We start from the raw sequence: 288,358 nt of genomic DNA on the forward strand, positions 1-288,358 counted from the left end.
GAACAGTTCGACGAACAGTTCCTCGAACATCCCGGTGTTCGACGAACCGAACCGAACCCGAACACTACGGGGGTGGCTCAACACTACCGGGGATCTAACAGTGTGGCAACCCAGTAGTCAGGATTATTTCTAATTCTCACAATTCGAGGGTCATGTTGCAGGTAGTGCAGCAAGAAGGCACTCATGTGTGTTGCGCATCCAGGAGCACCAAGTCCCTGTTGTGTTGGTGGCGAGGTAACAATCATGCTTCCTTCCTATGTCCTCTCCCCCCAACCTCGCACAACAGAAATGTGATCAAGGTCTCCCTCATCTGATGAGTCTTCCATCAGTTCGTCCTCCACTTCTTCCTGGGCTCCTGCACCTTCCTCACTAGTTTGGCTGCTACCATGCGCCCTGGTAAAATCATCTCCCCCACCCTCACATGCCTGCCGCCCTGGTGCTGCCGACCGTCTGGACCTTGCAGATGTTAGCCCTTCCGCATACAACTCCTCCTCCTCTACTTCCTCCACCTCCTCTTGTGCCACCACCTGACTCCGAATTCTGTTTAACATGTGCTCCAGCATGTAAATCACCGGAATAGTCATGCTGATAATGGCATCGTCAGCACTAAACATCTTCGTCGCCATTTCAAAACTGTGCAGAAGGGTGCATAGGTCCCTGATCTGAGACCACTCCTCCAGCGTGATTTGCCCCACCTCTGAATCTCGTTGGCCCAGGCTATACGTCAGAACGTATTGCACCAGGGCTTGTCGGTGCTGCCACAGTCGCTGCAACATGTGCAGAGTTGAATTCCACCGGGTAGGCACATCGCATTTTAGCCGGTGAAGTGGCAGGCCCAACGACTTCTGTAGAGATGTAAGTCGCTGAGCTGCGGGATGCGAACGGCGGAAGTGAGCACACAGCGACCGTGCCCTCTGCAGAAGGCCATCTAGTCTGGGATAGTGGGCTAAAAATTGCTGGACAACCAGGTTCAACACGTGAGCCATACAAGGCACGTGTGTGACATTGCCCCGGCGAAGGGCCGCACCCAGGTTTGCAGCATTGTCGCACACGGCCTTCCCTGGTTTCAGGTCCAGTGGAGACAACCATTCATGAAATTGGTTCTCCAGAGCTGACCACAACTCCTCAGCTGTGTGACTCACATTTCCCAGACATTTCAATGTAAAAACCGCCTGATGACGTTGAGCCCTACTGCCAGCATAGTAAGGAGGTGTGCAGGATCCCTTCTGCGCAGTTAGAAAGCTTGTGGCATGACCAGACAGGCTTTGGGTGCAGGTGGAAGACCGAGAGGAGGTTGAGGAGGCAGAAGCAGTGGAGGAAAAATGACATAAAGAGGATTGACGCACAACTCGTGGGGACGGCAAGACTTGGACAGCAGCCCCTTGTCCTGCTGTCACCATAGTTACCCAGTGCCCAGTCAGCGACATGTAACGCCCCTGTCCATGCCTACTCGTCCAAGTGTCTGTGGTGAAATGCACCCTGTCACACACAGAGTTTCTCAAAGAAGCGGTGATGTTGTGTGCGACATGCTGGTGGAGCGCAGGCACACCTTTCTTTGAGAAGTAGTGCCGACTGGGCATCTGGTACTGGGGCACTGCGACGGACATAAGGTCTCGAAAATCCTCTGTGTCCACCAGGCGGAAAGGCAGCATTTCTGTAGCCAAGAGCTTGCAGATGGTGAAATTCAACCTCTTAGCTTTCTCATGGCTAGGAGGAAATGGTCTTTTACTTGTCCACATCTGAGGGACCGAGGGCTGGCTATTGTGCTTAGACGGGGTTGATAAGGGTGTCCCCGGCAAACTGCCGGTCTGTGAGGAAGATGCAGGCGGACATGTTAGGTTGCCTTGATCCAAAGGTGGTGCTATCGATGTCGGACAGCGCTCAAGACCAGCTGGTGTTACCACCTCCAAAGAAAATGATGACCTGCCAATCACGCTGGCTGTTGCGGGTAAAGAGGTGGCAGGTCTGCGCCCCAAAACAGGTGTGACTGCTGTCCCCCCAGTCACAGAGGATGAAGAGGCCGCGGATGCACAAGATATGGCAGACGGTGGTTGGCCCGGCCGGCTAGACCGCATTGTAGCACACTGAGCTTCCCACTGCAACTTATGCTTCATGTCCATGTGGCGGTTCATGCATGAAGTACTCAAACTATGTATTTTTTGGCCTCTACTTAGCTTTTGCTGACAAATGTTACAGATAACACGAGTTGGGTCATCTTTATCGATCTGAAAAAATGCCCAGGCTATGCAAGGCTTAGCACCCATGCGACCTGAAGAGCCACCACGACTTGTGGTGAGAGGCAGAGTTGTGTTTGAGGATGCAGTTGTTGACGTGCTTCCAGTACTACGTCTCTGTCCAGGAAGGCGCAACCTGACCTCGTCGTCACTAGCATCTTCCTCCACCTCCTCTGCTGACCTCATCTCTTGGCTGACTGTGGGTTGACAGTAAGTGGGATCTCCGACCTCATCATCATCACCCTGTGCGTTATCACACCCGTCGTCCTCAGAGCCAACCTGTTCCTGCCCTGACAAAAAACTAAAGTTGTCGCTCCAATCAGGTATTTGAGTCTTATCATCGTCTTCCTAATTGTCTCCACCAACAGGAGTTACAGTTTGGGAATGAGGGTCTACATTATGGTCAGAACCTTCTGCGTCTGGTCCTGGATCCGACTCATAAAGATTCTGGGCATCAGTGCAGATCATTTCCTCGTCTGGATTCACAGAAGCGCTGGAGTCGACCTCTGATTCCCAGGCTATAGTATGAGTAAACAGCTCTGCAGACTCAACCATCTGTTCTACCTCATACTCAGACGGGCAGCTGGAGATTTGGGAGCTGTGAGGAAGCAAGTGCGATTTGGGTGACACCTTTGAGGACTGGAGTATTTGTGATGTTGAAGTTGATGTGGAGGAGAGCCCACTTAAAGGAGCACTTGATATCCGTTGAAGCACCTGCTGTTTTTGTGCCTCATCTGGAATTTGTAGCGATTGGCGTGGCCGTAAGAAAGGGATCTTATCACAATGTCCACGAAAAGAAGTAGACATTTTAGTTTGGCTGGAAGATGGTCTTTCTTCTGCACCTACCCCACGGACACAACCTTTTTTCCCCTTCCCAACACGCCTATTCCCCTTTCCACCAGCAGCAGGCCTTTTTCCACTCATTTTGGTGGTTAACTAATTCACAACTCTGGAGTTGTTTGCACAAAAAAACAATGGATGGTAACCGAGCAGAGCTGAGTGGCCAAACTGTGGTATTAGGCCAAAACTATTGGCTGGGTTAGATGCAGAAAAAAATTATTTTTAATTTGCAACCTGATGGAGGTCAGTATAGATGGACTAATAGACCAAGTCCCACACACCGCTAGAAGCCCAAATATTTTTTCAGAGCTAGATGCAGAAAATTTTTTTATTCAATTTGCAACCTGATGGAGGTCAGTATAGATGGACTAATAGACCAAGTCCCACACACTGCTAGAAGCCCAAATATTTTTTCAGAGCTAGATGCAGAAAAAAATTATTTTTAATTTGCAACCTGATGGAGGTCAGTATAGATGGACTAATAGACCAAGTCCCACACACCGCTAGAAGCCCAAATATTTTTTCAGAGCTAGATGCAGAAAAAAATTATTTTTAATTTGCAACCTGATGGAGGTCAGTATAGATGGACTAATAGACCAAGTCCCACACACCGCTAGAAGCCCAAATATTTTTTCAGAGCTAGAAGCAGAAAAAAATTATATTCAATTTGCAACCTGCTGGAGGTCAGTATAGAAGGACTAATAGAACAAGTCCCACACACTGCTAGAAGCCCAAATATTTTTTCAGAGCTAAATGAAGAAAAAAATTATTTTTAATTTGCAACCTGATGGAGGTCAGTATAGATGGACTAATAGACCAAGTCCCACACACTGCTAGAAGCCCAAATATTTTTTCAGAGCTAGATGCAGAAAAAAATTATTTTTAATTTGCAACCTGATGGAGGTCAGTATAGATGGACTAATAGACCAAGTCCCACACACTGCTAGAAGCCCAAATATTTTTCAGAGCTAGATGCAGAAAAAAATTATTTTTAATTTGCAACCTGATGGAGGTCAGTATAGATGGACTAATAGACCAAGTCCCACACACCGCTAGAAGCCCAAATATTTTTTCAGAGCTAGATGCAGAAAAAAATTATATTCAATTTGCAACCTGCTGGACGTCAGTATAGAAGGACTAATAGAACAAGTCCCACACACTGCTAGAAGCCCAAATATTTTTTCAGAGCTAAAAGAAGAAAAAAATTATTTTTAATTTGCAACCTGATGGAGGTCAGTATAGATGGACTAATAGACCAAGTCCCACACACTGCTAGAAGCCCAAATATTTTTTCAGAGCTAGATGCAGAAAAAAATTATTTTTAATTTGCAACCTGATGGAGGTCAGTATAGATGGACTAATAGACCAAGTCCCACACACCGCTAGAAGCCCAAATATTTTTTCAGAGCTAGATGCAGAAATTTTTTTTATTCAATTTGCAACCTGATGGAGGTCAGTATAGATGGACTAATAGACCAAGTCCCACACACTGCTAGAAGCCCAAATATTTTTTCAGAGCTAGATGCAGAAAAAAATTATTTTTAATTTGCAACCTGATGGAGGTCAGTATAGATGGACTAATAGACCAAGTCCCACACACTGCTAGAAGTCCAAATATTTTTTCAGAGCTAGATGCAGAAAAAAATTATTTTTAATTTGCAACCTGATGGAGGTCAGTATAGATGGACTAATAGAACAAGTCCCACACGCTGCTAGAAGCCCAAATATTTTTTCAGAGATAAATGAAGAAAAAAATTATTTTTAATTTGCAACCTGATGGAGGTCAGTATAGATGGACTAATAGACCAAGTCCCACACACTGCTAGAAGCCCAAATATTTTTTCAGAGCTAGATGCAGAAAAAAATTATTTTTAATTTGCAACCTGATGGAGGTCAGTATAGATGGACTAATAGACCAAGTCCCACACACCGCTAGAAGCCCAAATATTTTTTCAGAGCTAGATGCAGAAAAAAATTATATTCAATTTGCAACCTGCTGGAGGTCAGTATAGAAGGACTAATAGAACAAGTCCCACACACTGCTAGAAGCCCAAATATTTTTTCAGAGCTAAATGAAGAAAAAAATTATTTTTAATTTGCAACCTGATGGAGGTCAGTATAGATGGACTAATAGACCAAGTCCCACACACTGCTAGAAGCCCAAATATTTTTTCAGAGCTAGATGCAGAAAAAAATTATATTCAGTTTGCAACCTGATGGAGGTCAGTATAGATGGACTAATAGAATGATGCTATGCCCAAAAGATTTTACTTCACTAGGTGCAGTAAAAAAATTGGTATTCTATACACAGGTGGTATATCTTGCAACACAGATAGGCTACTCCACTGACTAACACACTCTGCAATAGGCCAAAAAGGATTAGCTTTGCTAGATTCAGCCAAATGCTGTGAAAAAAACTTGCACAGCACTGGCACAGACCTGCCTGGCAAAAACTGATAGGAACTGATGTAACCTAGTCCTGAAAAGGACTCCAATTACAATTAGTCTTTACTCCCACAATCTATCTATTTAAGAGCACAGACCTGCCTGATAAAAGTCGTAGGAAATGCTGTAACCTAGTCCTTAAAAGGACTGCAATCACAACTATTCCCTACTCCCAAGCTATCTGTATATTTGTGCGAAAATTGGCTTGAAATTAACAAGGTATTGCGCACACAGCAACAGCGGTGCCGTCTAACACGCAGCTGCAGCAGTGAGAAAATGGTGGCGACGGGGAAAATGGCTTGGTCTTATAGGGCAAGGACATGTGACATACACTGCCAATCACACATGCCCTTGCTTGTGTGAAAAAAAGCACTTCGCTCCGTGTGTGCGCTGCTGATAGGCTGACAGATTGCACCTCCCCACTGCAAATGCGGGAAAGAGAAAAAAAAATGGAGATCTTCATTGTTCCTGTAGAGATCCATCCCCTGCCCCTCCCCCCGCCCCGCTGTACACTCAAACTGCGTATTAACATTAATTTTCATCATTACTGAGAAAAAATCCAGTTATGATTTTGGTGCACGAACAGTTATCGAACATAACCTTGAACAGCCGAATTTTTCTCAAATTGTTCGTGTTCGCCGACCGGCTCGAACACCGCCCAAAACAGCTCGAATTTGAGATTGGCGAACAGTTCGAGTAGAACAACGCTCATCTCTAATTAATATGCTATGTTCCTTAATTGATTTATATATATTTGACTGATATTGTCTATATAATCATGCTCTGAAATTTAATAAGGTAATTATTGGATTTTTATGTGGATTTTCTTTTCCCTTTTTTTGCGGTACTTGGCTGTTTTAAATCTGTCATGTGTATGTAATAAAAATAATTTTGGTTCATTAATACTCTGGTCATTTGGGCGTTTTTGTGTATAGGTCCATACATTGGTATAGATAGAACAAGGCAGGATAATTTGCTCAAATGTTAGAAAATCTGCTTGTAACTTTAATAACTTCCTATCAATGCAGTTTAATAAATTCTACATATTTTTAGAAAGCTGCATAGAGAGCCAGTTCATTCCATGTGTCGAGCTTGGATACCCAATAATTATAAGGCACAGAGGAATCACGGAGGACGTTGGTACGGTCGGCAAGGTAGTACCTCAGCATCTTCCCAAACTTTGCACTCCTTGTGAGAGTACCCCACGCCTCAGGGCCTGTAAGATGGGAGGGGCTGAGAAAACTCTCCCAGAACTTTGACAGTGTTCCCGTGCCTCTGCTGGATTGGAGTTGTGTCTCTCTTGCCTGTACTCCTTGGTTGTCCAACAAACCATGACCTCTGCAGCCAGCGTTTTCAGATGGGAATTTTTTTAATAGTTCTGCAAAAAGGGCCTTCTGGTACTGCCCCATTTTAGTAGACCTGTCTGCCTCAGGAATAAGAGATATAAAGTTCTCCTTGTAGCGTGGGTCTAGAAGTATCACCAACCAGTAATGACTGTCACCCAAAATTTTCAGAACGTGAGGGTCACGGGAAATGCAGCATAACATAAACTCAGCCATGCGTGCCAGACTACTGACAGGCAAGACTTCCATGTCCTCAACAAGAGGACAACTGACCATGCTCTCCTCCTCCTCCTCCTCTCTGTCCTCTGGCCATCCATGCTGAACAGATGGTATGACAGTTGTGCAGGTCCTACCGTCTATAGCGCAAGAAAATAGCTCCTCCTACTCCTCCTCTTCCTCATTGTCCTCCAATCCACATTGGGATGAGATGAGGCTGGGCTGTGTGGAATCACTCTGTATGGTACCTTGCTCCATCTCATTGTGCTCTGCCTGCAATGCATCCTTTTTGATTGTGAGCAGAGAGCTTTCGGAAGACAGAGAAGCGGAATGGTGATGCTAATTATGGCGTCATTGCTGCTCACCATCTTGGTGGAGTCCTCAAAGTTTTGGAGGATGGTACATATGTTTGACATCCATGTCTACTCCTGAGGTCTTATGTGTGGAGCCTGGACTGAATACCAATGGCCTTGTTGATGCTGGTAGTCAACAATTGCCCTTTTATGTTCACAAATCCTTCCCAGCATCTGCAATGTAGAGTTCCAAAGCATGAGGACATCACACACCAGTCGGTGAACCGAAAGCTTCAAACGCTGCTGAAACACGACGAAAGCTGTTGGTGACTTTCTAAAATGGGCACTCAGGCGACGTACTTTGACAAGCAGATCCGACAACTTCGGGTAGGTTTTGAGAAACCTCTGAACCACAAGGTTAAGCACATGAGCTCGCCTCGCCTCATAGCCGCCACCAGGTTCCGGCCATTGTCACACACGACCATGCCTGGCTGTAGGTTCAGCGGTGTCAGCCACAGATCTGCGTTTCCACAACTCTTGAGCTGTCCACAACTCTTCAGCGTTGTGTGGTTTGTCACCTAAGCAGATTATCTTCAGCATAGCCTGTTGCTGCTTGGCCGAGGCAGTGCTGCAGTGCTTCCTGCTTGCGACTGATGTGGTTATTTCGGAGATGAATGCTGAAGAGGAGGAGGAGGTGCAGGAGCTGTAGAATGTGGGGGCAACCCGGATTGACCCAGAGCCCGCAATTCTTGGCGTTGGGAGGACATGTTCCATCCCAAGTTCCGGCTGGGTCCCGGCTTCCACTATGTTAATTCAGTGTGCTGTCAACGAGATGTACCATCCCTGCCCATAAGCACTTGTCCACATGTCCGTGGTTAGGTGGACTTTCCCAGTAACTGCATTGTTGAGGGCACGGCTAATGTTGTGGGACACGTGCTCGTGTAATGCGGGGATGGCACACCGGGAGAAATAGTGGCAGCTAGGGACCGAGTACCAAGGGACGGCCGCCGCCATCAGGTTGCGGAAACCTTCCATCTCCATGAGCCTAAAAGGCAACATTTCGAGCGCAAGCATTCGCAAAATGTGTGAATTTAGTAGTGTGGCCTGTGGGGTGTTGGCTGCATATTTGCGCTTGCGTTCCAAGGACTGGGGTAGGAATGCTGCGCTGGGACAAGGACATGGACGTGCTTGCTGTTGGTGCTAGTTGAGAGTGTGCAACGACCGGTGCAGGGCAGGAGGCATCTTTCCATGCGCCATGGACAGAGGATTGGCTTGCACGCACAATAGCAGAAGAAGCAGTGGTGCCCACCTCAGACACTGTTCCTGGACCCTGAGGTTCAGCCCACTTAGTTGGGTGCTTTGCTGCCATGTTCCTGATCACGCTGGTAGTGGTCAGGCTTGTAGTTTTGCTACCCCTGCTGATGCTGGCCTGGCAGGTGGTGCAAATTGCCTTTTTGGGGTTATCGGCAAAGTCTTTAAAAAGCAACCAGACTCAGGAAGACATAACAGTTGTACTGGCAACTAGAGATGAGCGGTGTTCGAATCGAACTGTTCGCCAATCTCAAATTCGAGCTGTTTTGGGCGGGGTTCGAGCCGTTCTGCGTACCCGAACGATTTGAAAAAAATCCGGCTGTTCGAGGTTATGTTCGATAACTGTTCGTGCACCAAAATCGTAGCTGGATTTTTTTCACAGTAATGCTGATAATCAATGTTAATACACAGTTTGAGTGTACAGCGGGGCGGGGGGAGGGGCATGGGATGGATCGCTGAAGAAATAATGAAGATCTCCATTTTTTTTTCTCTTTCCCGCGTTTACAGTGGGGAGGTGCAGTCTGTCAGCCTATCAGCAGCGCACACATGGAGCGAAGTGCTTTTTTTCACACAAGCAAGGGCATGTGTCATTGGCTGTGTATGTCACATGTCCTTGCCCTATAAGACCCAGCCATTTTCCCCGTCTCCATCATTTTCTCACTGCTGCAGCTGAGTGTTAGACGGCACCGCTGCTGCTGTGTGCGCGCTATACAGTATAACTGTGTGAATTGCAAGTAAATTTTATCTGAAATAGACAGATAGCTTGGGAGTAGGGACTAGTTCTAATTGCGGCCCTTTTGAGGGCTAGGTTACAGCATTTCCTACGACTTTTAGCAGGCAGGTCTGTGCTCTTAAATAGACAGATAGTTTGGGAGTAGTGACTAGTTGTAATTGCATCCCTTTTGAGAGCTAGGTTACATCAGTTCCTATCACTTTTTGCCAGGCAGGTCTGTTTTATTGCTGTGCAAGTGTTTTTCACAGCATTTGGCTAAATCTAGCTAAGCAAATTCTTTTGGGCCTCTTGCAGTGTGTGTTAGTCAGTGGAGTAGCCTATCTGTGTTGCAAGCTACACCACCTGTGTATGTAATACAACTTTTTTACTGCACCTAGCCAAGTAAAACCTTTTGGGCATATTAGCAGTGTGTGGTACTCAATCTATTAGGCCATCTATACTAAGCTCCACCAGCTTTGAAATTACTAATAATTTTTAGCTGCATCTTGCCTGTAAAATAATTTTGGGCATAGTAGCAGTGTGTGGTACTCATTCTATTAGGCCATCTATACTAAGCTCCACCAGCTTTGAAATTACTAATAATTTTTAGCTGCATCTTGCCTGTAAAATAATTTTGGGCATATTAGCAGTGTGTGGTACTCATTCTATTAGGCCATCTATACTAAGCTCCACCAGCTTTCAAATTACTAATAATTTTTAGCTGCATCTTGCCTGTAAAATAATTTTGGGCATATTAGCAGTGTGTGGTACTCATTCTATTAGGCCATCTATACTAAGCTCCACCAGCTTTCAAATTACTAATAATTTTTAGCTGCATCTTGCCTGTAAAATAATTTTGGGCATATTAGCAGTGTGTGGTACTCATTCTATTAGGCCATCTATACTAAGCTCCACCTGCTTTGAAATTACTAATAATTTTTAGCTGCATCTTGCCTGTAAAATTATTTTGGGCATATTAGCAGTGTGTGGTACTCATTCTATTAGGTCATCTATACTAAGCTCCACCAGCTTTCAAATTACTAATAATTTTTAGCTGCATCTTGCCTGTAAAATAATTTTGGGCATAGTAGCAATGTGTGGTACTCATTCTTTTAGGCGATTTATACTAAGCTCCACCAGCTTTCAAATTACTAATAATTTTTAGCTGCATCTTGCCTGTAAAATAATTTTGGGCATATTAGCAGTATGTGGTGCTCATTCTATTAGGCCATCTATACTAAGCTCAACCAGGTTTCAAATTACTAATAATTTTTAGCTGCATCTTGCCTGTAAAATAATTTTGGGCATAGTAGCAGTGTGTGGTACTCATTCTATTAGGCCATCTATACTAAGCTCCACCTGCTTTGAAATTACTAATAATTTTTAGCTGCATCTTGCCTGTAAAATTATTTTGGGCATATTAGCAGTGTGTGGTACTCATTCTATTAGGTCATCTATACTAAGCTCCACCAGCTTTCAAATTACTAATAATTTTTAGCTGCATCTTGCCTGTAAAATAATTTTGGGCATAGTAGCAATGTGTGGTACTCATTCTATTAGGCGATTTATACTAAGCTCAACCAGGTTTCAAATTACTAATAATTTTTAGCTGCATCTTGCCTGTAAAATAATTTTGGGCATAGTAGCAGTGTGTGGTACTCATTCTATTAGGCCATCTATACTAAGTTCCACCAGCTTTCAAATTACTAATAATTTTTAGCTGCATCTTGCCTGTAAAATAATTTTGGGCATATTAGCAGTGTGTGGTACTCATTCTATTAGGCCATCTATACTAAGCTCCACCAGCTTTCAAATTACTAATAATTTTTAGCTGCATCTTGCCTGTAAAATAATTTGGGGCATATTAGCAATGTGTGGTACTCATTCTCTTAGGCCATTTATACTAAGCTCCACCAGCTTTCAAATTACTAATAATTTTTAGCTGCATCTTGCCTGTAAAATAATTTTGGGCATATTAGCAGTATGTGGTACTCATTCTATTAGGCCATCTATACTAAGCTCCACCAGCTTTCAAATTACTAATAATTTTTAGCTGCATCTTGCCTGTAAAATAATTTTGGGCATAGTAGCAGTGTGTGGTACTCATTCTATTAGGCCATCTATACTAAGCTCCACCAGCTTTCAAATTACTAATAATTTTTAGCTGCATCTTGCCTGTAAAATAATTTTGGGCATAGTAGCAGTGTGTGGTACTCATTCTATTAGCCAATCTATACCAAGCTCCACCAGGTTTGAAATTAATAATAATTTTTAGCTGCATCTAGCCCTGAAAATAATTTTTCTTCCCAATAGTGGTAGCAATTGAAATATGGGGCACGCGCCTGGCTAACAAAAATATATGCTTCATAACAAAAAACACCAGCCTAGCGCACTGCATTAATAAGATGGCATCATCGTCTCTCTCAGTGCTAGGCCTACTATGCCGGCTAGCATTCCTGTGCCTAAAACACAATGTATGGGTCTGCGCTAGCCACGATGCTGAGGGGTCTAACGCTGCTGCTAACGCTTTATCACAATTCAATTGGCAGATTTTCACAGAGCTCCTCCCCAACGCCCACCCCTCGGGCAACAGTTGCCCACCCTCCCTATGGGATCTAGTGGCGAATAGTTGATGCCATTAATCAGAGCGTCAGTTGCCCCGTCGACGTGGCAAGCATACGGTAAGTCATGGGAAGAGTGGACACGACTAGTAGCAGGCAGACGGGTTGACCAATGTGAACAAGCCAGATTACAAGTCACCATAGAATTTCTCCACCAGCTAATGATGAGGGGCATACCAGGGGCGTCAGCGCAGCGGTGTCTGACCGGAGTAGCATTTCACTTCCAACTACTGAATTGGGGAGATGTGACAAAGAAATTCATCATCAGACAATCTATAAAAGGTGGAAAAGGGGTCAGCCAAGTCAGGAGTGTAGACGTCCCGTCCCGTGTCACTAAAACTGATTTCTCACATCATATCCCTAACACCATTAACATGACACTCACAATTTGAAGCAACACTACTGTCTACTGCATTTGTGATCGCCTTCTTCGGGGCGCTATGCATAAGCGAATTAGTCCCTCAATCCAAAATTACCACCAGTCGAGGCTTATTACACCAGGACGTAGTCATAGCCAATAATGCCATATGTCTACGCATACGCAAATTGAAAATGGTTCCAGCGTGCAGGGGCACTTGGGTACTTCTACAACCCACAAACGGTACACTGAGTCGGGTAACAATAGTAAAAACATATATAACCATCAGATCACAAAGTAATTTCTTCCTATCACACATTGATGGAACGCCATTATCAAGATACCAGTTCCAAGCTATATTTAATAAATGCCTAACATCAGCAGGGAACCACCCCAAAGATTACGGGACACACTCATTCCGCATAGGCGCGGCCACGGAAGCAGCAAGAGCAGGACTGTCAGAAACGGAAGTTCAGAGGATAGGAAGATGGCAATCCACGTGTTTGGCGAGATACATAAGACCGGACTTGTTATCCTAACATGGTTTGTTTCTTTTACAGGTGACGCTAAGCCAACAGTGTGGGTGATAGGCCACTCGTATATATATTGGGCAGAAAAAAGGGCGAAAGTCCGCCCAGGCAGGAGGAAATTAGAGTTTCATAACACATATTTCAACTGGAGAGGTATTAGAGGCCTGCAATGGCCACAGGTACTAATGGAGGTAATCAAGGTAGGGAGAGAGGCAAGAGGTCCGGTCATCTTAGTTATACAGGCTGGGGGAAACGACCTAGGCCATCACAAGAGCGCATAACTAATGGCAATAATGAAACTAGACACTGAGCGCTTCAGAGAATTTTTCACAAAACTAACTATAGTATGGTCAGAGATTGTGCCAATAGCACTATGGCAAGGTGCCCGAGTCATCACGGCCATCGAACGGACAAGGCGAGTAATAAATATTCGGAGGGCAAAATTTAAAAGAGACAGAGGCGGTGTAGTGATACGACACCGACAAGTAGAAGGAGATAAAGCAGGCCCCATACGGCCCGAAGGTGTTCACTTAATGGATATTGGACTGGACATATTCCTGTCAGGACTCCAGGACGGAGTGGAAGAAGCATTAAGAGTGATGGATGGGGGTCAGAGTCCTGCATATGAGTACACAGGATCCTCCGTGGCCTGGAAATAGAAAGGACATGTTGGAGAGTTACACTTGTTGGCCAACTTGCCAGTGTGGAGACACAGGGCATGCTGCAACAAGCTGAATTATTTTAGAAATAAAATGCCTTTCTAATGTAATGAGTATAAACAGTTAATAAAGCTGTGACCGATCCTCACCCATCCAGTTGTAAGAGTTACATTATTGTATTGTCAAGGAAAGGGGGGCGGTAGGGGGGCTGAGCGTCTGGGTTTGGTTGGGGGTCCCCACAGTCTGCCTAGGCTAGATGCAGTTAAAAATTCTTATTAGGTACACAGGCGGTGCAGCTTGCTTCAGAACTGGGCTACTACGCTGACTAGCAGAAACTGAAGCTTTGGAGCAGACCTCTGAGTAAACAGCTCTTCAGACTCAACCATCTGTGTTACCCCAAGCCATAGTGTATGTAGTTTCTTACGGCTAAAAGGGTGGGGGGAGCGACCCAACCCACCTGGATTTGACGATGCCAACGTCACGTAAAACACAGCAAGGGGACTCCAAAAAGAGTCTCCATTTTTTCCAAAAATTGTGGCACAGACAACACTTAAGTGGCATCAATTGCCCCAGAGTTGCTTAAAACAGTTTTTGAGGCGATTTTACAAAATCCTCAAGCTTTTAGTCTCCCCAGGATGACACAGGGGTAGAAAAGTCCTTGCCTTGCGAAACCATGATTTGTTCATCTTTATGAACGTGAGTCTGTCTACATTCTCAGTGGACAGCCGCGTGCGCTTATCTGTCAGCACACCACCAGCAGCGCTGAACACACGTTCAGAGAGAACTCTGGCTGCAGGGCATGACAAGATCTCCAAGGCGTGAGTGGCGAGCTCCGGACATTTTTCCAGATTAGAAGCCCAAAATGAGCAAGGGTCCAGTGACACAGTCATGGCTTCAATGTTCACTTAGAGATACTCCTGTACCATCCTCTCTAGGCGTTGACTATGTGTCAGACTTCTTGTCTCCTGTGGCCTTGCAAAGGATGGTCTAAAAAAGTGGTGAAACGATTCCACAAAATTGCTGTTACCAGCAGATACTGTGTTACTGTTACAGTTTGAGTGATGAAGACTCGACAGTCCCACGGTTGGCAAGTTAGAACTTCACTACGTGCACCACTGGTGTTTTGTGGAAAAGCACATGTAAGATTCTGCAACAGCCTCTGCTGATACTCCTGCATGCGTGAATCCCTTTCTATGGCAGGAATTATTTCGGCAAATTTACTTTTGTACCGGGGATCTAAGAGTGTGGCAACCCAGTAGTCAGGATTACTTCGAATTCTGACAATCCGAGGGTCATGTTGCAGGTAGTGCAGTAAGAAGGCACTCATGTGTCTTGCGCATCCAGGAGGACCAAGTCCTTGTTGTGTTGGTAGCGAGGTAAGAATCATGCTTCCTTCCTCTGCCCTCTCCCCCCAACCTCGCACAACAGAAATGTGATCAAGGTCTCCCTCATCTGATGAGTCTTCCTTGCCCATCGCCAGTTTGTCCTCCACTTCTTCCTCGGCTCCTGCACTTTCCTTAACAGTTTGGCTGCTACCATGCTCCCTGGTTAATCCCTCTCCCCCACCCTCCCATGCCTGCCGACCGTCTGGACCTTGGAGATGTTATCCCTTCCGCATACGACTCCTTCTCTACTTCCTCCACCTCCTCTTGTCCCACCTCCTGACTCCGAATTCTGTTTAACGTGTGCTCCAGCATATAAATCACCGGAATAGTCATGCTGATAATGGCATCGTCAGCACTAAACATCTTCGTCGCCATTTCAAAACTGTGCACAAGGGTGCATAGGTTTCTGATCTGAGACCACTCCTGCAGCGTGATTTGCCCCACCTCTGGATCTCGTTGACCCAGGGCTTGTCGCTGCTGCCATAGTCGCTGCAACATGTGCAGAGTTGAATTCCACCGTGTCGGCACATCGCATTTCAGCCGGTGAACTGGCAGGCCCAACGACTTCTGTAGAGATGTAAGTCGTTGAGCTGCGGGATGCGAACGGCGGAAGTGAGCACACAGCGACCGTGCCCTCTGCAGAAAGCCATCTAGTCCGGGATAGTGGGCTAAAAATTGCTGGACAACCAGGTTCAACACGTGAGCCATACAAGACATGTGTGTGACATTGCCCCGGCGAAAGGCCGCACCCAGGTTTGCAGCATTGTCGCACACGGCCTTCCCTGGTTGCAGGTCCAGTGGAGACAACCATTCATGAAACTGGGTCTCCAGAACTGACCACAACTCCTCAGCTGTGTGACTCACATTTCCCAGACATTTCAAAGTAAACACCGCCTGATGCCGTTGAGCCCTGCTGCCAGCATAGTAAGGAGGTGTGAAGGATTCCTTCTGCGCAGTTAGAAAGCGGGTGGCATTACCAGACAGGCTTTGGGTGCAGGTGGAGGACAGAGAGGAGGTTGAGGAGGCAGAAGCAGTGGAGGAGCTTATAGATAAAGAGGATTGACGCACAACTCGTGGGGACGACAAGACTTGGACAGCAGCCCCTTGTCCTGCTGTCAGCATAGTTACCCAGTGCCCAGTCAGCGACATGTAACGCCCCTGTCCATGCCTACTCATCCAAGTGTCTGTGGTGAAGTGCACCCTGTCACACACAGAGTTTCTCAAAGAAGCGGTGATGTTGTGTGCGACATGCTGGTGTAGCGCAGGCACACCTTTCTTTGAGAAGTAGTGCCGACTGGGCATCTGGTACTGGGGCTCTGCGACGGACATAAGGTCTCAAAAATCCTCTGTGTCCACCAGGCGGAAAGGCAGCATTTCTGTAGCCAACAGCTTGCAGATGGTGAAATTCAACCTCTTAGCTTTGTCATGGCTAGGAGGAAATGGTCTTTTACTTGTCCACATCTGAGGGACCGAGGGCTGGCTGTTGTGCTTAGACAGGGTTGAGTAGGGTGTCCCCGGCAAACTGCCGGTCTGTGAGGAAGATGCAGGCGGAAAAGTGAGGTTGCCTTGATCCAAAGGTGGTGCTCTCGATGTCGGAGAGCGCTCAACACCAGCTGGTGTTTCCACTTCCAAATGAAATGATGACCTGCCAATCACACTGGCTGTTGCGGGAAAAGAGGTGGCAGGTCTGCGTCCAAAAACATGTGTGACTGCTGTCCCCCCAGTCACAGAGGATGAAGAGGCCGCAGATGCACAAGATGGGGCAGACGGTGGTTGGCCCGGCTCGCTAGGCCGCATTATAGCACAATGAGCTTCCCACTGCAACTTATGCTTCATATCCATGTGATGGTTCAAGCATGAAGTACTCAAACTATGGATTTTTTGGCCTCTGCTTAGCTTTTGGTGACAAATATTACAGTTAACACGAGTTGGGTCATCCTTATCCATCTGAAAAAATGCCCAGGCTATGCAAGGCTTAGAGCCCATGCGACCTGAAGAGACACCACGACTTGTGGTCAGAGGCAGAGTTGTGGTTGAGGATGCAGTTGTTGACGTGCTTTCAGTACTCTGTCTCTGTCCAGGAAGGCGCAACCTAACCTCGTCGTCAATAGCATCTGTGATGCCCAGCTGCGCTTGGTATCACAGACCCTAGAAGAGTGCATTGATGGAATCCTCCACAAGAGGCCCCCATAAACATTCACACATCTCCACCTTCCACCTCAGACCAGCAGAGGGAGCCCATTAGGGATATAAATAGGGAAGGTGGAGCTAGGCAGTTCAGTTCCTCTGAAGAGCTCCTGCAGTAGAGAAGCCTAAGAGAGGTCAGTCTGCAGTGGAGCTCAGTCTAGTCTAGAGAACTCAGTTAATAGTTCAGCAGTGGAGCACGAGGCTCCTGCTAGCTAGATTCAGGGAGCCCAGTTAGAGCTTAAGGTGTGCCGGCGCCATAAGATCGGTGAAGCCTGGCAAGCTGCCGTTAGTGTGTATAGCCTAGTGAGGGCCCGAGTAGGCCGAAGGCGAGTGGAGAGTTAGTACATAGGGGGCAGAGGAGCTTAACCAGCTCACCCCGAAGAATTTACCGGACACCGGATCCGAGCTTACCGGGAGCTCTATGACCCAGTAAGGCATAACCGGAATCCCTGGAGAACTACAAGTCCCAGGATCGCTAAGGTGCTGATACGTAACAGAGCCAGGAGACGCTTAGGCCCCGCATACTGGGAGCGTGAATTCCAAGACAAGGCCCTACCACAAGGTCAGCCAGTGCAGGACAGAGACAAAGTTAGGCCTAGCTCCAGGCAGGTCAGAAACTTACTACGCAGAGGCAAGAAACAGGAGGCCCTACACCCGCTCATTGGGGAGGATCCTGATATGCACCCTTCACCCTACAGTGCTCCGGGATGTGCCTGAATTTCCACCAGTAAAAGGTACTGAAGTGACTACCGTGTCTGTTCCTGTTCTTGATCTGACCCAGCTGGGTCTCACCTGTCCTGCATTCCCCCTGCATACGCTGCCCTGAGGCCTAGCTCCACCTGTGGGGAGCTATACCATCGAGCTGCCTTATCACCGGCCTCAGTGGACTGCTGCAGGGCTGGTGCTTCTCACCAGATACCACAGGTGGCATCACGAACTCTTATAAAATTAACAATTATCCACCCTTTTAAAGAGTGTCCCAGGGTACGGGCCCGGGAGCCGACCACCACGACATCCCCAAGGCCAGGCAAAGGCCCGAGTACCGAGTCATCCCCATCCCCTGGGCGAGTCACATTCTCCTCCACCTCCTCTGCTGACTTCATCGACTGGCTGACTGTGGGTTGACAGTAAGTGGGATCTCCAACCTCGTCATCATCACCCTGTGTGTTCTCACACCCGTCGTCCTCAGAGCCAACCTCTTCCTGCCCTGACCGAAAAGTCAAGTTGTCGCTCCAATCAGGCGTTTGAGTCTCATCATCGTCTTCATCATTGTCTCCACCAACAGGAGTTACAGTTTGGGAATGAGGGTCTATATTATGCTCAGAACCTTCTTCATCTGGTCCTGGATCCGACTCATAAAGATTCTGGTCATCAGTGCAGATCATTTCCTCATCTGGATTAACAGAAGCTCTGGAGCAGGTCTCCGTTTCCCAGGCTATAGTATGAGTAAACAGCTGTGCAGACTCAACCATCTGTGTTACCCCATACTCAGATGGGCAGCTGGAGACTTGGGAGCTGTGAGGAAGCAAGTGCGATTGGGGTGACACCTCTGAGGACTGGAGTATTTGTGATGTTGAAGTTGAGGTAGAGGAGAGCCCACTTGAAGGAGCACTTGATATCCGTTGAAGCACCTGCTGTTTTTGTGCCTCATCTGGAATTTGTAGCGATGGGCGTGTCCATAAGAAAGGGATCGTATCACATTGTCCACGAAAAGAAGTAGACATCTTAGTTTGGCTGGAAGATGGTCTTTCTTCTGCAGCTGTTACTCCCCCCCCACCGCGGGGGGGCTCAACCCACCAGCGGACAGGCACCAGTATTGGGAGAGGGGGGCAGGCCGTCAGGGTCCACCACGGCTCTGGCACAAACCCGGCGACACGGAGATCTCACGGGCAGGAACGGACTGGCCGTGTCGGCTTCGCACTCCAGCGTAGTCCCTCTGCCCGCTCGCGCCCGTAACCTCAAACGGATGCGCAAGCGACTTTTCTTCCCAGGGCTGTTCCCCGCTCAGCAGGAACGTGGGGAGCTCAGGTCGGCCTTCCTCTGTACTCCCTTACCTCCCTCGCCCTCTTTCTTCTTCCGTTCTCCATCTAACCCCTCGGCTCTGTGGTGTCCACTCTCCCTCCAGCTCTCTCCTTCTCACAGGTGGACTACCGCGTGTATTCACACTGTGGCGAATCTTTTGGGCCCAGGCATAAGAAGTTGTCGAGATAATATGTGCCCCCTTAGAAACGTCCATTACAACCCACTCGAGGAAGCAACTAAACGCCTCAAATAGTGAGCAGGATCTGGACCACCCCATGGGCAAACAGCGATCTATATAGTATGCTCCTTCCCAGAAGCAGCCCAATAGGTGGACACTATTCGGAGGCACAGGTAGTAAGTAACCGGAACGCCGCATCAATGTCTGTTTTGGCCATTAGGGTGACCCTTCCCAACTTCTTGATCCGCCTGATTGCCTTGTCAAAGGATGTACAGTATATACTACTGTACTTGGTTCCGCGTCGATGTTGTCATTTACTGACCTGCCCCTTGGATATGACAAATGGTGGATTAGTCTGAATGTATTGGGTTCCGTTTTTGGCACAACTCACAACGGGGATACCACTACGTCTTGTAAGGAAAGTGTTCTGAATGGAACCGCCATTCTACCTAAAGATATTTCTTTTTTTAATTTTCTTGTCATGACGTCTGGGTGTTGGTAGGCTGATTTTAGATTTTTACTCCAGCCTTTCTTGATTTTAGAAGGGCATGACATGCCTATATCTGTGTCTCCCCCTCCTTTTACTCCTCCACCTCTTTTCTTTTCACATGACTATATGTACTTGTCACTTTTCCATGTGTTAGTTGTGTCTTCTGAGCAGTTTGTCAGCTTTTGGACACCTTTGAAGTGTTTTCTATGTGTTTTCTATGTGTTTCTATGTGTTTTTGTTTGCCTGCCATTGGTTTTAACGGTGTTCTAAGGTGTTCGACGAACAGTTCGACGAATAGTTCGGCGAACATACGGGTTGTAGCGTCGGCGTCCCTGCCTCCTGTTAGGCAGGGACGCTGTTCCCCTCACCTCTCCGCTCCGTGCCCGGCGTCTTCCTCCCGCTCTGCTGGCAGCGCGCGCTGCTTCCCGGCAACTGTGCTTAGGGCGCGCACGCGCGCGCGCGCTCCCCCTCTCTTAAAGGGGCCGCGCGCGCCGTCCTAAGGAGTGCCCGGCCAATGGCCAGAGGACCTCACCATATAAAAGGCACCTCCTCCAAAATGGAGGTGCCCAAGCAATGTTGTTGCATAGCCTATCACTCTGCTTCAGCCCTCAGGTCCCGTTACCAGATACCTGCCAGTTACCTGCCAGTTACCTGCCAGTTTCCTGCTTGATACCTGCCTGATACTTGTCTATCTACTTGCATTCCTGCGGTCCGACAGTCTGCCTACCAGCCCTGCCAGTCTGTCTATGGATCTGATTGCCCGCTCACCTGGGAGCGCTCATCTGCTACCTGCCTGCTAGCCTACCTGGAGGCTCTGCCGTCACGTGCTGTGACCACCTGCCTGTCCAGAGACTCTTACCCGCTCACCTGGGAGCGTCCGCCTGCTACCTGCCTGCTAGCCTACCTGGACTCTCTGCCGTCACCTGCTGTGACCACCTGCCTGTCCAGAGACTCTTGCCCGCTCACCTGGGAGCGTCCACCTGCTACCTGCCTGCTAGCCTACCTGGAGGCTTAGCCATCACTTGCTGTGACCACCTGCCTGTCCAGAGACTCTTGCCCGCTCACCTGGGAGCGTCCACCTGCTACCCGCCTGCTAGCCTATCTGGAGGCTTAGCCGTCACTTGCCGTGACCACCCGCCTGTCAAGAGACTGTTCCCGTCACTTGCCGTGACCACCCGCCTGTCCAGAGACTGTTCCCGTCACTTGCCGTGACCACCCGCCTGTCCAGAGACTGTCCCCATCACTAACCGTGACCTCCTGCCCTTCTACCCAGAGACTGTCCCCGTCACTTGCCGTGACCTCCTGCCCTTCTACCCAGAGACTGTCCCCGTCACTTGCCGTGACTACCTGCCCGCCTACCCTGGGAGTCACCCGCTTCCTTACAAGGACTGCCCCTTTGTATCGTTGCTCAGAGGTTCCACCTCCCAGACCCGTTACACGGGTGTTAGACGAACCGAACCGAACTCGAACACTACGGGGGTGGCTCAACACTACTGGCAACTTCCGTCGTGTTGATGTTAAGGAGAACGGTTGCACGCCTTCTGTCTGCAGCCACCACACTGCTTATTCCTGCCCGTTGTGGTGCTAGACCTCCCTCCCCCTGTGTGCTGCTGTCCTCACACTGTATGTCCCTCTGCCAGGTTGGGTCAGTTACTATATCATCCACCATCTCATCTTCCACTTCCGCACCCTGGTCCTCCTCCTTACTTTCTGACATTTGTGTCTCATCATCATCCACCGTCTCCTCTTGCTCCGCTTCAAGTGGACCAGGCGAGAGGCCCGAATCTATAAATGGAAAAGTGAACAGCTCTTCGGAGTGTCCAAGTGTGGGATCAGTTGTCTCCAGGCACTCGGCATGGTGGAAGGAAGGATGATCAGGGTGAGGAATATGCAGTCCAGACTCACGGCTACTGAGACCGTGTGGAAGACAGGGTGGTGGTGGTGGTAGCTAAGTGACTGGAAGCATTATCTGCTATCCAACCAATAACCTTTTCACACTGCTGTGTGTTCAATAGTAGTGCTCTGCGGTCCCCTATTAATTGGGACAGGATGGTCGAGCGACAAGATGTGGGTGTTTGTTGTGGCACAATTTCAGCTAGCCCACGGCCTCGGCCCTCATCCTCTGCATGCACCATCATCACCATCACGTCCACTTCCCTGTCCCTTGCCACGCGCCTTGCCCATTTAAAATGGAGGAAAATATTTTCCATGTTCACTACAAATGGCTGAATTTTAACAGCAGTGATATGTGATCCGTGTGATGGAAAACCACAGTTTTAAATAGCTGGCCTATAGGTAACTATTTTTAACAGCGACCTCGTGTCAATAACTTCACTGACACACTGCAACAAAATTTCAATGGAGGCCAGAAATGGCAGAATTTTCAGCGCACTTATATGTGACCCATGTGACGGACAAACCACAGTTTTAAATAGCTGGCCTATAGGTGACTTTTTTTTTAACAGCGACCTCGTGTCAATAACTTCACTGACACATTGCAACAAAATTTCAATGGAGGCCAGAAATGGCAGAATTTTCAGCGCACTTGTATGTGATCCGTGTGATGGACAAACCACAGTTTTAAATATCTGGCCTGTAGGTAACTATTTGTAACAGCGACCTCATGTCAATATCTTCACTGACACACTGCAAAAAAGTTTCAATGGAGGTCAGAAATGGCAGAAATTTCAGCGTACTTATCTGTGATCTGTGTGACGGACAAACCACAGTTTTAAATAGCTGGCCTGTAGGTAACTATTTTTAACAGCAAACTGGTGTCAATAACTTTGCTAACACACTGCAACAAAATTTCAATGGAGGCCAGAAATGGCAGAATTTTCAGCGCACTTATATGTGATCCATGTGACGAATAAACCATAGTTTTAAATAGCTGGCCTGTAGGTGACTATTTTTAACAGCTACCTCATGTCAATAACTTCACTGACACACTGCAACAAAATTTCAATGGAGGACAGAAATGGCAGAATTTTCAACTCACTTATATGTGATCCGTGTGACGGACAAATCACAGTTTTAAATAGCTGGCCTGTAGGTAACTATTTTTAACAGCGAGCTCATGTCAATAACTTCACTGACACATTGCAACAAAATTTCAATGGAGGCCAGAAATGGCAGAATTTTCAGCACACTTATATGTGATCCGTGTGACGGACAAACCATAGTTTTAAATAGCGGGCCTGTAGGCATCTATTTTTAACAGCAAACTGGTGTCAATAACTTCGCTTGAACCCGTTGAAGCGCCGAAAGGCAGTGAAACGGCCGTCGTCCTTTTCTCCTCTCCCCCGCACACCCTCCGGAGTCTCAGTCCGATGCTGCACGTTGATTTGTCCCACATATTACAATTAAGGACGGATTTTTTAAGAAGACTTGGTGAGTGCTACCTTTATCTCTGCTCTGCCATTTTCTAATATGTTCTTGCTTATAAAATACTTCAAAAATATTTCCAACAATTGACTTTAAAGTCCAGTGGTTATCAATTTCAATAGTTTGTCCCAACCAGAAAGAACCATAACTGAATTTTCTGAAAAGCAGATAAACGTTACACTATGTAAATACATTGAAACTCTAGAAAAATTAAGAGTCCACCGCAATTATAATAAGAAGCTGTAGACAAAAAATAATGTGATAAAAAAAACTTGCTAAGAGAAAGCAGCATCTGCAGAAAACATCACTTTAAGGAAAGAAGTTTTTTGTATTCATTCAACTGTTTTCTGATACAATATGTGTGACCTCCCAAGACTCAATGTACCCGCTTGCTCATTACCCTACCTCCGTGCTGTACCAGACGAGCAGCCAAGATCTGATTCAACTTTTTTTCTGTCTGCTGGTAATTTGACAGAACATAGAAATATATTTGAATCTGTCTTCATTTATACAAAATACTCCTAGATTTTTTTTCTCACGGAGAAGATAAATATGCAAAGACAGATAAAGAAACATGAGTTGCTAAAGACGCTACGCCTGTAAACTGTGAGTCTCTAGCTTAAAGATAATCTGTCAACAGGTTTTTTTCTATGTAATCTGAGAGTAGCATAATATATGGGCAGAGAGCCATATTCTAGAGATGTGTCACTTACTGGGCTGCTTGGTGCAGCTTTGATAGAATCTGTGTTCTCTGCTGTAGATCTGGCAGTGGTCAGAATGCTGAGCTGTGTATATGCCCACAAAGCTGAACAAAATGTAGTTTTCATTTTTTAATTTCTCCTCTCCTTTGCAAAAATATTAGCTTATACAGTTTAGGTTATCTTATTTATTTGAAGTTCAAGGAGGCATTACCAGAGATTTTTCTCTGGGTGGTGTCCTTCTTCCCCTGCATAAGGTTGATCTATTATAATCAGGAAGCAAATCATGGGAAAAAATGAACATACCATCCTCTTCTCACTGATCTCTACAGCCACTGTGTAGAGATACAGTTGAGTTGTACATCATTACAAACACTTCTGGATTTCATCTCATGTACTCAGTGTGGGGGGAGGGCTAGAGCTGACAGCATTGTGAGAAGAGATCTGCGAGTGTTTATAATAAAACCTATCTCAGCAGCTATTTGGTAGAGATACAGCTGAGCTTACTTATGTATCATTATAAACCTTTGCAGATCTCATCTCACAGAGCTTTCAGCTCTCACCCTCCCATCACACTAACTGCTGTGAGATGAGATCTGCAAGTGCTTAGAGTGATATATAACTGAGTTCTGCTGTACATCTACACTGTAGACGCAGACATCAGTGAGGAGAGGAGGCCATGTTCTTTTTTTCTTTTGTATGTTGACCTTAACATAAATTTTAACCTAAATATTCCAAGCAAATATCTCAGCAATGGAGAGAAAAAATAAGTGAAAAAAAACTACGTTTTACTCAGCTCTGCAGCAATTATTCCATGATGTGGCCAGTTTAACATGCTCAAACTGGTGAAAGGTCCTTTTTTAAAGGGGTTGTCCAGTCTAAAATGAAAAGTCTGCAGTCACTCTGTGTGACTGCAGGCATTTAGAATTCTCCCATTGCACACACTGTGCGCTGTGAAGATTTGTCATTCTCTGACGTGGGTACAACGGTCAGGTATGTGATATGCATACTCCTACGCAGAACCAGTCTAGTGAGTGCGGCTTCGCTCAATACAAGTATGGAGTGAGGCTGTGCCCTGTCTAGTGGGCGCAGCCATCTAGTGGGTGCGGCTTCGCTCCATACACTTGTTTAGAGCGAGGCTGCACCCACTAGACGAGTTCTGCCCAGGAGTACGCATATCGCATACCTGACCATCGTTCCCGGGGCAGAGAATGATGAATCCTCACAGCACACGCATGCGCTGGGAGGATTTAATAGTCTGCAGTTACACAGAGTGTTTCATGCTTCTATAACACAGCTACAGTTTTAGTAATAATTAGCGGTATAGAATCTTACAGAAACTTACACCCAGAATCAAACATTTTGATTTTACATCAGACTGTCGTTGTTACGGTGGCAGGCGAAATGTAATGCTTGTGGATGTGAACTCACTGCGCCATGGGCCAGGCTTTCCCTGAAAGTGACTAAGCGACTATCTGGTGTTCACTAGTGCCTCTGGTAATGAGGATAGGCTTGGCCGCAGGTAGTAGCCTGGTACTGTGGCACCCCAGGGGTCTGATTGCCACAGTGGCATTGCCTCCCTCACAAGGGGTGATGCCATGCCTGGAAGCAAGGAGGGGTTCCCTAATCATGTTTACCAGCATAGAACACTTTCCTGGCTCCAGACCAGAAAGGGGAGCTCCTCCCCTTAGCAACTGGAATCTGGATGCGGGGTTAGGAAGAGTGAGTGGAGAGGAGTTAAAGACAGGATAGTGACGAGGAAGGACCTGGGGAAGGGAGCTGTGTACAAGCTCGCCCCAGAGGAGAGAAGCGTAGAAGAACCGGACACCGGAGTCCGAGGTTGTGGGGCATTGAAGGCCCAGCAGCAGAAACCGGAGGGCAGGAGACTGGAGGTCTCCTGGTCCCATCAGACGCCCGGCGACACAGCAGCACCATAGGGCCCTGCACTGCCACGTGGGAGCGACACTCCAGGAAGGCCCAAGGTGCCTGCCATATGGGTGAGAAAAAGACGTTTTACTCAGGGACGAGGGCCCCAGCATAGCTTCAAGCAGCAGGGCCAAAGAGATTAGTACAGAGGGAAGGCCTACAACTCCACCTGGCGAGGTGGATCCCCAACTTGCTTCCAGGCTGCCCGGACCTCTACCACCAGCTAGTACCCCTGCCCCAGGCTGCTTAACAAATTGCAAGTAAAAATAAGAGGAAACCGCCATTAAGCTGTGGACTGGTCATTATTAGTGCTGAGCGAACATGCTCGACACTGCTCGGGACTCGCCCGAGCATCACGCTACTCGGGATGTTCGGCGAGCACCGAGCATTTCCGGGTTACTCGGGCGGGAGCTCGGGTCTCCGCCCTGCATGTTTGGCGCTCTTTACAGAGCCAATGAACATGCAGGGATTGCCAGCCAGTCACTGTAATGCTGCAGACATGTTGGTTGTGGGCATTACAGTGATTGGCTGGCCGCACAGCGTCACCTCGAGTATTTAAAACTGGGCGCCGCCATCTTGGACACAGTCGCTCCGGATTAGACAGTGTAGGGACAGCGCTGCTGATTTAGGGAGAGATATAAACTGCGAAATAGTTAGTGTAGGGTCTGTAAAGGCTGCCAGAACAAACAAACAGTCCTTTTCAGGACTAATATCCATCCCAGATACCAGGCAGGCAGGCTGTATAGGAGACACAGTGGTTATACCAGCAAAAGCTGCATTACAGTCCTGTGTGCTCCTGTTGCTGAAATTGCTGGACTTAGCACCAGGTGTCGGGGGCCAGGAAAAATCCTTTTTTTTTCATCTAAATCCTCCTTTTTTTTTCCTCCTTCACACTGTACAAATACCCGTCTTATTAACCTTTTGGTGTGTCCCCCCACCCCCCAAAAAAAAGCGTGTCGCTGATTTTTCAGACACAAATATAACTGTTGAAAATAGTCTGGTGTAGGCTAGAGAAACAGAAGTGTTGTTTTGCACTTCCACAGTTCAAACCTCTGTATTATCCATTTTGGGCCATTTGTATCTAAAAAAAAAACAGTTTGAGTGTGTCGCTCACTGTTCAGCCGCAAATCTATATATTGAAAAAAGTCTGGCATACCCCAGTAAACAATAACTGTGGTTTTGCCATCCCACGGTAAAAAATCTCTATTATTCAGGTTTTGGTATATTTTCCGTGAAGAAAAACAGTAGTGTCTCCTGACTGTTGTGACACAAAAATATATCTGTTGAAAATAGTCTTGTGTAGGCCCGACATCCCAGTGTGGTTTCGCAGTTCCACGGGTCAAATCGCTGTACTATCCAGTTTTGGGCCTTTGGTATCTAAAAAAAAGCAGTTTGAATGTGTCGCTCACTGTTCAGCCGCAAATATCTCTATTTAAAAAAGTGTGGTATACCCCAGTAAACAATAACTGTGGTTTTGCCATCCCATGGTAAAAAATCTCTATTATTCAGCTTTTGGTAGTTTTTTCCGTAAAGAAAAACAGTAGTGTCTCCTGACTGTTGTGACATAAAAATATATCTGTTGAAAGTAGTTTTGTGTAGGCCCGACATCCCAGTGTGGTTTCGCAGTTCCATGGGTCAAATCGCTGTACTATCCAGTTTTGGGCCTTTGGTATCTAAAAAAAAAGCAGTTTGAGTGTGTCGCTCACTGTTCAGCTGCAAATATCTCTATTTAAAAAGTGTGGTATACCCCAGTAAACAATAACTGTGGTTTTGCCATCCCACGGTAAAAAATCTCTATTATTCAGCTTTTGGTAGTTTTTTCCGTAAAGAAAAACAGTAGTGTCTCCTGACTGTTGTGACACAAAAATATATCTGTTGAAAATAGTCTTGTGTAGGCCCGACATCCCAGTGTGGTTTCGCAGTTCCACAGGTCAAATCGCTGTACTATCCAGTTTTGGGCCTTTGGTATCTAAAAAAAAAAGCAGTTTGAGTGTGTCACTCACTGTTCAGCCGCAAATATCTCTATTTAAAAAAGTGTGGTATACCCCAGTAAACAACAACTGTGGTTTTCCTCTTCCACAGTTCTAATTTACTCTTTATTACCCTTTTTCCATTGATAGTGCAAGTGTAAGCTATTTTACTTCATTTACAATGGGCAAGGCGCGTGGCAAGGGACGTGGAAGTGGACGTTCTGGTGATGGTTCGTGCAGAGGACGGGGCCGTGGCCAAGGTGAAAATGTGCCACAACCAGCAGCCATATCTTCTCGCTCCCACTTCTTGACCGAATTACTAGGGAGGCACAGAACAACACCAGTATTGAGAACTGATCAGTGTGAACAGGTTATTAATTGGATAGCAGATAATACTTCCAGTTACCTGGGCACCACCACCTCCGGTCTGTCTTCCACATGGTCAACTCTTAGTAGCCGTGAGTCTCAACCGCATACTCCTCCTCACCCTGATGCTCCTTCCTCCCACCATGCCGAGTGTTGTCAGACAGCAAGTGATCCCACACTTGGACACTCTGAAGAGCTGTTCACTGGTCCATTTCCATATTTGGGCCCCTTGCCTGATACGCTTGAAGTGGTGGAAGAGGAGATCCCATGTTGCGATGCTCAAATATTTGAACAGCCACGGCCACAGGAAGTCGACGTTGGCAATCTGTCACAAGAGGTGGACGATGACGAGACACAATTGCCAGGAAGTGAGGAGGAGGATCGTGGTGCGCAAGTGGAAGAGGAGGAGGTGGTGGATGATCTAGTAACTGACCCAATGTGGAAGGAGGACATGCAGAGTGAGGCCAGCAGCACACAGGGGGAGGGAGGCAGAGTACCCCAACAGGCAGGAAGAAGCAGTGTGGTGGCCGCAGACAGAAGGCAGGCAACCGTTCCCCATAACACCAACACGAGGGACGTTGCCAGTACAAGCGGTAGGTCTTCCAGAGTCTGGAATTTTTTTAAAGACTCTGCTGATAACCCCAAAAAGGCCATATGTTCCACCTGCCATGCCAGCATCAGCAGGGGTGACAAAACTACCAGCCTGACCACCACCAGCATGATCAGGCACATGGCATCAAAGCACCCGACTTTGTGGGGCGAAACCCAGTGTCCACGACCAGTGTCAGCACTGCTTCTTCCACTGTTGTGCGTGCAATAGAACCCCCTGTTGTGTGTGCAAGGCAATCCCCTGTCCATACTGCATGTAAAGATGCCCCCTCCTCTCAGTCTTCACTTGTTATGGCAGTTGCTCAAGAAACAGCATCAACGTCCACGTCCCACCACAGCGTTCAATTGTCCATATCCCAGACCTTTGAACGAAAGCGGAAATTTACAGCTAACGCCCCACAGGCCACAGTCCTAAATTCGCACATTTCACGACTGCTTGCGTTGGAAATGCTGCCTTTTAGGCTGGTGGAGACGGAATCCTTCCGCAATCTTATGGTGGTTGCCGTCCCTCGGTACTCGGTCCCCAGCCGACACTATTTTGCCCGGTGTGCCATCCCCGCACTACACAAGCACGTGTCCCAAAGCATCTGCCGTGCCCTCAACAACGCAGTTACTGGGAGAGTCCACCTGACAACGGAGACGTGGACAAGTGCTTGTGGCCAGGGACGGTACATCTCTCTGACGGCACACTGGCTAAACATAGTGGAAGCCGGGACCCAGTCGGACCTTGGGACGGAACACATCCTCCCCACACTGAGGATTGCGGGCCCTATGTCAGTCAGAGTTGCCCCCACAGTGTACAGCTCCTGCGCATCCTCCTCCTCCTCCTCATGTTCAGCCTCCATCTCAGATATCACCACATCAGTTACAAGCTGTAAGCATTGCAGTACTGCCTCCGCCAAGCGGCAACAGGCTGTGCTGAAACTCATAAGCTTAGGTGATAAACCTCACACTGCTTGTGAGTTGTGGACAGCTGTGAAAGAGCAGGCAGATCTGTGGCTGAGACCGCTGAACCTACATCCCGGCATTGTCGTGTGTGACAATGGACGTAACCTGGTGGCGGCTCTGAGGCGAGGTGAGATCACACACGTACCATGCCTGGCTCATGTGCTTAACCTCGTGGTTCAGCGGTTTCTTAAATCGTACCCCGAGTTGCCAGATCTGCTCGTGAAAGTACACCGCCTGTCAGCTCATTTTCGCAAATCGGCTACAGCTTGCGCCGCCCTTGCTGTGTTGCAGCAGCGTTTGCAGCTTCCGGCACACCGACTGGTGTGTGATTTCCCCACACGTTGGAACTCTACCCTCCACATGTTGCAAAAGATTTGTGAGCAGAAGAGAGCAGTTGTGGAGTACCAGCTGCAACAAGGCCGTCGATATTCAGGTCAGACTCCACACATAAGACCTCAGGAGTGGACCTGGATGTCTGACATATGTACCATCCTGACAAACTTTGAGGAGGCCACCAAGATGGTGAGTGGCGATGTCGCCATCATTAGTGTCAGCATCCCACTTGTCTGTCTTTTGCAACGCTCTCTTCAGAGAATTAAAAAGGAGGCATTGCAGCCAGAGTATGATGAGATGGATCAAGAAGCCGTAGCGGGCGATTACACACAGCCCAGCCTCATCTCATCCCAACGTGCATTGGGGGACAATGAGGGAGAGGAGGAGGAGGAGGAAGAACAGGAGCTGCTATCATGAATTGTAGACGGTAGTACCTGTACAAGTGTCATACCGTCGGTTCAGCGTGGGTGGCCTGAGGACAGGGGGGAGGAGGAAGAGGAGGAGGAGAGCATGGTCAGTCGTCATCTTGGTGAGGACACGGAAATCTTGCCCGTTACCAGTCTGGCACGCATGGCTGACTTTATGTTACGCTGCCTTAACCTTGACCCTCGCGTTGTCAAAATGTTGGGTGACAGTCATTACTGGTTGATGACACTTGTAGACCGCCGCTACAAGGAGAACTTTCACTCTCTTATTCCTGAGGTGGAGAGGTCTACAAAAATGGGGCAGTACCAGAAGGCCCTTGCTGCAGAACTCTTAAAAAAATTCCCATCTGAACACGCTAGCGGCAGAGGTCACAGTTCGTTGCCCAACCAGGGCGTACAGGCGAGAGAGATGCAACTCCAATCCAGCAGAGGCAGGGGAACACTGTCAACATTCTGGGACAATTTTCTGACACCCGCCCAGCTTACAGGCCCTGAGGCGCGGGATACTCTCACAAGGAGTGGAAAGTTTCAAAAGATGGTGAGGGAGTACCTTGCCGATCGTACCAGCATCCTCCGTGATTCCTCTGTGCCTTTTAATTATTGGGTATCCATGCTGGACACTTGGAATGAACTCACTCTGTACGCCTTGGAGGTCCTGGCCTGCCCTGCCGCTAGCGTGTTATCGGAGCGTGTTTTTAGTGCCGCTGGGGGAATTATAACTGATAAACGCACTCGCCTGTCAACTGACAATGCTGACAAGCTGACCCTTATCAAAATGAACAAGGGCTGGATTGGGCCAGACTTCTCATCACCACCAAACGACAGCAGAGTAACATAAAGTCAAATCCACTGTGTTATTTCGGGAGGTGTATTCACATGCACCGCTTCACACCCACACATGGGTATACGCTTCCTCGTTTCGGCTGTTATATCTTCTTCTCCTTATCCTCAGCCTCCACCACCACTATACCACCAGGGTGCCAGCATTGCAAGTTCCTCCGTCCTTATTTTTGGCAGCTTTTGCTTGCAAGGCATAAGCTAATACTATGGGACACCCACTCCCCAATAATGGGACTTATGTTTGTAATATGCTGTACTGCATGGCTCTTGTAAGGGGCATTGCAAGTTGCTCCATCCTAATTTTTGGCAGCTTTTGCTTGCAAGGCATAAGCAAATACTATGGGACACCCACTCCCCAATAATGGGACTTATGTTTGTAATATGCTATACTGCATGGCTCTTGTAAGGGGCATTGCAAGTTGCTCCGTCCTAATTTTTGGCAGCTTTTGCTTGCAACGCATAAGCAAATTCTATGGGACACCCACTCCCCAATAATGGGACTTATGTTTGTAATATGCTGTACTGCATGGCTCTTGTAAGGGGCATTGCAAGTTGCTCCATCCTAATTTTTGGCAGCTTTTGCTTACAAGGCATTAGCAAATACTATGGGACACCCACTCCCCAATAATGGGACTTATGTTTGTAATATGCTGTACTGCATGGCTCTTGTAAGGGGCATTGCAAGTTGCTTCGTCCTAATTTTTGGCAGCTTTTGCTTGCAAGGCATAAGCAAATACTATGGGACACCCACTCCCCAATAATGGGACTTATGTTTGTAATATGCTGTACTGCATGGCTCTTGTAAGGGGCATTGCAGGTTGCTCCGTACTAATTTTTGGCAGCTTTTGCTTGGAAAGGATAAGCAAATACTATGGGAGACCCACTCCCCAATAATGGGACTTATGTTTGTAATATGCTGTACTGCATGGCTCTTGTAAGGGGCATTGCAACTTGCTCCGTCCTAATTTTTGGCAGCTTTTGCTTGAAAGGCATAAGCAAATACTATGGGACACCCACTCCCCAATAATGGGACTTATGTTTGTAATATGCTGTACTGCATGGCTCTTGTAAGGGGCATTGCAAGTTGCTCCGTCCTAATTTTTGGCAGCTTTTGCTTGGAAAGCATAAGCAAATACTATGGGAGACCCACTCCCCAATAATGGGACTTATGTTTGTAATATGCTGCACTGCATGGCTCTTGTAAGGGGCATTGCAAGTTGCTCCGTCCTAATTTTTGGCAGCTTTTGCTTGGAAAGCATAAGCAAATACTATGGGAGACCCACTCCCCAATAATGGGACTTATGTTTGTAATATGCTGCACTGCATGGCTCTTGTAAGGGGCATTGCAAGTTGCTCCGTCCTAATTTTTGGCAGCTTTTGCTTGCAAGGCATAAGCAAATACTATGGGAGACCCACTCCCCAATAATGGGACTTATGTTTATAATATGCTGTACTGCATGGCTCTTGTAAGGGGCATTGCAAGTTGCTCCGTCCTAATTTTTGGCAGCTTTTGCTTGCAAGCCATAAGCAAATACTATGGGAGACCGACTCCCCAATAATGGGACTTATGTTTGTAATATGCTGTACTGCATGGCTCTTGTAAGGGGCATTGCAAGTTGCTCCGTCCTAATTTTTGGCAGCTTTTGCTTGCAAGGCATAAGCAAATACTATGGGACACCCACTCCCCAATAATGGGACTTATGTTTGTAATATGCTGTACTGCATGTGACGCACCACCTGGGCCGTGTGTACACGTGTGTGGGATACCCGGTGCCGGGTCTCTGGGGTCTGTAGTCTCCGTGGCGGTGACCCGGTCCCGTGGCTCAGGCTGGTCAAACCAGTGGCAGTCTCTCTTAGGTTTTGAGGTTAATTGTCCGACTGCGCCACCCGTGGATTGCGGTCAGGGAGTACCACCGCTGCGAGGCAGACCGCTGAGGCTGGTGTTGTGTGTGCAGCAGAGAATGGGATAACTCCCCACGGGAGGAGTATAGCCTCAGGGCAGTGAGTGTGGATGATGGGGGTGATGGTGCACGAGCGCAGCAGGAACGACTCAGAGTCTTTGCAGTGCAGTTCAGGGTCTTTACTGGTGATTATAAGGTAGATCCTCCCGGGAGTACTGGCTAGCATAAGAGGCCTGGTCAGTCTGTGAGCAAGCAGGAGTTCCCCTGGCCAGGTGGAGTTGTAGACCTCCCCGTCTGTCTGCACTCTTCCTGGCTACCTTCCTGTTGTAGGCCTCCCCGTCTGTCTGCACTCTTCCTGGCTACCTTGCTGTAAGCGGGTAGAAGTAGCCCACGTCCCTGAGTGTACCGTGTAGTGCTCACCCGTATGGCTGGTGACTTGGGGACTTCTGTTAGCCTCCGCTCCACGACGGCGGTGCTGGTCCCTTGCTTGTGACTGAGCCTCCGGGCTTCTATGGCCAGAGGACCTGAAATCCCCTGCCGGCTGGTGTCTGCTGCTGGATATATTACTCCTCACAGCCTCGGACTCCTGTGTCCGGTTCCTATTGTCTTCTGCCAGGGCGAGCTCTGCTCAGCTTCCAGCCCCTGGTCTTTAGCTCCTAGCTCCTACAGAGCTCCTTGCTGTTACTTTCCCTTGCTCTCACTTTGACTCTGACTGTTCTCTGTTCTCTGACTCACTCAACCCCGCCCCAGATCCAGTTTATAAGGGCAGAATTCTCCCCTCCCAGGACTGGGGCAGGAGGATGTTGCATGTTTAAGGGATCCTGACCAGGAAACCTCCCACTTGCTCTCCGACGTAATATCTCTATTACTGTGGTGACCAGACCCCTGGGGTGCCACATATGGCTCTTGTAAGGGGCATTGCAGTTCCTCATAATTTTTGGAAAGCCTTCCATTCACTGCTTAGGCCAACAGTGCACAGGAGACGCAGTTGCTATAAATGGAAAAAAAGGTTTAGTTAACGACCTCTGACCTCCATGTCATTTCCAAGGGGCATTGGAGTGCCTCGAAATTTTTGGTAGGCATTGCACTCACTGTATGCCCTATAACTGTGTAGCCGAACTGCTCCTTTTGTTACAGAAACATATCCTACAAGACATATCTGGTTGACTGGCCTAATATTGATGTGAATGGTCCCTGTTCCTCCTGCTCTTTCTCCTTTGCCACTACCTCATCCATCATTTATCACCTTATGGTTTTTTTTTTAGCGGGAGTCATAGAACTTGGATAGTAGCAGGAAAACATCCAGCAATCCTCGGAGGAGGTAGGATATGCGCCAAAACGCTGACCACCTCAGGCCTAGCCGCTACTACATACATGCGCTTGCATTACAGCAAAACAAAGCAGATGCTAACTTCTATCATCCTCATCATGCTCCTCACCTTGGCACTCTCAACTCCCCTGATGGAGAAGCCAGGGCCCACCGGAGGAGTCTGATAGTCCGGTGGGCTCAGAAAATGCTGCCCTAAAGCAGGCCAGGCTAAGAAAAGTGTGGGAAAGGTTACCGGGACAAATAGGGGTGGCTGGGGACCGAGTATGGACACCCGGCCATCCCCTGGAGGCTGGAGAGCAAGCGGGGACACCCGGCCACCAGGCGGCATGGGACTGAGTATGGATACCAGGCCGCCGACACAGCCATGGCGTGGTGGCCAGATTCCGCCTCCACATGCCTTAAAGGCCCAATTTAAAGTGCAAGCAAGCAAGCAGTATGGTATTGCAGCCTGGGGGTGGGTGGGTGGCAGGCTGCATACTTGCGCTTGCATTGCAAGGAATGGGAGAGGTACAATTGAACACTGCCCTGGGACAAGGACTTGAATGGGGATAGTTGCAAGTCTGCAACGACAGGTGCAAGGTGGGAGGCATCTTTGCATGTACCATGAACAGGGGTTTGGCATGCACACACTACAGCGGAATAGACTCTCCTTCCCACTAAATGCACTGGGGAGGGCACAGGTAATGTTTTGGTATACGCGCTTAATCTTATGTATAAGGCACACCACGACAAATATGGGCGGCTGGGGACTGAGTATGGATACCTCGCTGCTGAAGCAGCCATGAGGTAGTGGCCAGCTTCGGCCTCCTCCAAACTAAAAGGCCCCATTTCAAGTGCAAGCTAGCAGTATGGAATTGAAGTCTGGGGGTGGGTGGGTGGCAGGCTGCACACTTACACTTGCATTAAAAGAAAACATAGCAGATGCTAACTTCTGTCATCATCATCATGCTCCTCACCTTGGCTCTCTCAACTCCACCGATGGAGAAGTCAGGGCCCACCGGAGGAGTCTGGTTCTCTGGTGGGCTCGTCCAATGCTGCCTAAAGCAGGCCGGGCTAAGAAAAGTGTGTGGGGGGATGTTCCAAGGAGAAATAGGGGCGGCTGGGGACCGTTTATGGACACCCGGCTGCCCCCAGGCGGCTGGGAACTGTGTGTGGACACCCGGCCGCGGGGCGGCTGGGGACCGAGTATGGACACCCGGCCGCCGGGCGGCTGGGGACTGAGCATGGATTCCAGGCCGCCAACACAGCCATGACGTGGTGGCCAGATTCCGCCTCCTTATGCCTAAAAGGCCCAATTTCAAGTTGAAGCGAGCAAGCAGTATGGTATTGCAGCCTGGGGGTGGGTGAGTGGCAGGCTACATACTTGCACTTGTATTGCAAGGAATGGGGGCGGTACAATTGAACACTGCCCTGGGACTAGAACTTGCATGGGGATAGTTGCAAGTCTGCATCTTCTGATGCGGCAACGATCACTTATGATGGGCACACTTTTAGACAGTGACCTGAGAGTCAGAGATGCTTCCAGGGGTCTTCCCCATGCTGTTCCCATGTCTTTTCAGCACTTTATGCATGTGTCACACAGCACATGGCCAGATAAGGTTGTAAAATGTTAAAATTACATTTCCCGGTGAATGCATTTGTCATAGTTGAAAGCAATACAAAAGTGCAAAAACGCATAAAAAATGCTACTTGTGAACATAGCCGAAGGTGTGGAGGAGTATTTTTATTTTTGGTCATTTATTTTAACTTATACACAAGTCTTTTCCCTGGAAAGGATGTTCCTTAACATATTTCACAGGAAAAAAGTTTCACTTTCGTTTTTGAACGTTTTATTGTGAGCCCGTAAAAGTGGCTTAATACCTCTGACCACGTTGTTGACAGCAGTGACCTGGGGGTCAGAAATGCTTCCTGGGGCGATCCCCATGCTGTCCCCATGTCATTTGAGCACTGTCACTATCGTTTTGGGCACTTGTTAGGCTTTTAAAAGACTGCCGGGGGTGCCACCGCAAAAATGCTCGAGTCTCCCATAGACTAACATTGGGCTCGTTGCTCGGGTCGAGCACCCGAGTATCACGGCGAGCTCGGCCCGAGCTTCGAGCACCTGAGCATTTTAGTGCTCGCTCAACACTAGTCATTATCTGAGCCATCACCTGCACTACACCGCACCAACAACACCTACCTCATTGCATCACTATATCCTGCCCTGGAGCTAAGCTCTGCCTGTTGAATGCTGAACCAACTCTGCTGCGTCACCATCAGCTCCAGAGGATCTGCACCGCAGCGGCGGCCCCATATTGCCTCATACCACAGGTGGCATCACGAACATTATCTCTATAAAAACTTTATTCCCCTTTTACTTTTCCCCCTTTTATTGACCGCCCTGGGTCACGGACCGGGTCACTGCCACTGTGACATCCCCCAGCATCGACCGGCCCAGCTACCGAGTACCCCACGACCCAGGGGGCGCGTCATGCTTGGCATCACGAACAGGAAGCACGAAGCCCGGTATATCCGGGTCCTGTGTGCCATAGACTTTGTTGAACTGTGTCATCACATCATTTGCCGTCAGCCGAGGGGAAGCAGGAGGCCCCGATCCGGAACCGCCGGGTAAGCGATCCCTCTGGCCTGCAGAGCAGCATACTGGTAAGTCAGCAGTAACCCAGGACGTGGCTGAGGTTCACTAGGGGGGAGGAAGATGCCCAATCTGGGAGCGAATTCAGCCGTGGGCGCGGCCACCGACACTGTAATGCCATTATCAATGCCATATATACCGGGGGCGGTGTGGTTGCCCCAGTACTCAGGGGAGTCGCACACCCTGAGTGACTTTGGGGAGAGACTGCGCAGTTTGTTTAAAGTGTACCCCCTGTCTGAAGAGCAAAAAGTCAGCATCCTCATAGGCCAGCTAATCGGTGCAGCCCAGAGAGAGGTAAAGTCCTGGCCGGGCAGGGACAAAGGCACTGTTAAGGAAATACTGGCCCAGTTAAAGGATAACTTTGATACCCGCACAGCAGCAGAGATTAAAATGAAGTTCAACGGGTGAAAACAAAGGGTGCAGGAGAGTGTATGAGACTATGCTCTAAACCTGCAGGAAAGAAAGAATTGTGTGGTGTTAGGGAAGCGCTAGAACAACTAGACAGGGAGGGGATTAAGGTTATAACACAAAAACCTTTTATTGTTTAATACACTCTTTAACGCCACGACGCGTTTCGATAGCAGAAGCTATCTTCCCCCCCAAACTTCATGCTTTTCACCATTGGCGCTCCAACTGTTTTTGTTTTCCTAAACCTGCAGGAGGCGCTGTGGACCATTAAACAGGTAGACCCCGACAGTGTGCGAGACGAGGACAGATTGCTAACTGAGCAGTTTATTTAGGGGCTCCTGGCCAACGCTCACCTGACACAGCTGTGCATTATGGCTCTGCAAAACCCTGATGTGGACTTTGTGCAATTTAAAGACCGGGCCTTCCCGGTGCTGCGAGAATCAACCCCAAGTGGCACTGCACCCCTCCGGCACCCAGCTATCACATACCACCAGGAGGTGGCGTCCTTTTCCCCGGCACCTGTGGAGGCTGACGCGCAGACCCTAGATAATGACCCCTCTGCAGACCTACGCCTTCAGGTCCAGGAGCTGACCAAAAGTGTGGCTACGCTAACCAAAACCATGCAGGCCATGCAAGTGTCTCCAAAGGAAAGAATCCAGCTGGCTTCCAGTCCAGATGACTTCCCGTGGCGACGGCAGAGAAGAATTCCACCGAACAGAGGGAGGAACTAGTGATCGCTACGACCAGGACGGACAACCCATCTGCCGTTGCTGTCAAAAGACGGGGCACTTCACAAGATTCTGTAATTTAAACGAGCAACCCCTGAGGCAGAGGGCCAACCCCCAGGAGTAAGACGACCAGGCCCACAAAGCTGGCGAGACAAGTACATGGGAGGGCGACCGGTCCTACCTGTCGTGCTTGATGGCATCCCGATGAACGCATTGCTGGACACTGGTTCCCAGGTGACAACGATGCCATATATCCTTTTCAAACGATACTGGACTGATTCAGACATTACCCGCAGTCCAGATGAACATCTTAACATATTTGCCAGTGTAGCGCCCCGAGGACTCAGCTGCTACAGGGGTATTGCACCTCTGCCAGAGGTGTGATATTCCACTCCTGGGTAAGGATGGAGTGTGGACCAGGGCTCAGTTAGCTGCATACAGCACACTCACCCCATTTCCGAGGGACAGTTCAACGATGCTCCCATTAGACAGAAATGCAGGCACGACAGACCATGTCCCTGGCTGGAGTGGGGAGGGGGGAGGAATACCCAGTGGTGTAGGAGCAGATAGGGGTTGGTTTCTGAGCATAGGAAGGAGCTCATTGGTTGCTGGTCACCTGAGCTCACACACTGGGGAAGGGTATATAAGGTGGGCACCATCTTAGTTCTGTGTGCAGAGAGGAGTAGAAGAAGTCAGTTCAGTCAGAGAAGAAGCAGAGTGGAGATGTGACAGGGAGCTGTGGCTCAGCCTCGGCCCAGCTCTATGAGACAGGCCTAGAGTGAAGGCCGGAGTAGAAGAAAGGAACAGAAAGGAACAGCAAGGAACAGAAACAGAAAGAGAAGTATCCAAAGTGTGGAAAGGCTCAGAAACAAGAAGGTGCAAGGGACCCTAAGAACCCATGAGAATACAGGGTGAAGGGTCAGGCAGATTAAGAGTACCGGATCTCAAGTTGGTGGAGGAGAAACAACCCTCAGCCAAAGACCGGAGGTCGTGATCATTTATTGGTGCGACACCTCATCAAACCTGCTAGGAAGGCACCATATAGGACAGCGGGGAACGGGGCCCACGTTTACCCGTGCAGATCCGCGGCAGCTGGACAAAAGTGGGTCACTGGTGAGGCAGGCCAGAGAAAAGATAAAAGGGGGTCCTGAGCCAGACTTCTGAATTGCCTGGGAGTTGACCGAGCCCCACACCTGGTGGACGCAGCCCGGCTCGGGCGGTCACTACTGGTGCCGAAGTGACCCGGAGCACATGAACTGTGAGTAAAAGACATTGGACTGCAGTACGTTGTCTGTGTACTTTCTCGCTCCTCCAGCACTACCGGTACTGGGACTCCCTGCACCATCACCCCCACCATCCATTGCACTGCCCTGGGGCTACACTCTTCCAGTGGGGAGTTATCCAATTTCAGCTGCACCCACCATCAGCCTCAGGGGATTACCTTGCAGCAGCGGTTCATAATAACCGAAATCCACGGGAGGCGGAGTCGGACATTATCAACAGCACATAGCAGACTACCATTGGTCTGACCACCCTGAGCCACGGAATCGGGCCGCCACCACTACCCCCATCGTCTCCCTATTGCCCGGCTCCGAGTGCCCCACGGCCCAGGGGGCGAGTCACCAGCAATGGTCAGCCCTTGCCTTAGGTGGGGTATAAAGAAGTGACCATAAAAGTTGGCCGAGTAGAATTGCCATCACAAGGAATGATTATTGTTGATATTGATCGCCGAGAAAGTCATCCTATGATAACTATAGGCACCAATATGATAGAGAATTGTCTTGGGGAAATTATTGTTTTGCTGCAACAGGTCGCAGAGACTGCCAGTTCCAGTCAGCAGCGAGTTCTGCAGAAGGAGATCAGAGCCCTGATGCAAAGAAACATGTAGAGCTGTCTGGAGGAGAAGTCGGCAATGTCAGAATGAGTGATCCATTCCCCATTGCAATGCGCCCTAGGAGTGAAATGTTAATATGGTGTCGGGCAGCAATAAGTCTCAGGGGTCAAGATTATCAGGCCCTGGTAGAACCCATGTACTCTGATGGTAGGCCTACCATCTTGACAGCCAGGGGAGTAGTCGATGTCCGCAAGGGGAGAGTACCGATACGCATCCTGAATTGTGGGGAGAAAGAGGTCCATTTACCCTGGTGTGCCACCCTTGCTAAGCTGTTCACTGTCAGTAACGATGCAATAAAGGCAGTGGAACCCTTGCCTCCGTCCAAACCGGCGGAGGATAATGGCTCCATGGGGTGGGTGGAGGATTGGTGTCAGAAGCTAAAAGTAGGCACTGACTCCACCCCCTTTGCACCAAAAGCATGGGATGTACCAGGTGGTCCAAGAATATGAGCGAGTCTTCAGCAAACACCCACTAGACTTTGGGCAGGTAAAAGGGGTCCAACATCATATCCCCACAGGAGATCATCCGCCCATTAAAGAGAGGTACCGGCCTGTACCTCCAGCTCACTATCAATGTGCCAAAGGAATGTTATGGGAGATGAAGGAGGCTGGGGTGATCAGAGATAGCAGTAGCCCCTGGGCAGCTCCATTAGTTCTCGTTAGAAAGAAAGATGGTACAATGAGGATGTGTGTTGATTACAGGCAGATTAACCGCATTACATATAAGGATGCCTACCCATTACCCAGAATTGAGGAATCATTAGCTGCACTAAGATCTGCTAACTATTTCTCCACTTTAGATCTCACCAGTGGGTATTGGCAGGTTCCCGTGGCAGAGGCAGACAGAGAGAAAACCGCGTTTACGACACCACTGGGCCGCTGCGAGTTCAACTGCATGCCATTTGGGCTCTTCAACGCCCCGGGAACTTTCCAGCGGTTAATGGAGTGTTGCCTAGGACACAAAAACTTCAAAACCGTTCTGCTGTACCTAGACGACATAATTGTCTATTCAAAGACATATGACGACCACCTGGAGCACCTGGCCGAGGTGTTCGAAGCCTTATCTGGTTATGGCCTGAAAGTAAAGCCATCCAAGTGCCACTTGTTGAAGCCCAAGGTGCAGTACCTAGGTCATGTAGTAAGCGCCCAAGTTGTAGCACCAGACCCTGAAAATGTCACCGTGATCAAGGACTAGCCAAGACCTTCCACTATCAAGGAAGTGCGGCAGTTCCTCGGGCTGGTAGGCTACTACAGGAGATTCATCCAGGGTTTCACCAAGATACCAGTGACTAGCCCAGGGGGATGAGGACAACTCGGTACCCGGGCCTTTGCCTGGCCTTTGGGGATGTCGCGGTGGTCGGCTCCCGGGCCCGTACCCTGGGGTCAGCTTTTAAAAGGGGATTGTTTGCTAATTTTATGGAAGTTCGTGACGTAACCTGTGGTTTCTGGTGAGAATCACCAGCGCTGCGGCAGTCCACTGAGGCCGGTGATAAGGCAGCTCGATGGTATAGCTCCCCACAGGTGGAGCTATGCCTCAGGGCAGCGTATGGAGAGGGAGATGCAGGACAGGCGAGACCCAGCCGGGTCAGAGCAAGAACAGGGACAGACACTAAAGTCACTTCAGTACCTTTTACTGATGTTAGTTCAGGCACATCCCGGAGCACTGTAGGGTGAAGGGTGCATATCAGGATCCTCCCCAATGAGCGGATGTAGGGCCTCCTGTTTCTTGCCTCTGCGTAGTAAGTTTCTGACCTGCCTTAAGCTAGGCCTAACTTTATCTCTGTCCTGCACCGGCTGACGTTGTGGTAGGGCCTTCTCTTGGAGTGCACGCTCCCAGCTTACGGGGCCTATGTGCCTCCTGGCTCTGTTATGTATCAGCTCTCTGGTGAACCTGGGACCTGTAGTTCTCCAGGGATTCCGGTTATGCCTTACTGGGTCATAGAGATCCCGGTAAGCTCGGACCCAGTGTCTGGTATCTGTTTCGGGGTGAGCTGGGTAAGCTCCTCTGCCCCCACTGCTACTCACTTTCCACTCGCCTTCGGCCACGCTCGGGTCCTCACTAGGCTACTCACACTAACGGCGGCTTGCCGCTCTTCACCGATCTTATGGCGCCGGCACACCTAAAGCTCACTATCCTGAGCTACAACTGAGTCTAGACTGGGCTTACCTCTGCAGACAGACTTCTGCAAGAACCGAACTGAGAACTCTGTCCCTCTCTGGCTGTGAGCAGGAACTCTGTTCTGGCTTGACTGAACTGCCTAGCTCCACCTTCCCTATTTATATCCCTAACGGGCTCCCTCTGCTGGTCTGAAGTGGAAGGTGGAGATGTGTGAATGTTTATGGGGGCCTCTTGTGGAGGATTCCATCAATACACCCTTCTAGGATCTGTGGTACCAAGCGCAGCTGGGCACCACATTCCCCCCTAGCAAAGCTCAGCACTCCCGGGCTGAAGTACATTTTAAAACAACAATAGTAAACATTAACAATGCAATAACTCTTCCCTTTATGGGAGGCACATTTCTTAAACGTTGCATAATAACATAAACAGGTACAAAGCGTCCTCAGAATTGAAGTCTCTTATGGTGAGGTTCCCAAATAAAGGACTTTATTCTGGGTGTTTGTGTTTTTTTTTAACTTTGACTATGGGATTAGTAATGGGGGTGTCTTATAGACGCCTCTCCATTACTAACCTGGGCTTGATGTCAGCTGGCATTATAAGCTGACATCAACCCCAACCCTATTACCCCACTGACACCGCTACAGGGCAGTGGGAAGAGCGAGGCTAAGTGCCAGAATTGGCGCATCCTCTGGATGCGCCGTTTCTGGGACGGCTGACGGCTGGTATTTCTAGCCTGGGAGGGAGCCCATATTCATGGCACCCTTCCTGGGCTATTAATATCAGCCCCCAGCTGTCTGCCTAGCCTTTGCTAGCTATTAAAAGAGGGGGGACCCCACGTCATTTTTTTGGGGGGACCCCATTTTAATAGCTAGTAAAGGCTAGGTATTCAGCTGGGGGCTGATATTAGTAGCCTGGGAAGCTCTGTGGGTATTACCGCCTTCACAGGCTTCAAACATCTGCCCCAGCTGTCTGCTTAACCTCCGCTAGAGCCTAAAATTACGGGGAACCCCACGCCAATTTTTTTTTAAATAAATCCTTTATTTTAAAACTAAATGACAAGTACACTAATCAACACTGTCACTGTACTTCATATATATGTGACTGACATGTTTCTATCTATCTAATCTATGTGTGATTCTCTTTTCCTTCTATTCTAAATTGTCGGGTACCGCTGCTGAAATGCCGGCCGGCTTTTTTAAAGAGACGGTGCATGAAAACACTAATATTTTTTTTAATAAATCCTTTACACTAAATGACAAGTATAGTAAGCAACACTGTCACTGTACTTCTTATATATGTGACTGACATGTTTCTATCTATCTAATCTATGTGTGATTCTCTATTCTTTCTGTACTAAATTGTCGGGTACCGGTGTATGCTGCTGCTGAATTGCCGGCTTTTCATGTGTCACTGTGAGCACTGTTCCCATCGATTTGGGCAATCACTGTAATGCCACAACCACCATGGCTGTGGCATTACAGTGAGTGGCAGACAATCCCTGCATGATTGGTGCTCTAAATAGCGCCAGACATGCAGGACACGCTTTTGGTGCACGAACAGTTATCGAACATAACCTCGAACAGCCGAATTTTTTGCAAATCGTTCGGGTTCGTCGAACAACTCGAACACCGCCCAAAACAGCTCGAATTTGAGATTGGCGAACAGTTCTAGTCGAACACCGCTCATCTCTACTTGCCAGTACCCACTAGTGAGGTCAAGGGTGGAAAAGTAATTTGCAGACTTTAAGGCAGCTAGGGACTCCTCTATACGTGGTAAAGGGTATGCATCTTTTTGTGTAATGCGATTTACTTGTTGGTAATCTACACACATTCTCATGCTCCCATCCTTTTTCCTAACTAGCACTAGGGGAGCTGCCCAGGGACTACAACTATCCCTTACTACCCCCGCCTTTCTCATGTCGTGCAGCATTTCCTTAGCCTTCTGGTAGTGTGCTGGTGGTATAGGCCTGTAACGTTCTTTGATGGGTGGATAGTCACCTGTGGGGATATGGTGTTGAACCCCCTTAATCCTCCCGAAGTCAAGTGGATGTTTACTGAACACCTGCGCGTATTCTTGAACCACCCAGTGTACACCCTGTTTCTGATGGGCAAGAGTGGTGTCTTCCCAACATTGAGCTGTTGACACCAATCCTCCACCTGGGTTGCAGGGTCATCATCCTCCACTTCGTCTGGTGAGGTTAATGACTCCGCCTTGTGAATGCAGTTGTTATTTACAGCATGTAATTTGGCAACAGTGGCATAACGTGGCTATCTGACCTCATCTTCCCCACAGTTGAGAAGACGGACGGGCACCCTCCCATTGCGTACATCTACCACTCCTCTGGCGGTTAAGAGCGTGGGTCTGTGCTCGGAGCAAAGGGGTTCTACTACCGCCTGGTAGCTCTGTCCTCTAAGACCTATAGCAGCTCTACACCAGATAAGCATTTCACTCATTGTGGGGATCACAATGGGTATGGGGTCCGTCACCCGCACATTACCGATTTCACCATCTGTTAACCTTACTTGCTGTTGGTACATCAAGACTCGGATCTCCTTCTGCAGCGCCCTCCTCTGTCCCGGTCTGGCAGTGTCAGCTATCTGTTGGAGCATGAACACAACTTCTCCCAAACAGTTACCAACAATGTTAGTGCCTAGTACCATATACGGATTGGTATCATCAGGATTAGTCTCTACTACAATTAGTCCCTGGTCCTTCAGCTCCACTCTCCCCACCTTTACTGTCACATTCTTAACCCTGATTAGGTTAAGGGGGAGTCCATTTGAGGCATAAACAGAAATATTTGGAGCTGGCGGATGTAGGTCGTCCATGGACCAGAACCTCTTGTTGAGGACTTCAGGCATTATGGTTACCTGAGATCCTGTGTCCAGCAGAGCGTGTGTCGGGATGCCGTCCAGCACAATGGACAGGAAAGGTCTTCCTCCGATACACCCTTCTAGGATCTGTGGTACCAAGAGCAGCTGGGCGCCACACCAGCACCCATGCAGGACCTCCTAGTGGGCCACTCCAAGAAGGCCAAGTACCCGAATCCTCCATTCAAGTGGAGTAAAACAGAAGAAGAATCCTTCACTCGACTGAAAGTGGCTCTTATGGGAGATGAGGTCCTGGCCTACCCCAACTATGGCCAACCTTTTGTAGTCTATTTGGATGCCAGCAACATGGGATTGGAAGCGGTGCTGTCCCAGGTAGAGCAGGGCCGAGAGAGAGTGATTGCCTATGCCAGCAGGAAGCTCCGTCCTACGGAAAGGAACCCCGGCAACTATAGTTCCTTCAAGTTGGAGTTTTTAGCCATAGTCTGGGCTGTAACAGAGCGCTTCAACACTACCTCGCCTCCTCCAGATTTACAGTCTTTACGGAAAACAACCTGCTGACGCACCTGGAGATTGCGAAGCTAGGTGCACTGGAGCAACGATGGATGGCTCGATTGTCCAACTACGAGTTTACCATCAAGTATCGGGCGGGGCGTAAAAACACTAATGCTGATGCGCTGTCCAGGATGCCCAACTTGCCAGATGGGGGAGAAGACCCGGAAGACCTGGAGGAGATAGAGCTACCCACTTTCCATCATCACGGGGTGACCCAGTGCTCCCACTGTGTGAGGGACAAGCACTCCACCAACAGAAAGGCCACGTTTTACCCATTGTCCCACCATGGATGGGCAGAGACGCAGGATAGCGACCCGGCTGTCCACCTAGTAAAGGAGTTGCTGACACAAGCTGACTCGCAACCTGATCTAGATGCTCCACAGGAGACCCAACAGTTGTGGAAGGAGAAGGGCAAGCTGTTCATCTATGAGGGAAAGATGTGTTGGAAAAGCATCAACTCCCGGACACACGAACTGGTCTGGCAGGTGGTAGTCCCGTAGCGGGATGCGCCAATGATCTTAGAGGCGTACCACGATGGAGCAGGACACTTCAGGTGGAAGAAGTTGGAAGTCCTGCTACGTGAGCGATTCTACTGGGCTGGCATGAGGAAAGCAATTGAGAGATGGTGTCGAGAATGTGGTCCATGCAACCTGAGACGGAAAGATTGTGACAGCCAGAGGGCTCCCTTGCAGCCCATAATCACCAAACAACCACTTGAACTGGTAGCCTTGGACCACACGAAGCTAGCTCCAAGCCGGTCAGGCTATGTCTACGCTCTCACCATAGTAGACTACTACTCTCGGTTCCTGGTAGTAGTGCCAGTGATGGACCAGATGGCTAAGATGGCAGCCAAAGCGTTTCAACAACACTTTTGTCACCCGCACGGTTACCTTGAACGAGTGCTTACCGACCAAGGCCCAGCCTTTGAAGCAGAAGTGTTTCAAGAATTCTGTAACTTGCTACAAAAATATAAGGATGACGCCGTATCATCCCCAGACCAACGGGTTGTGCGAGAATATTAACCAGGTGGTAATAGACCTGTTGAAGACGTTGCCCCTTGAAGAACGTAGCCTGTGGCCAGAGAAGTTAACAGATTTGGTGGACCTATATAACCACATCCCGGTGAAATCCACCAACTGTACACCCGCCTATCTGATGAGAGCAAGACCTGGCAAGCTACCCATTGACTTAGACATGGGAGTATTAACACCTGAGACAACATCACCAGATGCAGACTGAGATACAGAGCGGCAGCAACAATACTGTAAGGTGCAAGAATGTGTGGAGAGAAGTTTGTCCCAGGCGAGACAGAGGCAGGAGGCAGGAGAAAACTTATAATCAGCATGCACCTGCAGCTCCCTTGTCACCTGGAGAACAGGTACTCAAAAGGAAAAGACGAGTTCACAAATTAGATGATCAGTTGGAGGTTACCTTCAAATTTCGACAACACCAAGGTGTGCCTCATCAGTAAAGATGGAGGAGAGACTTCAGCGGCAGTCTCAAGAGACCACCTGAAGATATGCCCTGATCAATTGAAACACCAAGGGGAAGATCAAAACGGCCCCCAGCACACAGACACACAGAAAAGGTGGAAGAGACGGTTCAAACCATCCTTGGAGAATTTCCCCAGTCTTGGACGCAGGTGAACCAAGCAATCATGGTACCTGTCCTGACCTTTCCTCAAGTAGCCTCACTTGGAGCCGCAGAGACTCTAGAACAGCCGAGAGACCAGTCGGCCCCAGAAACAGCAGTGGAACAAGTGAATCTACCCCCTGCTAGCGGCGAATCTGTCATACCCATGGCGAGTCAAAGAGTTCGTAGAAGACTATCAAGCCTACCGGTGTTACCTCAGACTAACCGTAGTGTAGTCCACACTGAACCCACTACACCAGCGGTAGACACTAGAGACCAGGGTGGGTCATTGGTAACAAATGTACTGCGTAGATCAACCCGTAGTACCATAGGTCAGCTCCCTGCCCGTTATAAGGACTGAAGTGTAGTAAAATAATAGTATATGTTATATAGTTGCAACCGTTAAGTAATCCTGGATATTAATAGTTATTAAATTTATGGACAAATGGACTACAGGACTGGGTGTGGTCAGGACAATGTTGAATAAAGTTAAGTGTTGTCCTTGAAAATAAACCGCAGGCGTGGCTGAAAGCCAGGCCCACCGACAGAGTGCCCTGAAGCCACGCCCAGGGATGATATACAAAGTGGGTTGAGGTGGTTCCCACCAACCAATCTTCAAGTATCCTGAAAAAGACAAATTCCCGGATAGCGGCATAAAGACTAAGAGCCGCAATGACTGCTTCCAATTTTTGTTAGGTTTTTGTGATTTTTGTCTTTTGAGACTTTGTAAACTGTTTGTAATGAGAATTGTTATTGTTGTTAATTGTTAATTCAAAAAGATATCTTCAGTCCGGGAGTACTGAATTTAACTAGGGGGGAATGTGGCACCCCAGGGGTCCGGTTCCCACAGTGACATTGCCTCACTCACAAGGGGTGATGCCATGCCTGGAAGCAAGGAGGAGTCCCCTAATCAAGTTTACCAGCATACAACACTTTCCTGGCTCCAGACCAGGAATGGGAGCTCCTCCCCTTAGCAACTGGAATGTGGAGGCGGGGTTAGGAAGAGTGAGTGGAGAGTAGTTGAAGACAGGACAGCGCCGAGGAAGGACCTGGGGAAGGGAGCTGTGTACAAGCTCGCCCCAGAGGAGAGAAGCGCAGAAGAACCGGACACCAGAGTCTGAGGTTGGGGCCCAGCACCGCCACGTGGGAGAGACACTTAAGGAAGGCCCGAGCTGCCTGCCATATGGGTGAGGAAAAGATGTTTTACTCAGGGACGAGGGCAGCAGCATAGCTTCAAGCAGCAGGGCCAAACAGAATAGCGCAGAGGGAAGGCCTACAACTCCACCTGGCGAGGTGGATCCCCAACTTGCTTCCAGGTCACCCGGACCTCTACTACCAGCTAGTACCCCTGCCCCAGGCTGCTTAACAAACCGCAAGTAAAGATAAGAGGAAACCGCCATTAAGCTATAGACTGGTCATTATCTGCGCCATCACCTGCACTACACCGCACCAACAACATCTACCTCATAGCATCACTATATCCTGCCCTGTAGCTAAGCTCTGCCTGTGGAGAGCTGAACCAATTCTGCTGCTTCACCATCAGCTCCAGAGGATCTGCACCGCAGCAGCGGCCCCATATTGCCGCATACCACAGGTGGCGTCACGAACATTATCTCTATAAAAACTTTATTCCCCTTTTACTTTCCCCTTTTATTGACCACCCTAGGTCATGGACTGGGTCACTGCCACTGTGACATCCCCCAGCATCGACCGGCCCGACTACCGAGTACCCCACTGCCCAGGGGGCACGTCAGTACCACTCCAGGGCAGTCCCCAGGTCTGCAGCAGCAGTACAGGAGGGCAGAGACGAAGTGGAGTCAGATGGTCTGAGGTCAGGATAGGCAACACAGAATCAGTATGAATCAGTATGAATAGCCGGGGTCAGGAGCGGAGAGGTCAGACAGGACGGGTAGGCAAGCCGGGTCAATAACAGAGAATTAATACAAACAAACGTACAAACAGTACACTAGCAGATGAACTAGCTAGGGACCAACCTTCAGGCAGGGAGTGGCAGGTGGAGCTGCCTGCTATAGACCCTGCTAGCATGAGATAGCCCAGGAAAGCTAATCTCTGCAGGACATAGCAGGGCTAAATTCCTGCAGAGACCAGCCATGCCCCCTAAGGCTAGATGGAAGCCACATGCAGGTGCAGCATTGCTGCATGAAGCAGCCTAAGAGGGACAGCCAGACATGAGGAAAAACCACATGGTGAGCTATTCCCAAGGCTCTGGGAAGCTCTGCGAGTCACTGCCGTGGCAGTCATCAACTCCCTGCTCATTTATCAGCTTCTGGGTTATAGTTTTGCTTTCTTCTTTACTCCATTCCTTTGTTGTAAATGCCTGGAAATGAAGATACCTACAGCAAGGAGCGGTATGTGTCTTGCAGCTAAATAAAGTTTTGAGATCTGGTCTGGGTCTGGGTTTATTTAGGGGTTTGGCATGATTTGTTTATTTGGAGAGCCTATCCAGATGGGGGTTATTATGAATTAATTTTGGAGTCGAAACCATGTGAACAACTTGAATTGAACATTTTTCTAGTTTTACCTAATGAAACAAAGTAATACTTGGAAAATGCTGAGACTTTGCTGAAATGCATTATGTCTCTATCTATTTGTATGGTCTGCACTGGCTGTGACACCTCTGCCTATAACCTGTGCCCCGTCCTTAAGCCATATAATAATTGAAATAGAGGAAAATCTAATAGTGCTGACTTTTTCTGAATTATAGTAGTGTCATTTTGTAAATGCAATTCTAACGTGCCAGTGCTCTCTGTTCCTGAGATTACACATCTTTTCCTGATAATTCTAATACATTGCTGGTTCAAAGAATCCCTATTACTTTATCAAATCTTATTTACAGTATCTGGAGGAGAATAAAATAATGGGAAGAGCAGTTGCATGATGACAATTTATCATTTGGAGGCCCTCTGTGAAAGAAAAGGAGCGCAAAATGTGCACCCATTGTGCGCGGCTCAATACATCACACAATGCATGATCCTGCTACAACATGCCGCCAAGATAATAGTTTCTCTCCTTATAATTATAATAGTAAGAAGCTGTGCGTGGTCATTTTGTGTATAATATTTAACCCATTGTGGTGTCACGTAGATGCAACTAGTGTTAGCTTTTAGATGGTGGTAAAACCCATAACAACAAAAAAACTATTGTATTTTAATAAAATTATAGGTAACAATCAGGACAGTGCCATTTTCTACATAAAGCCCCACATCAGTTCTGCCATGGAATACGAAGATGATAGGAGAGGAGCAGTGGTGGACATGTTCAAGGGGACATCATGGATGTCTCGTCACCAGTAGCAGACAGAGAGGATCAGAAGAGTAACTTGAAACTTTTGAGCTACAATGCAAAATGTCTACCGGAGTCACCACCTGCCAGGTGCTAACATTTATAATAGTGTTGTCTTCGGAGGGGTCTTTGGGTTCCCTTAGGCACCAGGTGTTAGATGTGACTGTTACCTCTGCAACTCTTTTAGATACACCCCTGAAAACTTGAGTAAAAAATGGACTTCAAAATATTCTTTCACATGAACTGGAGAAGTTTACTTAAGTGGGAATTAATACGAAATGTATGACAACTGTGTTTGCTTTTTAGCTAGAAAGTAACTAGTCATGAAAATCTAATCATTTATGTGTAGAGAAGTTTCTTCCCCACCTTACTTCTTAGCTTCGTCCCATCATCTACTTTTTGTCCAGGTCCTAAATTATGATCTACACCCATCACTATTATTTTATAAGCAAGTAAAAGATAGTGATGAAAGGCAAAATTTATGACCAACGTTAGTGGGCAAACTAATAGGTGATATCAGCCTGCCCAGTAATATTTCCTCTGCTGGATATATCGGGTGAAGGACCAAGGGTGGTGGATACCCATGAGAAAATTGGGCTTTTGCTCTCTTTTTGAACCAACCCTACTCAGAGTCATGACTACTTATTACTCACTGCAAGGTTTCATTTCTTGGCCATCAACATTTTGCATGATCTTTACAAACTCTATTCAGATAACAATTTCCTAAAAAGAATTTATCCAAAGTCATATGGCAAGGCTCATTAAAGGGTCGATATAGACTTTTAGGATTGCTACTTCCAATAGATGTCACTACCGTTCAAGTCCACTTCCTGTCTGAAGAGGCAATTTGCATATTTCATTTCCAAGAGGAATATTGCATGGCCTATAAGCCTCCTTAGAATGGCATGACAGGCATGTCACACTCCACAAGGAGAAACGTTATCTCATAGACCCCAGTCAGAGGCCTCTCATACAGCCAAATCAGATCTCATGCTTTGCATTGAGGATGGGTCAACACCCTGAAACACATGTCTGCAAATTGAGATTCTTGTTTGGCTTTTATCTTAAGGTATGTGGCAAGGCTCGTTAAAGGGTCGATATTGACTTTTAGTATTGCTACTTCCAATAGGTGGCGCTAGAGTTCAAGTCCTCTTTCTCTCTGAAGAGGCAATTTGCATATATAACTTCCCAGAGGAGCATTGCATGGCCTATAAGTCTCCTTACTCTGCCATGTCAGGCATGTCACTCTCCACAAGGAGAAATGTTACCCCTGAGACTTAAAATAATTGCATACCATGTGTCGAACTTATACAGTTATCTTTTGTCCCATGAAATATTGTTCTATCAGGTTCTCCCAATTATTTGTCTCATTTGTATAAGACATATATTTTCTAGCAATAAAAGCCAACTCCCATCTACATCACTGACAACGATAAAGAGGTCATTTCTGGTTCATACAGCTCTCCAACTAAGTGGGACGTGAATTCAGTAATTACCACTTCTGAGTCACAGGAATCCCTCTAAATCTTGAAGTCATTCGTATCCATGCTTCTTAAGTATAAAATCTTTACTCCTTTACATTCCCTGGAAGGGATGAGATAAACGATATTGTTGGAAACCTATGAATAATTCCACATCACATAAAACTACGTACTAGGTCATGATATAGGTAATAGAAAGTACGGAGAAGTATGAGAGACATCACATTCTATTACGTTTGCTATAAAAATGAATGTTTTATAATGTTGTGGCAGTCATTTGGTTAGCGGATCTCCTGTCCCGAAAAATAAATGGCTCAATAAAATGCAAAACAATGCTGTATATTCTCACATTTTTTTTAAATAATATATGCAATTTGATTTTTTTTTTTTCGAAGGAAGGATGAAGAAAGCCGGCTTCTCTTTATGACTAGATAAAGGTGTATTTTTCCTGTACATAAAACAGGCTCTTTTAGATACCTTAGGATTTTAGTGACTTTAGATGGCTTTATTGTTATGATTGTGAAAATATGTTATCTGATTTATATTGACATTTGATACTAAGATATTTTTTTTTTATTAGGTAGTATAGATGAGTAAACCTAACAAAATTCGACCCAACAGATTCGCTCGAATTTGGTCAGGAAATTCAATTTGCATTGAATTTATTTCATGCAAATCGAATTGCTGATAAAAGTCATTAATTATACTCTGAGGTCTCTCCAGACCCCAGATCATAATATATGAAGGGGATAAAAATTTTAAAAATATTATACTCCCCTCACCTGTCAGGACTTGAACCCACCAGCTCTGGTGCACAGGTGGCAGCTCTTACCTTTGAGCTATTCAGCTCAATCGGCTGTTCCTTGCTAACCAAGATACTAGTACCTGTGTTGTTCCTGATTGCCTGCACCCTGAGCTCCTGATTGTCTCCACCCTGAGTTCTTGATTGGCTCTACCCTGTAATCTCCTGATTGAACACCCTTTTTAAACCTGGTATTGCACTTCCTTCCTTGTGAGATTATTGAGCTCCCAGCCTTTAGTCAAGCTCGCTTTTCATTTGCTGCCTCATTCAAAACTATACTGCTGCTCCCGAGTGCCAACCTCTGACTGATTCCTGACTGCGCAACCTGCTTAACCTTCAAACTATACTACTGCTCCCAAGTACCAACCTCTGGCTGTGTCCTGACTATGCAACCTGCTTATCTTTCAAACTACACTGTGTGCAGAATTATTAGGCAAGTTGTATTTTAGAGGATTATTTTTATTATTGATCAACAACTATGTTCTCAATCAACCGAAAAGACTCATAAATATCCAAGCTTAATATTTTTGGAAGTTGGAGTGGTTTTTTTTTTAGATTTGGCTATCTTAGGAGGATATATGTTTGCGCAGGTAACTATTACAGTGCAGAATTATTAGGCAACTTAATAAAAACCAAATATAATCCCATCTCACTTGTTTATCTTCACTAGGTAAACCAATATCAGTGCACAAAATTTAGAAATAAACATTTCTGACATGCAAAAACAAAAACCAAAAAAATTAGTGATCAATATAGCCACCTTTCTTTATGATGACACTCAACAGCCTTCCATCCATAGATTCTGTCAGTTGCTTGATCTGTTTTCGATCAACATTGCGTGCAGCAGCCACCACAGCCTCCCAGACACTGTTTCGAGAGGTGTACTGTTTTCCCTCCCTGTAGATCTCACATTTTATGATGGACCACAGGTTCTCTATGGGGTTCAGATCAGGTGAACAAGGGGGCCATGTCATTATTTTTTCTTCTTTTAGACCTTTACTGGCCAGCCACGCTGTGGAGTAGTTGGATGCATGTGATGGAGCATTGTCCTGCATGAAAATCATGCTTTTCTTGAACAATACCGACTTCTTCCTGTACCACTGCTTGAAGAAGTTGTCTTCCAGAAACTGGCAGTAGGTCTGGGAGTTGAGCTTCACTCCATCCTCAACCCGAAAAGGTCCCACAAGTTCATCTTTGATGATACCAGCCCATACCAGTACCCCACCTCCACCTTGTTGGCGTCTGAGTCAGAGTGGAGCTCTCTGCCCTTTACTGATCCAGTCTCTGGCCCATCCATCTGGCCCATCAAGAGTCACTCTCATTTCATCAGTCCAAAAAACCTTTGAAAAATCAGTCTTAAGATATTTCTTGGCCCATTCTTGACGTTTTATCTTATGTTTCTTGTTCAAAGGTGGTCGTTTTTCAGCCTTCCTTACGTTGGCCATGTCCCTGAGTATCGCACACCTTGTGCTTTTTGATACTCTAGTAACGTTGCAGCTCTGAAATATGGCAAAACTGGTGGCGAATGGCATCTTGGCAGCTTCACGCTTGATTTTCCTCAATTCATGGACAGTTATTTTGGGCCTTTTTTGGCCAACACGCTTCTTGCGACCCTGTTGGCTATTTGCCATGAAACGCTTGATTGTTCGGTGATCACGCTTCAAAAGTTTGGAAATTTCAAGACTGCTGCATCCCTCTGCAAGACATCTCACAATTTTGGACTTTTCAGAGCCCGTCAAATCTCTCTTCTGACCCATTTTGCCAAAGGAAAGTAAGTTGCCTAATAATTAAGCACACCTTATATAGGGTGTTGATGTCATTAGTCAACACCCCTCCTCATTACAGAGATGCACATCACCAGATTTACTTAATTGGTAGTTGGCTCTCAAGCCTATGCAGCTTGGAGTAGGACAACATGTATAAAAAGTTTCACAGTGATCAAAATACGCATTTGCCTAATAATTCTGCACTCGGTGTATACTGCTGCTCCTGTGTACCAACCTCTGGCTGTGCCCTGACTACGCAACCTGCCGGTGCTGCCCTTAGTGGTTGAAATACCACTACTTCAACCCTGGTCCGTTCATAGCATCACCCTTCACCTGTCCTGGTGCAGCAGCTCCTCACTTCATGTTCTCCCTAACTAATAACACTATGAATGCCAAATAAGTCAATAATATTGTAGGATTGGTCTATGAGTTTAAGGGGAATCTGTCAGCAGATTTTAGTTTTGTTTTTTAACTGATAGCTGCATGATGTTGAGACCCTGATTCCAGTGATGTATCACTAAGTTTACTGGGTGTATCAGTTGTTTTTTAATCACTGTTTTCTCTGTTGAAGATTTAGCAGAGCTCAGAATGCTGAGCTGTGTATAATTTTGCCCATACCACTGCAGTTTTTTTTGTACACTATAAATTGAGAGAAAGCTGCTAATCAGTGAGGGGGGCGAAGTTGGACCTTGAGGCATGAGACACCTAGTCATGTAGTGATAATCTCCTGCTGATAAAACACTGATTTTATTGAAAAATCAAAACACAGTCTAGTAAGTGACACAACACTGGAATCAGTCTCTCAGCTCCTACATCATGCCTTTCTCATGCTACATAGCAAAAACCTTCTAACAGATTCCCTTTAACCCCTTTAAAGCCCATGACGTACTAATACGCATCTGTGCCCTGGGACTTAAGAGCCTGACCCGTATTAGTACGTCATCACGATTGCGCGCGCACACAGGCTGTGCGGGCGTGATCGCCGCCGGGTGTCAGATGATTGTCACAGCTGACACCCGGTATTATGTGCCGGAAGTCGATTGCAGCATTGCGGTGGCTAAGGGGAGGTGATCGCAATACTCACCTCCTCTTTCGGCCTCCAGCGCTGTCTGCCGTGGCTTCCAGGATGTTGCCATGATGACTCGATGTCGTCATGACAACATCCGGGTCACCAGACAGCAGGAAGATTATTTTGGTCATGCGCAGTGCTTGACCAAACAATCTTCTCCCTGTGCAGCGCTGACTGTCTGCATGGCACAGGGATGGTGCTCTATCCCTATGCTATGCGGGCGATCAGAATAAAAAAAGTGAAAGTCCCATAGTGGGACAAAGTAAAAAAGTAAGAAAACTCTCAGAAAGTGAAAAAAAAAAAATTGTAAAAATAATAAAAAAAAAAATAATAATCCACCAAAAATAAAAATATAATGTACCCATCAATAAATATTATTATGAAAAAAACAAACAAACAATAAAAGTACACATATTTGGTATCGCTGCGTCCGTAACGACCTGACCTATAAAACTGTCCCACTAGTTAAACCCTTTAGTGAACACGGTAGAAAAAAAAAAACGAAACAAAAAACAATGCTTTATCATCATACCGCCAAACAAAAAATGGAAAAACACGCGATCAAAAAGACAAATATAAATAAAAATTGGACCGCTGAAAACATCATCTTGTCCCGCAAAAAACAAGCTGCCATACAGCTCCATCAGCTGAAAAATCAAAAAGTTATAGCTCTCAGAATAAAGCGATGTAAAAAAAATTTTTTTCTATAAAATAGCTTTTTTGTGTAAAAGCGCCAAAACATAGAAAAACGATATAAATGTGGTACCGCTGTAAACGTACTGACCCGAAGAATAAAGCTACCTTATCAATTTTACCACACGCGGAGTAGAATAAAAAAAATAAAAAAAAACAATTCCTGAATTGTTGGTTTTTGTTTATTCTGCCTCCCAAAAGCTGGAATAGAAAGTGATCAAAAAATGTCACGTGCCTCAAAATGGCACCAATAAAAACGTCAACTCATCCCGCAAAAAATAAGCCGTCACATGACTGTCGGCCAAAATATAGAAAAATTATAGCTCTCAAAATATGGCGATGCAAAAACTAGATTTTACAAAATATGTGTCTTTTAGTGTGTGACAGCTGTCAATCATAAAAACCCGATATCATTCTGGTATCTCTGTAGTCGCACCGACCCGAAGAATAAGTTCGTCTAATCACTTATACCGCACTAGGAACGGCATAAAAAATAAACGCTAGGGCTGGGGTTGGGGTTAGGGTTGTGCTAATGTTAGGGTTGGGGTTAGGGTTGTATTTTTTTTTCAAAAGTAAAAAAAAAAAAAAATGACGGTATGGCAACTAGTGTTGAACGCAAGTGCTCGCTACTTGAGTTTGCATCAGGTGCTCGGGTATGCACTGAGTATCGCGGGTGCTCGAGTCTCCGCCCCATATGCTTCGCGGCCAAAAAAACCTCGCGGGGATTGCCTGCCATGCATGAGCGATCCCCGCATTTTTTTGGGGGGTGTCTAATAACTGTGAAACATGGGGCGGGGACTCGAGCATTTCACTTGAGCACCCGTGATACATGGTGCATACCTGAGTACCTGATGCAAACTCAAGTAGCGAGCTCTTGCGCTCAAGACTAATGACTACTTATTCAATATGATGACCTAATGTCATCAAATTCTGTGTCGTACCTCTGGGTTCAAAATGTTCACTACACCCCTTGATAAAATCCTTGAGGGGTGTAGTTTCCAAAATGGGGTCTCTTGTGGGAGGTTTCAACTATTTAGGCACATCAGGGGCTCTCCAAACGCGACATGGCGTCCGCTCTCGATTCCAGCCAATTTTGCGTTCAAAAAGTCACACAGTGCTCCTTTCCTTCTGAACTCTGCCGTGCGCCCAAACACTGTATTTTCCCCACATATGGGGTATTGCCGTACTCAGGAGAAATTGCACAAAAGTTTTTGGGGTCCATTTTCTCTTCTTACCCTTGTGAAAATAAAAAAAATTGGGGCTAAAACATCATTTTTGTGGAAAAAGTTAGATTTTTTTTTTATTTTCACGGCTCCGTGTTATAAACTTCTGTAAAGGACGTGGGGGTTCAAGGTGCTCACCATACATCTAGATAAGTTTCCTGAGGGGTCTAGTTTCCAAAATGGGGTCACTTGTGGGGGATTTCCACTGTTTAAGCACATCAGGGACACATCCGCTAATTATTCAAGCAAATTTTACATTCAAAAAGTCAAATGGCGCTCCTTCCCTTCCGAACCCTGCCGTGCCCCCAAACACTGTTTTTCCCCCACATATGGGGTATCTGCTTACTCAGGAGAAATTGCACAACAAATTTTGGGGTCCATTTTGTCCTGTTACCCCTGTGAAAATAAAAAAAATTGGGTCTAAAGTAACATTTTTGTGAAAAAAGTTAAATGTTCATTCATTTTTTTCTTCCACATTCCAAAAATTCCTGTGAAGCACCTGAAGGGTTAATAAAGTTCTTGAATGTGGTTTTGAGCACCATGAGGGGTGCAGTTTTTAGAATGGTGTCACTTTTGGGTATTTTCTGTCATAAAGACCCCTCAAAGTGACTTTAAATATGATGTGGTCCCTAAAAAAAATAGTTTTGTAAATTTTGTTGGAAAAATGAGAAATCGCTGGTCAACTTTTAACCCTTATAGGTCCCCAATAAAAAAAAAATTTGGTTCCAAAATTGTGCTGATGTAAAGTAGACATGTGGGAAATGTTATTTATTAACTATTTTGTGTGACATATCTCTCTGATTTAAGGGCATAAAAATTCAAGTTTTGAAAATTGCAAAATTTTCAAAATTTTCGCCAAATTTCCATTTTTTTCACAAATAAACGCAAGTGATATCAAAGAAATTTTACTACAATCATGAAGTACAATATGTCACGAAAAAACATTCTCAGAATCAGGGGGATCCGTTGAAGCGTTCCAGAGTAATTACCTCATAAAATGAAAGTAGTCAGAATTGTAAAAATTGGCCTGGTCATTAACGTGCAAACCACCTTGGGTTAAAGATGTAGTTCATATTGTAATATCCCTACTTGTTACAAAGGTTCTTCAAAAATAATGTGATCATTAAAACCCCTAATGATTACTGTTCAATTTTCCTGCAGCTCCACCACAGGTGAAACAAAGGATTACATGGTGCCAATTCAACTCAGTGGGTTGTCCATGTACATAATGTAGGATAGGACTTGTGCTTTAAAGTGTGAAACTTTTTTTACTAATTTCCAAATCTGGCCCAGAGTTGGAACAAAGGAGCTTCATCATTTGCATACACTTTATGGATTTACTATTGAAAGACATATGGCTTGGGTGAATTTTAATACTAAGTCTGAAAAGGAGCAGTTAAAAAAAATTAATTATGAATTGTAAGTATTCATTAAACGCTATGAAATATTACTGATTTATTATCTGTTCCTTACATAGCACCAACATATTGTGAAGTAAATGGTGACAATCTCTGCCCTACACATCAGTCCTTGTCTCAGGAGCAAACAAGGACCAAAGAGGACCTCTGTGCAAGAATAGTGTATTTTTGCAGCCCAATAGCTCATTATAATGCACCCTGTATGTGTCTATTACAAGAGTTGCTTAATGCTTTAGTTAGTGGTAGTTGGCCCCTTACCTCTTTTTGCACCAATGTTATGTGTACCCCCTGCCCTGTTCCCAATGGGGCTCTCAATGTACTTTCTTTATCTTAGAAACACACTAGGATAAATTTCATAGGAAGCAAGTTAACCTTTTAGATTATCTTTTGATTGTGAAAATAAAACAGAATACCTGAGGGAAACCCAGAACTTTACAAGATGCAGATGTTGACCTTGCTCGGAATTAAACCCAGGAACTAGTCCTGCAAAACAACAATTCTAACCAGTTGTTACTCACTCCATAGAAAAGAGCGAACCCAAACAGAAACGTTCAGCGTTTGGACTGGATAGTTACTGTCTGGCGTCAAACTCTGAAAACGGACTTTTCCCGGAAGTCCATTGCAGTGTTCGGAGTAAGTCCGTTGGAGGGAACGAGAGAGAGAGATTGTGTGAGAGAGAATTTTTTTCTTTCCAGTTCGGGTCTCCTTTATTTTCAATGGGGCTCGGGTTGTGGTTGACGTTCTAGTACCTGAATCGAACTTTGGACTAATGTTCAGGTCGGGCACCACAACCCGAACTTCCACTGATCCCTACTCACTCTTATCTCCAGTGCTGAACACTGTGCCTTGCATCCTCTGATGTCACATCCCTCTACTTATCTGTACATCGGGTTGCTGTGGCAGCCTGAAGCTCTTTTGTGATGTCATTCTCTCATGCCATATAGTCTGATTTAGGAGGTTGCTCCTGGACGGCACCACTAGTCCCAAAATATCAACTCAAACTAATACCTCTTGCCCAGTGTCAACTATAACAATGGAGCAACACCGGCCTGTGACAGAAGCAAAAGAAAAGGGAGTGAGCACAGGCATGGATATAACATTCATCAAGCCTTGCAATACAACAGTGCTATTTTGTTGTTGAGACTTTATAAAAAAAAAAACCTCTACATTAGGTCAGATCGTCATGGTTATGAATGTGTTAAGAATATGGTAGATATTAGGTATAGGGAACATCCTGATTGGGTACACTTAGTCGTGATGGAGTCGCTTTTATGCTTTTTTATTAAAAACAATGTCTGCTAGGTACAATATGTTTTTTCCATGTATTATTACCATTTATATATTTATTGCAATGTGTTACACGCACGCCGCTAGGTTCAGATAGGAGCGAGATAGGTTACATGAATTCTTTGGAATCCTGGGGGAACCGTTACACAGGGCGACCATAGACCATGTGCTGCAGCTTCTCTCAGGCACACAGGGGTATTGACCCTCAGGCACAGACACATAGGTTGTTTCACTTGCTGACCAGACACACTTGACAAGAGTCCTCATAAACAGTAGAACAGTAGCATTTAATAAGAAGCCGCACAGCTAGTGCAAGTTAAATCTTATGAGAAACAGGCTCCAGTGACAAACAGTACAGTTTCCTTAGCAGCACACCAGTTCACAGCATTCCCAGTAGTACAGGATAGCGCAGTTCTAATGCAAAGGCACATTAACACAGCATTCTTTACAGCACAGTGAGATGGAGGAGGGGGGAATGTTTGCTGAGGAAAATGATCCCTATGACACAATTTCTTACAGTCCTTATCTTTCTGCTTGACATTACTCTGCACTGCTAGTTCAGGAACTCTACCTGACCTGTGCTTAGCTTCACTCCTGACTTAAATTCTTTTCACTTGCAGGGGCGCTTCTGTCAGATGCAGAACACACACACCACCTTTCTCTTCAGCTCCAGCCAGACAGTAAGCAACTTTCCCACAATCCCCCTCGGGCTTTGCTAAAACCCTCCCTGTGACTGTGTTAACCCCTCTAGTTGCTGGATGCTTCTGGAGCACAACACTTCATGTCTCATGTGCTTGTGTTACTTCTAATAGTTGCTACTTTTGACTGTCACACTCTGCAACAGCACTACTTCTGCATGTCACACTCTTCCCTCCTTTTTGAATGTCGTCCTTGACATTCATCTTAATTGGTCAATCTGTCCAATTCTGAGACAGTGGTGAAAGTTGGATAGCTTTATATACAAATTGGCATTGACAAGTTCTTAAACATTGATAACAACCTATTCTTACGACCTTTTTCTTTTAGGACGCCTGTAAGAAATAAACAACACAATTAAAACAAACAGCATCTCTGCAGCTGGAGCTTTTCGTACGTCTTCAACCAGCTCTCTCTATCTATGCTTTAACAGTTCTTTGTTTCTACAAAGTCTTTTAAGAAAAATCAAAAAACAAGTCTTTCCAGTAGGCAACATCTTTCATACTGCCTCTCAGTGGTGAATACCACTCAAGAGGGCTTACCTGGTCCACAGGCAGAGATACCAGTTTCCAATCAACAGTCCTTGGCACGGGCCTTCTCACTTCTCAAGTCCACATCCTCCTGGTGGGTTGTTCCCCAGATTCCACGGGTTCTTCGTTCACAGGAGTTTCTTCCGCCACACTCATTTCCCTTGCTTCCTCAGTTGATCTTGAAGCTGCCTCTGTAAGTTCATGTACTTCTCCTAAGTCACCTGTTTCCGCACGGTCTGGTAATTCCGCTCCTCCGGAGTGTCGAACGGTCTCTTCAAGGACCGGTGTTCGATCATCAGATCTGAATTGAACTTCATCTGTACTCCTTGGTGCGAACTCTGGAGCCTCAGGACTTAGTTCACTCTCCTGAGGATGGTACATCCCTCTCCTTGCCGGTCCAAGAAATACAACGGTGTGTCCTTCTTCATCGGAACTTTCAAGTTCACTATCCACCTCCGGAGCTTCAGTCTGTGGTGGTCCCTTAGTTGATCTCGGACTATGTTGGTCTACTTCAGGGAAGTCTTGTTGTGGTGGGAGATAATCACAAGGTAGTAGTAAATTCTGAAGGACTATTCTGGTTTTCTTGTCTGCCGTTTCCAATCGGATTTCATACACTGGGCTGTCATCAGCTTTCCTCCTTATGACCACATAAAAGTTTTCCTGGACCGCCTTTCTCACATACGTTCTTGACTAGCACCCAGCTTCCCGGTGCCAATTCTGCTCCATAACATTTTCGATCATAGTACTGCTTACTCTTGCTCTGTCCTTGCGTAACCACTTTGGACGAGATGTTGTATGCCTCTGCCATCCGTTCCTTCCATTTTCGAATGTACTCTGGATATATTCTGTAAGTCTCTGACACTGGAGTATCGAACATGATGTCATTTGGCAGCAGGGTTGGACTGGGCTGGTGGGGTACTGGGAATTTTCCCGGTGGGCCCCATCCCCTCCTGCAGAGGAGAGGGGGAGAAGAGAACGAAAAAAAAAAAAACCTGCGGTTTTAAGGGGCACAGGCCCTTTAAAAGCGCAGGCACAGTGTATGCAGGGACGCGCGCACGCGGCGTTCATTACCTGAACCGCCGTGGCGCACGTCCCAGTGAAGCAGCTGAAGCTGCACGTCTCCCTTTGCCGCCAGAGAAGGAGGACACTGCACGGGAGCGCAGGAAGGTAAGAGGAATCTGTGTGTGTGTGTGTGTGTGTATGCAGAACGGGATGGCTGGACCCTGGCTGGACACACAAGGGGGGCCCTGGCTGGACACACGAGGGGGGGGCCCTTGTTATGATCTGCTACAGGGACTAAGGAAAGACAGGAGAACTGTCCCTACAATAGAACTAAACTAGATCCCTGCGATGTAACGGGGAACCTGATCCTGCGATCAGACCCGCTAAAGTCCTCGGCTAGTCTGTACGAAGACCTATAGATGTGAGGGAGGGATCCCTACAAGAACTAGGGACTGGGATAAGTTGGACACCTCCTAGCAGAAATAGTAGCAGTCAAAGACAAACACACAACAAAAAGCATAGAGGTCAGAAGACCTAGCAAAACTAACAGAGAACGGCAACAGAGCACCAAGCTAGCTCAAGCGTAGTAAATACAATGAAGTCCAGGAAGACCAGGAGGGCGGAGCCGGATTAAATAGGCAAAAATGGTCATGTGACCAGCAAACTAAAAAAAAACTAACAGGAGAGTTCTAACAGTACCCCCTCTTCTAAGAGGATCCTCCGGATCCCCTAGGCCCAGGCTTACCAGGAAACCTCCTGTGAAACGCTCTGACCAGTCTGGAAGCAGAAACATCATCCGCCCTCACCCATGAGTTATCCTCAGGTCCGAAACCCTTCCAAGCGACGAGATACTGCAAACTCCCTCTATACCGTCTAGAATATAGGATGCGGGAAATTTCATATTCCCCGTCCTCCACCACCGGAGGAACAGTGGCAGAGGCGTCACCGTCCGACACATCAGCTTTTTTCAACAGAGAAACATGAAACACCGGGTTAATCTTCCAGGACGTAGGAACCTCCAACCTAACAGCAGATTGGTTAACTATCTGAAGCACCTTAAAGGGCCCTACGAACTTGGGACCCAATTTTTTAGAAGGAATCCTGAATCGCAGATTCTTAGAGGACAACCAAACCAGGTCACCAACAGCAAACAAAACCTCTAGCCGTTTCCTATCAAAGTACCTCTTAGACTTCTTGTTAGCCTCCTGAAGATTACCACACACATCCGTCCAAACTCTCTCCAAATCACCGGAAAAACTCTCCTCCTCAGGCACAGCCGAAACCAATTTGGAGAATGACCCAAAAGACGGATGTCTCCCAGAACAACAAAAAAAAGGCGAACACCCAGCAGAAGAGGATGTATGGTTGTTAAGAGCAAATTCAGCAAGTGGCAGAAACTCAGACCACCCCTCTTGATTGTCTGCCACAAAACAACGCAAGAACTGCTCAACATCCTGGTTCTTCCTTTCTGTCTGGCCATTAGACTCAGGATGATATCCAGATGAAAACGACAAATGAACTCCCAACCTGTCACAAAAGGCACGCCAAAAACAAGCCACGAACTGAGGTCCCCTATCAGAAACAATGTCAGTAGGAACACCATGTAGTCTGACAATTTCCTTGACAAAGGCCTTAGCGAGTGTCTTAGCGCAAGGCAGTTTGATGAAGGGAACCAAGTGACACATCTTGCTAAAACGGTCCATGACCACCCAGATGACCATGAAACCTTAAGAGGGGGGAAAGTCAGTAATAAATTCCATAGCCAGATGTGTCCAAGGTGCACTAGGAACCTCCAGAGGGCAAAGCAACCCCGCAGCAGGAGCATGCGAAGACTTGAATCTAGCACACACAGTACATTGGCGCACTCACTTAATGACTTCCTTCTGCCATCCAGGCCACCAAAAACTGCGACTCACAAGTCTCTTGGTCTCAGAAATTCCTGGATGACCTGCCAACCGAGACTCATGACACTCAACAAACAAATCTCTCCTAAAGGTCCTAGGCACAAACAGCCTCCCATGGGGAGTGTTAGATGGGGCATCCTCTTGTGCTTTAAGAATCTCATCTTCCAAAACGGAGTCCAAAGCAGCAATCACAACACCTTCTTGTAAAATGCTCTCATCTTCCTCCTCAACACCGACCATGGGAGAAAAGCTGCCAGACAAAGCATCCGCTTTAACATTCTTGGTACCCGGGATGTAAGTAACGGAAAAATTAAACCGCGAGAAAGAAAGTGCCCACCTAGCCTGACGGGCATTCAAGCGCTTGGCAGCATCAAGATAGATCAGATTTTTATGATCAGTGAAAACCTGAATGGGAAATTCAGCACCTTCCAAGAGGTGACGCCAGTGTTCAAATGCGAGTTTAATAGCCAGCAATTCCCGATTACCAATATCGTAATTAAGTTCAGTCTCAGAAAATTTTTTTTAAAAAAAAGGCACAGGGATGTACTCCATCCTTGTTTTCCTGAGACAACACCGCACCGACCCCCACCGAAGAAGCATCAACCTCAACCAAAAACGGCTTAGTCACATCAGGCTGCATAAGGATGGGAGCAGAGGTGAACCTCTCCTTTAGAAACACAAAAGCTTCAATGGCCTCAGAAGTCCACTGAACCGCATTAGCACCTTTCCTGGTGAGATCGGTCAACGGTTTGACAATAATAGAAATTTTTTTTATGAATTTTCTGTAATAATTGGCGAAACCCAAAAACCTCTGTATCGATTTCAAACCAATAGGCCTAGGCCATTCCTGCACAGCTTGAACTTTAACCGGGTCCATCTCAAAGCTCTCGCTGGAGATAATGTAGCCCAAAAAACTAATTCTCTGTACAGCGAACTCACATTTCTCCAGCTTAGCAAAAAGCGAATTGTCCATTAATAACTGTAATACCTCACGTACGCTCCGCCAATGAGACTCCAGATCAGGCGAATAAATCAGAATGTCATCCAAATACACAACCACATTTTTGCCGATTAAAGGTCTAAGGATGTCATTAATAAGATTCTGAAAAAATGCTGGAGCATTGGTAAGACCAAAAGGCATAACCAGATTCTCAAAATGACCCACAGGAGTGTTAAAAGCAATCTTCCATTCATCACCCTCCTTCATGCGCAACAAATTGTATGCCCGCTGGAGATCAATTTTAGAGAACCACTTGGCCCCCACTAACTGGTTAAATAAATCAGGAATCAATGGCAGTGGGTAAGGATTGCGTACAGTAATTTTATTAATCTCACGAAAGTCCAGACAAGGACGTAAACCGCCATCTTTTTTTTTTACAAAAAAAAATCCAACAGCCACAGGAGACTTGGAAGGCCTAATGTGACCGGCGGCCAAGCTTGTCGGTATGTATTCCTCCAAAGCCTTTCTCTCAGGAATAGTAAGATTAAATAAACGACTTTTAGGAAGAGTCGCTCCAGGGACAAATTCAATGGTACAATCATAGTCTCTATGGGGAGGCAAAATTTGTGACTCCTCCTCAGAAAAAACTCTCCAAAAATCCTGAATAGGTACAGGCAATTCCCCTTTATCCACAGCAGCAATACGTCCGTTACAACACTTGTCATAACACTTAGGGCTCCAGGACTTAATTTCATTGGTAGACCAATCCAGTACAGGATTGTGCAATTTTAACCAGGGTAACCCCAATATTACTGGAGAAGGCAAATTATCCAATACCACCAAATCCAAATTTTCTTGGTGAATACCATTAATAGTGAGGGGAAATTCACAGACCTTATGAGTAACACTCTTCAAGGGAGAGCCATCAACAGAAACCACAGCAATAGGGGATGACAAAGTTTTAGGTTCTAATCTAAGTTTTTCCAAGAATCCCCCATCAATCACATTCAGAGTAGAACCACAATCCACAAATACCCGAAATTCAATTAATTCATCCTGAGCAGCAGTAGTGGCAGATAGGAATACTCCCTTAGAATTTAAACATGCAATACGGGCATAACTGACCATTTTTTTTTCTTTCTTCATACGAAGCACACAGTTCTTAATAAAATGACCAGAATTTCCGCAATAGAAGCACAAGCTTTCAGAAAGCCTGCGGTCTTTTTCCTGAGAGCGGGGTGTCATTGCCCCAATCTCCATCGGCTCTCCATTGTCAGCACTGACCCTCTCAGGACTCGAAGCTGACATGGCAGAGGATTTGCTCTCATTAACCCTTGCACGCAGTTTCCTGTCCACCCGTATAGCTAATTGCATTGCCTCCTGCAAGTTTCCAGGTGTGGGATAAGCAATCAGTAAATCCTTAACCCTTTCACCTAGCCCGCAAGAAACAAGCTTTTCAAAGCTGAATCGTTCCACCCCACCTGGGCAGACCACCGACGGAAGTGAGAACAATATATTTCCACATTACCTGATCCCTGCCTCAAACGTCTCAATTCAGACTCAGCAGATGAGACACGATCAGGATCATCGTACAACAAACCCAAAGCAGAAAAAAAACTATCCACTGATCTAAAGCACGGATCACTAGGTTGGAGAGAGAAGGCCCATCCCTGAGGATCTTTGCGCAAAAGTGACATTATGAACCCTATGCGCTGTGATTCATCACCAGAGGATCCGGGTCTCAAACGAAAATACAATAAACAAGCATTTTTAAAAGAAAAAAAATCTTGTTGTTCGCCAAAAAATAGATCAGGCAGACGTACCTTTGGTTCCACAAAATGCGCTCCAGAACAGCTACTCACGTGTTGTTGGAGCTCGGCCACCTCCAGAGAGAGTCCCTGCAAGCGTTGAGCCAAATCTTGAACTGAGACCATGATGGAAAACTGGAGGTCTTTCCTTAGAGAAATTTTTTTTTTCTTTTAGGGCTGGACTTACTGTTATGATCTGCTACAGGGACTAAGGAAAGACAGGAGAACTGTCCCTACAATAGAACTAAACTAGATCCCTACGATGTAACGGGGAACCTGATCCTGCGATCAGACCCGCTAAAGTCCTCGGCTAGTCTGTACGAAGACCTATAGATGTGAGGGAGGGATCCCTACAAGAACTAGTGACTGGGATAAGTTGGACACCTCCTAGCAGAAATAGTAGCAGTCAAAGACAAACACACAACAAAAAGCATAGAGGTCAGAAGACCTAGCAAAACTAACAGAGAACGGCAACAGAGCACCAAGCTAGCTCAAGCGTAGTAAATACAATGGAGTACAGCAAGACCAGGAGGGCGGAGCCGGATTAAATAGGCAAAAATGGTCATGTGACCAGCAAACTAAAAAAAACCTAACACGAGAGTTCTAACAGCCCTGGCTGGACACACGAGGGGGGAGCCCGGCTGGATATATTAAGGGGGGAGCCTGGCTGGATAAATAAGGGGGGGCAGGCTGGACACATGGGAAGGGAGGGCAGGATGGATATATGGGGGGGCAGGCTGGACACATGGAGAAAACCTGGGAGTCTGAACTGAAACGCAAATTGATGTGCATGCGAAATGGAAATGCATGTTCACATAAGGCCACTAGACAGAGAAAACCCAAAAACAAGCAAAATACCCAATAACTGGAAGTAAATAGAGAAATTGCGCAGTGCAAAAATAATGATAAAGAATAAAAGGTATTTAGTTAACATAATTTTGACCAAAATAATGTAAAAGCCATCCCACCACGTCACGCTAACCCTTATGGGACAGGCCAGGATGGATAAATGGGAGGGGGTAGGCTGGACACTTGGAGGTCAGGATGGATATATGAAGGGGGGGGCAGGCTGGACACATGGAGGCCAGGATGGCTATATATGCGGGAAGGCAGGTTGAACACATGGAGGCCAGGACGGATATATGGGAGGGCAGGCTGGACACATGGAGGCCAGGATGGATATGTGGGGGGGCAGGGTGGACACATGGAAGCCAGGATGGATATATGGGGGGGAGTCTGGACACATATGGTGGCTAGGATGGATATGTGGGGGGCACAAGCTCGATACACGTGGGCTAGGATAAATATATTAAGGGGCCATGCTGGACATATGGGGGCCAGAAGGGATATATGGGGGGTGTCAGAATGGATATATGCAGGGGGGAAGGGCAGGATGGATATATGAGGGGGCAGGCTGGACATATGGAGGCCAGGATGGATATGTAGGGGGGTATGCTGCACACATGGAGAGCAGGATGGATATATGGGGGGGGCACGCTGGACACATGGAGGCCAGGATGGCTATATGGGGGGGCAGGCTGGACACATGGAGGCCAGGCTGGATATATGGGGTGAGCAGGCTGGACACATGGAGGTCAGAGTGAATATATGGGGGGGCAGGCTGGACACATGGAGGCCAGGATGGATATGTAGGGGGGCAGGCTAGACACATGGAGGCCAGGATGAATATATGGGGTGAGCAGGCTGGACACATGGAGGCCAGGATGGATATGTAGGGGGGCAGGCTAGACACATGGAGGCCAGGATGGATATGTAGGGGGGCAGGCTGGACACATGGAGGTCAGGATGGATATGTGGGGGAGGCAGGCTGGCCACATGAGGAGCTAGGATAAATATATGGAGGGGTCACACTGGACATATGGGGGCCAGAAGGGATATATGGGGGGTGTCAGGATGGATATATGCGGGGGGGGAGGGGCAGGATGGATATATGGGGGGGCAGGCTGGACACATGGGAGGCTAGGATGGATATATGGGAGGTGGCAGGCTCGATACACGTGGGCTAGGATAAATATATGAAGAGGCCACCCTGGACACATGGGGGTGCCAGGCTGGACAAGGGACTTAATTACTGTTTGTGGGCCAGATTGAGGAACATACTTTATTAGTTTATGGTGGCCAGTGGGGAACATTATTACTTAAGAGTCCAATTAGGGACATTATTACTTCTGTAATATAATTTACTTTTTAGGAAATTGTTTTCCATGGTATGGGACAAAAGGGGGTTCCTGTTACTGTGCAGGGTGGCACTATATCGCTTTTTTTCATCAACTGGTGTAATATAGAAGTCGGGGGGGGGAGTGGGAATGTGCTCTAGAAGAGATCAGTTATTGATAACTGTGTGTTATTTTCTGCAGAGATGATTCCTGGCTGGAAGACGTGATGGCTGTCTGTGCCTGATGAAGAAGGAAAGCGAAGATGAAGGACTTCACCTAGAGACGTCACTGGTGAGTCAGTGTATTACATGTACACTTACACTACACCCGTGGTCAAAATTGTTGGTACCCCTCGTTTAATGAAAGAAAAACCTACGATGGTCACAGAAATAACTTGAATCTGACAAAAGTAATAATAAATTAAAAATCTTTGAAAATGAACAAATGAAAGTCAGACATTGCTTTTCTGCTTCCACAGAATTAAAAAAAAATTAAACTCATGAAATAGGCCTGGACAGAAATGATGGTTCTCTTCTTAACTTAATATTTTGTTGAACAACCTTTTGAAGCAATCACTGCAATCAAACGATTCCTGTAACTTCAATGAGACTTCTGCATCTCTCGACAGGTGTTTTGGCCCACTCCTCATGAGCAAACTGCTCCAGTTATCTCGTGTTTGAAGGTTGCCTTTTCCAGACGGCATGTTTCAGCTCTTTCCAAAGATGCTCAATAGGATTTAGGTCAGGGCTCATAGAAGGCCACTTCAGAATAGTCCAATGTTTTCCTCTTAGCCATTCTTGGGTGTTTTTAGCTGTGTGTTTTGGGTCATTATCCTATTGCAAGACCCATGACCTGCGACTGAGACCAAGCTTTCTGACACTGGGCAGCACATTTCTCTCTAGAATCCCTTGATAGTCTTGAGATTTCATTGTACCCTGCACAGATTCAAGACACCCTGTGCCAGATGCAGCAAAGCAGCCCCAGAACATAACAGAGCCTCCTCCATGTTTCACAGTAGGGACAGTGTTCTTTTCTTGATATGGTTCATTTTTCCGTCTGTGAACATAGAGCTCATGTGCCTTGCCAAAAACTTCCATTTTTGTCTCATCTGTCCATAGGACATTCTCCCAGAAGCTTTGTGGCTTGTCAACATGTAGCTTGGCAAATTCCAGTCTGGCTTTTTTATGATTTTTTTTTCAATAATGGTGTGTGTTCTCTCTGGTCATCTTCCATGAAGTTCACTTTGGATCAAACAACGACGGATGGTGTTTGAAGTTCACCTTTAATCTTTTTAGAAGTTATCCTGGGCTCTTTTGTTACCATTCGTATTATCCGTCTCTTTGATTTGTCATCAATTTTCCTCCTGCGGCCACGTCCAGGGAGGTTGACTACAGTCCCATAGATCATAAATTTCTGAATAATATGTGCCACTGTAGTCACAGGAACATCAAGCTGCTTGGAGATGGTCTTATAACCTTTACCTTAACATGCTTGTCTATAATTTTCTTTATAATCTCCTGAGACAACTCTTTCCTTTGCTTCCTCTGGTCCATGTTGAGTGTGGTACACACCATGTCACCAAACAGCACAGTGAGTATCTGTAGCCCTATATAGAGGCCCACTGACTGATTACAAGATTGTAGACACCTGGGATGCTAATTAGTGGAAACAACTTGATTTAACATGTCCCTTTTGTCACATTATTTTCAGGGGTGCCATCATTTCTGTCCAGGCCTATTTCATGAGTTTAATTTTTTTTTTAATTCTGTGGAAGCAGAAAAGCAATGTCTGACTTTCATTTGTTCATTTTCAAAGATTTTTAATTTATTATTACTTTTGTCAGATTCAAGTTATTTCTGAGACTATTGTGGGTTTTTCTTTCATTAAACGAGGGGTACCAACAATTTTGACCACGTGTGTATATAGTATATACAGAGCTCCTGTGTATGTCACTGGTGATCACTGTATTACCTATACACTATATACAGAGCTCCTGTGTATAATGCCACTGGTGATCACTGTATTACCTGTACACTATATACAGAGCTGCTGTTTATAATGTCACTGGTGATCACTGTGTTACCTGTACACTGACACTATGTACAGAGCTCCTGTGTATAATGTCGTTGGTAGTAATAACAGTGTTGTTAGTATTGTGGTTTGTATTCATGATCAGTATTGTAGTATTTGGTCATTTCGGGGTGGTAATATGTGGTCTGGTCATGGTGTGGCCGTATTTGTTCCTTGTATGTGGTATTATTCGGTCACTATGTGGTGGTAATATGTGATCTAGTCATGGTGTGGCGATATTTGTCCCTTTTGTATATGGTATTATTGGTGTTGATAAAGTGGACTGTGTTGTGTATGGCGGTCTTTTTGTTCTCTCTGATATTAACTAGGAAAACATTTTTTTTCCATTAGGCCGCAGTCCCCCCATCAGTATTTTGTCAGTATTTTTTCTCAGGAGTGGCTGCCAAAACAAGGAGTGGGTGATAAATGCAGAATTGGTGTGCCTGTTTCTATTGTACCCTTTCTCTGATTGTTCCTCACCTGGTTTTGGCTCCCTTTCCTGAGAAAAAATACTGACCGGATACTGATAGTGGGACCGTGGCCTTAGATATTAAATACTTGGACCAGAGCTGCAGAGATGCACTTACAGGGGTTCTCCGGTGAAAACAAGTAATCACCTCTCCACAGGATCAGTTATAATATTGATTGGTGGGGGTCTGACTGCTGGCACACACCGGCAGAATGTGTCACGGGTGTGTCGCCACGAAGATCGTCACGATTACACAGCCTGACTTCTCGCAGCTGACTTTTTGGTGCTTTGTGTTTTCGGCAGTGAGGGAGTTAATTCTCTCTCTCTCTGTGCTAGACGAGGTCCAGCCTCGCCCAGCTGCAATCAATGCTGCTGTAGTGAGTCTCCTTCAAATGCCTGCTGGTCTGTTTGGGAAGTGTCGGTGAAAGCATTTCATACAGACTTACAGAGCGGATCGTGGTATTTGGAGTTTCTGAGATAAGTGTATTTGGAGTGTATTTTCCCTTCCTCGCTTTATCATTTATCTCCTTTCCCGTTCGTGTTCCCTCTGTTGTAGTTGTGTAGTTTTTGTATGCAAGGTGGTTTTGGTTTTTCCCTTGTACTGTCTCGTTCGTCTAAGTACTGTGTGTGGGCATATTATTACTTGTCCTCTTTTGTTGTGATCGGGGTCCTTCTCAGGACTAGATTACTTTGGTGCAGGGATCCTCAGGAGGTAGGGGTTACGCTGGTGGCCTGGACCTCTGTACCTTTAACAGTACCTCCAGGTTGAGGGATTAGTCAGGGCCCCAGCTTAGGGTCAGCTTAGGCCCCCTACCTCCAGTATACAGAGACAGCGTGACATTTTCACCGACCCACTTAGTTTTTCTCCAGCTACCATGGATCCAGTAGCCGGTCTAGCTCGGCAGTTGCAGAGTTTGTCCATGAAGCTGGCGGACGTTAGGTCCAAGGTTTTGCATCCTCAGGAGCAAGCCGGACCAGAACCTAAAGTAGCTCTCCCTGACAGGTTCACTGGGGGGCGGGACAAGTTTTTTGTTTTCCGGGAGGCATGCAAATTGTACTTTCGGCTGCGGCCTCGGTCATCGGGGAGTGAAGAACAAAGGGTGGGAATTGTCATCTCGCTCCTACAAGGGGACCCACAATCTTGGGCGTTCTCTCTTCCCCCGGGCTCCCCGGCTCTCCAGTCAGTGGATAGGTTTTTCGCTGCTCTGGGACTCGTATATGATGACCCAGATCGGATCTTCCTTGCTGAGTCTAAGTTACGTAGGATCCAGCAGGGAGATCGTCCGGCGGAGGAATTCTGTTCGGAGTTCCGTAGGTGGGCCACGGACACCCAGTGGAATGACCCGGCTCTTAGGAGCCAGTTTTGTCAAGGTTTATCCGACAAATTACAGGATGTGTTGGCACAGTATGACTCTCCCGCGTCACTGGAAGCCGCTATGGCCCTGGCTATTCGCGTTGACAGACGGCTTCGGGAGAGGTGCGGGATAACTCGACCCCCTGTGATGACTCCACCTCCTACAAGGTCCCCTCATATGGTGGTTCCCCTGGTCAGTCCAGAGGAGCCTATGCAATTAGGAGGGACATCATTTCGGGGGAGGGGACCGGTGGTGCGCCATAAGACAGGAAGGTGTTTCTTCTGCGGGAGAAAGGGACATTTTATTGGGGGGTGTCCATCCCGTCCCTTGCAGAGTGAAGAGTCGTCGGAAAACTGTTGATCCCAGGTTGTGTGGTGGACGGCAATCTGGGAGTAGGTATTTCGTCCCTAGGTTCGTCTCAGTTTCTCGTACCGGCGGAGGTGGTGGTGGGTACGAGAACTGAGAGGATATCTGTTCTTCTGGATAGTGGGGCCGGGGCTAATCTGGTTGATGCTCAGTTTGCCCGGGTTCAAGGTATGCGATTGAGTGAGTTGGCTAAACCCATCCCCATATTCTCGATCGATGCCAGGCCTCTCGGTCAGGGAAGTTTTTTGCAAGCTGTGCATGACGTAAAACTTCAAGTGGGGGCGATACATAAAGAACTGTTGTCTTGCTACGTGTTGGAGGGTCTTCCCACTCCTATAGTGTTGGGCCTTCCTTGGTTAACTAAGCATAACCCGGTTATTAATTGGCAAACCAGAGAGATAAGCCAATGGAGTAAATTCTGTAATAAAAACTGCATGAACACGGTCATCGGTGCGGTTACTCCTTGGGTCTTACCTCCATTTCTGGCGGACTTTGAGGATGTATTCTCGGAGAAAGGGTGTCAGGAACTACCTCCTCATCGCGAGTATGACTGTTCTGTAAAACTGCTCCCTGAGGCCAAGTTACCTAAAGCTAGGTTGTATAACCTTTCTGGTCCTGAGAGGCAGGCCATGAAGGATTATATTTCAGAAAGTCTGGCTAAGGGGCATATTAGACCTTCATCTTCACCGGTGGCTGCGGGGTTCTTCTTTGTTAAGAAGAAAGATGGAGGCCTACGCCCTTGCCTGGATTTCCGTGAACTTAATCGGATTACGGTCCGAGATCCGTATCCGCTCCCACTTATTCCCGATCTCTTTAATCAGATCGTGGGCGCCAAATGGTTCTCTAAGTTGGATCTCAGGGGGGCGTACAATCTGATTAGGATGAAGGAGGGGGATGAGTGGAAGACGGCGTTTAACACTCCGGAGGGGCATTATGAGAACCTTGTCATGCCATTCGGTCTGACTAATGCCCCGGCGGTGTTCCAACACTTTGTTAATGACATTTTTCGCCGCCTGGTGGGACAGTTTGTTGTCATATATCTGGATGATATCTTAATTTACTCGCCGGATCTGGTGTCTCATCAGGAGCACGTTAGGCAGGTGTTACAGATCTTGCGGGATAATAAACTGTATGCCAAATGGGAAAAGTGTGTGTTCGCCGTACAGGAACTCCAGTTTTTAGGCTTCCTGGTTTCAGCGTCCGGTTTTCGTATGGAACCTGGGAAAGTGCGGGCAGTTCTTGAGTGGGATCAGCCAGAGAATCTTAGGGCACTACAACGTTTCCTGGGGTTTGCTAATTATTACCGGAAGTTCATTCGTAATTTCTCGTCCATGGTTAAGCCTCTCACAGACATGACTAAAAAGGGGACGGATTTTTCTAGGTGGTCTGACAAGGCTTGTCAAGCATTCTCCTGCTTGAAAAAATGTTTTGCCTCGGCACCCATACTCATTCAACCTGATGCGTCACAGCCATTCATTGTAGAGGTAGATGCTTCCGAGGTAGGGGTGGGAGCAGTATTGTCATAAGGTTCGTCCCCTGGTAAGTGGCATCCGTGCGCCTTTTTCTCTAAAAAATTGTCGTCCGCTGAGAGGAATTACGATGTCGGCAATAGGGAACTCTTAGCCATTAAGTTAGCTTTTGAGGAGTGGCGCCATTTTTTGGAGGGGGCAGTCCATCCGGTCACCGTCATCACCGATCACAAGAACCTGCTATATCTGGAGTCCGCGAAACGTCTGAATCCCAGACAAGCTAGGTGGTCATTGTTTTTTACCAGGTTTAATTTTGTCGTTACATATCGTCCTGGGTCAAAAAATGTAAAGGCGGATGCCTTATCTCGTAGTTTCCCTGGGGCCGGGAATACGGACGACCCGATTCCTATCCTTCAGGAGGGGGTGGTGGTTTCGGCAGTATGCTCTGAGCTGGAGGAGGAGGTATTGGAGGCTCAGGGGGACGCCCCTGTTGGACCTCCGGGGAGACTGTTTGTTCCAGATCAGTTGCGACAAAAGGTGATCGAGGCACACCATAACTCAGTTTTGGCAGGACACCCGGGGAGTAAAGCAACTGTGGATCTTCTCTCGCGTCGGTTTTGGTGGCCTAACTTACATAAGGAGGTGGAAACTTTTGTCGCGTCCTGTGGGGTTTGTGCGCGCTCTAAGACCTCACATACCCGTCCGTCTGGGGCCCTCTTACCTTTGAAGATCCCGGAGCGTCCTTGGACTCATCTGTCTATGGACTTTATTACGGACCTCCCTCCGTCTTCGGGTAAAACGGTCATACTCGTTGTAGTGGACAGGTTCAGCAAGATGGCACATTTTATCGCTCTTCCGGCTCTCCCTAATGCTAAAACTCTTGCGCAGGTGTTCATTGGGGAGATTGTGAGGCTTCACGGGGTACCCTCCGATGTGGTGTCTGATCGGGGGTCTCAGTTTGTGTCCAAGTTCTGGAAGGCGTTTTGTGCACGGCGGGGGATGCATTTGTCATTCTCATCGGCTTTTCACCCTCAGACCAATGGTCAGACGGAACGTATGAACCAGAGCTTGGAGACATATCTCCGGTGTTTTGTGTCAGAGAACCAGGAGGACTGGGCTTCTTTCTTACCTCTGGCAGAGTTTGCTCTCAATAATAGGCGGAGCGAGTCCACTGGTAAGTCCCCGTTTTTTGGGGCATATGGTTTTCACCCCCAGTTTTGTACTTTCAGTAGGGGGGGCTCTTCGGGGGTTCCTGAGGAGGAACGATTTTCCTCATCACTCGCTTCAGTATGGAGAGGGGTGCTGAAGAATCTGAATACTATGGGGAACCGATACAAACGTATGGCTGATAGGAGGAGAGTGTCTGGTCCGGACCTAAGTGTGAACGATCGGGTATGGTTGTCTACCAGGAATATTAAACTTAAGGTTCCCTCCTGGAAACTGGGTCCCAGGTTCATCGGGCCGTACAGAATCAGTTCTATTATTAATCCGGTGGCATTCCGTCTTGACCTCCCCCCTACGTTTAAAATTCACAACGTGTTCCACAGATCGTTGCTTAAGAGGTATGTGGCGCCGGTGGTACCGTCACCTTTACCTCCCCCTCCAGTGGTGGTCAATGGTAACTTGGAGTTCCAGGTATCAAGGGTCATCGATTCACGTTTTAATCGCCGGTCCCTTCAGTACCTGGTTCATTGGAAAGGGTATGGTCCTGAGGAGAGGATGTGGGTTCCTGCGTCGGATATTAACGCAGACCGATTAGTTCGGGCCTTCCACATGACTCACCCGGATAAACCTGGCCCTGAGGGTCCGGAGGCCCCTCGTAGAAGGGGGGGTACTGTCACGGGTGTGTCGCCACGAAGATCGTCACGATTACACAGCCTGACTTCTCGCAGCTGACTTTTTGGTGCTTTGTGTTTTCGGCAGTGAGGGAGTTAATTCTCTCTCTCTCTGTGCTAGACGAGGTCCAGCCTCGCCCAGCTGCAATCAATGCTGCTGTAGTGAGTCTCCTTCAAATGCCTGCTGGTCTGTTTGGGAAGTGTCGGTGAAAGCATTTCATACAGACTTACAGAGCGGATCGTGGTATTTGGAGTTTCTGAGATAAGTGTATTTGGAGTGTATTTTCCCTTCCTCGCTTTATCATTTATCTCCTTTCCCGTTCGTGTTCCCTCTGTTGTAGTTGTGTAGTTTTTGTATGCAAGGTGGTTTTGGTTTTTCCCTTGTACTGTCTCGTTCGTCTAAGTACTGTGTGTGGGCATATTATTACTTGTCCTCTTTTGTTGTGATCGGGGTCCTTCTCAGGACTAGATTACTTTGGTGCAGGGATCCTCAGGAGGTAGGGGTTACGCTGGTGGCCTGGACCTCTGTACCTTTAACAGTACCTCCAGGTTGAGGGATTAGTCAGGGCCCCAGCTTAGGGTCAGCTTAGGCCCCCTACCTCCAGTATACAGAGACAGCGTGACAGAATGTGGAGCTTTTCTCCCCATTAGACTGGCGCAGCATGTGAGATGCGACCACTGATCCATTCATTCCCTCAGTGGCTGTGAGTGCTACTCTTTTTTGGAAGCCCCCAAGAGAATGAATGGAGCTGGGGTCAGACGTCCCACCTGTCGCTGCATTTTCAAATGGGGATAAAAGTGTCCTGTCAGGGATAAAACTTCCCCATTCTTCCGATAGGTTCATTTTCCAATGTTCGGAGCCAAACGATCAATAAGTGATCACCTATCCTGTGGAGCCCATGGATCGGTGATAACTTGTTTTAATCAAAGAACCCCTTTAATGCAAACTACAGTAATTGTACATCCCAGTTATAGTATGTGCACAGTATATGTGCAGGAGCCACCAGTCTATTCTCCACTATAACAGGAATAGCGGATAACAGATATTTGCATATAGCTGTAGGTGGGCCCCTAGAGTCAATTCCCCCTTTGGGCCCCAGACACCCCAGTCCGACCCTGGTTGGCAGTCTTGGCGATCGTCCATACAATAGGAAGAAGAGTGAGTAACCCGTTGCATGGCTCTTTTTTCAGTTATAGGCATGTGCCACTTTTGGCAGAACTCTTCCAGTCTTTCTTCTCATCAGCTGTTAAAGTGCGCAACATCGACAATAATGTCCGGTTAAAACGTTCCACTTGTCCATTACCCTCTGGGTGATAGGGCATTGTGTGGGATCTCTGAATTCTATAGTACTTTCCTAGCTTGGCAAAGAGCTGGTTCTCAAATTCTCTTCCTTGTTCATGGTGTAACCTCATAGGGAATCCAAACCTCAAAGCAAAGTCATTGAAGATCTTCTCTGCCGCTGTTCGACCTGATTTATTGGTGGTGGCATATGCTTGAGCAAATCGAGTGAAATGGTTCATCACCACTAAGATATATTCGTAACCACCCTTGCACATCTCGAGATGTAGAAAGTCTATTGAAACCATCTCAAACGGATACGTAGTATGGATGTTGCTCATAGGCTCCCGGGTTGATGTGTTGAGACGTTTATCTTTCAGACACCCACACTCCCTGGTTACGTACCTCTCAATATCTCTCTGCATGTACGGCCAGAAGAAATGTTCATAGATCAAGTTGGTTGTCCTTTCCACCCCCAGGTGTCCCATGTTTTCATGGAGTTCTTTGAAAACCAACCTACGGAATACTCTGGGTAGTTTCAACTGCCTGTTTTGTCCTCCCTTACGATACAGGATACCATCTTCACTGAGGTAGAGCTTCGTCCATTCTTTAATTAAAACGGATACTGCTGGTGACTCGTCTCTCTCCCGTTTACTTGGAAACTGATTTTGGTCCACATAAAGTAGTATTCTACCAATTATCTGATCTTCCCGTTGTGCTCTACAGATTTTCCCTTTTGGTAGTTGTTGAATAGACAAGGGGTGATCTTGTTCTCCCGCTTATATGGTGGTTTCCACTGTCAACGGACACCACAATGGTGTGTCTTCCTCCTGATAAGCTTGTACTGCTTGGGTAGTGCATTCAATTGCTTCCAGACTGACTTCCTCCAAGCATTCTTGCATGAACTCCTCAGGCTTTAGTGGCATTCTTGACAATCCGTCAGCATCCGCATTGCATTTTCCTGGCCTGTACTTGATGCTGAAATTGAAGTCAGCTAGTTCAGCGACCCATCTCTGTCCCGTTGCATTCAGTTTGGCTGTAGTAAGGACATAGATCAAATGGTTGTTGTCAATGTATACCTCAAACTCTTTGCTGTACTAGAGATAATCTCTAAATCATTCACAGATAGCCCATTTCAGTGCCAGTAACTCCAATTTTCCGGAATGTAGATGGTAATTCTTCTCGGCGTCTGTCAACGTTCAACGTTCTAGAACCGTAACCAATGGCTCTCAATTTTCCATCTTGATGCTGATACAGGACAGCTCCCAGTCCAACTTGAGAAGCGTAACAATGAAGAACAAATGGTAAATTGAAATCAGGATATCCCAAGATAGGTGGTTTTACCAGGTAGTCTACCAGTTCTCCCAATACCTCCTGGTGGTCTACTGTCCAGAAAATGGATTGTTGAGATGAAACGGTGTTGTTTCTTTTAAGCCCGGTCCTACCCGCGTTCTTCTTTTTCTCCATAGGTGTTGTCATCTCTGTCTTCCTCCCCAAGAGGAGGTATAGTGGGGCGGCAATTCTGGAGAAGTTCCGAATGTAAGTACGATAGTAGGAGAGGAATCCTAATATTTGCATCAACTTCCCGACGGTAGAGGGTCGCTTGTCTTTTAAGGCCAGTACCGGAGAGATTTCTGCTGGGTCCATGGTATATCCTCCGGACACAATTTTCCCTAGAAATCGGACTTGCCTTTTGAACACAGTTCACACTTCTTTGGGGTCAACTTAACTCCGTGTTGTTGATACCGTTGTAATACGGTCCTCAAGTGTTCAACATGCTCCTGGAAAGTTTTGCTGTGTACCACATTGTCATCCAAGTACGGCTGGCAGATATCATCCCTCAATCCTTCTAAACATGTCTCTATGCTCCTCTGGAATTCTGCTGGAGCTGAACTGAGCCCAAATGGTATGTGGATCCACTCATATAATCCCCACAGTGTGATGAATGCTGTCAAGGGTTTTCTGGACTCTTCGACAAACCCTTGGTGCTATGCCTTACTCTGATTGAGGACAGAGAACCATGTACTTCCTGATAGGCTATCCAGTATATCAATGATCTTTGGTATTGGGTGCCGATCAGGTACTGACTTTCAGTTTAGTTCCTGGTAATCACAGCAGAGTCTCAACATATTGTCCTTCTTCCTAACACAAACAATAGGAGAGGAATAAGACGACTTCGACTTTTGGACCCAACCTCTGTTGATTAGGTCTTGTAAATACTTTTTCACTTCACAGTGTAATGGTTTCAGCACAGACATGTAACTTCCGGTTACTGGGGTTGTGTCTTTCAAATTGATTTTCAACTGCAACGATGGGATACAGCCTATATAAAAGTCATCTTTGGAGAATGCATGACACTCTTCTCTCAGCATCTGTTTTGCTAGCACTCGATCTTCAGCACACAAGTGTTCCAGGGATACTGGGGGATCCCAGAACTCCGAAGTGTGTCATGCAATTTCATTCCCTGGGCAACTCCTGTTCCTTGGTGGGGAGACTGAATTCACTGTAGACCCCTGGGCAAGTCTCACACTGACTGGATATACCATTTTAACGGTTTCAATGTGACCTTACACAGTCTTTGGATCCAGTATAATTTTGTGTTTCGTAGTATTCATCAACGGTACTGTCACTCAAACAAACCCACCAGTAGGAATCGTAAGCATTGTCTCACCTTGAACTAGGCCTTCTGGAAGTTCTGAGGAGTCTTTTGGCACAAACAGTTTTTTCTGGACTTTTCTTCACGGTACTACCCGGACTCCACACCTCACCCCCACCATTTGGTTTGCAGGGATGATGGCTGGGTGCCAGCCTACCTTGACTTCTTTCAGGTCCATTGTATTCTGTGCTTTCTTTACTCTATGAATCACATTTTCCACCACGGCGTTGGGTATGGCAAGTGATGTGGCAATTGCATCCACCACCAGCGTCCCTGACTTGTGTTTCTTGATGACCTCACTGATTACATTATAACCCAGGATAGGATCCTCTGCCACTTTCTGATCACTGGTCATGAGAAAAGGTACCAAAAGCTCAATGGTGTTGCTGTTCTTCGTGGCCCTCAGTTGGAAAGTCACTTCCACCCAGCCTATGAAAGGGATTTCGGTCTGGTTGACAGCTTTGCCGTGAAGGTTCACTAGTCCTACGATTTCTTTTAGCAACTGACTGAGGAATCCTCCTCCCAGGAGTACATTGTTTGACCTCCACACTGGGCATTAAGTAACTGATGCCGCTGTCTCTCTTTCAGCTGTTGTAGATGGGAACACACTTGGGGATAGTACTGATGCAGCCATTTTACATCATGTGCCGTTCTGGGGTTTCATGAGATTTGGATTTGCTTCTGGGGCCTCCTCCGTGTCACGGTTACCAGTCGCCCCGCACTGGCAACCTCCTGTCTTTTAACCCAAACGACCGTGACCATTGGCATTCCTTGGTATAATGTCCTTCCTCACCATATCTTAAACAGTGGACACACACCATACTCTGATTTGATGAACGGCATGCTTCACAAGCTGGGTATCTTCTGTTTTGGAACCCACTCCTCGGTCTGAGGGATACAAGTTCTGGCCTGGAACAAATCAACTTTTTCACCTCAATCAACTTGGCTCGCAGTTCTCCTATTACTCTTCCCAGGCATTGCTGGCGGTTCTCTTTTTTGTTGGTGATTTAAGGTTCCCTCTCGGAGGTGGCACTGGAGGGTCTCTATGATGATCTTCGGACTGGCCACTGGGGGTCTCCAACTTCAGCTGACTCATTTTGGTAATTTTAGGAGCGGAGCCTTTCTTTAACTTCTGTTCGCTTTCTGACTCCGAAATAGCTGCCTCATTCATTTTTTCAATTAGGACTTTGTTCAGAGTGCCAGGATCTTCTAGGTACTGTTTCAGCTGCAACTTGATGTCTTTGCTGATTAAACCCATTCCCAATGATCTCAAGAACTTCTTCTAGACTAGTCCAGCATCAAACTTCTCTTCCGCTTCTACATCTTTGGATGCAAACAACAATCTATCCTTCAGTTCAATTGCTCTGAACAAGAAATTCTGGGGTGATTCATTTATTTTTGTGTGAGAGGTTAATGAGTCGATGGAACAATTCTGAAGTACTCGCTTCTTTATAGTGCCCTTTTAAAATCATCTTCAGCTGTTGCAAGGTCAGTTGACTCTTCATTTCTATCATACTACGGAGGTTCAGTCCTGGGCTGATTGTTTTCACCACCCCTTCAACGATCTCATCTGGCTGGTAGCCTTTCTGTAAGCCTGCATCGATCTGGTGCAACATGTTCATATAAGACAGTCTCTCTTTCTGTTCACACTCTCCAATCTGTCCCAGGATCTTGAATTCTTTCCTTATGGTGATTTGTGGTGTTAGAGAGGACTGTCTCCCTGATTTATCTAACCCGAGCAGGTTAAAGGTCCCGTCTGAGTCTGTCACCCGTTCCGAGGTTTTGCTCGATTAATGCAGGGCTGTTGTTAGGGCTTTGAATTGTTCTTTCAATTCCTGTAGTTCAGTCTGTGGACGGAGATTCCCTTTTTTGGTAATTGGTGCCGCCCCTCCATCCTCCAACTTCAACCTGGTTAGAAACTGTGTTAGTTCCTGGAGGAATGTCCCCATGACGTCTTTAGCTTCTTTCTCCCCCAGCTCATCCATTTTTGCAATAATGGAAGCTAACAGTTGCCTGCGGTTGTGTGCTTTAGAAATCTGTTCTTCTGACATCTTTATATGTTCTGATACCATTCTCAATTCTTCACAGGTTAACTGAAGAAGCAGCTCACTAATTCTGTCCATTTGTATTTCCACATCCATTGTTGCTGGTGAGTTTTGTGACGCCTCTACTCGAAAGCCCTTTTGTTTACCCTGGGTGATGGGGGACTCGGAGTCGGGTCCTGTGATGGAGAGATGGGGTGCAGCCGTGGCCCGTACCCGACCCGCGCTCAGGGCCATCACATTAAAAGGATGGTGTGGGCTTATCCGGGTTGAGTGGCTGATTTACGACTATGCCACCTGTGGCACCTGGTGAAGGCCACCAGCGCCGCTGCAGTCCGCTGAGGCATGGTGGTATGGCGGCCATAGTTATTACTACTCCCCACAGGCAGAGCAAGGCCTCAGGGCAGAGGGACAGGATGGAGGGGGTAGTAGTAGAGGAGAACGGATGCCGCTTTCTGCGGTGTGGCACTGAATAAACAGTCCGGAGGCCATAGGGGTGAACTTCCAAGGCTTTACTAACTTTAGTGTTGGCAGAAGGAAGGCGACTCCCTGCTCCCCGCGGAGTCCTGCGGTCACCAGAGACGGGGGTCCGACAACCTCCGAGTAAGTCCAGCATTCAATCGGGACCCTGCACCAGAGTGTTCCTGAACTACAGACCGAATCGTTTCCTGTCCGTGTGTGTGCGAATAGGCCGGGTCTCCCTCTGAGCTCCTATCAGGTGGCAGCTCCGCTCCTTCCGATACCCAGTGGGATCCTCAGGGCCTACCGGACTTTCCCGACCAGGACATGGAGTAGCAAGGTCGGGTGTCGGGAGCCGGTACCCCTCTTGCAGCCGTACTCCTTCTGAATATATCAGCTGGTGAGGACAGGTGGCGTACACCGCTCCGTCTGCATCCTCCCCGGGGATCCATTTGCTATGGAGCCGCACTCTTAAGCTCCGGGCCTTCTTGGTCCTGGTCCTTGACCGGGTCGAGACATTCCTTGTCTACAACCTACCCCTCGTCCCAAGGCCGGGGCACGAGGGCTGTGTCTCCATCCGATGCAGGCCCACACAGGATCTGCGCTCTGGGAGGGAGGTCACAGTGCCAAGACTTGACTACACTGTCAGTCAAAGAACGATCAAAGACCTTAAGACTAAAATGGCTTTTTATTAAATATGAAATTTAAAGTGCAACTAAATTGTAAGTCCTCCACCCTCACCCACTAACTGGTTCCCCTAACTCTTGGTTCCCCAGTCTCCTTGTAACCAGGAGGGCAGCACCTAGTGCATACTAGCCCCCTCTGGTGGAGAAATGTGATGTTGGATGCAAGGTTTGGGTCACGACCATCACACTGTTCTTACCTCAGAGGAGGAACACTACACTCCATTAGAGAAGTGCAGCATCCCTGTGGCGGTTGAACCCTCTGGGGCGCCACAGTTTTCTTTAGGGCTTGTCCCCTTTAACTGATGTAGTTGAGTTGAGGTGCTGTGCTGTTGTGTTTTTCCAGACACTTTTCCTCTTCTCCCTCTATGTGCTAATTCCCACTCAGGACTCTCCATACGGGTCACCAATGTTGCATGCACGCCGCTAGGTTCAGATAGGGGCGAGACAGATTACCTGAATTCTTTGGAATCCTGGGGGAACCGTTACTCAGGGCGACCATAGACCATGTGCTGCAGCTTCTCTCAGACACACAGGGGTATTGACTCTCAGGCACAGACACGTGGGGTGTTTCATTCGCTGACCAGACACACTTGACAAGAGTCCTCATAAACGGTAGAACAGTAGCATTTAATAAGAAGCTGCACAGCCATTGCAAGTTAAGTCTTATGAGCAACAGGCTCCAGTGACAAACAGTACAGTTTTCTCAGCAGCACAGCAGTTCACAGTTTTCCCAGTAATACAGGTCAGCACAGTTCTAATGCAAAGGCACATTAATGAACACCGCATTCTTTACAGCACAGTGAGATGGAGGAGGGGGGAGGGTTTGCTGAGCGAGATGATCCCTGTGACACCATTTCTTACAGTCCTTTTCTTTCTGCTTGACAATACTCTGCACTGCTAGTTCAGGAACTCTACCTGACCTGTGCTTAGCTTCACTCCTGACTTGAATCCTTTTCACTTGCAGGGGCGCTTCTGTCAGATGCAGAACACACACACCACCTTTCTCTTTGGCTCCAGCCAGACAGCAAACAACTTCCCCACAATCCCCCTCGGGCTCTGCTAAAACCCTCCCTGTGACTGTTAACCCCTCTAGTTGCTGGATGCTTCTGGAGCACAACACTTCCTGTCTCATGTGCTTGTGTTACTTCTAATAGTTGCTGAATGCTTTTAAAGCAACAGCACTACTTGTAACTGTCACACTCTGCAACAGATATTTTGTGATATTTGTCTGTTAGTGACCACTCGGTACATGTGCACCTACACATTACACTTATTCTAACAGGTGTGCTGACCCTTGTTTTTTGGTTTTGCTTCATTTTCTTGCACTCAATACATTTGGGGTATGACTGTTCCCTCGTGCTTTGAACTTCATCTACTCAGCTTTCCACAACCAGGTCCATATCCTGCTCTCCCCCCCCCCCTCTATTTTGAGACCTGCTGGCACATAGCATGGTGAGATATTAGAGATATAAAAAAAAAAAAAACATCTTCAATGGGTACGCCTAGTTTGATCAGGAAAATGTCGACTCAGTATCCTATGTGTTACTATTCATTTTATTTACTTACTGCATTGTTTTTATTCAAGGTGATATACATCAAGCCCCACTGTGCAGCTCCTCTATTTTGTGGTTCTGACTTTCCAAAAAAGGGAAATAAAAAAGGAGCTGCATCAGATCGGGGTTAGGAATATGTTAGTATAGCGTATGGTATTGTACTTACTTTGCTTTATGGGCATAACTCTTTCATTCAGTGTGTTGACAGGAACAATTGGTACTTAGAGCCAGAATTTCAGTCTCAAGGTGCATTGATGCCAACCTCACTAGGAAGCATCAGACAAATCCAAACGTGAGAAGGACTACAGAGAGAAAAAAAAACGCAAAATAAGGTCTTATCTGGGTAACAATGTTAAAAGAATTGCACAATTGTGCTCACCTGGTCGGGTTGTGCGCACACAAGCACTAATAACGCTTAAGGCAGCTGCTGACCCACGATTAGATGAAAGTGTAGGTAGTGGAGAAACAAATGGGTTAATCCTGCGTTGCCATGTGGAAAGGATAAAGGATGCTAATCCGAGTATAAGTGGTTTATTCATCAACGCGTTTCGAAGTATACAACTTCTTGTTTAGGACAACCACGATAGTGCTGGAGTTATCGCGGTTGTCCTGAAGAAGTTGTATACTCTGAAACGCGTTGATGAATAAACCACTTATACTCGGAATGGCATCCATTATCCTTTCCACATGGCAGAGCAGAATTAACCTATTAGTTTCTCCACTACATACACAAATCCAAATTTGGCATACTTAAAGACAGACTAGGAAAAAGTGAATACTAGCGTTCATAGATTTTCTGACGTGTTAGTTTATTTCATGAGAGAATTAAAAGCTGGAACAACAGTGAGCACTATAGGGTCTTATCTGGTTTAAAAAGTATAAGTAAAAAAGGATGTACGCACCTGATGGGGTTGTGACAACCCCATGTATTAGCTGGTTGAAATAGGCTGCAGCAGATCCACCATGAGTGATCAGATGCACACTTGGAGGGAAATCCGCGCTGTCAGGGGTCCAATATACGATCGGAGACCCAGAGTGTTTGGATGCAGTATTTATTTGTCAATGCATTTCGAAGTATTCATACTTCTTTATTGAGGTTTGTCCTGATGAAGAAGTATGAATACTTCGAAACGCGTTGACAAATAAAAACCACATCTAAACACTCTTAGTGTCCTACCACATATTGGACCTCTAGAAGCGCTGACTTAAAACCACTTTCCCTCCAAGTTTGCATCTTAGTTTAATCATGCCTCTCTTTGAACTTGATAGAAAACGCTATGAAACCTTGAAACACACAGTTTGTTTTTTTGAGATATGATATAAAGCATTAGGTGTTTGAAAATCGATGGACTGTGGCATGCATCCCTAGCATTGAGGTTTTTCTTCTCTAAGGCTAAGTGCCCACAATGCAGAAATGCTCCGGATTTTTCCTGAGCGTTTCTGCATCTCCCCTGGCAGAAAAAATACATGCGGATTGTACATGCGGATTGTACATGCGGATTTTACATACGTTTTTCCTGCCAGGGACAAGGCAAGTGAAGCGTTTTGCACATGCGATTTCGCATGCGGGTTGTCAAGCGCTTTCCAAGCGATTTTAGCATCTCTTGGAAAGTGCTTGCAACTTGGTCACACTATATAAATCCATGCAACCGGCATGGATTTTATATAGTGTGACAAAGTGAGTTAAAAAAAGGAATAAAAATGTTAAAAAAAAAAACATATACTAACCTTCCGATGGCCCCCGGTCTCTTTATCCGATGCGTCCGGTCTTCCCGGTGTCTTGCGGTTGTGTAAAAGGACCTTCCATGACGTCATTTAGTCATGTGACAGGTCACGCGACCGCCGACTTCAGCGGTCGCGTGACCCGTCACATGACTAAATGACGTCATGGCAGGTCCTTTTAGACCATTGCGAGCTGCCGGGGAGCCAGGACGCATCACTATGGAGACCGGGGGCCATCAGAAGGTGAGTATAGCGTATATTTTTTATTTTAATTCTTTTTTTTTTACAGGTACTATGGTACCCTGGTCTGGAGGAGAGTCTTCTCTTCTCCAGACCCGGGTACCATCTTCACATTGAATCGCTTAATATCCGTATGTGCACATGTAGTCATGCGGATATTAAGCGATTCAATGCAAGTCAATGGCGGCAAAAACGCTGCGGATTATCATTGGGGAACATTGCAGACCTTCTACCAAGCGTTTTTTAAGCATTTCTGCAGCGGAATTGCCGCTGCGGAAACACTTAAAAAATGCATAGTGAGCACACAGCCTAAGTCAATCTCCTACTTCGCTCCTACCAGCTTTGCTTCATTGACACTCTGTTGCAAAATCAGATCTGCTGCATCACTGAGCCAACTCTACTTCATCACTCTTCCAGCTGCTCTTCTACCGTTGTACCAGTTCAACTACTCCAGTTTCTGTTGGTCCAGCCCTGCCACATCTGCTTTCGTTGTTCCAACTAGATTTCCTTGCTGCACCAGCTCCACCTGTCCGTGCTGCATTAGAACTGCACAACCAGATCAAGGACCTTGAAAATCCACTTCTGAGCTTGTCTGATGTTTTAGCATTTCTTCACTGTTGTAAGAAAATGAATGAATATTTCATGAATCCATACAAAGCAGAGCTGAATTTATTATCTACATGGGTAATATGCACACTGTTATGTTAAATTAACCCAGTAGATTCACTCTCCATCCATTGAAAACATTGAGTTCTGCCAATAAAGTCAGTTCGGTTACATAAAACTGCTTCTCAGCAACATCCGTTCTCCTTTAATATTCTTCAAAAAACGCCAATTTACTCGAAGAATCACTGAGTAAACCATCAAATATATGATGTATATTAGATTATGGGAGAAGTCATATGCTTTTAATGCTACATTAGCCTAATTTTCTAATTTAATAAGCTTTTCTCAGAAGGATCAGATGACCAACTGTTACCGAAGTAGAGAAATTTATCATTCCTGAACTCTGAAGCATCTTCTGCCACCTTCTGCGTGGGGTGTGTGATATACAATCTATGTAGTAGAGTCATTTCTCTAAACACAGAAGCTACAGTTACCAGCTATTTATGAACCAGAGGGGGGAAAAAATCACTTTAATGCATTATGGAAAAAAAAAAATCTTTCAGGATGCCATTATCTTGAAAATTCCATTAACACATCTTAAAGAATGTGTTACCAATTGTTTTTCTATCAGCTTAGCGACTGCATCCTACTTAATATATATACCCTGTTCTATAATTGCCCAGTCAGCATCTCTTGCTATGTATGGGACATCTTTACATTTTTTTTCTCAGGATTAAAAAGCTTGAAGCAATTTAAAGAATATTGTAGGAACTGGAGGAAATGTATATCTTAACCAGTTCAGGATAGGGTGATATTCCCCCATTCCTGACAAGGCACATTTTCAGATTTTATCTTACATGCACTTTTAAAGACTCGTTTTGATGTTAAAATACAATTTGATTCTTCTTTTCGCAATACATGGGGCTTAATTATTATATTATTATTTTATTCCTTTTTTTGTATAGGAAAATGTAAAGAAAAATAAGAAATACATGTGTATTTTTCACTTTTTTTTACGACCACAAAGAGCAACTAAAAACATTTTAAACTGTGTTTCCATTCCTGTAGAAATTATTTTTATATATTGGACATATTTATTTTTCTACAGGGATGCGGCTAGAAACAACCATCCAGACTGACCGTATTTTTTTCGCTTTGTTTTGTTTTATTATTTATTTATGCTTCTTTTTTCTATTTTTTTTTTTTTATTATTTTATTTATGTATATTTCATTTATTTTACACTTATAAGGTCTTAAAATACTTTTGGGGGAAGCATTTTATCTTAAATCCATTCTTTTTATTGCTGATTTTCCCTGTAACTGTAGTTGGTTTATTAGTCCCAATTACGGGGGAAATGCAGCTCCTGTTTACTCTCTGTGCCAAGCAATCACATGTTCACTGGGTCTGGAAGAGGAAGCATGGTAAGTGCTTCCTAATCTACAGGGTGGGCTATTTATATGGATACACCTAAATAAAATGGGAATGGTTGGTGCTATCAACTTCCTTTTTGCGGCACATTAGTATATGGGAGGGGGAAAACTTTTCCAGATGGGTGGGGACCATGGCAGCCATTTTGAAGTTGGCCATTTTGGATCCAACTTTATTTTTTTCAATGGGAAGAGGGTCATGTGAGACATCAAACTGCTTGTTCTGCATTGATGTTTTAAAACGTCAGTGCAGAGTAAAGTGTGGACTGCCCAGACATTTATAGTCCATCTGTAGTCCAGAAATAATTTAATTAGTATTCTCAAGTTATTAAATTAATTTAGTTAGTTAAATAGCATGAAAATAAGCAAGTTTGAAATATACCGTACTTGCTTTTCCTATTTGCTGTTATTCTCCTGCAACGAGAGCTTTTATCTTTCATAAAACAGTGCTGGTTTCCATGGAGCTTGACTATCCTTGCATGCCCAGATCTTGAATGAGTGTGCAGTAGTTACATTCCAGTAGAGGGGTTAACTCCTAACATACCGGCCACCTCTCTCCAACCCTTTGATACAGCAGTTTTCTGCTAGACCTCTCAAATCTTGACAAACTGCTGTTATAAATCTTGCAAAATCAACAGTCTTCACCATCTGCTGCTTTCAGAGCTGCTTTTCTAATCATGGCTCTAACTTTCCAAGGCTATTTGCTTGTTCAAATACCCCATTATTTTATGTGTACATGTGATGATATAACAATGTAGACTCAAAGACAAACCACTGATAACTGAATGTATTAAAGCAGAATTTACCATCAAGGAGGAGTAAACTGAACAACTGCACTCCTATCCTGGAGTCTGGATCTCATATTGGAGTCATTTGTGTTAAAAGAAAATGTTTACAATTGCCAAACAAGGATTAAGGACATTTCATCTGTATTTGATAATATACGAAATATGAAATTGTTATTGAAATTATACTAACAGAAATTGTATACAGTAAAACATTTTTATAGCATATCAATGCTGTTTGGAGTGTATTTTTATCAAATGCTATGTTATATGGATATGAAGAATCCATGTGTGCACTTATATCCTTGATTCCAATATATTACCTTTCAAAAAACTTGGTTTTGAACACTCAAGGAGTGCCTGCCCTACCTGAAACCAGGAAGTGAAGAGACTGTAAGACGACTGAGCAGCTCTGAGATGCTCAAGAGACAATTTGAGAATACCCTTTTAAGAACAATTAAAAAAAATTTAATTGAAAAATTATTGAAAAAATATTTTAAAAAAAATAAGCTTGTTTGCAGTTTTGATCAAAGTGCAACCATTTTTATACTTCGGCTATTGCTAACTATAACCAGGGTATGTCAACATTGATTACTTCAAGATATGCATGCTTTTCTTTCAGGATATATATATATATAATTACAGTGGGGGAAATAAGGATTTGTTACACTGCTTATTTTGAAAGTTTTCCCACCTACAAAGAATGGAGAGGTCTATAAATTTTATTGTAGGTACACTTCACCTGTGAGAGACAGAATCTAAAAATAAAAACAAGAAAATCATTTGTATGATTTTTAAATGATTCAATTGCATATTATTGCATGAAATAAGTATTTAATCACCTACCAAACAGCAAGAAGTCTGTCTCTCACAGACCTGTTAGTTTTTCTTTAAGAAGTCCTCCTACTCTGCACTCATTACCTGTATTAATTGCACCTGTTTGAACTCGTTACCTGTATGAAAAAAACCTGTCCACATAATCAATCAATCACACTCCAACCTCTCCATCATGGCCAAGACCAAAGAGCTGTCTAAGGTGACAAGAGACAAAATTGTAGACCTGCACAATGCTGGGATGTGCTACAGGACAATAGGCAAGCAGCTTGGTGAGAGGGCAACAACTGTTGGCACAATTATTAGGAAATTTAAAAAAAAGAAAGATGACTGTCAATCTTCCTCGGTCTGGGGCTCCATGCAAGATCTCGCCTCGTGGGGTAAGGATGATTCTGAGAAAGGTCAGGAATCAGCCCAGAACAACACAGGAGGACCTGGTCAATGACCTGAAGAGAGCTGGGACCACAGTCTCAAACATTATCATTAGTAACACACTACGTTGTCATGGATTAAAATCCTGCAGGGCCCCCAAGGTCCCACTGCTCACCCCAGCACATGTCCAGGCCAGTTTGAAGATTGCCAATGACCATCTGGCTGATCCAGAGGAGGCATGGGAGAAGGTCATGTAGTCAGATGAGATCAAAATAGAACCTTTTGGTATCAACTCCACTCGCCGTGTTTGGAGAAAGAAGAAGGATAAGTACAACCCCAAGAACACCATCACAACCGTGAAGCTTGGTTAGGGAAATCTCATATTTTGGGGGTGCTTTTCTGCAAAGGGGACAGAACGACTGTACCTTATTGAAGGGACGATGGATGGGGTCATGAATCACGAGATTTTGGTCAACAATCTCCTTCCCTCAGTAAGAGCATTGAAGATGGGTCATTGCAGGGCCTTCCACCATGACAATGACCCGAAACAAACAGAGCAACTAAGGAGTGGCTCCATAAGAAGCATTTCAAGGTCCTGGAGTGGCCTAGCCAGTCTCCAAACCTGAGCCCAATAGAAAATCTTTGGAGGGCGCTGAAACTCAATGCTGCCCAGCAACAGCCCCGTAACCTGAAAGATCTGGAGAAGATCTGTTTGTAGGAGTGGGCCAAACCTCCAACTCCCCCCGTTGCAGTGTATGCAAACTTGGTCAAGAACTACAGGGAACGTCTGACCTCTGTAATTGCAAACAAAGGTTTTTGTGCCAAATATTAAGTTCTGTTTTTCTATTGTATCAAATACTCATTTCATGCAATAAAATGCAAATTAATTCTGTAAAAAACATAATGTGATTTTCTGGATTTTTTTTTAAGGTTCTGACTCTCACAGGTCAAGTGTACCTACGATAACAATTACAGATCTCTCCATTCTTTGTAGAGGGGAAAACCTGGAAAATAGTTATTGTATCAAATCCTTATTTCCCCCACTATATATATATATCTTTACTGGCCAGATAGTCATTATATATATATATATATATATATATATATATGTACATGTATTTAAAACTATATATTTTGTTTCAACTGCCTAAATAGAGGATCCCATTGTCTTTCTCTTTGGCATCCAGAAACATGTTGCATATTTTCTATGCCATAAACCACAGTGTCAGGAGTTTAACAGTTCAGACAATAAGACTTAATGAGTGATAAGTACATCTATAACATTTACACAACTGCATTATCATTTTATGGGGAAATAGCATCACATTTAGCTCTATCTGTTCTGTGAGATTAAACCAGTCAGGCAGTGACTCCAACCAGTTTCATACTTATAGCATTTGCCAGACTCAAACCAAGTAACTTAGATTTAATTTTGCCTGCTGGTATGAAAAATAAGACTATTCAATGAAATTCTTATAAACAATTAAACAGGCATTCAATAATTAAAAAAAAATTAAAAAATTCATCATTACATTGTGCAGTGCAGAAATAATTTTTTGCTGCAATTTTGGGTGGTCACTTTTAACAGTTTTCTGCAACCATAGAAAAAGACATGAACCCCACATCTAAAAATCACATTTTGATCTATTGCTTCTGCATTTTTTCAAAAATATGCAGTGTAAAAAATCATCATGGGAATGTAGCCTTAGGCTATGGGCACATGTTGAGCATTTGGTTGCAGAAATTTCTGCAAGGTTTCTGCATATCTTGGCAGAAAAAACGCTGCGAAAAAAAATGCACCAAAAACACACCGTATGCACATAGCCTTAGGCTATGCTCCCACATGTTGTGGTTTTTATTTTCAGTCAGAAATCTACAGCAAAACAGATCTCTGACAGGAAATCAAAAACGCAGATTTTGCTGCATTTTTTCATGCATTTTTTATGCTTTTTCTTCGGCGTTTTTTTCACTGTCCTTCTGTCTCTATTTATGCATGACATAAAGTTCTGTGAAAAAAAGAACCCCATTCTATTTTTCCTTCAAAAACGATGAAAAAATTTACCTGTGTTTTTAGCGCATTTTTTCAGCGTTTCAGCGTCACCACCCATTACTTCCTATGGGTGAAAAAAATGCTGAAAAAATGCTGAAAGAAGTGACATGCTCTATTTTCCAAAAACCCAACCAAGCCACAAAATATGCAGCAAAGAAAAAGCAAGATGTGTGAACAGAGAATTCTGATTTCTCATAGACTTTGTTGGTACTGCAAAACGCAGCTGAAAAATTGCATACAAATCTGCAGCAAAATACGCTGCAAAACACAACGTATGGGAACATAGCCTTACAGTACTAGAAAAAAAAATGATGAGATTGCAGAAATGTCATTCAAAAGCTTGTTTTTTTTTTCCCTGACTGAATTATAAAACTGCTGCGGTTTTGTAAATCTGCACCATGTCAATTCTTTCAGCATTTTTGCAGCATTTTTTTCACCTATGGAAAGCAATGAGAAAGTGAAATCTCAACAGCGTTTGTTCCACTGCGTTTTTCAAGCATTTTTAGTGAATAAAACTAATTTTATTTTACATTTGTACTGTAGCACATATGTATTCTGCACTCATCTGCAAAAAAGCACAGAAAAATTACATGAAAATGCTGAAAATGGGAGTTTTGAATATAGTATTTTTTCCAGCGAAAAGAGCAGGCTTTGGTTTCAGAAAAATGAAGACATAGCCTTACTGTTGATGGAAAATGGAGATAATGAGACAATAGTCGGCCATATATATGAGATATTAATCTGCAGATAAATGGGAAGAGATCCAGATTATTTTCGTGGCACCTGCTGAACATCATAGTCTTTAGACTGTCAGCAGACTTTACCAATTTAGCTGTTTCTGCCAATTGTCTACAGATAATTATCTCATGTTTATGACTTGCATTTGAGCTACACATTTGTGTCACATGAATGACTATAGTGTTCATGGAAACTGCAAATAAATTCTAAGACGTGCTGTACAGGAGTGGAATAGATCTCCCATGAGCATGACAACATGGTGTTTCCCCCACCATGCTTCATGGTTGGGATGGTATTCTTGGGGTTATACTTATCTTTCTTCTTTCTCCAAACATGGTGACAACATGTGTAACATCTGTGCCAGTTTCTGCTTTGGCCACTAGGAGGCACCACGTCTTTGTTTGTGGGTGATGCTTGACAGTATCAATCATGTTTTATTGCTGGGAATTTTGGTGCCATGAGATCATCGAACTATGGTGTTAATTATCTGGTTTTTGATTGCTGCTTTCTGAGAGCCCTGTTCAGGGTTGTATGCTATTTAAACCCCTGGGTCTCTAACTTCTCTGCCAATCAATTAATTGGATTGTGCTGGTTTCTTGATTCTTCCTGTTTTCTGACCTCGGAGTGAATTTTTACTATCCTCTTGTTTTACGATTCTGTGACTTCTTGGTTGTGACCCTGCTTGGCAAAACTTCTTGCTTTCGGTTCACTCTTCCAGATGAAGCCCTTCTGTGGAAATAATCCAGTGGATCCCTTTGTAGAACCAGATCCCTGTACAGCGGTTAATGTGTGAAGGTCTAGGTTCCTCTGGAATCTGTCAGATGAAGTAGCTTGTGCCAAGTCTGTCCAAGGTAGCCTTTTTGAACCTGCGGCCTCTGACAGACGTGACACAGAGGATGAAGTAGTGCCTGGAAAGTGGCAGGAGAGTCAATGTGTACTTTGGAGTTAGAGGATCCAATGCCTGGCTGTGGATGTGATAGACCAAGATGCTGCAGGTGGGAGAAAACTGCAGCGAGAGGGCCACTTAAAAGAGTGCCGTTGCCACATTACACTCTCAATGTGCATGCAGATATATAGTGAAGACTCTACCCTTTAAAATATCATGTTCTCCTCCTGACCAGGGGAACTCCAGAGTTGCTATTAAGGAGGAGGAGAAATGTATGCAGAACAAAGGCATAGCTTATCACAGAGAGCGGTAAAAAAATTGAAAGCGCCAACTGTACTGAGAGTTGATGAGCAGGTTAGATCAAAAGGGCTCCTGAGCTAGAAGTCTAGACAGGTGGAAGAAGAGAGTCTCCCTGCAAGCTAATTGGGATGCCCGGTGTAGAGGAAAAGAAGTCATCTGATAGATGGAAAACCTCTGAGATTTGATATTAGAAATTAGGAGATAAACCACCAGGACGATAAATAAAGTATGGGGCAACTGTACTGAGAGTGGATGAGCAGGTTGGATCAAAAGGGTACCTGAGCTAGAAGTTCAGACAAGTGGAAGAAGAGAGTCTCCTTACAAGCTAATTGGGATGCTCGGTGGGTTGGAGAAGAAGTCATCTGATAGAGGGAAAACCCCCAAGATTTGATATTAGAAATTAGGAGATAAACCACCAGGACGATAAATAAACTATGGGGCAACTATACTGAGAGTGGATAAGCAGGTACGATCAAAGGGGTCCCTGAGCTAGAAGTTCAGACAAGTGGAAGAAGAGAGTCTCCTTACAAGCTAATTTGGATGCTTGGTGGGTTGGAGAAGAAGTCATCTGATAGAGGGAAAACCTCCTAGAATTGATGTTGGAAAACTGGAGATAAACCACCAGAAGACCTCAACGTTCTAAAAGTGGAACCCACCACTGCTGAATTGTACCCATCACTGAGAACTGTGCAGGTTAGAGACTGTTTAATTGTATGCCTCGCAATGAGAACCATAACGCTTATAGATCCAATCTGTTTTGGACTGTAGTCATGAACTTCCAGTCATCTTCTATTTGCCACAAAATTTAGTAAAAGTTCTGTTTTTCCTGTTTGCTGGGTGATGTCTGTTAGTCACTGCTGTGCCCTAGCTTCAACGGTCAACATCAAACTCTTCGTCAACCCAAGTTTTCTGCAACATTACAATTGGTTTCAGTGGGTTATAAAAAATGATTACAATATATTGTTTAAAAAATATTAGTGTATTAAAACAAAAATTGCCAGTGCTTATCAAAAATTTATAATGTGTCAACGCAATATGAGATTGTGTCAATAATGCAACATGTTGACAAATATTGATAGGTAAATATACAAACACAATATTGTTACATGGCAATAAGTCATTGTTAAGAACGATCCGCTTTCTGCGGCTGAAGCAGGCCGTCTTTCATTTCTTTAATTTACTGATCACCATCAATCTGCTTGAAAAAAATATTAAATATTTATAATCTATTCCAACCAATCTCAAAAGTTTCAATTATATAACAAGGCAATAGGGCGAATGCATTTTACACCCAACATTGTAGAATCTCATTGGCAAGCAAAAGTGATAGGAATAATTCAGTGATTTTTCTTTTTTTTTTTCTCTCTGCCCATTGTACCAGAAAATAAAAGTTACACAAGTCTATAAATAAGTAATGTACAATGTATCTCTTTGTGTGTATTCTACTTTTATATTGTTATTCCTCTGGCTACATTATTGGTAACCAACATTTACAAACAATATCCAGGTTATAGCTCAATAATTAAAATGTTGTCAGTAAAATAAGTTACGGTAAATGTAATTTTCTAAAGTCAGATAAGAACAGAAAAAAGTGGATTGCGAACAAGGCCCAGCATTCAATAGGCATTGTGCGGAGCTGCTAAATCTATTAAAAGACTCTATTAAATGTGGTTAAGGGGAAATAATATGTTGTATTTCAGTGGAAAAAAAATCGAGCACGGTAATGGAAATTTTAAAAAGTTCTAATGCTCTGGATGCAGGCGGAAATAAAAGTAACTGTTTGTCGTAATGTATTTTAAAGTAGACTCTTGAGCTCATCTGTAAACTTTTTATTGCTCCCCATATACTGGAATTGAGAGAATAAATATGCGGGAACCTGGTCCAATGGCCACATCAGTATTCCATGGCTACCAAATGGGAGCTCTTTGAACCTCCTCCTTGCTACCGTCATGCCCAACTCCCCTTTTGATGAGCCGATGCACACACGTTGTGAAAAACTGGCTAATCAAAATAGGATCCGGGGATGCCAACAGGTAGGAGGCAGTTCACAGGGCTCCAGTTCAGCAATCATGGAACAATGATATGGCCATTGGGCTAGGGTCCTTTGGTATGCTTCACAGGGCTCCAGTTCGGCAACCATGGAACATTGATATGCACAAGAAGACACGTACTGGGTTGTGCACGCATCTTCTTGTGCAAAGTGGCTTCGGAGATAAGTGGCAGTTATTTCAGTTGCAGTTTTCCTACCGAAACGTGCGTCGGGGTGACGGTAGCAGAGCCTGTCTGGTGGCCTTACCCAGGTACATAGCTATTTTAGCTTATTTATGACCAATTGTTTGTATTACTTCCATCTGTATAAGGGTTTTAACCCTTTTGTTTCTGGGTATTTTGATTGTGATGGGATATTATTGTATTGGGGGTACAATTTGGAAAAGGTATTCTTGATGGGTGGTATATATTTATTAATACATGTGACCCTGTTGCTGTCCCCCTTATATTTCCACTTGCTATATAGGCTGACCTTTCGGGCGCTGTGTCACAGTTTTTAACATTGTTTTATTCATGTGGATCCAGCACTCTGTGTCCACTCTGTCGTCCCCATTTATCTTTGTAATTTGTGTTTACTACATGTGTTAATAAAGGAATTTTCTTACTTCTTTACAATTTTGAACTTGTGTGGCCATCTTTTTGTTTCTCTGCTTCACAGAGGAACAATCCCCCCTTTCCTTTACAGTTATTTCAGAGGCCATGGATTAACACCCGTCTATCTTTTGACACAGGTACATGCTCTGCTCCTGCACAATTCCTCTGCTCGCTGTATATGTCATCATCTATTGCTCTGCTTCCCTGAATCAACTTACTGGTACATGCTCTGCTCCTGCACAATTCCTCTGCTCGCTGTATATGTCGTCATCTATTGCTCTGCTTCCCTGAATCAACTTACTGGTACAATTCTCCGTTTGATATTTCTGCTTTATCTGTCCCATTCCATTCAATACTCACATATGTATGTCCTTTCCTCACTGTAGATTTTATCTGATATTTAGAGGTGCTAAACTGCAGAGCCTACAGAGTCCTAGCTCTGTCTTTGATCACCCAGCCATCTCCTGGTGATGTGCGCAGCTGCTAATTTAGCCACAAGCAGCTCCAACAATGCCCCTCACCTGATGGTTTAGTGTGCCCTATATATTTAGAAGCTCCTTAAGGGGTGCACGCGTGCTGGGTTGTGCACGCATCTTCTTGTGCATAATGGCTTCGGAGATAAGTGACAGTTATTTCAGAGGCCATTAGTCAGGGCAGGAGTCAGGTTACCAACACCTTGACCACTTACTCTCTCTTAACTATGTTTCTGTTAGCTTTCACTTTTTCCCCTATAGTCCTCCACTTTCTAGTAACCCCTCAAATCCCTACACCTAGTAAGAAACTGTTCATCTCTCCCTTCATCCTCCCCATTCATCTCACCTCCTCCTCAGAATTATTCCTCAACATTCAATCCTGTATCTCCAAACACAGACAGCCACCTCATGCGCTCTCCTGCTCCCACCTGCTAACACTTTCTCTGCTCCTCCTCACTGCTGGAGATATCTCTCCAAATCCTGGTCCTCCTCGCCATATTCCCACATTCACTTCTACCGCCTATCCACAACCTTCCACAAACTGTCGCAACCCTTATAACCTCATATCCATCCAACTAATCCCCACTTCCTCAGTTGCACTAACAGGAGCTATATGGAACGCTCAGTCTGCAACAAACTTTCCTACATCCACAACCTTTTCATTATTAACAAACTTTCCTTCCTCGCCATCACCGAAACCTGGCTCACCCCTTCTGACACAGCCTCCCCAGCTGCACTTTCGTATGGCGGATTCCACCTTTCCCACACCCCCCGCCCCAACGGCATACATGGCGGAGGCGTAGGTTTTCTCCAGTCAGATACCTGTGCCTTCACCCAAATCCCACTGCCACCCTCCGTTACACTCCCCTCTTTTGAGGTGCACTGTGTGCGCATATATTCCCCCTCTGACCTCCAACTGGCTGTCATTTACCGACCCCCTGGGCTAGCCACCACTTTCTTAGACCACTTCACCACCTGGATGCTTCACTTCCTTTCCACTGACATCCCCACTATCATAATGGGTGACTTCAACATCCCCATTGACACTTCCCACCCATCTGTCTCTAAGTTCCTATCCCTCACTTCCTCCTTCAGCCTTGCTCAATGGTCTTCTGCAGCTACTCATAAAGATGGCCACATGCTAGACCTCATCTTCACCCGCCTCTGTTCCCTATCTAACCTCTCTAACTTGCCTCTCCCTCTCTCTGACCACAACCTCATCACATTCTCTACCCTCTCCTCTCCAGGTCCACAATCCCCATTCCACAAACTTACACACCCTTGCAGAAACCTCAAACACCTTGACCTACACTCACTCTCTGAATCCCTCCTCCCTCTTACTAACATAAATTCTTTACACGTACAAGACGCAGATGTTGCTGCTGCTTTATATAACACCTCAATAGCTTCAGCTCTCGACTCGATCGCCCCTGTCACACATACCAAAGCTCGCATAATCAACAGGCAACCCTAGCACACCTACCTTACTAAATAACTGTGACGGGCCTCCATAGTTGCAGAGCATAGATGGAAAAGGTCTCACTCCTTCGAGCACTTCATCGCATTCAAACAATCCCTCACTATTTTCAAGTCCACACTCACTGCAAAAAAAACAAACATACTTCTCATCTCTCATATGTTCCCTGTCCCACAACCCTAAACAGCTATTCAACACTTTCAATTCTCTCCTTCATCCCCTAGCGCCTCCTCCCTCTTCTCTCAGCCGAAGACTTTGCCTCATTCTTCAAGCAGAAGATTGACACCATCAAACAAAGCTTTAGCCTAAAGTCTCCACAACCCCTCTTCATATCTACTCAACCTTCCTCCTCCAAACCCCACTTCTCCACCATTACAGAAGGTCAAATCTCCTCTTTACTCTCCAAATCACACCTCACCACCTGCAAACTTGACCCAATCCCATCCCACCTCATCCCTAACTTTACCACTCCCTCTTACTACAGATTCTCTCATCTCTTGGCATCATGGACTTGATCCTATCTTGGATCTCCTCATACCTAACAGACAGGACAATCAGTGCCTCCCACTCATGCACTACCTTTTCATCTCGCCGCCTATCTGACCGTGTTCCCCAAGGTTCAGTTCTAGTGTGGCGCCCAGCTGCGCTTGGAGCCACAGATCCTAGAAGGGTGCATTAATGGAATCCTCCACAAGAGGCCCCTATAAACATTCACACATCTCCACCTTCCACCTCAGACCAGCAGAGGGAGCCCGTTAGGGATATAAATAGGGAAGGTGGAGCTAGGCAGTTAGTTAGTCTGGAGTGCACAGAGAGTGAAAAGCTGTGTGTGCAGAGAAGCACGAGGGTTGCTGTGTAGGCAAGCTAGGCGTCCAGCGGTCCTGAAGCCCAGTCTAGACACAGGAGCTCAAGTAAGTGAGCCCAAGGTTTGTCGACGCCTGTAAGAGTGATGAAGAGCGGAATGCTGCCGTTAGTGTGAGTAGCCTAGTGAGGGCCCGAGCCCCTCTGCAAGACCTCCTGGTAGGACAGTCCCCTAAAGGCAGAAATCCCCCATTCCACTGGGGTAAGGAGCAAGCCGAGTCATTTCAGGAGATGAAGGAGATCCTGACAGGCGATGAGATCCTAGCCTACCCTGACTACAGCCAACGGTTCCTGCTGTATAGTGATGCCAGCAACGAAGGACTGGGAGCTGTCTTAAGTCAGAAGCAGAGTGGCCAAGAGAAAGTGATCGCATATGCAAGCAGGAAGCTCTGCCCAACCGAGAGGAACCCAGAGAACTATAGCAGCTTTAAGTTGGAGTTCCTGGCCTTGGTCTGGGCCATCACTGAAAGGTTCAAGAACTATCTAGCCTCCAGTAAGTTCACTGCCTTCACTGATAACAACCCCTTGACCCATCTTGAAACAGCTAAGCTAGGAGCACTGGAACAACGATGGATGGCTCGGCTGTCAAACTATCAATTCACAATTAAATACCGAGCGTGCCGCAAGAACGCCGATGCCCTGTCCAGGATGCCTCACCAGTCAGACACAGAAGAAGAAGTGGATGACCTGGAAGAGATTGAGCTACATGCCTTTCACCGGAATGGGATGATCCACGAGCAACGAGCCTCCAAGAGGCAGCGTGGGAAGACGTTAAATCCTTTGCCTCACCACAGCTGGAAAGAGACCCCGGACAGTGGCCCGGTTGTCAGCCGTATCAAGGAGCTGATAACCCAAGAAGGTTCCTCCCTGGAGAAGGAAGCGTCTCTCCAAGCAAAGCAGCTGTGGAACGAGAGAAGCCGGCTGTTTATCTACCGTGAGAAGCTGTGCCGGAGGTACGTCAATCCAAAAACCCATGAGATGGTATGTCAGATAGTGGTCCCCAAGACAGACATCCAAATGGTGTTGGAGGCCTACCATGATCAGGTGGGGCACTTTGGCTGGAAAAAGCTAGAGACCCTGCTGAAGTGTCGATTCTACTGGGTAGGAATGCGCAGCTCCATTGAGCGGTGGTGCTGGGACTGTGGACCCTGTGGCCTCAGAAGAAAAGACTACAGCAGCCAGAAGGCACCCCTGCAACCCATCAAGGCGACCCGACCCCTGGAGATTGTGGCCCTGGACCATGTCAAGCTGTCCCCCAGCAGGTCAGGGTACTCTTATGCTCTGACCATGGAGGATCACTACTCACGTTTCCTGGTGGTCGCCCCCATCAAAGACCTGACGGCAGAGACAGCAGCAAAGACGTTCCAAGCGTATTTCTGTAGACCCCATGGTTATCCTGAGCAGGTGCTGACGGACCAAGGCCCGGCCTTTGAGGCTGAGTTGTTCAAGGAGTTCTGCCATCTATACGGGTGTAAGAAGATAAGAACTACACCGTACCACCCACAAACCAATGGTCTCTGTGAGAAGATGAGTAACATCATCATCGACCTGCTAAAGACCATACCACTTGAGGAGAGAAATCAGTGGCCAGACCTGCTACCTGATCTAGTAGATATGTACAATCACATACCAGTAAGTTCCACCAACTGTACTTCGGCATATCTCATGCGAGCAAGGCCAGGAAAGCTGCCCATGGACCTGGAGCTTGGTGTTGTAGAACCAGAAGCGGATGTGACCACTGAGGACTGGGACATGGCCAGACAGGAGCAGTACAGAAGAGTACAAGCCTGTGTTGAAGATAGTCTCACTCAGGTGAGGGACAAGCAGGAATCTCAATACAACAGAGGTGCCCAAGCAGAACCCTTCACACCTGGTGAAGTAGTATTAAAAAGGAAAAGAAGAAACCACAAACATGATGACCAGTGGGAGAGGGAACCCTACACTGTGTTGAATTCAAGATTTGATAATAAGAAGACCTGCATGATTAGTAGAGACGGAGGAAGGACGACTGCAACAGTATTCAGGGATCACCTAAAGTTGTGTCCAGATCTGCTAAAACCCCAAGAGGAAGTGCCTCTCGTTTTCCCGGAGGAGCCTAAAGAAGCAGTAATACACACTGACTTAGGAGATTTCCCGGCAGATTGGCCCCAACTAGGAGGAGCAGTAATCATCCCTGTAATCACCTTCTACCCACAGCAAGAAGAGTCTGTAAGTGCTGAAGAGGAGCCAGCTCGAGAAGAATCCCCGGACGAAGGATCCCCGGTAGGAGAAGAGCAAGAAGGTCCAGCCAATGGTGAACTTGTCAGTCCAGTAGAGAGGTCAATGCAGCCTTGTAGCCCCTCCACTCCTAGTACTGACACATTGGGAGGTGGAGTTCCTATTAGTGCCACACGCATTCCAGTACCACGCAGGTCCACGCGTAGTACTAAAGGTCAACCCCCTGTCAGATATACTGTGTAAGATAGCAGAACTCTGACAAATGTAGATAGTTACCCCTGGGGTATTAAACTGTATTTCTGTGTGTTTTCATGCATATGTATATTATTTTGTGCTTTGCTTTATTGCCGAACAGTTCAAGATATATGGACACTTTGCCTAATGACTTCTTTATTTATATAAGAACTCCGTGGCTGAGGACTGTGTGCAGCCCAAAAACTATTCATTGTATATAATTGCGCTCCCTGGAGTGCCCCTTTAGGTGACCTCAGAAGTAAAACCTGTCTGGAGTGGCTCTATTGGAGGTCCAACGCAGGATCTTCATGTCCTGCAGCCACCCCAGGGCCTACGTTAAGGGTTTGAGAAAGGTCCCTCAAACCACCAAGTACTCTACCCAGTGAGATGGACATCCTGTCTGGGAACCTCACCATAAGAGACTTGAATTCTGAGGACGCTTTGTACCTGTTTATGTTATTATGCAACGTTTAAGAAATGTGCCTCCCATAAAGGGAAGAGTTATTGCATTGTTAATGTTTATTATTGTTGTTTTAAAATGCACTTCAGCCCAGGAGTGCTGAGCTTTGCTATGGGGGAGATGTGGCACCCAGCTGTGCTCGGAGCCACAGATCCTAGAAGGGTGCATTAATGGAATCCTCCACAAGAGGCCCCCATAAACATTCACACATCTCCACCTTCCACCTCAGACCAGCAGAGGGAGCCCGTTAGGGATATAAATAGGGAAGGTGGAGCTAGGCATTTAGTTGGTCTGGAGTGCACAGAGAGTGAAAAGCTGTGTGTGTAGAGAAGCACGAGGGTTGCTGTGTAGGCAAGCTAGGCCTCCAGCGGTCCTGAAGCCCAGTCTAGACTCAGGAGCTCAAGTAAGTGAGCCCAAGGTGTGCCGACGCCTGTAAGAGCGGTGAAGAGCGGCAAGCTTCCGTTAGTGTGAGTAGCCTAGTGAGGGCCCGAGCGTGGCCGAAGGCGAGAGGAAAGTGAGTAGCAGTGGGGGAAGAGGAGCTTACCCAGCTCACCCCGAAACTATACCGGACACCAGGTCCGAGCTTACCAGGATCTCTACGACCCAGTAAGGCATAACTGGAATCCCTGGAGAACTACAGGTCCCAGGTTCACCAGAGAGCTGATACGTAACAGAGCCAGGAGACACATAGGCCCCGTAAGCTGGGAGCGTGCACTCCAAGAGAAGGCCCTACCACAACGTCAGCCAGTGCAGGACAGAGATAAAGTCAGGCCTAGCTCCAGGCAGGTCACAAACTTACAACGCAGAGGCGAGAAACAGGAGGCCCTACACCCGCTCATTGGGGAGGATCCTGATATGCACCCTTCACCCTACAGTGCTCCAGGATGTGCCTGAACTGCCACCAGTAAAAGGTACTGAAGTGACTACTGTGTCGGTCCCCGTTCTTGCTCTGACCCGGCTGGGTTTAACCTGTCCTGCATCCCCCTCTCCATACTCTGCCCTGAGGCCTAGCTCCACCTGTGGGGAGCTATACCATCGAGCTGCCTTATCACCGGCCTCAGTGGACTGCCGCAGCGCTGGTGATTCTCACCAGAAACCACAGGTAGCGTCACGAACTTTCATAGAGTTAACAAATAATCCCCCTTTTAAAAGCTGACCCCAGGGTACGGGCCCGGGAGCCGACCACCGCGACATCCCCAAGGCCAGGCAAAGGCCCGGGTACCGAGTCGTCCCCATCCCACTGGGCGAGTCACTAGGACCTCTTGTCTTCTCCATCTACACCTTTGGCCTAGGACAGCTCATAGAGTCTCACGGCTTTCAGTATCACCTCTATGCTGATGACACACAAATCTACCTCTCTGGACCTGATATCTCGTCCGTACTAACCAAAATCCCACAATGTCTGTCCGCCATCTCATACTTCTTCTCTGCCAGATTTCTAAAACTTAACATGGATAAAACAGAATTCATCATCTTTCGACCCTCTCATTCATATCCCCCATCTGACCTATCCATCAACGTCAATGGCTGTTCACTCTCCCCAGTCCCACAAGCTCGCTGCCTTGGGATAACCCTGGACTCTGATCTCTCCTTCAAACCTCATATCCAAGCCCTTTTCAGTTCCTGCCGACTCCAACTCAAAAATATCTCCCGGATCGGCGCATTCCTCAGTAAAGACTCTGCAAAAAAACTAGTGCATGCCCTCATCATCTCCTGTCTTGACTAGTGCAACCTCCTGCTCTGTGGCCTCCCTTCCAACACTCTCGCGCCCCTCCAATATATAGTAAACTCTGCTGTTCGACTAATCCACCTTTCCCCCCGCTATTCCCCGGTCTCTCCCCTCTGTCAATCCGTTCACTGGCTCCCCATTGCCCAGAGACTCAAGTTCAAAATCCTAACCATGGCATACAAAGCCATCCACAACCTGTCTCCTCCATACATCTGTGATCTAGTCTCCCGATACCTACCTGCACGCAACCTCCGATCCTCACAAGATCTCCTTCTCTACTCCCCTCTTATCTCCTCTTCCCACAATCGCATACAAGATTTCCCCCGCACATCCCCCCTATTCTGGAACTCTCTACCCCTACACATCAGACTCTCTCCTACCATGGAAGCCTTCAAAAGAAACCTGAAGACCTTCTTCTTCCAACAAGCTTACAACCTGCAGTAACCACCGCTCCACCACATTACTGCATGACCTCCTCTACCCCCACCTACTGTATCCCCACCCATCCCTTGTAGATTGTGAGCCCTCGCGGGTAGGGTCCTATCTCCTCCTGTACCAGTCACTGACTCATTTTGTTAAGATTATTTAAATGTATTTGCTATGTATACCCCCTTTTTCACATGTAAAGCGCCATGGAATAAATGGCGCTATAATAATAAATAATAATAAAAAATAATAATATGGTCATTGGGCCAGGGTCCTATCGGTTTGCTTATCTCTACCATGTACCTGAATGTACAGGAGGAAGAGTTTTCAGAACATGATTTAGCATTCAATAAAAGGGGTTATTTAGGACTATTTAATTTTTTTACTACGGGCCATAGAACTAATATCCAGGTAGTTGTTAACTACTTGTGATGAGCAAGCATGCTCGTAACTCGAGATTTACGAGCATGCTCGGGTGTTTTCCGAGTATCTTCAGCGTTGCCGGCTGTTATGCCTTAGTCACTCAGTGCTCATGATTTGCGACTGTTTGACAGCTTTAATACATGTGAGGAATGCCTGTTTCTTAGGCATTCCTCACATGGATAAAAGCTGTCAAACAGTCGAAAATCATAAGCACTGAGTGACTAAAACATAACACCGAGCACCGCTGAAGATATTCGGCGAGCACCCGAGTATGCTCACGGAAAGGGTTGATAAAACGTACTTGCTCATCACTATTAAATACCTGTCTGTGGTGCCCGTCCATAACAGTTACAGATGTCATCCGCTGACATCACGTCAACAAGATAGTGACTTCTCTTCCACTCTGCTCTGTTGATGGAGCTTGACTGGCAATGTCAGGCTGATTGACAGTCAGCTCCCCATTGACTAATTGTGAGGAGCCATCTTTCAATCAGCATGATGTTGGCAGTCACGCCCTGTTGACAGAGCAGCCCTGAAGAAGAAACACTGTTCTGTTGGCATGGAGCAGCTGAACCGCTGGCAGGGTCAGTCAGTAACCACTCTTTACCTGTTGCTAAGATAGGAAGTGACAGTTGGTGCGCATAAAATTCTATGGATAACTGTAATTGTCATTTCCAGAGAACTTGCAGCAGATGTCTGTGTCAGCCTTTAGCTCCTCCCCTTCCATCAAATTTTATAGAATTTTAAAAGCACCAACTGTCATCTCTTATCTTAGTAATGGGAAAATATGTCTTCACTGAATACACATTTTACTCATGAATTGAGAGAGAAGGATCAGTCCCAGGAGAAGAAATAAGCAGATTTCTCTGATAAGTGCTTATTTTCATATTAACTATTGATTTATTGAATAAAAATTAAAAATTAAGAAGGTTACTAAAGAAAAGAGATTAAAGCATGCCCTATACACATGGGCCCCCTAAGAGTGAGTAATTCTTAGGGCCCACAATTGTTAATCTGTTAAATTCCGCTGCCAATCTCTGACAGCGACATTTAAAATCATTCCACACGCCTGTGACGTGATCACGGGGTACCGATGGGTTGCCATGAAATCTGGGGGTCTGCAGCTTCAAGTCCCCTAAGGGGACTATTCAATTCAATTCAAAGTGAAGCAAAGGCTTTAAAAATAAGAAAAAAAATTACAAAAATACAAAATTTCAAATCACCCACCCTTTTGCCGCATTAAAAAGAAAACAATTAAAAAAAATAAAATAAGACATCCACACATTTGGTATCGCTGCATTTGTAAAAGTATGATCTATCAAAATATTAGATCGGTAAACGGCACAACGAGAAAAAAAATTGAACCAACAGAATTACACCAGATGAGGAGGAACCAATGAAAATAGAAAAAAAATAGTAAAAAAATTGGCCGCAGCGTGAAGAGGTTAAATGGTAGTTGTCTACACCTTTGGGTTTCTTAAATGTCGTATTCTCAGGAGGACCAGTTTGACCCATGTTCTATATTTTTCATAATTTTCCAAAAACTTCACCAAGTCATGACCATGAAGATCAATAATTAGGGTTTGTTTTCCTAAATCTGTTGATTGCGGAGCCAATTAAATTCTTTGTTAGAATATTGTATTTCATCTAAATTTTCCATAAGTTGTTGTGTCCCATACTGTGTTATTTTCATCATATTTTTGCTACAATTAAAGCAGAATTTTCAGATAGGTTTGGCATCAAGACTTTTAAAGTTTTAACACATTCATGACCCCGTTTCTAAGAATATGACTTATTTTGAAAATAATGGAGCGTGTAGAACGCCAACAGTTTTTATAAGACCGTTGCCACGAAAACATAGTTTCTCTACATAAGGCAAAACAAATTTCCGCCATAACCTTTCACAACCTGCCTAATAAATGCCGACTATCACATGAAAGATGAAGGAGAACTTCACATTGTTTCCCAATATTCATCCTTTTCCACGGCTAAAAACCCTCCAAGGACTTCACATGACCCAGATTCTCCAAGTGCTCCTAGTTTTTATAATACCAGAATGACATATACTTATCATTAGAGTAATCTAATTAAGGAAAAAAGTGACATCTCATCGTAATGTTCCCTGGTGTTTCCAATATGGTGCTCTACCTGATTAATATTTGGGTATTTTTGAAACTGAATATTAACCATACGATGAATAGCTAGACAATATCCGAAGCTAGGCCAGGCACCGGCAATCCTTCGGGAACATATGTTGGTTTCTAAAAGAAATCTTGTGTATAAATTGAAAATGTATTACTTAGTTTGAAATAGATATGAAACTTTTTTTCTATATTATTTAAACATTTTATTTTAAGGGATAAAGTGAACTTTCAGTTTTACAATGAAAAAAAGTAACTGGAACCTTAAAAGATTATTTTTTATTTTTTTATTTTTACATTACTTTACCTTTTTTTTCCCCATCCCACCCCCCAGAACCTTTCATCCTATTTGATCTGTTTTTTTCATATTTGATTTATTACTTCCCTATCCCCCTCCAGGCTGTAATTTATCCTCCCTCTTAAATTTCTCCCTGCTGCTATTGAGATAGATCCTCTCCATCAGCGCAATCTGCTATATGACTTCTAGGGAAGGTGGGGGGATGCAGCTGCAGAGTCAGACTGCATGCTGGGTAGCATAAAATAATTTCTACTGATACAATTTGACCACAGATGAGATTGTTAGTAGTCAGGAGACCAGTAGTAAATATACTCAGCAGTTCTATAGGGATAAAAATGAAAAATTGATAATTAACATATATTTCAAAATGACATAGTTGAAAACAAAACCCAAGAAGAAAAAAAACAAAATGAGCATATAACCTGTAGTAAGTAAATAAGTGAATATTAATTTTACATGTAAATAACATGGGGTACTTAGTTAATACTTTTTTGATCAAAAAAGCCTAAAAGCCATCCTACCGCGACAAGGTGACCCAAATCGGGACGGTCCTATCTCTAGTATTAAAACCTCACCCCTTCGCCTTGTGTCAGCTGACCTCAATATAGATGGTGGCTTGTATACCTGCTTATGTTCTGTCTAATTTCTTTGGTTCTGCTAAATCAAAATAGCTATTGGGTCCAACTTGTCTTAAAGAGGTTATCGAGGTAGGTTAGAGATGACCTTTTACCAGTTCAAAAGTGGCCTGTTTTATTTTATTTCCACTGCCTACCTGTGTATTATATTTTGTATTATTTTTTTAAAACCGACATACATTTCTATCGATATGGGACATTTTATTTAGGGTTAAATTTTATGGTCTTTTCCAAGGGGGCGGGACTCACAGGGTAATAATGCAGAGTAGCCAAAAGATACGCCCCAGAGGATCCTGTGAGCCATGCCACCTTGCAAAAGGACATTAAAAATTATAAATAACTAAAAAGGCCAACACCTCCAGCATAATATGGCAGATTTAAAAATAAATAATAATAAAAAAAAAATATTTAGGAGGGCAGCAGGAATAAAATAAAAACAAAAGCTTGTCACTTTTAACCTTGTGACAGATCATTTTTAAATGATGTTTCAATGTGGTTCTTGTGAAAATAAATTATGCAAACTAATATACTTTAATTAAAGGAGTGGCCTGAAAATAATATTGATTTTAATCCTAAACGTCTTTCTATTTATTTTAATAATATAATAGTTTCCTAATGTGGTTTAATTTAAGAGTATCTACCCTTCCCTCTCTAATGTAACTGTTTTATTTTATTTTTTGTATCTATTTTTGTTTTAATGATGCTTCATTTGAGAATTCCAAGTGCATGCTGGGATACTCAAATGGGATATAATCAGAGGGCAGAAGCAGCATCTGTCCTCACCCTGAAGCAAAATGTAATCAATGACATCTGTTTCAGGGCTGGGCTAGTCCCTGCTGTCAATTCTGACATATGCTCAGTACAAGCTCCCCTCTTACTGTGCATTATTCTTCTCAGTGCACAGTGACAGTGCTCTTCCTCACCAATTCTAATTAAAAATGATGAGCCGACAACAGAGCACACTGTCAGTGCACATTGTATGGAAAAAACGTGGTGAGCAGAGACCAGCACCGCCACCAAAACAGATGTCACTTTCGGAGTCGGGGCTGATCTCTGCTCACTAGGTTCTGTCCTTACAATGTGCATTGACAGGTTGCTCTGTTGCCGGCTCATTATTTCTCATTAGAGCCAGCAAGGGAGTACACTGTCACTGTGCACTGAGAAGAATATTGCACAGTAAGGAGGAAGCTCGTACTGAGCGTACTGAGCATACATTGGAATTAACAACCGGCGAATGCTCGGTATAGCAGGGACTAGTCCAGCCCCTGAAACAGACACAATTTCAGGGTGCTAACACAGGCAGAGTCAGTGACTGCAGCTTCTGCCCCCATACACTACGATTCTCAAACAAAGCGTAATCAAAACAGAAATAGGTAAAGAAAAAGCAGTTAGATTAGAGAGGGAAGGATAGGAACTTTTTAATTTAACCATATTAGAAAAACTATTATATTATTAAAATAGAGAGATGTTTAGGATGAAAATCAATATTAGTTTAAGACTACCCCTTTAAGAAAGTTGCCCTAATTTTGAGATTTTAGAGCTGGTCTGGGGGTCAAGTCAGCTCCACTTCTGCGTCTGTTTCAGCACAGGATCCAGACAGACATCCCCTTTCATACATATCACTTATAAAGTGAGACAGAGGGAACTTTCTCCTATGTCTGACCAATGCGGCAGTGGAGCTGCCAGAACCGTAGACCAGTGCTAAAATCCCAACATCAGAGCAGATTTTAGTTGTGATTTCTAACCACATTTTATAGCTGTTTTGTCAAATTTGATTCCATTTTGATGAATTGAACATTTTTTTCATTATTTAATTTGTCAAAAAAACTACTGGGTGATAGGATAGGAAATGTATATACTTGACAACTGGAGACAAGCAGTGTGGTAACTATTAACTTATTAAGGCTGAGTTTTCCTGAAGGTACCATATGTCTCTACCTCTAGGCAGCCTTGGATGCTAGGAACCTTTAAAAGCTAAAATTTAAATGAAAAATTGCTGAGTATTTCATGTTATTATTGGATTAAAAGTAGGACACCCTGATAATTGCCAAACTTAGATACAGAATCCACGTACCCAAAAATTCCACTGCGCTATGAGCAGGAGAAAAAATTCAGTTGAAGCATATAACAGACATATCATAAACTATGATGTGTGTACATGTGGAATACCACTCTTTCTGGAAATTGTAGCGCTGGCGTCCCTGCCCTCTGCTAGGCAGGGACGCTGCTCCCCTCACCGCTCTGCTCCGTGCCCGGCGTCCTCTCCCCGCTCTGCTGTCAGCGCGCGCTCCTGCCCGGCGTCCTCTCCCCGCTCTGCTGTCAGCGCGCGCTCCGTCCCGGCGTCCTCCTCCTGCTCTGCTCTCGGCGCGCGCTCCTTCCCGGCCCCTGTGCTTAGGGCGCGCGCGCGCGCGCTCCCCTCCTCTTAAAGGGGCCGCGCGCGCCGCCCTAAAGAGTCCCCGGCCAATGGCCGGAGGACTTCATCATATAAAAGGCACCTCCTCCAAAATGGAGGTGCCCGAGCAATGTTGTTTGCACCTGTGTCTCACCTGTGCTTCAGCCCTCAGGTCCCGTTGCCAGTTACCTGCCAGTTACCTGCCTGATTCCTGCCAGTTACCTGCCTGATTCCTGCCTGAATACTTGTTACCTGTCTGCCAGTCTGAGGTCCGACGGTCTGCCTTACTACTCCTGTCAGTCTGTCTAAGGACCAGCCTGCCCGCTCACCTGGGAGCGCATATCAGCTACCTGCCTGCTTGCCTGAGGTCCGACGGTCTGCCTTACTACTCCGGTCAGTCTGTCTATGGACCAGCTTGCCCGCTCACCTGGGAGCGCTTCTCCGTTACCTGCCTGCTTGCCAGCCCGGAGGCTCCTTTGTCACGTGCTGTGACCACCAGCTATCTCAGAGACTCTTGCCCGCTCACCTGGGAGCGCATCTCCGTTACCTGCCTGCTTGCCAGCCCGGAGGTCCCGTTGTCACGTGCGGTGACCACCAGCTATTCCAGAGACTCTTGCCCGCTCACCTGGGAGCGCTTCTCCGTTACCTGCCTGCCTGCCAGCCCGGAGGCTCCGCCGTCACGTGCCGTGACCACCTGCTATTCCAGAGACTCTCGCTTGCTCACCTGGGAGCACCAATCTACCATCTGTCTGCTAGCCTACCCGGAGGCTCTGCCATCACAGGTCGTACCTACCCCTTACCCAGAGACTGCCCTGATCACTTGCCGTATCTCCCTGTCCGTTCACCCAGAGACTGCCCTGATCACTTGCCGTATCTCCCTGTCCGTTCATCCAGAGACTGCCACCCGCTCCCTTACAAGGGCCGCCCCCTTGTATAGTAGCTCAGAGGTTCCGCCTCCCGGACCCGTTACAGAAATTATATGACTTGAATCCCAACTTTATATCAGTTTTCTCTTCTGTAGGCTCTATCTCTAATTTTCAGTTGTCTCTGAGCTGGTGAATGGAGACTCATTGCTATGATGTCTCCCATACACTGCATACAGACATGTGGCGTTACTTGTCTCCTGTCACTATATAGCACAAAGAAGGAGTCCTCACTTTCAGCCACTTTCTATCATGCTGCTCCTTCCTCCTTTATCCCACTCATTTCTCCATTGACTTAAATAGGCTGCAGTAATCTGATTCCTCAGTGAGCTGGTAGTTTTTTCTTGTTCTGATCAGGATGCACTTTAGTAGTTTTTTTTCTGTGAAGTAAAAAATGAGTTCATCAAGCAGAAAGGGTGGGGAAAGAAGTGTCTCATAAGTGGAGAAAGTAGCATATTTTGGGGTAAAAACTTTACAGTTGAACAAATCTCTTAAAATTTGATATAGGGAGAAATTCAATTTGTATCAAATAAATTCAACACAAATTAAATATGCCAGGAAGGGGGTAGAAAAACCTCTTAAGGCCCCGTCACACATAACGAGATCGCTAGCGAGATCATTATTACGTCACGGTTTTGGGATCGCTGGAGAGTCATTTCGTGATCACTGGGGAGCAGTCAAATATGCAGAACTTCCCAACGATTTCGGCCGCCCCAGTGATCTAACTAACGATCTCGGAGGTCGTTGGGACGCTTTCACACAGCAGCTATTTCAACGATCCACACCTTGATAGGGACTGTACTGTGTCACAAAGGCGTGCATAAAATTACTTTTCCGCGCCCCCTCATCTCCCCAAAATCAGGACTCAGTCGAATGAACCTATATCAACAGCCCGGAGAATTCTGCTAGGATCTGCAATCCAGCACGAGGTCAGAAACAAAGGATGGAATCGCTATTCTGTTGCCTTCTTTATGCACGGCGGAAAATGAGAACGCTGTAGCGACCACCAATCGGGGACGAGGGGCACGGAAAAGTTCAATTTATGCATGCCTACGTGTCTCAGTTCTGAATCGCTAACGAGGTCGTTGATAAGGTGTCAAATACAGCAATGCACATTGCCCGGCGGGAGCGCAACGACCCAGAAATGGTCCAGGAAGCTTTGTAACGATCAGCGATCTCACAGCAGGGGCCTGATCGTTGCTACCTGTCAGACATAACGAGATCGCTAGCAAGATCGCTATTGCGTCACAAAAACCGTGACGTATCAACGATCTCACTAGCGATCTCGTTATGTGTGACAGGGCCTTTAGATTCACCTCTTCTCTCCCCTTATCTGTCCCACCGTCATTCACAATCCAATCAGCTTTTCTATCTCCTATCGTCTGTCTTTTTTTGTCTTTCTTCCTATCTGTTTTTTGGCCACTGCCATTCACTAGACACCATGCTGTCACATGGGGATCAACGTACATCAATGACGGTGTGGCAACTAGTGAATGAAAGACCCAGTTGTAAGTGTCCGGTAACCTACTGCTTTAACTATTCCATCAAAGTGGACGTCCACCCTGACATAATACTGATGAGCTGCAGGCAAACAATGGCTGTAGAGGACCTGTGACACAACAATGTCAAGTCACCCACAAGGAATAGCGGCGCCAACATCGTAGGAATGGGAGGTGAGTATTAAACATCTAGATGTTGACGCCTTGTTGAAGGAAAATAAGACCTTTATCAATAGTGACTTTTTTATTTCAGCGGAAAATGTTTATTCCATAACACAGTTTATAACCAGAAAATTATTGAGTAAGAGTCGTAGATGACATTTTGCCATTTTGCTGTTTGTAAAACGGTTCCTGCTCATTGTCACAGTTCTGCAATGAGATCCAAATTGTTTTTCCATCTGCCTGCTTGGATTTCAATTATGCCTCATCCTCCTTTTGTTTCATAAAGAACAAAAAAACTAAAATAAAACAACCAATATTCTATCGGGAAACTAGAGAGGATATTTCAAAGCTGATCCAAAAACCCGAGGCAATTTTGGACATCCTTAGCTATGTTCTATTTCATGCTATTTAGTTTTACAATTTAAATGGTGCTTATTTGTGAACTCGGACTGCGAGAGGTCCTCCGCAGAAACGATCCGTTCATGTAAATTATGGCTACTGCAATAACATTGACAAAATGATTACTGCGTAATGGTGGCAATAAGACACACGACAGAAAAAGATTATAAAAGAGCCTCAATTTAAACCGATACAAGCAAATTGCTCCAAAAAGAAAGTTTATCTGTATTTTTATTGACCAAGAGGTTAAGAAAGCTAAATCAAAACGAAAAGATATTTATCTTGTAAGGGGAGAAACATTCTCTGCATAAACTATAGGACAGCTGTTAAAGGGAATCTGTCAGGTCATTTTTTGTAGTATGCTAATAGTATCCTGAAATAAGGCTTAGATATGTAATTTTTATTTCTCTACATGGCCCCGTTGTGTTCCTGTAAGCCCCGGACAAATGTATTGTTGGGCAACGGCAATTCAAGCATATGTAAATGGCAAATAAATATTCACTCCTTCCCCAGTCCATAATCCCGCCCACTCCTCCAGGCCGGCGTCATTGATTGGGTGCAGTCAGACTGCTTTGTTACTCCCCCGAGGATCGCATCGCAATCCTCGGACTGACCATCTGCTCTTCTGACATGAGTGTGACAGCATGTATTTCTATGCAGCTGTCACTCTCAGGTCAGGAGAGCAGATGGCCAGTCCGAGGATTGCGATGCGATCCTCGGTTGAGTAACTCGGCAGTCTGACTGAATCAGTAACACCGGTGCAGAGGGGTCGGCAGAATTATAGCTTGGGGAAGGGGTGAATATTAATTTCAAATATACATGCACTCCGGTAAGCCAGGTCTATGTAAATGAAAAATTAATATTCACCCTTTCCCCCGCCAATAACCCTGCCCACTCCTCCCAGCTGGCTTCACTGATTGGCTGCAGTCAGACTGCCGTGCTACTCCCCCAAGGATCACATCACAATCCTTAGACTGGCCATCTGCTCTTCTGACATGAATGTGACAGCATGTATTTCTATGCAGCTGTCACGCTCAGGTCAGCAGAGCAGATGGCCAGTCCAAGGATTGCAATGCGATCCTCGGGGAAGTAACTCAGCTGTCTGACTGAATCATTGACGCCGGTGCAGAGGGGTGGGCAGGATTATAGGTTGGGAAAGGTGTGAATATTCATTTCAAATTTACATGCACTCTGGTAAGTCAGGTCTGTGTAAATGTGAAATTAACATTCACTCTTTCCCCTGCACATAATCCCGCCCACTCCTCCCGGCCAGCGTCACTGATTGGGTGCAGTCAGACTGCTGTGTTACTCCCCCGAGGATCACATTGCAATCCTCAGACTGGCCGTCTGCTTTTCTGACATGAGCGTGACAGCATGTATTTCTATGCAGCTGTTACTCTCAGGTCAGGAGGGCAGACGGCCAGTCTGGGGATTGTGATGCGATCCTTGGGCATCTGACTGAATCAGTGATGCCAGTGCAAAAGGGTAGGCGGGATTATGGGTGGGGAAGTATTGGAATATATACTTTCCATTTACATATGCTTGATTTACCGGCACGCGACAATAAATTTGTCTGGGGCTTACAGGAACACAATGGAAAAATAAAATAGAAAAATAAAAGTTACATATCCTGAAAGGACTGCACAAGTCCTATTTCAGGATGCTATTAGTATACTACAAAGAAATGACCTGACAGATTTCCTTTAAAGCTCACAGGTGAAAGGATTAAAATAGCCCCCACCCAAAAAAAAACCCTGAACATTATCTGATAGTAATTGATTAGTTTTTTTATCTCAGATTTAAAAACACAATAAATAAAGGAACAAATAAAGGTAAAGTTATATAAAGGTAAAATAAAAAAGAAAAGGGGTTTTTTTTTTTTCGTTATAAAATACAAAACCGTTACCAAACAAATCAAAGGCCAAAATAATTGCATGTATATTCTTTCAGTTTACTGTCAAAAACAAAATCTGAGACCTTAAAATTCATTATATTCCTTATACACTACCAAGCTAACCAGCTTAGCAGATGGTCTCAATTAAATATACTTCGGAAAGATCTGTAGCAAATTTAAGGCATGTTCCTATCACTGTAGAAAAAAAAGCTGCAAAATCCACAGCTGTAAATACACAGTAAACACAGTAAATACACATACACAGTTAAGCTGGTGCTGATTGAATGCAGAGCTCATGTGACACAACAATGTCAAGGGAGCCCTGGGATCGTGAATATCATCACTGCTGGAATGGCATAGGAGGTGAGTATAAGCAGTGTTGGACTGGCTTGGTAAGGGCTCACCAGTAATATTGATTCTTAGGGCCCACTGATTAGCTTCATGCAAAAATAACGTGACCCTAATACACAAATTTACTTTTGATTCCATGTAATATTAATTAGGTTAGCTTGTTAAATGAATGATTAGGCAATAGCTTTTAATGCAGCTTATGAATCAAGTGTAATAGCATTACTTTCTAGCACTCCTTCACAGGGGCCTACAGGAGAATTCTCCTGTTCCCCTGTGGGTCAGTCCAAACCTGAGTATAAGTTTTTTATGTTAAAGCCCTAGAACGCATACCTGGGGCCTCGCAGGCCCGCCCTGTTAATTGTTTTCTATTTTCTGCAAGATTACTTTAGTTAGAATTTTGAAACTCTAGGTATTCCTCAGGTATATAGTTGTTTGTCATTTCCAGTTGTTCATTTATTTTTATGTTACAGGCATTTTCGGTATAAAAACTCTTTTTTGAAAATACCCATTTTTATGGTCATGCGTTCTAGGGTTAATGGAGGTAAACATTCAGATTGAGAAGGGGCTGTCCTAGTAGTGGACAACCCCTTTTTAATATAGTGATATTTGTTAACCTCATTTAGTATTAGTTAGAGATGAGCAAATGAATTTGAGGCAAAACCAATTTGCCTCAAATTGTATAAAATAAAAATTGGATTCTCCAAATGTTTGCATTTCGCTTAGGACAAATTATAGAGAGCTGGGAAGGGGTTAAAAAAAGGTTCTACTTTTCCTTCACCCTCCTCATACATGTCTCATTATTGGTATTTTTACCTTCTGTCTTCTAGCTACTGCTTACTCGCCTCTATCTTCAAACCTTCTGCCTGGGTCTTCCATTCTCTACATGACTGCATGTAGTGCAATGAACATCATTGATGTAGGTTGTGTAACACGGGTACTTTAGATGCAGCGACACAGAAACACAGAGCAGCCAATACAGGGTTAATAAACAAGGGAAGTTTATAATAACAGGGTCAATCTCCACGCAGGGAGTAACAGGGGAAAATATGGGGGAAAACAAGGGAAGTAGCAGGTAAAAGTTTTTAACTGACAGTTCACAGTTTAACAAGATATAGCAGAGTTGAACCAGTTGTAATCGACAGTTTTTACACTTAGCTGACTCTTTTCCTCCACAAGGCAGTTGCCAGCTGATGCCGGTGTTGATTTCTTCAGGCTTCCCCGCACAAACAATGCTCCATCTTCTGGCAGCAGCGGGCGGTCTCTGGTTTTACCCGCTGAGCCCCTAGTCCATAACACGGCACCTCACGTGCTCGGCTCCACAGACCCTGCGTCTCTTCTCTAGTCGGCTTGACTCCTCCGGTCCACTGCACTCGGCTCTTGCTCCCAGTACTGTAGCCAGGAGCCTGGACCCTTTCACACTGCTCTCCTGAGCGGGACTCTGCTCTCGCTTTCCCACGCAAAAGTCCTCGTCTCTCCTCTTTCTAGCCACGACACCAGTTTTCCGGTCACCTGACCTCCCAGCTCTCTCTCTGGACACGCCCCCAGCTTCCCAGTCACCTGACTCCTGTGCTGGAAGTCTGTCTTCCCCCTGCAAACAGAGGTACGGCCCCGGCAGTTCCGGATCCCTTGTTCTGACAGTACTTACACCCCGGTCTTCCCTCTTGCACCTGTGCACCTCTTGTCAACGTGGGATGCGACCACTGGCGAACACAGACAGAAGAGGGCCCCTGTGCATGAATAATATGTGGACCCATTGCAGTCCAAAAGTTCATCACAATGCACAAGTTCACCTGCTTTGCAGCTAGAAGTGGCCCCATTACCTCTGGGGCCCATGTGCAGCTTCACCAATGATACATCCACCCATAGATGTGACGCACATGAATGACGTGCATCACTATGTTGGGCATGACGCCTGTCAATAATATGTGTCGCACTCCATTATATGGCGGGGGCCTAGAGAATTGAAGACCCAGCCAAAAGGAAGACAGAAAATGGACGACAGGTATAGGAAGTGCGAGGTAGAGGTACAGTGGGGGAAATAAGTATTTGATCCCTTGCTGTTTTTGTAAGTTTGGCCACTGACAAAGTCATGAACAGTCTATAATTTTAAGGGTAGATTAATTTTAAAATTGAGAGATAGAATATCCAAAAAAAAAATCAAGAAAATCACATTGTATAAATTAGATACATTTATTTGCATTTTGCAGTGAGAAATAAGAATTTGATCCCCTACAGTTTTGGCTCCTACAGACCAGTTAGACGCTCCTAATCAACTTGTTACCTGCATTAAAGACAGCTGTCTTACATAGTCACCTGTATAAAAGACTTCTGTCCAAAGACTCAATTAATCAGTCAGACTCTAACCTCTACAACATGGGCAAGAACAAAGAGCTTTCTAAGGATGTCAGGGCCAAGATCATAGACCTGCACAAAGCTGGAATGGGCTGCAAAACCATAAGTAAGACGCTGGGTGACAAGGAGACAACTGTTCATGTAATAGTAAGAAAATTGAAGAAATACAAAATGACTGTCAATCGACATCGATCTGGGGCACCATGCAAAATCTCACCTTGTGGGGTATCCCTGATCATGAGGAAGGTGAGAGATCAGCCTAAAACTACACAAGGGGAACTTGTTAATGATCTCAAGGCATCTGGGACCACAGTCACCAGGAAAACCATTGGTAACACATTATGCCTTAAAGGTTTAAAATCCTGCAGTGCCCACAAGGTCCCCCTGCTCAAGAAGGCACATGTGCAGGCCTGTCTGAAGTTTGCCAATGAACACCTGGATGATTCTGTGAGTTATTGAGAGAAGGTGCTGTCGTCAGATGAGACAAAAATTGAGCTCTTTGGCATTAACTCAACTCGCCGTGTTTGGAGGAAAAAGAAGGATGAGTACAAACCTAAGAACATCGTCCCAACTGTGAAGCATGGTGGGGGAAACATTATACTTTGGGGGGCTTTTCTGCAAAGGGGACATGACGACTGCACCTTACTGAAGGGAAGATGGATGGGGTCATGTATCGCAAGATTTTGGCCAACAACCTTCTTCCCTCAGTAAGAGCATTGAAGATGGGTCGTGGCTGGGTCTTCCAGCAAGACAATGACCCAAAACATACAGCCAAAGCAACAAAGGAGTGGCTTAAAAAGAAGCACATTAAGGTCATGGAGTGGCCTAGCCAGTCTCCAGACCTTAATCCCATAGAAAACTTATGGAGGGAGTTGAAGCTCCGAGTTGCCAAGCGACAGCCTCAAAATCTTAATGATTTAGAGATGATCTGCTAAGAGGAGTGGACCATAATTCCTCCTGACAAGTGCACAACCCTCATCATCTACTACAAAAAAACGTCTGACTGCTGTGCTTGCCAATAAGTGTTGCTTGCCAGAGGGATCAAATACTTATTTTTCACTGCAAAATGCAAATAAATGTATCTAATTTATACAATGCGATTTTCTTGATTTTTTGGGGGGGATATTCTATCTATCAATGTTAAAATTAACCTACCCTTAAAATTATAGACTGTTCGTGTCTTTGTCAGTGGGCAAATTTACAAAAACAGCAAGGGATCAAATATTTATTTCCCCCACTATAAGTGTGAGATTTTTTTTAATCCCTTCCCAGCCAATTAAATTTACATCAGTTTTATTTGATGCACAGTGAATCTGACCTAATCAAATGTAGTCTGGAATTCTACCAAAACTGAAAGGGAGAAGATACAGATTAGATATTAGAAAAATCTTTTTGACAGTGAGGGTGATCAATGAGTGGAACAGGCGGCCATGAGAGGTGGTGAGTTCTCCTTCAATGGAAGTCTTCAAACAGAGGCTGGACAGACATCTGTCTGTGATGGTTTAGTGAATCCTGCATTGAGCAGGGGGTTGGACACGATGACCCTGGAGGTCCCCTCCAACTCTAACATTCTATGATTCTATAACAGCAGTTTAGGTCTGTAGTCTGGCCCGTCCCCATAAGAGCAGTCTATCTGTGTAGTCTGAAGCAACTCCTATAATTCAATACTCTTAAACTGCACCTTAAATAGTAGTCTAGACTACTGCCTATAATGACAATCTTGTATAGGGTAGTTGTGCGTTCCACTTAAAAAACAAATCGCAGAACCTAATGGTTAAACGCATGACTTTACTTTTCTTCACAATAAAGGTACATAAGTTGACCCCATAGTCTTGAACTTCGACTAATTGGTTAGTTTAGAGTATAACTTATAACAGAATTCTGGTTGTGTCATCCGCAGCACCCCCTAAAGACCGGAACAACCCCTTTACTTGCTGTCTGATTCCATAGTTTATTTTTCTGCCAATACCAGCAGTCTGGTTGCATAATCAGGAGATCTTTAATAGAGTCAGTTTAATTGAGTACTCTGCAGCACTCCCAATGATAGCAGATTAATTGTGCAGTTTGTAGCACTCCTAATAGTAGCAGTCTGCTTGTATAGACTGCAGCACCCCCGATAATATAATAATAGCACATTAGTTGTGTCGTTTCCAGCACCCCCAATAATAGCAGTCTGCATGTATAGTCTGCAGTAATAGCAGGTTAGTTGTGTCGTTTGCAGCACTCCTGAATAGTGTTGAGCCACCCCCGTAGTGTTCGAGTTCGGTTCGGTTCGTCGAACACCCGTGTGTTCGCCGAACTGTTCGTCGAACTGTTCGTCGAACACCTTCGAACACCGTTAAAACCAATGGCAGGCAAACAAAAACTCATAGAAACACATAGAAAACACCTTCAAAGGTGTCCAAAAGCTGACAAACTGCTCAGAAGACACAACTAACACATGGAAAAGTGACAAGTACATATAGTCATGCGAAAAGAAAAGAGGTGGAGGAGTAAAAGGAGGGGGAGACACAGATATAGGCATGTCATGCCCTTCTAAAATCCAAAAAGTGAGAAGCCGACACGTTCAGTCCGCTCCTGCCCGTGCCACCTCCGCGTCGCCGGGTTTGTGCCAGAGCCGCGGTGAACCCTGACGGCCAGCCCCCCTCTCCCAATACTGGTGCCTGTCCGCTGGTGGGTCGAGCGAGCCCCCCTGTGGTGGAGGCAGCTCTAAGCTTTTTAATTTAAATTGTCTCTCTAATTTGAATGAATACACTTTAAATCCATTTACAAGGATCTATTGGAGGGCAAGTCTCATGCCAGCAGCCGCGTAATTCCAGCTCCAGTAGCGTCCACTAAAGCTGCTGCAGTTAAAAAGCTTTTATAAGGATCGAGCTCGGCTGTCCACCGCAAGGCATCCTACTGCCAGTCCCAGCCCCTATGCCTTGGGGTGCCTCCTGATGCTCTTCACTGAGTATCCCGTGGTCCCGAAGCATTTCCTTTGAAAAAATTAAGTGTCCAAACTACAGGTGGTGTAGCTTGCTTAACAGCTGGGATAATCCGCTGACTAGCAGACACTGCTACTAGGCACAAAGTATTTCTTGGGCTAGATGCAGTTAAAAATTTGTAATTAGATACTCTCGTTGGATGCTGAGAAAGCATTCCATAGAGTCTCCTGGCACGCCATATATGATTCTCTTAAAAAGCTTGGGGTAGGGGTCTAGGGGACCCTTTTATAGCCAAAATCACGGCCCTGTATCGCAATACGTCACCTAGGCTGAAGATAAATGGAACTGTAGCACCCTGAGGGCTCGGTTGCTACAGAGGTATTGCACCTCACCCAGAGGTGTGATATCTCATTCTCAGGTAAGGATGTAGTGTGGATCGGACCCGACACCTGCATGCATTACACCACATTGCCGTGGGGCAGGGCGACCAATATGCCCCTGAGATGGGCACGACAGTCCCTGTCCCTGGCTGGAGTGGGGGGAGGGAACACTGAGGAAGGGGAACCCTGTAGTGCAGGAGCAGGGAGGAAGCAGTTCCTGGGTGCATTGAGAAGGGAGTATAAAAGGTGGGCACCATCTTAGTTCAGTGCAGAGAAGTCTGAGCAGAAGTGGCAGGGAGCAGCGGCTCTGCATGAGCTCTGCTCCGGAGGCGGGCCTAGTAACAGAGGCCCAGGCCTGGAAGAGGGAGAAGGAAGGAAGAGGAGCGGAGAAGCCTCCAGGAACGAGGAACGAAGGGATCCCAGGGGTGCGTACGGGCGAGTCGCCACCGCACGCCCGAATCCACCTGCGTGGAGGGGTCAGGCCAAAGGGGGAGACCGGTCCCCGAAACTAGTGGAGGCAGGAAACGACCCTCAGCTAGAAACAGGAGGCTGTGACATTTTATGTGGCGCAGCCCCTCGCTACACCCGCTAGGAAGGCACCACATAGGGTCAGGGAAACTGGCGCCAAGTTTACCAAGAGGAGGCCCGAGGCAGCCGGACAGAAGGGTTGGTAAGAAAGGCCAGACAAAGGACACACAAAGGGGGTCCTGTGTAGCGCTCCAAAGTTATCTGGGAGTTGTCTGAGCCCCTCACCTGGTGAGCACAGTACGACGTGGGCAGCCGTTACCTGCAGACGTGGTCTGGATAATAAGAACTGTGAGTAAAGGCCCTGGACTGCATCACTGACTCCGTGTCGTTACTGCTGCTGCCCTGCACCATCACCCCCATCCTCCGCAAACACTGCCCTGAGGCTATACTCCTCCCGTGGGGAGTTATGCTACGCTCTGCTGCACCCACAACACCAGCCTCAGCGGTCTGCCCTGCAGCGGCGGTTCACTCTGACCGCAATCCACGGGTGGCGTAGTCGGACATTTAAACATCAAAACCACATAAATAGTTCCGCCACTGGTTTGACCGCCCTAAGCCACGGAACCGGGTCGCCGCCACGGAGACTACAACCACCAGCATCCACCAAAAAGGGTCCGGCTCCGGGTGTCCCAATGCCCAGGGGGCGCGTCAGAACATTTTCATCACCTTTCACAATCACCAATGGGACAAGGCAGGGATGTTCTCTGTCCCCTCTCTTATACATCCTAGTGACGGAGCACCTGCTCTCATCAATTCGCCATAACCCCAATATTAGGTGGATTGAGGTGGGAGGCACCGAGTACAAGTGCTCTCTATTTGCTGATGATGTCCTAGTATATATCACTCAATCACATATATCCATCCATGCTGTTATGGCTGAAATAGATCACTTTGTTACATGGTCAAATTTTAAAATCAATGCAGCGAAGTCTGAGGCCCTCGATGTCTCCCTCCCCAAATCCATATAGGATTCCATCCAGTCCAACTTTCCCTTTGCCTGGCCCTCACAGGGTATCAAATACTTAGGAATTCCTATTCATAGAGACCTCTCCCATCTATGTTATCTTAATTTTGGGCCCTTTATTGAAGAACTCCATACAGACCACGGTTGGCAAGTTAGAACTGTAAGATTCACTACGTGAACCACTGGTGTTTTGTGGAAAAGCACATGTACACTGTGTTCCAAATTATTATGCAAAAAGTGTTTAGGAGTGATAAGGGAAGAATTTGTTTGTTTGTCAGTTAAACTCATTGATGGTGATGTGTGTCAGGGCTCTTTATATCACTGTAAGCAATTGCAGACACCTGTGCTAATTAGTTTGGCAGGTGTGTCCAATGAAAGGCAAGACTACTTAAGAAGGCTGTCTCACATTATTAAGCAGCCTACATTTTCTGCCAAAATGGGAAAGAAAAAGGATGTGTCGGCTGCTGAGAAGCAACAAATTGTGGAGTGTTTAGGTCAAGGCATGACTACAATCAACATTGTGCGATGATCAGCATGAAGTGTCTTGGCAATCAAGAAGTATGTAGCTGATTCACAGTACACACGTGTGCGTGCTGATAAGGGCAAATTGAGGACTCTTTCCTACAGGCAATTACGTCAGGTTGAAAGAGCAGCGGCAAAAAAGCCTTGTCATAGCAGCAGACAAGTTTTTGAAGCTGCTGGTGCCTCCAACGTCCCCCGAACAACAAGATGCAGGGTCCTTCAGAGGTTTGCAGCTGTGCATACGCCATCCTGTCGACCTCCTCTATCTACTTCACACAAGCAGAAACGGCTCCAGTGGGCCAAACATTACATGAAGACTGATTTCAAAACTGTTTTGTTCACGGATGAGTGCCGTGCAGCGCTCGATGGTCCAGATGGATGGAGTGGAGGATGGCTGGTTGATGGACACCCCACGCAAACACGGCTACAGCGCCAACAAGGAGGAGGTGGAGTAATGTTTTGGGCTGGAATCATGGGGAGAGAGATTGTCGGCCCCTTTAGGATCCCTGAAGGCGCTAAAGATGAACTCCATAATGTATGTGGATTTTCTCAAACAGCACTTCCTGCCATGGTTCAAGAAGAAGAACTGTGTATTTCACAGCAAGATCATTTTTTTTGCATGATAATGCACCATCTCATGCTGCACATAAAACATCTGCATCTCTGGCTGATATGGGCATAAAAGGGGACAAACTTATGGTGTGACCCCCATGCTCCCCTGACCTCTACCCCATTCAGAACCTTTGGAGCATCATTAAAAGGAGTGTCTATGATGGCGGGAGGCAGTTCACATCTAAGCAACAGCTCTGGGAGGGTATTCTGTCCTCATGCAAAACAATTGAAGCAGAAACCATCCAAAACCTGACAAATTCAATGGACGAGAGAGTTCAGAAGCTCCTTTCGAACAAGGGGTCCTATGTGAAAATGTAACATCACCTAGAATAAAGTTTTGAGTTGAAAACTGTTTGATTTCAGTTTCTAACAACCTGCTAATGCTTATAATTTCAAAAATGACCATTTTTTTTGGTCTTTATAAAAATGAAAAGGTTGATCGAAAAGTTTGGGGGATCTAAGAGTGTGGCAACCCAGTAGTCATGATTACTTCGAATTCTGACAATATGAGGGTCATGCTGCAGGTAGTGCAGCAAGAAGGCACTTATGTGTCTTGCGCATCTCGGAGCCCCAAAATTATTTTCCGGGCTAGATGCAGCTAAAAATTATTATTAATTTTAAATCTGGTGAAGCTTTAGTATAGATGGCCTAATAGGATCAGTGCTGCACACTGCTACAAAGCCCAAATTATTTTCCAGTCAAGATACAGATAAACATGATTAGTAATTTTAAATCTGGTGGAGCTTATTATAGATGGCCTAATAGAATCAGTGCTGCACACTGCTACAAAGCCCAAATTATTTTCCAGCCAAGATACAGATAAACATGATTAGTAATTTGAAAGCTTAAAACGGTTGGTAGGGTGATTTTAACCAATCATCAAGCTTTTACTCTCCCCAGGATGACACAGGGGTAGAAAAGTCGTTTCGGATCCATGATTTGTTCATCTTTATGAACGTGAGTCTGTCTACATTATCAGTGGAGAGCCGCGTGCGCTTATCTGTCAGCACACCACCAGCAGCGCTGAACACACGTTCAGACAGAACGCTGGCTGCGGGGCATGACAAGATCTCCAAGGCGTAAGTGGCTAGCTCCGGCCATTTATCCAGATTGGAAGCCCAAAAAGAGCAAGGGTCCAGTGACACAGTCATGGCTTCAATGTTTACTTGGAGATACTCCTGTACCATCGTCTCTAGGCGTTGACTATGTGTCAGACTTCTTGTCTCCTGTGGCCTTGCAAAGGATGGGCTAAAAAAGTGGTGAAATGATTCCGCAAAATTGATGTTACCAGCAGATACTGTGGTTCTGTTACGGTTTGAGTGCTGAACACTTGACGGTCCCACGGTTGGCAAGTTGGAACTGTGAGATTCACTACATGCACCACTGGTATTTTGTGGAAAAGCACATGTAAGATTCTGCAACAGTCTCTGCTGATACTCCTGCATGCGTGCATCCCTTTCTATGGCAGGAATAATTTCTGCAAATTTACTTGTGGTAACCCAGTAGTCAGGATTATTTCTAATTCTCACAATTCGAGGGTCATGTTGCAGGTAGTGCAGCAAGAAGGCACTCATGTGTGTTGCGCATCCAGGAGCACCAAGTCCCTGTTGTGTTGGTGGCGAGGTAACAATCATGCTTCCTTCCTCTGTCCTCTCCCCCCAACCTCGCACAACAGAAATGTGATCAAGGTCTCCCTCATCTGATGAGTCTTCCATCAGTTCGTCCTCCACTTCTTCCTGGGCTCCTGCACCTTCCTCACTAGTTTGGCTGCTACCATGCGCCCTGGTAAAACCATCTCCCCCACCCTCACATGCCTGCCGCCTTGGTGCTGCCGACCGTCTGGACCTTGCAGATGTTAGCCCTTCCGCATACAACTCCTCCTCCTCTACTTCCTCCACCTCCTCTTGTGCCACCACCTGACTCCGAATTCTGTTTAACATGTGCTCCAGCATGTAAATCACCGGAATAGTCATGCTGATAATGGCATCGTCAGCACTAAACATCTTCGTCGCCATTTCAAAACTGTGCAGAAGGGTGCATAGGTCCCTGATCTGAGACCACTCCTCCAGCGTGATTTGCCCCACCTCTGGATCTCGTTGGCCCAGGCTATACGTCAGAACGTATTGCACCAGGGCTTGTCGGTGCTGCCACAGTCGCTGCAACATGTGCAGAGTTGAATTCCACCGGGTAGGCACATCGCATTTTAGCCGGTGAAGTGGCAGGTCCAACGACTTCTGTAGAGATGTAAGTCGCTGAGCTGCGGGATGCGAACGGCGGAAGTGAGCACACAGCGACCGTGCCCTCTACAGAAGGCCATCTAGTCTGGGATAGTGGGCTAAAAATTGCTGGACAACCAGGTTCAACACGTGAGCCATACAAGGCACATTTGTGACATTGCCCCGGCGAAGGGCCGCACCCAGGTTTGCAGCATTGTCGCACACGGCCTTCCCTGGTTTCAGGTCCAGTGGAGACAACCATTCATGAAATTGGTTCTCCAGAGCTGACCACAACTCCTCAGCTGTGTGACTCACATTTCCCAGACATTTCAATGTAAAAACCGCCTGATGACGTTGAGCCCTACTGCCAGCATAGTAAGGAGGTGTGCAGGATCCCTTCTGCGCAGTTAGAAAGCTTGTGGCATGACCAGACAGGCTTTGGGTGCAGGTGGAAGACCGAGAGGAGGTTGAGGAGGCAGAAGCAGTGGAGGAACTTTGACATAAAGAGGATTGACGCACAACTCGTGGGGACGGCAAGACTTGGACAGCAGCCCCTTGTCCTGCTGTCACCATAGTTACCCAGTGCCCAGTCAGCGACATGTAACGCCCCTGTCCATGCCTACTCGTCCAAGTGTCTGTGGTGAAATGCACCCTGTCACACACAGAGTTTCTCAAACAAGCGGTGATGTTGTGTGTGACATGCTGGTGGAGCGCAGGCACACCTTTCTTTGAGAAGTAGTGCCGACTGGGCATCTGGTACTGGGGCACTGCGACGGACATAAGGTCTCGAAAATCCTCTGTGTCCACCAGGCGGAAAGGCAGCATTTCTGTAGCTAAGAGCTTGCAGATGGTGAAATTCAACCTCTTAGCTTTCTCATGGCTAGGAGGAAATGGTCTTTTACTTGTCCACATCTGAGGGACCGAGGGCTGGCTATTGTGCTTAGACGGGGTTGATAAGGGTGTCCCCGGCAAACTGCCGGTCTGTGAGGAAGATGCAGGCGGACATGTTAGGTTGCCTTGATCCAAAGGTGGTGCTATCGATGTCGGACAGCGCTCAACACCAGCTGGTGTTACCACCTCCAAAGAAAATGATGACCTGCCAATCACGCTGGCTGTTGCGGATAAAGAGGTGGCAGGTCTGCGCCCCAAAACAGGTGTAACTGCTGTCCCCCCAGTCACAGAGGATGAAGAGGCCGCAGATGCACAAGATATGGCAGACGGTGGTTGGCCCGGCCAGCTAGGCCGCATTGTAGCACACTGAGCTTCCCACTGCAACTTATGCTTCATGTCCATGTGCCGGTTCATGCATGAAGTACTCAAACTATGTATTTTTTGGCCTCTACTTAGCTTTTGCTGACAAATGTTACAGATAACACGAGTTGGGTCATCTTTATTGATCTGAAAAAATGCCCAGGCTATGCAAGGCTTAGCACCCATGCGACCTGAAGAGCCACCACGACTTGTGGTGAGAGGCAGAGTTGTGTTTGAGGATGCAGTTGTTGACGTGCTTCCAGTACTACGTCTCTGTCCAGGAAGGCGCAACCTGACCTCGTCGTCACTAGCATCTTCCTCCACCTCCTCTGCTGACCTCATCTCTTGGCTGACTATGGGTTGACAGTAAGTGGGATCTCCAACCTCATCATCATCACCCTGTGCGTTATCACACCCGTCGTCCTCAGAGCCAACCTGTTCCTGCCCTGACAAAAAACTAAAGTTGTCGCTCCAATCAGGTATTTGAGTCTTATCATCGTCTTCCTCATTGTCTCCACCAACAGGAGTTACAGTTTGGGAATGAGGGTCTACATTATGGTCAGAACCTTCTGCGTCTGGTCCTGGATCCGACTCATAAAGATTCTGGGCATCAGTGCAGATCATTTCCTCGTCTGGATTCACAGAAGCGCTGGAGTCGACCTCTGATTCCCAGGCTATAGTATGAATAAACAGCTCTGCAGACTCAACCATCCGTTCTACCTCATACTCAGACGGGCAGCTGGAGATTTGAGAGCTGTGAGGAAGCAAGTGCGATTGGGGTGACACCTTTGAGGACTGGAGTATTTGTAATGTTGAAGTTGATGTGGAGGAGAGCCCACTTAAAGGAGCACTTGATATCCGTTGAAGCACCTGCTGTTTTTGTGCCTCATCTGGAATTTGTAGCGATTGGCGTGACCGTAAGAAAGGGATCTCATCACATTGTCCGCTAAAAGAAGTAGACATTTTAGTTTGGCTGGAAGATGGTCTTTCTTCTGCAGATGTTACTGTTGCTTTAACACCTACCCCACGGACACAACCTTTTTTCCCCTTCCCAACACGCCTATTCCCCTTTCCACCAGCAACAGGCCTTTTTCCACTCATTTTGGTGGTTAACTAATTCACAACTCTGGAGTTGTTTGCACAAAAAAACAATGGATGGGAACCGAGCAGAGCTGAGTGGCCAAACTGTGGTATTAGGCCAAAACTATTGGCTGGGTTAGATGCAGAAAAAAATTATATTCAATTTGCAACCTGATGGAGGTCAGTATAGATGGACTAATAGAACAAGTCCCACACACAGCTAGAAGCCCAAATATTTTTTCAGAGGTAGATGCAGACAAAATTTTTATTCAGTTTGCAACCTGATGGAGGTCTGTATAGATGGAGTAATAGAACAAGTCCCACACACAGCTACAAGCCCAATATTTTTTCAGAGGTAGATGCAGAAAAAAAATATATTCAGTTTGCAACCTGATGGAGGTCAGTATAGATGGACTAATAGAGAAAGTCCCACACACTGCTAGAAGGCCAAATATTTTTTCAGAGCTAGATGCAGACAAAAAATTATTTTGAATTTGCAACCTGATGGAGGTCAGTATAGGTGGACTAATAGAACAAGTCCCACACACTGCTAGAAGTCCAAATATTTTTTCAGAGCTAGATGCAGAAAAAAATTATATTCAGTTTGCAACCTGATGGAGGTCTGTATAGATGGATTAATAGAACAAGTCCCACACACAGCTAGAAGCCCAAATATTTTTTCAGAGGTAGATGCAGATAAAAATTATTTTTAATTTGCAACCTGATGGAGGTCAGTATAGATGGACTAATAGAGAAAGTCCCACACACTGCTAGAAGGCCAAATATTTTTTCAGAGCTAGATGCAGATAAAAATTATATTCAATTTGCAACCTGATGGAGGTCAGTATAGATGGACTAATAGAACAAGTCCCACACACAGCTAGAAGCCCAAATATTTTTTCAGAGGTACTGTAGATGCAGATAAAAATTATTTTTAATTTGCAACCTGATGGAGGTCAGTATAGATGGACTAATAGAGAAAGTCCCACACACTGCTAGAAGGCCAAATATTTTTTCAGAGCTAGATGCAGATAAAAATTATTTTTAATTTGCAACCTGATGGAGGTCAGTATAGATGGACTAATAGAGAAAGTCCCACACACTGCTAGAAGGCCAAATATTTTTTCAGAGCTAGATGCAGATAAAAATTATATTCAATTTGCAACCTGATGGAGGTCAGTATAGATGGACTAATAGAACAAGTCCCACACACAGCTAGAAGCCCAAATATTTTTTCAGAGGTACTGTAGATGCAAATAAAAATTATTTTTAATTTGCAACCTGATGGAGGTCAGTATAGATGGACTAATAGAGAAAGTCCCACACACTGCTAGAAGGCCAAATATTTTTTCAGAGCTAGATGCAGAAAAAAATTATATTCAGTTTGCAACCTGATGGAGGTCAGTATAGATGGACTAATAGAGAAAGTCCCACACACTGCTAGAAGGCCACATATTTTTTCAGAGGTAGATGCAGAAAAAAATATATTCAGTTTGCAACCTGATGGAGGTCTGTATAGATGGATTAATAGAACAAGTCCCACACACAGCTAGAAGCCCAATATTTTTTCAGAGGTAGATGCAGAAAAAAATATATTCAGTTTGCAACCTGATGGAGGTCAGTATAGATGGACTAATACAACAAGTCCCACACACAGCTAGAAGCCCAATATTTTTTCAGAGGTAGATGCAGAAAAAAATATATTCAGTTTGCAACCTGATGGAGGTCTGTATAGATGGATTAATAGAACAAGTCCCACACACAGCTAGAAGCCCAATATTTTTTCAGAGGTAGATGCAGAAAAAAATATATTCAGTTTGCAACCTGATGGAGGTCAGTATAGATGGACTAATACAACAAGTCCCACACACAGCTAGAAGCCCAATATTTTTTCAGAGGTAGATGCAGAAAAAAATATATTCAGTTTGCAACCTGATGGAGGTCTGTATAGATGGATTAATAGAACAAGTCCCACACACAGCTAGAAGCCCAATATTTTTTCAGAGGTAGATGCAGAAAAAAATATATTCAGTTTGCAACCTGATGGAGGTCAGTATAGATGGACTAATACAACAAGTCCCACACACAGCTAGAAGCCCAATATTTTTTCAGAGCTAGATGCAGAAAAAAATTATATTCAATTTGCAACCTGATGGAGGTCAGTATAGATGGACTAATAGAATGATGCTATGCCCAAAAGATTTTACTTCACTAGGTGCAGTAAAAAAATTGGTATTCTATACACAGGTGGTATATCTTGCAACACAGATAGGCTACTCCACTGACTAACACACTCTGCAATAGGCCAAAAAGGATTAGCTTTGCTAGATTCAGCCAAATGCTGTGAAAAAAACTTGCACAGCACTGGCACAGACCTGCCTGGCAAAAACTGATAGGAACTGATGTAACCTAGTCCTGAAAAGGACTCCAATTACAATTAGTCTTTACTCCCACAATCTATCTATTTAAGAGCACAGACCTGCCTGATAAAAGTCGTAGGAAATGCTGTAACCTAGTCCTTAAAAGGACTGCAATCACAACTATTCCCTACTCCCAAGCTATCTGTAGATTTGTGCGAAAATTGGCTTGAAATTAACAAGGTATAGCGCACACAGCAACAGCGGTGCCGTCTAACACGCAGCTGCAGCAGTGAGAAAATGGTGGCGACGGGGAAAATGGCTTGGTCTTATAGGGCAAGGACATGTGACATACACTGCCAATGACACATGCCCTTGCTTGTGTGAAAAAAAGCACTTCGCTCCGTGTGTGCGCTGCTGATAGGCTGACAGATTGCACCTCCCCACTGTAAATGCGGGAAAGAGAAAAAAAAAATGGAGATCTTCATTATTCCTGCAGAGATCCATCCCCTGCCCCTCCCCCCACCCCGCTGTACACTCAAACTGCGTATTAACATTAATTTTCATCATTACTGAGAAAAAATCCAGTTATGATTTTGGTGCACGAACAGTTATCGAACATAACCTCGAACAGCCGAATTTTTCTCAAATTGTTCGTGTTCGCCGACCGGCTCGAACACCGACCAAAACAGCTCGAATTTGAGATTGGCGAACAGTTCGAGTAGAACAACGCTCATCTCTACTCCTGAAAACAGGCTGGTTCTATAGTCTGCAGTACTTCTGATAATAGCTGATTAGTTTGGTAATTTGTAGCACTCTTAAAAATAGCAGTCTGGTTGTATAGTCTGCAGTACCCTCAATAATAGCAGATTATTTCTGTAGTTTGCAGCACTCTGGATAATAGCAGTCTGGTTGTATATTCTGTAGCACCCCTGATAATAACAGATTAGTTGTAAATCTGCAGTACCCCTGCTAATAGCAGATTAGTTGCATAGTTCGCAGCACTCCTGATATTAACAGTCTTGCTGTATAGTCTGCAGCAACCCTGATAATAGCAGATTAGTTGTGTAGTTTGCACCACTCTTAATAATAGCAGCCTGGTTGTATAGTCTGCAGTACCCTCAATAATAGCAGATTATTTCTGTAGTTTGCAGCACTCTGGATAATAGCAGTCTGGTTGTATAATCTGCAGCACCCCCAATAATAGCAGATTAGTTGTTTAGTTTGCAGCATCCCCAATAATAGCAGTCTGGTTGTATAGTCTGCAGTACCCCTGATAATAGTAGATTAGTTGTGTAGTCTTTAGTACCCCTGATAATAGCAGATTAGTTGTGTAGTTTGCAGCACTACAGCTAGTAGCAGTCTGGTTGTATAGTCTGCAGCACCCCTGATAATAACAGATTAGTTGTGGAGTTTGCACCACTCTTAATAATAGCAGTCTGGTTGTATAGTCTGCAGTACCCCCGATAATAGCAGGACACCTTCTGATCGTAGTCTGGTTGAATAGTCTGCAGCAGCCTATGTAATAGGAGTGTAGATTATAAAGGATATTTCTTTCTGGAACAAACTTTTGCACATGTGGATTTACAAGCCTATCAGGCTTCAAGGGCTACATATTGCACTATCTCCTGCCATCCTCTGCTTGGTGCTGTGTGGAGTTAGTTTTCATGTTGTGCCATCTGTATAATCAGCACAGTTTATAGCTCGCAGCTTTGCCATATTTCCAAAAAAGTCTGCAAAATACCAGGAATGAATATTAAATATATAATTCTAGTCTTGTGACAGCTCGTCTGAACACCAGGAGGCAAATTGCATTTTGTAGCTGGAACCGTCAACCACTAAACAAGTAGCTATGCCAAAACTGTAATTTACCTGTGAAATAGTAAAAGAAAAAATATGTATCCTGCACTTTAGTTCTGAAATTTGTCAGTCTCCCAGGCTGAAACCAATCACATCCAAAAGACCTTCTCATAATAACACAAAAAAACTGCATTAGTAATTTTCCCCAACTGCACTCAAAGTAAACATTTTATGTTCTGGATATTTTATGAATAAAAACTGTTATGTTGCTGATCAAAATTTACCAGTTTATTATCTTTCTCGTTTGGGCTGTATATTTATTTCCAAAATGTACATTCAGCCTTCATCGGCCATATGCTATGATTGCATTGTGGAAGACAACTTTTCCTAAAAGGGAGTTAATCATGAAAATAATATATTGTGGTGTAATTTTTTATTTTACAATTCTTGTTTTCTGCAGCTCACTTGTCAGCTTTACTGTGTGAACTGGGACAGAATGAACAGAGTCATTTCATTATTAATTTAGGGTGGAAAATGTTATGGTGGTGCCAGATACTTTCCCAAATTGGTGATGGACATATAGGGATGTTTAAGTCCTATCTTGAAGTGCCCCCAAACCCACATGGGAACAACTCAAAACAGGGAGGAACCACTAGTGTATGGGTTTGTGTAAATCCCACATCCCTTAATTTTCCGAGATTGTTTCTAAACATTTAAGACAGGCCCAGCAAATTAGAGACTGTTGATAACGATGGTACTACTGGAGAAATGTGGAGTCCTTTGGTCCAGCCGCTACAGGGTACTGACGTGGACACCGGACGAGGGTCTCACGAACTGCTTTGCTCAATAGCAATGATATACTCATCTCTAGGGGATTACATAATTTCTGATCCATCGTTTTGGAGACTGTAGCAATACATTATATTTACATGGAAAATTTGTTGCACAAATTTTTGCAACAATCCCAATTATCAGAATGGAGCTTACAGATATCCATGCACCTGCTGAAGAAACAATCTCATTCAGATGTATGGAAAGGGTTTTCTCAGGCTCAATATTTCTGCATCTAGTCTGCCCTTAGAAACAATTAACACTCCTCTCGTTTAACACCTATTTATTGCAGCACTCCACCATTGGAAATGTTATAAATATGGATATGCCATCAATGTAAGCAGAATTTCCCTTTTAATCGTTGATCAATTTTTTGCCCCCTCCATTGTATTTGACCGTGGCCTCTACTATACATCCAAACCTAATCATCAACACAATTTAAAAGCTCTTTATCCTGTAGCCCTATATCTTTTGCTAGGAAGGCTCCTAAGAATATCCTGTGCAGACTGAATTTTCATCACAATGCCCTCTCCATTTACAGTCACTAAACTGTTGAATGGAAAATCAGTCTCATGCAATCATTTTACCACAAGCTATAATTCAATAACGACGCTCACACTCGGATGCCTTCCTGTCCGCTCGCAGCTTCTCCTGTCTGAAACAATGGCATTATATCTGCTTCCTTAATACTTAAAAAGAAAATCTACTTCTTATATATTTTGTATGTAGAAATGAGTAGCATTCAAATATATCATTAGAGAATTGAAAAATATATATTTTATGTTTCTAAAATCCAAGATCATGGAGCTATTTGGCAATTAAAACCTCTTTTTGTTACATCTGTGGCGGTGATTTCCCTTCCTGTCTCTGCTTCTGTCGACAGGCGGCTCCGCGTTATTGTTGCAGGCGACGCAAGGTGACTTCTCTCTCTACTTCTGTGTTCTCGAACACTTGCAGTTCTGTCCGTACTGAGAGATCAGGGGTTATTTTTCAGTGTTTGTTTCCTTCTGTGTGGTTTTGGTGGAGTTGCAAGCAATTTAAGCTCCTGAAAGCCTGCTGAGCACTGCCAGTTATAATTTAACTTGCTCCTAAAGAACTTCTCAGCATCCTGTTTTGACTCCCTGTAGACATTATTAATTGTTGGCTCAATTTTTGACTACTCTCCTGCCTTGTGATTTGGTCCCTGTACTGACCTCCTGGTTCTGACCCAGATACCAGATTATCCTATTTAACAGCTCACACCACCGAATGGCAGCTAACTTCTTGGCCCCAGTCAAGGGGTCCTAGTTAAGCCCAGATTCCTGTATAGTGGTTAAAGGGTGAACCCCAGGGATCAGGAAAATGGAGTAGCTAGTGCCAAGCCTTTTACTGGTAGCCCTCTTTCTAGCTGGCAAGTGACCACATACAAAGTACTCCCGTTACACTTCTAGTTTGGGTCAATCTTCTTCCTTGCCTTGTCATGTCTTCTTGTCGTTGTGAGAATTTCTCGCAGGTCTTCAACACTGGGCTCAGAGTGGATTTTTACAAATCTTTTTCCCCAACTATTTAGGAGCTATGGGCCATCAAAGACTTTGTCCTAAATTTTCAAACTGTCAACTCTGCATCGTAATCATCATTTGCGCATTAAAAACTTGTTAAAAATATCTTTACAAAATGTTCCACAAAATCTCTAAAATATGAATACAAAAACTCACTTTGCATTGCATAACAATTACTCCAAAACCCAAAGAATAAAAAGGTTTATACACATCTTCATCTACTGTATTGTGGCCACAGTCGGGTACTGCACATCCACCCGTCCTCTATTGATTTGACCACTCGGCCGTGGCTGACATCGAGAACGTGGGTGCAGGGTGTTGCATTCCCACCGATCAGACTATGGAAAGGCTATCAATGTTAAAATGGTGAACAATCTCTTTAAGCCCCGGTAAAGCTGCACGAGTTGCTTCAATAATTATGTCCGCCCCTACTTTGGTTATCGTAAAATTGAATGGGTGTCATGCAATACTACAATTCCACATGCAAGTATCCATAGCTTTCCCAAGCAATCATTATGCAAGTGTTTGCATGTTACTTCTATGGAATAAACTAGTACTCCATCTATAATGTATAGAACATTTATTATGACTAAATTCAATACCAGTCAATGGGGGTTTAAGGCTCCTAAAGTGGAATTATTGAGACTATACTGAAAAAAGTAGCAAGTTAATGGCTGTTGGAAACTCTCAACAAGGCTTCAATTCTTTTTCAGCTTCTTTTCTCTAAAATTGGTTGGATTATGAATGTGCTACAAGTTAGAAAATGCAGAGAAATATAACCTTCTATTACTAGCGGCCAAGGTCTTGGAAGACTTAATAGATCTCTTTGTTTATCCACATCAGAACCTGTGATGTTTTGAAGGTGATTCAGATTAGATAACACATAAAAGTAGTAAAATTCATTAACGCGTCTCCTAAATCCAGATGTCTGCAATTTAAAGTCTAAGATTCACGCTACAAAAAAAAGTCATAAATTAGATATTTTAGCTTCTACATAATCAGTAAACGCAATTCTACATATCCCGTTTTTTTAGGCTTTGTTCACATGCTGTGGCCTGTACTGTGCCACAAATCAGCTGTGAACTTCTGCAGACTTTAGCGATCTTTTAAAGGGGTTGTCAAGGACCATTTTATTTTTATACTATGAGCATAAAAACTAACAAGCAGATTGTTGGTAACAGAGGCAACTAACTTGCCTGATCAACCTGGCATTGGCTCACAGCGATCACTGACCGCTTCTGCTGGCAATTCATCTGCTCCACGTCAACCTATAGGATGAAGCATATGCGAAACGCGCGTCAGGGGCCTTCTCTGGGCTACTACATAGGGTCTTTATTTACTGTTTACTGTTCTTCCCCCATTGTATTTTTCCCTATGATGGACTATTTAGAAAATCTACTATTTAGCTTCTTTAAGATCACTGATCTTACTACTTTTGTTTGTTGAATCACATTGCTATTCACCTTTATAGCCTGTCATGTCTTGATTGTACTCCACAACAATAACTATATGTATATGGATCTTCTTCCACTTAATATATTTATTTGAATAATTTATTGTTGTACACATATCATAGCATGCGGCTGTATACTATATACCAGGGTGTTGACCTGTGTTTGTAGCCCTTTCTGATTTTCTCCTTTTTTAATTGATTCTATTCTGTTTAAATTGCATTAATAAAATATTTACTTTTTATGCTATTCTGGCTACTGCTCCTTATCTTTAGAGTTTTTTTTTTTCTCGTCAACAGAGCAACTCTTCTTCCTCCAGGCTACTCTGTAAATGGGGCATGACTGCTGATGCTATGCTGATTGACAGTTGGCTCCCCGCAGTTAGGCAGAGGGGAGCCGGCTATCAATCAGCATGACGTCGGCAGTCACACCCCATCAACAGAGCAGAGCAGAAGAGAAGCTGCTGTCCTGTCAATGTGACGTTAGTGAAAGCCACTGAATCACCGGCAGGAGAGGTCAGTGACCGCTTTGTGCCAGCAGAGATTGGTGCCTGGCACAAAGTGCAGGTAGTTAGTTTGGCTGATTTTTAGGCTGGCGGCTATCTTGTCCCATACAAGGGAGTACTCAGCCAAGCGCTCCTGCGGTCTCTGTGATAGAACCACTGCCAGAAATCTCTGGCAGCGGCTTATCTCTTGAGAGCAAAAGAATGGTCAGTCCAAAATCAGACACGGTGGATCCTTATCTCCCTCAATATCATCCGGCAGGGACCCCGACATATATTAGACTGCCAGCCAAACCCCTCGATATCAGCAGGTACGTCATAAACATGAGAGTGGGTATTTCCATAAAGAACATATCATCCCACATTGATCAAAAAGCTAAGACTCCTCCCGCCATGATACATAGTTGCAGACTTAGGTTTACGTACATATAACTGTTGGGCTATATATCGTTAAAATATCTGCTGGAGAAGAGACAGTAAACCCTCAGTGTACATCCTTGTCTGCAGGAGAAAGTGTCAAATGCAATCTTCTGTCCTACTACAGGCAGGACAGAGGGGGGAGGCTCCTGCTGCAGCAAATTGCCTCAGGCCCTGTTCACACTGCATCTCTGCAGTGTTTTTACAGATTCCACCTAAATCCCCCTAAAACCAGGATTCAGATGTCAGCCCTAACAGGATCATAAACTGTAATGACACCAACATTCTTGTTTTTTTTTTTTCTGAAAATATCCAACTTCTTTATTTCTGTGGGTGCCTGAAAAATAGTAAAATTCAGAAAACCTCAAAATCGGACTTCATCTAAACTCCGTTCATGTCATTGTAGTCTATGGCGCTGTTGGGGGTTTTTCGTTTTAGGGAGGTTCAGGCAGAACACCAAAACACATTGCAGAAACACATTGTGAACAGTCCTTCAGATAACTGGCTGCAGCAGGAGCCTCTCCCCTCTACCCTGTCTGCAAAAGGACAAAGGATGACATATCCCTACAGGCAATAATGTACATTGAGTCTTTAATCTAAAAGCATATCTCTTGACTAGCAAGTATTTGTATTCAACAATATATAGTCCAATGGTTTTAAAATGGGACTTTAAAACACTTCAAAAATTGTGTGAAAAGTGCCTTATGGTATGTTCGCACTTGCCATTTTTGCAGCGTTTTTAGCTGCATTTTTTCTGCAATTCTGCTGTTTTACAGTATCAGAAAAGTGAATTACATTTCAAAAATCTCATGCACAAGCTTGTTTTTTTTCTTTGCGATTTGCCAATTTGACAATTATTTCAGTATTTTTGCAGCATTTTTCACCCATTCTAAGGAATAGGAAAAAACACCAGTAAAAAAGCATAAAAATGCAACAAAAACATGCACATTCCTGCCAATACTCTGCTGCAGAAGAAATTGCTGCAAAAACATCATGTGTGAACATACCCTTAGAGCCAGATTCAGTACAGCGAGACATGGCCGAGCTCCAGAGATGCATAGGAGAATATTTATTTATGTATTATTCTGATTTAATTAAAATACGAGACAAAATAGGATCAAAGTATAAAAAGATTAATGGCTATTTTTTTTTTTCTATTCCTTCAAGCTTTTGGGGTTTACTTTCAAGTTTGCTGCCACATGTAGATTCTTGTAGCTTCACCTCTCGGGTAGTTAATAGCCTGCAAAAGTTACACTTCATAATATTATATTGAGCTGCAAACAAATGTCACATTCATGAGATTTTTTTATTCAACTGTCACTCAAAAGTGGAAATTGATGGACAGTTGCAATTAAAACTACTGCGTAAATATTCACTAATAAAGCTGTCTCGCAGCAAAAGCCTATGCGGGGGGCCACCCAATCGCTAATAGTTGGTACACGTTGTATGCGTTGCAAATTATTAATGACACAATAGCATATGTAAATTAGAAGCTGTTACATTTTTTTTTTAATAAAGTGGATTCCTACGAACTCCAAATCAGCAACACTGTGATTATTTTAATTAATAAATATGTAAAATAGACCATGAGGTCTGCATCGCATCAAACAAACAGATGTTCAGATGGTTTCCATTGTTTCCCACAGTACTTTGCATTGATACAATTCTACGTTCCTGCAACTAAGGCCTTATTAACCAGAGAAGGAATATCATTAGTGATGAGCGAGTATGTTCGGTTAACCCTTTCGGCGAGTATGCTCGGGCGAGTACCGAATATCTTCAGTGTACTCGGTGATATGTTTGAATCACTCCCGTGTGCATGATTTGCGACTGTTTGACAGCTTTAATACATGCGAATGCGAAAGAAACAAGCATTCCTCAAATGTATTAAAGTTGCCAAACAGTCACAAATCATGCACACGGGAGTGATTCAAACATATCACCGAGTAAACTGAAGATATTCGGTACTCGCCCGAGCATACTCGCCGAAAGGGTTAACCGAACATACTCGCTCATCACTAAATATGATGTCAATACCATATGCACTCTATATGTTGTGGCATTCGCAATGGATTTTTTCAGTTTTTTTTTTAAAGAAGTCCCCCTCCTCCCATCAAAGTTTTCATCCTCTTAATATATTGCAATCGTCATATTATATAGCACTGTGCACTTACAAAGGCTCATTTTGCCTTTCTACCCAGCTAATTCTTCTCTTTTCCATCAGGTCTATGACATCACGTTATTAAAAATGGACTAGCTGACTCCTTCTAAGCTCTATGTAGCAACAGGAAGTCTTTTTCCCACCATGAGTCATCATTAGCACTACAATTGTGGTAGGGGGGAGGAGTGGAGCAGTGGGGTCAGGTGTTGAAGAAGAAGTGCAGCTGGGCTGTCAGGGCTTTACAATGATGTAGTATTGTAGTTATAATGATGACTCATGCAAGGAAAAGAGACTTCCTGCTTCTACATAGAGTGTAACGGGTCTGGGAGGCGGAACCTCTGAGCTACTATACAAGGGGGCAGTCCTTGTAAGGGAGCGGGTGGCGACCAGGGAAGACGGGCAGGAGGTCACAGCAGGTGACCGGGACAGTCTCTGAGTGAACGGGCTGGAGGTCACGGCAAGTGACCGGGGCAGTCTCTGGATGAACGGGCTGATGGTCACGGCAAGTGACCGGGGCAGTCTCTGAATGAATGGGCAGATGGTCACGGCAAGTGACCGGGGCAGTCTCTGGATGAACGGGCAGATGGTCACGGCAAGTGACCGGGGCAGTCTCTAGGTAAAGGGTTGCTACGACCTGTGGCGGCTGATGATAGACGTGAGCTCCCAGGTGAGCAGGCGAGAGTCTCTGGATGAACGGGTGGTCACAGCATGTGACGGCGGAGCCTCCAGGAAGACCAACAGACAGGCGGCAGATGAGCGCTCCCAGGTGAGCGGGCAGAAGTCACTGGACAGGCAGGTGGTCACAGCACGTGACGGCAGAGCCTCCAGGTAGGCTAGCAGACAGGCATCAGATGAGCGCTCCCAGGTGAGCGAGCAGTCTGGTCCTTAGACAGACTGACAGGAGTAGTAAGGCAGACCGTCGGACCTCAGACTAGCAGGCAGGTAGCAGATAATCAGGCAGGAATCTGGCAGGTAACTGGCAGGTAACTGGCAGGTAACTGGCAACAGGACCTGAGGGCTGAAGCAGAGTAGTGAACAGTGCAACAACATTGCTCGGGCACCTCCATTTTGGAGGAGGTGCCTTATATATGGTGAAGTCCTCCGGCCATTGGACGGGGACTCCTTAGGACGGCGCGCGCGGCCCCTTTAAGAGGGAGGGAGAGCGCGCGCGCCCTAAGCACAGTGGACGGGAAGGAGCGCGCGCTGCCAGCAGAGCGGGAGGAGGACGCCGGGCACGGAGCAGGGAGGTGAGGAGAACAGCGTCCCTGCCTAGCAGAGGGCAGGGACGCGGGCGCTACAGTACCCCCCCCTTTAGGCCCCCCCTTTTTTAGGCCAGACAGAAATTTAGCTAGGATAAGAGGGGCATGGATGTTCTCCCGGGGCTCCCACGTTCTCTCCTCAGGACCAAACCCCCTCCAATCTACTAGAAAAAAGGTCTTTCCTCTTACCCTTTTGGTGGCAAGAATGTTCTCTACCTCAAACTCATCCTCAGCAGAAACCGGAGCAGGAGGCGTACCTGTAGACTTGGAAAAAGAGTTAAGTACCACAGGTTTGAGGAGAGATACATGGAAGGAGTTAGGGATCCGTAAGTTGGCCGGGAGTTTTAATTTATAGGCCACCGGGTTGATCTGACTGATGACCTCCAGAGGACCGATGAACCGAGGCCCTAACTTGTAAGAAGGTATCTTGAGTCGGACATATTTAGACGAGAGCCAGACTTTATCTCCAGGACGAAATTGTGGAGGATCCAGGCGTTTTTTGTCAGCGTGTCTTTTCATCCGTTCGGACGACTGGAGGAGTGCGGATCGGGTACTCTCCCAAATGAAGGAAAATTTGCTAACGAGAGATTCCGCAGCCGGGTTATCCACAGAAGTGGAGACAGGAAAAGGAATCCGAGGATGCTGACCGAAGACTACAAAAAACGGGGATTTGGAGGAGGATTCGCTCTCGTGATTGTTATAGGAGAACTCGGCCCATGGTAGGAGATCCACCCAGTCAGAATGATGGGCATTAACGAAGTGCCAGAGGTAACTGGTCAGGTTCTGATTGATCCGCTCCACTTGACCATTGGACTGTGGGTGGTAAGCGGAAGAGAAGTCCAGGGTGACGTCTAGCAGTTTACAAGTGGCTCTCCAGAAACGTGAGTGAACTGTACCCCACAATCCGACACGATGTGGAGAGGCAGGCCATGAAGACGGAAGATGTGGCGGATAAAGTCTTTAGCCAGCTCGGGTGCAGACGGAAGGCCAGGCAGGGGAATAAAGTGAGCCATCTTGGAAAAGCGGTCAGCGACCACCCAAATGACCGTACAACCGGCAGAGACGGGGAGATCAGTTATGAAGTCCATAGCAATATGCTGCCAGGGGGCAGCAGGCACAGGAAGCGGAAGAAGGCGTCCGGCTGGCAGGTGTCTCGGGACTTTGTTGCGGGCGCAGGACACACAGGCAGAAACAAAGTCTATTACGTCCTTGTGCAGGGTAGGCCACCAGTAGTGCCGGGCAATAAGCTGAAGGGTCTTTTTCTGACCGGCGTGGCCAGCTAGTTTAGACGAGTGACCCCAGTGTAGGATCTTCTCCCGATCAGGTACTGATACGAACGTCTTACCGGGAGGGAGACGATTTAGGCTCACGGGAGCCACCTGCATTACTCTGGCGGGATCGATGATATGTTTAGGTTCTTCCTCGAGATCAGACACCAGAAAGGATCGGGACAAGGCATCTGCTTTGACGTTTTTGTCAGCCGGGCGAAAATGAAGAACAAAATCAAAGCGAGCAAAAAACAAGGACCACCGGGCTTGGCGCTGGTTAAGTCTCTGGGCATGCTGGAGGTAAGCCAAGTTCTTGTGGTCAGTGTAAATTATTACCGGGTGAAGAGCCCCCTCGAGTAGGTAACGCCACTCCTCCAATGCCAGTTTGATGGCCAATAACTCTCGGTCTCCTATGGAATAGTTGCGCTCAGAAGAGGAAAAGAGTTTGGAGAAGAAGCCACTAGTTACCATTCTCCCGGAAGATGATTTTTGAGTAAGTACCGCTCCGGCTCCAGAGGAGGAGGCGTCAACTTCCAGGAAGAACTGCTTGTTGCCGTCCGGGCGATGCAGCACCGGGGCGGAAGAGAAGGCCTGTTTTAGGGAAAGAAAGGCCTCCTCTGCTTCGGGCGGCCACTCTTTGGGATTAGTACCCTTACGGGTGAGCGCGGAAATTGGGGCAGTCCGGGAAGAGAAGTGTGGTATGAAGAGGCGGTAGTAGTTGGCGAAGCCCAGGAATCGCTGAATGGCCTTCAACCCCTCCGGTCGAGGCCATTTCTCGATGGCAGACAGTTTCTCTGGATCCATTCGTAGGCCGGTCTGAGAAATAATGTAGCCCAAAAATGGAAGCGAGGTCTGCTCAAAGAGGCACTTCTCGTATTTAGCGAAGAGGTGATTCTGCCTGAGCCTGAGCAGGACCTGACGAACGTCCCTCCGGTGAGTCTGGAGATCCGGAGAGAAGACCAAGATGTCGTCCAGGTACACCACTACGCAGGAGTAGAGAAGGTCCCGGAAGATGTCATTGACCAACTCTTGAAAGACGGCAGGAGCGTTACAGAGACCAAAGGGCATTACCAGATATTCATAGTGGCCGTCCCGGGTGTTGAATGCCGTCTTCCATTCATCCCCCTGACGGATACGAACCAGGTTGTACGCCCCACGGAGGTCCAGTTTGGTGAAGATTCTAGCCCCCCTCAGACGATCAAATAACTCCGGAATGAGCGGAAGGGGGTACTTATTCTTCACCGTGATCTGGTTAAGGCCTCTATAGTCTATACAGGGACGGAGAGAGCCGTCCTTCTTTTTGACGAAAAAGAAGCCTGCTCCCGCCGGGGAGGTAGATTTCCGGATGAATCCCCTGGCCAGATTCTCCTCAATATATTCGGACATCGACCGGGTCTCAGCAGTGGATAAAGGATAAATACGCCCACGGGGAGGAGTAGTACCAGGTAACAGGTCGATAGGGCAGTCGTATGGTCTATGAGGAGGTAGTGTCTCTGCTTCCTTTTTATTAAAGACATCAGCATAAGACCAATAAGGAATCGGAAGTCCAGGTAGATTAGCTGGGGTAGGAGAAGGACGGACGGGATGGACGGGAACCAGACAGGTCTTATGGCAGTCCTGTCCCCAGCGAAGGACTTCTCCGGTCTGCCAGTCAAGCACGGGTGCATGTCTCTGGAGCCAAGGTAGGCCTAGCAAGAGGGCGTGAGAGAGTCCAGGCAGAACATGAAAGGAGATACTCTCAGAATGCAGCATTCCCACCTGCAGAGTTACGGATTCGGTGATGAGTTGGATGGGACGTGGTAAGAGGCCCCCATCCACAGCAGTGACAGATAATGGTACAGCCAGAGGTTTGGTGGGAATGCGGTATTTTTCTACCAGGGACTGTGAGATAAGATTCCCGGCCGCTCCAGAGTCAAGTTGGGCTAGTTCGAAATAACGATTCTCCCCGCAGATAATAGAGACTGACAGTAGCAGAGATGGAGAGGATTTATTCTTGTCTAGGTTGACCTCTCTGAGCGAACCTAGACACAAGCGTTTCCCGACCTCTCCGGGCAGGTACGGATCTGGTGCTCCTTACTGCCACAGTAGAAGCAGCTCCCTTCGGCACGGCGTAAGTCCTGACGGGTTTTGACCATCTTGGTCTGGTCGACCTGCATAGGCTCAGGAGAGTGTACCTGGGGAGAGACGGATCTCTGAAAAGTAGGAGCTAGACGTGGAAACCTTCTCTCACGGGTGACCTCTTTGGCACGCTCCTGGAACCGTAGGTCAATCCGGGTGGCAAGAGTTATTAGGTCATCGAGAGTGGTAGGAATGTCCCGACCGGCAAGTTCATCTTTAATACGGCCGGACAGACCCTCCCAGAAGACGGATACCAGAGCGTCGTTATCCCAGGCCAGCTCCGAGGCAAGGGTACGGAACCGTATGGCATATTGGCCCACGGTGAGACTTCCCTGACGGAGGCGTAGCAGAGATGATGCGGATGAGGTCTTCCATCCGGGTTCGTCGAAGACTTTCCGGAAAGCCATGAGAAAGGCAGGCAAGTCGGACACCAGGGGGTCTCCTCTCTCCCATAGAGGATTTAGCCAGGCCAGGGCCTCCCCGGTGAGATGGGACATGATGAAGGCAATTTTGGCCCGGTCGGAGTTAAACTGGTGGGACAGGAGTTCAAAGTGCAGGGTGCACTGATTTATGAAGCCCCGAGCCTGGGCGGAGTCGCCTCCGAAGCGAGGAGGTGCAGAAAGCCGGGGTCCGGGGTAGGATACTATGGTATTGGTGGGCAGCGGAGCTGCCGGGTTGCGAGTCATGGCACTGGCGGTGGTTGCTGGTGGAGCAGTCAGAGTGTCCAGGCGAGAATTGACATTCCGCAGGTGACCCAGGATGGACTCCTGTTGGGACCTCTGACGGGACAGTTCATGACAGAGGTCCGAGAGCGAGGGAGCTTGGGTGCCACCGGGTTCCATGGCCCGAGCAAACTGTAACGGGTCTGGGAGGCGGAACCTCTGAGCTACTATACAAGGGGGCAGTCCTTGTAAGGGAGTGGGTGGCGACCAGGGAAGACGGGCAGGAGGTCACAGCAGGTGACCGGGACAGTCTCTGAGTGAACGGGCTGGAGGTCACGGCAAGTGACCGGGGCAGTCTCTGGATGAACGGGCTGATGGTCACGGCAAGTGACCGGGGCAGTCTCTGAATGAACGGGCAGATGGTCACGCTAAGTGACCGGGGCAGTCTCTGGATGAACGGGCAGATGGTCACGGCAAGTGACCGGGGCAGTCTCTAGGTAAAGGGTTGGTACGACCTGTGGCGGCTGATGATAGACGTGAGCTCCCAGGTGAGCAGGCGAGAGTCTCTGGATGAACGGGTGGTCACAGCATGTGACGGCGGAGCCTCCAGGAAGACCAACAGACAGGCGGCAGATGAGCGCTCCCAGGTGAGCGGGCAGAAGTCACTGGACAGGCAGGTGGTCACAGCACGTGACGGCAGAGCCTCCAGGTAGGCTAGCAGACAGGCATCAGATGAGCGCTCCCAGGTGACCGAGCAGGCTGGTCCTTAGACAGACTGACAGGAGTAGTAAGGCAGACCGTCGGACCTCAGACTAGCAGGCAGGTAGCAGATAATCAGGCAGGAATCTGGCAGGTAACTGGCAGGTAACTGGCAGGTAACTGGCAACGGGACCTGAGGGCTGAAGCAGAGTAGTGAACAGTGCAACAACATTGCTCGGGCACCTCCATTTTGGAGGAGGTGCCTTATATATGGTGAAGTCCTCCGGCCATTGGCCGAGGACTCCTTAGGACGGCGCGCGCGGCCCCTTTAAGAGGGAGGGAGAGCGCGCGCGCCCTAAGCACAGTGGACGGGAAGGAGCGCGCGCTGCCAGCAGAGCGGGAGGAGGACGCCGGGCACGGAGCAGGGAGGTGAGGAGAACAGCGTCCCTGCCTAGCAGAGGGCAGGGACGCGGGCGCTACATAGAGCTTAGAAGGATTCAGCTAATCTGTTTTTATTCATTTGATATCATAGTCCTAATGGAAAAGAGAAGAATTATCTGGATAAAAGGGCAAAATGAGCAATTTTAAGTACACAGAGCTATATACTGTGGAGGCCAAAAGTATTAGCACCCCTGCAATTCTGTCAGATAATACTCAGTTTCTTCCTGAAAATGATAGCAATCACAAATTCTTTGGTCTTATTATCTTCATTTAATTTGCTTGCAAGGAAAAAACACAAAAGAGAATGAAGCAAAAATCAAATCATTGATCATTTCACACAAAACTCCAAAAATGGGCCAGACAAAAGTATTGGCACCCTCAGCCTAATACTTGGCTGCACAACCTTTAGTAAAAATAACTGCGAGCAACCGCTTCCGGTAACCATCAATGAGTTTCTTACAATGCTCTGCTGGAATTGTAGACCATTCTTCTTTGGCAAACTGCTCCAGGTCCCTGATATTTGAAGACATCATGTTACTGAAGGCATAATCTGGCGCCCTGCTGCGCATTGGTGCCACATATCCCAGAGGGGTGCATGGATGGACTTCTCCACAAGAGGCCCTCATAGCATTCACACACCTCCACCCTACCACCTCAGACCACCAGAGGGAGCCCAATAGGGATATATATACTGGAGGGTGGAGTTAGGCAGGCAGTCTGTTGAGAGGAGCTCCTGCAGAAGCTAGCCTGCAGTGGAGCTCAGTCAGTTCAGTCCAGACTCAGAGAGCTCGAGTTAGTGAGCCTAGGGCGTGCCGACGCCAAAAGAGCGGTGAAGCGCAGCGTGCCTGCTGCAGTGTGAAGCCTAGTGAGGGCCCCGAGCGTGGCCGAAGGCGAGTGGAAAGAGAGTAACATAGGGGGCAGAGGAGCTTTACCCGCTCACCCCAAGAACATATACCGGACACCGGGTCCGCGTCTGCAGGGATTCCTTACACCCAGCAGAAACAACCGGAACCCCTGGCGAACTATGTGTCCCAGGAACACCAAAAGCTGACTGTTATACCAGGGTCAGGAGTCACGGAGGCCCCAGAGACCAGGGAGTGTGAACTCCAACAGAAGGCCCTACCACCAGGTCAGCAGGTGCAAGACAGAGACCAAGTTAGGCCTAGCTCCAGGCAGGTCAGAAACTTGTCAAGGAAAGGCAAGGAACAGGAGGCCCTACACCCGCTCACTGAGGAGAGCCCTGATATGCACCCTTCACCCTAAAGTGCCCTGGATCGAGCCTGAAATACCACCAGTAAAGGTACTGAAGTGAACTGTCGTGTGTGTGCCTATTCTTCCTCTGACCCGGCTGGGTCCCCTCTGTCCTGCATCCCTACACTTATGCTGTCCTGACACCCCGCTCCACCTGTGGGGAGCCGCACCAACTAAGCTGCCTAAACACCGGCCTCAGAGGACTGTCGCAGCGCTGGTGATCCTCACAAGACACCACAGGTGGCATCACGAACATTTCCCTATCCCAATAACCTTTCCCCCTTTTTTAAGAGTGACCCCAGGGTACGGGCCCGGGAGCCGACCACCGTGACATCCCCCAAGATCAGGCAACAACAAGGCCCGGGCACCGAGTCGTCCCCATCCCCTTGGCACGTCACATAATCCTTCCCAAATCTTCTCCTGAGAAAACTTTGGCGAATGTGGGAGAAAGCAGAGGAGTGGGACACTATGCTCTTGATTTTTCCTATATGGAGCCAAGGACAGATAGATGGGGTGTTGGTACCATTGTAGTTTGTGAGTAGAGGATCTCTGCCAGGAAACCAGGTCAAGAAGTGACACAGCTAGAAAAGAAAAGTTGAGGAAAAAGCTCATGTATTTTGCACTGAAAAGTGGTGCAAAAATTGCTTGAAATGAGGTCCCAGTGAGGTAGTGGGAAAGTCAATGCAATGTTTGCTGTCCGGGTGTATCATGCCAACAAGTTTGCCACTTTTCAATTGTTTACCTCCTCTGTTGAAGCATTCAGTAAAATTTGAATTTCATGGCATCTCATTGGTAAGGTATCATAAGACAGTCTGCTGTTCAATTAGTAGCATTCACAGAAACCAAAGCCTTTATTACCCTACTAACCATAATAACTTACACTCTATAGGAGAGAGAGGGGATCCTGCAGACCATAAGAGCTTATTCTTTACAGGAAAGTGAAATATGACCCGCTGTTAAGAGCTTTCACTCTATAGGAGAGAAGAGAGGACCCCACAGACCATAAGAGCTTACACTCTATAGGAGAGAGAGAGGACTCCACAGACCATAAAGGCTTACACTCTTATGGTCAGCAGGGTCTTCTCTCTCTTCTGTAGAGTGTAAGCTCTTATGGTCAGCAAGGTCCTCTCTCTCTCCTGTAGAGTGTAAGCTCTTTTGTTCAGCGAGGTTCTGTCTTTCTTTTCTCCCCCACGTTTATTTTCCGAGCAATTACAATCTTTCCAGTATTGAGATTTGCGCAAATTGTATTTTTGGGGAAAATTTGTTGAAGTCAACAAATTACATTTTCACATGATCCGCTCATCTCCTTTTTTCATCATTTTAGTTGTGTAGGCCATTTATGTTCCATACAAGTTAACCCTTTCGCAACCCTGGGATTTTCATTTTTTGCTCCCCTTGTTTCCAGAGCCATAGCGTTTTTATTTTTTAGTCAATATGGCCGTGTGAGGGCTTATTTTTTGCGGGACGAGTTGTACTTTTCAAAGCCATTACTAGTTTTACCATATCGTGTACGGGAAAACGGGAAAAAAATTCCAAGTGTGGTGAAATTGCAAAAAAAGTGCAATATCACATATGTTTTTTTTTTTTTTTTTTTACCACGTTCATTGAATGCTAAAACTGACCTGCCGTTATTATTCTCCAGGTCATTACAAGTTCGTAGACACCAAACATGTATAGGTTCTTTTTTATTTAAGTGGTGAAAAAAATTCCAAAGTTTGCTTAAAAAAAAAAAAGGCGCCATTTTCCAAGACCTGTAGCGTCTCCATTTTTCGGGATCTTGGGCTGGGTGAGGGCTTATTTATTGCGCGCCGAGTTGAAGGTTTTACTGATACCATTTTGGGGTAGATCCGATGTTTTGATCGCCCGTTATTGCATTTTATTGCAATGTTGAGGCGACCAAAAAACGTAATTCTGGCGTTTAGAATTTTTTTCTTGTTACGCCGTTTACCGATCGGATGAATTCTTTCTTTATATTCATAGATTGGGCGATTCTGAACGCGGCAATACCAAATATGTGTATGTGGGGTTTTTTGTCAGAGATTGACAGCGGCATTTTGTAGTATTGGCGTCTCTGCCCCCTGACAGGCAGAGACGCTGTCCCCCTTACCGCCGCGCTCCTGGCCTGGCGTCTTCCGGCTCTCCTGCTGCTTCTGCTGCCAGCGCGAGCTGCTTCCCGGGCACCGTGCTTAGGGCGCGCGCGCGCTCCCTCCCTCTTAAATGGGCCGCGCGCGCCGTCCTAAGGAGTCCCCGGCCAATGGCCGGAGGACTTCTCGTATAAAAGGCACCTTCTCCAAAATGGAGGTGCCCGTGCAAAGTTGTAGCTCTGTGCTCTAAACTCTGCTTCAGCCCTCAGGTCCCTCTGCTAGTCTGACTACCAGTCGAGTCCGCCAGCCTGACTATCAGTCCAGTCCGCCAGCCTGACTACCAGTCCAGTCCGCCAGCCTGACTACCAGTCCAGTCCGCCAGCCTGACTACCAGTCCAGTCCGCCAGCCTGACTACCAGTCCAGTCAACCAGCCTGACTACCAGTCCAGTCCGCCAGCCTGACTACCAGTCCAGTCCGCCAGCCTGACGACCTGTCTCCTCCAGCCAAGTACAGTCTCCAGCCCGACGGTCTGCCTATGGTCCAAACCCGCCAGTCTGTCTATGGGCCAGGCTTGCCTGCCTACCCGGAGAACGTACCAGTTACCAGCCGTACCTACCAGCCAGCCTACATGGAGGCTCCTGCCAGTTACCCATGGTGTCTGCCAGTCCGTCTACCCGGATCACCCGTCAGCCTGCCTGCCGTGCTCATCTGCTGAACCGGTTAGTCTCTGCCTTCTGACTCGTGGAAGTCACCTGCTGTCATACAAGAACTGGCCCAGAGTAGCACCTGGTCCCTCTGCTCGGTCCTTCCCTGGTTCACGTAGTCGATTGAGCCGCCGTGCGACCTTGGTCAGTCTGAGTTGATACCTAGTTACGCCCCTCTGGTCCTTCCTTGCACCGCAGCACAGAGGTTCCACCACCCGGATCCGTAACACATTTAACATGTTAACAGCTGCGGGTGGATCGCGATTCCACCCACGGCTGTTGCGGGCACATGTCAGCTGTAATAATCAGCTGACATGTGCCCGGTTCAGTGCGGGCTCAGCGCCGGAGCCCTCACTAAACCGGGGGTTACAGCCTTGTGCGTACAAATAAGGCACAGGCTGTAAAGGGGTTTAATCATGTTCCCCCTTTAGACTCAAGACTAAATAAATTAAATAATTTCTCCTAAGATCCTCCATGCCCCTTATCAGTTTTATGGCTCTTCTTCGTACCTTTTCTGTACTGCTTTAGCCTGTATGTCAAGGATCAGGTGAAGCTCATAACCAGTAGGGCAGGGGTGAGGAACCTTCTTTCTGCCAAGGGCCATTTGGATATTTATACCATAATTCGGAGGCCGTACAAATGATTCATTAACTCTTTCCACAAAGTACATCCTGATTCTGGTACTGGTGTCAGGACGTAATCCTTTATTGCATGCGCCTCAACGTTCAGTAGTGAACATGGCGTGCCTGTGGTGGCCATCAAAATACAGCTGCTGGCCCAAGCACTATGGTGCCATGGAATCAGGCAGGGGGCCAGATGAAAGAATATCGTGGGACGTAAATGGTCCTTGGGCCTAAGGTTCCCCACCCCTGCAGTAGGGAAACACAGTCATGAAATAGCAGATTCTGTAACCAATTCAATGACAGAATCTTATATCTATGCATAGCCTTAACATTCCAAAGTTGTCAACTGCAACTTTTTGTGACTTTTACAACTGGTTATTTGACAATGCAGGAGCAAAACCTCAGATGCCCCCTGCTCATCGCTCAGAGCTGAAGTAAATGATGATATAGATCAATACAATGCACTTAGCTATCTTAGTGATAGAACATGACTGGAGAAGCTGCATTTCACATACCGTACAAATACAAATTGACTGGAAGAACAGATATACATACGGCTAGCGGATTGGATTCAGAATCTACAATTGGCACGCCGTGACATTGCAGCATAAAATGATTGCACACTTTTACATTTTAAAAAGGTAAATGCATATTGTAAATGGTTATGAATGTCGAAAACGTCTACCGTGCAGAACAAGCAGGGCAATAACTCTGCTTTATGTTATAGTAGTTTGCATTTTAAACAAAAGAAATCTGCTTCTCATTTATATAGACTTATATTACAATGATGTGCGATATCACACAGAACAAATGTCATGAATTCCTCGGTTTCTAGTTTGCCAACTTGCATAGATTGGGTGCCTGAACTTTAGTAATACATTACATGTAATCTGTCATCAAATTCATGCTGCCCAAACTATGGGCAGCATGAATACCAACACTGGCTAAACCATTGCATGTACTGTATATTTTACTTTGAATTTCTGCGGAGCTTTAAACATACTTAGAAAAGCCGTAACAAGGACTAAGGCCCCATTCAGACGTTCAATTTTCACTTATTAGTGTTTTTCACGGATAGCACTCATACCTGTAATAGTGTATAGGACCATACACATGTCTGACTTTTTCCTCAGACCGAGTAATCGGTGGGAAACATTGGAGACTTGCCTGATTTTAATCCAAGGGTCAGATCAAAATCAGCAATGGAAGTCAATGGGTCCGTGGAAAAATTGTACCTCACTCGGATGACAAGCGAGTGCGATCCGACTTTCACAACCTGTCAGAATGGAGAAGGTGGAGAGTATTTTTTAAATATCTCCATATATGAGAAAATCGGTTCACACTCATACCACACTCTAAACAAGCTTTAATTCAACTCCAATCAGAATTATCCATTCGATTTTCTCGTACGTGAAAAAATTGGACGTCCAAATGAGGCCTAAGTGTCTCAGATGATTCATTCTAGGAATGTCCCATCCTGCCACATTCCCCCTGACTGACTGTTCTCCACTATGTGTTGTGTATAAGGAGAGACCTGTTAGTCTGGGGGAGCAGAGGGGGAAGAAGTCACTGGGGACCAGGTTCTTGAACTAAAGAGCCAAGACACATAGTGGCCGACACATCAAAGTGTTTACTCCATAAAATTGTCTTAGAGCATTTTGTGAAGTCGTAACATTTTTGCATAATTTTTGAGCTAAAAGTGGAAAGCAACTGAAGACAAAAAAGAAGATAATGTAGATTGTGGTCAGAAAGAGGAGAGAAGAGTTGGAAAGGTTAAATAGGGAGCAGAGGCAGGTAAAACGTGGCTGTGGAGAAACCCAAGTAATAGGAGTTTGGAGGATGCGAATGGCATGTGTCATTGAGGATGTTAAACAAACCAAGGCTCTCTCGAACTGTACATTTTTGGAAAAAAGTATATTAGATCTGGCTGATGATCCAATAAAGTTTATATTTCAAATCGAATTTACAATTCTGGAGAGCCTTGGTTTCTTCTGCACGTATTATATGGGATTTCCCCTATGACAGAGCACCCAACCCATGAAGTCGAGTGTGCTAACCATTTTTAGCTTTTATACAGATGTTGAAGTCACCCATAATGGTGGTGGGATTTCATAGCTCCAACTCCGGTGGACAGAGTTAATCCATCTTCCGCCATAAAAGGCTGTAATGGGAATTTCCATTTAAGGTTTGAGTGGTAGAATGAGGAGTAAAATTAATACTTATTTCCTTGATATAGTGCTTTTTTTTGGAAATTAGAGAAGTTAGAGAATGGGTTTAGCAGATACCTTCGGTACCCATCTGCCTCACTGCTTGTGTAATTATGATTAATGTAGAGGTCAATGGCCACATGATTGCACCATAGCAGATGAGTGGTGTTTAAATGGGTTATCTGCAGTCACTCTGTGTGACTGCAGACTTGTGCATCTTCATAGCATGCAGTGTGCATGCTGTCAGGATTCTCCAGTGCTGGGAGCAGGCAGGAACATGACTGGAAGTATGCGATTTGCATACATGTGGTCACGTGCCAACTAGACGTGCACAGCATCGTCCAATACAAGTGAGTTGTGCAAGGAGGGATACGTCTAGTTGGAATGTGGCCCGGAGTGTGCATATCACCGACCCCAGAGAATCATCACAGCGCGCAGTGTGCATGCTTTGAGGATTCACAAGTCTGCAGTCACACAGAGTGACTGCAGACTTGTATCCCAAAGCCGGACAACTCCTTTAAACTGCATAAAACCAGCCATCTGTGTGGTCTCACACAAAGACAGACCAAAAAAAGAAAGTGATTTAGTCAATGTAAATATGTAGCCTTTATGTATAGCATGGAGAAATAAGACCACATAATAGTAGAGATAAAGGGATAAAAGTAAAATATGTTCCATTACATTCTGGTATCATTTTAATTAGTGCGCTTCCAAATTTGCATTACAATGCAATCTTAAGTGCAACTAATATGTGTGTTTTCCATTAGATACTCAATCAATACACCGATACAGTAATTATATTTCACAAGTAATGGAAAAAAAAATAACATTTTTTAGTTATGTAAGTAAAACAAAAGTAAAGCCAAAAAAAAAATGATATTTTGACATTTCATATTTTGCTTTGAGATCTTCCCGGCTTTGGCATTCACTGTCTTTTACATTCAAATTAACAGCCCACCATCTGTCAAGTGTTCAGATAATCACTGGGTTTAATGCACAATATGGTTATTAGTATGTGACCCGACAAAAAAGAAAAAGAACACAGTCTAATGTGAAACATAAAATGAATGATCTCACTTGCAAATGACAGTTTGACAAGCCATTATTCTGCAGTGCTGGCTCGAACACTAAGAGGAATCTTATGTTCACATAATTGTATTAGTCATGCAAGCAACTGTCTGTGAACCGTTCCTTTAAGCTCCACAATTTCCTTGGTCATTGGCCTCAGTGAATTTTATTCTCCTTGGACAAATGTTTGCAAAGAAGGATACTCAAGAAGTGGAAACTGTCAGCATCTCCGGTAAAATTCCCATGCATTAAGTAGACGGCCATGTTGTCTCCTGCTTGGAGACATGGGACCCCACTTAATCCTTGACCTTTACTAGTCGGAATATTATTGTTAATGTATTTATAAAACATCAAGTCTAGACAGACTTTTATGCCTGCCTCTCTGCTGGGAGTCTGCGGCTTCGACAGAGACCATTTTCATAGTGAACTTTCCTTTATAGCATCAGCTTGTTCTCTCCTCCTCCAGTTACTCTAAACTTTGTGACCTCTTCTCTGAAATACAAATCCCTTTAGTAGAGTACAGGAATAAAAACCAGAAACTTCTCTGTCTTAAATCCTACTTTTCTGCCTTTTTATCTGTCCTGATGGATGAAACATGACATAAAAGACAAGTTTGAGTTTTTTACCAAGTAAAAATGGGAAAAGTTTTTTTTCTTAGTTGCTTATCTCTGTTTAAAGGGAATCTGCCAACATATTTTTAGAAATCTTCATTCCAGTGATGTATCACTTACTGGGATGCTTGGTGCGGTTTTGATAAAATCCCTGTTTTCTCTGCTGTAGATGTAGCAGCAGTCAGAATGCTGAGCCCTGTATAACCCCGCCCCCACCACTGATTGGAGGCTTTCTGTGTACACGGTGAACAAGCTGCCAATCAGTGGTGGGGGCGGAGTTACACAGATTAACCTGACTGCTTGGTACACAACACCTAGTCCTGGCAGTGATAATCTCCTCCTGATAAAACACTGATTGTATTGAAACTACAGTAAGTTGCTGAGCTAGTGACACATCTCTGGAATCAGGCTCTTAGCCCCTACATTATGTTGCTTTCAGATTCTGTATAATGTAAGTGAATGTGAATATGAAAATCCAAAATAGTGTTTTAGAAAGGATATAACATGGCCTCATTTTAGATGTCCATATTATGGTCGAAATGGCCAGACCTTCTCATGGTTCTACAGAATTGGACATAAAATGAGTATCAAAAGTTTTGTAATACAGATGATCATATCAATTCCAGGTAAATCAGATTTGCTTTTAATTTCACAAAAAATTTGGTTTTTGCCAGAACCTGAATTTTTCAATTTGCTTAATTGCTGTTTCATAATTGTGTTGTCATAATTGTTAGTGTCCTTTGATTGGTGCTTCTACCCTTTATAATAGTTGCTCTTTCATTTGCTCTCTAATCTACCTGAGGAAGATAGCGTCTGCTATCGAAATGCGTCGTGGCGTTAGAGAGCGTACTAAACAATAAAAGGTTTGTGTGTTATAACCTAATCCCCTGTCTAGTTGTTCTAGCGCTTCACTATCACCGCACAATTCCTTCTTTCTAGTTCCAACATAGCACACTCTGCTTAGCTAACCTACATGCCTGTTATTGGGCTCATAGGAACCGGCCTAGCGTATGGGAGCGACCTTCCCCACCCAGGCTCTTTTGGTTGCTCCTAAATCCCAGACCAAAAATCCAGTCAAAATAAATCCATCTCAGTAACCATATCTGCTGCTTTCTTATAATTGTTAAAAGGGTTCTTCAAACAAAAACGCATTTTCTAAAATAGACCATCTATTTAACTATAAACAATAGCACCAAAGCCCCTCTGTAACCTTTTGTATTATCAATAGCACAATATGGGTTACATTATGTTAGACCTGTGATCTAAACTTAGATTTTTTTATCAAGCCAGTCCAACATTAAATTATAGATTATTAGGTGGGTGGCTTTGAGGAGACATATTTGTAACTCTATTCCTTTTGCAAGTATATCACATTTTTGCATATTAGGTCATTTTAAATACAGCCCCACTGAGGTTCCCAATTACTGGCAAGCATGAAACAATGTCTTCCTTCTTTTTAATACATTACTTGCTAAAGAAACGGTTTACAGAAGACACCTATTCAGCATAAAGGGAAATTTATGTTAGATTGTAAAAAGATCGGACCGCTTCCAGGCCAAAAGATAAGCCCCTAAGCGTAACGCTTCACTCATCTAGATACTTTTCATAAATCTTTTCTCCCAATACAACCAGAAAAAAAAAGTACATTCCCTCTCTCCTCGTATGTAGATGTTTAAAACCAGGCAGATTTAATTAAGTCTCAAGACAAAATGTTCTGTCACTATGACAAAACAAAACCAAATTTTTCAGACATGCAATTATATACCTGCAGAGCTCCTGAGAGATAATAAGAACCACAGAATGAACAGAAACAAACCAGCCCTGCAAATTACATTTATCTGTGTTTCATTCTACACCAAATGATCATTAGATTAACAGCCTCATGATTCTTATTTGGAGAAGCAAAATGATGTCTTTCCTGGCTCAATAGCAGAGGAATGAGTTAATCTTCCGAGGCTGCCCAAGGAAAGATTACAACCTTGTGTTTCTAAATCTTTCACTGATTTCCAAAGGTGGAAACACTTGTAAAAGTTATATGGTGAAAGCAAAACAAATCTATAAAACTAATTTTCATACTTGCCAAAGGCCCCAAAACTATGCCTTAAAGTGGCAGTTTGGAAGCGTCCCTAGAAAGGAGGCTTAAATATCCATTATCTTAAATTAAAATTTTGGTAAGTGTGCTTTATTGCGGAAAGCTACTTAAGTACAGATGGCAAAATGTAGCTACTTACTGTAAGTATACTTGCTAATTTTCTTAGTGTTACACACCTATCCCACGTATCCTGGGCTCTTCTTCCTTCATCGCAGTCCACTGCCCTCTGTTGTGCTCCACGTCAGGTTTTGCAAGTTGCCCAGTGTGGCTCAGTAATATCATCCCCCTAGACTTTCCGTTTGTTATACTCCACCTTCTGTGCACAGTGTGCTTTACCTTGCTTCCATCCCTGGTGGATTCCAATGCATCTTGCTGCTTCCAAAATTGTGGGAAGTCCTTGCTTCTTATGTACCTTTTTGCTTGATGCACCAACGTCAGGAGTCCATGTGCCCAATAGGACCTGAGGCTTAGAGGATCCACCCCACCAAGTGAGCGTAAACACTGAGTTTCTAATCCAGGAGAAGCCAAAGATGCAAACTTCTTCGTATCGAACAGCACTTGCTCAAGTGGTGCTCAAGGAAAAACTATTATGAAGTAGCTTCCGAACAAATGAACAACTTTATTTCAAGACAAAGAATAACGGGGCTTTGGTACAGATTTGTTAGGTTCGTCTCAATTTCATCAGCAACAGTAAGTGGATAAATCCTGCAAATCGGAGAAGCAGCCCAAACCACCTGGAAGATGTTTGATCTCCTCCAACATCCATCCATAAAGTTGTGCTTGTTGTCAGCACAATTCCAAAATATTCAATTTTATTTTTAGCTAAGATTCACTAAAGTAAGATCAGATGTACTGATCACCCCTTTGTTTTATGCTTTTATTTCTAGATTACAATCCAAAAAAATATTAAATGCCGGAAAATGTCACTGGTGGTCTAGTCCCTTTTGAGTCCATGCCTCTTTAATGGCCCTCAAAAAAAAGTTGAAAACTGAGCTTCAATTAATGACAATATAATTTTGTACCGTGTTAGCCAGTAGATAGAAAAATATTTAGATTTGAGAGTCCTCAGTGGTTGATATCTTTTAATGGCTAACTGAAAAGATGGTAACAAATTGCAAGCTTTCAAAACTTCTCAGGATTCTTCATCAAGCATAGTATAACACAAAATCTGAAGAGTCACATATTTATACACAGCAAGACACAGAAATAATGTAATAGACGAGACAAGTGACGTAAAGTAGATCTACTACTATTGGAGATTAATGACAAAGCATCCAGTTGTCAGGCACAGGAAATCTTCTGGATATGCTTGCTCCCAGGAGATCCATGGGGTGTCCAGAAGATTTAACATTTTCTCTAGGAGTTTGGGTTGTATCAAAGAGATTGGGGGTGCAATCACAACAGGTTCCTGGTGCTCAAAGACCCTTCAGCCTCATACGAAGACATTTGATAGAAAAGGAGGACCCTCCTGCTGATATTGTGTTAAGGTCTAGTGATGAGCGAGCATGCTCGCCACTGCTCGGTACTCGCCCGAGCATCTCAGTACTCGAGATGCTCGGAGCTCGCCGAGTACTTGCGCTATGCTCGGGCGGATGCTCGGGTCCCTGTCCTGCATGTTTGGCGCTATTTAGAGCGCCAATCAACATGCAGGGATTGCCTGCCACTCACTGTAATGCCGCAGCCATTTTGGTTGTGGCATTACAGCGATTGCCCAAATCGATGGGAACAGTGCTCGGTGAAACATGAAAAGCCGGCAATTCATCAGCCTCATACAGTTAAAACATCGGTACCCGACAATTTAGAAAAGAAAGAATAGAGCATCACACATAGATTAGATAGAAACATGTCAGTCACATATATGATAAGTACAGTGACAGTGTTGGTTACTGTACTTGTCATTTAGTGTTAAAATAAAGGATTTACTAAAAAAAAAATTGACGTGGGGTTCCCCGTAATTTTAGTCTGTAGCGGAGGTTAAGCAGACGGCTGGAGCAGATGTTTGAAGCCTGGGATGAGGGTAATACCCACGGGCTGGGGTTGATGTCAGCTTATAATGCCAGCTGATATGAAGCCCAGGTTAGTAATGGGGAGGAGTCTATAAGACGCCCCCATTACTAATCCCATAATGAAAGTGAAAAAAAACACCAACACCCAGAATAAAATCTTTTAATTGAAATAAACACACAATACTTTAATATTCTGAATTAAACTCTACTTACCATATCGCATTTCCCATTGACTTACATTGTACTCGTTACTCCTAGTGAGTAATTAAAAGGAAACTCGCGGAGTAACGAGTAGCCCGAGTACCGTACTATTCGGCGAGTACCGAATAGTAACGAGTATACTCGCTCATCCCTAATCTGGATGTCTTCGATTTCATACAGAGGAGGATATGGAAAAACTGTGGCATGCTTTTTTGGATCATACGAGAGAAAATCCATTGAACCGTGAACGATATATAAGTATTATTCAATCCTATCCCGTTATCCTGGCAATTAGAAATGAACAAATTGATTCGATGTGAATTGTATTTGCTTTGATTTTTTAGGAAAACCATCAAATTTTAGCCAATTGCAATTCACTTTGCACAAATTGCCTAAAATGTCTGTCCATCATCATTTTATACATTGCAGAAGTGTGCATCAGTCACAGGAGGATCAACTGATTTCAGGCAGGCTTCGCATAGTACTTGCAGCTATCACATCACATGGTATAGCATAGCCAATCAAGAGGGACTTTCATAGCCAGTATAAAAGCAGAAGCAGAAAATGCAGCAGACATTTTGTGGTGAATCAGAATTGTGAAAGAACGTCACATCTCAAAGTTTAGCCATAGAGATAGGGAGAGAAAGCCATAAATCACTGAATAAACTGTATAGTGTGCCTGACAGCACTGTAGTGAGGAAGATTAGTGTGCGAGGAAACGTTAATAATGTGCTACATGTTTTTCAAGGCAATTGCATGTTTTGGAGTACTTTCAATGTGACTCAAAATGAATTTCCTAGTAAAGTTTGGTGAATCTGGTGTTTTTGAATTTCAAAAGATTCGCTCATCTCTAATAGCAATTAATTAGGTGCATTTACGGGGTTATTGTCATCTTTGCACGTTGTCAGCCATCCATCCACCTGACACTTGCTGATCTCCGAGGGCATGTGAGCCACCATTCATTCATTGTCTATGGGATACCACACTCGTGTACATCAGTTATCTCCAGCAGTCCCAAAGACAATCAAAGGATCACTGGCATACATGTTCTGTGCTCCATTCTAAAGGGGAATTTAAGAGCCCTTTGGGGATCGGTGTGGGTCTCAGTGGTTGGACTCCTAGTAACCAGGAAGTTATACCACAGGATTTGTGGTATAACTTCCTGGTTCCTTGCAGAGAGGAGAATAACTCTTTAATCCTCATGCTCCATTATGAGTTATTCTTAGAAACTTTCATACACTGAAAAGTCAATGCATAAATTATTTAGGACTGTGCTTGATGTGCAAAATCAGATTTCATCAGATGATCCAAGATCCTTTCTTTATACTGAAATACCATCTTGAAAACTCTAATCGTATTCACCAACTTTGTACTTTGAACTTGGTCTTATTAATGGTAAATGAATTCAGGGCCAGACTGCCCCACCAAGGCACCAGAGGATCCTCCAATGCTCAACATGATTATGGGCCCTAAAGCTACACAAGTAGACAACTCCATTTGGAGTCAAATGCATTATCAATGTGGGTCTATTTCATGCCAAATTATTCAAATACAACCTATAAAATCTTGTTGTTAATATGTGTCTTGTACCACTGGACGAAAGTGGAAGTGTTATATCTTACCTGGTGAGATGGATTCCCTAAGCCCCCAGTAGCACAGAAAAATTATGTTGGTGCAGCAGGATGGTCCAGTTGGAACTGAAGAGATTGAACTTCAATTGTGGGGGTTGATTGGTAGTCCACTAGGAAGACTAATGAATAAAGATAGCGGCACAGCAGAGTAGAGTAGCACTGTAGCAAAGCTGGGCCAGAGACCCACTGGAGAGAATGGAAGAATAAAGTAATTCAGCAAGACCAGCAATGTAGCAGAACTGAGGTGGATATGGAGAGTCATGATTAGGATGAAGCAAAGCCTAATGTGTAGAGTAGAACTGAGTTGGTCAGGAGATTCACAATATGGATGTATCATAATCTTACATATGAAGGAGAGCTGAGTTGGTCAGGAGACTAAATCTAGATGTATCAGAGCTTAGCATGTGGATCAGTGTTGAGGTTGACAGGAAACTCTTCATCAGGATATAGTTGTGTGGACACCAACTACCTGAATACTCATATGTCATCCAGCCTCCTGAGCAGGCCTTTAAAGCCAAGGAATGAGACTGAACTAGAAAGAGACACTATAGTGAACTCTGTTAGCTCTTGCCTACATAAATAAGGTCTGCAGATATATTTAAAAGGTTATTAGTAAATAGTAAGTACACCTATATTCACTGTAGGTTTGTAGCTGGACAGAATCTTGATGAGATATATGTGTCACCAAGTTGGTTAGCCTCGGTAATTTAAAGCCCAAAAAAGCAGGTTCTGGCACAATTAGTGCTGAAAGTGTTAAGAAGGCGTAGTAAGGGTTCAGTTTTTAGGAACAGTCAGAAAGAGATGGGTGGATCTGGCTGCTCCAATTAGGAATCAGTAGGCCTTATATAAAGCAGCTAGGTTGTTTCATTTATGGTCTGTGTGCAGAGGGGGAAAGACCATTAAAGTTGGACAGACTGTGTCTGAACAGCGCCTGTATTGCTCTATGAGTGGAAACTACCCACAAATGCTGAGGTACTGTACCTTCCTTGAAAAAAAAAAGACTGTTTCTTTAGTATTACATTTTGATTGAAGATAAGCTGCTTCATTTCTTTGTGGAAGTTAATGAGAGACAATAAACTTTACCCTATTTTGACACCACAAATCTGTGCCTGTGTGATTGCTACCAGCTGCCAAAGAGTTCCTACATCACCTATACATGGGTGATAACTTGCTGATGGCAAGTGATTTCTGATTGGGGGGCCCATTGATTCTGAGAATGGGGCTCTGAAATGCCTCACTATGATGGAGCATGCCAAAACACCATTCATTGCCTATGGGACTGCAAGAGAAAACCAAGCAGTGTACCAATGTTGCCAACTATTTTTTTTTATTTTTTCTTGACAGCTTATTAAAAAGCACAGACAGACAATCAATTTTACAGACACATTGGAAAACCAAGTGCACAACATCGGGAAGAGGGAGAGGAAGCCCAAACAATAGGGAAAGGGGGAGTGGAGACCCTTAAGCAGATCTGATAACACCCTGACTCCCCTAACATCCCTAAATAGGTTCCACACCTATCGCTGAGCAGGAAACCAAATCCCTTACTGCCCATAGTGATAGGCCCTAGATAGGGAGGGGACAGGGTGAGCACTAGTCAGCCCCCACTGCAAAGGTAAACGAACAAGGGAAACACTTAGCTTGAGAATATACTAGAGAGATCACCTCAACTATCCTCCAATGGAGCTCCAAGAAGACACTAGTATTTCCACACTGGGCAGAGGAGAATAGAGCTATCATCGGCGACTCTCTGGAGAGACTGAAGGCATTTAAACATCCTGCAAGGGTGTGTCAATTAGCAGCAGGAGGTGGAGGTGACTTCTAGGTCCTAGAAGCAGAAGGATATCACTACACTACAGAGAAGATCAAGAAGGTGCCTGCAGAGCCAAGCGCAATGATCTTCTACAGCTGGATCAAGGACGACTGTCACACCTGACACACCCGTGACAAATATGTCATTATGATCAGAAGTAATATATGTCTACAGCTTATAAATCTGATATGAAGACATCAGTTGCCTTCACTGTAAACTGCAAAATAATGATAATTGCAGACAAAAATCTCTGTATAAATTTCTTCAGGTTGAAAAAAAGTGAAATTTTTTTATGGACAGGGCAAAGAAGTGCCCATTTTTATGGACTGTCTTGGAATTTCTGGACGGTTGGCAACCCTGCAGTGGACCCAGCTATATCCGGCAATGAGTAAAACAGGGACATTTATTCACCGCCACCACTCCATTCTAATAGTACATTTCAGAGCTTCTTTCTCGGGATCATGAGGGTCTCAGCCATTGGGCCACCAACAATGAGCAAGTTATAAGCTATTTTCGTGTATAGGTGATAATTTACTAGAATGGGAATAACTCTTTAACCTCGATATAATATCAAATGTGTCTGAGCTAATAAACAGATGCTTTATGTACATAAATCAGTATATAACTACATCTACACTCGCATACATAAGTAATATGTGGAATACAATGTAACACGATAAAATGTAGAATAATCTGCTGGATTTCACATGTTTGGTCTCTACATAACATCAGGGCACTAGCAGGATAATTCTGATCTTTCTCCCCTGTGATTTTATAAGAGATAAAGACATATTGCAGAACGGGCGATTGATGCCTTAATTCTGACCCATTACACACAGTCGTCTTGTGCTTTCTCCTGCACAAAACCAGGGAATTATATGTGTCACAACCTGATGGAAAAAATAATTGTTCGGTATGTGCTATTGAGCGAGTTGTGCTAGTTAAAGTGACTGGAATCATGGGGTGAATATTTAAACAGGGCAAAGAAGGGTGGCAGCGAGGAGCGTGAATGATTAGTATGACATATGGGGCATTATATGAATGATTAATAGGAGATTCGCGAGCTCAGACTGCAGAAAACCCATCATCTGACAACTGATGACATAACGTATATAGTGCATTGGTCTATAGGATATAGTGTGGGGTCCTGTAACTATTATAGTATAGGATTGATGTACCAATAGTATTGGTGGCAAAGGGTGCAGCTATAGGGGGTGCAGAGGTAGCAATCACTTACAGGTCCTTTATATAAGGGGTCTCCTGTGTTATACATGGAAAATTGAAGAACATACGACAGATTTTTGTATCTGTCTACTCATCTATTTATCTATGTATCTAACCTCTATCAAATATAAATCTGACATCATTCACATTTCCAAAAGTTGACAAACTGTCATTATTCCGAGGCCATCATTAACGGAGCAGAGGAGCCCCGATGATTTTATGGGGTCCATCTAGCTTCCATTTGTGTTAGGTTTTCCGGGAGGGGGGCGGAGAGTTCTGCATATAAAAGTTATTCTTCTATTCTAAAAAAAAAAAAAGAATGACAGGTGGAAACCAAAGGGATAAATAAATCGTTGGAGCCACTCTGCTTTTGTTTGAAAACAAGAATAGACAAGATATTAATTGCATTTATGTGTTACATTTATCTGCTCTAAATAGAAAAGACAAACGGAAAAGATGAACAAACATGTGAACAGAGACTAACACCTCTATACACCTCACCTCCTCCTCCTCCTGTACAATGACTGATAACACCTATATATACAGGAGATAACACAGGATCCACCATTCACAATAGGGGATGTCACAGCTCACCTCCTCCTCCTCCTGTACAATGACTGATAACACCTATATATACAGGCGATAACACAGGATCCACCATTCACAATAGGTGATGTCACAGCTCACCTCCTCCCCCCTGCACAATGACTGATAACACCTCTATATACAGTAGATAACACAGGATCCACCATCCATAATAGGTGATGTCACAGCTCCCCTCCTCCTCCTGTACAATGACTGATACCTCCTCTATATACAGTAGATAACACAGGATCCATCATTCATAATAGGTGATGTCACAGCTCCCCTCCTCCTCCTGTACAATGACTGATACCACCTCTATATACAGTAGATAACACAGGATCCACCATTTACAACAGGTGATGTCACAGCTCAACTTCTCCCCCTTCCTTCACAATGATCTATGCCCATATCAGAGCATGAGCAGAAAAACATTATATATTTTTTAAAAATATGTATTAAACATAAAAACTTGATCTAAATACTAGCTACTCTTTTTTCATAAACATTAGAAATGATGATATCACATTTTGTAATAAAACTTATTAGAGAAATTGCCTTTTTTTACCTCTTATCACTTTTTGTCTTTTGTCATTCACTCTTAAAAAACTGCTCAAATCTGTGTACAAATCTGTTTGTAATGAAGGAACAAGTTACACTTGCTATCTACAAAAGTCTGCGGAAAGTGGGGGGGGGGGAGACTGGAGGGTAACAAAAGCAGAAAGGCACAAGGGGAAACTGCAGGAAGAAAAACTATTAAAATGCAGAATATAAGTAATTTAAAGGGGTTTTCCCTTTTAGATAATGTTCGGCCCTAGCTGCAGTTTGTTAAAAAAAAACAAAAAAACAAATGGCGGTGTCCTCACCTTCCATGGGACCACCGACGAATCTCCACTGCTGCCTCCAGTCTCTGGAAAACGTCAGCACTGCAGCCAATCACTGAGCTCAGCAGCCCTTAAGGGGGCGTTCTGTGTACACTAGCACAGCCATTGAGCTTACTAATTGGCTGCCGCACTGTCGACATGACATCAACCAATGCCAGACACTAGGGACAGCAGTGGAGACTCGCCGGTGGATTAAGGGAAGATGAGTACAGTGCGGTTTATTATTTTTTAACAAACTTCAGCTGGGGCAGGAAAGAACTTTATCTGAACGAGAATAACCCCTTTAATAACCTGAAATAGTGTTATTAAAATAGATCTTTTTTTTTTTTTGCTAACGCATTCCCTTTAAACATATTTTTACTTTTTTTTTTTTGGAACAGCGCCACTTTTCTCCATTGGTTGTGTCAGGTACTGCAGCACAGGCTTATTTAATTTTCCATCACATACATTGTACTAAAAAAATAAATAACCCTATATACATCAACGTTTCCTACGTAGAGCAGAATTTTGAGGAATTAGCAAATGATTGCATTATGTGAATAGTTTGAGCCGCTCCTGATCTTTTCCGTTGTCTCTTTTTTACTTTTTTTTCCCCAGTTCTTCCTAAGTACGAAACGTGCACAATTGACTATAAACGCTCGCCTGTTTTACATATTACTTAACGCTGCTGTTTGTAAGAGCCATTTACATTGGCGCTAAATTAATTGTGTTCCAGCTTTTATTTTCTGAGCAAATTTCAAAATGCGGCTCTTAATCATGAATACATTTATCCATATATTACAGCTCGGGGGAGAAATACTTTATACGTGCTGTAAATTATAGAGTGCAGGAGCGGAGTGGACACTGAGGGGAATTAGCAAACCAAATTTGCTCTGTTTCCATAATTTGCTTGCAATGCCCTTGATGGAAAATGTATCAGTGGATATTTGATATGAAGGGAGTTCTATCATATATTGTTTAACAGGATTCGGGAGAAGGGGGCCATTTGTTTCCTTGACAATTGGCCACCGAGGATTTGGGAGTTATTGTTATTACAGAATTGTAATTGTAACAAGCTCATGGCTCGTGAAGAATCGCCAGATTAGCAGATGGCTCGGACTGACAAATTAGTTCAGTTTAGTCACTTTAACATTTCTCAGATTGTTTTTTTAGGTATATATTTTGTGTGTTTTGGCTGCTGTATTATTCAGGGTTGGCCTCATGTATATATAACCATCCTTACCCGCCCAGGACTTGTGCCTGCCTTGATTTTTAACTACTTTCAGACTGCCCGTAGACTGTTAACTTTGGGTGGTCTGTATTCAGACATTCAGACAGATACAAACTCCGCATAAAGAAGGCAGAGACAGTTTATCACCTTCTCTGCCTTCTCGGTCTCCACAGTGCACTTTGTATGCAGCTGGGTGTCCACTGTTCAGGGTCTTGGTGTTTCTCAGCCCTTATTCATATTTACATTATTTAATACTAGAGGTTAGGATCATCCCGAATAGGGTCACCATGACGTGGTGGGATGGCTTATATGTTTTTTCTTATCAAAATTATGTTAACCAAGTACCCTATATTATTTTCAGCACTATTGTTATTTATTTATTTACTGCAGGGTATTTGCTTACTTAGTTTCTATCTTAGGTTTTGTCTGTTTAGTGGCCAGTGTGAGCATGCACCTACACACTGCATGCATACTAACTTATACTCCAGTTAATTTCTTTAGATTTTCATTTATGTAGCAATAGGAAATGCCAATGGCCCTTTCTCCTCCAGACCCAGTCGTTATATGACTGCTGAGTATAGGGATGGAGCAAGAGCTGCTAAGAAGACTAGGAGACTCAGAAACAAAGTCAGCTCTGCTATGCAGCCAGGAGGTTGCATTTTCACTGTAATTTGGGCACTATGTGAAATAAAAGAAATAAAAATTATGCAATAAATAAAGTCACTGCCCAACACAAATCACTGTTACTAGTCCCTCCTGCCCAAACCAAAAAAATAATAATTCCCACCAATATTGCAAGGTATTGACAAAAAAAAGAGACTATGATAGAATCATAGAATCTTAGAGTTGGAAGGGACCTTCGGACTCATCATGCCCAATCCCCTGCTCAATGCAGGAGTCACTAAACCATCTCAGACAGATAATTATGATAATGGCATAAAAATGAAGCTCCATGTATCATGAAATATAGATGCAAAAATTATTTGAATATTGGACCAAAACATACAGTGAGGAAAATAAGTACAGCACAGACCAAAAGTTTGGACACACCTTCTCATTTAAAGATTTTTCTGTATTTTCATGACTATGAAAATTGTACATTCACACTGAAGGCATCAAAACTATGAATTAACACATGTGAAATTATATACTTAACAAAAAGTGTGAAACAACTGAAAATATGTCTTATATTCTAGGTTCTTCAAAGTAGCCACCTTTTGCTTTGATGACTGCTTTGCACACTCTTGGCATTCTCTTGATGAGCTTCAAGAGGTAGTCACCGGAAATGGTTTTCACTTCACAGGTGTGCCCTGTCAGGTTTAATAAGTGGGATTTCTTGCCTTATAAATGGGGTTGGGACCATCAGTTGTGTTGTGCAGAAGTCTGGTGGATACACAGCTGATAGTCCTACTGAATAAACTGTTAGAATTTGTATTATGGCAAGTAAAAAGCAGCTAAGTAAAGAAAAACGAGTGGCCATCATTACTTTAAGAAATGAAGGTCAGTCAGTCCGAAAAATTGGGAAACTTTGAAAGTATCCCCAAGTGCAGTTGCAAAAACCATCAAGCGCTACAAAGAAACTGGCTCACATGAGGACCGCCCCAGGAAAGGAAGACCAAGAGTCACCTCTGCTTCTGAGGATAAGTTTATCCGAGTCACCAGCCTCAGAAATCACAGGTTAACAGCAGCTCAGATTTGAGACCGGGACAATGCCACCCAGAGTTCTAGCAGCAGACACATCTCTACAACACCTGTTAAGAGGAGACATTGTGCAGCAGGCCTTCATGGTAAAATAGCTGCTAGGAAACCACTGCTAAGGACAGGCAACAAGCAGAAGAGACTTATTTGGGCTAAAGAACACAAGGAAAGGACATTAGACCAGTGGAAATCTGTGCTTTGGTCTGATGAGTCCAAATTTGAGATCTTTGGTTCCAACCACCGTGTCTTTGTGAGACTCAGAAAAGGTGAACGGATGGACTCTACATGCCTGGTTCCCACCGTGAAGCATGGAGGAGGAGGTGTGATGGTGTGGGGGTGCTTTGCTGGTGACTCTGTTGGGGATTTATTCAAAATTGATGGCATACTTAACCAGCATGGCTACCACAGCATCTTGCAGCGGCATGCTATTCCATCCGGTTTGCGTTTAGTTGGACCATCATTTATTTTTCAACAGGATAATGACCTCAAACACACCTCCAGGCTGTGTAAGGGCTATTTGACCAAGAAGGAGAGTGATGGGGTGCTATGCCAGATGACCAGGCCTCCACAGTCACCTGACCTGAACCATATCGAGATGGTTTGGGGTGAGCTGGACCGCAGAGTAAAGGCAAAAGGGCCAACAAGTGCTAAGCATCTCTGGGAACTCCTTCAAGATTGTTGGAAGACCATTTCCGGTGACTACCTCTTGAAGCTCATCAAGAGAATGCCAAGAGTGTACAAATCAGTCATCAAAGCAAAAGGTGGCTACTTTGAAGAACCTAGAATATAAGACATATTTTCAGTTGTTTCACACTTTTTTGTTAAGTATATAATTCCACATGTGTTAATTCATAGTTTTGATGCCTTCAGTGTGAATGTACAATTTTCATAGTCATGAAAATACAGAAAAATCTTTAAATGAGAAGGTGTGTCCAAACTTTTGGTCTGTACTGTATGTATTCTATTAAATAAGTTGATCACCTACCAAACAGCAAGAATTCTGTCTCTCACAGACCTGTTAGTTTTTCTTTAAGAAGCCCTCCTACTCTGCACTCATTACCTGTATTAATTGCACCTGTTTAAACTCGCTACCTGTATAAAAGACACCTGTCTACACAATCAATCAATCATAGTTCAACCTCTCCACCATGACCAAGACCAAATATCTGTCTAAGGACACCAGGGACAAAATTGTAGTCCAGCACAAGGCTGGCAAGTGCTACAGGACAATAAGCAAGCAGTTTGGTGAGAAGGCAACAACTGTTGGCACAATTATTAGAAAATAGAAGAAACACAAGTTGACTGTGAATCTTCCTCGGTCTGAGGTTCTATGCAAGATCTTGCCTTGTGGGGTAAGGATGGTTCTGAGAAAGGTCAGGAATCAGCCCAGAACTACCAGAGAACTTGGTCAATCACCTGAAGAGAGCTGGGACCACAGTCTCAAACATTACTATTAATAACACACTACGTCGTCTTGGATTAATGTCCTGCAGGGCACACAAGGTCCCTCTACTCAAGCAAGCACATGTCCAGGCCTGTTTGAAGTTCACCGATGACCATCTGGAGGATCCAGAGGAGGCATGGGAGAAGGTCATGTGGTTAGATGAGACGAAAATAAAACTTTTTGGTATTAACTCTACTCGCTGTGTTTGGAGGAAAAAAAAGGATGAGTACAACCCCAAGAATACTGTCCCAACTGTAAAGCATGGTGGGGAAACATCATACTTTGGGGGTGCTTTTCTGCAAAGGGGACAGGACAACTGCACCGTATTGAAGGGAGGATGGATAGGGTCATGTATCGCGAGATATTGGCCAACAACTTCCTTCCCTCAGTAAGAGCATTCAAGATGAGTCGTGGCTTCCAGCAAGACAATAACCCGAAACACACAGCTAGGAGTGGCTCTGTAAGAAGCATTTCAAGGTCTTAGAATGGCCTAGCCAGTCTCCACACCTGAACCCAATAGAAAATCTTTGGAGACAGCTAAAACTCAATGTTGCGCAGCGACAGCCCCGAAACTTGAAAGATCTGGAGAAGATCTGTATAGAGGAGTGGGACAAAATCCCTGCTGCGGGTTGTGCAAACCTGGTCAAGAACTAGACAAAATGTCTGACCTCTGTAATTGCAAACAAAGGTTTCTGTACCAAATATTAAGTTCTGTTTTTCTATTGTATCAAATACTTATTTCATGCAATAAAATGCAAATCAATTATCAATGTGATTTTCTGGATTTTTTTTAGATTCTGTCTCTCACAGGTGAAGTGTACCTATGATAAAAATTACAGACCTCTCCATTCTTTGTAGGTGGGAACACTTGCAAAATTGGCATTGTATCAAATACTTATTTTCCCCACTGTATTTTTATAGCTGACGTCCAGAAGAAGTGAGAGATTCTCCTGCTCTATGGCTTCCTCCGGATTTTAGTTATGTCAAAGGAAGTAAGAGTGAAGCAGCCCATTAGAGGTTCCTGATTGGCTTCTGGGCTCATGTGATATATGCAGGACCTGATGTCGATGTCAGTGGATTGGCTCCAGCACCAGAGGTAAGTATAAGGCGTTTGTACTGTAATATTCTAATTGAGAAGGGGTTGTCCGAGTAGTTGACAAGCCCTTTAAGTCAATGTCTGACCCATGAAAGTTCTTGGAAACATGATTAGGGATTTCAGCCAAATAAGACTACCTTTTGTAGGCAGCTGTTTCAGAGCTGTTAATTGTCAATAGGCTAAGTGTTCATGGTGCTTGATTTTTTTGGATTCACAGTAACATTTGTGGCTCAAGTATGGGCAATTACCATTATGTCCCTTAAACAATTAAAGCGGTGTTCCCATCTAAAGCACTGATGGAATACAGCCAACTAATGACATTTTTAGGTTTAGAGAACAAGAGGAAAAAGTTACGTAAACGTGGCTGTGTTGTAATTCCCCACTTAAATAATTAGTGGGTGGCTTAGCAGTTGGACACATACAGGCCAGGAAATGATATCAGCAAAAAAAGCAAAAAAAAAAAAAAACAAGAACATAAACAATGAAAGAAACAATTTAAACAACAAAAAAGCAAAACAAGAACAAAAAAAAACCTTCAGACTTTCGAGCACCGAGTGTTTTTAAGTGCATTTGGAGTTCCATTAAATAGAAGGTAACATTAGTAAGAGCAATCCTAACCATCCAACTGTGACATTGTATGAATCCACACTTCCTTGGAAACATAATTATGTAACAGCATGGGCTTCTCCATTTGCAACAAAAGAACCAAAAACAAGACAATTGCAAAAGGAACAGAACGAGAAGGGCGCACAAAGGGAAGTGTATTGTGTCTGCTGCAGAATACAACTACCTCTTAGTATAATAAAAGGGAACAAGGTAACGAGAGCCCGGTATACAAACGGAAAAGAGATAGTCTCCGCACAATCGCTCTTTTGACAAGCGGCAGACTTGACAACTTTTTCTTTTTTTTTTACCCCCACTCCTTCACTTAGACTATTTCATAATAAGTGCAGATGGTGTATTTTCTGCTCTATGATACAGTGAAAGCTTACAAGATCAGAAGGTAATGATTCATTCCACCCTCCATGTTAGTACATCGGAAGATCATCCTGAGAGACAGCGAATTTTATAAATTGCTCTCGGCCATAAATCACATAACTGCAAATCTTCACCAGGAAGAAGAAATCACAAAATGCAAATAATTTTATTAATGCAAGAAATGTAAGATATTGACTTTCCCTTGGGCGGGATGGTGAATCCTCTAATAAAAACATCACGGCTAACATCCATTATTTTCACTTGATATGTATTATTAATGTTTTAGCATGTTTCATTTTGTTCCTTTGTTAGTCTAATAAAGCCTTTGTATGAAAAAAAAGATATATATGAATTTTTTTCATAATCTTCGGGTTATGGGTGGAATTTTTTTAAAATTTAAAAGATATATGTTTTTTTAATAAAAGATGGATTTTATGTAATGAGTTAGGGAATGATGGACAGGTGCATGGAGAAAGCAACAGGACCTAAAAATAAGCTCACCTTGAATGAAATAAGTAATAATCTTCCCAGATCTTGTAAACAGCAATTTATAAAACACCGGTCAACACCATCATCCAACTCTAAGAAATTGTCTAAAATAGGACATGGGAGTAATTCACACCTTAACAATCCTTTGATGATCCCAAGCCAATACTTCCCTGGTTCCTCTTTGATCTCACTTTACCGGACTCCAGTGATGACGTTGTGTGTCAAAATGTGACCACTGCATCCAATCACTTTCAAAGTCATTTAGAACAGCAAGGTGGCAAAACGTTGGGTGCAAAGTTCAGTGTCATCTCAACATATCAAGCATTCAGAGAACGACAGGGGATGTGGAAAGTGTCAGCATAAGACAAGTGATTAGAAAAGTGGATTTTCCTACTTTGAATTTCCTTGTCATGCTTTGCCTCCGGAGGTCCTGAGTTGAACGTAATGCGGTATATTCGTTTTACCCTGTTTGTTCCTTTAACATAAATTCACTTACCTAATACTCCAAGGGTCAGAGTTGCAGATGGAGCTTCACTTCAGCAATGGCAGACTTGCCAACGATTAGAATGCAAAATGTGAGACCACTTTTCCTAAAAGAATTACCACGAAGGCACCTCAAACCGGCTAGGAACAGACCCTAACATGGCTAATTTTGGGTATGGTTGTACTTACCTTCCTTAGTTTTGTAGTCCGTTCACAGGACTGTCCTGCCAAAATTGAAACTGTTGGCACAACACTACTTTTGTGACACAAGAGCATGGAGAGTCCAAGTGGTCACCAGTTCCTAGAAAGTAATTTCAATTACTCTTTAGTAGAGATGAGCGGAGTTCGACTCGAACTGTTCGCCAATCTCAAATTCGAGCTGTTTTGGGCGGTGTTCGAGCCGTTCGGCGGACACGAACAATTTGAAAAAAATTTGGCTGTCCGAGGTTATGTTCGATAACTGTTCGTGCACCAAAATCATAACTGGATTTTTTCTCAGTAATGCTGAAAATTAATGTTAATACGCAGTTTGAGTGTACAGCGGGGCGGAGGGGCAGGGGATGGATCTCTGCAGAAATAATAAAGATCTCCATTTTTTTTCCTCTTTCCCGCATTTACAATGTGGAGGTGCAATCTGTCAGCCTATCAGCAGTGCACACACGGAGCGAACTGCTTTTTTTCACACAAGCAAGGGCATGTGTCATTGAAAGTGTATGTCACATGTCCTTGCCCTATAAGACCCAGCCATTTTCCCCGTCGCCACCATTTTCTCACTGCTGCAGATGCGTGTTAGACGGCACCGCTGTTGCTGTGTGCGCTATACTTTGTTAATTTCAAGCCAATTTTCGCACAAATCTACAGATAGCTTGGGAGTAGGGAATAGTTGTGATTGCAGTCTTTTTAAGGACTAGGTTACATCATTTCCTACGACTTTTATCAGGCAGGTCTGTGCTCTTAAATAGATTGGTTGGGAGTAAAGACTAATTGTAATTGCAGTCCTTTTGAGGGCTAGGTTACATCAGTTCCTATCACTTTTTGCCAGGCAGGTCTGTTTTAGTGCTGTGCAAGTTTTTTCACAGCATTTGGCTAAATCTAGCAAAGCAAATCCTTTTTGGCCTCTTGCAGTGTGTGTTAGTCAGTGGAGTAGCCTATCTGTGATGCAAGCTACACCACCTGTGTATAGAAAACCAATTTTTTTACTGCACCTAGTGAAGTAAAACCTTTTGGGCATAGCATCATTCTATTAGTCCATCTATACTAACCTCCACCAGGTTGCAAATTCAAAATCATTTTTATCTGCATCTAGCTCTGAAAAATATTTTGTCTTGAAGCAGTGTGTGGGACTTGTTCTATTAGTCCATCTATACTAACCTCCACCAGGTTGCAAATTCAATATAATTTTTTTCTGCATCTAGCTCTGAAAAAATATTTCGGCTTGTAGCAGTGTGTGGGACTTGTTCTATTAGTCCATCTATACTAACCTCCACCAGGTTGCAAATTCAATATAATTTTTATCTGCATCTAGCTCTGAAAAAATATTTCGGCTTTGGCTTGTAGCAGTGTGTGGGACTTGTTCTATTAGTCCATCTATACTAATCTCCACCAGGTTGCAAATTCAATATAATTTTTTTCTGCATCTAGCTCTGAAAAAATATTTCGGCTGGTAGCAGTGTGTGGGACTTGTTCTATTAGTCCATCTATACTAACCTCCACCAGGTTGCAAATTCAAAATAATTTTTATCTGCATCTAGCTCTGAAAAAATATTTTGGCTTGTAGCAGTGTGTGGTACTTGTTCTATTAGTCCATCTATACTAACCTCCACCAGGTTGCAAATTCAATATAATTTTTATCTGCATCTAGCTCTGAAAAAATATTTAGGCTTCGGCTTGTAGCAGTGTGTGGGACTTGTTCTATTAGTCCATCTATACTAACCTCCACCAGGTTGCAAATTCAATATAATTTTTTTCTGCATCTAGCTCTGAAAAAATATTTCGTCTTGTAGCAGTGTGTGGGACTTGTTCTATTAGTCCATCTATACTAACCTCCACCAGGTTGCAAATTCAAATAATTTTTATCTGCATCTAGCTCTGAAAAAATATTTTGGCTTGTAGCAGTGTGTGGGACTTGTTCTATTAGTCCATCTATACTAACCTCCACCAGGTTGCAAATTCAATATAATTTTTATCTGCATCTAGCTCTGAAAAAATATTTCGGCTTCGGCTTGTAGCAGTGTGTGGGACTTGTTCTATTAGTCCATCTATAATAACCTCCACCAGGTTGCAAATTCAAAATAATTTTTATCTGCATCTAACCCAGCCAATACTTTTGGGCTAATACCACAGTTTGGTCACTCAGCTCTGCTCGGTTCCCATACATTGTTTTTTGTGCAAACAACTCCAGAGTTGTCAATGAGTTAACCACCAAAATGAGTGGAAAAAGGCCTGCTGCTGGTGGAAAGGGGAATAGGCGTGTTGGGAAGGGAAAAAAGGTTGTGTCCGTGGGGTAGGTGTTAAAGCAACAGTAACATCTGCAGAAGAAAGACCATCTTCCAGCCAAACTAAGATGTCTACTTCTTTTAGCGGACAATGTGATAAGATCCCTTTCTTACGGCTACGCCAATCGCTACAAATTCCAGATGAGGCACAAAAACAGCAGGTGCTTCAACGGATATCAAGTGCTCCTTTAAGGGGCTCTCCTCCACCTCAACTTCAACATCACAAATACTCCAGTCCTGAGAGGTGTCACCCCAATCGCACTTGCTTCCTCACAGCTCCCAAGTCTCCAGCTGCCCGTCTGAGTATGGGGTAGAACAGATGGTTGATTCTGCACAGCTGTTTACTCATACTATAGCCTGGGAATCAGAGGTCGGCTCCAGAGCTTCTGTGAATCCAGACGAGGAAATGATCTGCACTGATGCCCAGAATCTTTATGAGTCAGATCCAGGACCAGACACAGAAGGTTCTGACCATAATGTCGACCCTCCTTCCCAAACTGTAACTCCTGTTGGTGGAGACAATGAGGAAGACGATGATGAGACTCAAATACTTGATTGGAGCCACAACTTTAGTTTTTTGTCAGGGCAGGAACAGGTTGGCTCTGAGGACGACGGGTGTGATAACACACAGGGTGATGATGACGAGGTTGGAGATCCCACTTACTGTCAACCCACAGTCAGCCAGTCGATGAGGTCAGCAGAGGAGGTGGAGGAGGATGCTAGTGACGACGAGGTCAGGTTGCGCCTTCCTGAACAGAGACGTAGTACTGGAAGCACGTCAACAACTGCATCCTCAAACACAACTCTGCCTCTGACCACAAGTCATAGTGGCTCTTCAGGTCGCATGGGTGCTAAGCCTTGCATAGCCTGGGCATTTTTTCAGATCGATAAAGATGACCCAACTCGTGTTATCTGTAACATTTGTCAGCAAAAGCTAAGTGGAGGCCAAAAAATACATAGTTTGAGTACTTCATGCATGAACCGGCACATGGATATGAAGCATAAGTTGCAGTGGGAAGCTCACTGTGCTACAATGCGGCCTAGCCGGCCGGGCCAACCACCGTCTGCCACATCTTGTGCATCCACGGCCTCTTCATCCTCTGTGACTGGGGGGACAGCAGTCACACCTGTTTTGGGACGCAGACCAGCCACCTCTTTAACTGCAACAGCCAGCGTGATTGGCAGGTCATTATTTTCTTTGGAGGTGGAAACACCAGCTGGTGTTCAGCGCTGTCCGACATCGATAGCACCACCTTTGGATCAAGGCAACCTAACATGTCCGCCTGCATCTTCCTCACAGACCGGCAGTTTGCCAGGGACACCCTTCTCAACCCCGTCTAAGCACAACAGCCAGCCCTCGGTCCCTCAGATGTGGACAAGTAAAAGACCATTTCCTCCTAGCCATGAGAAAGCTAAGAGGTTGAATTAAACCATCTGCAAGCTCTTGGCTACAGAAATGCTGCCTTTCCGCCTGGTGGACACAGAGGATTTTCAAGACCTTATGTCCGTCGCAGTGCCCCAGTACCAGATGCCCAGTCGGCACTACTTCTCAAAGAAAGGTGTGCCTGCGCTCCACTAGCATGTCGCACACAACACAACATCACCGCTTCTTTGAGAAACTCTGTGTGTGACAGGGTGCATTTCACCACAGACACTTGGACAAGTAGGCATGGACAGGGGCGTTACATGTCGCTGACTGGGCATTGGGTAACTATGGTGACAGCAGGACAAGGGGCTGCTGTCCAAGTCTTGCCGTCCTCACGAGTTGTGCGTCAATCCTCTTTATCTCGAAGTTCCTCCTCTGCTTCTGCCTCCTCAACCTCCTCTCGGTCCTCCACCTGCACCCAAAGCCTGTCTGGTCATGCCACAAGCTTTCTAACTGGGCAGAAGGGATCCTGCACACCTCCTTACTATGCTGGCAGCAGGGCTCAACGTCATCAGGCACTTTTTACTTTGAAATGTCTGGGAAATGTGAGTCACACAGCTGAGGAGTTGTGGTCAGCTCTGGAGAACCAGTTTCATGAATGGTTGTCTCCACTGGACCTGAAACCAGGGAAGGCCGTGTGCGACAATGCTGCAAACCTGGGTGCGGCCCTTCGCCGGGGCAATGTCACACACGTGCCTTGTATGTGACTCACCCCCTGGGCCGTGGGGCACTCGGATCCGGGCAATAGGGAACGATGGGGGTAGTAGTGGCAACCCGGTTCCGTGGCTCAGGGTGGTCAGGCCAGTGGTAGTCCGTTATGTGCTATTGATAATGTCCGACTACGCCACCCGTGGATTTGCGGTCATTAGGTACCGCCGCTGCAAGGCAGACCGCTGGGGCTGATGAGGTGTGCAGCTGGGATGGTGTGACTCCCCTCGGGAAGAGTGCGGCCCCAGGGCAGTGTAGTGGATGTTGGGAGTGATGGTAGTGAGAGTCCCAGTGCTGATAGTGCTGGAGGAGCAAGGAGCACGCAGACAACAGGTTGCAGTCCAGGGTCTTTACTAGAACAGGTAAATTGACCCACAAACAGTCCCAGCTAGGAGGGGACCTGGAAGTCTGAGAGCAATGGGGAAATTGGCCCTGGTCAGGGTGAGGGTGTAGGCCTACCATGCTTTCTGTGCTCCTTCTGGCTATCTCCTCGTTATAGGATAACAGCCCACGTTTCCGAGCTTTCCGTGTATTCTCGCCTGTATGGCCTGTGACGTGGGTTCCTTTCTGCTCCCAGCTTTGTACGGCTTTGCTGGTCCCTTCTGTTGTGGCAGGGCCTCCAGGCTTCTTAGGCCAAGGAATATACAGTCCCCTGCGGACTGGTTATCTGCTGGGGGATGTGGAATCCTCCCAGCCTCAGACACCAAAGTCTGGTAGAGTCAGTCTCTTATCTGCCAAGACAGGCTTGCTTCGCCTCTTGTCTCTGGCTTGTGGCTCTCCTCCTGCCACACTTCCTCTTAGGTGCAGTACAACTGTCTGTCCCTACTCTGCTCCGGGACACGTCTCAGTGCTGAGACAGGCCATCCAGTTCTCTCTAACCCTGCCCCCAGCACCAGCTTTTATAGGGGCAGCCAGCTCCCCCTCCTGGCCTGAGACAGGAGGCATTGCATGCTAATGTTCCCCTGACTAGAGAACCTCCCCCTTGCTCTCAGACACAGCTTTATTACACTGTGTGGCATCCAGGCCAGGGTGACACATTCCCCCCTAGTAAAATTTAGTACTCCGGAACTAAACAGTAAATAAAGAATAACATGCATAACCATAAAACATTATCAGACAGACGACGCACAGCTTGAGTTCTTAAGGTCACAGTTTGATCTGTGACCGGGTGTCCATATCACCAGGACAACGGGGAGCCTTAACCAGGTGGGGGTCTGTCCTACCCCAAGTCCTTTACAGTCTTAGTTCATTCCTGGGTTAGGCTCCGAGCGCAGTCCATACAAGGTCCCGGTTATAAAAAGTCCATAACCTTTGAGTCCTTACGGTAGCTGCAAGAAACTGAAACACAGAAATACCAAACATGCATGTAACTTGGCAAACAATTCAACATTTGGCAACAGGGTCATTTACAATCTTAGCGCACTCTATATTCTCCAGCGAGCGGGTATCTGCCCCTTTGTGCTCCTGGTTGACCTACGTAGCCCACTGTCTTGTGGTGGACCAACCTGGCTTTCCCCACTAGCGTTAGGGGTACAGCTACCAGCTGGGTGTACAGGTAGGGCAGGCAGCTGTCTGCGGGTCCTTTGGCTTACTGCAGGCATGGCAGACTCACTGTCAGCAGAGGGTTTACTCTCCTGGACTGCTGGTACAGGCTCTTCTGCCTCTGGAACCGCTTGCTCCTCTTCACCTTCCGGCTCTGGTGTTGGTTGTTGCTGTGCCGGTTGCAGGAAATGCAGGACGGGTACCACTATGGCATCATTTATGCGAGTCCAGGACTGAGGGAACTCTCCGAGAACGGTGCTGATCATTTCTTCCTTGTCCCCTGCGGGTTCAAGGTCACTCTGATCCTCTTCTGCACTACGGAGTTTCTCGGGGCACCTTTTGAGGTGGTCTCTGGAGACGACACTAGTGGTTTCTCCTCCGTCCTTGGTGATTACGCACACCTTTGGGTTGTCGTGGTCAGACTGCAGCACGGTGTAGGGTTCCCTTTCCCACTGGTCGTCCAACTTATGTAGCCTTCTCTACTGCTTCAGGACTTGCTCACCAGGTTCTAGGGCACCAGCAGGGGCGTGTTGGTTGAAGAGTTTTTCTTGCCTCTCTCTCACCTGGGCCAGGCTCTTCTCCACACTCTCCTGTACCTTCTTGTACTGCAGTTGCCTTTCCGTATCCCAGTCCGCATCCGGGGAGGTGTCCTCAGGTATTAGGACTCCCATCTCCAGGTCTACGGGCAGCTTACCTGGTCTGGCTCGCATCAGGTAAGCCGGGGTGCAGCTGGTAGCATTCGCCGGGATATGATTGTATAAGTCTATCAGGTCCGGCAGTTTTTCTGGCCACAGGCTGCGTTCCTCCAGGGGCAACGTCTTCAGGAGATCAATGACTATATTGTTCATCTTCTCACACATCCCATTGGTTTGGGGGTGGTAAGGCGTTGTACGAATCTTCTTACAGCCATAGAGGTTGCAGAACTCCTGGAAGATTTCAGCCTCGAACGCTGGACCCTGGTCTGTCAGGACCTATTCCGGATACCCGTGTGGATGACAGAAGTATTGCTGGAAGGCTCTGGCCGCTGTTTGGGCTGTCAAGTCTTTTACCGGAACCACCACGAGAAAACGGGAATAGTGGTCCACGATTGTCAGGGCGTAGATGTACCCTGACCGGCTTGGAGCCAACTTGACGTGGTCTGGAGCTACCAGCTCAAGAGGCTGCATGGTGACGATGGGCCTCAAGGGTGTCTTCTGGCTGGTGCGGTCCTTCCTCCTTAGGTGACAAGGGCCACAGTCTCTGCACCACTTTTCTACAGCTCCTCTCATGCCGACCCAAAAGAACCTTCCTCTTAGCAGGAACTCCAGTTTCTTCCAACCGAAGTGTCCCGCTCAGTCATGGTAAGCTCCCAGGACCATAGCTGCATCCCGCCTTGGAACCACGACTTACCAGGTCAGCTCGTGCGTCCGGTGGTTGACAATCCTACTGCACAACTTGCCTTCGTAGAGGAACAGCTTGCTCTTCTCCTTCCATAGCTGCTTGACTTCCTCTGGGGCATCTGGATCTAAGCGGGCGTCTTCCCGGGTCAGCAGATCTTTCACCAGGCGGACTGCAGGGTCACTATCTTGGGTCTCGGCCCAGCTGTGGAGAGGTAGGGGATTGATCATCACGGTTGTTAGATCCTCCTCCTTCACGCGGTGGGAATATTGAGCAGCTCCATACCGTTCTACCTCCTCCAGCTCTTCTGGGTCTTCGTCACCTTCAGGTAAATGAGGCATCCTCGATAGGGCGTCAGCGTTGGCATTGGTTTTGCCGGCCCGGTACTTGATCACGAAGTCATAGTTGGAGAGACGGGCCATCCATCGCTGTTCCAGGGCACCCAGTCTTGTATTGTCCAGGTGTGTCAACGGGTTGTTGTCCGTGTACACGGTGAACTTTGCGGGGGCCAGGTAATGCTTGAAGCGTTCTGTCACGGCCCACACCACTGCCAAGAATTCTAGCTTGAAGGAGCTGTAATTCTCCGGGTTCCTCTCGGTGGGTCTCAGCTTCCGGCTGGCGTACGCGATCACCCTTTCTCTGCCCTGTTGGTTTTGGGACAGGACGGCTCCCAGTCCCACATTACTGGCGTCTGTGTGGAGAATGAAAGGCTGTCCATAATCAGGGTAGGCCAGGATCTCGTCCCCTGTGAGGGCCATCTTTAGCTGGCGGAAGGACTCCTCTTCCGGTTTATCCCACTTGAAGGGCGGCTTTTGGCTCCTGGACTTAGACTGTCCAATCAGGAGGTCCTGCATAGGAGCTGCCATCTTGGTAAACCCGGGGATGAATCTTCAGTAGTAGCCTACCAACCTGATAAACTGTCTCACCTCTTTGATGTTCGAGGGGCTTGGCCAGCTCTTGATTGCCGTGACCTTGTCAGGGTCGGGGGCCACTCCTTCCGCGCTTACCACGTGCCCTAGGTACTGGACCTTTGGTTTCAGCAGGTGACACTTCGATGGTTTCACCTTCAGGCCATAGCCTGCCAGGGCTTCGAACACCTCAGCCAGGTGTTTGAGATGGTCCTCGTAGGTCTTCGAATAGACGATCACGTCGTCCAGGTAAAGGAGGACCGTCTCGAAGTTTCGGTGCCCTAGACAGCATTCCATCAGCTCCTGGAAGGTCCCTGATGCATTGCAGAGCCCGAAAGGCATACAGTTGAACTCGCTCAGTCCCATCGGGGTGGTGAAGGCGGTCTTCTCCTTGTCAGCCTCTGCCACAGGAACCTACCAGTACCCGCTAGTAAGGTCCAAAGTAGAAAAGAAGTTAGCTGATTTTAGTGCGGCTAAAGACTCCTCTATTCTAGGCAGCGGATATGCGTTTTTGTGGGTGATAAGGTTGATTTGTCTATAGTCGACGCACATTCTCATGGTGCCGTCTTTCTTTTTCACCAGAACCAAGGGGGCTGCCCAGGGGCTACAGCTGTCTCTAATGACCCCAGCTTCTTTCATTTCTCTTAGCATGCCCTTGGCGTTCTGATAATGTGCAGGGGGTACAGGCCTGTGTCTCTCTTTTATTGGTGGGTGGCTCCCTGTGGGGATGTGGTGTTCTATCCCCTTTACTCTGCCGAAGTCTAGCGGGTGCTTACTAAAGACTCTCTCGTACTCCTGTACCACCCGGTAGACTCCTTGTTTTTGGTGAAGGGGAGTGGAGTCAGCACCCACATGGAGTTTCTGGCACCAGTCCTCCTTTTGTTTCTGGGAGCCATTACCCTCCGCCTGAGGAGATGGAGGCAAGGGTTCCACGGCCCTGATAGCTTTGTGTTCGACCACAAACAGCTTGGCTAGTGTAGCGTACCTGGGTAAGTGTACCTCCCTCTCCCCAATGTTGAGGATGCGGACGGGCACCCTCCCATGACGGACATCAACCACCCCCCGGGCTGTCAAAATTTTGGGCCTGCTGTCTGAGTACACGGATTCTACCATGGCTTGGTAGTCTCTACCTCTTAAACCGATTGCAGTCCGACACCAGATCATCATTTCACTTTTGGGAGGCATAGAAATGGGGAATAGGTCACTCAGTCTTACGCTACCGATCTCACCACCAGACAGTTCTACCTGCTGCCGTCTCATCAGGGCTTTTATCTCCTTGTTGAGGACTCTCTGTTGGCTGGAACTAGCATTCACCGCCACCTGTTGTAAGATTACAATTACCTCTGAAAGACAATTTTCAATTACGTTAGTACCCACAGTTATTTTAGGGTGACTTTCACGATGGTCAATGTCCGCAATAATCACTCCCTGTGCCGGCAGTTCAACTTTACCAATTTTAATGGTCATCTCCTTGAACCCCATCTGCGGCATGGGTAAGCCATTACTGGCGATGATGCTCAAGTTACTGTCTGGATACCGTGTGATATCAGCATCAGTCCAATACTGCTTAAAAAGTACATAAGGGATAGTGGTTACCTGTGACCCAGTATCCAGCAAGGCTCTCATGGGGATACCGTCCAGCACCACGGGTAAAACCGGGCGCCCCCCAACGTACTTATTACGCCAATTGTAAGGGCCTGGTGATCTTATGCCTGGGGGTTGGTCCTTTGCCCCAGGTTGGACCTGTTTAAATTACAGTACCTGGAAATGTGTCCGGGCTGGTTGCATCGACGACAAATGGGCTGTCCATCCTCTGCGTAGCGGTCTGTGGGCCTCCCTCGGAACGACGGGATCCTCCTCTGTCGACTCCACGGGACATCCTCCGGACTTGAAGCCAGCTCGATGGGTCTTGACGGGTCCACTTGCAACGCCTGGACGGTCCTGATCAGCTCTTGGACTTGGTGGTGCAGGTCTTTCGACGGGGCTTGGTTCAGTGCCTGTGCATCAGCCCCCACGGGGTCTATAGAGGGGGGCGCCGCCTCCTGGTGGTAGGTGAGAGCAGGGTGCCGGGGTTTATAGCGCCACTGGTTGCAGATTCACGGAGCACCCTTATGGCCCTGTCCTTAAATTGGGAAAAGGTCAGGTCGGGGTTCTGAAAGAACATGAGGCGCAGCTGGGCCCTGTGGGCGCTGGACAGCAGACCTTCTATGAATTGTTCTGTTAGCAGTTTATCCGTTTCCTGCACACTGCCAGGGTCAGTTTGTTGGATAGCCCTCAAGGTTTCCTGCAAATTTAGGGCATAGTCTCTGATGCTGTCCTGTGCCCGCTGCTTACATCCATAGAACCTCATTTTAATCTCAGCGGAGGTACGTGTGTCAAAGGTACCCCGCAGCCGGGCCAGAATACCCTTCACAGTCCTTTTCTCCTCAGTGGGCCATGATTTTACCTCCCTTTGGGCTGCGCCAGTTAACTGCCCTGTCAATATGCTGACCTTCTGCTCCTCTGTCAGGGGGTAAACCGGGAACAAACTGTACAGCCTTTCTTTAAAGTCAGTTAGGGCATGGGGCTCCCCTGAGTATTTGGGCAGCCAGGCCGCTCCAGGGATGTAGGGCAGGGAAAAGGGCATCACCGCTGCTGCAGCTGCGTTGGTGGTAGTGGGCGCCTCTGTGTCCGACATCTTCCTCCCCCCTAGTTAAGCGTGGCCTACCTTCCGACGATCCTCTTCTGTAGGCCGCGGCTCCGCTGCTGCTGCTCTGGACGAGGACCTTGCGTCGCGTCCTGATGACGTCAGCGTCACTCTCTCTCCCTTCCAGGACCTTGCGCAGCATCGGTGCGTGGGGCGGAGCTTCGGATCTCGCACGGTTTTGACGTCCACGCCCCTTTTCTTCCCGCGCGGCATCCTGAAGATGGCGTCCGATGGCGGGAAGCAGCTGCGGATGGCGGGAAGACGGCAGAAGACGGCGGGAAACGGTCCAAGATGGCGTCTGATGGCGGGAATCGGCTCCTGATGGCGGGAAACGACTCCGGACGGCGGGAAACTTCGCCACAGGTAAGTTACAAAAGTCTTTTTCAGGCACGCAGTACCCGGTGGTTGCGGGCACGAAATCCTGCCGACTACGCCAAAGCTGACTCTCCCCCTGGGCCGTGGGGCACTCGGATCCGGGCAATAGGGAACGATGGGGGTAGTAGTGGCAACCCGGTTCCATGGCTCAGGGTGGTCAGGCCAGTGGTAGTCCGTTATGTGCTATTGATAATGTCCGACTACGCCACCCGTGGATTTGCGGTCATTAGGTACCGCCGCTGCAAGGCAGACCACTGGTGCTGATGAGGTGTGCAGCTGGGATGGTGTGACTCCCCACGGGAAGAGTGCGGCCCCAGGGCAGTGTAGTGGATGTTGGGAGTGATGGTAGTGAGAGTCCCAGTGCTGATAGTGCTGGAGGAGCAAGGAGCACGCAGACAACAGGTTGCAGTCCAGGGTCTTTACTAGAACAGGTAAATTGACCCACAAACAGTCCCAGCTAGGAGGGGACCTGGATGTCTGAGAGCAATGGGGAAATTGGCCCTGGTCAGGGAGAGGGTGTAGGCCTACCGTGCTTTCTGTGCTCCTTCTGGCTATCTCCTCGTTATAGGATAACAGCCCACATTTCCGAGCTTTCCGTGTATTCTCGCCTGTATGGCCTGCGACGTGGGTTCCTTTCTGCTCCCAGCCTTGTACGGCTTTGCTGGTCCCTTCTGTTGTGGCAGGGCCTCCAGGCTTCTTAGGCCAAGGAATATACAGTCCCCTGTGGACTGGTTATCTGCTGGGGGATGTGGAATCCTCCCAGACTCAGACACCAAAGTCTGGTAAAGTCAGTCTCTTATCTGCCATGACAGGCTTGCTTCGCCTCTTGTCACTGGCTTGTGGCTCTCCTCCTGCCACACTTCCTCTTAGGTGCAGTACAACTGTCTGTCCCTGCTCTTCTCTGGGACACGTCTCAGTGCTGAGACAGGCCATCCAGTTCTCTCTAACCCTGCCCCCAGCACCAGCTTTTATAGGGGCAGCCAGCTCCCCCTACTGGCCTGAGACAGGAGGCATTGCATGCTAATGTTCCCCTGACTAGAGAACCTCCCCCTTGCTCTCAGACACAGCTTTATTACACTTTGTGGCATCCAGGCCAGGGTGACACATATGGCTCACGTGTTGAACCTGGTTTTCCAGCAATTTTTAGCCCACTATCCCGGACTAGATGGCCTTCTGTAGAGGGCACGGTCGCTGTGTGCTCACTTCCGCCGTTCGCATCCCGCAGCTCAGCGACTTACATCTCTACAGAAGTCGTTGGGCATGCCACTTCACCCGCTAAAATTCGATGTGCCTACCCGGTGGAATTCAACTCTGCACATGTTGCAGCGACTGTGGCAGCACCGACAAGCCCTGGTGCAATACGTTCTGACGTATAGCCTGGGCCAACGAGATCCAGAGGTGGGGCAAATGACGCTGGAGGAGTGGTCTCAGATCAGGGACATATGCACCCTTCTGCACAGTTTTGAAATGACGACGAAGATGTTTAATGCTGACGATGCCATTATCAGCATGACTATTCCGGTGATTTACATGCTGGAGCACATGCTAAACAGAATTCGGAGTCAGGTGGTGGCACAAGAGGAGGTGGAGGAAGTAGAGGAGGAGGAGTTGTATGCGGAAGGGCTAACATCTGCAAGGTCCAGACGGTCGGCAGCACCAAGGCGGCAGGCATGTGAGGGTGGGGGAGATGGTTTTACCAGGGCGCATGGTAGCAGCCAAACTAGTGAGGAAGGTGCAGGAGCCCAGGAAGAGGTGGAGGACGAACTTATGGAAGACTCATCAGATGAGGGAGACCTTGATCACATTTCTGTTGTGCGAGGTTGGGGGGAGAGGGCAGAGGAAGGAAGCATGATTGTTACCTCGCCACCAACACAAAAGGGACTTGGTGCTCCTGGATGCGCAAGACACATGAGTGCCTTCCTGCTGCACCACCTGCAACATGACCCTAGAATTGTGAGAATTAGAAATAATCCTGACTACTGGGTTGCCACACTGTTAGATCCCCGGTACAAAAGTAAATTTGCAGAAATTATTCCTGCCATAGAAAGAGATGCACGCATGCAGGAGTATCAGCAGAGACTGTTGCAGAATCTTACATGTGCTTTTCCACAAAACACTAGTGGTGCACGTAGTGAATCTCACATTTCCAACTTGCCAACCATGGGACCGTCGAGTGTTCAGCACTCAAAACGTAACAGAAACACAGTATCTGCTGGTAACATCAATTTTGCGGAATCATTTCACCACTTTTTTAGCCCATCCTTTGCAAGGCCACAGGAGACAAGAAGTCTGACACATAGTCAATACCTAGAGACGATGGTACAGGAGTATCTCCAAGTAAACATTGAAGCCATGACTGTGTCACTGGACCCTTGCTCTTTTTGGGCTTCCAATCTGGATAAATGGCCAGAGCTCGCCACTTACGCCTTGGAGATCTTGTCATGCCCCGCAGCCAGCGTTCTGTCTGAACGTGTGTTCAGCGCTGCTGGTGGTGTGCTGACAGATAAGCGCACGCGGCTCTCCACTGATAATGTGGACAGACTCACATTTATAAAGATGAACAAATCATGGATCCGAAACGACTTTCCTACCCCTGTGTCATCCTGGGGACAGTAAAAGCTTGATGATTTGTTAAAATCACCTCACCAACCGTTTTAAGCTTTCAAATTACTAATCATGTTTATCTGTATCTTGGCTGGAAAATAATTTGGGCCTTGTAGCAGTGTGCAGTACTGATTGAATTAGGCCATCTATGCTAAACTCCACCAGATTTAAAATTACTAATCATGTTTATCTGTATCCTGGCTGGAAAATAATTTGGGCCTTGTAGCAGTTTGCAGTACTGATTCTATTAGGCCATCTATACTAAGCTCCACCAGCTTTCAAATTAATAATTTTTAGCTGCATCTAGCCCGGAAAATAATTTTGGGGCTCCTAGATGCGCAAGACACATGAGTGCCTTCTTGCTCCACTACCTGTAACATGACCCTCAGATTGTCAGAATTCGAAATAATCCTGACTACTGGGTTGCCACACTCTTAGATTCCCCACACTCTTTGATCAACCTTTTCATTTTAATAAAGAACAAAAAATGGTCATTTTTGAAATTATAAGCATTAGCAGGTTATTAGAAACTGAAATCAAACAGTTTTCAACTCAAAACTTTATTCTAGGTGATGTTACATTTTCACATAGGACCCCTTGTTCGAAAGGAGCTTCTCAACTCTCTCGTCCATTGAATTTGTCAGGTTTTGGATGGTTTCTGCTTCAATTGTTATGCATGAGGACACAATACCCTCCCAGAGCTGTTGCTTGGATGTGATCTGCCTCCCGCCATCATAGAGACTCCTTTAGATGATGCTCCAGAGGTTCTCAATGGGGTTGAGGTAAGGGGAGCATGGGGGTCACACCATAAATTTGTCCCCTTTTATGCCCATATCAGCCAGAGATGCAGATGTGTTATGTGCAGCATGAGACGGTGCATTATCATTCATGAAAATAATCTTGCTGCGGAATACACGGTTCTTCTTCTTGAACCATGGCAGGAAGTGCTGTTTGAGAAACTCCACATACATTATGGAGTTCATCTTTACCCCTTCAGGGATCCTAAAGGGGCCAACAATCTCTCTCCCCATGATTGCCGCCCAAAACATTACTCCACCTCCTCCTTGTTGGCGCCGTAGCCGTGTTTGCATGGGGTGTCCATCAACCAGCCATCCTCCACTCAATCCATCTGGACCATCGAGCGTTACACGGCACTCATCGGTGAACAAAACAGTTTTGAAGTCAGTCTTTATGTATTGTTTGGACCACTGGAGCTGTTTCTGCTTGTGTACAGTGGATAGAGGAGGTCGACAGGATGGCTTACGCACAGCTGCAAACCTCTGAAGGACCCTGCATCTTGTTGTTCGGGGGACGTTGGAGTCACCAGCAGCTTCAAAAGTTGTCTGCTGCTATGACAAGGCTTTTTTGCCGCTGTTCTTTTAACCTGACGTAATTGCCTGTAGGAAAGAGCCCTCAATTTTCCCTTATTAGCACGCACACGTGTGTACTGTGAATCAGCTACATACTTCTTGATTGTGCGATGATCAGGATGAAGTGTCTTGGCAATGTTGATTGTAGTCATGCCTTGACCTAAACACTCCACAATTTGTTGCTTCTCAGCAGCCGACACATCCTTTTTCTTTCCCATTTTGGCAGAAAATGTAGCCTGCTTAATAATGTGGGACAGCCTTCTTAAGTAGTCTTGCCTTTCATTGGACACACCTGCCAAACTAATTAGCACAGGTGTCTGCAATTGCTTACAGTGATATCAAGAGCCCTGACACACATCACCATCAATGAGTTTAACTGACAAACAAAAAAATTCTTACCTTATCACTCCTAAACAGTTTTTGCATAATAATTAGGAACACAGTGTACATGTGCTTTTCCACAAAACACCTGAGGTTCACGTAGTGAATCTTACAGTTCTAACTTGCCAACCGTGGTCTGTATGGAGTTGTTCAATAAAGGGCCCAAAATTAAGATAACATAGATGGGAGAGGTCTCTATGAATACGAATTCCTAAGTATTTGATACCCTGTGAGGGCCAGGCAAAGGGAAAGTTGGACTGGATAGAATCCTGTATGGATTTGGGGAGGGAAACATCGAGGGCCTCAGACTTCGCTGCATTGATTTTAAAATTTGACCATGTAACAAAGTGATCTATTTCAGCCATAACAGCAGGGATGGATATATGTGATTGAGTGATATATACTAGGACATCATCAGCAAATGCAGAGCACTTGTACTCAGTGCCTCCCACCTCAATCCACCTAATATTGGGGTTATGGCGAATTGATGAGAGCAGGTGCTCCGTCACTAGGATGTATAAGATAGGGGACAGAGGACATCCCTGCCTTGTCCCATTGGTGATTATTAAAGGTGATGAAAATGTTCCGACGCGCCCCCTGGGCCTTGGGACTCCCGAAACCGGACCCTTTTTGGTGGATGCTGGGGGTTGTAGTCTCCGTGGCGGCGACCCGGTTCCGTGGCTCAGGGCGGTCAAACCAGTGGCGGAACTATTTATGTGGTTTTGATGTTTAAATGTCCGACTACTCCACCCGTGGATTGTGGTCAGAGTGAACCGCCACTGCAGGGCAGACCGCTGAGGCTGGTGTAGTATAACTCCCCACAGGAGGAGTATAGCCTCAGAGCAGTGTATGCAGAGGATGGGGGTGATGGTGCAGGGCAGCAGCAGTAACGACACGGAGTCAGTGATGCAGTCCAGGGCCTTTACTCACAGTTCTTATTATCCAGACCACTTCTGCAGGTAACGGCTGCCCACGTCGTACTGTGCTCACCTGGTGAGGGGCTCGGCCAACTCCCAGATAACTTTGGAGCGCTTCACAGGGCCCCCTTTGTGTGTCCTTTCTCTGGCCTTTCTTACCCCACCAGTGACCACGCTTCTGTCCGGCTGCCTCGGGCCTCCTCTTGTAAACTTGGCGCCAGTTTCCCTGACCCTATGTGGTGCCTTCCTAGCTGGTGTAGCGAGGGGCTGCGCCACATAAAATGTCACAGCCTCCGGTTTCTAGCTGAGGGTTGTTTCCCGCCTCCACTAGTTTCGGGGACCGGTCTCCCCCTTTGGCCTGACCCCTCCACGCAGGTGGATTTGGGCATGCGGTGGCGACTCGCCCTTACGCACCCCTGGGATCCCTTTGCTCCTCGTTCCTGGAGCCTTCTCCACTCCTCTTCCTTCCTTCTCCCTCTTCCAGGCCTGGGCCTCTGTTACTAGGCACGCCTCCGGAGCAGAGCTCATGCAGAGTCCCTGCTCCCTGTCACTTCTGCTCAGACTTCTCTGCACTGAACTAAGATGGTGCCCACCTTTTATACTCCCTTCTCAATGCACCCAGGAACTGCTTCCTCCCTGCTCCTGCACTACAGGGTTCCCCTTCCTCGGTGTTCCCTCCCCCCACTCCAGCCAGGGACAGGGACTGTCGTGCCCATCTCAGGGGCATATTGGTCGCCCTGCCCCACGGCAATGTGGTGTAATGCATGCAGGTGTTGGGGTCCTGATCCACACTCCATCCTTACCTGAGAGTGAGATATCACACCTCTGGGTGAGGTGCAATACCTCTGTAGCAACCGAGCCCTCGGGGTGCTACAGTTCCATTTATCTTCAGCCTAGGTGACGTATTGCGATACAGGGCCATGATTTTGGCTATAAAAGGGTCCCCTAGACCCCTACCCCAAGCTTTTTAAGAGAATAATATATGGCGTGCCAGGAGACTCTATGGAATGCCTTCTCAGCATCCAACGAGAGTATCTAATTACAAATTTTTAACTGCATCTAGCCCAGGAAATACTTTGTGCCTAGTAGCAGTGTCTGCTAGTCAGTGGATTATCCCAGCTGTTAAGCAAGCTACACCACCTGTAGTTTGGACACTTAATTTTTTCAAAGGAAATAGTTCGGGCCCCCGGGATACTCAGTGAAGAGCATCAGGAGGCACCCCAAGGCACAGAGGCTGGGACTGGCAGGAGGACGCCTTGCGGTGGACCGCCAAGCTCGATCCTTATAAAAGCTTTTTAACTGCAGCAGCTTTTGTGGACGCTACTGGAGCTGGAATTCCCGCAGCTGCTGCTATCAGACTTGCCCTCCAATAGATCCTTGTAAAAGGATTTAAAGTGTACTCATTCAAATTAGAGAGACAATTTAAATGAAAAAGCTTAGACCTGCCTCTACTGCAGGGCGGCTCGCTCGACCCACCAGTGGACAGGCACCAGTATTGGGAGAGGGGGGCTGGCCTTCAGGGTCCACCGCAGCTCTGGCACAAACCCGGCGACACGGAGGTTGCACGGGCAGGAACGGACTGGCCGTGTCGGCTTCGCACTTTTTTGGTTTTAGAAGGGCATGACATGCCTATATCTGTGTCTCCCCCTCCTTTTACTCCTCCACCTCTTTTCTTTTCGCATGACTATATGTACTTGTCACTTTTCCATGTGTTAGTTGTGTCTTCTGAGCTGTTTGTCAGCTTTTGGACACCTTTGAAGTGTTTTCTATGTGTTTTCTATGTGTTGCTATGTGTTTTTGTTTGCCTGCCATTGGTTTTAACGGTGTTCGAAGGTGTTCGACGAACAGTTCGACAAACAGTTCGTCGAACATACGGGTGTTTGACGAACCGAACCGAACTCGAACACTATGGGGGTTGCTCAACACTACTCTTTAGAAAGCTTGATGCATGCAAAGATTATTTATTGGGGAGTTTAAAGACTATCTAAGCAAACATGGAGTCCCCTGTCATTTATTCCAAAAGATGTACATCTCCTAATATCTGTTTGTAGATAAAGGAAATAAATCATTTTCTAATAACTGTTATTAATGTTAGTCTCTACACTTTGACAAAATGGTAGAGATGAGCCCAAATAGTTGCACTACCCTAATTCTTCAGTACTTTGTTGTAGTTTAACCAGGACAAAGCGAACTTCCTTGGCTGGCACTCTCAAATGGTGATCGCTTCTAATACGCCCCCGCAAAGTCATGGGTGGCTTTGTGACTAGGCTTCATGTAACATTATACAGAAGAAATCTCAAGAGATGCCACGTTTGCCACATTTGAGTGACGGCCAAAGCCCAGTTGCCACAGAATACCAAAGTGGAGAAACACTGAGACTTCCATGGTCAACACGATGAGACACCATCATCTATTGCTAAGTGCTTGGATTCTGTGAAACATTCATGTGATAGAAGTTCCCACAATTGAAATGTCCTTGAAATGATATCACTCACTATGTAAAAAAAACTATTAAAAATATTTCTGAGACATGGGCTGTGAAAGAACTAATATTAATCAAGCTCTCCCTCCTTCATACTTTTGCAAGCGGCCATTATAATCAGCCCCATGCAGGCAGCTGTCTCCAGTTTTGCATTTGACACGGTGCACTTTCTCAGTCTCTATATTGATACTGAACATATAATGACATTGATAAAATTATATTTTTAATCACTGATAAATTCTCTATTTCTTTTGCTTCTGATAAGTAACGTGGCCATGTAAGACCTTTATTTTAACCCAGTGGTCTTCTACGTGTGAGGAGGATCCAGCTACTGGGAGACTTGAGCTCCCAACACGATCACCTCTACATTATTTTTCCTGAAAAATCATTAAAATAGCTAAAAATTTAAAGGGGATCTCCATAAAAATTGACACCTGTAATCTTGTAGGACTCTTAGTAGTAAAATATCAGATGATTGAAGTTTGTGATTAACTTTTTGCTTTGCAGCAAACCAATACTGTTCTGAGGAAAAACCATAAATCTTCTTGGTCCTGTATGTGTTGCTGTCGTCACTGAATCTCCTCCAGGCTACTTTCTGTTTCCTGTAGATGATTTTTGGACATTTCCAAGCAGTCATCTTTTCCATCCCTGTTACTAGGGTGGAGTTTGTACATTGCCTGTGACTTGCATACAGCTGCACAGAGCACAGTCTTCTGCCTCTCTTGTGCCTGTTCTTGTGCTTTGGACTTCTCTTGCCGTTCTCCAGCATCTTGTTCAAAATTTGGAGTTGTTAATATGCCTTTAGCTAGATGTGGTCTGGCACACCTACAGTATCAGAAGGATGGATTGTTTTACTTCACACGCGGTGGCACTGCGGGGAACCCCTTACATATTCCAGCTTATTGCTGAATATTACCGGCAGCTGGATCCACAATTGATCTGGAGAGCCTTCTAATCATTGTCCAAAGTTGACACCACTATACACCAGAATTATTGGATACCTATCTGCTGTTCTCATACCCTTAGGTCTCCATCAATAAACACTGGATACCTTAGGTAGCCGGTAATCACAAATCTGTGCACTTTAATAGTATTACACAGTTTAAAATGATAATTTATATAATATCAGGATATCACATGATCTTAACAGCCTGTGCTAGAAATTTTATGTAATGACTCAGAAGACAATCTGTTGAAAGCTGGCAGGTGTCTTGAAACATGAGAAGCAGATCCTTCGCTGCTACATAGGATGGGTTTTTTTTCAGCAGACATTAATATGGCATGCAAAAGTCTTAAACATCTTTTTCTAGTACATCAGGTACCAAATCCGGGAAGGGTTACAAAGGCCATTTCCAAACATTTTGGAGTCCAATTATTCTACAGTAAGAAAGATTATTCACAAGTGGGAAACTTTCTAGACATTTGACAATTTTCCCAGGACTGGACGTCCCAGCAAATTCACCCCAAGTTCAGACCATGCAATGCTCGGAAAAATTGCAAAAAAATAAAAATAAATCTACAGATCAGACTTCAAAGGCCTCAACATGTTAAATTTTCAAGTTCTAGACTGTACAATAAGAAAACGTCTGAATAAAGTATGGATTGTTTGGAAGAATTGCAAGGAGTAAAACTCTTGCTTCTAAAAAGAACATTGCGGCACAGCTAAAGGTTGCAATGTTTTGATCTAGAGTCAAATTTGAGACCACCGATCCAAAAGCTAAAGCTTAGCTGAAACTGTGTCATGCAATGGAGCAATGATCCCAAGCACAGCAGCAAATCTACATCAAATGGCTGAAAAAGAAAGGAAAAAAGGTGCTGCCAAGGCCTGTCACAGTCCAAGAGAAATATTGTAGCCAGATCTTAAAACGGTTTTCCAGGCTTGGAGTTCAAGTCTTCAGTCAATCTGTTACTGCAGACTTGTGAATCCTCATAGTGTGCAGTGTGCGCGCTGTCAGGATTCTCTTGTACCGGCGCTGGGAGCAGACGGGCACGTTACTGCAAGTTTGCAATTTGCATACATCGGCTAACTTACCGACTAGACATGCACGGCCTCACTCAATACAAGTGAATTGAGCAAGGCCAGACACGTTTAGTCGGAATGTGGCTGGAAGTATGAAAATCGCAAACTTGTGCCCACTTCCGTCCGATTTAGTGAAGACTTGAGCCTGGACAACCTCCTTAAAGTTACATTCCCATGATGAGTATTTAGTGATTTTTTGAAGTTACAATTTTTGTTAGCTAAATTAGGTTACTCACACTTTTTCTATTGCATTATTCAGTGTGTTTTTACATGCATTTTTTTCTTCATTTTATTTTTTATCTTTATTTTACAGCTTTTGATGCTGCAGGTTTTGTCTCTGTTTGGTGTGTCATGGTTTAAATAAAGCTACTTTGTGTTTGATACTTTCTGGTATTTGGCTTTGATATAGTCAAAAAAACAGAAATGAATTTTTTACTTGCAGATTTTCTGCAGCTAATGCAAGTCTGCTGGGAAAATCCACACACAAAATTCAGTGTACCTGCAAGAGAAATTTCCGCATCAAAAACTCACCAAAAACTTAGTGTGTGAACTTAATCCAAGAGATCTGTGAGTAATCACATGCCTCAATGGACTTAAGCAACATTGTAAAGAAGAGTCGTTTAAAACCCCTCCAAGAGTGATGATAGCGTCATACAGAAAACAATTTTTCAAGTTATTGCTGCTATAGGTGATTCTATAAGCTATTGATTCATGGGGGTGTACTTTATTTGTCACACACTGATCTGTATTTTTACTTAGTTTTGTTATATAGATGACAGTGTAATTTGTCATGTGTTGTTCATCTAAGGTTGTATTTACTTAATTTTAAGCCAATTTAAAGCCAGATACAGTTATTTTTTTATATTGTCCTGATATGGAAAACCATAAAATACAAAGAGGGTGTACTTAGTTTTTCTCATGAACCATTATTATTTGGTCACTAAATATTAAGCATCTGACTTTTTTTATTTCTTGAAATCCCGAGTGTAAATATTTCCTACTATTAAGTCTAAGGTCATTACTGTATTTATAAAGTCAATGTTAAGATTTATGGTCATTTTCAGTTTATTAATATTTATATATTAATTAAATATGGAGTCTTTCTGTTTTGTGTGTGCCACATCTGATCTGGTTTAAATTTCATAGTTTCAAGAAAGTGCGGATACACAATTCATTTATTAGACCTGAATAATGTACTGTCCTTAACATGCTATGGAAGAACAGCGTGACCATCAGATTGGAAGCCATGGTTTCGATAATGCATTATGCAATATATTTTGTAATATTGTGGAAATATATTATATAAAACCCAGCCATGCATCATTCACATGAAATGAGATTATGCTCAGTGAATTATTGATAGAGGTGGAATCAGTGTTTGGTCATGATGCAAAATGATATAAGTCAGGGCTTAGTGCTCATACAGTGTTATGGGGTTGGAATAAATCAGGGATCTGGACTGGTAAATAAATATTAGACATTTTTATAAGAAACATGCATGATTGAGAATTTGGACAAGTACATATATCTAACACATACACATGTGGACAAAATTATTGGTACCTTCTCAGTAAGAAAAGCCCACAATGGTCACTGAAATAACTTGAAACTGACAAAAGTAATTTTTAATATAAATGTGCTGAATATCAACTAATGGTGTTATAGCCTTTACCTTTAACATGTTTGTCTGTAATTTTCTTCCTAATCTCCTAAAACAACTCTCTCCTTAGCTTTTTTAGGTCCATATTCAGTGTGGTACATACCATGATACCAAACAGCACAGTGACTACTTTTCACCCTTGTAATAGACAGACTGATTACAAGTTGGTACACCTCTGTGATGATAGTTACAGGTCACACCTTTGTTTAACAGGTTCTCGACTGCCCACTGTAGATTAACTTCGGCCTTGCTGGGTTTTGTGCAGCGCCGACATTTATCAATGGTCAGTGGTCTCGAAGCACTCAGGACCCCTAGGGTTCAGCAAGTGTTGCTATTCCGGTGCAGAGCGATAGCTCTGACAGGGGACATCATCGGGACCCGACTGGATCAGGTCCCAATGATGTTAACTAGTGATGAGCGAGCGTGCTTTTTTAACCCTTTAAACGAGCATACTCGGGTACCCGTCAAGTAGTTTTGGCGTGCTCTGCATTTCAGTTGCAGTCGCCGGGGCTGCATGTGTCGCGGCTGTTACACAGCTGTGAACACATGCAGGGATTGCCTGTTTGTGAGGCTAAAACAACTTTTTTTGTGGGAAAAAATTGATTTTTTTATTTTCATGGTTCGCTATAAAATTCAATGAAGCACCTGGGAGCTCAAGGTGCTCACCACATATCTAGATACATTTCTTGAGGGGTCTAGTTTCCAAAATGGGGTCACTTGTTGGTGGTTTCCCCTGTTTAGGCACATCAGGAGCTCTCCAAATTCAACATAGCATCCGCTATCGATTCCAGACAATTTTGCATTCCAAAAGTCAGATAGTGCTTTTTCCTTTCCAAGCACAGCCGTGCAACCAAACAGTAGCTTTCCACCACATATGGGGCATTGGTGTACTCAGTAAAAAAATAGCAACAAATTTTGAGGTCCATTTTTTTCTTACTACCCTTCTTAAAATTAAAAATTGGGGCTAAAATAACATTTTTTTGTGGAAAAATGTGTTTTTTTAATTTTCACGGCTCAACTTTTTAAAATTCTGTGAAGCCCTTGGGGGCTTAATGTGCTCACTACACATCTAGATAAATTCCTTGAGGGGTCTAGTTTCCAAAATGGGGTCATTTGTGGGGAGTTTCCACTGTTTAGGCACCTCAGGGGCACTCCAATCGCGACATGGCGTCCGCTATCAATTCCAGACAAGTTTGCATTCCAAAAGTCAATGGTGCGCATTCCCTTCCAAGCCCTGCCGTGCGCCCAAACAGTAGTTTTACACCACATGTGAGGTATTAATGTACTCAGGAGAAATTGCACAACAAATGTTGGGGTCCATTTTTTTTTGCTACCCCTGTGAAAATAAAAAAATTGGGGCTAAAATACAATTTTTGTGGGAAAATGTAAAACTTTCATTTTTTTCCTTCCACATTTCTTTAGTTCCTGTGAAGTACCTGAAGGGTTAATAAACTTCTTGAATGTGGTTTTGAGCAGATTGAGGGGTGCAGTTTTTAGAATGGTGTCACTTTTGGGTATTTTCTCTCATGTAATCCCCTCAAAGTCACTTTAAATGTGATGAGCTGCGTAAAAAAATTGGTTTTGTAAATGCTGCTGGAAAAATGAGAAATTGCTGATCAGCTTTTTACGCTTCTAACTTCCTAACAAAAAAAAATATTTTTCAAAACTTGTGCTCATGTAAAGTAGACATATGGGAAATATTTTGTGCTCATGTACAGTAAACATATGGGAAACTATTTTGTGTGGCATAACTCTCTGGTTTAAGGACATAAAAATTAAAAGTTTGAAAATTGCAAAATTTTTCAAAAGTTTCTACAAAAAATTCTGATACTTTCAGAAATACACAACTCATATTGAACAAATTTTACCACTATCATGAAGTACAATATGTCACGAGAAATCAGTCTCAGAATCACTACGATACAGTGAAACATTCCAGAGTAACAGACAGGCAATCCCTGCATATGTCACAGCTGTCTAACAGCCGCGACACATACAGCTGCGGCGGATCAAACCTAGATGCCGAGCACGCAGAAACTATTCGGCGAGTACCCGAGTGTGCTCATTTAAAGAGTTAAACGAGCACGCTCACTGATCACTATTAACCTATGAACAAATTATTTTCAATCTTTTTTAGGGGTATCCTCATTTTGTCCAGACCATTTTCATGAGTTTGTTTTTTTTTATTTTTCTGTTAAACCACAATTCAAAAACAATGTCTGACTTTACATTATTTTATACTCAGTAAATCTAAAATAAAAAAATACTTTTGTTAGTTTCAAGTTATTTCAATGACCTTTATGGGTTTTTCTTACTTTACCAGAAGGATACCAACAAATTTGTCCACATGTGTACTTCAAGTATGTTAGAAGATGGCATTAAAGTTTATGGACACTTTTGGGCTTTTTTTTTTTACAGTGCATCACTAACAACACACTGGGGCTAGTTTAAAAAAACAAAAAACAAAGTGATAGGTTCCCTTTAAAAAGTCACACATAAAGATTCACCCAAAAACATCTGAAGTTGCTAAACTTTGCCCACAGAGCAGAAAAATAAACACACAAGCGAGCACATATAAATTGACTTAAAAAAGGGAAGTTGAGTGAAAACAACTAAAAAGCCACAAAAAACACAAAACTAGATGGAAACCAGTTTTAAAGGCAATGTTGAATTTGGGCCAAAGTGTTTAAATAGTGTTAAAGGAAAAATTTCTTATTATTCTTGTATTTTTGTTATTTTTTGTTACTATTTCAAACAAACAAACCTTAAACATTACAGGTTTTATGATGGCAAAAGAAGCACATATAATAAACTTATCTTTCATGTTTTTCATAGCATTCTTTCACAACTTTGTTGTTTGGACTGGGGCAGAGCAAGCAGAGTCATGTTATTATCATTGATGAATGTTAAGCATACCCGTCATGTGTGAACATAAGAAGTAACACAATTTCTGCCCATTAAATCATTTTTTACACTAGTTAACCCTCTGCAGGTTATATCTTTAACTTTCAGTTGTCTCTGAGCTAATGGGTAAAAGCTAGCTGCTATGATGTCTTCCATACACAGTATACAAAGACAGGTTTCTACATAGCACTTATTCAGAATCAGCAGCATGGAGAATTTTACTGAGCAATGTAACTGGGAATCCAGCTCCGGCATGAGATAAATACTTACTAAAAAGCATCAGCTAGGGGCAGAGGCAGGGGGGAAAGAATAAGTGGTTAATAAATGGAGAAAGACACATATTTCTCTGATAAGACATAGTGCAAAGTTTTTTGCACTACTGATTTTTGCAAGGAATGTTGAAATGGCAGTGACATTTAATAAAACCTTTGTTTTTGTGACAGAGTCTTTTATATATTGGCTTTTGAAGTCAAATGGAACAGGAAGCAGGTCATGTGATAACATTATGGACAGTACGGGAACCAGTTTTGTAGGGTACCACCAGTGGGACAATTTTGAATTATTGTATACCCATTAAAAAAAAAAACACCTCTCACAATAAAAAAAGTCAAAAAGCCGGCTATATTATCCAACGACATAGATAGGTAGATAGATAGATAGATAGATAGATAGATAGATAGATAGATAGAGGGATAGATAATAGATAGATAGCGTTAGGTACAGAAATATTCGGACACTGACTGAATCTTCTTGATTTCAGCTCTGCAGGCCACTATTTTCCATTTAAAATGAAGCAAATGAGATGGAATTGAAGTGGAGACTTCAGGTTTAATTAAAGGGTTGAACAAAAATATCCTGTGAAACGTTTAGGAATCGCAACTGCCGTAACCTCACGTGGTGTACGGCAAAGGGGGTGGTTTTTGCTCCTGGCATTATAATCTGCGTCACGGTGGCCAAGCTTGCAGTCATGATGAGCCTCTTCCCCTCTTCAATTATACACAATGTCCACCAATAAAAATATATATATATAAAAAAAAATGTAATTGTGGGAAATAGTTTGTCATGACCCCAGGTGTGTTTGAGATAGTTTGAGATGGGCTCTGGGCGCAGGGCTGATGATGAATCTCAAATCTGTGCACCTCAGAGAGGACAATGTGGAGAATGATGTTTTACACAGTAACTGCCTCTTTAGGCAGAGTATGATGGTGGTGGTAGTTGTTTGTGCAGCTAGTCTCCAATCATGAAGAAGCAGCATTAACTTAAAAAGAACTGTCTTTTTATTAATGATAATGGGGTAAATAACTATATACATATAATAGGTGGTTGGTGATCAAGTTTACAGCTGAAAATTGACCCAAAACATGCAGACAGGCAGATCTCTGTGGGATACTTGTCTTATCAAATTAGTTCACTCCTTCTCAGGCTGTCTCTCTGGAAATCCTCAGTCAGTACTCTTTTCTTATGGCTGAGTAGAGATTCTCCTCTGAGGTGACTTTTCCTCCTAGAGGTGCAATAGAAATCTTTCCAATAAGAAGGTTGTCATCTCCACTTCTTTTTATCGGTCTCTTCTCAACAGGATGAGGATCAAGGGGGAGCGAGGTCTCTTCTTCTACTGGCTGCTCTCCTTCTCCTCACAGCTGAACTTTTTCCAACCACCTCACAGGAGTTAGCTCCTCCCACTCCCATGTGACTCTTACAGCTGCAGTCATTGGCTGACTACAAGGGGAGCTTATTCCATCTCTTTCCAGAAGCTTCTGCATAACAAGCTGAGCTGAGTCAAGTAAACCAAGCCCCTGAGAGTGAAAATTAACCCTTTAAGTGCTGCCTGTCAGCAAGTCTCACAATATGTTACAACATACATTTTACACAGGAATTACAGTATTTGCATGGAACACACTATGCATCCAGTATCCTATGGAGAAGGCCACTTTGTACCACACAACCATTTTATTACATAGCCTCCTCATTTCAGGGGCTCAAAAGTAATTGGACAAATTTGCTTTATCATAAATGAAATGTTCATTTTTAATACTTTGCAGAGATTCTTTTGCAGGCAATGACTGGCTGAAGTCTGAAAGCCATGGACGTCACCAAATGTTGGGTTTCCTCTTTTGTGATGCTTTTCAGGCCTTTACTGCAGCCGACTTCAGTTGTTGCCTGTTTGTAGGTCTTTCTGTTTTAAGTTTAGTCTTAAGCATGTGAAATGCTGCTACACGGGGATGAGATCTGGCGATTCATTCATTGCAGAATATTCCACTTCTTTGCATGAAAAAACTCCTAGGTTGCTTTCACAGTATGTGTTGGGTCATTGCCCATCTGTACTGTGAAGCACCATCCAATCAACCTTGCTTCATTTGGTTGAATCTGAGCAGAAAGTATCGCACTGTACACTTCAGAATTCATCTGGCTGCTTCTGTCTTCAGTCATGTCATCAATAAACACTAGTGATCCAGACCCATTGGAAGCCATGCATGCCAGCGCCATCACGCTGCCTCCACCATGTTTTTCAAAGGATGTGCTGTGCTTTGTATCATGAGCTGCTTCAAGCCTTCCTCATACTTTTTCCTTCCACCATTCTAGTACAGGTTGATCTTGGTTTCATCTGGCCAAACAATGCTTTTCCAGAACTAGACTGGCTTCTTTAGATGTCTTTTGACAAAGTCTAATCTGACCTGTCTATTTTTAAGGCTGTTTAATGGTTAGATCCTTGTGATGAACCCTCTCTATTATTATTATTTATTATTATAGTGCCAATAATTGCATGGCGGTTTACATATGAAAAAGGGGTATACGTTGCAAACAACAAGTACAATAGTTTGAATGAAAACAAGTCACAGACTGGTACAGGAGGAGAGAGGACCCTGCCTGCGAGGGCTCACTATCTAGAAGGGGGGGTGAGGATACAGTAGTTGAGGGCACAGCTGGTCACGCAGCAAGGGTTACTGCAGGTCGTAGGCTTGTCGGAAGAGGTGGGTCTTTAGGTTCTTTTTGAAGGTTTCTATGGTAGGCAAGAGTCTGATATGTTGGGGTAGAGAGTTCCAGAGTAGGGGGGATGCATGGGAGAAATCTTGTATGCGATTGTGGGAAGAGGAGTTAAGAGGGGACTAGAGAAGGAGATACTGTGAGAATTGGAGGTTGCATGTGAGTGACTCGCCCTCCCTGAGCAGTGGGGTACTCGGAGCCGGGCCTTGCAGATGTCATGGGGATGCAGTCGTGGCCTTGGCCCATTCCGTGCCCAGGGCTGTCACCTGAAAAATGGGCTTTCTGGGATGGGTGGTTGTTCGACTACGCCACCAGCGCTGCAACAGTCCTCTGAGGCTGGTGTTCTGGCAGCTTGGTTGGTGCTACTCCCCACAGGCGGAGTAGGCCTCAGGGCAGTGTTTGGTGAACTGTATGGAGGTATGGTGGGAGCAGGAATAAACAAGTGGAGGCGGTGAATGAAGCCATTCAGGTCTTTACTCACTTTAGATGCACTTTCAGCCGCAAAGCTTCTCTCTGCTTCACACGGCATACTGCGGCCACCGGGTAGTGGGGTTCAGCACTTCCCAGGTAGATCAGGAGCACCTGTCAAGACCCTGCTGGTTTGTTCCTCTCCTTCTTATCTCCTCCCGCTTGTGTTCCTCCCTGGGATCCACTAAGCCGCCGGGCTTTTCCAACTGTGACGTGAAGTACACAGTCAGATATCGGGGGCCGGTCACCCCTCTTGCAGCAGGAATCCCTCTGGCTAAGCCAGAGTGAAGAATGCAGGTGGCGACTATGCTCAGTCCGTATCCCCCTGGGATCCTTTTGCCTGTGGAGCCTATCTCCTCTGCTCCCCTCCAAGGCCTTCTTAGAACAGGACCCTGACCGGGCAGAGACACTGGTTAACTCTGACCCGCTCCTCGCCTCAAGGCCAGAGAACAAGGACTGTGAATCTTCAGCCAGCTACAGACTCTTGCTGGACCCTGACAGAAGACCACAATCAAAAGACCTTGAACTAAAGATGGCCATATATTATATATGATTCTATAAGTGCTTCCTGTAAGTGTTTCCTCCACCCTCACCCACTACTTGGTTCCCCCTATCTTTGATTCCCCCCATCTCCTCTATCCCGGACCAGGGCAGCACCCTGGTGCATTTAGGCCCCCTACAGGACAGGAGTGGTGTAGTGTTGAGTGTGAAGTGGGGTCCTGAGTGATGCTCCACCCTTACCTGAAAGAGGAGAAACCACGCCCCGATCTGAGGTGCAGTACCCCTGTGGCGACTGAACCCTCAGGGGCGCCACACATGCAGGTAAGTACCGGGACACTAGGTCACAGATATATGGAGGAGACAGGTTGTAGATGGCTTTATATGCCGTGGTTAAGGTTTTGAACTGGAGTCTCTGGGCAATGGGGTCGTACGCCATATTGTAAGCACTCAAAGAGGGAGCAGGAGGAGAGGTGGGAGGACAGTTCAAAATGGATGAGTTGTTCCAGTAGTTTTGAGGCATAGGGGAGAAGTGAGATGGGGCGATAGCTAGACTGAGAGGATGGGTCAAGTGAGGGCTTTTTGAGGATCGGTGTGATCAAGGCACGTTTGAAGCAGTTTGAGGGGAAGACGCCAGTTGCTAGTGACAGGTTGAAGAGGTGGGTTAGGGTTGGGATGAAGACTGCGGTGAGGTTTGGGATGAAGTGGAACGGGATTGGGTCAAGTTCACAGGTGGTGTGATGTGACTTTGAGAGTAAAGAAGAAAGTTGATTTTTGCTCTTATAAAGTCTTCTCTTTATAGTAGACTTAGATACTGAAACATCTATGTCCTGGAGAATGTTCTTCACTTGGGTATATGTTGTAAAGGAGATTTTATTCATTATGGAAGGAATTTTGCGATTATCTAACATTATTTTCCATGGGTGTTCTGGCCTTTTTAAGTTCCCAAGCTCACCACTGCACTCTTTTTTTGTATAATGTACCAAATTATTCATTTGGCCTCACAAATAATTTCTGCTATTTCTCTGATGATTTTTTTCTTTTTTTTTCCAACCTAATGATGGTCTGCTTCACTTCCATTGAGAGCTCCTTTGACCGGATGTTGTGGGTTCACAGCAACAGCTTCCAAGTGCAAATGCCACACCTGGAATCAGCTCCAGACCTTTTACCTGCTTAATTGGTGATGGATTAATGAGGGAATTGACCATGCAGCCCATTAAAGAGCTTTTGAGATAATTATTCAATTACTTTTGGTCTTTTTTTTTTTTTCAGGAAAAGTGTCTGTCCAAGGCAACAAAGTGCCCCATTCTTCCTATAGGTCGTATCTGGAATTACATCTTATTCGTATTGTTATACCCATCAGTGAAAAACATTTACGATATTAAAAGAAGCATGGTGCGAAATAAAATAACTCAAATTAGATTTAGTACAAAAGATGTGCTCATATACAATGAATTACACTTGGCGTCCAGTCTTGAACCAGATAACTATTGTGATAGTGTTGTGTCATTACAGAAGTAACGAGCTGGTATGAGGATCGCATTAGTCATTTAGAAAGCCGCCTGTGTGAGGATTATATTTTGTGTAAAGCGAATCCTTTTATGCCTTTTAACACTGAGTCAGATGATATACTATAGAGTGTCAGGGCTTTCAAGTACAAGGAAAAGTTCCCTCCTAGATGGAAGGTGCATCGTTATTGAACTTGACAGTAATTTTTCTGGTTCTTAAGTTGACACATTTAACTTGCAATTTACACAAGACTAGAGCAAAGCAAGTCCATCAAATATCTCCCCTAAACTTTTATTGAATTGTATGGTAAAAACTGCTGGATATGAAAATTATAGCATTACAGCAGCACGAAGCACAAATTTATTTTAGGAAAAGGAAAAAAAGTTTTTGAGTTTTTGGAGTTTATTTTAATAAAGCTAAATTAAACTCAAAATTAAATTTACGGGTAAATGTAACCAATGCAGGAAATTAAAGACTGGGTAGAAGTTCTGAGTTTGAGCCAGGAAGGGTTGAAATGGACAATTTTAGCTCCAGTCATAATTTTTTTAATTCTGTATCTATCATATTAGTTATCGAGGTCAGATAAAAATCAGATCATTACAGTATGTCTAATAGTGGGGACACTAATGCCACTATGAAAGTGAATCTGTCGGGAATCTGTCGCCAGGATTTTGCTACCCCACCTGCATCTAAGAGCAGCATGATGTAGAGACAGATACGCTGATTCCAGGGATATATCACTTCCTGGTCTGCTTGCTAACATTTTGATAATATCACTCTTTTATCTGTTGCAGATCTAGCCCTGTATAACCTGTAAGGTAGCGCTATTCATCACGCTGGGGGGTACCCGCTTCACCGGGTCAATTAAAGCACACATGCAACATTTTTCCGGTAATTCACAGTGCAGCAGTTTATTACATCTCATAAACTGCTCATAACATAGTCCATCTCAGTGGCTCGCCGACATGTTACACATAATATCCCAGAGCCTTTCTAGTGACAGACATGCCCACTTGGCTCCAGACACAGCATTCAGCAAGGTAACAATATCAATGTCCACATTAAGCAGTGTTTTTACCTTTGCCAGGTCGTAGCTGCTTCAGTCAGCTCGGTTCTGCCACAGCTGTGGCTTTAAGGCTTCCCAGATGGGGCCTCCGGGCCACGTACCTTCAAAGGCTACTGGTATCTCAAACACAGGGGGATCCATCCTCTGCCTTCCAGGCTAGTGGAGTCCCACACAGGGACCAGGCCTCTCGCCCTCCAAGGCTACTGGTATCCTAAACACAGGAGGATCCAGCCTCTGCCTTCCAGGCTTCACCAGGCCTCTCTTTCTAGGCCTCACCAGGCCACTCTTTCTCTCCCTGTTTCCAAACTACCAGGGTTTATATATCCTTTTGTGCACACAGGACCTGTGATGATGTCACTGTCACGTGATCAGTCACCTGAGGGGGAGGTAAATGGTCAGCTAGAGCACACCCCCTGGACATTCTAGCAATGCAGCAAGCCGCTGCATTACAAACCCCACCCACATCACTGATTGGCAGGTGTACACTGCATTGGCAGAAAGTTGCCAGTGATGGGGTGGGGTTTTACACAGCCGATGTATATGGAGGACCACATGACAGCAGGTTTACAAGCCCTCTAGAAATAATCTCCTGCTGATAAAACTGTGATTTATCAAACGTTAGTATGTAGCCCAGTAAGCCTCTACATTATGCTGCTCTCAGATTGGGTGGCAAAAATCTGGTGACAGATTCCCTTTAAAGGAGCTGTCCAGGATTAGAAAAACATGTTTTCTTCCAAGAAACAGCACCAAACCCGTCAACTCAAATCTACAGAATTGGGTTTAGCTGCCAGAGTAATTGAAGTGCACCTAGGCAGTCAATAAATAGATGATGATAGATAGAAAGAGAAAGAAAGCTCTTCTTCCTCGTCTTCCTTCACCCTACCCCAGTGCTCTCTATGCTGAATAGGTTGAGGAAAACATATACGGCATGATAGATGTTGCTTGATGTGGTAAAGTGTGTTACTCAAGGGTAAAAAGCACCGGAGCAGAGTGAAGCAAGATGCAGTAGAGGACTTCAACTGCTATGAAGACCAGTAGAGTCCAGAGTCTGAGGGACCAGCAGAAGACCAAGCAAGGATCCAAGGAGGCAGGATGGGTGAGTGGCAAGAGAAGTATATTATTTTTATATTTTTTATCCTCTACAATCATTATACTCTGGAGTCTGGAGAGACTTCAGAGTACTATAAGGCACATCAAATAAATTTGATGCAAAACAAATTTCCTGGATAAATTTTAGCAACCTGCCAAATTAGAATTTGGGCAGACTCGCAAATCACTAATAAATATGTAATGCCGACGAACACCCTGGCCGAGGGTTGTTTCCATGTCCTCGGACACTATAGAGAAAAGGGTCTCCTTGCTTGGTGTGTGTGCTGTTACCTTTAAGATACACCACTGCTGATCGCAAGGTGCCGTTTGACATGGCAGGCCAGGGCCCGACAAAGTAGAGATGAATGACAGAGACCAGAGTGTAAAATAAACTTCTCTTTACTAAACAAGGTGATGAAGTTACTAAACTTCCGATAGCAGGCATGATATTTAGAGAATTCATCTTCTGCACGATTCAGAGGCAGGAACTTCACAGTTCCATGTGGTGATACATTTCTTCTGTACCATGTTGCATTAAACAAGCAGAGTGTTATGGGGGCCTCCATCTTCCCTTCTTGTGAGGACTGCATGGGTTGAGGTGGGTAACTATGTTCCCTCACAGCTATTCTCAACTTCCAATTCGTATGGGCCACACGCCTCTTGGTGTGCCGCATGTTTGCACCTAATGTTGCGATCTCCTTAGGAGAACACGTATCCCAGTCTGGCCAGTCTTCACTTTTACCCTCAGGTCTGACTACAGTTTAACTTCTTATCCAGTATAGATAACACCTTCTGTAGACCCAAACTCGCCTGAGATAAAGAATTCTTCTGCCACTTAGTAATTATACACTTCAGAACTTGCCACCCGAGTATGGTCTCTTCTCCCTTCTTCACGCACAACACCCTTTCTCAATGCTGGTCTGCAAACCATAGGTCCTTCTCTTTTCTGTACTTTCCAATAACTGCCTAACAAACGGGAACTGAGTTCCTTTGCCCACATAATAAATTTGTCAAGTCTTTCAACTGCTAGATATGTATGCCAAGGACTGTTGTATATGCCCGTCCAAATTTACGCCATGTAGAGGCTTAAATTATGATCAATTTGTCAAGCGTCCTTGCCGTGCCCTGTCCTGCCCACTGTGGCAGAACTGTCCAAATCTGGCATAAAAATATTAAAATTGACCAACATTTTTTACAACTTCAAGTTACGTAAAACATTTTCTACATTTCAACCACTTTTACATCAAAATTCTAGGAAAAATTGCTTGATGATTAGGAAACCTAGTTTATATATTACATTTTATTCTTTCTTGACTTATACAGTAACATTAAAGTGCATGTTATGGATCGATCATAATCCTATATTGTTCTCTTAGCTTTTCGGTACCATCCATATCATGTTATATTGGCAGCTTTTAAAATAAAGCTTTTTGCGCAGAGATTGCCTGGAAATTATTATCTAATTACATTGAGATAATGGAATTCTGTTCTGCTAGTAAGCATTTCTGCTGGCTCCAACGTGTTATATTTTTGTCCAGAATCATTCACACAGAGATCCGCAGTCCCAGTATTATTGCACTGAAAATCTACCACTGCCCCTCTGCAAACACAGCGCTCGCCACAAATTTGATTTCTTATAATTTATTCTGTTTTCTTTGTTTTTTCCCTAAGGCAGAGAAATCTCTATGAATGCAAGACAGCAAATTTTCTTTATCATTTTTGCTTGCAATTATATGCATTCATTCTGTTCATCTAGGGGAGGATGTATATATTCTGCATGTATATGGACATTATAGCTTTTGTAAAGAATAGGGCCTGAGTTACTGAATTGAATCTTAGATTAGCTAAATCTCATTCATAATTCTTTCTGACGACATTTAAGGGCTCCAAAAAACAGAGAACAAAGAAGACTATTAAGATCATACACATGTATTCTGCTGCAGTCAAATATTAAATTATTTTCAAAAAAGTAAAACCATTATAACATTGTCAAATTGTTTTCATTTTTCTGAAATAGCGCCACCTCGGTTACTGGTTTGTTTCTGGAATTGCAGCTTTGCTTCATTGAAGAAAATTGGGCTCAGTTCAATTCCAGAATCAAGCTATTGACAAGAGTGGGCTGATTTTTGAATAAAATAATAAAACCCTTATTCTTTAATCCCAAACCCTTTATCATGTTTTATGCATATTGCAACCACCAAGAAGTATTGTGCCTTCTTAAAATGACCACAACCGCAAAGTGTTGTAGCTCTATAAAGCTGAATTGCTTTATGACAATATATAGGGATGGGCGGACCCGTTGATGTTCGGGTCCTTTGGGTTCGGCCAAACTTTAGAAAAAAGTTTGGTTCGGATACCAGAATGGCACCCGAACTTGATCCCAAACCCTGTTCAAGTCAGTGGGGGACCTGAACAGCCGGCGGTTCCCACGCGGTCCTCTGTGTGACAGCATGGGAAACAGCGGCTCTGAGCAGCAGTAACTTTACTGAAGTCACCGGTGACCGGCAGAGACAAGGTTACAGCGGGTCAGGCGCCAGCTGATGACTACTTTCATCATCATGTGGCTGGTCTCGCTGATAGTAGCGAGAGCAGACGGAATTGATGACAGTAGTCATCAGCCAGCACCTGTGCATAGTGGTAGCTTTACTGCTATCCACAGGCACAGGAGACTAAGAAGATGAATGTGGATTATTTTGTGGGATCATTTGATTAATAAATTGGTGAACGAGGGCTACTGTGGGGGAGCATTATTCAAATACATTTTTTTTGCTGTGTGTGTGTTTATTTTTACTACTGGGTTAGTAATGGTGGTATCTGGCTGATACCTCTCCATTACTAACCCCAAAAACAATTACCCCAATTGCCAGCACACAAGAGCAATTGGGACGAGCTGAGGCTAAGCACCCAGAATTGGAGCATCAAATATGATGCTCCACTTCTGAGGTGGTTGCAGGCTGGTATTTGTAGGTTGGGAATGGTCCAATAATGATGGCCATTCCCAGCCTATTAATATTAGCTTGCAGCTATCTGGTTTCCCTTAGCTGGTTATTAAAAAAGGGGGGATCGCAAGCAATTTTTTTCAATAATTTATTATTAATAAATAAATAAATAAAAATACTAAAAAATAATTAAATAAATGAATAAACAATGTGGGATTCCCCCTATTTTAATAACCAGCCAAGGGAAAGCAGATAGTTGTGAGCTAGTCTTGTTAAGCTGGGAAGCGGCCAATATCCATGGACCTTCCAAGCCTATTAACATCATCCCCTAGATGTCTGTTTTTACTTTTGCTGGTTATTAAAAATGGGGGGAACCCTAAAAAAATGATGTGGGACCCACCCTATTTTTAACAACTGGCTAAGGCAAAGCAGACAACTGGGGGCCAATATTAATATGCTGGGAAGGGCCATGGATACTGGGCCCTTCCCAGTCTAGTAACAACAGCCCTCAGCTGCCCTAGAAATGGCGCATTCATTAGATTCGCCATTTCTGGCACTTAGCCTCGGCTCTTCCTGATTACCCTGGTGTGGTAGCAATCGGAGTAATGGGATATGAAAACCAATTTAAGAAAATTATCTCTAATTAATAGCTGTACAGAATGAAGGCTCTGTTAGCTATGCCCCATTTTCCTTTGTATGAGTGTCAAGTTGGAAGGATAAAAGTTAAAGGGGTTGTCCAGTTTGAAGATATTGATGATGATATATCCTTAGAACAGACCACCATCAGATAGGTGGGAGCTGCTTTGTGGTACTCGTAGTGGCCACTATACCTTAAATGGAACCAGCAAAGCTGTACTCCATTCAATGTACCAGGTGTATGACCTTATTGATCTGATATTAATGACTTATCCTTAGGCTAGGGTCATAAGAATGTCTTCTCCACATCCGAGAAAATCAGTTTGATTAAGCTCTGATCGGACCCTGAACAGATCAAAGTTTTATCAGAGTGTGATCAGAGTGGGATACAATTTTTTCGGAGGTGGAAAAGAAAAGTTTCTCCACCTTCTCTATATTGTCAGTTCCTGAAAATTGGACCGCACTCGGATGTCATCCAAGCGCAGTACGATTTTTTCCACAAACCCATAGAGATGAATGGGCGAGGGTCAACCAGTTCTCGCTGGCAGATCGTGCATAAAGCGACTTTTTCCTTGGACCAGTTCGGTCTGAGGAAAAAATCTGACATGTACACAGCCCTATAGAATAATATGGGGATGAGCGGTATTTGTCAAAACTACGGATAGCACTCGTCCCATTTTTACGATTATCTGCACAAACTCTTAGAATAGGTCATCAATATATTCTGACTGGACAACACTTTTAATTTTAGTTACATCTGAAATTTGGGTCATCCATACAATGGTCTAATATGGTTAGTGTTGAGCGAGCACTAAAATGCTCGGGTGCTCGACCCGAGCAACGAGCCCAATGTTAGTCATCAGAAGTGATCCTTGCCTCATCAGAAGATGCAGACTTGCAACTATCCCCGTGCAAGTCATTGTCCCAGGGCAGTGTTCAATTGTACCTCCCCCATTCCTTGCAATGCAAGCGCAAATATGCAGCCTGCCACCCACCCACCCACAGGCTGCAATACTATACTGCTAGCTTGCACTTGAAATGGGGCCTTTTAGTTTGGAGGAGGCCGAAGCTGGCCACTACCTCATGGCTGCGTCGGCGGCGAGGTCTCCATACTCAGTCCCCAGCCGCCACTATTTGTCCCGGTAACCTTCCCCACACTTTTCTTAGCCTGGCCTGTTTTAGGGCAGCATTGGACAAGCCCACCAGACAAACAGACTCCTCCGGTGGGCCCTGGCTTCTCCATTAGGGAAGTTGAAAGTGCCAAGGTGAGGAGCATGATGATGATGATAGAAGTTAGCATCTGCTTTGTTTTCTTGTAATGCAAGCGTAAGTGTGCAGCCTGCCACCCACCCACCCCCAGGCTGCAATACCATACTGCTAGCTGGCTTGCACTTGAAATGAGGCCTTTTAGGCTTCTGGAGGCAGACGCCGGCCACCATATCATGGCTGCGTTGACGGCCTGGTATCCTTACTCAGTCCCCAGCCGCCCAGCGGCCGGGTATCCACACTCGGTCTCGAGCCGCCAGGGGGCGGCCAGGTGTCCATACTCGGTCCCCAGCCGCCCCCATTTGTTCCGATGTGCCTTATACACAAGCGCGCATACCAAAACATTACCTGTGCCCGCCCCAGTGCATTTAGTGGGAAGGACAGCCTATTCCGCTGTAGTGTGTGCACGCCAACCCCCTGTTCATGGCACATGCGAAGATGCCTCCCGCCCTGCACCTGTCGTTGCAGACTTGCAACTATCCCCATTCAAGTCCTTGTCCCAGGGCAGTGTTCAATTGTACCTCCCCCATTCCTTGCAATGCAAGCGCAAGTATGCATCCTGCCACCCACCCAACCCCAGGCTGAAATACCGTACTGCTTGCTTGCTTGCACTTGAAATTGGGCCTTTTAGGCATGTGGAGGCGGAATCTGGCCACCACGTCATGGCTGCGTCGGTGGCCTGGAATCCATACTCAGTCCCCAGCCGCACGGCGGCCGGGTGCCCACGCTTGGTCCCCAGCCGCCAGGGGGCGGCCGGGTGTCCATACTCGGTCCCCAGCCGCCCCGCGGCCGGGTGCCCACACACGGTCCCCAGCCGCCTGGGGGCGGCCGGGTGTCCATAAAAGGTCCCCAGCCGCCCCCATTTGTCCCGGTGCGCCTCATACACAAGTGCGCATGCCAAAACATTACCTGTGCCCTCCCCAGTGCATTTAGTGGGAAGGACAGCCTAACCACAAGCACGTGGACAAGTGAATGTGGCCAGGGATGATCCATCTCACTGACGCCTTCACACTGGGTTAATATTGTGGAAGCCGGGACATAGTTGGATACTGGGATGCAACACGTCCTCCAGACATAGAGGATTGCGGGTCCTGGGTCAATCAAGCTTCAACACAAAGTTCAGAAGGTAGACAGCAGCAGTGGTCGGCCTCCTACACAACGAGTAAATTATTCATGATCATGAGGCCATCCATCTCCTTAGCTTTCTGTTCCTTGGAATGCAAGCGCATGTATGTAGTAGCGGCTAGGCCTGAGGTTGTCAGCGTTTTGGCGCATATCCTACCTCCTCCAAGGATTGCTGGATGTTTTCCTGCTACTATCCCAGTTCTATGACTCCCGTTAAAACAAAGCTTCAGGTGATGAATGATGGATGAGGTGGTGGCAAAGGAGAAAGAGCAGGAGGAACAGGGACCATTCACATCAATATCAGGCCAGTCATCCACACATGTCTTTTAGGAAATGTTTCTGTACCAAAAGGAGCGGTTCGACTACACAGTTATAGGGCATACAGTGAGTGCAATGCCTACCAAAAATTTTCGAGGCACTCCAATGACCCTTGGAAGTGACATGGAGGTAAGAGGGCATTAACTAAACCGTTTTTTCCATTTATAGCAACTGGGTCTCCTGTACACTGTTGGCCTAAGCAGTGAATAGAAGGCTTTCCAAAAATTATGAGGAACTGCAATGCCCCTTGAAACAGACGTGGATTACAGCGTACTAAAAACCTTCTACCCATTATTAGGGAGTGGGTCTCCCTTAGTGTTTGCCAATGCATTGAAAAGCAAAAGCTAACTAAAATTAGGAGCAAATGCAATGCCCGTTGGAAGAGTCGGGGAGGTTAGAGGTAATTAAAAACATCATTTCAATGCCCCTTGGAAGAGCTGTGGAGTTCAGAGTGGTTTAACAAGACGGTTTTAATGCCCCTTGGAAGAGATGTGGAGGTCACAGTAGCTTAACAATACGGTTTTAATGCCACTTGGAAGAGATGTAGAGTTCAGAGTGGTGTAACAAGACGGTTTTAATTCCCCTTGGAAGAGACGTGGAGGTCATAGTGGAATAAAAAGACAAAATCAATGCCCCTTGGAAGAGACGTGGTGGTCCCAGTGGAATAAAAAGACAATATCAATGATCCTTGGAAGAGACGTGGAGGTCACAGTAGCTTAACAAGACGATTTTAATGCCCCTTACAAGAGCCATGCAGTACAGCATATTAAAACCATTATTCCCATTATTGGGGAGTGGGTCTCCCATAGTCTTTGCCTATGCCTTCCAAGCAAAAGCTGCCAAAAATTAGGACGGAGGAACTTGCAATGCCCCTTACAAGAGCCATGCAGTACAGCATATTAAAAACATTATTCCCATTAATGGGGAGTGGGTCTCCCACAGTCTTTGCCTATGCCTTCCAAGCAGAAGCTGCCAAAAATTAGGACGGAGGAACTTGCAATGCCCCTTGCAAGAGCCATGCAGTACAGCATATTAAATACATTATTCCCATTATTGGGGAGTGGGTCTCCCATAGTCTTTGCCTATGCCTTCCAAGCAAAGCTGCAAAAAATTAGGACGGAGGAACTTGCAATGCTGGCAACACGGACCACGGTCACCCTGGTGGTATAGTGGTGGTGGAGGCTGAGGATAAGGAGAAGAGCAAAAAACAGCCGAAATGAGGAAGCGTATACCCATGTGCGGGTGTGAAGCAGTGCATGGGAATACACCTCCCGAAATAACACAGTGGATTTGACTTTATGTTACTCTGCTGTCATTTGGTGGTGATAAGAAGTCTGGCCCAATCCAGCCCTTGTTCATTTTGATAAGAGTCAGCTTGTCAGCATTGTCAGTTGACAGGCGAGTGCGCTTATCAGTTATAATTCCTCCAGCGGCACTAAAAACACGCTCCGATAACAAGATAGCGGTAGGGCAGGCCAGGACCTCCAAGGCGTACAGAGCGAGTTCATTCCAGTGTCCAGCTTGGATACCCAATAATTAAAAGGCACAGAGGAATCACGGAGGACGCTGGTACGGTCGGCAAGGTACTCCCTCACCATCTTTTGAAACTTTCCACTCCTTGTGAGAGTACCCCGCGCCTCAGGGCCTGTAAGCTGAGCGGGTCTCAGAAAACTGTCCCAGAACGTTGACAGTGTTCCCCTGCCTCTGCTGGATTGGAGTTGCGTCTCTCTCGCCTGTACGCCTTGGTTGGGCAACGAGCTGTGACTTCTGCCACTAGCGTGTTCAGATGGGAATTTTTTAAGAGCTCTGCAGCAAGGGCCTTCTGGTACTGCCACATTTTTGTAGACGTCTCCACCTCAGGAATAAGAGAGTGAAAGTTCTCCTTGTAGCGGGGGTCTAAAAGTGGCAGCAACCAGTAATGACTGTCACCCAACATTTTGACAACGCGAGGGTCACAGTTAAGGCAGCGTAACATAAAGTCAGCCATGCGTGCCAGACTGGTAACGGGCAAGACTTCCGTGTCTTCACCAAGATGACGACTGACCATGCTCTCCTCCTCCTCCTCCTCCCCCCTGTCCTCAGGCCACCCACGCTGAACCGACGGTATGACAGTTGTACAGGTACTACCGTCTACAGCGCATGATACCAGCTCCTGTTCTTCCTCCTCCTCCTCCTCTCCCTCATTGTCCCCCAATGCACGTTGGGATGAGATGAGGCTGGGCTGTGTGTAATCACCCGCTACGGCTTCTTGATCCATCTCATCATACTCTGGCTGCAATGCCTCCTCTTTAATTCTCTGCAGAGAGCGTTGCAAAAGACAGACAAGTGGGATGCTGACGCTAATGATGGCGTCATCGCCACTCACCATCTTGGTGGACTCCTCAAAGTTTGTCAGGATGGTACATATGTCAGACATCCAGGTCCACTCCTGAGGTCTTATGTGTGGAGTCTGACCTGAATATCGACGGCCTTGTTGCAGCTTGTACTCCACAACTGCTCTCTTCTGCTCACAAATCCTTTGCAACATGTGGAGGGTAGAGTTCCAACGTGTGGGGACATCACACACCAGTCGGTGTGCTGGAAGCTGCAAACGCTGCTGCAACACAGCAAGGGCGGCGGAAGCTGTAGCCGACTTCCGAAAATGAGCAGACAGGTGGTGTACTTTGACGAGCAGATCTGGCAACTCGGGATACGATTCAAGAAACCGCTGAACCATGAGGTTAAGCACATGAGCCAGGCATGGTACGTGTGTGATCTCGCCTCAGAGCCGCCACCAGGTTACGGCCATTGTCACACACGATCTGGATGTAGGTTCAGCTTTCTCAGCCACAGATCTGCCTGCTCTTTCACAGCTGTCCACAACTCACAAGCAGTGTGAGGTGTATCACCTAAGCTTATGAGTTTCAGCACAGCCTGCTTCTGCTTGGCTGAAGCAGTACTGCAGTGCTTCCAGTTTGTAACTGATGTGGTGATATCTGAGATGGAGGCTGAACATGGGGAGGAGGAGGAGGATGATGCGCAGGAGCTGTTCACTCTGGGGGAACTCTCACTGACATAGGGCCCGCAATCCTCGGTGTGGGGAGGATGTGTTCTGTCCCAAGGTCGAACTGGGTCCCGGATTCCACTATGTTTACCCAGTGAGCCATCAGGGAGATGTACCGTCCTTGGCCACAAGCACTTGTCCACGTGTCCATTGTCAGGTGGACTCTTCCAGTAACTGCGTTGTTGAGGGCACGGCAGATGTTTTGGGACACGTGCTTGTGTAGTGCGGGTATGGCACACCGGGCAAAATAGTGTCAGCTGGGGACTGAGTACCGAGGGACGGCCACCACCATAAGGTTGTGGAAGGATTCCATCTCCACCAGCCTAAAAGGCAGCATTTCCAACGCAATCAGTCGTGAAATGTGCGAATTTAGGACTGTGGCCTGTGGGGCGTTGGCTGCAAATTTGTGCTTTCGTTCAAAGGTCTGGGATATTGACAATTGAACGCTGCGGTGGGACGTGGACGTGGACGTTGATGCTGTTTCTTGAGAAACTGCAATAACAAGTGAAGACTGAGAGGAGGGGGCATCTTTGCATGCAGTATGGACAGGGGATTGCCTTGCATGCACAACAGGGGGTTCTCTTACACGCATAACAGCGGAAGAAGCAGTGGTGACACCCGCTGACACTGGTCGTGGACCCTGGGGTTCGCCCCACAAAGTCGGGTGCTTTGCTGACATGTGCCTGATTATGCTGGTGGTGGTCAGGCTGGTAGTTTTGTCACCCCTGCTGATGCTGGCCTGGCAGGTGGTACAAATGGCCTTTTTGGGGTTATCAGCAGAGTCTTTAAAAAAATTCCAGACTCTGGAAGACCTACCGGTTGTACTGGCAACATCTTTCGTGTTGGTGTTACGGGGAACGGTTGCCCGCCTTCTGTCTGCGGCCACCACACTGCTTCTTCCTGCCTGTTGGGGTACTCTGCCTCCCTCCCCCTGTGTGCTGCTGGCCTCACTCTGTGTGTCCTCCAAAAGGGTAATAAAAAGGAGATTAGAACCATGGAAGAGGAAAACCACAGTTCTAATTCTCTGGCCTACACCAGAATCTTTTAAACAGATATATTTGTGTCTGAACAGTCAGCTAGATACTTAAACTGTTTTTTTTTATGGAAAAAAGGCAAAAAGGTGGATAACATCCAGATTTGAACCGTGGAAGAGGAAAACCACAGTTCTAATTTCCTGGCGTTTACCAGACTTTTTCAAATAGATATATTTGTGTCTGAACAGTCACCGAAACACTCAAACTGTTTTTTTTATGGAAAAAAAGGCAAAAAAGTGGATAATACAGAGATTTGAACCGTGGAACTGCAAAACCACAGTTCTAGTTATCTGGCCGAAACCAGACTCTTTTAAACAGATATATTTGTGTATGAACACTCACAGACACACTCAATTTTTTTTTTTGGGGGGAAGGGGGAATACCAAAAGGTTAATAAGATGGGTATTTGTACAGTCTGACTGAGGGGGCAAAAAAAAAGAGGATTTAGATGAAAAAATAAAGGATTTTTCCTGGCCCCTGCGACCTGGGGCTAAGTCTAGCAATTTGAGCAGCAGCAGCACACAGGACTGTAATGCAGTGTTTGTTGGTATAACCACTGCCTCTCCTATACAGCCTGCCTGCCTGATATCTGGGATGGATATTAGTCCTCAATAGGACTGTTTGTTTGATTTTGCAGGCTTTAGAGACCCTACACTACCTATTTCACAGCATAAATCTCTCCCTAGCTCAGCAGCACTCTCCCTACACTGTCTGATCCAGAGCGACTGTGTCCAAGATGGCGGCGCCTGGTTTTAAATACTCGAGGTGACGCTGTGCAGCCAGCCAATCACTGTAATGCCCACAACCAACATGGCTGTGGCATTACAGTGACTGGTTGGCAATCCCTGCATGTTCATTGGCTCTGTAAAGAGTGCCAAACATGCAGGGCGGAGACCCGAGCTCCCGCCCGAGTAACCCGAAAATGCTCGGTGCTCAATGAACATTCCGAGTGTCGAGCATGCTCGCTCAACACTAAATATGGTTTCTTCTTCATGTCTTATTTTCAAGCCATGTGTACTATTATAAAGTAAGTTTATATCCCACCTATATAGATGTTTTTGCAACATATCGATTCTTGCAAGTAATAATAATAGAGGTCAGAAGCCTAGAATGTATTACGACTCCACAAATAATTTACAAAATGAAATGTCTTCCATTGAAGTTTTTCTTTCTGTAAATATAGGAGACATTTTTGGTAGTTTTGAGTTTATTGTTCCAAGTGTTGATACAAATTACCAGCTAGATGCTGTGCAAGTAGCAGAAATAATAATCGCCTCGTGTATCCGAGCTGTGTTGGCTTTGGAATCAATCTAATTAAGTAACACAATACAATATTTTCTCAACATTTCTGACAAGCCAATAACCAACTTGTCACATGCAATATATTAAAAAAAATTAATTCTTTTTCCATGTTTTCAACATTCAGAATTCCATATTCCATATCACATATTCAAGGAAGGGTCACCATAACTTAGTTTAGAAAAGTCTATGATGTAACTCCATGGTACTGTCGCGGGGTTACCGCAACGGGGTGGAGCCAGAAGACTGCAGTGTCTGAGGGCTTCTACTCTGGCTCTGAGAATAAGCACTTCTCTTTCATTTTAAGACCTGCTATTTCTTCTGGCAGAACAGGGGTTAAACGGCCATGTTGGAAATCTTGGTGCTGTGACAGAGTCACTGGTTTTATATGCCAGTGGAGGTATGTGTCACTCAGGATGCTCTCCTGTGTGAACTAAGACCTACGGAATTTCTGCCAGCATGTTATATGCTGGGGGTTACCTCTTTTAAAGGGTGTGATTTTATGAGAATGACGTAGAGATGGGAGGGAAGTCATTCCCCATACCTCCCCCTCTGGGTGTGGCTGAACAGGGATTTAAATGTTCAGTCAGTTTGTTTTCCTGGGTGGAGTGTGTGGTCTGGAGATTGAAGTTTCCAGGCTGTGTGTGGCTGACACCAGAGAGCAACACCGGAGGACTGGTGTTGCTGAAACTTCACAGGACTATCTGCAGTCGGCAAAGGTATTGCTGGCTAAATGACTTTGTTATATTTAATCTTTTGTTTTCCTGTTAACCCCAAGAGGGACTGTTTATTTTTATGGGATGCTGCTGGAGTTTATGCCGCACAATAAACCCGCAGGAAGTTTACCCAAACCGTGTGTCCTGTGTCTGCCTCCGGAGAGCCAAGCAAGTCGCTTTACCACAGTGCTCACAGCTGAGCTTGGTTAGCCACTCCTTTTCCCTCTATAATCTGGGCTCTGATATTAGTCCTTGTCAGAGCTACCTTTTGCTTCATGGCCAACGTAGGGAGAGGAGTTATTATGAGGAGAGTTGGAGGAATTATCATTGACTGTTATTTGGTTTGTGCGCATGGTAATTCCTTATCCTTCTCCATTTTGGATTATTCCCCTACCTTCATACCCTGGTGCTTTTGTTTGTTATATGTGAGTGAATATTTTGTGTGCCTGGAGTTTTCTGTTTATTCCTGTCTGTGTAGCCTTGTTTGTCAGGTTGGTGTTCTATGGTGCACAGTAGCGTCCCCTTCCCTGGATGGGGAACGAGAACAGACGGAGGACTAACTCAGGAGTTAGGGCGAAGGCGGAGGCCTCAGCATCCTCACCTTCAGAGGTATCCCGGGTAATAGGGCACTCTTGGGCTCCCCCTAGTGTTAGGGACAGGATAGGAGCCCCTGTTCCCTGGTCATCAACCATCTGTGTGGTGACATTAGCTCTGATCATAACCATTTTTTCTGTTCCATTATGGATCCAATCATTGCTCTGATGGGGCAATTGCAGCAGCTTAGTCTACAGGTGGCGGATTTATGCCCAGTGGTTTTGCAGCACCCTAATACATCTGGTGTGGGAATCTCGTCTCTCAGGCAAACCATAGTGGAGCCCAAGGTTGCATTGCCTGACAGGTTCTCTGGGGGGCGTGACAAGTTTGTCATTTTCCAAGAGACCTGTAAATTATACTTCAAGTTACGTTCGGTTTCTTCAAGTACTGAGGAGCAACGTGTGGGGTGGTACTCTCGCTCTTTCGGGGGATCCTCAAGCTTGGGCGTTCTCTCTTCCGTCTGACTCGCAGTCGCTTCAGGCACTGGGCACTGGGTCTTATATTTTATGACCCCGATCGTGTCTCCTTAGCTGAGTCCACACTGTGTCAACTCCAGCAAAAAGTCTGACCGGCAGACGAATATTGCTCTGAGTTTCGGAGGTGGGCCATGGATACCATGTGGAATGACCTTGCACTCCGTAGTCTGTTCTGTGAAGGATGCCTTGGCCCTGTATGAGATCCTTGATTCCCTTGAGACAGCCATGTCTCTGGCGATCTGGGTTGGTCTGGAAAAACAGTATTAATAACCAGGGTAACAAACATAAAACATTAAATATATACATTGTACATTTAGATCTTGTACTTATATCCTCCAGCGAGCTGGTACTTGACCCCTAGTGCTCCGGGTTGACCTCCGTAACCCACTGTCTGGTGGTGGTCTAACCTGGCTTTCCCCACTCTCATTTAGGGTACAGCTATTAGCTGGGTTCACAGGTAGGGCAGGCAGCTGTCTGCGGGTCCTTTGGCTTACCGCAGGCATGGCAGGCTCACTGTCAGCAGAGGGTTGACTCTCCTGGGCTGCTGGCATGGGTTCTTCTGCCTCTGGGGCTGCTTGGTCTTCGTGTTCTTCCGTAGGCTCCTGCTGGATTGGCTGAAGGAAGTGTAGGACGGGTACCACTATCGCATCATTTATTCGAGTCCAGGTCCGGGGGAACTCTCCAAGAATGGTGCTGATCATTTCTTCCTTGTCCTCTGCGGGTTCAAGGTCATCTTGATCTTCACTTGGACTTTGCAGTTGCTCGGGGCACCGTTTTAGGTGGTCTCTGCAGATGGTGCTAGTGGTTTCTCCTCCATTCTTGGTAATCACACATACCTTCGGGTTATCGTGGTCGGACTGCAGTACTGTGTACGGGTCTCTCTCCCACTGGTCGTCCAGCTTGTGAAGCCTTCTCTTCCGCTTCAGGACCTGCTCACCTGGTTCCAGGGGACCAGCAGGGGTGTGTTGGTTGAAGAGCCTCTCTTGCTTTTCTCTCGCTTGAGCCAGACTCCTCTCCACACTCTCCTGTACCTTCTTGTTCTGTAGCAGCCGTTCCGTATCCCAGTCCGCGTCTGGGGAGGTGTCCTCGGGTGTCAGGACTCCCATCTATCGGCAGCTTACCTGGTCTTGCTCATATCAGGTAATCCGGGGTGCAATTTGTAGCATTCACCGGGATGTGATTGTACAAGTCAATCAGGTCTGGCAGCTTCTCCGGCCACAGGCTGCGTTCTTCCAGGGGCAACGTCTTGAGGAGATCAATGACGATATTATTCATTTTCTCACACAGCCCGTTGGTTTGCGGGTGGTAAGGCGTTGTCAGAATCTTCCTACAGCCGTAGAGGTTGCAGAACTCCTGGAATACTTCAGCCTCAAACGCTGGACCCTGATCTGTCAAGACCTGTTCCGGATACCCGTGTGGACGGCAGAAGTGTTGCTGGAAGGCTCTAGCCGCTGTTTGGGCTGTCAGGTCTTTAACAGGAACCACCACCAGGAACCGGGAGTAATGGTCCACAATTGTCAGGGCATAGATGTAGCCCGACCGGCTTGGAGCCAATTTCACATGGTCCAGAGCTACCAGCTCAAGAGGCTGCCTGGTGATGATGGGCCTCAAGGGTGTCTGCTGGCTGGTACGGTCCTTCCTTCTGAGGTGACATGGGCCGCAGTCCCTGCTCCACTTCTCTATGGCCCTTCTCATACCGACCCAGTAGAACCGTTCTCTCAGTAGGAACTCTAGTTTCTTCCACCCCAAGTGTCCCGCTCTGTCATGATAGGCCTCCAGGACCATTGCTGCATCTCGTCTTGGGACCACTATCTGCCAGGTCAGCTCGTGCGTCCGGTGGTTGACAAGCCTTCTGCACAGCTTACCCTCGTAGAGGAATAGCCTGCTTTTCTCCTTCCATAACTGCTTGGCTTCCTGCCAGGGCTAGCGTCTTCCTGAGTTAACATGTCTTTCACCAGGCGTATTGCAGCGTCGCTATCTTGCGTTTCAACCCAGCCGTGGTGGGGTAAGGGGTTGAACATGACGGTGGTTAGGTCCTTGTCTCTTACCCGGTGAGAATACTGAGTGGCCCCATACCGGTGGAATGCAGGGAGCTCTACCTCCTCCAGCTCTTCTGAGTCGTCTTCTCCTTCAGGTAGGTGGGGCCTTCTTGATAGGGCGTCTGCGTTGGCGTTGATTCTGCCTGCCCGGTATTTGATTGTGAAGTCATAATTTGATAGACGGGCCATCCACCGCTGTTCCAGGGCACCAAGTCTTGCATTGTCTAGGTGTGTAAACGGGTTGTTGTCCGTGTACACAGTGAATTTTGCGGAGGCCAGGTAATGCTTGAAGCATTCCGTTACGGCCCACACCACTGCCAAGAATTCTAGCTTGAAGGAGCTTTAATTCTCTGGGTTTCTCTCAGTGGGCCTCAGCTTCCGGCTGGCGTACGCGATCACCCTTTCTCTGCCCTGTTGGTTTTGGGACAGTACGGCTCCCAGCCCCACATTGCTGGCGTCTGTGTGGAGAATAAAAGGCTGGCCATAATCAGGGTAGGCCAGGATCTCATCCCCCGTGAGGGCCATCTTCAACTGGCAGAAGGACTCCTCCTCCGGCTTGTCCCACTTGAAGGGTTTTTGACTTCTGGACTTAGACTGTCCTATCAGGAGGTCCTGCATAGGGGCTGCCATCTTAGTGAACCCAGGGATGAACCTTCGGTAGTAGCCTACCAACTCGAGGAATTGCCTCACTTCTTTGATGTTAGAGGGGCTTGGCCAGCTCTTGATGGCTGTAACCTTGTCGGGGTCGGGGGCTACTCCCTCTGCACTCATCACGTGTCCTAGGTACTGGACCTTCGGTTTCAACAGGTGACACTTTGAAGGTTTCACCTTCAGACCATAGCCTGCCAGGGCATCGAACACCTCGGCCTGGTGCTTTAGATGGTCCTCGTAAGTCTGCGAATAGACAATCACGTCGTCCAGGTAAAGTAGGACCGTCTCGAAGTCCATCAGCCTCTGGAAGGTCCCTGGTGCGTTGCAGAGCCCGAATGGCATACAGTTGAATTTGCTCAATCCCATCGGGGTGGTGAAGGCAGTCTTCTCCTTGTCAGCCTCTGCCACAGGAACCTGCCAGTACCCGCTAGTGAGATCCAAAGTAGAGAAGAAGTTAGCTGATCTTAGTGCGGCCAAAGACTCCTCTATGCTAGGTAACGGGTACGCGTCTTTATGGGTGATACGATTGACCTTTCTATAGTCCACGCACATTCTCATGGTACCATCAGCTATCTCTAATGACCCCAGCTTCTTTCATTTCTCTCAGCATGCCCTTTGTGTTCTGATAATGTGCAGGGGGTACAGGTCGGTGTCTCTCTTTTATTGGTGGGTGGCTCCCCGTGGGAATGTGGTGTTCTACTCCCTTTACTCGGCCGAAGTCTAGCGGGTGCTTACTAAAAATTCTCTCGTATTCCTGAACCACCCGGTAGACTCCTTGTTTTTTGTGCAGGGGAGTAGAGTCAGCACCCACATGGAGTTTCTGGCACCAGTCCTCCTTTTGTTTCTGGGAGCCATTACCCTCCACCGGGGGAGATGGAGGCAAGGGTTCCACGACCCTGATAGCATTGTGTTGGACAGCAAACAATTTGGCTAGTATGGCGTACCGGGGCAAGTATACTTCCCTTTCCCCGATGTTTAAGATCCGGACGGGCACCCTTCCGTGGCGAACATCAACCACCCCCCGGGCTGTCAAAATGGTGGGCCTGCTGTCTGAGTACACGGGTTCTACCATAGCTTGGTAGTCTCTTCCTCTTAACCCGATTGCAGTCCGACACCAGATCATCATTTCACTTTTGGGAGGCATGGCAATGGGGAACGGGTTGCTCATCCTCACGCTACCGATCTCACCACCAGACAGTTCTACCTGTTGCCATCTCATCAGGGCTCTTATGTCTTTCTGGAGGACCCTCTGTTGGCTAGAGCTCGCATTCATCGCCACCTGCTGCAAAATCATAATTACTTCTGAAAGACAGTTTTCAATCACGTTAGTACCCACAGTTATTTTAGGGTGACTTTCACGGCGATTAATGTCCACAATGATCACTCCCTGTGCCGGCAGTTCGACCTTACCAATCTTGATGGTCATCTCTCTGAACCCCACTTGCGGCACAGGTTGGCCATTACTGGCAATGATGCTTAAGTCATCGTCTGGATAACGGGTTATATCCGCGTCAATCCAGTACCGCTTGAAAAGTACGTAGGGGGTAGTAGTCACTTGAGACCCGGTGTCCAGCAGTGCACTCATGGGGATACTGTCCAGCACTACGGGTAAGACCGGGCGTCCCCCCACGTACTTATCACGGTCTTGACGGTTCCACCTGCAACGACTGTACAGTCCTGGTCAATGCAGCCACACTCTTTGTTAGTTCCTGGACCTGATGGTGCAGGTTTGCAGGATGGGATGGATTTAGGGCCTGTGCATCAGCCCCCACAAGGTCTGCGGGGTAGGGCGCTGCCCCCTGGTGGTAAGTAATGGCAGGGCGCCGGGAAGCTACAGTGCCACTTGGTGGGGGTTCTCGGAGCACCCGGATGGCCCTATCCTTGAAATGCGCAAAAGTCAAATCGGGGTTCTGTAGGGCCATGAGGCGCAGCTGGGTTCTGTGGGCGCTGGACAGCAGACCTTCTATGAACTGGTCAGTTAACAGCTTATCGGTGTCCTGCACGCTACCAGGGTCAGCTTGTTTGATAGCTCTCAGGGCTTCTTGCAGGTTCAAGGCATAGTCTCTGATACTATCCTGGGCTCGCTGCTTACAGCCATAGAACCGCATTTTGATTTCTGCTGAGGTACGGGTATCAAAGGTACTCCGCAACCGGGTCAGAATGTCCTTTACAGTCCTTTTCTCCTCATCTGACCATGATTTCACTTCCCGCTGGGCTGCGCCGGTGAGCTGCCCCGTCAGAATGCTCACTTTCTGTTCTTCTGTCAGTGGGTATACTTTAAATAAACTGTGCAGTCTTTCCTTAAAGTCAGTCAATGTATGGGATTCCCCTGAGTATTGGGGCAGCCAGGCTGCTCCGGGGATGTAGGGCATGGAGAAGGGCATCACCGCTGCTGCAGCCACGCTGGTGGTAGAAGGTCCCTCCGCATCGGTCATCCTCCTCCCCCCTAGTTAACTGTGGCCTACCTTCCGTTGATCCTATTCCGTAGGCCGCGGCTCCGCTGGTGCTGCTCCGTGCGAGGACCTTGCGTCGCGTCCTGGTGATGTCAGCGTCTCTCTCTCTCTCCTTCCAGGACCTTGCGCAGCGTCGGTGCGTAGGGCGGGGCTTCAGGTCTCGCGCAGTTTGGACGTCCACGCCCCTCTTCTTCCCGCCCGGCGTCCTGAAGATGGCGTCCAATGGCGGGAAAACGGCTGAAGATGGCGGGAAAACAGCTGAAGATGGCGGGAAACTGGCTGAAGATGGCGGGAACCGACTGAAGATGGCGGGAAACGGCTGAAGATGGCGGGAAACGGCTCTGGATGGCGGGAAACTTCCTTTTCAAGGTACTCAAACAGTCTTTTTAGGCGCGCAATACCCGTTTGTGGCGGGTTGGTCACAATCCTGCTGACTACGCCAAAAGCTGACTCGCCCCCTGGGCTGTGGGGCACTCGGAACCGGGCTTCTGTGTAATGATGGGGGTAGTTGTGGCAGCCCGATCCCGTGGCTCAGGGTGGTCAGACCAAATACTGTGGCAGTCTATATTTAGAGCTATGAAATGTCTGACTACGCCACCCGTGGATTGCGGTCAGGGATGACCGCTGCTGCAAGGCAGACCGCTGAGGCTGATGTTGGTATGCAGCACAGGGATAGAATAACTCCCCACGGGAAGAGTGTAGCCTCAGGGCAGGTAATAGGATGCTGGGGGTGATGGTGCAGGCCGCAATAATAAAGGTCCAGAGTCTACTTCAAACAGTCCAGGGTCTTTATTGTAGGTGGTACTTATGACCCAACAGGAGTACAAGGTAGGAATGGGCCTGGGTGTCTGAGAACATTCGGGCGAGCCCTACTGGTCGGAGTGAGTGGGTAGGCCTACCGTACTCTCTCTGCCCTTGCTGACTATCTCCCCCTTTAGTGGTGTGATAGCCCACGTCCCTGAGCTGGCCATGCACTACGCCTGTATGGCTTGTGACTCAGGCCTTAGGTACCTGTTGCTTCTCTGTGCTGTACCGGTCCCTCTGCGTGGCGGAGCCTCCAGGCTTCTCAGGCCAAGGGACCTAAAATCCCTCGCAGGTAGGTGATCTGCTGCCGGGCTTGCAACCCTGACAGCCTCGGACCCCAGTGTCCGGTTGTGTAGCTCTCTCTCTCAACCAGGACTGGCTCTCGTCACCTCTGTCCCTGGCTTGCTGTTCCTCCTATGCCTCCTGGACTCCTCAGCTGTGGCTGACCTGTCGCTCTCCTCTGGGAACCCTTCTGGATGCTTCAGAAGTGGGTCCTGGTCTCTCTATACCTGCCCTCAGTTCCAGCTTTTATAGGGGCAGCCTGCTCCCCCTACTGGCCTGGGACAGGTGTTGCTACATGCTAATGGTCCCTGACCAGAGAACCTCCCTCCTGCTCTCAGACACAGCCTTTAATATTTGTGGCATCCAGGCCTGGGGTGACTCATTTACACTAACCACAAAAACAAGGGAAGAAGGACAGGGATAACTGAAGATGACAATCATACAAAATACACTCACCAAACAACATAGTGTAACATAGGGGAATTATAGGAAGGAGCAAGCAAATAGAGGAGTATGAGGATGTACAAACAACCACACTCCAAGCAACAATCTACTGAACAAATCTCCAAACTCCTAACCAGGCAGTAAGAACTAATACTGGCAATTCCTAAGTGCCAGTGGCAAGCACATATAGCTGAGGGGAATGGCCAACACTGAACAGCCGAGACAATTCAGATAGGAAAGCTCAAGGAGCTTCAACTGAACAGATTACCCCTTGCACTGCACTGTTTAATAAAATGGTGAGGCAGTTGTAAGTTGTAACCAGTGCAAGAGTTTGTGAAACCAGACGCCATGATCTTCTGAATCAGTTTTTTTTAAATTGTGACGTAGCTGTTGAATTCAAATGTTTAAATATTCAATCATTTCTAATTAATGCAGAATAATTAATAAATTGTCTGCCCTCCCTGATCTCTCAGTAGTTAAATACCCGATCAGGTTATAATATTGTAATTTCTTGTATTTCTTGTTCTTATGTAACTTATCACTTTATTCATTTGCCTAGCAGAAGCCGCACAAACACCTAGATCTGATTATTACGCGCTGTGCCATAAAATGAAAGGCTTAACACACTTTATCTCAGCACAGAAGTGCTCCTCCAGTAATCAAGGTTTTTTTTTTTATCCTATTAGATAAAATTTCCCAAAATGTGGCCCAGAATACAGATCCAGTCTAAAACGCGCGATCTCCCAGTATCTGTAATAGATTGTATTAAACAGCCTGATACAAGAGATTAGGATGAACGTCTTGGAGGTTTTCACAAATACAACGGCACAGACTCCAGGCAGTGTTCATCTTGGAGATCTTCCAAGAAAGCAATTGTGAGAAACTTTCTTCCTACATTTTTCAAATTTTGAAAACTGGACTATTTTCAAAAAATCTGTACTTTGTACAGTTCTATGAGCGAATCTCAGATTGTGTATTGTGGTATTCTTACCAGAAGGTTGGAGCAGATCCCAGGGAATTATGTGGTCCAGAGAGATGTATGTAGGCCCCTTCCTTCACAGATGGTATCGGTTTCTGTTTAATTTTTAACATTTGTAATGAATTTCTAGAGATATAGCAGAGCTGATTCTGTCCTTTGGCTTTTAACTGTTTAATAATGCTTTTCTGTGTCTCGCGACACATCCCCATTTCACCTACAGGAGATATTATGACATTCAATTTTAAATCCATTGACATTAATATGGAGTGTGTCCTTTTGCAGATATAACAGCACCTGATTTTATGAAAAGACTTTCACAAAATTTTGGAGGTGTCTGTGGGAATTTTTGTTCCATCATCCAGAAGAACATTTGTGAGTTCAGAGCCTGATGTTGGAGGAGAAGCCGGGCTCACAATCTCCAGTCTAATGTAAAGGTGTTGGATGGGGTTGAGGTCCGAGCTCTGTGCGGCCGGTCATGTTCTTCCACCAAACTCTCCCAACCATATCTGTATGGACCTTGTGCACTGGGCACAGTCATGGGGCACAGAAAATGGCCTTCCCCAAACTGTTCCCACAAAGCTGGAAGATACAATTGTGCACAATATCATGTATGCAGAAGCCATTAGATTTCCTTTCACTGGAACTACGATCCAGAGGCAGAACCTTGAAAAACAAGCCCATAATATTGTCCCTCCTCCACAATACAGTCAGGCGGGTAATGTTCTCCTGGCATTCACCAATCCCAGACTTGTCCATCAGATGTCAGATAGGGAAGTGTTACCTGTCACTGCACAAAACACGTCTCCTCCAGAATCCAGTTGTGGTGGCTTTACAACACTGCCTCCGACGCTCTGCATTGTGCTTGGTGATGTAAGGTTACATGCAGCTGCTCGGCCATGAAGCTCCTGGCGGGGGCGCAGTGTTTGTGCTGATATTAATACCAGAGGAGGTCTGGAATCTGCAGTTATGGAGTCAGCAGAGCGCTGGTGACTTTTCTGCTCTTTGCTGTTCAGCACTCGGTGACCTCGCTCTGTAACGTTACAGGGTCTTCACTTCTTGGCTAAGTTGCTGGGATTCCTTCCACTTTTCAAAAATATCACTCACAGGTGATGGGGGAAGATTTAGGAGGGAAGAAATGTCATGGATGGACTTGTTACCACGGTGGCTCCTGTCACAGGACTGCGCTGGTATCAGTGACCTCTGCACCACCGGCCGATCTGTCACGTTAGTAAAGGAAGATGACACGGCAAGGGCCGGTGATTATACACCGGGGGCAAACGGGAGAGATGTTATACACCAGGGGCAAGGGACTGAATGAAAAATGGAATTTAAGGTTGTGTTCACATTTTGCAGTCATTGTCTGGCTTTTAGCCATAACAGCTTAGTGTCTTTCCCTGCACATTACATAGTTACATAGGTTGAACAGAGGCTCAGGTCCATCAAGTTCAACCCTTCTCCACCAATTATACATTCTTTGTCACTAAATTATCTATAGTATATCCCACAATGCCAATGAGGAAAGCATCCAGCCAGGAGCCGATTAAGGATAGTCAAGTCCCCAGGAAGTTTAGGGTGCTTGGGTCCCCCAGCACCCGATGTATCACATGACATGTCGCATGATATTTTGGGGACATAATGTGACAGGTCATGTAGTGAACATACAGGTGCTCTAGTGCACATCTGTAGACGCCAATTTTTTTCCCTTACATACAGCGCTGAACATAACAAGACCCTAAGCACACAGCTAAAATAAGAAAGGAGTGGCTTTAGAACAACTCTGTGACCAGAGCCCTGACCTAAACCCAATTGAGCATCTCTGGAGAGACCTGAAAATGGCTGTCCTCCAACGTTCACCATCCAACCTGACGGAACAGGAGGGGATCTGCAAGGAAGAATGGCAGAGGATCCCCAAATCCAGGTGTGAAAAACTTGTTGCATCATTCCCAAGAAGACTCATGGCTGTACTAGCTCAAAAGGGGGCTTCTACTCAATACTGAGCAAAGGGTCTGAATAGTTATGACCATGTGAGAGTTCGGCTTTTCTTTTTTAATAAATTTGCAAAAATTTCTACATTTCTTGTTTTTTTTCAGTCAAGATGGGGTGCAGAGTGTACTTTAATGAGAAAAATGAACTTTTTAGATTTTACCAAATGGCTGCAATGAAACAAAGAGTGAAAAATTTAAAGGGGTCTGAATACTTTCTGTACCCACTGTATGTAATAAGGGATGGGGCTATACATAACAAGAGTGGATGCGCTGTATTAAAGGACAGGGCTATACATAACAATAGAGGATACTATGTAATAAGGAATGGGGCTTTACATAACAATAGAGGATACTATGTAATAAGGGATGGGGCTATACATAACAATAGAGGATACTATGTAATAAGGGATGGGGCTATACATAACAATAGAGGCTACTATGTAATAAGAGACAGGGCTATACATAAGAATAGAGGATTTTATGTAATAAGGAATGGGGCTATAAATAACAATAGAGGATACTATGTAATAAGGAACGGGGCTATACATTACAAGAGTGGATGCACTCTAATAAGTGATGGGGCTATACATAACAAGAGGGGATTCTATGTAATAAGGGATGGGGCTTTACATAACAATAGAGGATACTATGTAATAAGGGATGGGGCTATACATAACAATAGAGGATACTATGTAATAAGGGACGGGGCTATACATAACAATAGAGAACAATAGAGGATTTTATGTAATAAGGAGCCGGGCTATATATAAAAATAGAGGATACTTTGTAATAAGGGATGGGGCTATACATAACAAGAGTGGATGCGCTGTAATAAGGTATGGGGCTATACATAACAAGAGAGGATGCTATATAATAAGGGATGGGGCTAAACATAAAAATAGAGGATACTATGTAATAAGGGACAGGGCTAAACATAACAATAGAGGATACTATGTAATAAGGGACGGGGCTATACATAACAAGAGTAGAATTTATTTTTTTTCCCTTACGTACAGCGCTGAACATAACAAGAGAAGACCCTATATACTAAGGGATGCCATTTTACATAATAAAGGAGTTTATTTTGCAAACAAAAGTATTACTCCAATCATCTCTCTGCAAATAAAGCTGCTTTTACACTGAAAGATAATCTTGAAAGAAGTGTTCTTATGATATATCCTTTCAGTGTGGAAAGGAACAGGTTGAGACTGTGCTTAAGTCATAAAAGCGTCATCCTCTGGCACATATCAGTAGATTGGATAGTCGAACACTTGTTACTTCCATAGTGCATGCGCTAGGGGGATTCATAAGTCTCCTGTCATACAGAGTGACTGCAGACTTATCGATTTGGACCAGACAACCCCTTTAATTAGCAACTGTCTCCTGTTTTATGTGGTACTTTTATAAATCCACCATACTTTATATTACAGCTTTGCTTGCTCAGATTGGCTGTTAAACTTCCCAGAAGGCAGACTAAGAAATTATTTTGATTTTTATCCTTAAACTGAACTATAAGCAATAAAGGAGATTAACATGGATTAGTAGATTTGCTAATGTAAATCCACAGGTAAAGACAAACTCGTCTCTTCAGTTTCTGACAAGCTCAGCTCTGCTACATCTACACATGTTGCGCCATTAAGCTTCACAGTGTTTTTCATTGTGAATGTGAAATTCCATTTTGAAGGCATGCTCGGGGAACTTCGCCCTTATACTTAGCTGTCATTTTACCTATTTATTTCTTCATATAAAATCTGTCATTTCTGCTCTGATATAAAGCCAGGAGCCTAAAATTTTAAATACCGAAGACATTGATTAATAAGATCCTAAAATGAGACAGGACTCCTGCCTGAAATGAAAAATGAGCAGAACATCATCACCGTGGGTACAAAGAGTTTGATGAATGGCCTTGTTGTGGTCACCCTAAAAATGGCGGCACTGCCTTTGTAAGTGTGGAGGGACCGGCACATAGGAGATGATCGAAGTTATTCTTTGAATGCGAATTAAAAGTTCCTTATTATGCTCTGGGGTCTCACCAGAGCCCAGAACAAAACAATCATAAAATGTGAAAACAAGAAATAATGAGTTCTCACCTCATTGCTCATCTTTCCTGCTACCTCCGCATCCCACCTTCCGGTCTTCCGAGCCTATTCTTTTCAGTTTTTTTGCACACATCCTTTTTGGCCTCTTCCATCCAGGCCGTGGTTGCACGCTGTAACTGGGGCGAAGCGTATTGTAACATGATGACGTTGCAATGTGTGCCATGATAGCACAATACACAGAAACCATCACCTGGAGTGAAAAGGCTGAAGAGAATGAATGTGGGAAAGGAAAAAGAAGAGAATTGGGTGGCATGCTGTGGGGACAGCCGCACAGGTGACCGGTGAAGTATGATTTTTTTTTACCATTTGCCTGGCCCTTTACGGTTGACCACTTTGCTATTTTGCTAAATTCATGGATATCAAATTGAAAAAATGAATCCATATGCCAGAGAATATGAATTTTTGTAAAATTTGAGCAAAAATTCAATTCCGCTCGTTCATCTCTGCATCGCTTGTAAATGTTTACAAAATTACAATACATATTAATCTGTAATCAGAATTGTAGATTTATTAAGTTTGTCTGTATGATTTAGATAAGGCAGCCAGATTTTTATGGTAACAGCAGGAATTGTTGCTATTTTTGGTCAAGAATAATGTTTGACGCTGATGGTAAAACAGAATCTGATGGCCGATGGTTGCCAGTTTCTAAAAAGCTTTTTTGGAAAGAAGGTGGTGGTACTTCCTGAGGTTACTTTTCTATGGGTGAAAATCTTGTTTTTCACGTATTTCCTAAATGTAGATCAACTTCAGGTCAACTGATCAGTTAATACAAAGTGTCATGGCTCGGTTTGGGGATTCAATCCGCTGATCCGTTGCTGCATGGTCAGTTCCTCTGTCTTTTCTTCCCTGTCCAAATGCTGATGGTTCCAATTGTCTTTGTTCTCCCTTTCTTGGTTTGGTCCTCTCCAGGTGTTTTCCATTTTCCAATTTTGGCTTGCCCTATCACATTCTGGGTTGGGTTTTATATGTTCACCCTTCACTACACTTCATTGCTGGCTATACCTCTAGGTGGACTTGTGTTTGTGAGTTGCAGCCCTTCAGCTAAGGGGTTTACTTTGCATGGTAGTCTGTTTGCTTTCCTTCCCAGTTCCTCTTTCTTTCACCTCTTTAGATTTCTGTTATAATTGTTCCATTTACATTTGGCTTTCATTAGCTTTCACTCTCTACCCTATATAAATGTGTTTTAATTTTCTCAACTTGGATTTTCGTATCTTCCTGCACACTTTCATCTCCTCTAGTTGGCAGTGTGTTGTGGCCTCCTCTCTAATTCCTCAGGAGGCACGAGAAACCCCTCAATGGCCTTTTAGGGAGCCAGGTCCAAGGTGGTATTGTTGAGTTGTGCGGCTAGGGTTTTTCTAGTCTGTACAGGGACCAGTTGGATATGAGTGCGGCACCTCCGTGTAATAGGTCTACCCATTTTACTTGTGTTACAACACAAGGCAAACACATTAGTTGATGGTGATTCAAGTTATTTAGTAACTATGTAAAGGTAGTCACATACAGTACAGACCAAAAGTTTGGACACACCTTCTCATTTAAAGATTTTTCTGTATTTTCATGACTTTGAAAATTGTACATTCACACTGAAGGCATCAATACTATGAATTAACACATGTGGAATTATATACTTAGCAAAAAAGTGTGAAACAACTGAAAATATGTCTTATATTCTAGGTTTTTCAAAGTAGCCACCTTTTGCTTTGATGACTGCTTTGCACACTCTTGGCATTCTCTTGATGAGCATCAAGAGGTAGTCACCGGAAATGATTTTCACTTCACAGGTGTGCCCTGTCAGGTTTAATAAGTGGGATTTCTTGCCTTATAAATGGGGTTGGGACCATCAGTTGTGTTGTGCAGAAGTCAGGTGGATACACAGCTGATAGTTCTACTGAATAGACTGTTAGAATTTGTATTATGGCAAGAAAAAAGAAGCTAAGTAAAGAAAAACAAGTGGCCATCATTACTATAAGAAATGAATGTCAGTCAGTCCGAAAAATTGGGCAAACTTTGAAAGTGTATCCAAGTGCAGTTGCAAAAGCCATCAAGCGCTACAAAGAAACTGGCTTACATGAGGACCGCCCCAGAAAAGGAAGACCAAGAGTCACCTCTGCTTCTGAGGATAAGTTTATACGAGTCACCAGCCTCAGAAATCATAGGTTAACAGCAGCTCAGATTAGAGACCAGGTCAATGCCACACAGAGTTCTAGCAGCAGACACATCTCTACAACATCTGTTAAGAGGAGACTTTGTGCAGCAGGCCTTCATGGTAAAATAGCTGCTAGGAAACCACTGTTAAGGACAGGCAACAAGCATAAGAAACTTGTTTGGGCTAAAGAACACAAGGAATGGACATTAGACCAGTGGAAGAATGTGTTTTGGTCTGATGAGCCCAAATTTGAGATGTTTGGTTTCAACCACCATGTCTTTGTGCGATGCAGAAAAGGTGAACGGATGGACTCTACATGCCTGGTTCCCACCGTGAAGCATGGAGGAGGAGGTGTGATGGTGTGGGGGTGCTTTGCTGGTGACACTGTTGGGGATTTATTCAAAATTGAAGGCATACTGAACCAGCATGGCTACCACAACATCTTGCAGCGGCATGCTATTCCATCCGGTTTGCGTTTAGTTGGACCATCATTTATTTTTCAACAGGACAATGACCCCAAACACACCTCCAGGCTGTGTAAGGGCTATTTGACCAAGAAGGAGAGTGATGGGCTGGCCTCCACAGTCACCAGACTTGAACCCAATCGAGATGGTTTGGGGTGAGCTGGACCGCAGAGTGAAGGCAAAAGGGCCAACAAGTGCTAAGCATCTCTGGGAACTCCTTCAAGATTGCTGGAAGACCATTTCCGGTGACTACCTCTTGAAGCTCATCAAGAGAAAGCAAAGAGTATGCAAAGCAGTCATCAAAGCAAAAGGTGGCTACTTTGAAGAACCTAGCATATAAGACATATTTTCAGTTGTTTCACACTTTTTTGTTAAGTATATAATTCCACATGTGTTAATTCATACTTTTGATGCCTTCATTGTGAATGTACAATTTTCATCGTCATGAAAATACAGAAAAATCTTTAAATGAGAAGGTGTGTCCAAACTTTTGGTCTGGACTGTACATAGGATGAATATTGGCTGAGTCTGAAAATTCAGTGGGATCTTGGGCACATGTTTTCAACCATCAACAGATACAACGGTGTGGAGGAGTGGTGCATGTTGTTTTTTCTTCTCTAACATCAGAACATGTGCATGTATAGCCAAATAGCCAAATCAAGTGTGCATATGTGTCACCCTGGCCTGGATGCCACAAAATGTAATAAAGCTGTGTCTGAGAGCAAGGGGGAGGTTCTCTAGTCAGGGGAACATTAGCATGCAGTACCTCCTGTCTCAGGCCAGTAGGGGGAGCAGGCTGCCCCTATAAAAGCTGGAACTGGGGGCAGGGTTAGTGAGAACTGGATGACCTGTCTCAGTACTGAGACGTGTCCCGGAGCAGAGCAGGGACAGAAAGTTGTATTGCACCTAAGAGGAAGTGTGGCAGGAGGAGAGCCACAAGCCAGAGACAAGAGGCGAAGTGAGTCTGTCTTGGCAGATAAAGGACTTAATTCACAAGACTTTGGTGTCTGAGGCTGGGAGGATTCCACATCCTACAGCAGATAACCAGTCCGCAGGGGACTGTATATTCCTTGGCCTAAGAAGCCTGGAGGTTCTGCCACAACAGAAGGGACCAGTAAAGCCGTACCAGGCCGGGAGCAGAAAGGAACCCACGTCGCAGGCCATACAGGCGAGAGTACACGGAAAGCTCGGAAACGTGGGCTGTTACCCTATAAGAAGGAGATAGCCAGAAGGAGCACAGAAAGCACGGTAGGCCTACACCCTCACCCTGACCAGGGCCAATTTCCCCATTGCTCTCAGACATCCAGGTCCCCTCCTAGCCGGGACTGTTTATGGGTCAGTTTACCTGTTTTAGTAAAGACCCTGGACTGCAACCTGTTGTCTGTGTGCTCCTTTGCGCCTCCAGCACTACCGGTACTGGGACTCTCACCACCATCACTCCCACCATCCATTATACTGCCCTGGGGCCGCACTCTTCCCGTGGGGAGTCACACTACCCTAGCTGCACACCTCATCAGCCCCATCGGTCTGCATGCAGCGGCGGTTCCTAATAACCGCAATCCACGGGTGGCGTAGTCGGACATAATCATCAGCGCATAACGGACTACCATTGGCCTGACCACCCTGAGCCACGGAACCGGGTTGCCACTACTACCCCCATCGTCTCCCTATTGCCCGGATCCGAGTGCCCCACGGCCCAGGGGGCGCGTCACATATAGATTGGCAGCTATCTAAAGTCTATGGTCACCTTAAAGGGAACCTTTCACATTGAATATGGTCTCTGATCTGCAGGCAGTAAAGTACACAGCACGGTGAGCTGAGTAGATTGACATATTGGATGATGAGAAAAGTTTAGTATATCTTGTACTTGATTGATTAATTTAAATCCCCAGTCCTATCTAGTGATTTTCAGCATTCCCTGTATGGCTGTGAATAGAAATACCTGGTAATCACTGATTCGAACCTCCCACTAGACTCCTAAAAAAATCTAAAAAAAAAATTTATATAAATTGCTGCTCTAAAAATGCTACGCACAGATACGTTCCAACATGATAGGTTCCCATTAGTGATGAGCTAGTATGTTCTGTTAACCCTTTTGGCAAGCATGCTCGAGTGCTCGCCGAGTATTTACAGCGTGCTCGGTGTTATGTTTGAATCACTCCCGTGTGCATGATTTGCGACTGTTTGACAGCTTTATTACATGTGAGGAATGCCTAAGAAACAGGCATTCCTCAAATCTATTAAAGCTGTCAAACAGTCGCAAATCATGCACACGGATTGACTCAAACATAACACCCAAACACTCCGAAGATACTCGGAAAACACCCGAGCATGCGGGCAAATCTCGAATAACGAGCATGATCGCTCATCACTAGTTCTGTACTTTTTCGAGTTATATGACTTTATCCCTAACTGAACTTGTGTCAGGCACATTTCTTCCCAAGCACAATCTGACATGAAGACGCCATCAGGTCACATGGCATGAGATGGATATCATTAAATCCATGACAATCACAAGTCAAGAGGATAAGATTTGACAAAGTGATTTATTGTTTTTTGTGAAATCCTGACGACAACATGAATCATTAATCAAAAGCAACCGGGAACACCCCCCCCAGAACCTTTGCTTTTATCTGCGTCTTGAAATCAAGGAGCTGTTCGCTCAATAAGCAAATGTTCTAGAGTTGAGTACTTTATATAACAAATAAAATGTATCCCCTTTTCCAATCACTCATGTTTATGAGATTGTAAGTGAAGCAGGAGAGGCAGGCAGTAAATACTAGTAATACGGTACTCTCAGCCATTTTACGGAAATGAAAGCTTTGCTTCAGTGGAAAACTGAACATATTTTCATATAATATTCTACAGCGTCCCAAATGCCTCCTAAAATTGCACTGTACGCTCAAGATTTCCACGCGTTCTGGCACAAATGCCTTTTAGCTTGCGTAGTGGAGAAAATTGTAAAAGTTGGTGACTGTGGACTTAATATATGGAGCAGCATGTCCCTCAGTGCATCGGGGAAAAGGTTATGAGTCATTTTATTCTTAGTGCATAACATTATGGGATTGTTAAGTGATGGTTCAACACGTTCATTTTTCTAGATTCAGTTTGGGAAACGTCGCTTTAGCATCAGTTACTTGCTGAGACCGTGTCCTCCGAGAATGAAATAGTCACCAGTCAAGATAGGTTTGTGAAGCCCTCTCTAGAGTTGAATTGTGGAAACATTCTCTTAAGAGTTTTTTATGTTTTTGAGGGACTCTGTGATGTTTACAAGAGGTTCATTGTACTATAGGTGACTGACGAAGGGTTGCATGGGTTGCAGAGGTAACAGTCATTCAAAAGCTTCTCTTTCATGTTGGAAAATAGAGATGAGCGAATCAATTCATGAAACCCTGGTCTATTGGCCAGGGAAAATATTCCATATCCCGCAAGTCGGTATCCACGGCTTCTTTTTTGATTGGTCAGCCTGGTGCAACATAATCATTAGAGATGAGCGGTGTTCGACTCGAACTGTTCGCCAATCTCAAATTCGAGCTGTTTTGGGCGGTGTTCGAGCCTTTTCGGCGAACACGAACGATTTGAAAAAAATCCGGCTGTTCGAGGTTATGCTCGATAACTGTTCGTGCACCAAAATCATAACTGGATTTTTTCACAGTAATGATGATAATCAATGTTAATACGCAGTTTAAGTGTACAGCGGGGCGGGGGGAGGGGCAGGGGATGGATCTCTGCAGAAATAATGAAGATCTCCATTTTTTTTTCTCTTTCCCGCATTTACAGTGGGGAGGTGCAATCTGTCAGCCTATCAGCAGTGCACACATGGAGAGAACTGCTTTTTTTCACACAAGCAAGGGCATGTGTCATTGGCTGTGTATGTCACATGTCCTTGCCCTATAAGACCCAGCCATTTTCCCCGTCGCCACCATTTTCTCACTGCTGCAGCTGAGTGTTAGACGGCACCGCTGTTGCTGTGTGCGCTATACTTTCAGTGTTAATTTCAATCCAATTTTCTCAGAAATATACAGATAGCTTGGGAGTAGGGAATTGTTGTGATTGCAGTCCGTTTGAGGACTAGGTTACACCATTTCCTACGACTTTTAGCAGCCAGGTCTGTGCTCTTAAATAGATAGGTTGGGAGTAGGGACTAATTGTAATTGCAGTCCTTTTGATGACTAGGTTACAGCATTTCCTAGGACTTTTTGCCAGGCAGGTCTGTGCCAGTGCTGTGCAAGTGTTTTTCACAGCATTTGGCTAAATCTAGCTAAGCAAATCCTTTTTGGCCTCTTGCAGTGTGTGTTAGTCAGTGGAGTAGCGTATCTGTGTTGCAAGCTACACCACCTGTGTATAGAATACAATTTTTTTACTGCACCTAGCCAAGTAAAACCTTTTGGGCATAGCATCATTCTATTAAGCCATCTATACTAAGCTCCACCAGCTTGCAAATTACAAATAATTTTTAGCTGCATTTAGCTCGGAAAATAATTTTGGGCTTGTAGCAGTGTGTGGGACTTATTCTTAGTCCATCTATACTAAGCTCCTCCAGCTTGCAAATTACAAATAATTTTTATCTGCATCTAGCTCAGAAAATAATTTTGGGCTTGTAGCCGTGAGTGGGACTTATTCGTAGTCCATCTATACTAAGCTCCACCAGCTTGAAAATTACAAATAATTTTTATCTGCATCTAGCTCTGAAAATAATTTTGGGCTTGTAGCAGTGTGTGGGACTTATTCTTAGTCCATCTGTACTAAGCTACACCAGCTTGCAAATTACAAATAATTTTTATCTGCATCTAGCTCGGAAAATAATTTTGGGCTTGTAGCAGTGTGTGGGACTTATTCTTAGTCCATCTATACTAAGCTCCACCAGCTTGCAAATTACAAATAATTTTTATCTGCATCTAGCTCGGAAAATAATTTTGGGCTTGTAGCAGTGTGTGGGACTTATTCTTAGTACATCTATACTAAGCTCCACCAGCTTGCAAATTACAAATAATTTTTATCTGCATCTAGCTCGGAAAATAATTTTGGGCTTGTAGCAGTGTGTGGGACTTATTCTTAGTCCATCTATACTAAGCTCCACCAGCTTGCAAATTACAAATAATTTTTATCTGCATTTAGCTCGGAAAATAACTTTGGGCTTGTAGCAGTGTGTGGGACTTATTCTTAGTCAATCTATACTAAGATCCACCAGCTTGCAAATTACAAATAATTTTTAGCTGCATCTAGCTCAGAAAATAATTTTGGGCTTGTAGCAGTGTGTGGGACTTATTCTTAGTCCATCTATACTAAGCTCCACCAGCTTGCAAATTGCAAATAATTTTTAGCTGCATCTAGCTCGGAAAATAATTTTGGGCTTGTAGCAGTGTGTGGAACTCATTCTATTAGTCCTTCTATACTAAGATCCACCACCTGTGTATGTAATAAAATGGTTTTACTGCATCTAACCCAGCCAATCCTTTTGGGCTAATACCACAGTTTGGCCACGCAGCTCTGCTCGGTTCCCATCCATCGTTTTTTGTGCAAACAACTCCAGAGTTGTCAATTAGTTAACCACCGAAATAAGTGGAAAAAGGCCTGCTGCTGGTGTAAAGGGGAATAGGCGTGTTGGGAAGGGAAAAAAAGGTTGTGTCCGTGGGGTAGGTGTTAAAGCAACAGTAACATCTGCAGAAGAAAGACCATCTTCCAGCCAAACTAAGATGTCTACTTCTTTTAGCGGACAATGTGATACGATCCCTTTCTTACGGCCACGCCAATCGCTACAAATTCCAGATGAGGCACAAAAACCGCAGGTGCTTCTACGGATATCAAGTGCTCCTTTATGTGGGCTCTTCTCCACCTCAACTTCAACATCACAAATACTCCAGTCCTCCAGTGTCACCCCAATTGCACTTGCTTCCTCACAGCTCCCAAGTCTCCAGCTGCCCATCTGAGTATGGGGTAGAACAGATGGTTGAGTCTGCAGAGCTGTTTACTCATACTATAGCCTGGGAATCAGAGGTCGGCTCCAGAGCTTCTGTGAATCCAGATGAGGAAATGATCTGCACTGATGCCCAGAATCTTTATGAGTCGGATCCAGGACCAGACGCAGGAGGTTCTGACCATAATGTAGACCCTCGGTCCCAAACTCTAACTCCTGTTGGTGGACACAATGAGGAAGACGATGATGAGACTCAAATACCTGATTGGAGCGACAACTTGAGTTTTTTATCAGGACAGGAAGAGGTTGGCTCTGAGGACGATGGGTGTGAGAACACACAGGGTGATGATGACGAGGTTGCAGATCCCACTACTGTCAACCCACAGTAAGCCAGTCGATGAGGTCAGCAGAGGAGGTGGAGCAGGATGCTAGTGACGACGAGGTCAGGTTGCGCCTTCCTGGACAGAGATGGAGTACTGGAAGTACGTGAACAACTGCATCCTCAAACACAACTCTGACTCTGACCACAAGTCGTGGTGGCTCTTCAGGTCGCATGGCTGCTAAGCGTTGCATAGCCTGGGCATTTTTTCAGATTGATAAGGATGACCCAACTCATGTTATCTGTAACATTTGTCACCAAAAGCTAAGTAGAGGCCAAAAAATCCATAGTTTGAGTACTTCATGCATGAACCATCACATGGATATGAAGCATAAGTTGCAGTGGGAAGCTCACTGTGCTACAATGCGGCCTAGCGGGCCGGGCCAACCACCGTCTGCCCCATCTTGTGCATCCGCGGCCTCTTCATCCTCTGTGACTGGGGGGATAGCAGTCACACCTGTTTTGGGGCGCAGACCTGCCACCTCTTTACCCGCAACAGCCAGCGTGATTGGCAGGTTATCATTTTCTTTGGAGGTGGAAACACCAGCTGATGTTGAGCGCTCTCCGACATCGAGAGCACCACCTTGGGATCAAGGCAACCTAACATGTCCGCCTGCATCTTCCTCACAGACCGTCAGTTTGCCGGGGACACCCTTCTCAACCCCATCTAAGCACAACAGCAAGCTCTCGGTCCCTCAGATGTGGACAAGTAAAAGACCATTTCCTCCTAGCCATGAGAAAGCTAAGAGGTTGAATTTCACCATCTGCAAACTCTTGGCTACAGAAATGCTGCCTTTCCGCCTGGTGGACACAGAGGATTTTCGAAATCTTATGTCCGTCGCAGTGCCCCAGTACCAGATGCCCAGTCGGCACTACTTCTCAAAGAAAGATGTGCCTGCGCTCCACCAGCATGTCGCACTCAACATCACCGCTTCTTTGAGAAACTCTGTGTGTGAAAGGGTGCATTTCACCACAGACACTTGGACGAGTAGGCATGGACAGGGGCGTTACATGTCGCTGACTGGGCACTGGGTAACTATGGTGACAGCAGGCCAAGGGGCTGCTGTCCAAGTCTCGCCGTCCCCACGAGTTGTGCGTCAATCCTCTTTATCTCAAAGTTCCTCCACTGCTTCTGCCTCCTCAACCTCCTCTCGTTGGTCCACCTGCACCCAAAGCCTGTCTGGTCATGGCACACGCTTTCTAACTGCGCAGAAGGGATCCTGCCCACCTCCTTACTATGCTGGCAGCAGGGCTCAACGTCATCAGGCAGTTTTTACTTTGAAATGTCTGGGAAATGTGAGTCACACAGCTGAGGAGTTGTGGTCAGCTCTGGAGAACCAGTTTCATGAATGGTTGTCTCCACTGGACCTGAAACCAGGGAAGGCCGTGTGCGACAATGCTGCAAACCTCGGTGCGGCCCTTCGCCGGAGCAATGTCACACACGTGCCTTGTATGGCTGACATGTTGAACCTGGTTGTCCAGCAATTTTTAGGCCACTATCCCGGACTAGATGGCCTTCTGCAGAGGGCACAGTCGCTGTGTGTTCACTTTCGCCTTTTGCATCCCGCAACTCAGCGACTTACATCTCTACAGAAGTCGTTGGGCATGCCACTTTACCGGCTAAAATGCGATGTGCCTACCCAGTGGAATTCAACTCTGCACATGTTGCAGCGACTATGGTAGCACCGACAAGCCCTGGTGCAATATGTTGTGACATATAGCCTGGGCCAAAGGGATCCCGAGGTGGGGCAAATCACGCTGGAGGAGTGGTCTCAGATCAGGGACCTATGCACCCTTCTGCACAGTTTTGAAATGGCGACGAAGATGTTTAGTGCTGACGATGCCATTATCAGCATGACTATTCCGGTGATTTACATGCTGGAGCACATGTTAAACAGAATTCGGAGTCAGGTGGTGCAACAAGAGGAGGTGGAGGAAGTAGAGGAGGAGGAGTTGTATGCGGAAGGGCTAACATCTGCAAGGTCCAGACGGTCGGCAGCACCAAGGCGGCAGGCATGTGAGGGTGGGGGAGATGGATTTACCAGGGTGCCTGGTAGCAGCCAAACTAGTGAGAGGACGAACTTATGGAAGACTCATCAGATGAGGGAGACCTTGATCACATTTCTGTTGTGCGAGGTTGGGGGGAGAGGGCAGAGGAAGGAAGCATGATTGTTACCTCGCCACCAACACAACAGGGACTTGGTGCTCCTGGATGCGCAAGACACATGAGTGCCTTCTTGCTGCACTACCTGCAACATGACCCTCGAATTGTCAGAATTCGAAATAACCCTGACTACTGGGTTGCCACACTCTTAGATCCCCGGTACAAAAGTAAATTTGCCGAAATAATTCCTGCCATAGAAAGGGATTCACGCATGCAGGAGTATTAGCAGAGACTGTTGCAGAATCTTACATGTGCTTTTCCTCAAAACACAAGTGGTGCATGTAGTGAATCTCACAGTTCTAACTTGCCAACCGTGGGACTGTCGAGTGTTCAGCACTCAAACCGTAACAGAAACACAGTATCTGCTGGTAACAGCAATTTTGCGGAATCTTTTCACAGCTTTTTTAGCCCATCCTTTGCAAGGCCACAGGAGACAAGAAGTCTGACACATAGTCAACGACTAGAGACGATGGTACAGGAGTATCTCCAAGTAAACATCGAAGACATGACTGTGTCACTGGACCCTTGCTCTTTTTGGGCTTCCAATCTGGATAAATGGCCAGAGCTCGCCACTTATGCCTTGTAGATCTTGTCATGCCCCGCAGCCAGCGTTCTCTCTGAACGTGTGTTCAGCGCTGCTGGTGGTGTGCTGACAGATAAGCGCCCGCGGCTGTCCACTGAGAATGTAGACAGACTCACGTTCATAAAGATGAACAAATCATGGATCCGCAAGGACTTTTCTACCCCTGTGTCATCTTGGGGAGAGTAAAAGCTTGAGGATTTTGTAAAATCACCTCACCAACCGTTTTAAGCTTTCAAATTACTAATAATTTTTAGCTGCATCTTGTCTGCAAAATAATTTTGGGCCTGTAGCAGTGTGCGGTACTCATTCTATTATGCCATCTATACTAAGCTCCACCAGCTTGCAAATTACTAATAATTTTTAGCTGCATCTTGTCTGGAAAATAGTTTTGGGCATAGTAGCAGTGTGTGGTACTCATTCTAACCATCCGTTTTAAGCAACTCTGGGGCAATTGATGCCACTTAAGTGGTGTCTGTGGCACAAATTTTTGGAAAAAATGGAGACTCTTTTTGGAGTCCCCTTGCTTTGTTTTACGTGACGTTGCCATCGTCAATTAGAGGTGGGTTGGGTCTCCCTCCCCCTTTTAACCATAAGAAAATACATACACTATGGCTTGGGGTAACACAGATGGTTGAGTCTGAAGAGCTGTTTACTCAGAGTTCTGCTCCACAGCTTCAGCGTCTGCTAGTCAGCGTAGTAACCCAGCTGCGAAGCAAGCTGCACCGCCTGTGTATCTAATAATGATTTTTAAATGCATCTAGCCTAGGCAGACTGTGGGGACCCCTAACCAAACCCAGACGCTCAGCCCTCTAACTTCCCCCTTTCATTGACTCATGTAACTCTTACAACTGGATGGGTGAGGATCGGTCACCGCTTTATTAACTGTTTATACTCATTCAATTAGAAATGCATTTTATTTCTAAAATAATTCAGCTTGTTGCAGCATGCCCTGTGTCTCCAGTCTCCACAACGGCAAGTTGGCCAACAAGTGTAACTCTCCAACATGTCCTTTCTATTTCCAGGCCACGGAGGATCCTGCTCACTCGTATGCAGGACTCCGACCCCCATCCATCACTCTTAATGCTTGTTCCACTCCGTCCTGGAGTCCTGACAGGAATATGTCCAGTCCAATATCCATTAAGTGAACACCGTCGGGCCGTATGAGGCCTGCTTTATCTCCTTCCAGTTGTCGGTGTCGTATCACTACACCGCCTCTGTCTCTTATAAATTTTGCCATCCGAATATTTATTACCTGCCTTGTACGTTCGATGGCCGTGATGTCTCACGCACCTTGCCATACCGCTCTTGGCACAATCTCTGACCATACTATAGTTAGTTTTGTGAAAAATTCGCTGAAGCGCTCAGTGTCTAGTTTCATTATTGCCATTAGTTATGTGGTCTTGTGATAAGCTAGGTCATTTCTCCCGGCCTGTATAACTAAGATGACCGGACCTCTTGCCTCTCTCCTTACCTTGATTACCTCCATTAGTACCTGTGGCCATTGCAGGCCTCTAATACCTCTCCAGTTCAAATATGTGTTATGAAACTCCAATTTCCTCCCGCCTGGGCGGACTTTCACCCTTCTTTCTGCACAATATTTATACGAGTTCTTAATCATTGCATAGCAAAAAAACAGCAAGGAAGTGGTATTTATATGTCATGTCCTGCTATGCACCTGTTCAAGGCTGAGTTAATCAGAAATTTAAACACACATACCATGTTAAAATCGTATAGCATAGAAACAATGCATATAAATGTAAATAATCAAAAAGAAAAAGAAAAGAAGAAAAAAGGAACATATATATAATAATAATCTATAAATGATCACTCATAATGATACATCAAATCATGTCTGATGTTTAAACCCACTGGTACACGTGTATTTAAAATATAAATCCACCAACTTTCTCTATTAAGGAGCTTTCTCCTATAATCATCCACCAAATCTCCACCAATCACCACGGCCCACAGTCAGTGAATCCTTCCTTATTTAGTATAGAGTCTACCAATACTTTGGGCGTATTAGCTCAGCTGCGAAGCAAGCTGCACCACCTGTGTATCTAATGAGAATTTTTAACTGCATCTAGCCTAGGCAGACTGTGGGGACCCCCAACCAAACCCAGACGCTCTGCATCTAACCCAGCCAATCATTTGATAGTATTGCTAGTAGCAGAGTCGCATGGGCTCTAAACCTTGCATAGCCTGTGCATTTTTTCAGATCGCTAAGGATGACCCAACTCGTGTTATCTGTAACATTTGTCACCAAAAGCTAAGTAGAGGCCAAAAAATCCATAGTTTGAGTACTTCATGCATGAACCGTCACATGGATATGAAGCATAAGTTGCAGTGCGAAGCTCACTGTGCTACAATGCGGCCTAGCGGGCCGGGACAACCACCATCTGCCCCACCTGTGTCATCCTGGGGAGACTAAACGCTACTGCGTAGTCTTTTCCAAAAATTTGAGGGAATTACAACGGGAATGGTTTGGAAGAGGTATAAGAGTTTAGGTAGGACGTTCATTTTTAGTATACTTATTCTGCCGAACCAGGAAAAATCCTTCACCGTCCAAGAAGTAAGATCTTTATGGAGTTGTTCAATAAAGGGCCCAAAATTAAGATAAAATAGATGGGAGAGGTCTCTATGAATATGAATTCCTAAGTATTTGATACCCTGTGAGGGCCAGGCAAAGGGAAAGTTGGACTGGATGGAATCCTGTATGGATTTGGGGAGGGAGACATCAAGGGCCTCAGACTTTGCTGCATTGATTTTAAAATTTGATCATGTAACAAAGTGATCTATTTCAGCCATAACAGCAGGGATGGATATATGTGATTGAGTGATATATACTAGGACATCATCAGCAAATGCTGAGCACTTGTACTCGGTGCCTCCCACCTCAATCCACCTAATATTGGGGTAATCGCGAATTGATGAGAGCAGGTGCTCCATCACTAGGATGTATAAGAGAGGGGACAGAGGACATCCCTGCCTTGTCCCATTGGTGATTATGAAAGGTGATGAAAATGTTCCATTTATCTTCAGCCTAGCTGACGAACTGCGATACAGGGCCATGATTTTGGCTATAAAAGGGTCCCCTAGACCCCTAGCCCCAAGCTTTTTAGGAGAATAATATATAGCGTGCCAGAAGACTCTATGGAATGCTTTCTCAGCATCCAACGAGAGTATCTAATTACAAATTTTCAACTGCATCTAGCCCAGGCAATACTTTGGGCCTAGTAGCAGTGTCTGCTAGTCAGCGGAGTAGCCATCGCCTGTAGATCTAATTACAAATTTTTAACTGCATCTAGCCCAGGAAATACTTTGGACCTAGTATCAGTGTCTGCTAGTCAGCGGATTATCCCAGCTGTTAAGCAAGCTACACCACCTGTAGTTTGGACACTTAATTTTTTCAAAGGAAATGCTTCGGGCCCCCGGGACACTCAGTGAAGAGCATCGGGGAGGCACCCCAAGGCACAGGGGCTGGGACTGGCGGTAGGACGCCTTGCGGTGGACCGGCAAGCTCGATCCTTATAAAAGCTTTTTAACTGCAGCAGCTTTAGTGGACACTACTTGAGCTGGAATTCCCACGGCTGCTGGCATCAGACTTGCCCTCCAATAGATCCTTTGAAGGTGTTTTCTATGTGTTTTTGTTTGCCTGCCATTGGATTTAACGGTGTTCGAAGGTGTTCGACGAACAGTTTGACAAACAGTTCGACGAACATACGGGTGTTCGACGAACCGAACCGAACTCGAACACTACGGGGGTGGCTCAACTCTAATCATCATTGCATCATGATGCACACATGACATTGCACCAAGCCAGCTAATCAAAAGAGGAGCTGCGGATGCCAACAGGTAGGAGTTGGTTTGAAGGGCTTCTGTTCAACGGCCATAGAATACTAACCTGGCTGCTGGAACAGAGTCCTGTTAATGCGTTCGCTCATCTATAAAAAATACCAACATTATAAATGGCACATAGAAAGACTAAGAGGAGGTCTTGAAAGGTTTGCCTTCAAAGGCTTTTTCCAGACTTGACAACTTTTTTGGCATGTTCAGGACTCAGGAGAAAAAAAAAGGAAAGACCATCCAAATGCCTGTTTGAAACATAGGAAAGCGCATATTTTATATATTGGAACTGAGGGAATGCCCTGTCTAGAAACGTATTTTCCATATTTGCCAACTGTACAGGAATGTCCAATGGGCTCCTGGAAAAAAGGAAGACCTCCCTAAGGTTTCTCTACCATATTGGAAGATACCAGTTTTATAAATGGCACATGGAAGGACATAGACAAGGGGTAAAAGAAAAGTCAAAATATAAAACAATGCTCTATTTTGAAAGGCTTTTTTTCCATATTTTCCCAAATCCAGGAGCTCCTAAGAGGCTACGAGAAAAGGGGTAAGACCACTAAATGTTCAGAATCCACCAAAAAACACCATAAATCCATTGACCCTTAAATGTTTTTTTTATATGTGCAACAGGATCAAGCTGAGATTAGATCAGAGCACTTTCAGAAGGAAGGAAACGGGAACTTGGAATTACAAGTGGACTTTACCAGGTGGCTTACTTTGCTAACAATTCTTGTGTAAAGCAATTTCAGAAGGTTGTCAAGCACTACATGACTTTTGGATAAGTGATATATGCTTGAAAATTGGGAGTCTAAAAAGTTTTTTGATTTGCCCATTTAGTCATATTGCCTGCACTCACATGTTTTGTTTGACTTCTTCCCCAGTTTTTATTTTTATCATTTTTCACACAAAATAAATGAGGACTCACAGTTCTGCTGTTACTATTATAGGGTGCTATTTCCTACATGTAACCATTGAGTTTGGGTCACCAGCATCCATATGTGTCTGGCCAACTTCTTCCAGAAATAGGATGCTATTGCTTTTTCTACTGGTATGATTTTTAACTATATGCACTGACAAGGGTCAATATCCTAAAACACCATGTCTGCAAATTGAGATCCTGATTTGGCCATTATCCTAAGTCATATTGCAAGACTGATTAAAGGGTAGATTGTGACTTGCTGCTTCCAACAGGTGGTGCTATAGAGTTCAAGTCCTCTTCCTGACTAAAGAGGCAATTTGCATATTACATTTCCCAGAGGAGCATTGCACGGTGAATAAGCCTTCTTACTTTGCATGCCAGAGCCGGTATGCTACTTTACACAGGCAGAAACGTTACCCCTTACCTTAGATCTCAGTCTAGAGCCTCTCACTTAGCCAAATCAGATCTCATAATTTGCACTGACGAGGGCCAACAGCCCGAAACACCGTGTCTGCAAATTGAGATTTTGATTTGACTTTTATCCTAAGTCATATTGCAAAACCTGTTAAAGGGTCGAATGTGACTTGTAGGATCGCTGCTTCCAACAGGTGGCGCTATAGAGTTCTAGTCCTCTTCCTCTCTAAAGAGGCAATTTGCATAACTATATGCATGGGATGTAGAGCTCATATTATGAAATCCGAGTGCGAATTTCTCCTCATACAAGAAAAACAGATGACACTTGGACCACACTCTGAGCAAACTCTGATCTGACTCTGAGAAAAATAATCACTCCATTTTTTTCATCCATGGAAAAATCAGATGTGTGAATGAGCCCTAACTGAGAGTCAGCCTTTCAGTAGGGACAGGCAACCCATTGGACAATAGCAGGCACAAACCACGTTAAGAAGCAAAGGAAGTTCCAGCAATTATAATGCTGGCAGAACGTCGAAGAAGAGGAACTTATGAACAGAAGAGCATGAGAATCATGATATTTGCTGGAGATATTACACTCTGATAATGTGAACAAAAACCTTGTTAACTTGTTATGGGGGATGACGGTAACAAGACAATGATTTTCCATAAGTTTGTGTGTAAGGGCAGGAATTCTTTAAAAAAAAAAAAATCAGGTCCCCAAGCAGCCAATTATTTATTCAAATGATAGGTCACTATGAGAATTTGACTTGTTGCAGGTGGGCTGAAGAGCTTCAGACCACTGACTATAATACTAAACCAGTCCCATCTAGAGATTAGTGAAAAATTTCAAGTGGAATTGAATTCTAGTTCTACGTGAATTTTACAAAAATTTGCAATTTGCCAAATTGTGGGTTATCTTAAATTCGTTCAGATTTAGCACTTAGCATTTATCCACTGGCCGCCATTATTCAGACTAGGTGCAGATGAGCGTATTTTTTGTCATCTGAGAAAATTGGATCAATTATGCTAATCACACTCTGATCAGGCTCTCATCAGAGTTTGATCAGAGTATGATCTCAGTGTGCTCCGGTTCTCTCAGATGTGGAAAAGATGGAGAAAAATACTTCTCCATCTTCTTCATTGTGTCAGTCCGTGGAAATTGGACTGCACTTAGATGTCATCATCATTGACTTGCATGGCCGAGTGCGAGTCAAATATCGGATGCAAATAGTGCATGCTGCAATTTTTTTCCTAGGACAGACTCGATCCAAGAAAAGAATCGGGCATGTGCATAGCATAACGTCGACAAAACATCGGATTGCACAGGGGCCGATAATACGGTTATCTGTGTTGCACAGCTTCTGGATACCCACAGTTGCGGTAGAAACTTCACAGAGCAGATTACATGGGATAACAAGCTTTTACTTCTCAGAACATGAGGTAAAGGAAAAAATGCACAGTCACACAGTACTGCACCAGGAAGTAAGAACAAAACAGAAAAATGCAAGAGAGACTTTTTTCTTTTACAATACAGTAAACAAGGAAACTTTACACAACATCACCATCTACTGTCAGATCAGCATAAAGTCCTCCTTCACACAAACAAAGAAGTCCACAACTAGAGCGGGTGCAGAGAAGAGCGACCAAGGTTATTAGAGGACTGGGGGGTCTGCAATACCAAGACAGGTTATTACACTTGGGGTTATTTACTGTGGAAAAAAGAAGGCTTAGGGGTGATCTTATTACTATGTACAAGTATATGAGGGGACAGTACAAAGACCTTTCTACTGATCTTTCTACTCTGAGGCCTGAGACGGGGACAAGGGGGCATCTTCTACGTCAGGAGGAAAGAAGGTTTAATCATAATCACAGACGGGGATTCTTTACTGTAAGAGCAGTGAGACTATGGAACTCTCTGCCGCATTATGTTGTAATGAGTGATTCACTACTAAAATTTAAGAAGGGCCTGGATGCCTTTCTTGAAAAGTATAATATTACAGGTTACAAATACTAGATTCTTTGATAGGGCGTTGATCCAGGGAACTAGTCTGATTGTCGTATGGAGTCAGGAAGGAATTTTTTTCCCCAATGTGGAGCTTAGTGTTTGCCACATGGGTTTTATTGCCTTCCTCTGGATCAACATGTTAGGCTATGGGTTGAACTAGATGGACTTAGTCTTCCTTCAACCTTAAAAACTATGTTACTATGTTACTATGTTACAACTGTTGCCTATACCAACAATCTGCACAACGCACTAAAAGGCCATCAAAATGTTAAAAAAGAAAAAAAAGTATACTCATCTCTCCGGAATCACCGCTCCTCATTGCGGATCACCATCAGCAGTAGTGAAGTCCTTGGGCCTGGGTTGCTTGGCCGAGGCTTCTCGGTTTGCAAGCCCCGGTAGGGTTCCGCCAAGGTTGTGCCACATGTCGACAGATGCATGCGCAGAACTCTCCCCCACCGCTGACTCTTTTCCAAAAATGCAGTGAGGAACCATCAGTTTAGCAGCAAGGTGAGTATGAGGATTTTTATTAATTTTTTTACATATAACATTTTATTATTCAGAGAGATAATAATAAGCGTCATTAACTTCACGGAGAAGAACTTCTTCGCAAATCGAATTACCCAGGAAAAAAAAAAATGCACAAAATGACGAATTCAAATTTTGCCTGATCCGCTAATCTCTAGTCTTATGCTGTTCCCGGGCCACGAGACATTAGGCATTATATCTGCTTTTATCAGTCATTCTCTTCTTTCATTTCTATTCTTATAAATAATGCAGAAACTGTTGCGTTTGCGCAGATTTCGAAAAAAAAAAAGGCAATGGTCATCATCAATCATTAAGATCTATGCCTTGATGATCTCCCCTTATGATTATCATTCTTTTTATAAGACGCGGTAAATACGGTTTTATACTCCGTACATCAAAGTCAACGACATCAGCAAAAATAAAAAAAAATAGTTTCTCCAGATAACGTTATCCTCTTTATAAGCTAAGATACTGCCTACTATTGCATAACTGCCTAACACAATAAATTCAATGTAACTAGATTACATTGCCACTCTTTCCTCTATTTTAAATGTTTTATTTCCCCTGCTGGCTTTATGTAACTATTGACCATAGCTGTGTGAGTACATCCATTTTCCGGGCTCGCATTAATCTTGGTAAACAGAGCTACACTAGAATATCTTAACTGCTGCGTTCAAAGCACAAGTCAGCAATCATGCATAGTATCTGGCCTCCCTCAGCACATCATCTCCTCGCCTTACGCTTTACCCTCAGCATTTTTTTTTTTGTGTATGATGGCACAGGCGAGTGGTTAAAGAAGTTGTCCCGTCAGCTATATGTTTAATCCGAGTGTTTAAAAAAGAAGAGAAATCAATGGGGCAGAGCAAAGTTTATCAATGCATTACAATAAATACAGTGATATACACAGGTCTCTTCGGGAAAAGGAATTATCCCTTCCCTGCTGCAAGAAGTCATCGAAATGATTAGTGGTGTACCTGATGCCAACGACCTTGTAAGGTACGGATGTGTCCTTCCTTGCTTTTTTCTTTCCTATTGAGATGTGTGGACAGAGATAACCAGGTATAGAAAAAAAAAAAAGAAATATATGATTTTGTGATACTCTGTTGGGAGATGTTTATATATGGGTAGAGATGAGCAAATTTGTCAAAATTATATTCACTCGAATTCAGCAATTTTTTTGTTTATTCTACCCAAATTGCTGATAAAAGATATTTATTATACTCCAGACCCAGGAGCATAATAAATGATAGGGTTAAAAAATACAGGAGTTTTAAAAGAGCTGTCAAGGCTTGGCGCTCAAGTCTGCAGTCACTCTATGTGACTGCAGACTTGTGAATCTTCACAGTGCGTAGTGTGTGCGCTGGCTGGATACTCTGGGCTTTTTGCATACATGTGGTCACATGCTGACTAGACGTATCTGGCCTCACGCAATACAAGTGGATTGGGTGAGTCCAGACAAGTCTAGTCGGACTGTGACCGGAAGTATGCAAATCATATGCTTGAGATCACTTAACTGCCCGCTCCTAGTGTCGGCACCAGAAAATCCTGACAGCGCACGTGGGCACTCCATGAGCGTTCACAAGTCTACAGTCATTTAGAGTGACTGCTGACTCTAGCCCCAAGCCTGGACAATCCCTTTAAACTCATCCTGCCCCTCAACTTTGCTGGTGCTGCATCTCTTCACCTAGGTCTTGGTGAAATTCAAAGCAAACTTGACTGATCTTTAATCAGTTTGCACGTCATGGCAAAAAAAAGGTGTAAAAAAATATTCAAGGGAATCTGCCACCTAATCTGATAGAAGCATGATGTAGAGACAGAGGCCCAGATTCCAGCGATGTATCACTCAGTGGGATGCTTGCTGTAGTCCAAAATGGGGATTTTGTGAGCATTATTAAAAATGAACCCAGACGTGAGCCATCCTGAGACGTCAAATCCTTCAGTTCTAAACATACAGTATGTCCTAGTCCACCGATAAAAGAGCAGAATATTTTGTTCCTTAAAATCCTATTCTCTGAACTGTTTGCACAGTGTTTTCAAAAGAAAAAAAAAATCTCTTAAACTCGGAGAGACAGATGGAAAAGCAAACACACATTTATAAATAGCATATTCTTCGTGTTTGTAGAATATGGTAAGACTTAGCGGCGTGAATACAAACTGTTTTATTTTTATTCTTAATTAAAAGTTTCCAGCGCTGGTATTTTTCTGCATCAGAACATCAGATCTAATATATTAATTGATACTAATTTATTCTGAGAGGTTCATGAATGAATATTTACTAGAAAGTAGATTATACCAGGGAGGAGAACCCATGGGAAAGACACATGAAAAGTATGTTTGGCTTGGAAAATGACAACTTTGACTCCCATCCTAAACTGCCTTTGCTGGGGAAGAGCAGTCACACACTGGCCCTGGTGGCTTACGGGGACCTTTGTCATGAAGGAAGATGCCAGTGTTATAAAGGGCACATGGTAGGTAGGTCGACCTGTCCTCGATTTTTCATTTAGGTCCAGAAGCTTCATATTACACCTCTGCTGCCCATTGTCCATCCTCAGAAAAATGAAACTGTCCTTTGCTTTTTTCATAATTAGTACATTTCGTTTGCATGATTTTGTGATACTCTGTTGGGAGATGTTTATATGTGTGTAGAAATGAGCAAATTTGCCAAAATGTTTTCAAATCAGTAATCCAGTAAAAAAAAGAAAAACTCACAGATCCATATCTTTTAGAAGAAAATGGATCCTAACTAGGGATGAGCAGACCTGTGGAAGTTTGGGTTCTGGTACCTGACCCGAACTTTAGTCCAAAGTTTGGTTCAGGTACCAGAACTGTAGTTGAACTTAAACCAGAAACTGAAACCCATTGAAAACAACAGGGACCCGAACTTTGGAGAGGGAAAATTCTCTCTCTCGCGTCCGGACATCCCCCAGAACTCCGAACATTAAAACGGAATTCCTGGAGAAGTCAGTGTTCGGCACTTAGGTCTGGTACAAACACCAAATTTTTACGTTGAGATTCACTCATCTCTAATCCTAACTGATCATCAAACAGATCCCTTATGGATGTGGAAGTCAAGATGCCCGTGAGAGAAAAGCTTTGAATAGCCCCTGTAGCACTCAATCTCAGGCTGTCATGAAAATGTTTGCCCCATTAGTACACCAATCACCAATTACGATATTGAAAATTGAAGAGAAATACCAACCCTACCATGTCCACCAGACCAAAAAAATAGGGACTTAGTTTATCTCTACTGAAGTCGTACCATACTGTTAGTAAACTAATTATTCATTTTAGATTATGAATATTGTTTTAGTAGAGGCCCAGCAACAGCTCAATAGAGCTCCCATATCTGTGGCATGGCTACCTCTCTTTGAAGGGAATCTGTCAGCAGGTTTTTGTTACCACATCTGAGAGCAGCATGATTGCAGTACCAAAAAACTGGAGTAAGTCGTCCATATGAAAAATATCAACATTTTTATTACATTGAGAAAATACACAGGCAAACACATATAAAATACATAATTAGATATGGTCAGTAGCTGGAGTCAGGTGTTAAAAAGCATGACACGCACTAACCATTGTAGTCTAGGATGGGATGAGCATACAGTATACCTGAATATGCTATACTAAATTGCTGGTGCTAAAAGTGTTCATTTGTAGAGGGGAGCACACGCTGTGTGCTGGAATCTTTTCTTTGCCCAATGCCCCCTCTACTATTAAGGTCTGAGACCAGAGTGTGTGCTGCAATGGAGGATTTGCTGTACTCACTGTTACGCCGTCCCTTGAACCAGGACCGACACCGACCGCAAGCAAGACAGGAGATCGTGGATCCAGGTTAACAGACTCACTTTTACTGTGCAACTCTAACATACACGGCTGCAGTATACAGATCAAGACAAGATCTTTGGTTAGTGAAGCCCCCTTGGGAATGTGCCTTTCCAGTGTTTGCTCTCATCCCTTCCTGAGACTCAGCATCTTCCACATCTTCTGGGACCTGGCTGAGAGACTTCCCTCTAGGGAAACAGAAACCTCGCACTGAGCACCTTTTACAGGCCATGAGCTTAGGACATTGCCAGCATCCAGATTCTGTCTCAAATGTGCCCTCATTCTGTTCCGATTACTTGTACTAATAAAACACTTCTTCACTGCTGATACTGCTATTGTAGTCTGCTTTCCTTCTTGCTCGGTCGTCCTCCACACTTCGTCTCTCTTTGTATATGGAACAGAACCTACCCCGGTTCTGTGCACTTGGGTCTTGAACCCAGGAATGGAGTGACCTGACACAGGCCTCCCGTAATGGCAGGCATACACTGCCTAATGTTCCTCACTACTCACTCTCCCCTCCTAGACTATCTGTAACCAGGAATTGATTTTCTATAAAAACTGTTCGTCTACTGTAACTCCTCCCAGCTGATGATGTAACCCTTGACCTAACTCTCTTGTGTCTAAACAGTGTAGTGCAGCTGAATCCCTGTCTATTTTATAGTTCCCCTCTGCGCAGACCTCCCGCATCCCAGGGACGGCCTTAGGCAAAGCCTATGGAGAACCGAATACAATAACGGCCATAGGGATATCACAGTAAACACTTTATCAGAAACTATATACTCATATAAACATATAACAAATACAATACACTTAACCCCTTCTTGACCCGGCGTCTTCATCACCCTCAGCCCCCTACACATTCACAGTGACTGCTGTCATAGAATCATAGAATGTTAGAGTTGGAGGGGACCTCCAGGGTCCTTGTGTCCAACCTCTTGCTCAATGTAGGATTCACTAAACCATCTCAGACAGATGTCTGCCCAGCCTCTGTTTGAAGACGTCCATTGAAGGGGAACTCACCACCTCTCGTGGCCGCCTGTTCCTCTCATTGATCACCCTCACTGTCAAATAGTTTTTTCTAATATCTAATCTGTATCTTCTCCCATTCAGTTTCATTCCATTGCTTCTAGTCTTTCTTTGTGCAAATGAGAATAAAGATGATCCTTCTACAGTGTGACAGCCCTTGAGATATTTGTAGACAGCTATTAAGTCTCCTCTCAGTCTTCTCTTTTGCAAACTAAACATTCCCAAATCCTCTAACCGTTCCTCATAGGTCATTGTTTGCCGACCGGCCACCATTCTGGTCGCTCTTCTCTAAACTTGCTCCAGTTTCTTCATGTCTTTTTTAAGATGCGGTGCCCAGAACTGGACACAGTATTCCAGATGAGGTCTGAACAAACTGGAGTAGAGGGCAACAATTACTTCAATCTGTGTCTGCAATCTGCATAGTACATCAAAATAGCAATATCACTGAGTGCTTGGTGATAGTGAATACCTTAAATTACATGCAGTCACAAAGACAACAGAAAAGAGGCTCTTAACAATAAGAGCTGCTGCGGTAACATCCCACAAGGGTTAATTATGGGTAAGAGCCTCTTTTCTGTTGTCTTTGTGGCTGCATGTAGTTTAAGGTGTTCACTGCTGGAACTGCTCAATTGTGGAGCTGCTCCATCTTCTGATAGTGGCCGCTGCAGGGTATTGGACATTGGCCTCCTATTCAAATCAATAGGATGCAGATATGCAGTACCCTGCCGTGGCCACTATCAGAAGATAGAGCAGCTCCACAATTGAGCAAATCGGCGCCACCAACACCGAGAACAAGCTGATTGGTGATGGTGCTGGGTGTCGGACCCCAACGGATCAGACATTGATGACCTATCCCAAGGATAGGTCATCAATGATAAAGTAGTGGACATGGACAGCCTCTTTAAGTGGCACAAGACCGATAAGACACGTAATTGGCTGGAGCAGTCACGTGTAGACATCACGTCACTTCTGCAGAGAAGAAAACTGATAGCATCAGTGACCTCTGAAGGACGCACACAGAAGAGGGACCCCTGTGCAATAACAATATGTGGGCCCTTTGCAGTCCAATGATTCATTATAAAGCTCAATTCCATCTACTTTGGAGCTGGAATTGGGCCCCCTTACCTCTCAGGCCCTTGTACGGCTGCACAGGTTGCACCAATGATATATCCGTCATTGCCAGTTTCCACCGGAACAATGGAGGGGAGTAGCAGAGCGACTGTGCTGGAAGGAATTCAAAGGGAAAAATTGTTTGTTTTGTTATTACATGACGTTTACTGTCTGGCAAATTTTCATTGATCCTGAAAAGCCCCTTTGATATACTTATTTCAGTAGATGCGCTATTCAATGAATTTAAAATAAAAAAAATCAATGTATTTTCCCTTTTTTTTTGCTCAGCTATATCCCATTCCGGTTTATATTTCTTGGAATCTTGAAAACAGATTTATATGTAGGATCCGTAAATCCACATTATATGTAAAAGCTTTACGGTATCTGTGATTTTCATACTGATAATTATAACCTACACACAAAACCAAACCGCAAGATTTCTGCTGGAACTCTATCCGCCACAGAGGAGGCAGTCAGAGGAAAATAAAATTAACTCAGCCTGAGCCCCTGCTGCGTCTGTAAATCGCTGAATCATTATACCAAGTGGTTAAGATTCTGTAGCTAATGGTTTAATAATTGTGAGCTAACATCCCATTTATACCTGTCAGGATTTATAGAATGGAGGTCCGTCCCTACCCAGTACTAGAGCAAAATTCATAAAGTCAGTTTTCCAGAAGCGTGCCCTTATTAAAGAGACATTACCCTTAAAGAGACGTTTTTCGCTTTAGAATTTTTGGAAAGCAAAGTTTCTTTATCAAGTCACGATTAGTTTAATATATTAATCGAATGTATATATGGAGAGGTTTTATCAATAGCTGGTGAAAGGGAAAAGTTGAAAGAGCAACCAATCGGATTTCCCCTTTTATTTTTCAGGTATACTTTGGAAAATAAAAGCAGCAACCTGATTGGTTGCAATAAGCAATTTTTCACTTTGATCCTGTGCTGACACCCATCTACCATCTTTTTAACAGCATTTTTAGACAAGTGGCCTTTCACTCCATTTAAAGGTGCTGTTTGGGACTAAGATACCAGGTATCCCACCGATCAGCTGACACCTGGTGGAAAAGCCACCAGAACGGTCTGTGTCATTCTCAGAGTGGTTTCCTCTAAGAACGACAGTTGAAGCTGAAGTGGATGAGAATAGTCACATCACAGTGAAGGAAGCAGTGGTGTTCCGGCTCTATACATTGTGTACTTCTGGTGGCCACTTCACCAAGTATAAGCTAAATAATGGCAATGTGCTTTCGACTCCTACCTGTAACTTCTGTGCTGGTTTCTGCTTTTGTAGCTAGGTGGCGCCACGCCTTTGTTTTGCGGGTGATGTGTTAACAATCATGTTTAATTACTATGACTTATAGTGCCACCAGATCAGTGGTTAAGTATCTGGTTCGATTTCTCCTTTTTGAAAGCCCTGGGCTGGGTTGCCTGCTATTTAAACTCCTGGGTCTCTGACTTCTACTGCTAGTCAATTAGTTTTGCTACCTGGCTTGTGCTAGTTATTTCTTGTGGTGGTTTCCTGATTCTTACTATTTTCTGACTTCGGCATGAATTTTGACTATCCTCTTGTTTATGATTCTGTTCCTGACGTGACCTCTGGGCTTTGACCCTGCTTGGTAACCCTCCCTGTCTCTGGCTCATTCCTCCAGACAGCAGTCCTTCTGTGGAAGCAATCCACTGGACCATGTTGTAACACCAGATCCCTGTACAGGGGTTAAAGGGTAAAGGTCAGGGATCTTCTTAAATCTGCCAGATTAAGTGTCTGTCCGAAGTAGCCTTTTTGAGCCTGTAGCCTCTGACAGACACAACTCCACCTTTTTTATATTGATTATCTCTCCTAAGAGTAGTCTAGCAATTTAGTCTAGTAAGCTTCAACTTTTGGAAAATTTTACCAAAATTAAGAACTCAATGAAAAAAATAAAGTAGATAATATTCCCACTTAAGGCATGTGTTGGTACACCAATCCACCAAGTTTCAGGATTGGAAGCTTTTACTTCCTGGTCCATAATGCTAGGCGGTACAAGACATTCTGCTTCCTCTTATCGGTGTCAACACTTCCACTTATACCAGAATTTGTAGTCTGCTGCTCATAAGTTGTTTTTACCACAATTTGCATGCAGTGCTACTTCTGCTGTCAAACCTGACAGACCTGCTGATGGAGGCTCCAACACACATGTGAACACAGCCTAAAAATAGTAGACCATCCCTCAATCGTCAAATATGAACAGTTGCCGAATTCGCCCAAAATTATGCAGTTTAAATCAAGAATGATCTGATATCCCTAAACCATGTACCGTACACTATCAACCTACGGAAATCTGAAGGATGGCTCTATAGATTGGTAGCTCGAGACTCCAGAACTTCATGAAACTGAAGTCTCAGCAGAGGTGAAATCTCATCGTAAGTTGTTTAGGCGGTTACTTAGATTTGTTTTCGGAGCATTTATTAGGATCCCTCGGTTGCTTTTAAACTTACTGTATAATAGGCCATTTACACGAGATGTTAAGCACACAGCTTCCCATGCGTGTCTGAAGACCTCACACTACTTGTAAGCCAACTATTAATGTTTCCTTGCAGTATTTACCAGCTGTTTATAGCTTTTGGTGACTTTTCTATCGTCTTTATCTACAGTCAAAAGAAAGTTTTTTTTCAAGATTTTATTCTGAATCATGTTTACCCATCTCCTGCAATGTTTGGATTAATATTAATTAGTGATATTTTCTAAGGGTTTCTTTATCCTGTACCAGGAATCCCCACCCTGTAGTTAGAAAATTACTACTCCCAGCATGATTTAACAGCTAATGGGTAATTTTATAATAGCTAAGGAGCTATTTGCTATCGACCACTGACCTATCTCATGCAGTAACTTATTCCCAGGAGACACAATGGAACTAGCATAAGAAGGCTTAGTTTCATTGTATAGCTTCCAATATGGGAATCTGAAATCATTTTTAAGGGAACGTACATTTTAAAATACAGAACTAGTGGTATGGCTAAACAGGTGATTGTCCCACAACTAAAATAGTTTTTTTTTAGAGGGATCCAATGTGCTAGTCATGAGAAATCTAGTGCAATATTCAGATCAGCCAGGAAGTGCACTGGGGGCGTGTGCATATAATTAAAGTGCTTCTTCCAAGTGCATTGGCCCGCCCCAAGTGCACTTCCAGACTTATTTGCATAAAGCTTCTACGCTAGATTTTTCATATCTGGAACAGTGTTACCCGTGAGTATAAAAAAATTTTGGTTTATTAATGCAACGCATTTGCATTCTTTATGCAGGTGTTCCTTTTCTGATCCAGTTCATGGGACTCAAAGTTTCCAGATATTTCAATGGTAAAGACCTAAATATAATTTCAATGCTTAATATGATTTCTGGTCAGCCTTGCTTTTGAGGACAGGACGCCACCCTATTTCTTAAAGTACCTATCAGTCAGAAAGTCATTTAGTCAGGAGTTAGAACAGTTACTGTATGGAGAGCAGACCCTGTGTTACCCCAGGCATTTACTAAAAAAAAGTCTTGGTCACCCATTGCCACCTCAAAGGTGAACCCGAAAAATACCAGTATACAGCTCGAATACTTGCGTGCAATCATAGTAGTTTCTATAGAGCCACACACATGATCAATGATGGATGATGTAAGGAAGAGTAAAAGACATAGTGGAAAACACAAAGGCCCTAATTCACCAAGACCAGTGTGATTTATCACAAGTCTGGATGACGGGACATGTTGGAGTAAGAGGCGCCAGATTCATTAAGAGGCACACACCTCTTAATGAATCAGGTGTGTCTTAAAAATGGCATGAGTAAACAATGGTGCAGCGGTCTCAGGGAGCGCCAAAGGAATACTGGACAATTTAATAGATGGCAACCGACTTTTATTCTTCCTCCAATACCACTGCCACAACGCGTTTCAACGGTCTAAGCTGTCTTCATCAGGTGGGGTACCCCACCTGATGAAGACGGCTTAGACCGTTGAAACGCGTTGTGGCAGTGGTATTGCAGGAAGAATAAAAGTCGGTTGCCATCTATTAAATTGTCCAGTATTCCTTTGGCGCTCCCTGAGACCGCTGCACCATTGTTTACTTGTGAAATATCTCCATACGGAGCCAAAGCGGCAGGAGCAGCCTGGTCTATTTGGATGTGTGAGGACCTGCGGTTATCCAGCCACCGGGTTAAACTACTGAGGACCTGCGGTGACGTAGTATCTGGTCCAGCAGGATCGTGTGACCACTTGAGGAGCACGGAGTTGCGAGGCAAACACCGACAGGACGGTACTACAAATAGAGGCGACCCGGAGCCTCATTAATCACACGCTTAATCTTGGTTGTGTAGACGTACACAACCATCACAGGTGAGTGTACTGGCACTTTTTAAATTAATTAAATAGCCCTGTGAGTCTACACATGCGCCCTTTCTTTTCTTTTCACATTAAAAATGGCATGCTCCTTTATGTGTCTCACCACAAATATTACTCCAGTCAGAGACTGGAGTAAGACTTGTGGAGTAACGTACGCCACAGTATATCGTGAATTAGATGAGATGGCATTGCCATGTCCTGTTCATCTCCCTCAACCTGCCCCAGCTCCACCCATTTTAGTGGAACTGTATGAAAATGCTGAAGTCCCAAATTTTATGCACAGCCTCACACAAAAATGTGCAACTTTTCAAAGTGTTTTAACCAGATTTCTGGCATAGACACTTTGATAAATTGGAACCAAAGATAGTACAAATGTAAAAATCATAAAGATAGGATGGAGTCTTATGTAATACAATTGGGGTGAGGAGTTGGACCCTCTACCATACAAGATTAACAAAGGGGCTACTCACCTTATATAAGCAATAAAATAGTATTTATCCTACAAATGGAGAAGGAAAGGGGTTTAAGTTGCTGCTGCCCGATATCCAGGTGTAGGATCTCTAGTAAGAGACTTGAATAGTCAGAGGTGCGCCAACAGAGCCTGAAGTACAATGGTATGGAGTGTAACAATGCTACTCACTTGGGAGCAATCTGAGGTATCACAGGAACCTTGTCTATTTAATGTCCAGCTGGTTTATTTCAGTCCTCATAAACCGCATCACAGGAATCTCAAATACAGCCCTTGTCCGGCATAGAATAAAACATGAAACAACAAGTCATCAGTCAATACAATAGTGATGGTTCACCCACCTGACTTAGAATCCAACTTCTTAGTCCTTTACCAAAGGCACTCAATCCAGGAGATCTGCACACCTCCATACTCCCAGCATGTTTGAGACAAACAGATTTTATTTTACCAAGTGAACCACACCCATTGGTGGAGATATGTTGAGCAGCCGTTCAGCTGCTCATAATCCACCTGTCATGGCCAATTAACTCCTTTTTGACCTATATGTACTAAAGCTGTACTCCAGGTTTATCTTCCATGCACTATGTGTCTAACAGCCACCTTACAGGAGAAAAAAACACCTTGAGTGTACTGCTCTCAAGTTGTTTTTCCTTCATACCACAGTACTAAAGGGAACCCAAAGGGCAACTCATCAATTTTAAAATTTTTATGAACTGAGCTTCTGCATATTATTACAACACACATCTCAGCTGCTGCAGGACCTCATAATACTGTTAAGACCTCAATGTAACTCACCAGTCCTGGCTCCAGCACTGGGCCTTGCTTCATTTTCCAATGGCCTCCTCCCTTTATGGTAGTCCACGCTATTTTGCTCTAGTAACCTGGCAAACTCCTCTGACACCACCATCCAGCCAGGTGCTTAGGTACTATGCAGCCTTATCTACAGTTGACTGAAGTTAGGAGTATTTTGCAACTTCACTTGTATCAGCTCCAAGCATATGTCTGTCACCTCTTCTTCTACTCCTGATTTCCATGCTAAAATCAACAATATATCCAAGGTCAGTCGAGCTTACTAGGTGTTGTCCAAACCATCCTTTTAGCAAGCAAGCTACCAACTCCTCATAACTGTTCTCTGTGCTCTTCACACCTGACCTCTGCAATCAAGGTAACACATATCTGCAAAGTTCCTATTTGTCTGTACTACACTACTATTAACCTTTTCCTTGTTGGAAGATACCAGACAGACTGCACTTACTACTCTGTTATTCATTTTATTTATAATATTGGGCAGCATGGTGGCTCAGTGGTTAGCACTGCAGCTGTGGTCCTGGGATCAAATTCCTCCAAGGACAACATCTGCAAGGAGTTTGTATGTTCTCCACGTGTTTGCGTGGGTTTCCCCTGGGTTCTCTGGTTTCCTCCCACATTCCAAACACATACTGAGAGGGAATGTAGATTGTGAGCCCCAGTGGGGACAGTGCCAATAATGTCTGTAAATTGTCTGAATTGTAAAGCGCTGCAGAATATGTTGGCACTATATAAATAAAAATATTATTTATTATTTATTATTATTGACATGCTGAAACAGTCCAGTTTGAGTTACTGTTCTCATTTGTATCCACACACCTCTGCTTCATCTATGCTACCTGCTCCGCTTGTTTGTCTATCACCCTGTGTACCCTGCTGCCCTTGTCCTTGCTGATCCACATGTCATCTATAAAGACTTGCTCCAGTACACCATCGCCTTTGGTCGGTGCTGCTCTCCCCGACCTATGGCTTAGAGAATCCACCTCACCAGGTGAACCCATAATACTTAGCTGCTGCAGAACATCATAATACACAACTTAGCTGTTGTAGTCCTCATAATACACACCTCAGCTGCTGTAGGCCCTCATAATACACAGGTGAGCTGCTGTAGGTCCTCATAATACACACCTCAGCTGCGGCAAAACTTCATAATACACATATTGGCTGCTGCAGAACCTCATATCTCAACACACACCTCAGTTGCTGTACAACATCATAATACACATCTCAGCTGCTGCAGAACATAGTTGTTTCTCAGCACATATGCCAAGAAAATCTGTAACTTGTGCAACAATATATTATGCACTTTAATTCATTGCTCATAAGCCACAATTATAAAATGCTGTAGTGATCAACTGTTTAGGAGAGGCACCCTTAAAAAAGAATACTGACATACACAGAGAACCTGGCACATGACAATAGGACACTCATTTTATTGATAATGTGGAATAACACATTTGTCTGGTTTGTGTGAGGAGCATATTATGCAAAGGGCAGCAAGGACTGTTCCTGTACTTTAGGTCTTCTAATTTAGGATTGATGATCGAGGTTTGAGTTAGTTTTGTAATGCACTAATCGAATGTATTACTAAGGGAGTTTACTTGGTAATTGCTTTCAAATGCAGATCTGGCAATTAGCCATGACCTTCCGCTTTTATATAGGTCAATAACTCCTGGAATGATGGACTCAGCAGAAGAACCTTGGAAGTCTCCCTCTGTAGTCATTCACATTGTACAGTTATTTAGTCTTTTTGTGGATGACATCACTTATATATTAGGTCATATTTAATCACACACACTTTTTGTACTCGTGTTTTATAGTTTTAGATTACAGCACGACGAAAAGATGAAGGTCATGAAGCAGGGTAGACTCATGTTGGACCAGAAAGTAAATAAGATCTTTGATGTTTTTTCCATCCTTATCACCAAAAAAATCTTCTAAGCCTCATAATAGGTAGATGCTTCCGATTCTAGGAAGCTGACTTATCAGCAGTCTCATTATCATCAAAGGGACAAAATCAGAAGTTTTAAGCACTTTCCAACCAGCATTATTATGATCCGAACTTTGATGTTCAGTTTAGGTAGTTTATTCAAAGATAATAAAATTCAAATGTTGTATCTCCAACAAGGATGTTCATCAGGAATATACCTGATGAAGGTAACTTACTACCTGATGAAGGCCCCAGATAGTTTATTCAAAGATAATAAAACGTAACTAAAATATACAGTACAGACCAAAAGTTTGGATACACCTTCTCATTTAAAGATTTTTCTGTATTTTTATGACTATAAAAATTGTACATTCACACTGAAGGCATCAAAGCTATGAATTAACAAATGTGGAATTATATACTCAACAAAAAAGTGTGAAACAACTGAAAATATGTCTTATATTCTAGGTTCTTCAAAGTAGCCACCTTTTGCTTTGATGACTGTGTGGCACCCCGAGGTCTGGTTGCCACAGTGGCAGCAATGTCATGTCTGAGAGCAGGTGGGAGGTTCCCTGGTTGGGGACAATTAGCATGCAGTACCTCCTGTCTCATTCCAGGGAGCGGAGAAACCTGCCCTTTATAAACTGGATCTGGGGCGGGGTTAGAGAGACCAGCCAGAGAACAGTCAGAGTCCAGTCATAGACAGGTTCCAGACAAGTTGCATAGGGACAGGTCAGCAGCAGGCTGAAGAGTCCCTGTAGGCAAAGGAGGAACACGAGGCCAGGAGGGGAGCTAGAAGAGCTCACCCTGGCTAGAGACTTGTAAAGCCGGACACTGGAGTCCGAGGCTGTGAGGGTTATAAGCCCAGCAGCTGAAAACCACGACGCAGGGGACTTCAAGTCCTCTGGCCCAAGGAAGCCCGGAGGCTCAGTCACACGAGAGGGACCACTACTACCCCGGAGGGGTGAGAAGTACGGAAGCCCTGAGTCGCCAGTCATACGGGTGAGAACAACACGGTACACTCAGAGACGTGGGCTACCACTACACGACTACAGCAAGGTAGCCAGGAAGAGTGAAGTCAGCACGGTAGGCCTACAAACTCCCCCTGACCAGCAGGATTTCCTAGTTGCTCTCAGACTGACCAGGCCTCCATTGTTAACCTGTATTCCGGACGGATCCCTTAACACCACCAACAGTAAAGACCCTGAATTGCATGATAGACTCCGTGTGGTTACTGCTGCTCCTGCGCACCATCACCACCAACATCCCCATTTACTGCCCTGAGGCTATACTCCTCCCGTGGGGAGTTATACTACACTCAGTTGCACCCACAACACCAGCCTCAGCGGTCTGCCCTGCAGCGGCGGTTCACTCTGACAGCAATCCATGGGTGGCGTAGTCGGACATTCAGCTTACAGACTGCCATTTGGTTTGACCACCCTGAGCCACGGACCGGGTCACCACTACGCGGAGACTACAACCCCCAGCATCCCACAAAAGGCCTGGTTCTGGGTTCCCCACATGGCCCAGGGGGCGCGTCAACTTTGGCGTAGTCGGCAGGATTTCATGCCCGCCACCAATGGGTACTGCGTGGCTGAGGAAAGACTATATAACTTACCTTGGTGGAGTTTCCCCCATCCGCAGCCATTTCCGGCCATCCGAAGCTATTTTCCCGCCATCGGGCGCCATCTTCAGGACGCCGCGCGGGAAGAAGAGGGGCGTGGACGATGAAAGCGCGCGAGAACTGGAGCCCTGCCTTACGCACAGACGCTGCGCAAGGTCCTGAAAGGAGCCGAGCGGACGCTGACGTCACCAGGACGCGACGCAAGTTCCTCAACCCCGATGATTGTCTGCGGAGCCGCGGCCTACAGAAGAAAAGCAACGGAAGGTAGGCCACGGTTGACTAGGGGGGAAGAGGATGACGGAAGCGGAGGGAACTGTCACTGCCAGTGCGGCTGCTGCCGCAGTAATGCCGTTCACGATGCCTTATATCCCCGGGGCGGCCTGGCTGCCCCAGTACTCAGAGGAGTCGCATACCCTGAGCGATTTTAAAGAGAAGCTATATAGTCTATTCAAGGTGTACCCGCTGACAGAGGAACAAAAAGTGACCATACTGATAGGCCAGTTAACCGGCGTGGCCCAACGAGAAGTAAAGTCCTGGTCAGTAAGGGACAAGGATACCGTGAAGGAGATTTTGGCCCGTCTAAAGGACACTTTTGATACCCGCACCTCAGCAGAGATCAAAATGAGATTTTATGGGTGCAAGCAGCGGAACCAAGACAGTATCAGAGAATATGCTTTGAATTTGCAAGAGGCCCTGAGAGCCATCAAGCAGGCAGACCCTGACAGTGTGAGGAATGCAGATGAACTGCTGACTGAACAATTCATTGAGGGTCTGCTGCCCAGCGCCCACCAAACCCAGTTACGCCTGATGGCCCTGCAGAACCCTGGGTTAGACTTTGCACAATTTAAGGACAGAGTCATCCGGGTACTCCGAGAACCCGCACCCGGTGGCATTGCGGCTTCCAGGCGCCCTGCTATCACTTATCACCAAGAGGCGGCGCCCCAGTCTGCAGAATCTGCAGGCGCCAACGCACAGAATAGTACCCCGTCTACAGACCTGCACCATCAGGTCCAAGAACTGACTAAAAGCGTTGCCGCACTAACCAGGACTGTGCAGTCGTTGCAGGTATCCTCTCCAGGAAAGATCCAGCTGGCTACCAGTCCGGAGGACGTCCCGTTGCGCCGACAGAAGAGGATCCCACCGTTCAGAGGGAAGCCAACGGACTGCTACGACCAGGATGGACAACCCATCTGCCGCCTCTGCAGCCAGCCAGGACATATTGCGAGGTACTGTAATTTAAACGGGCCCAACCTGGGGCAGAGGGCCAACCCCCAGGTGTAAGATCATCAGGCCCATCAAACTGGCGTGACAAGTATGTGGGGGGACGACCGATCTTGCCTGTGGTATTGGATGGCATTCCCATGAGTGCACTGTTGGACATCGGGTCACAGGTAACCACCATCCCCTATGTACTTTTCAAGCGGTACTGGGATGACACGGATATTACCCGCTACCCAGATAATGACTTGAGCATCATCGCCAGCAATGGTCAGTCCGTGCCGCAGGTGGAGTTCAAGGAGGTGACCATCAAGATTGGTAAAGTTGAACTGCCGGCGCAAGGACTGATTATTGTGGACATTGACCGTCGTGAAAGTCACCCTAAAATAACCTTGGGTACTAACGTAATTGAAAATTGTCTTTCAGAGATAATTGTTATATTACAGCAGGTCGCAATGAATGCCAGCTCCAGCCAGCAGCATGTCTTACAAAAAGATATCAGAGCCCTGATGAAGCGGCAACAGGTAGAATTGTCTGGTGGTGAGATTGGAAGCGTTAGGATGAGTGACCCATTCCCTATCGCCATGCCCCCAAAAAGTGAAATGATGATCTGGTGCCGGTCTGCAATCGGGTTAAGAGGTAGAGACTACCAAGCTATGGTAGAACCCGTTTACTCAGACAGTAGGCCCACAATTTTGACAGCACGGGGGGTGGTTGATGTCTACCATGGGAGGGTACCAGTCCGCATCCTAAATATTGGGGAAAGAGAAGTACACTTGCCCCGGTATGCCACTCTAGCCAAATTGTTCACCATTAGCCAGAACTCTGTAAAGGCCGTGGAACCCTTGCCTCCATCTCAACCAGAGGAGGGTAATGGCTCCAAGAAACAAATGGAGGACTGGTGTCAGAAACTGCATGTGGGGACCGACTCCACTCCCTCACACCAAAAACAGGGAGTCTACCGGGTGGTTCAGGAGTACAAAAGAGTCTTTAGCAAGCACCTGCTAGACTTTGGGCAAGTAAAGAGGGTAGAACACCAAATCCCCACAGGAGACCATCCACCCATAAAAGAGAGATACCGGCCTGTACCGTCTGCACACTATCAGAATGCCAAGGGTATGTTACGAGAAATGAAGGAGGCTGGGGTGATCAGGGATAGCTGTAGCCCCTGGGGAGCTCCTCTAGTTCTTGTAAAAAAGAAAGATGGCACGATGAGGATTTGTGTAGATTATAGAAAGGTCAACAGAATAACATACAAAGATGCGTACCCATTACCTAGGATAGAGGAGTCTTTGGCTGCATTATAATCTGCTAACTTCTTCTCTACTTTGGATCTCACTAGCGGGTACTGGCAGGTTCCTGTAGCAGAGTCGGACAAGGAGAAGACCGCCTTCACCACCCTGATGGGTCTCAGTGAATTCAACTGTATGCTGTTCGGACTCTGCAACGCACCAGGGACCTTTCAGAGGCTGATGGAGTGTTGTCTGGGGCACAGAAATTTCGAGACGGTCCTACTCTACCTGGACGATGTCATCGTATATTCTAAGACCTATGAGGACCATCTAAAGCACCTGGCAGAGGTGTTCGATGCCCTGGCAGGCTTCGGCCTAAAGGTGAAACCCTACCGCTACGTTCAATCCCTTACCCCACCACGGCTGGGCCGAGACACAAGATAGTGACCCCGCAGTCCACCTGGTGAAAGAGATGCTGGCCCAGGCTGATGCCCACCTTGATCCGGATGCTCCGGAAGAGGCCAAACAGCTGTGGAAGGAGAGGAGCAAGCTGTTTCTCTACGAGGGGAGACTGTGCTGCAGAACCGTCAACTCTCGAACACACGAGCTGATATGGCAGGTAGTGGTCCCAAGGCGGGATGCGGCTATTGTCCTAGAAGCATACCATGACGGCGCAGGGCACTTTGGATGGAAGAAGCTGGAGTTCCTGTTGCATAGCGATTCTTCTGGGTAGGCATGAGAGGGGCTATAGAGAGATGGTGCAGAGACTGTGGCCCGTGCAACCTAAGGAGGAAGGACCGCGCCAGCCAGAAGACTCCCCTGCAGCCCATCATCACAAAGCAGCCCCTTGAGCTGGTGGCCCTGGACCACGTAAAGCTGGTTCCAAGCAGATCGGGATACGTCTAGGCCCTCACAATCGTAGATCACTACTCCCGGTTCCTAGTGGTGGTCCCTGTCAAAGACTTAACAGCTCAGACCACCGCCAGAGCCTTTCAGCAGCATTTCTGCTGTCCACACGGGTATCCAGAGCAAGTGTTGACTGATCAAGGTCCAGCGTTCGAGGCTGAAGTCTTCCAGGAATTCTGCAACCTGTATGGCTGCAAGAAGATAAGGACAACGCCTTACCACCCCCAAACCAACGAGATGTGTGAGAAAATGAGTCAGGTAGTAATAGACTTGCTCAAGACGTTGCCCCTGGAGGAACGCAGCCTGTGGCCTGAGAAACTGCCGGATCTGGTGGACTTGTATAACCATATCCCAGTGGGTTCTACCAACTGCACCCCGGCTTACCTAATGAGGGCAAGACCTGGTAAGCTGCCAATTGACCTGGAGATGGGAGTCCTGACACCCGAGGACACCTCACCAGAAGCAGACTGGGACACAGAACGACAGCAGCAGTACCGGAAAGTACAGGAGAGAGTGGAGCGAAGTCTGTCTCAAGCCAGAGAGAGGCAAGAGAGGGATTACAACCAGCATGCTCAAGCTGCTCCCCTGGCACCTGGAGAGCAGGTCTTGAAGAGGAAGAGACTGCTCCACAAGTTGGACGATGAGTGGGAGAAAGACCCGTACACCGTACTGCCGTCAAGCCATGAGAACCCAAAAGTGTGTGTTGTCAGTAAGGATGGAGGAGAGACCACAGCCACTGTCTCTAGAGACCACCTGAAGAAGAGTCCCGAGCAGCTGCAAAGCGCTGATGAAGACCAAGATAGCCCTCAACCCGCAGAGGAAAGGGAAGAAATGGTCAGTACAGTGCTCGGAGACTTTCCCGGGTCCTGGACACAAATCAACAACGCTATAGTGGCACCCGTCCTTACCTTTCTCCAGCCAGCCCCTCAAGCGCTGCAAAAGAGCCAGTAGTGTTGGAAGAGCAAGTGGCCCCGGAGGCAGAAGAGTCCATACCAGCAGCTCAGGAGAATCAACCCTCTGCTAGTAGTGAACCTGCCATGCCCGTGGTGAGCCAAAGAGTACGCAGAAAGCTGCCCAACCTACCCGTAACATCTGCAAACACCTCTAGTGTCGATATGAGCACACCCAGTACGCAGAGGGTGGAAACAGGGGACCCGAGTAGAGTACCACCAGACAGTGGGTTACGTAGGTCCACCAGGAGCACTAAAGGTCTAATGCCCGCTCGCTGGAGAATCTAAATGCAAAGTATATATCTACCTGTATATTGCAAATGTTTTATGTTTGTTACCTGGTTATTAATAATGTTTTTCTAGTCTTTCTAGTTCAATGGACTAACAGGTTATGGACGCTGAATAACCGGAACTGTCTTGTAGATAGTTGCACCTGGTGCCCTCTTTCGAAGATGGCCAAGGAAGAAAAACCTGTCCGGCGTGGCCTCCTTGTGGTCCAAAGTAGATAGCTTTTACCTTGCCGCCACGCCCAAGGCCAGGAACTTGGGGTTTATAGGGACAGGTCCCCACACCGTGGAAAACTTCACCTTGTTGGGTGACATGGACACCCGGTCACGGAAGCGCCGTCACCTTAAGGACAAAATGTACTTGTATATATGTTTATGTTATTGCTTTTACCCTGTATTTGTGTTTCCTAAAAATGTGTTTAGTCCCGGAGTACTAAATTTCACTAGGGGGGAATGTGGCACCCCGAGGTCTGGTTGCCACAGTGGCAGCAATGTCATGTCTGAAAGCAGGTGGGAGGTTCCCTGGTTGGGGACAATTAGCATGCAGCACCTCCTGTCTCAATCCAGGGAGGGGAGAAACCTGCCCTTTATAAACTGGATCTGGGGCGGGGTTAAAGAGACCAGCCAGAGAACAGTCAGAGTCCAGCCAGAGACAGGTTCCAGACAAGTTGCATAGGAACAGGTCAGCAGCAGGCTGAGGAGTCCTTGTAGGCAAAGGAGGAACACAAGGCCAGGAGGGGAGCTAGAAGAGCTCACCCTGGCTAGAGACTTGTAAAGCCGGACACTGGAGTCCGAGGCTGTGAGGGTTATAAGCCCAGCAGCAGAAAACCACCACACAGGGGACTTCAAGTCCTCTGGCCCAAGGAAGTCCGGAGGCTCAGCCACACGAGAGGGACCACTACTACCCTGGAGGGGTGAGAAGTACGGAAGGCCCGAGTCGCCAGTCATACGGTTGAGAACAACACGGTACACTCAGAGACGTGGGCTACCACTACACGACTACAGCAAGGTAGCCAGGAAGAGTGAAGTCAGCATGGTAGGCCTACAAACTCCCCCTGACCAGCAGGATTTCCTAGTTGCTCTCAGACTGACCAGGCCTCCATTGTTAACCTGTATTCCGGACGGGTCCCCTAACACCACCAACAGTAAAGACCCTGAATTGCATGACAGACTCCGTGTGGTTACTGCTGCACCACCACCACCAACATCCCCATTTACTGCCCTGAGGCTATACTTCTCCCGTGGGGAGTTATACTACACTCAGCTGCACCCACAACACCAGCCTCAGCGGTCTGCCCTGCAGCGGCGGTTCACTCTGACCGCAATCCACGGGTGGCATAGTCGGACATTCAGCTTATAGACTGCCATTTGGTTTGACCACCCTGAGTCACGGATCGGGTCATCGCCACGCGGAGACTACAACCCCCAGCATCCCACAAAAGGCCTGGTTCTGGGTTCCCCACACGCCCTGGTGGTGCGTCAACTGCTTTGCACACTCTTGGCATTCTCTTGATGAGCTTCAAGAGGTAGTCACCGGAAATGGTCTTCCAACAATCTTGAAGGAGCTCCCAGAGATGCTTAGCACTTGTTGGCCCTTTTGCCTTCACTCTGCGGTCCAGCTCACCCCAAACCATCTCGATTGGTTCAGTTCTGGTGACTGTGGAGGCCAGGTCATCTGGCGTAGCACCCAATCACTCTCCCTCTTGGTCATATGGCCCTTACACAGCCAGGAGGTGTGTTCGGGGTTATTGTCCTGTTGAAAAATAAATGATCGTCCAACTAAACGCAAACCGGATGGAATAGCATGCCGCTGCAAGATGCTGTGGTAGCCATGCTGGTTCAGTATGCCTTCAATTTTGAATAAATCCCCAACAGTGTCACCAGCAAAGCACCCCCACACCATCACACCTCCTCCTCCATGCTTCACGGTGGGAACCAGGCATGTAGAGTCCATCCGTTCACCTTTTCTGCATTGCACAAAGACATGGTGGTTGGAACCAAAGATCTCAAATTTGGACTCATCAGACCAAAGCACAGATTTCCACTGGTCTAATATCCATTCCTTGTGTTCTTTAGCCAAAACAAGTCTCTTCTGCTTGTTGCCTGTCCTTAGCAGTGGTTTCCTAGCAGCTATTTTACCATGAAGGCCTGCTGCACAAAGTCTCCTCTTAACAGTTGTTGTAGAGATGTGTCTGCTGCTAGAACTCTGTGTGGCATTGACCTGGTCTCTAATCTGAGCTGCTGTTAACTTGCCATTTCTGAGGCTTGTGACTCGGATAAACTTATCCTCAGAAGCAGAGGTGACTCTTGGTCTTTCTTTCCTGGGGTGGTCCTCATGTGAGCCAGTTTCTTTGTAGCGCTTGATGGTTTTTGCAACTGCACTTGGGGACACTTTCAAAGTTTTCCCAATTTTTCACACTGACTGACCTTCATTTCTTAATGTAATGATGGCCACTCATTTTTCTTTACTTAGCTGCTTTTTTCTTGCCATAATACAAATTCTAACAGTCTATTCAGTAGGACTATCAGCTGTGTTTCCACCAGACTTCTGCACAACACAGCTGATGGTCCCAACCCCATTTATAAGGCAAGAAATCCCACTTATTAAACCTGACAGGGCACACCTGTGAAGTGAAAACCATTTCCGGTGACTACCTCTTGAAGCTCATCAAGAGAATGCCAAGAGTGTGCAAAGCAGTCATCAAAGCAAAAGGTGGCTACTTTGAAGAACCTAGAATATAAGACATATTTTCAGTTGTTTCACACTTTTTTTGTTAAGTATATAATTCCACATGTGTTAATTCATAGTTTTGATGCCTTCAGTGTGAATGTACAATTTTCAAAGTCATGAAAATACAGAAAAATCTTTAAATGAGAAGGTGTGTCCAAACTTTTGGTCTGTACTGTACATCTAAATTTGGATCTTAATAATTTGGATTGGAAAGCCTCCGCCAACCACTAGTGTTGGCTGGAGGCAGCCAGAATTTTATTTTTCAAATATACACTGCTCAAAAAAATAAAGGGAACACTCAAATAACACATCCTAGATCTGAATGAATGAATGAAATATTCTCATTGAATACTTTGTTCTGTACAAAGTTGAATGTGCTGACAACAAAAGCACAGAAAAATCATCAATGGAAATCAAATTTATTAACCAATGGAGGCCTGGATTTGGAGTAACCCCCAAAATTAAAGTGGAAAAACACACTACAGGCTGATCCAACTTTGATGTAATGTCCTTAAAACAAGTTAAAATGAGGCTCAGCATTGTGTGTGGCCTCCACGTGTCTGTATGACCTCCCTACAATGCCTGGGCATGCTCCTGATGAGGTTGCGAATGGTCTCCTGTGGGATCTCCTCCCAGACCTGGATTAAAGCATCCAACTCCTGGACAGTCTGTGGTGCAACGTGACGTTGGTGGATGGAGCGAGACATGATGTCCCAGATGTGCTCAATCGGATTCAGGTCTGGGTAACGGGCGGGCCAGTCCATAGCTTCAATGCCTTCATCTTGCAGGAACTGTTGACACACTCCAGCCACATGAGGTCTGGAATTGTCCTGCATTAGGAGGAACCCAGGGCCAACCGCACCAACATATGGTCTCACAAGGGGTCTGAGGATCTCATCTTGGTACCTAATGGCAGTCAGGCTACCTCTGGCGAGCACATGGAGGGCTGTGCGGCCCTCCAAAGAAATGCCACCCCACACCATTACTGACCCACTGCCAAACCGGTCATGCTGAAGGATGTTGCAGGCAGCAGATAGCTCTCCACGGTGTCTCCAGACTCTGTCACGTCTGTCACATGTGCTTAGTGTGAACCTGCTTTCATCTGTCAAGAGCACAGGACACCAGTGGCGACTTTGCCAATTATGGTGTTCGGTGGCAAATGCCAAGCGTCCTGCACGGTGTTGGGCTGTGACCACAACCGCCATCTGTGGACATCGGGCCCTCATACCACCCTCATGGAGTCAGTTTCTAACCGTTTGTGCAGACACATGTACATTTGTGGCCGGCTGGAGGTCAGTTTGCAGGGCTCTGGCAGTGCTCCTCCTGTTCCTCCTTGCACAAAGGCGGAGGTAGCGGTCCTGCTGCTGGGTTGTTGCCCTCCTATGGCTCCCTCCTCATCTCCTGGTATCTGCTCCATGCTCTGGACACTGTGCTGACTGACACAACTACCCTTTTTGCCACAGCTCGCACTGATGTGCCATCCTGGATGAACTGCACTACCTGAGCAACTTCTGTGGGTTGTACTGTAGACACAGCCTCATGCTACTGTACCTCTAGGGGTGAGAGCAATGGCAAAATGAAAAAGTGACCAAAACAACAGCCAAAAAGGATGAGAACAGAGAAATAGTCTGTGGTCACCACTTGCAGAACCGCTCCTTTATAGGGGGTATCTTGCTAATTGCCTATCATTTCTACCAGTTGTCTGCTCCATTTGCACAACAGCAGGAGAAATTGATTCACAATCAGTGTTGCTTCATAACGGGACAGGTAGATTTCACAGAAGTGTGATTGACTTGGAGCTACATTGTGTTGTTTAAGTGTTCCCTTTACTTTTTTGAGCAGTGTATAACTGTGTGAAGTAAATCAGTGTTATTTTGAGCTCTGTACCATAAAAATAAAATTACAATCTTAATAAATATGCATTATGAAATTAATAAGCAAAAATTGGTGGACTTAAAAATGGCATTGACCCCGATTCATCAAGAGCGGTGATTTTTTTCAATGAGGAAGCATGGTGGAGTCAGATGGTCAGGTGCACGCATCTTCATGAATCTGGAGTGTCTGACAAGTCGTGTGTGCCTCCATGGACCACATCAGAAATATTACTCCAGTCAAGGACTGGAGAGAGATTTCTGGCATAGGGAACACTACAGCTTGTCAAAAATTAAACAAAACGTGGCGCCATGCCCCCGCCTACTGCATCCCTGTACCGCCCCAGCTCCACCCATTTTGGGAGAAACTTGTGTGAAAATGCCAAATGTTAAGTTGAACCAAATTTTTGTGACTTTTCAAAACTTTTACGCCATAAAGTAATAAATGTGGACAGTTACTTTAAAGGATGAGATGAATATTACCATATAAATACATACGACTCTTAACAATGTAACAGTTGAAATCTTAAAAAAAAAAAAATTGATCTTACGCCTTAAAGATAAAGAATAGTGTTGAGCGAGCACTAAAATACTCGGGTGCTCGAAGCTCGGGCCGAGCTCGCCGTGATACTCGGGTGCTCGACCCGAGCAACGAGCCCAATGTTAGTCTATGGGAGACTCGAGCATTTTTGCGGTGGCACCCCCGGCAGTCTTTTAAAAGCCTAACAAGTGCCCAAAACGATAGTGACAGTGCTCAAATGACATGGGGACAGCATGGGGATCGCCCCAGGAAGCATTTCTGACCCCCAGGTCACTGCTGTCAACAACGTGGTCAGAGGTATTAAGCCACTTTTACGGGCTCACAATAAAACATTCAAAAACGAAAGTGAAACTTTTTTCCTGTGAAATATGTTAAGGAACATCCTTTCCAGGGAAAAGACTTGTGTATAAGTTAAAATAAATGACCAAAAACAAAAATACTCCTCCACACCTTCGGCTACGTTCACAAGTAGCATTTTTTATGCGTTTTTGCACTTTTGTATTGCTTTCAACTATGACAAATGCATTCACCGGGAAATGTCATTTTAACATTTTACAACCTTATCTGGCCATGTGCTGTGTGACACATGCATAAAGTGCTGAAAAGACATGGAAACAGCATGGGGAAGACCCCTGGAAGCATCTCTGACTCCCAGGTCACTGTCTAAAAGTGTGCCCATCATAAGTGATCCTTGCCGCATCAGAAGATGCAGACTTGCAACTATCCCCATGCAAGTTCTAGTCCCAGGGCAGTGTTCAATTGTACCTCCCCCATTCCTTGCAATACAAGCGCAAGTATGCAGCCTGCCACCCACCCACCCCAGGCTGCAATACCATACTGCTTGCTTGCTTGAACTTGAAATTGGGCCTTTTAGGCATGTGGAGGCGGAATCTGACCACCACGTCATGGCTGTGTTGTCGGCCTGGAATCCATATTCAGTCCCCAGCCACCCGGCGGCCGGGTGTCCGCACACGGTCCCCAGCCGCCTGGGGGCAACTGGGTGTCCATAAACGGTCCCCAGCCGCCCCCATTTCTCCTTGGACATCCCCCCACACACTTTACTTAGCCCGGCCTGCTTTAGGCAGCATTGGACGAGCCCACCAGAGAACCAGACTCCTCCGGTGGGCCCTGACTTCTCCATCGGTGGAGTTGAGAGTGCCAAGGTGAGGAGCATGATGATGATGACAGAAGTTAGCATCTGCTATGTTTTCTTTTAATGCAAGTGTAAGTGTGCAGCCTGCCACCCACCCACCCCCAGACTGCAATTCCATACTGCTAGCTTGCACTTGAAATGGGGCCTTTTAGTTTGGAGGAGGCCGAAGCTGGCCACTACCTCATGGCTGCTTCGGCAGCGAGGTATCCATACTCAGTCCCCAGCCGCCCCTATTTGTCCTGGTGTGCCTTATACATAAGATTAAGCGCGTATACCAAAACATTACCTGTGCCCTCCCCAGTGCATTTAGTGGGAAGGAGAGCCTATTCTGCTGTAGTGTGTGCATGCCAAACCCCTGTTCATGGTACATGCGAAGATGCCTCCCACCTTGCACCTGTCGTTGCAGACTTGCAACTATCCCCATTCAAGTCCTTGTCCCAGGGCACTGTTCAATTGTACCTCTACCATTCTTTGCAATGCAAGCGCAAGTATGCAGCCTGCCACCCACCCACCCCCAGGCTGCAATACCATACTGCTTGCTTGCTTGCACTTTAAATTGGGCCTTTTAGGCATGTGGAGGCGGAATCTGGCCACCACGCCATGGCTGTGTCAGCGGCCTGGTATCCATACTCAGTCCCCAGCCGCCTGGTGGCCACGTGTCCCCGCTTGCTCCCCAGCCTCCAGGGGGTGGCCGGGTGGCCATACTCAGTCCCCAGCCACCCCTATTTGTCCCGGTAACCTTTCCCACACTTTTCTTAGCCTGGCCTGCTTTAGGGCAGCATTGACCGAGCCCACCGGACTATCAGACTCCTCCAGTGGGCCCTGGCTTCTCCATCAGGGGAGTTGAGAGTGCCAAGGTGAGGAGCATGATGAGGATGATAGAAGTTAGCATCTGCTTTGTTTTGTTGTAATGCAAGCGCATGTATGTAGTAGCGGCTAGGCCTGAGGTGGTCAGCGTTTTGGCGCATATCCTACCTTCTCCGAGGATTGCTGGATGTTTTCCTGCTACTATCCAAGTTCTATGACTCCCGTTAAAACAAAGCTTCAGGTGATAAATGATGGATGAGGTAGTGGCAAAGGAGAAAGAGCAGGAGGAACAGGGACCATTCACATCAATATCAGGCCAGTCAACCAGATATGTCTTGTAGGATATGTTTCTATAACAAAAGGAGCGGTTCGGCTGCACAGTTATAGGGCATACAGTGAGTGCAATGCCTACCAAAAATTTCGAGGCACTCCAATGCCCCTTGGAAATGACATGGAGGTCAGAGGGCGTTAACTAAACCTTTTTTTCCATTTATAGCAACTGGGTCTCCTGTGCACTGTTGGCCTAAGCAGTGAATGGAAGGCTTTCCAAAAATTATGAGGAACTGCAATGCCCCTTACAAGAGCCATGTGTGGCACCCCAGGGGTCTGGTCACCACAGTAATAGAGATATTACGTCGGAGAGCAAGTGGGAGGTTTCCTGGTCAGGATCCCTTAAACATGCAACATCCTCCTGCCCCAGTCCTGGGAGGGGAGAATTCTGCCCTTATAAACTGGATCTGGGGCGGGGTTGAGTGAGTCAGAGAACAGAGAACAGTCAGAGTCAGAGTGAGAGCAAGGGAAAGTAACAGCAAGGAGCTCTGTAGGAGCTAGGAGCTAAAGACCAGGGGCTGGAAGCTGAGCAGAGCTCGCCCTGGCAGAAGACAATAGGAACCGGACACAGGAGTCCGAGGCTGTGAGGACTTATATATCCAGCAGCAGAAACCAGCCGGCAGGGGATTTCAGGTCCTCTGGCCATAGAAGCCCGGAGGCTCAGTCACAAGCAAGGGACCAACACCGCCGTCGTGGAGCGAAGGCTAACAGAAGGCCCCAAGTCACCAGCCATATGGGTGAGCACTACACGGTACACTCAGGGACGTGGGCTACTTCTACCCGCCTACAGCAAGGTAGCCAGGAAGAGTGCAGACAGACGGGGAGGCCTACAACTCCACCTGGCCAGGGGAACTCCTGCTTGCTCACAGACTGACCAGGCCTCTTATGCTAGCCAGTACTCCCGGGAGGGTCTACTTTATAATCATCAGTAAAGACCCTGAACTGCACTGCAAAGACTCTGAGTCGTTCCTGCTGCACTCGTGCACCATCACCCCCATCATCCACACTCACTGCCCTGAGGCTATACTCCTCCCGTGGGGAGTTATCCCACTCTCTGCTGTGCACACAACACCAGCCTCAGTGGTCTGCCTCGCAGCGGTGGTACTCCCTGACCGCAATCTATGGGTGGCGCTGTCGGACAATTAACCTCAAAACCTAAGAAAGACTGCCACTGGTTCGACCAGCCTGAGCCACGGGACCGGGTCACCGCCACGGAGACTACAGACCCCAGAGACCCGGCACCGGGTATCCCACACACGTGTACACACTGCCCAGGGGGCGCGTCACAGGCAGTACAGCATATTACAAACATAAGTCCCATTATTGGGGAGTGGGTGTCCCATAGTATTTGCTTATGCCTTGCAAGCAAAAGCTGCCAAAAATTAGGACGGAGCAACTTGCAATGCCCTTTACAAGAGTTATGCAGTACAGCATATTACAAACATAAGTCCCATTATTGGGGAGTGGGTCTCCCATAGTATTTGCTTATGCCTTGCAAGCAAAAGCTGCCAAAAATTAGGACGGAGCAACTTGCAATGCCCCTTACAAGAGCCATGCAGTACAGCATATTACAAACATAAGTCCCATTATTGGGGAGTGGGTCTCCCATAGTATTACCTTATGCCTTGCAAGCAAAAGCTGCCAAAAATTAGGACGGAGCAACTTGCAATGCCCCTTACAAGAGCCATGCAGTACAGCATATTACAAACATAAGTCCCATTATTGGGGAGTGGGTCTCCCATAGTATTTGCTTATGCCTTGCAAGCAAAAGCTGCCAAAAATTAGGACGGAGCAACTTGCAATGCCCCTTACAAGAGCCATGCAGTACAGCATATTGCAAACATAAGTCCCATTATTGGGGAGTGGGTCTCCCATAGTATTTACTTATGCCTTGCAAGCAAAAGCTGCCAAAAATTAGGACGGAGCAACTTGCAATGCTCCTTACAAGAGCCATGCAGTACAGCATATTACAAACATATGTCCCATTATTAGGGAGTGGGTGTCCCATAGTATTTGCTTATGCCTTGCAAGCAAAAGCTGCCAAAAATTAGGACGGAGCAACTTGCAATGCCACTTACAAGAGCCATGCAGTACAGTATATTACAAACATAAGTCCCATTATTGGGGAGTGGGTCTCCCATAGTATTTGCTTATGCTTTCCAAGCAAAAGCTGCCAAAAATTAGGACGGAGCAACTTGCAATGCCCCTTACAAGAGTCATGCAGTACAGCATATTACAAACATAAGTCCCATTATTGGGGAGTGGGTCTCCCATAGTATTTGCTTATGCCTTGCAAGCAAAAGCTGCCAAAAATTAGGACGGAGTAACTTGCAATGCCCCTTACAAGAGCCATGCAGTACAGCATATTACAAACATAAGTCCCATTATTGGGGAGTGGGTGTCTCATAGTATTTGCTTATGCCTTGCAAGCAAAAGCTGCTAAAAATAAGGACGGAGGAACTTGCAATCCTGGCACTCTGGTGGTATAGTGGTGGTGTAGGCTGAGGATAAGGAGAAGAAGATAAAACAGCCGAAACGAGGAAGCGTATACCCATGTGTGGGTGTGAAGCAGTGCATGTGAATACACCACCCGAAATAACACAGTGGATTTGACTTTATGTTACTCTGCTGTCATTTGGTGGTGATGAGAAGTCTGGCCCAATCCAGCCCTTGTTCATTTTGATAAGGGTCAGCTTGTCAGCATTGTCAGTTGACAGGCGAGTGCGCTTATCAGTTATAATTCCCCCAGCGGCACTAAAAACACGCTCCGATAACACGCTAGCGGCAGGGGCAGGCCAGGACCTCCAAGGCGTACAGAGCGAGTTCATTCCAAGTGTCCAGCTTGGATACCCAATAATTAAAAGGCACAGAGGAATCACAGAGGACGCTGGTACGGTCGGCAAGGTACTCCCTCAACATCTTTTGAAACTTTCCACTCCTTGTGAGAGTACCCCGCGCCTCAGGGCCTGTAAGCTGGGCGGGTGTCAGAAAACTGTCCCAGAACGTTGACAGTGTTCCCCTGCCTCTGCTGGATTGGAGTTGCATCTCTCTCGCCTGTATGCCTTGGTTGGGCAACGAACTGTGACCTCTGCCGCTAGCGTGTTCAGATGGGAATTTTTTTAAGAGTTCTGAAGCAAGGGCCTTCTGGTACTGCCCCATTTTTGTAGACCTCTCCACCTCAGGAATAAGAGAGTGAAAGTTCTCCTTGTAGCGGGGGTCTACAAGTGTCACCAACCAGTAATGACTGTCACCCAACATTTTGACAACGCGAGGGTCACGGTTAAGGCAGCGTAACATAAAGTCAGCCACGCGTGCCAGACTGGTAACGGGCAAGATTTCCGTGTCCTCACCAAGATGACGACTGACCATGCTCTGCTCCTCCTCCTCCTGCTCCTCTTCCTCCTCCCCCCTGTCCTCAGGCCACCCATGCTGAACCGACGGTATGACACTTGTACAGGTACTACCGTCTACAACGCATGATAGCAGCTCCTGTTCTTCCTCCTCCTCCTCCTCTCCCTCATTGTCCCCCAATGCACGTTGGGATGAGATGAGGCTGGGCTGTGTGTAATCACCTGCTACGGCTTCTTGATCCATCTCATCATACTCTGGCTGCAATGCCTCCTCTTTAATTCTCTGCAGAGAGCGTTGCAAAAGACAGACAAGTGGGATGCTGACACTAATGATGGCGTCATCACCACTCACCATCTTGGTGGCCTCCTCAAAGTTTGTCAGGATGGTACATTTGTCAGACATCCAGGTCCACTCCTGAGGTCTTATGTGTGGAGTCTGACCTGAATATCGACGGCTTTGTTGCAGCTGGTACTCCACAACTGCTCTCTTCTGCTCACAAATCCTTTGCAACATGTGGAGGGTAGAGTTCCAACGTGTGGGGACATCACACACCAGTCGGTGTGCCGGAAGCTGCAAACGCTGCTGCAACACAGCAAGGGCGGCGGAAGCTGTAGCCGACTTGCGAAAATGAGCTGACAGGCGGCGTACTTTCACGAGCAGATCTGGCAACTCGGGGTACGATTTAAGAAACCGCTGAACCACAAGGTTAAGCACATGAGCCAGGCATGGTACGTGTATGATCTCACCTCGCCTCAGAGCCGCCACCAGGTTACGGCCATTGTCACACACGACCATGCCGGGATGTAGGTTCAGCGGTCTCAGTCACAGATCTGCCTGCTCTTTCACAGCTGTCCACAACTCACAAGCAGTGTGAGGTTTATCACCTAAGCTTATGAGTTTCAGCACAGCCTGTTGCTGCTTGGCGGAGGCAGTACTGCAATGCTTCCAGCTTGTAACTGATGTGGTGATATCTGAGATGGAGGCTGAACATGAGGAGGAGGAGGAGAAGGAGGAAGATGCGCAGGAGCTGTACACTGTGGGGGCAACTCTGACTGACATAGGGCCCGCAATCCTCGGTTTGGGGAGGATGTGTTCCTTCACAAGGTCCGACTGGGTCCCGGCTTCCACTATGTTTACCCAGTGTGCCGTCAGAGAGATGTACCATCCCTGGCCACAAGCACTTGTCCACGTGTCTGTTGTCAGGTGGACTCTCCCAGTAACTGCGTTGTTGAGGGCACGGCAGATGCTTTGGGACACGTGCTTGTGTAGTGCGGGGATGGCACACGGGGCAAAATAGTGTCGGCTGGGGACCGAGTACCGAGGGACGGCCACCGCCATAAGATTGCGGAAGGATTCCGTCTCCACCAGCCTAAAAGGCAGCATTTCCAACGCAAGTAGTCGTGAAATGTGCGAATTTAGGACTGTGGCCTGTGGGGCGTTAGCTGCGAATTTCCGCTTTTGTATAAAGGTCTGGGATATGGACAATTGAACGCTGCGGTGGGACGTGGACGTGGACGTTGATGCTGTTTCTTGAGAAACTGCCATAACAAGTGAAGACTGAGAGGAGGGGGCATCTTTACATGCAGTATGGACAGGGGATTGCCTTGCACACACAACAGGGGGTTCTATTGCACGCACAACAGTGGAAGAAGCAGTGGTGACACTGGTCGTGGACCCTGGGTTTCGCCCCACAAAGTCGGGTGCTTTGCTGCCATGTGCCTGATCATGCTGGTGGTGGTCAGGCTGGTAGTTTTGTCACCCCTGCTGATGCTGGCATGGCAGGTGGAACATATGGCCTTTTTGGGGTTATCAGCAGAGTCTTTAAAAAAATTCCAGACTCTGGAAGACCTACCGCTTGTACTGGCAACGTCCCTCGTGTTGGTGTTACAGGGAACGGTTGCCTGCCTTCTGTCTGCGGCCACCACACTGCTTCTTCCTGCCTGTTGGGGTACTCTGCCTCCCTCCCCCTGTGTGCTGCTGGCCTCACTCTGCATGTCCTCCTTCCACGTTGGGTCAGTTACTAGATCATCCACCACCTCCTCCTCTTCCACTTGCGCACCATTATCCTCTTCCTCAGTTCCTGGCAATTGTGTCTCCTCATCGTCCACCTCTTGTGACAGATTGCCAACGTCGACTTCCTGTGGCCCTGGCTGTTCAAATATTTGGGCATCGCAACATGGGATCTCCTCTTCCACCACTTCAAGCGTATCAGGCGATGGGGCCCAAATATGGAAATGGACCAGTGAACAGCTCTTCAGAGTCTCCAAGTGTGGGATCACTTGCTGTCTGACGACACTCGGCATGGTGGGAGGAAGAAGCATTAGGGTGAGGAGGAGTATGCGGTAGAGACTCATGGCTACTAAGAGTTGACCGTGTGGAAGACAGACCGGAGGTGGTGGTGCCCAGGTAACTGGAAGTATTATCTGCTATCCAATTAATAACCTGTTCACACTGATCAGTTCTCAATACTGGTGTTGTTCTGTGCTTCCCTAGTAATTCGGTCAAGAAGTGGGAGCGAGAAGATGTGGCTGTTGGTTGTGGCACATTTTCACCTTGGCCACGGCCCCGTCCTCTGCACGAAACATCACCAGAACGTCCACTTCCACGTCCCTTGCCACGCGCCTTGCCCATTGTAAATGAAGTAAAATAGCTTACACTTGCACTATCAATGGAAAAAGGTTAATAAAGAGTAGATTAGAACCGTGGAAGAGGAAAACCACAGTTATTGTTTACTGGGGTATACCACACTTTTTTAAATAGAGATATTTGCGGCTGAACAGTGAGCAACACACTCAAACTGCTTTTTTTTTAGATACCAAAGGCCCAAAACTGGATAGTGCAGCGATTTGACCCGTGGAACTGCGAAACCACACTGGGATGTCGGGCCTACACAAGACTATTTTCAACAGATATATTTTTGTGTCACAACAGTCAGGAGACACTACTGTTTTTCTTTACAGAAAAAACTACCAAAAGCTGAATAATAGAGATTTTTTACCGTGGGATGGCAAAACCACAGTTATTGTTTACTGGGGTATACCACACTTTTTTAAATAGAGATATTTGCGGCTGAACAGTGAGCGACACACTCAAACTGCTTTTTTTTAAGATACCAAAGGCCCAAAACTGGATAGTACAGCGATTTGACCCGTGGAACTGCGAAACCACACTGGGATGTCGGGCCTACACAAGACTATTTTCAACAGATATATTTTTGTGTCACAACAGTCAGGAGACACTACTGTTTTTCTTTACGGAAAATATACCAAAACCTGAATAATAGAGATTTTTTACCGTGGGATGGCAAAACCACAGTTATTGTTTACTGGGGTATACCACACTTTTTTAAATAGAGATATTTGTGGCTGAACAGTGAGCGACACACTCAAACTGCTTTTTTTTTAGATACCAAAGGCCCAAAACTGGATAGTACAGCGATTTGACCCATGGAACTGCGAAACCACACTGGGATGTCGGGCCTACACAAGACTATTTTCAACAGATATATTTTTGTGTCACAACAGTCAGGAGACACTACTGTTTTTCTTTACGGAAAAAACTACCTAAAGCTGAATAATAGAGATTTTTTACCGTGGGATGGCAAAACCACAGTTATTGTTTACTGGGGTATACCATACTTTTTTAAATAGAGATATTTGCGGCTGAACAGTGAGCGACACACTCAAACTGCTTTTTTTTTAGATACCAAAGGCCCAAAACTGGATAGTACAGCGATTTGACCCGTGGAACTGCGAAACCACACTGGGATGTCGGGCCTACACAAGACTATTTTCAACAGATATATTTTTGTGTCACAACAGTCAGGAGACACTACTGTTTTTCTTTACGGAAAATATACCAAAACCTGAATAATAGAGAATTTTTACCGTGGGATGGCAAAACCACAGTTATTGTTTACTGGGGTATTCCAGACTTTTTTAAATATATAGATTTGCGGCTGAACAGTGAGCGACACACTCAAACTGTTTTTTTTTTAGATACAAATGGCCCAAAATGGATAATACAGAGGTTTGAACCGTGGAGGTGCAAAACAACACTTCTGTTTCTCTAGCCTACACCAGACTATTTTCAACAGTTATATTTGTGTCTGAAAAATCAGAGACACGCTTTTTTTTTGGGGGGGGGGGGACAGACCAAAAGGTTAATAAGACGGGTATTTGTACAGTGTGAAGGAGGAAAAAAAAGGGAGGATTTAGATGAAAAAAAAGGATTTTTCCTGGCCCCCGACACCAGGTGCTAAGTCCAGCAATTTCAGCAACAAGAGCACAAAGGACTGTAATGCAGCGTTTGGTGGTATAACCACTGTGTCTCCTATACAGCCTGCCTGCCTGGTATCTGGGATGGATATTAGTCCTGAAAAGGACTGTTTGTTTGTTCTGGCAGCCTTTACAGACCCTACACTAACTATTTTGCAGTTTATATCTCTCCCTAAATCAGCAGCGCTGTCCCTACACTGTCTAATCCGGAGCAACTGTGTCCAAGATGGCGGCGCCCGGTTTTAAATACTCGAGGTGACGCTGTGCGGCCAGCCAATCACTGTAATGCCCACAACCAACATGGCTGCAGCATTACAGTGACTGGCTGGCAATCCCCTGCATGTTCATTGACTCTGTAAAGAGCGCCAAACATGCAGGGCGGAGCCCGGAGCTCCCGCCCGAGTAACCCGGAAATGCTCGGTGCTCGCCGAACATCCCGAGTAGTGAGATGCTCGGGCGAGTACCGAGCAGTGTCGAGCATGTTCGCTCAACACTAATAAAGAACATACAAGCACTTCATATTTTATGCGTTTTTTTGAAACACTCCCACGTATGTTCATTCCCACATGAATGACAATAATTTAATCCTACGGGAATACCCCTATAATCTTAGTGAGGATTTAAGGAAATGTTTGTTCTCCGCACAATGCCTATTTAGAATGACTTCAATATACAACTGATTGCAGACATGTAATCATTGTGAAAGCATGCCACGGCAACTTAAATAATATTTCTATGACGGGAAATGAGTGTGGTTGGTTGTATCTGCCCTTGTAATGTATGAAGATGAAAGTCTTTTTCTTTGATCTTGTTAAAATAAGATTTTTCCTGCCTGTTTAGGATTTCTACTGTGTAATATAAATTGTATCCATCATTTCCCTGCACACATAATTCTAGGCAGAATGCATTAGTTCAGGGTATATACATTAGAACTGCTGCACCTAAATTTGTATCTACACTTGGAAAAACTTTCAAGTATATTCTTGATATCACTTTAATTGTACAGGTTCAGTAAAAGCCTATACAACTATAGATAAAAGTGCCTCTATCTTTCTATCTTGTACACTGTATCATTATTTTATTGCAATTTATTTCTAAATAAAACCAACAATCTGTGCTTTTATACAGCTATAGAGCCGTGGGTTCTCAAATTATCAGATACAAAGCTTCACATCTGCGTAGACTTAGGCTATGTTCACACATGTTGGGTTTTTCAGCGTTTTTTGCTGCAGATTTTTATGCAAATTTTCAGCTGCGTTTTGCAGTACCAGCAAAATCTATGAGAAACCAGAATTCTCTGTTCACATATCATGGTTTGTTTTGTTTTTTTTTGTGTATTTTGTGCCTTGGTTGGGTTTTTGGAAAATAGAGCATGTCACTTCTTTTAGCATTTTTTCAGCATTTTTTCACCGATAGGAAGTAATGGGTGGTGATATAACGCATCAAAAACACACCAAAATTTGCATTGGCGTTTTTTCAGTGTCTTTGAAGGCAAAATAGAATGGGGTTCTTTTTTTTCATAGAACTTTGTGTGCATGCATAAATAG

This window comes from Phyllobates terribilis, unplaced genomic scaffold, assembly GCF_046119375.1.
Source record: "Phyllobates terribilis strain yellow unplaced genomic scaffold, ASM4611937v1 Scaffold_8__6_contigs__length_399053987, whole genome shotgun sequence".
In the NCBI taxonomy this organism is placed as follows: Eukaryota; Metazoa; Chordata; class Amphibia; order Anura; family Dendrobatidae; genus Phyllobates; species Phyllobates terribilis.